Here is a 244,446-nt window from a genome sequence, read left to right on the forward strand (position 1 = left end):
CATTTTTCCTTTGAAACAAGATGTATTTGGCAAGATTTATTCACCAGTTGCTGAAGTCACACATGCAAGTATCTGTAGACCTCACATGACACCGACTGCACGGTGACATCTCAGAACCACACCGTGTGCAGCAGCCAGGCAGGGAGAGCTCAGGGCTGCCCCAGGACGGGCCCAAAACTCACAGTGGCATCGGGCAGAACCAAAAAAAAAAGGCAGGTGGATACATGCACTGACCCAGCCATTTTAATAGTTCCTCTCCTAAATGCCTGCACTATTTGTGGAAACATGTGAGAACAGAATTGCAAAATGAATAATGGATATTTGTCCTGGTTGTCAAGGGGGCCAAGCCACAAGACGTATGGGTTAGTGGCTATTCTGTCAAGCAGGGCAGGGAAAGAGGCTGAGTTTCTCCAGGACAGTGTGGTCCCTACATTGTAGGGAAGGAACAAGCACAGCAACATCACAACACCTTGTAAAATAATTTGCATTCATTTGCATGAACACGAAATCTCTGCAGATCCCTAGACCTTGCACACTGTATTAAGAAGTTACCACCAGCTGTAACCATCTCGCAGCAAGAGGGTATCATTTTGATGAAATACTAATTGCAGTGCACATCCTACTAGGGCTCCTCGGGGAGGAGTGAAAAGCTGTGGGGAGGACTGCACACGCAGTTCATTTGCATCGGTTGTCCTTATTATTCCTCCAGGTTCTCTTTTCTTTCTGCAATATCAATTATGGCTCATGCAGTGACAACCATGGGGTGTAAAGGGAGTGATAGGGAGGCATGTTGAGTGACTGGCAGACATTTCAGGAGGTTTAACTTACCCCACTGCATCTCATTTTTTCCCTAATTTCTTATTTTCCCCTAATTTCCTTTCCCCTCCCGCTAAAAATCTACGTGGGATATGCTCAGGAATATATTACATCTAGGAAAAAACCTGATGGAAACAAATTCCTGCATTCTTTGCATAAATAACCCTGTTGATCTCCTCCACAGACAATGCACAAATAGCTGCGGATATCCAGAGCTTTCGCCCATGTTTGGGAAGGTCCTGAACGGGAGGCGTACTCCTGACTGCTTACTGTGCGCAGGTTTTGTAGGGAAACAATGCTTCCAAATTGTTTGGGGCTTCAAACAGGTTAACACAGGTCTCATGTCAGCTGCTCTGGAGATCACCTAGAACTGACTTAACCCACCCACCTCCAAAAAAAAAAAAAAAAAAAAAAAGCCCAAACAAAAACAAAACAGAATTTAATTTAATGCACTCCTCTCTTGGAGAGTTAATTTTCACCTGAAAAGGTCACAAGGTAGCAGAGGTGTGAAATCTGATAGCACCACCAAAGCCTGGCAGGTTTCTACTCAAATTCCTACAGGAAAGGTCTTCCTCCCTGTTCTTGCTGCTGTAAACTTGGTTTCGAAGCAAGGTCTGCCCATAGTCCCCAATATTTCCTTATGCACATGCAGCCATTTGGACATACATCTGCAGAAAGAATTGCAAAGCCTTTACTCCAGAGCAAAGTCATTTCCCTCCCATGTTGCCTTGCAACAGACCGGCCAGCTGGGAACAAATGGATTTCAGAAGTGCAAATTGATTGAATCAGTTTCAGAAAAGCAATCACCGTAGATCTAAGGTTTACCTAGGTAGTTCCAATAGCAACTGAGTTAGCATCATGTTATGTCTACCGTGCATACGAAAACCACGCTCCTGGAAATACTGGCTCATGTTTCTTGATAAGAGAATAGGCTTGGTATTCAGTAGAGACTACAGAAAATGGAAACCTCTAAAGACCTTAATTTGAAAACGCCTTTTTGAAGGATGAAATTCTTGGAATTGCAAGTGGCAGCGTTTTAAACTGATTCTGTTTCCAGAAATTTGATGGTAATTTTTCAGCTGCCTTTGCTAACCAGCGTTTTCTGGTGTACAAACCCAGCCATGAGATCAGGGGCTTTGTCTCCTTATTTGTCAATCATCTGACTTAGCTTATAACATTAAAGTCTTTATTTGAACAGCATGGCAAAAACCAAAAGCTTTAGGAGAAAAGTTTCAACTTGTTCAAAATCTACATGCTTTTTGAATGAAAAATTATCACAATTGTTGCTGAAACTCCAAGTCTTGATAAAAAGAATGGCTTTTTATAAGCAGAATGCCAAAAGTTTCAGTGACTTCAAAAGTATTATGAAAGGTTGGTTGGGGTTTTCTTAGAAAGTAATTTTGAGATTAAAGAGTAACAAGTGTTATAAAAGGTTGGTTGAGGTTTTTTTAGAAAGTCATTTTGAGATTAAAGAGTAACAATTGTTACAAGCTTTACTTCAATTAGTATACAAGTTTTTTCTGTTTAGAAAGAAATATCCATCTCAGCTCACAAGGGACAGCTCATATAAAGCCCAAACGTGTAGTGCAGCAAGCACCTAGGCTGGAAAACCTGTTTACCAGCAGGCTTCGTCCCTTGGGCTTTACAGGTCCCTCTGGAAGCTTCCCTTGTGGGATCCCCGCTGTCTGACAGTGGTCCTCCTGACTCTTTCCCTGAGATCAGCTATCTTTGAAACCCCTTGCTTTCTGGTTGAAATTAGGCAACAGGCCAGAATCTGATGGAAGATGAGAGAGAGAGAGAGACACTTCTCACGGAGTTTGCATGTCCTTAGGGAAAAGGGACTAAAAGCATATACCAGAAGAAGGTTTTCAAAAGAGATGCTAGGCTACTGGTTGTTGTAAGGAGTGAGAGTCAGAGAGTTTTGCTGTATATTCCTGTGACTGTGTAATCCGTCTCACTTTACAGTACTTGGTTCCTACATAAGAAAAATAATCCCTAAAAATAGAAAGGTACTAGTCAGGAAGGATCAGAATCACTTTTATCACTTTATGTTCTTCATGATGAATGTGTCTTTCCCAATGCCTGTGTTGGGAAAACTAAAGCGGAGACTCAAATAGAGTACTGAACACATCATTGAAGGAAGGTGCTTTCCCTTCTATATTGCAGGATGAGTTTGTGCCCAGAGAGGCTCAGAGAGAGGCTAAGAGAGGCCAGGCACTGTGCTGCCAGAGATCCTGTGCTAAATCCTGCAGCAGCTGCCTGTGTTCAGGAAGCCAACTTGTGCTGAGGGCTACTTCAACTGCATTAATGGGTGGGATCTCACCATTAACAGTTCCGCTATTGTTAATTACAGCCTTTCATGCTGTATATATGTTATACATATGTATATATTTCTTCAGCAGCCAATAATAAGGGCTCCTCCTGTCCCATGCCAGCATTGCTTATGTCAGGGAAGGAGAGGATTGGGTGCATGGGTGTGCAGCTCTGCCTGCCCACACAGCAGCATCTTCTCACCTTTTACCTTTGCACATTCCCATCTTACTCTGCTGTGAGCTCTCCCAGCTAGGAATAGCCACTCTACCTTGCTTCTCATGGAATGTATTTACAAATCATCGCTGTTTATCTCAGAGGTGGCCAGGATGCTCTTTTGGGTACCAGCGGCTGCAAGCCCTGCTCGCCGACAGCCTATTCCTCCCCACAGAGGATGCCCCTCAGGAAGCAGCTGCGATGCTGGAACAGGCAGGGTTTTACAGCTGTGTGTGTGCTGTGCTACCTGTTCAGACTTTCTTTGAGCTGCTCCTTGTGAGCTGAGGTGGATGTTTCTTTCTAAAAACAAAAATCTTGCATAGGGATTATAATGAAGCACGTAGCAGTTGTTACTGTTCTGTATAAAAATGACATTCTTCTAAAAGAAAGCCAACCAGCTTTTCGTAATACTTTTAAAATTATTGGAACTTTCGGCATTCTACACACAAAAAAACCCCAAACAAAAAACCAACCAACCAAACAGCAAACCCCTCATTTTTTCCCCAACACTCAAGAGTTTTAACAATTGTGATGATTTTTCAAAGAGTGCGTACATTTTGAACAAGGTGAGAGTTTTCTCCTAAAACTTGGGTACTTTTCCATGCTATCCAAACCAAGACTTCAATGTTATGAGCTAAGCCAGATGAAGGAGGAGACTGAGCCCCGGAGCTCATGGCTGGGTTTGTGCATCTCAGCCCCGCAGCCCTGCCCGCCGCGGGGGCTCCGGCCCAGCACCGCTCCTTCCCCACTCCCGGCTGGATGGATGGATGGACGGATGGACGGAGCTCTCCTCTCGCTCTCCTCTCCTCGGCCCTGCCCCGCCGGGATCCCGCCTGGCGCCTTCCACCGGCGCTGCCCCCGCTCCGCGTCACGGCCCGCGCGGCGGCGGAAGCGGCGGGGAAGGCGGGACGGGAAGGCGGGGCGGGAGGGCGGTGTTAAAGCGGCGGCGGGGCCGTGTCGTGCCGTGCCGTGCCGTGCCGTGCCGAGCCGCGCCGAGCCGCGCCGATGGAGCCGGGCGGCGAGAGTGGCTGCTGGTTCCTGTACTTCGCGTACGGCAGCAACCTGCTGCGGGAGCGGCTGCTGCTGCGCAACCCCTCGGCCGCGCTCTGCGCCCTGGCGCGCCTGCAGGTGCGTGAGGGAGCGGCTGGCGGGGCCGCGGGGGGGGCTGAGGGGGCCCCACAATTCCTGCAGGGAGCTCCACAATTCCTGCAGGGAGCCTGGGATCCCCCGCGGAGCCGCGTGTCCCCGCGGCCGCCTGCGGTCCGGTGCTGCAGCCCGTCCGTCCCTCCCACGGTGGAGGCCCCAGCACGGATCAGGCGAGGCGTCCTGGTCAAGGCGATGGTGCCCGGTTCTGTACCCTGGTGCCCAGTGACAGGACAAGGAGTGATGGACGTAAACTAAAACAGAAGAAGTTTCACCTCAGCATGAGGAGTAATTTCTTTATGTTGAGGGAGGCAGAGCATTGAACAGGCTTCCCAGGGAGGTTGTGGAGTTTGTCTGGAGACATTCCAAATCCTCTCGGACGCGTTCCTGTGAAACCTGCTTGAGGTGACCATGCCTTGGCAGAAGGGGTTGGACAGATGATCTCGGGAGTTCCCTTCCAGCCCTGGCCATCCTGTGCTTCTTGACCCAGGCCCCGCTGCTGGGGCTGCCCACAGCAGAAGGAATGTTTGTGGTAGTCCCTGCTGCGGGGTTATCTGACAGGGCTTAACCTTCCCGGCTGCCAGCCATGAGCCATGGCCCGGTGTCTAAAGCACTACGGAGTTTGAAAATGTGAAGTAGCAGGGAGAAATTCTTTACAGCGAGGGTGGTGAGTCACTGGAGTAGATTGCCCAGAGAATTTGTGGATGCCCCATCCCTGGTAATGTTCAAGACCAGGTTGGATGTGGCTTTAAGCAAACCAGTCGAGTGGGAGGTGTCCCTGGTACAGGCAAGAGTTCTCCCTGTGCTGTGTGATGGGCAGATAGGAGCTTTCACCCAGCTCTGCACATCTGCAGCTGACACCTTCACAGACGCTACAGGGCAATTCTCTCCCTGCTAGGGTTATTAGATGCCGTTGTATCAGCTTGGCTTTAGTATAGGCGTGGAAACACGAGCTTGTAGTCATTAAAGCTGTTGATGTACAGATCTGTGCAACTGGAAGGATGCTTGGAGGAGCAGAGTATCAATCGATACCACTTAAAGATGACTTAAAGTTTCTCTTGGAGTAACTGGCAGGAAATTATCTATGTTAGAGTGTATGAAGAAGTTCCAAAAACTTGTCATTAATAAACTCCCCATAGTCAGATACTTGGTGTCTCTTGGGACTATCAACCTGGCAGCTGAGGCCTGCTCCTATAAAGCATGAGGAACTTGAAGCTACCCCTCCATTGAACGTGCTGAGAGCCCAGCACCTTGCAGAATCAGACTCTGAATGCAGGGAGAAAGGCACTAGTAGTGTGTGCTTATCTTTGAATAAAAGCAAGCTTTTTCAGTTCTCCTGGCTCTCAGGTTGATTTCCAGGTTAGCCAGTAAGCACTTCTGGCCCCACTGCAGGTTGGCTGCCTTCTCTAACTGGCCTTTGACCGGGTAGCTTCACTCCCTTGCTTCCAGTTGGAAAATCACTGATGCTAGGGAATGAGGGACTGCAGGAAGGTTGGAGCTGATTCCTATTTATTGCTCTGTGATAGTGCCACTTGGGCTTAAAAAAAGGAGAAACAGCCTGCAAACAGAGTGCTTTGGATCCTAAACTAAAGTAAAAACTTGAACTAAAGTTTAGCTAAGCTTCCCTCTAATTTTACTTTTGGAATCTTTGTTAATCTTCAGCCAAAAGCTGTTAAGAAATGGGATGTGTAACAAGCACAGGAAGGGTATTACACTGGTACTTAGAAGGACCAAAGGCCAATCTCTTGACCCAGGAAAGTATCTACTGTGTTTTTTCCCATCTTCCCAGCAGCACGTGATGCAGTTGCACGCGTGGTGAAATTTAGAGTTTCCTGCTTCCGGAACCAGAGTTAACTGTGCTGTTTCTGTGGGGTCTCTGTTGCTGTTTTTTTGGGTGGTGCCTGATGATTTTATACAGCTCCTTGTAGCTATTCAGTGCAGGTCAGGTCCAAGTAAGTTTAACTGGAGGAATAAAGTAAAAATTCATGGGGGTTCCCCCCCCCCCTTTTTTTTTTTTGCAACCTTTTTCCTATATCTATTAGGACATATTACAAGAGAGTGATGTGTTTCAGAGGGAATATTAATGTGCACATGTGTATGTTTCAAATCAAAATCAGAGCTTCAAGAGGGTGGTTGCAAGAAATACACAAAGCTGCGGGGCTGTGTAGGTTTGGGTGTAATAATATTGAGTGCATTGAGTCGAGTGAGAAATTACATTGATACCATTGAATAACCCATTATTCTTTTTTCATATATACCTGTATTTGATATTGCTTGTAAGAAAAAGTAATACTTGTTTTCTAAAAGAATGTTTCTACTTGCAAAAACCTGAATAAGACCACTGAAGGAGACATACACCTTGACTTAAAAATACCCAAAGATGTTCCAGATGAGTGATGACATGGCACAAAAAATTGTAGAATACAAGGGATGGTATTTTATAATTGCATAGTCTTATTAGTGCATGAGGATAGGATCCAGAGCTCATCATCTTGTAGACTTCTTTACTATTTTCCTGGATCCTGCATAGTAGCATTTAAGTCTTATCACAAAATCCTGCAAAGGATTTGGCACCAGGTGGCACCTATCTGTTCTTCCTTCTGTGTCTCCAACTGGCTACATTTACCATTGTCCTTTGGCTGCCCCTTTCATATGAAGAATAGCCAACAGCTCTTATTTTAAGTGGACATTGATTCTCTGTGTTGCTTTCATTTGCAGGATTTTAAGCTCGAGTTTGGCCACCATCAAGGCAGGACAAGTTCTGTCTGGCATGGAGGTACAGCTACCATTGCTCAGAGCCCCGGAGACGAAGTGTGGGGAATAGTGTGGAAAATGAACACTTGCAATTTAAGTTCACTGGATAAGTAGGTGACTTAAGTTTTGCTGCCTTCTACTACCTTAGAGAGTGATTGAAAATTAGTTAATTTTTGGTAAAGAGCTGTGTGGAAGCTATGGTGTTGAAATCGAGGAGATGCTTTTGATTTTAGTATGTTAATTCTATTTCACAGTATGTGTATTGACTTCGGACACATCTGTGATTAAAATAGTTTTGTTTTCAAGCTAAGGCTACTTTTAGGGGTATTTTAACAATCTGTAGACCTTGATTTGAAGTCAATAGGTCATGTTCTTTTTTTTTTTTTTTTAACCTGTCTTCCCAATTTCATGTCTCTTATAAGAGTCTAAAATCTGTATTTGTCCTATGGTGTTTTTCCCATTACTCTAGGGAGAATTTCCTTTGAGACTGACATTAATGTCTGTCTGTATACATCTGTAGATTCCCGTTGTAGCAGAAAAGGAAGGGATAAGGACAAGACTGCAGAAGAGAGATCTTTAATACAGGAAAAGGGACCTTTCGAGGAAGTTATTTAACGTGTCTTCTAAGGATGTAAGCTTTTATGAGCTTGAGGAATATCCAAGCAGAGAGTTGGGGTGTTAGTGTTTTCCCCTTTGAATGGGAGAGCCTGACTGTGCCTGGTAATTAAGAGATGTTCAAGGAGCCCTGAGCAAATTGCTCCCAGACTGAAGTCTAAAAGACCACCTGGTTAAACAAACCAAGGAATAGCATGATTTCTCGCAGGGTCTAAGACAGGGCTTAGAATGTAATCTCCAAAGCTTTGCCTGCTGCCATGTGCTTGTTGCACCTTTCGAGATGTGCCTGCACAGCATGCTGCTTCTGGTACAGAAGGACTGTTTGTTGAGAGCAGTTCATCACTGACAATTCCAGTAGAAAACAAGGGAGCAGGGCATAGTAAACCCAGTGAAAGCACCACCTCAATACTGTTCTCCTGTCTCTGGTGCTGTTGCAATTTCACTGGGTAAACATGTCCTTAAAACCCTGGCCCTGAAACTTGGTTCCAATGTGCTTTTTGTTGCATATGGTGAACCTGGAATACAACAGAAACTGTTGCCCAAGTTCTGTTAGCAGGTTATGGCAATGGCCACTCTGAGCACTCTTGTCCCGGCTGGGAGTGTTAGCCTCAAGCAAGAGGGCATCTAGTTGGCATGCCTGTGGATAGCTTCACATGTCCCTGCTTTATGATCTCCCAAGTGCCTCTGCTCTTGCTTACAGTAGCACTTTAATGTCCTGACCCCCTTCTGCTGACCTTTACTTAAAACTCCTGATTTACCATGCTTTCCTGAAACATAAACTTCCTAAGTATGATGATCCTGTCTGACAGCATATGCTTTTGTGTTTCCCCTCCATGGGGACAGTATTTTGTACTTTGACTTCCATAAGTGTTTACACTTTGTTTACTGTTGACACAGTGTAGGATTGCAGATCCCTGGTATTTGTTTGATGGGATAAATTTCAGTGCTTGCTAAGGTATTAGAGACTTGAGTGCTGTAACACCACCAAAATCTGCAGCATGGACAGTAGCACACAAATCACTCTTTCTGTTGCCTCATTGATGCCATGGAGGTGAACTGGAAATGGGATGTGTTCTTGGCTTTTACAATCATAGTCAACAGTGCTCTTCTGAGAATTGCTCCCAACCTACTCAAATGAGTTTGCAGGTGCTCCTGCTGAAGGTCTTGGGATCATTTGGCTGCCTGCAAGCTGATATATTTGTAGGTTCTCCACCAAGTTATTTCCTGAAATTAACATGTATCCAAAAAAAAAAAAAAAAAAAAAAAAGCACACTTCTTTTTTTTTTTTTTTTTTAATACCACTCCTGATCTGGGTAAAGTCTGTGCTTTTCTATCCAGAAGCAGAGGAAGGAATGTGTAATTGAGGCTGTATGTAACTAGTTGAAACACTAACAAGACAATGTAATATATAGAAAAAAAAAGAGAGGGGAACGTTTTGCTTAGATGGCAGAACTCTTTGGCTTCAAATTCTTTTTTTTTTTGCTGTCTCACAGTCACTTCTGTGGGGTTTTTTGTCTTCTGTACTTCACAAATCTGTAAGTTACAGACTAAATCATTACTTTCCCTCATAGAGTCTAGCAGTGGATGTTACTAAACAGTTTTCCTGCTCTCACACAACCATGTGACTTATTTTGTACTCAGTTGGCCATGAATCTGCAGTTAACTTCCAGTCTGTACTTGCACTTAAACTACTCACCTAACATGGCCTACATTATGTATGTTAAATAACTTGAAATGGTAGCAAGTCTTTGAAAAAAAGATGAGTTGTTAAATTTATACTGACAAGCAGGGTTAAAACCATGTTATGACTCATAGCTAAAATACATCTAAAGTTAATTGTGCTATAAAGTCTCTTGTATTGCTTAAGCTTCTCGTTTACTTCTTACTGTTTCCTCAGATTTTTATTGGTGGCTGAATGCCAGTGGTTGAGGACAATAGGTAGCCTTGGTTTTGAGTGTTTGTTTTCTGAAGCATGATTTTACTAATAAATAAAAAAGAAACCAAAATGTTTTTTTGCCCTGACCTAGCTCATTACTGTTGTGTATGTCTTGTGCAAGTTAAAAGGTATCTTGGATTATTCATTGGAAAGTGCATTGCACAAGTTGTGCAAGTTTCCCCTCATTAAAATGTAACATAATAGGCAAGATAAAACTTTGCAATTGTTTCTTTATCTGAGTGGCAGTTAAGGAACATGTGTTAATAATTCTGATAATCTTGCTCCTGTTTCTCTTTCAGACTACCTGTCTTTCACAGTAATTACTTTAGGAGCATTCTCTTTCTGACTTTGCAGGTTAATCACAAGTCATTATTTCTTACAGAGCCTAAATGATAAAAGTGAATGCTGCTGCTTCTCTAGAAACATTTTTTTTTAATATGAAACAAGTTTGCACAAAAAATTTGAATTATGTTTTGCTTTATTTGTTTTTCTTTAAGTATATTAAAGCACAGACCGGTGTCCTGCCTTGAATTCTGTTATAATAAATCCATATGTTTAATTGCATGGTTGGTTTCAAAGATGGATTGGTTAATTGACATGAAAGGAATGTATGTCTTTTACAGGCAAGAGGGAGTTGAGGATGGCATTTATGTCCCAATAGAAGTTAATGTCCACACTCAAGCAGGAAAGGTACTGACCTGTCGAAGCTACCAGATGAAGGACTATGTCTCTGGTCCCCCTTCTCCACAGTACAAAAAGGTAGATGTTGCATCACTTTAATTTTGGAAGAGCTTACAGCGGTTTATAATGTAGTATTTCTGTGCTATTTAAGAAGTACTTCAATTATGTGGATGGAAGGCATGACTACTGTAAAGGTATAACAGTCCTTGTGCAATGTACTGCTGTAATGATGCTCACAGGAGATTGCTAGCTCTTACAGGCCTATTAAATCAGTTTGGGGTTTTTGGTTTAGTTATACCTCACAGGAAGTCCCTATTTAACTTGTGAATTAGCTATGATTGGCACAAGGACTTCTGGAGGATATTGTTCACCTATATGTGGGAATTCTCTGTTTGAAAAATTAATGTACTCCAAAGAAAAGACAGAGGGAAGCTTCTGTGGGGAAAATACAGCACCTGGCTTGTAGTTTCCAGGACGTGGATTATCCTTTGTGTCTTGGGAAGTACTTGCTATGGCTTAATACAGGAGTGCACCTGTTGCCTTTTACCAGACATCACCAGTACATCTCAGGACTCCAGCAGCATTGCAGAGCACTGCAGGGTTCCCCCTTGATGGCTGGTGAGGCAGAAGTGTTTCAACACTGTTCTGCAACCCTGACTCTGTAGGGACACATGATCCAGTCATGCACCAGGCCTGACCTGCTTAGCCTGTGAGATCTGTGCAGGCCCACGCTGTGGCTGTCTGTCTGAGTGGTGCAGCTTTAGTGCTGCTACACAGACATCACTGCAGCTGGCTTTTCCTACCTGAAGTAAAGAGACTAGGAGTGAGCCTAATTTAATCCCAAGTGTACTGCCTTCTCCAAACTGAGGAACTCACTCCTATGAATTGACTTCCAGGAGCACAGCTAAGGCCTGCTGCTATGGGACTGCTGAAGACAGGGCTTGCTTAGAAAGCAGGCTCTGCTTTTCTACAAACCTCTTCCCTGCCAACCCACCTCGTAGCAAGGCAGATCTTTAGGGCTTTTCAGGGAGTTAATATATAGTCTGCTGCTGTGTGTCAGCTCTCATTGGTATTCTGTAAGTGCAGATTTCCCCTATTGGTAACATTCCCTCCTGGTCCTGTCAGGAGTAGTTGTTAGTCCTGTTCTTCTCCTCTGCCTCCAGATTTATTTTTTTTTTTAAGTTAACCAGGCAGGAGAGCTAAAAACTTAAAAGAAGACTATACCAGCACACAGTGATCAAACTACATTCATCTACTGTTATGTACTTTTTGTGGCAAAATTCTTTCTAGACACCTCATCCTTGAAATGCATGCTGTTAAATGCATGAAAGCATATTTAGAATGTTCATTTATATATGCAAGCTTGCTGGTATCTCCTTCAAGCTGTGTTCCTACACCTTCCTCTTTTCCTCTCACTGTTGCATCTTTTCTTCTGCACCAATACTTCAGTTTATTTTATGTATGGAAGGAAAGCTGCATTAACAAACTGTTTTTTCACTGAGTTAAATGTCTGTTTCTGTTACTCCTTTACCCTGTCTAGGTAATTGTTTTGTCCTTTGGGCAGGTTAGTTTTTAAAATAACTGCTTTTTAAATCTTTGGCAAACTTTAGTGTCACACCTGAGTGAGAAGCAGCATATATTATTGAAGTTATCATCCTGTCTGGAAGAAAGAATGGGATAACTGAATAACTGCTTAATTATAGAGTCTTGTGCACTTCAGTAACACATCAGATTCTCAGGGGGAGTTAAAAGCCATTTCAGAATAATTTTGTTCATGGTGTTCTGGTCTTCAGTGGTCTCCCAAAACCTTAGGTTCAAATAGTACTATTTAAGATAAATTCTCTGGGTGACTTAAATTGTTCTTCCTACTCAAGTGATTGTTTGGAGGAGTCTGTCCTTTCTATTACTGAAGGCTTTTTTTTTTTTTTCCCTTTTAATAATAGGTTATCTGCATGGGTGCAAAACAGAATGGCTTGCCAACTGATTATCAGGAGAAATTAGAAGCTATTGAAACTAATAACTATGCAGGACCGGTGCCAATCATGGAAGAGATTGAAGCTGCTATTAAAGCAGAGAAAATAAATTCTGCATAGAATACCTCTGCATTTGCTTGGCCATTCACCTTGATTTAGATACCTCTCCTCACTGTGCTGATCAGCAGTTTCTTTATTTATCAAGAAAATACGAGTTTGCTGTGCATCTACAGTAAACCATTAGACATAACTTGCAGTCTGAAGACACACTGACACTGGTAACTTCTTTTTGTATGTATAGCTTGAATACATGCTGAAAGTACATTGCAGATTTAGAAATTATCTTTCTGTAACTGTCATGCAGTGCTGCATGCAAATTTGTGCTTCATGTCCAATTTACTGACCTTTTTAAAAGAAAAAGGCCATCTTCATGAATTTTGGCACTTCTTGCCTTCTGAGGAATAAGGGCTCCAGGATAAGGTAATCTGTTTGTAAAAGTTATATTTATACAAGATTACTTTGCATCTAACAAATGTAAACTCAAAACTCTAAGGCTAAGTCTTTTTATCTGCTACTTCTCTTAATGGTTTAAAGCCCAACCTGTTCCTACTTTATAGTTAACAAAACAGAAAAGTAGCATTTTTTTAAACTTCTTGTATGTTTTAAAGCATAAGTCCAAAAGGCAGCCTAGCATGAAGATGACATTCAGCAAAGCATCTCATTCAAACCATCATAGCTTCCTCCTTTCAATGTCCAGTGATTGTGATAGGTGAACTGGTTAGCTGTAACCAAGAGATTTTTAAAGAATTCATTTTAGTTTGATATTTCCAAGGGTTTTTTTAAATTACCTTTTTGACTGGCTTGTTTGCCTATCTAGGCCTTGGTCCAATGAAATCAGAAAGTCTCCTTTGAGCCCTAGCTCATTTATTCTGTGGTTTTGTTTGTCTTTTAAACCCCAAGTGAACAGACTTGGCCTCTTGTATTTTTTTTTGTTGTTTTTTTTTTCTCCACACAGCTTTGACAATCCAACGCAAAACTGGAATCTTCTGTAATGTACAGAGTATTTATTTTCATGGTACTTTACAACCCCTGCAGTTAGTCTATGGGGGATGAGGAAAAATTGACAACCTGGAAGATGGCAAATCACAGAGATTTGGTTTATCTTCTCTACAGTGTATTTTTTTCTCTTGATGTACAGAGAGGTGTAAGATATAATTGAGGTCACTGTGTGACTGCTTAGATAATGAAATGATAAAATAACAGACTGACCATGTCTTCTCTGTATAAAATGTTTTCTATAAACTTCTGCCAGGTGTGTGTAGCTGCTGTCTTGATGTAATATGCCTGTTTCCAGAGTTGGGCACGGTGACTGCTGTAAAACGTGGTACTTTCTGTATTAGCACAGTCTAGTTTGAGTAAATAAAATCGTGATTACCAAACCTCTGCCATGCCTGTTCAGTGTGCACCCCTCAAGAATATCACTGAATCACAGACTCTTAAAGGTTGGAAGGGACCTCTGGAGGTCATTCAGTCCAACGTGCTCTCAAGGCAGGGTGACCTCGAGCAGGAGACATAGGAACACGTCCAGGTGGGTTTGGAATGTCTCCGGAGCGAGAGACTCCGAGACATCCTTGTGCAGACTGCGTTGCTTATGTAAATCAAAACTGGTGATGTGGGAATGCAGCTGAAGATTCCATTAGCTGTTTGTGTTTTTTATGGATGTAATGTCAGTAGGGACTGCAAAACTATGCGTGAAAAACTCTTCTGCAACAGCACCACTTCTTTTGCCTTACCCTTACCTTGCACCTTTGGACTTTTCAACCTCAAAATGGGTGAAGAAAACAGAAATAATACCCCGGCAGTAGCCTTGCGAGGGGGGAGCTTGACCGAGGGAAATAGTAGCTGCAGAGGAACCCCTGGCACCTCTCGGGGGAAGAGGGGTGGGTGCGGAGGGGAATGCGATGCTGATGAAGGGGAAGCCTTGGGCCATTCCTGCGCGGGGAGGAGCCGCTTCCCGCCGGGGAGGAGAGGCCGCGTGTGGGGCGGAGGGGTGAGGGAAGCGCCCGTGGGCTCCTCCCCTGGGCTCCGTCCCTTCGGCGCCGCGGTGAGTGCCGGGGAAGGGCCGGGGAGCGGGCTGGCCGCGGGGGGAGAGAGCTGGCGGGTGCGAGCTTGAGTGTCTGCTTTCTGTGAAGCAAAGTTTCCGTGGTACCGCCTGAGAGGCATGCAAGGTGGGAGGGGAAGGGCTGCGCCGCTCCTGAGCTGGAAACGTGGGAGCTCCTTCGTGTTTCCTCTGGAGGGTCCGTCCCCCCCAGGGGAGGCGGCGGCTGGCGCTGTGTGACAGGGAGCGGGGAGCGGGGACGGGCGGCAGCGCCCGCAGCGCCTCGGCGTGGGGACAGCGCCTTCCGAAACACGAAACACAGCAGCGCTGCCCGGCGAAAATGCTATTCCACATGCTGGCGAGGATGTGGTGTTCCCGTGGGCTGGTGGGGAAGGCTGGCAAGGTCTCGGGTACGGAGGAGGTGGGAGGAATGCATCGCTCCGCTCCTGCCCTGGCGCTCGCCTCGCTGCCCCGGTAGCGGGGCACAGTGAGCCATTCGCTTCCCCGAAAGCCGGAGCCGAGATCCCAATCCATGCGCGGACTCCCGCGGCGCTCGCCTAGGCCCCGGTGCTTTGCTGACATAACGCGAAAGGAGTTGGAACAGAAGGAGGCGGGAGCGGTTCGCAGGGAAGGATTGTGCTCCGTGGCCTGGCCACGATTCCATCAGTTCCGTGATTCCACCAGCTGCAACTTTCCCTGTAGGATTCATTGGTGGTTGAATGTGAAAATAGTAAATGACAGTAGAAAAGCAGTCCCATGTTTATAGACAGCAGTAAATTGCCCCCTCCTCCTCTGTCTCTTAACAAAAAAAACCAAAAAACCTCCCCAAGATTTCTCTGGTTGGAGAAAGTTTCTTTGCTTTCTAGTAGTGACTCATTATTTATTGATCTTTTCCCGCCGAGAAGGAGTTACAAGGAAGCTGCATAAAGTCTTCCTGACAGGCGCTTCTTAATGCATCCAAACACTGTGTATGAAGTTCTTTCTATACAAAGGAATCTGTTAAGATGTATAGGAACAAAACCTGTGAGGAATGTGAATATTTCTGTCAAAGCCTGTGTCTTTTAAAGAAAAGCTTGTCATTTTACCAGATGGAGGCAGAAATAATTTCTTCTGTGTTCTTTTATGTCTGTTGCTGTTCAGATAACTAGGGATGCTTACAAAAGCTTATGATACAATCAGAAGAGAGGGAGAGAGGCGAGGGAGGAAAATCCACTGAAAGATGCTGATCTCTGTCACCCCAGAGCGATGCAAGAGCACAGAAGTTGTAATGGATTTACAGGAACCTGATGTTAACATATGCCTCCCTGGGCATTTATTGACATATGGAGCATCAGTGATGATAGTTAGAGATTGTGGAGTGTGATGAGTATGCTTTAATTCACACAAACAGAATAATTGAAGACTCTGTACAAGCTCTACCAATGCACCATTTTTGCTATAATAATAAAAGGCTATTTTTTAGTGTTTTGGGAATTCATTGCATTGCTTCTCATCAAACATGCAGACTTTTTGTGTAGCATATGTGCCCATTGGCCTCTGATCTCCATGTGCTTTTTACTGTTCTTGTACTAAGTAAAATAGCTGAAGTTCTTTTAAATGTGAGAGCTGTTGTGTGGAAATAGGTGTTTTATTCACTTATTATAGTCAAAGACTGATTGCTGTTGCACACATGACATAAGATGTGGAAAATCTGTCCCTTTTCTGTCTCTCCCAATGATAACAAAAAGTTGAATTTATGCTGGCTTGACAGAGTCCAGATTACCAAGCATAGCAAAGTTTCCAGTTCTCCTCTTGCTATAATGACTCTGTAGTGAGTAACTGGCACTGTAAAATAGCTTTTCTCAGAAAACGAATCTGACTTGAAGACACAAAGGGCATAGGGCTCCATTTCGTGTGAAATGCAGCATTGTTTTCATGCAGCGATCTCTGGAAGAGTGATTGTATTTTGAATGCTATGGACAGAAGGCTGTGCTACTGGGAACTCCACTAGCCCTAGGCTGGCACTCAGGTTTGTGTGCTTCACTGTTGTCCTGACAGAGCTACTAGGTGCTGTGTAAATCCTGAAGATATTCCAGCTACTGGGTGCAGGTAACTAGGTAAGTAGCACAGGACTTTATTTCACAGGCAATTTAGAGGAACAGTTCTTGTCAGAACAGCAAAACTGCAGAAGAAGTAGTATTGACTGAGTTTTTAGCTCTTCAGAAATATTCTAGGTTGGTCTCAAATCAGTTGCTTTAAGGGATAGTTGTTAATTAAGTTGCTCCTTGTATTGCCTTTACTGCATCATCCTACACAGTTTCCTTGGGAGCAGCCAGCTCAATAAGGACTCAATTCCCTAGCTGACCCAAAAGTTGAAATTTTTTTTAGCTGTTCTGTAAGATCCTTCAGCCCCTTTATCTACAGCATTTACCTTTGACAAGACTTTGTTGCAATAAACCAGCACATTCTTTGCTGCCAGGAGTCTTGCAGCACTGGAAGTGGAACAGGCATCACAGTTTTGTTAGAAGAAAAAGCTAGGAGATCTTAGTAAAAAGAGGATGTGAGGAGGGCAGGGCCAGGAAAAAGTAGAAATGTATATATGCTTGCACAATGCTGAGAGTAGAGGGAACTCAGAGGAAGCACTAGATAGAAGTGCCAGTGCCTTCATGCAGAAGGCATTGGCACCAACTGCAGGTTATTGACATGGATTGTACAAAACCTACTGGAAGTACTGATGCTTTTACTGTACCTCTTACTATGACGAATTTCATTTCCCTTTTTCATTTCCCTCCTTATTCCTGGCCTGATCCCCATCTTGCTTCCTCTTTTTATTCTCAGTTGCACGGATTTATGATAGCTTTGATTGTGACACTTGCTGTTGCTTCTCATATCACTTCAATCCCCATCAACATTTCATGTTGCCTAGACCCTGTCTACCCTTTCTTCTTGGCTTTTACAGCTGATAGGTAAGTATTCTGCTCTTGGTTTCTTTTTCATTCCTTCTAGTCTATTTCCTGCCTTCTTCACCTCATGGACTTTGTTGTCCTCACAATGGCTAACTGCATTTCCTCTCCAACATCACAGCCTCTTCAGTAAGTAACTGGGTTTTTTTATTTTTCCTCTTAGGAACAAGAAATCTGTTCTGTTCCCAGATAGGAAACTTTTCCCCGTGAGTGTTTCTCCTGTTGTCTCCCCATACCAGACTCCTGCTTCACTCACGTATCATCTGTCTTGTCTATCTCCATTCCTCCTTAGGTGTTCTGGTGTTTCAGCTACTCTGTCAAGCTTGCAAATCTTTCCCTTTTTTTGCTCATTTCTCCAAACAGATGTGTTCACAAGTTGTTAGAACATGTGGTCTGTTTTGACCATAACTTGTAAGAGCCTTAAGGTGCCTTTCTGAGAAAAATTATTTTATTCATTTTAGCCCTTTCAGAAATAGAAGGCAGTACACTGAGGTGTCTCACATTAATGTGTGTCGCAGTCTTTTCTAACAGCATCCCCATGACTGATGCAACATCAGTCACACGAATTGCATTGGAATTGAATCCATTATCTGGAGGGCCCAAGATAAGGCAAAGAACACTGTATGCACTCTAGTAAAGAAGTGCTTTCAATGCCTGTTTATAAGCTGCATTAGCATTTACCTTTAAACATACCAGATGTGTAACCTAGCATTGTAAAACTGACAGATCCTTCCACAAGAGACTTAGGTTTCTTCATACAGCTGATGCACTTTGCTAAGAGTACATGTAGCAGGAAGTCTTTCTGTTCCAGCACCATTTAAAGTGTTCAACTCTTCATCTGGTATGGATTTTCTTAGTCTGTGAATGGTGGAAATTTCCTTTTTTTCTTACTAAAAAGGACTGATGAAAAGCACTAAGTACTCCAGTACTGGATGGTGTGGGGTTTTGCATTAAATTTAATATTTTCATTGAAAATATCACTGAGTATATCATCATACACAGAATTTATATTGCCAGTCCTGACTTTCCTGCTTGGCATTTTTGTTCTTTCTCTTTTTTACCCTGATGTTTAGATTTACTTTATATTCTTTATTCTTGGCTTCTTGTTTCTCCATTCTCTTGCAGATTACCCTGCGTGAAAGGGAACATGCTCTGTCCTGCAGCATTTGTATGCACACCCCTTCCAGTAGCAACCATGATTTGTACTGACTTGGACGTATTCAGATGCAGAGCAGACATCTTTGAGACCTTCTGGTCATTTGATATTTTTAATGTTCTGTCCTGCTGCTATATTTCTTCTTTCTTTTCTTATGTTCTTTGTAGGTGGAACTGAAATAGTGAAGAAAATACTTCTATTTGGTTTGTACACTTGACAGCATGTTGGTTCGTTCTTAGGGTTTTCTGAATATTTATCTCAGTTCTTCTTACAAAGTAGGAAGAAAGAAAAAGCATTAGAATAATGTGGTCCTAGAATAGCCAAAGCAAGCAGGGAATGTTGGGTGGATGCAGTATCTTGAAAGAATAGGGTTAATATTTTTATTGTATGTTTTAAGATGATGCTGTCTCTTTAACTAAAGCCTACAAAAGTTTAAGACTAAGTGATGTTTTCATCATGCTTGGTCTTCATTTATGGAATGAACTTTCTTGAACAAAGAGATGTGCCAGTGTGGCTTCTAGGAAGCTGAGTGACTCAGAAATCAGCCACTTCCTCGGGTGGGTCATCTGAATGGGGTAATGAAAGGTTGATTTGTCCAAGTAGATGCAGTCACTTACTGGTGTGGTAAGAAATTCAGATCACTTGGTTACATTCTGTTTGTTTGAAACAGTTTTGCCATTTTGGGAGTTGGCTGTGACCCAGAACAGTTATGCTGGGCATTTGCCAGGTCTCATCCCCTGGAGATCCCAACTCTTAATGCAGTTATCTGCATCCATGCAGGTCAGCCACCGTAAGTTGAGACCTACTGGGAAATCTGAGAAGCTAAGCTGTTTTGCCCCGCTGGTTTGAGTGTAGATAGTTAGTATCACTAAAATGCAGTAGCATTAACTGTGTCTTTCTCCAGCATCCAGCAGGAGAAGCTTCACTGATGCAGACAGCAGCTTCTGATATAGAAAACTCATAGAAGCGAGATTGTTCCAGTAGCAGGTCACTTAGAATAATCTGTGAGCTGGCAGGGCTCAGTTATAGCATGACAGGGGAGTGCTAGGGAGCATTTGAAAAAGTTTGCCATTACTCCAAATGTTTGGGGAAATTATGAGAATTTTGTAGTAGCAGAGTTGGCACATTTACAGAATTGTTGAAGGGTTTTGTCTTTTAGTTTTGCTAATATGACTGTAATCTAAGAATCTAAGGACATTGTTCCAGAGATCCCTTGACCTGCTGAAACAACAGTATGTTTTACCTGTTGCGGGGGGTTGTCAGTCATTTGTGTTGATCATGCAGATTCTCACTGTCTGCGTGGAGGTGATTCAGTTGTGATCTTGGCAAAAAATTAGCTTCCTGCATGGGAAATTGTATGTGCAAGTTTGTAACTAATTAGTACCTAAATGAACTTACTGTTGAATTGTAATTACAATATAACTTCATGCCTACTATGTGGTGGGCACATTAACGACAATTACACGAAGCCCCTCTTTAGTAATATAGTAGAGAGCAATTTGATCCTGATTCCTCTTGCTTTATGCCCTGCAGAGAAAAATAGGAATAAATGGACATCTAAAAAGAGCTCTCAAGATGTGGCCTAGATAACAAGGGCATACAATGTGTATGTATTTGCAGACAAGGAGAGAGCATTCATGCTAAAGAGTATGGTTTCAAAATAACATCCCTCCTGGTGTTGGGGAACCTTGTGTCCTGAAGCTAAACTCTTTTACCTAGTTTAGCTAAAACTGCCTCAGAGTTCACAAGGCCTTGCTTTCAGGAACAGGTATTATATTTGCAGCACACTTTATACAGTGTCTTCTTGTAACAATGAAAAAGTAGAGTGAATTGCTTCTATAAATTAATTCCTCCTACAAAATTAATTGTTATGAAGTTTAATTTTATTCCGTTTATTTCCTTGTCCAGATTATGTTTGGACAGATGCCCTGCTTTGTCTACTGAAACATGAAAAGCTAATAAAAAATATTAAATTATGCACTAGGAACAGGCAGTTAATAAAGCAGACGCCAGTGGTGGTGTTTGAGGCAAGCTAGAGTAAAATACTGGTACAGGAGGGAGACTGCTTGTTGTAGATATTTTATTTTTCGAAATCTGAACAAATAAGTGGAAGTACCTAAGGAAGAAACGTTATTAAAAAGTTGGCCAAGATACTACACAGAGTTTGGGAGTATTCTGTGATGTCTAATTGAAGGATGTATGTGCATAGAATAAGGTTTAAACTGCGGTTCTGTACAATTACTTCTTGCAGATTTGGTGATATGAAGAACAGTTTTCTTGTTTGCCTGAAGTAAAAGCCAAGCTGACCTGTCACTACAAATGGACGGTTTTTCAAAGATGAGGCTTGGTGGAGCAGCTTCTTGGTATCTCAACTATGGAAGGCCAACTTTGTGCTAATGTGGACATTTCTATGAAAAAGCCTCCAGGAGCAAGCCCTTGGTCCTTCATTGCTTTGCTGAAGGTACACCGAGAGCTTCTGGTCGGTAGGATCCGAAACACACAATGTTTGATTGATAACTTGATTAAGAATGACTACTTCTCCACTGAAGATGCAGAGATCGTTGTCCAGTTTCCTACTCAAGCAGATAAGGTATAACTTTCTTTTTTTTTCTCTAGCCAGTGAAGTTTTTGGTTACTTTCAGTTTATCACCAGATTTTAAGGGTTTATCTGACAATTTTACATCTAGTGTGTTGACTAATCTTTGTTATTTAGGAGTTTTCCCACCCTATTCTTCCTGAATGAGCGTCTCCAGCACATCCCTTTCCAGCAAGGCTGGCACTGCTGGTTATGCCCTTGGCAGCTATAAGAACTTAGGGTGATAATTGCTGTTCTATCCCTGCCAGCTGCAGCTTTGTCCTGTGATAGAGAGGTGGCCACATGGTTGTTAGAGTATAGCAAGGAAAATCTGCTTTAGGATGCTGTGGGACAGATCATCCTGCTTTAGGAGAGGCAGAAATGAAATGCTGTTTTAGAAGTTAATGATTGTCTGTTGTCTGTATGAACATGTTCCTTTCTCTTGAAAGACCTATGTATGTTGTGAATGTTTCTATGGAAGATTCATGTATCCTGGCATATTTGGAGTTTTAATTCATCTTTAGACATCAGTAGCAAAAATTATTTCCTTTTGTTAGGAGAAAATTACTGTGCCTACAGTTGGTCTTTGCATCATAACTTGAAACAGCTGAGGAGATTGTTTCCCACACCAACCAATCAGGCAGCTTCAGAACCCTGTCACAGTTAGGGGCAGGCAAACCATAAAAAATTCAAAGCCCTTGGACTTCACCAACAGTGCAGATTTTCATAAAATAATCATTCTTGCTAGCATGTTGAAATGGTAACACAGTGCTCACACTGTGTGTAGTGTCAAAGCTGAATAAATGCACTCTGTATGATTATCTCAATTTTTTATTGTTCAGCATAATATGCATGGTTGTTGACCAAAGCTGAGGGTGAGGCCATGCATCAGGAGTCTAAGCAGAGACAGAGAACAGGCCACAGTAGTGTAAGTGAAGTGGACTCTGTGGGAGCTTCTCTGGAAGGCATAAAATTGCTTTTTAGAGCATACAAATTGGCAGAAAAAGCTCCATGTGTTTGCTGTGCTGCATGTACATCACCCTGATTTAAGTTCACAAGAGACCACAGTCTCTGCAAACCCTTTGGTTTAGAACTGCATTCTTCATTCATTTCTAGCAAGGCGATCCTGATATTCAAAATGTGCCCCTGGATGACTGCTCTGTCTTGAAGAAGGTTTTGTACTAGGACTGCCTTGTACTGGTGCACAGAGATCACCCCCTGCCTTGCCTGTGGAGGTGACACTTTGTGCTGAACTGCTCCAGCCACTGCCTGGTAGCCATTAGTTTTGGTAATAACTGCAGGCAGTGGGGCCATTGTACAGAGAGAGCCTGGAGAATTGAGTTGCTGTGTTAGAAGGAGAAGTTGTAGGGTTTTGGCTCAGTGTTAAGATCCAGGGAGGGGTTCAGCCTACCCTGCTCTGGACCTGGCTGGAACCTGAGGTAAATCCAGATGTGACTGGAGTATTTACAGAACAGAGGATGAATTTAGGGCACTGAGAAACCCCCTATATTTTCGTTTTAAGCAGCACAGGATTTAAAATACACTATCTAGCCAAGCTGAGGAAATCCTTTGAGTTCCCTCTTGAGGAGTGGTATTCATCCATTTTGTTTCTGATTAGTGTGATTGAGCTACAAGTTCAGACCTTAACTTGCAGAACCAACTCTCTTGCAGTATTCAAACACAAACAGCAGTTGAGTTTTGTGATGGTTCCAATTCAGAGCTAGGTTTTGATTTCACCTTTTTGAAGCACCAGTTTTGATTTTGGCCACTTGCACCAGTCCAGAAAGGATCCTAAAGCAGTTGACAAGTATTACTGTGATAAAATGCTGTGTATCAATGACCTTTCCTGGGGTGTTTCTTCAGGTTCGCAAAATTCTAGACTTGGTTCAAAGCAAAGGAGAAGAAGTTTCAGAATATTTCGTCTATGTCCTGCAGAAAGTCACTGATGCTTACTATGAACTTCAGCCTTGGCTGGATGAAATAGGTTACGAGCCTTCAGAGAATATTTGTAGTAAACCTGTGGTAAATACAGATCCAGGTAAGGTCATCTTTCTCTGTCCCTTCCTACAGAACTGCCCTGCTATGTAGGAAGCTCCAACCAAGTGACAAGAAAGTAAGAGTTTAGGCAGGCACAGCCAGGAAAAATAAATGTATGCTTGCTAGCAGTGGTAGCCAAAATAAAAAGCACACTGTATAACACAAGGGTGATGTTGATAAATTACATCCTGTTTTGTTAGACTCAGGTGCTTTCTTTCATTTGTTTGTGGGTATGTAACACAATGGCAAAAACACCTTGTGCCAGCTGTAGTATTTTCTACAATTTCATAGCAACACTGTGATGTTTTGGCTATGGGCTGGCCGGTATTTCATGACGAGAATGGTCAAGCAATGAGATGGGTTGCCTAGGGAGGTTCTGTGCTTGAGGGTTTCCAAGATCCAACTAGGCAAAGCCCTGAGTAACCTCATCTGATGTCAGAAGTGATCCCATTCTCAGCAGGAGGTAGGACTAGACCTTCTGAAGTCCCTTCCAACCAGAATTATTCTGTCATCCTAAATGATGATTTTTAGCAACCCTAAGAATCAGAGTTTAAGTATCACAGAAATTATTTCCTCTGGAGAGGTTTTTCCATACTACAAAAATATAAGAATTACTTTGTCCCCATCTGAAGCAAAGTTTCTGTTGAAAACCACAAGCCAACATTGCACAATAACTGAGATTCTCTTTTTTTTTTGTCATCTTAAAAAATCTTTTGAGGTGCCTGGCATTTGATTTCTAAAATGCATGGCTTCTATTTGCAATAATATAAATGACTGAAGAAGTTAGGCAAGAATAACCACCTACCTGATAGAACTGCAGGTGGAATATAAGTACAGTGAAATAAGTGACCAACAACTCCCACAAGCCTTTGTGGAGAGTTAAGCAGCCTTTAACAAAGGGTCAGGGGCTTGGCTTTGAGTCTCAGCTGAAGGATAGCAGCCCCTTAAACCAATGCAGCATCAGTACTGACTTTCAGGAATTGGTGTCTCACATGTGACCTTTCTTTAGCACCTGAATTTCCCAAGTGAGTGATGATGGCAGCACAAATAGAATTAATCTGCCAAAGAACCCTTTTCACATTATTTTGTTTATTACCCTCTCTGAGTTCCCAAAGAGGTGGGTCATTGCATACATAAGTTTTTTAATAAAGTCTCTTTAATAATAGTCCACTTTTTAGTTAGCAGGTATTGCCAGAAACTCAGACATGAACTGGGACGAGACTCCAAGTTTGTTATGTTGTATGCTCAGAAGGAGGAGATGCTGCTTGAAGAAATCTACTCCAACAGTATTATGGAACTGGTCAGTTTTACCAATGAGAGTCTTGGCCATGTGGGTCAAATAGAAGCCCTTTTTGATGATTCAGTTGGGCTAATTAATGAAGATGGAGAGACTGTTTATGTCTACGGTGATGCAGGAATTGGAAAATCCATCTTGCTGCAAAAGATACAAAGCCTTTGGGCCAGAAAAGAATTGGACATAGGGGCCAAGTTTTTCTTCTGTTTTCGGTGTAGGATGTTTAGCTGCTTCAAGGAAGATGAAGCCATATGTTTGAAAGACCTGCTCTTCAAATATAATTGCTACCCAGACCAGGACCCTACAGAAGTGTTCCATCACATCTTGCAGTTCCCCCATACAGTTCTTTTCACTTTTGATGGCTTTGATGAGATCTATTCCAACTTTGATCTCAGCAGCGTACCTGAGATATGCTCACCCAATGAACGCATCCACCCCCTGGCACTGCTTGTAAGCCTTCTCAGAGGAAAGCTTCTTAAGGGATCCAAGAAAATTCTTACTGCCAGGACAGGAACTGAAATCCAAAAAAACATCATTAGGAAGAAAGTGTTGCTCCGCGGTTTCTCCAGGAATAACCTGAAGGAATACACAGCTGTGTTTTTCAAAGATGAGCGGCAACGAGCACTGGTATCAAACCAGTTGGAAGCTAACCCAAATCTCTGCAGTTTGTGTTCAGTGCCTTTATTTTGCTGGATTATTTTTAAATGCTTTGAGCACTTCCACTCCATGTTTGACAGCCATGAGCTTCCAGACAGTTCTGTTACATTAACAGATGTATTTTTGCTCATGATTGAAGTCCACTTGAATCGATCTACAAAAACAAGTTTGCTGAAGAGCAATATCAGGAGCCAAGCAGAGATGTTCAAATCAAGAAAGGAAAGTCTTTTAGCTTTGGGTAAAATGGCATACAAAGGGATGGAGAACTCTTCCTTTATCTTTGAGCAGGAGGAAATCTCATCGGCAAACATCTCTGAAGAAGATTTGCAATTGGGCTTTCTCAGGACAGTTAAAGGTTACAGTGGCTGTGACAGTCAGGCCACTTATGAGTTTTTGCACTTAACCCTCCAGTCTTTTTTCACAGCTTTGTTCTTGGTTATGGAGGAGAAGGTGGGTACCAAGGAGTTACTTGAGTTTTTCAATGAATGTTCTTCCATGGAGACTGCCCAGCCTACTTGCCTTCGTATCCCCTGGTTGAAGAAACAACTAGCAGGGGAGGATCCTTTCCAAAATAAAGAACACTTTAATTTTACCAACATGTTTCTTTGTGGCCTACTTTCTGGATCCAGGCAGAAGCTCTTCAGACATTTAGTTTCACCTGCGGTCATTAAGAGGAAGAGAAAAATTCTCATCACATATCTTGGGAAGAACATGAAATCCCACCTGAAAGGCTACACTCGGTCCAGGCTTAAAAGCTACAATCAGGTGCAGGTGCAGCCCAACTTTGTGTGGATGCTGAGGTGCCTGTATGAGACGCAGAGTGAGAAGGTGGGGAGGATGGCAGCCCGCCGCATGCACGCCAACTACATCAAGCTGGCCTACTGCAACGCCTACTCTGCCGACTGCAGCGCCATTTCCTTTGTGGTGCACCACTTCCAAAAGCGCCTGGCTCTGGATCTGGACAACAACAACATCAATGACTATGGAATAAAACAGCTGCAACCTTGTTTCAGCAAGCTTGCAGTGATCAGGTAGGAGTCTCTGTATGTAAGCAGGTCCTTGTGCATTCTTTGTTTATTCCACAAACTGATGGGCTGAAGGATTTGATCTCGCAAGTGGAGAAAGACAAGGATCAGTCTGCTGGAAATTAATGTTTCAGATCTTCTGAAATCTTTGTTCATTTAGCTACAGGAGCAGAGATAAGCTGTGAATTTGGAAACCAAAATGGAAAGGGTAGTAAGAAGTCCTTAGAAGCACAGACTGTTTAAACCTGTAGGTTTAGTTAGCTCCATCTCAAATTGTTTGGTCTCAGAAGAGGATTTTTATGAGAGAAGGTTCTTAAGGGAAAAAGGAAACATTAGGGCATCCTCCATTATCTGAAGATTGCCGAGACTATCTCTGTCCTTGGTCATAAGGGGTAAGGGAGGATCTCCCATTCACAATAACCCTTGATCAGAAGCTCTGAATTTCTTGTTTTTGCATCCTGTCAAAATGTCTGGCTTTCCTAAGACAGAAGCTAACATGTACATCCATGAAAGGATGTAGTTGGCACATTCAGATATGGTGTTTCCCTGAGGTGGTGTGAAGGGAGGACATGGCTTGGTGTGAACAGGGAGAACTAAATCCACCTCTAGCATCACAGGCCAGATTGTTTCGTCTCCAGCCCTTTGAGGTTGAACCATGTAGCTATATCTTATTTGTCCAAACATTCAGATGCAGAAAATCAGGAACTTCATAGGTATCTTTTTTTAATCTCCTTCAGCTGCATGAGAATTTTTTTTAACAACTGGATTTACTCCTCCTGTTTGGCTGTGCTTGCCTTGTTTTCCTCTAGGAATAAATCAAAGCCAGTGGCTCTTGTTTTTTTCCCAGTTGTTTGCAAATTGACTGACCTCCCAAGAGAAAGCAATAAGGAAACTCCTGGGGAAAATGTATAAGTACTTAAGACAAAACAGAGAAGGCCAGCCTTTCATTCTTTGTGCCTATGGTATGATCATGCCATACACGGTGTGATCCTAACACAATCCCCACCACCAAAACAGTCTTTTAGGTTGCCCTTCTGTCTTTATGGATCTTCAGATGTTGGAACTTTTATGTCTAATGAGCAATTTCTGCAGGTCAGGAAATGTTGTTTCCAACAGCTGAACTATCCCTTTCAAGGAAGCAGGCTGTTCTGATCTGTAGAAATTGACTGATCTCTCCTGTGTGCTGGTGCATTCCAAAGGGACCAGGTTAAGTAGGAAAGGCTAGGGAGGCTGTTGGCGATAAAGGACACTCAGCATCTTCAGCTACTGAGTTTGTGTGCAGACTAAATGTGGTCAAAATATTTTCATTACCCAGAAAATATGATTCATGGCAATTGGAAAGCTTCACTTGAACCTGTCCATTTAGTGAAGGAAAAGGCTTGAGAAGTTACAAAAAAAAAAAAACCAAACCAAAACAACAACAACAACAAAAAACCCATTCCAAAACAACTGTGAGAAGCATTTTTATTCTGTGATGACTGACATTGATTTGTTTCATGTCTGCCTGGGACAATAAAATTAGAAACATCTAGCACACCCATGGGAGCACAGTTCTCTTTTCTGGCCAGGGCTTTACATAACCTTTATTTGGTGAAGGCCAAATGTGCTGTGACTTTCAAGATGCCTGGCTTTCACTATGTACTCAGAAGATTGCAAGACTAGTAGTATGGACAATGTGCTTTTGCGGGGTGTTGAGCAGACTTTTTCCTGAAATCACAGTAAGCACAGGAGGAGGGTGAGATGTTTATCTGGAGTCTGACTTCCTACATTTTATTGTTCTCAGTTCCATGGACAGCTTCCAGAGCATTACCTAGGAGATCTGGGGCTTTCTGATTTTTATCGGTTTTGGAGTGAGCCACATGAAGCTGAGCTTACATTTCCCTTAACAGCTTTTACTATGTGGCATAAGGACCTGTTAAAATATCAGAGAAAAATGCATAGGCCTCCAGTCATTCGTTAACTCACGGGTTATGAGCATTTGTAAGATGTATTGATTCAGATATTTCATTCCCTTCTTTCCAGGCTCAGTGTAAATCAGGTCACAGATCATGGCGTAAGGATCTTGTATGAAGAACTCTCCAAGTACCAAATTGTGTCTTTCTTGGGGTATGTACCCAGCTGGGAGCTAAACACTCAGCAGTGATACTAGAAAATAAAACTCTAATGCTGTCAGTACTGACATAACAGAGGTGGGGTGGAAATTACAGTTACCTCCTCATTTAATCAAAGCAGCTTTTTGTGTCAGAAATGATTCTGTAACAGTTCACTGGGACAAGGACCACAGCTTCTTCTCCCACCACACTCCCTTACAGCCTTCTGTGACAGTGTGGACTACTGTCAGGTTACTGAACTGTGTGAGCATGCTAATTTTTATACCAAAAGCCTTCTGCTCTGGAAGGGATAGACTGCAAGCAAGAGAGCATGTGTAGTTACAGCCTTCTGTTTTCTCTAGTGTAAACTGATTTATTTCAACTATGCAAAGCAGATACAGCTTGGTAGAGAGTGGTGTCAGGAACACACAGTTTCAAGTATCATGTTCATGATACTAATTTCTTTCAAGAGCTTAATTAGTTCTTAATGAAGCTGAATCTGGAAGGCACATTAGCTCTGACTTCCTCTCTTGGTTAAGTAGCTACATAAAAATGACTTTTTGAAAGGTGAACATGAATACCAAGAATAGCTTTCTTCATCCAGTGCCCTAATGTAAGTACAACTTCTCAGGTATCTGCTCTTCAGTAATATTTGCAAGGGGATTTTATGACTTTTAAAAGAGCAAAAGTACATTATGGTGTTTTGTCTTTTGACTTCTGGCAATATTATTTCTGTACTAGCACAGGAATAAAGGGAAGCTTTATTTGCTTGTGGAGACCATTTATTTAAAATATATATATATAAATATTCATGATTTGCAGTCTGGTCTCCGTATATTTTATATCTAGCCCATCACAATATGAATTATATATCAAAACAAAAATACAAGCAACTATGAATATGTACAAAGCTGTACAGAAAAGACAGATGCTATGTGTGCATCATAAAGCATTCAGGTTGTAAATATTTAACAGCAGTAATAACCTATTTTTACCAATGTGATTTTTCTTTAAGCTTATACAACAACCAAATCACTGATGTTGGAGCCAAATATGTTGCAAAACTAATTGAAGAGTGTTCAAGCCTGGAATATGTTAAGTATGTTGGATTTTTTTTCCCTTCTGCAGTATCCTAATTAAGGTAAAGCGACTTGAAAAGGGAGGAAGAGTAGAAAAAAAAAGACAAAAATTGTATTTGAAATAAAATATAATTTAGGTTGCAGTTGTGTATTTGTTTTGCAGTAGTCTAGCAGTGGATGGCAGCAGGTGAAACTCTTGAATCCATAGTATTTTCTGGAATATAGTAGTGAGGTAAAAGAGTGCATGAGACCTGTTCTTTACCTAAATCCACTCTGACCACCTGAATGAGGCTTAAGTTGTGCATGGACTTTTCTACTGCTTCCAGCAGGCAAATTCTCTTGGATTTAGTACCAAGCTTTTTAGTGTCTGATTTTTTATGGGCCACAAGGGTCAGGCTGTGCTGGTGTCATACCTCAGCTCTGGAATTTCCCAAATTAATTTGGTGAGTTGTTCCCTTTAATTCCTGGAACTTCCCCAGATAAGAGTGTCTGGCCATGCACATTGGTTGGACATAAAGGTAGATCATTAACCAATGGTTTAATTGTGACCATAGCAGAAACCAGAGGTAACTGCAGCAATGTCAGGTTTTGGTGGGAACAGGCAGCCAGGGACTCTTCAGTTCTAGTCCCTGTTCTACCACTGACTTGGTCTGAGACACTATCCTTCCTACACACATCCTTCCTACTTGAAATTTTTGCAGAATTTTGAAACCCAGGACCACTTAGTTCTTTCACTGCTTTGACAGTGTTTTGCTTATTTAATGTAGCTTTCACCAAAAAAAAGCCTGTTGAAAGATGGTTGCTTTCAGGCTGCATAGTAACCCTAGAGATTATTTTGAGATAGAGTGCACATTCATGTGCTCAAAGTCAGCCGGTTTTATGTAGAAAGTTTTATGTAAATGCAGTGGCTTGGAGGGGCTTGGGAGGGAATTGGGGATTTCATCTGTTCTTTAAATCAATCTATAAGCAATTATCTCTCCCTTGAACTCCAGCCATTTGATACCCACATAGGCCAAAAATAGAAAAGGCCTTGTGTAAAATGCCAGCCAGAGACTGACTGCTGCATTGACCTATGCCACTGCCCAGAGCTTGTGCTTACAAGAGAAAGACTTGAAATTATTACAGTCTATGCTTATCAGCTGCAGTCTCTTCTGGAAACACACAGTCAATAAATATTCTGTTCCCTGTGGCATCATAACACATGCTGCATGTAATTCATGAGCTCTGTAGCAATTGCTGATACTATAAATTATATTAAAAAGAAGGCTGGGGTCCTTGCCCTGAGGATCAGTTCCTAAAGCTCATTTCTAACATACTGAGCACCAAAGCCAACACTCTACTGCAATACTTCTGATTTGGAGGGCTGACATGCAAAATATGCAAAAGACAACATAAAATTATGTCTTTTAGTCAAAGGTCAAGTGCCTGCAGTATTTTTTTCACTCTGGGTTAATCTTTGGTAACTGCAGGTAGCCTCCAGAGTTAATTAGCCTTAAATACTTGTGTGGCTTTCTGAACTGGTGTTCTGATAGCTGCACAGCTGTAAGTGATGCACCTCATCAATTTATGTATTTTGTGCAGAATAGGAGCAAACAAAATAACGAGTGAAGGAGGGAAGTGCCTTGCCCAGGCCATCCAGAAGAGCAAGACAATGTTTGAAATTGGGTAAGTTCGGTGCTAAGGAGCAGAACTTAGGGCTTGATCTTGGCCAGACACCTATAAATGCCTTAGGATTCCTTTTTTTCATGCTTACCTTCTCTCCTGCTATTCCTTCCCTCTTCAACAGCAGCATTCAAACAAATGAGTGTAGGGGATAGCCACATTTTCCATGGAAAAGGTGGGCTGCTTTGTTGTTCTTCAGTTCACACAGTGTTTGGGTTTTGGCATCTTGTTTTTTTGCTTTTTCACTGATCTTAAAGGAGAACCTTAAAGGAGAAACAAATAAACAAGAAGACAGTATGTAGTTAGCCATTTTCTTTATAGCAGCACACCCCTCTAGAGATACTTGGTTATTTTTGTGTGGTTTTATGACAACTGGCACTGCATCTAGCATTGAGTGTCATTGTTACAACTGTCAAACCTTCTGCATCACATCCTGATAAAGTTGTGAGCTGGGAGAATAAAAGGGAATTCACATCATCCTTTTCTCTTAGGCTGTCCCTAACTGCAAAGTGCTATTATTGGAGAGAGGTCTGAATGTACTCCAAACCTTTAGTTCCTGCCCTGTTTCTCAGGAAAGGGTTTGATTTATCAAACCTATATCTAGGTTTGATTTATTTTATTTATTTCCCCTCCTTCTGGAAAATCCCAGTTTCTCTTTGCAGTCTACAGGAGAACACATTTCTTAAAATTTAGTACTTGAGTACATGGAATTAAAACCTCTGCTTAGCCATTGTGAAAATCACAGTAGCCATGAAACATGAGAATCGGATTTGTACAATCAGATTTTTGGCCTTTACTTTTGTTCTACAACATTTCACAAATATAGTGAGCAACCTGCACACTTTCATATAGCTGGATCTGCCGTGCTTTACTTGCTGTAATTTCAGTGAAGGACTCGTGGGTTTTTTTGTATAAGAAATGATCACTCCAAATGGACTTAGGATAGCTTGGACAGGAATGTTTAAATAGCAAACTGCACTGGCTCTGAAGGACAAGGAAATTCTGGGGAGCTTACTGGAAGTCCATGTGTTTAGATACCACAGAGCTCAATTGATTTTAAAAGAGCTGCCAACTAATTACCCATAAGCTGAGCACGGCTCTGAGTCATCAAGCCAGGATCCCTGCAAAAAACCCAACATCTCAGACCTCAGCAGAGGTGTTTTCAAACCTCATAATATAGGGTGAATTTTTGAAGTGATTTGTCTGCATAGAAAGTATTTGACCAGATACTTCTAGTAAACATTGATCAAATCTCTCCAGCTTGCACCATGTTATCTTCTCTCACAAAATAACCCTTTGTGTAACCAAGGGTTGTTTTGCCACTGGAAATGCAATAGCACCTTACCAATGTGCAGCAAGGTGATCCCAAAAGCACTCCTGCTGCAGCAGGCTGTCTCCTAGAGCTGCCTCTGTGCTGTGGCCTGAGGGTGCTGGTGAGTCAGCTGAGGTTACTGGTGCGATGTGCAGGGAGTGGAACAAACCTGCCTCAGTGGAGAGGGTACCTGCCAGGTTTCTCACAAGCCTGAAAGACTGTGAAGTAATCAGGAAGGAGGGGAAAGAAACAGGGAGAATGCATTACCAAGAGTCAGTAGGGAGCACAAATGATATCTTCTGTTCTCTTTTCACTAGGATGTGGGGTAATCAAGTTGGAGACGAAGGAGCAAAGGCATTTGCAGAGGCCCTGAGGAACCACCCCAGGTTAACAAACGTGAGGTAAAACACCAGCTGTGCCAGGCAGCTCGGTATAGTGCTGGCTTTTCCATCCTGCTGTGAAGCAGTGACTCTTCCCACCAAGTGTTGTCCTGGAATGCCGTTTGGTATTGCAGTCTTTGCTGTGCAACCAAGAGGTCTCTGGTGCAAGCAAGAGGCCAGACTCTGTAAAAAAACTCTGTGCAGCCTTTAGGCCAGTTAAAAATACCACAGGACTGGCATCCTTTCCTCTATGTACACCTCCTCCCCTCATGCTGCATAGAGTTCTGGCACTTGTGAAGGCACATGGTCAGTGGGTGCCATTTTGATCTGGGAGCATTAGCAGAAGGAGGCACCAGCTGTCGCAGAATCAGGTTCCCAGTGAGCTCATTATTAACAGTTTCTATTGAGAACATGCAGCAGCTCTTACCAAAGTACTTTTTAGGCCATAATGTGTTTGGGTAGGGGCTGGGACATTCTTACAGTTGGGCTTCTCCTGTGCTCCAGTGGAGCTACACCACCACACATTCAGCGCTAGTGAGATGACCTCACTGCAGTTCTGGGATGGATCTCAGACCAGCCTTCTGGAATCCATAACACAGGTGAGGTTGGAAGACCAGCAGGGGCAGAAGTCAGCAGTGTTAAAACAGTCCATTCCCTGCTAGACTTTCAAATGCTGGCTGGGAATTTAAAGATGTTTTGGAGTCCCTCCACACAGCTGGAGCACTGGGTTAATGGGTTTCCATTTGTCTCCCAGTTCCACTGGCCTCCACAGGGAGGGAGCAGGCAAGGCTCCTTAGTTTCCCCACAAGGTGGCACATGGCACTAGTTTCTTCAGAAATACTCTGGGAGTTCGGGGATCTCTGGAGAGTTTATTGCTGCCACTTCAGATCCAGGGATTTCAGAGCTGGTGCCTTGTCCTCTTTTCTGCGAGCAAGTAGTCAAGCTTAAAAATTAAAAACTGAACAGGTGCAGTGACCTAGATATATTTAAACTTAAAAGCCATCTGAAATAGCCATCTTCCCATAATTGCTCAATCCATCCAGACACATCAGACTTGAAAGAAAACATTTTGAGGTTGAATCAGAGCTCAGGATTCTCAGACGAGAGCAAATATGCTGATGAATGTGTTTGCAGAAATAAAGAGGAGCCACTGTGCTGTCTCGAGCTCAGGTTTGCTGGCATTTGTGCAAGGTGAATCCTCTGCTCTGCAGTGTACTTGCTCTTAGGTTCATTTCTTATCTCCCGCTGGCTAATCTTGCTCCATGATTTGAATTCATAGTAAGCACCTGTGGTAGCTTTATGTGAAGACCAAGGGAAGATAATCCCTACCACACCAGTTTACTTTATCTGCCATTTTTAGGCCAGTCATGATGGACAGAGAATATCCAGTTTAAGCTGAAGCTAGGAGTGACTCATACATATTTGTACCATTGCTCTACATGGTTCCTCTTTCTGTCTTTTCTGAGGCCTTGCATTATTTTGAGGGGGGAGATGCTTTTTGAACTCCAAAAGCCCAGAGCTTAACTTTAACTGGATGATTTTGCCAATGTCTATTCAAAGAATGAAAGGCAGAATAAGAAATGTTTGTGGTTTGTAATGGAAAGCATTTACAAGCTCATCTCTCCATACACAACAGAAGGTGTTGTACTTGGAAGAAGAATGAAGTATTTGGATCCCTGAAGCACTTAAAGGACAAAGTGCCCAGTTTGTACAGGGATGACAAATGCATGTAAAAACCTGAGTACTGCTAAGCACAACTCTTTGTCCTTGTTAAAAGCCTTAACTCTTAAAAATACTGGGTGCAACTCTGCTGTCAGCCCCAAGAACACAACTCATTGACAGCAAACCTTGTGAACTCTGTGACAGACCTGCACTCAGGCTGCAGTCTGTGAACTGCTCCCAGTTGTAAAAGTTGTAAGGGCTCGGTGGTTTGTGAAGTATATGAGCCTTTGAAACACACAAATGCTGAGCTATCAACTAGGAGGCAGATAATCCAGGATATTCCCTTGTATTTGGCAGTGGGAGAGCCAAGTGGTGCTGCTTCTTAGACATTTGTATCTTTACTTCACAGTCTTGCATTCAATGGCATCACAACAGAGGGAGGCAAAAGTATTGCTGAAGCCATGCAACACAACAACTCCGTGAGGATATTCTGGTAATTGACAGTGTGGTCTCTTTTTCCTCTGCTTCCTTTCCCAGAGCAGAATACTGTCTTATGTCCTCCAGTCCCATCACCCTTCCTACTCTCCCCTCTTCCTTCTCTCCCTGCCCTCATCCCCTACGCTTTTGCTATCAGCAAGCTATAAGATATCCCTTTGGAAGAATGTGGACATGAGTAATGGATCAGCAGTACTGTCTTTTGGGATACATTCCAGTGACCCAGTGTCATGCTTCACTCTGCTCCCTCCATCTTGCTTTCCCCATCTTCTCTCCATCATCTGAAGTCAAGTTCTTTGTTCTCAGTTTTTGCACCTCTTCAATGTTCTCTGTACCTTTTCTCACTACACCCTTTTAGACACTAAAGCATCATGAGAAAGTATCACTAGAACATTGCTCAGAGAAGTAAAGATCTGATACTCTTGTCTCTTTTACCTCCAGGGCTTCTCTTCAGTATTTCTTTCAGTGTCCAGCTTTTGCAAATTGCTCAGGGCAGGAACAGCACATCCCCCTTTGGCTGTCTAAAGCTGTCACAGACAAGCTGCAAAAACAGGGGTCTGAAAAATAGTGTCAGCATCCTAAGTGAACATTTTCTCTCCCACTTAGGTTGACTAAAAACGAGCTGGATGATGAGGCAGCAGTGAGTTTTGCAGAGATGCTGAAGGTCAACAAGAAACTGGTGCATTTGTGGTGAGTTACATTCCACAGTGGCACAGGCTCTTTGGCAGTCACTACATTAAAGCTTCACCTTCCAAGTCTATGTAGGTCACAGTAACAGCTTCTGTGCATGGTCTGGATGCAGCTGACTGCTTGTAGACAGTTCTAACGGGAAGTTAATAAAGCTGCTGTCTAGCATTTGGAACCTGCTTTCATACAGGGAAAGTTCAAGCTGTTTCTGGTAACTTTCAAACTAATGATTGATTCCATCTCTTGTTAGGGGAACAGTACTGGCCTCAAAATCAAAAGTTTCAAAAAAGACCAAACAAAAATAACCCCAAGCAGATAGTTACAACAGAATAAGGTTATTACAATTCTTTCTGTGTATCATCATGCTATGAAAGCAACTCTTCAGCCAAGAACCTACATGGCAGACACTCAAATACATGTCGCATTTGCCCAATGCTTTCTTTTGGGGCTAGCAATACACTGATGCAAGACACTCATCTCGAAGGCATCAATCCCCAGGAAACCAGAGATTATTTCTAGCAATCGCAGTGAGACTTCTTACACTTCTAAGGACAAGCAGTATTGGCTTTTCTAATCCAGAGGTTGCCAGTGGATGGGGTTGGGCAGATGTGTGCTGTAAAAGGAATAGCCATTCATTCATTTCAAGTGATCAAGGGAACATCAGACATGGAGTCCCTTTACATGCTTTACAAAGACTTGGCTGACCACACTCTAGCACACTCCCTGTGTTAATCGTAGTTCCATCCCCTTAGGAAGCATGCTGGCTGTCATGGGTGCCAAGTACTCTTAGCATCTTTTGAAAGCAGCAGAAGCTGTGGTGCCCATCACCCTGAAAATGAAAAGGCGGTGGGGGAAGTGCTTGATTTCTTTGTGCACAGCTGCAGATACAATTCACTGAGCAGTTTGGGTTGAATTCATAATAAAACTTACCCCAGCCAAAGCAGGCATAGTAATGGAGATAAATGTCTTTGTCATGGCTCAGTATTGTCCAAGGGTGTCTGCCAGTGGACAAATTCATATCCTGCTTTGTTGATTACATCAGTGGATGCCTCCAAAAAGTAGTGACCTATATAAATAGTTAAACTTGAGGCCAAGTTAAAGCCTTTTTCCAGTAGCTGAAAGATTCTACTGGATCCCTTCGCATTTTGATTCATATACCAAGTGCAGAAACTCCTTTGATGGGAATGCCTCCTTCCCTCCCTCCCTCCCTAAGAGATTGTTCAATACAGTCCAGTTTACAGCCTCATCCTGAATCCTGAGGGATTCATGCAACCAGTCACATGGAATGTTACAGTTATGGGGCTCACCATGGTAGACTGAAAGGTGAGTATTGAATTAAGCTAGGCTCATGCAGATGAGTGGCCTTTGTTCATCTTTAGCTAGTGGGATGGTCTACAATGGTTAATAAGAGTTGCCTACTGCTTCATCAGTTTCACTGCTTAAGGATCTTATGTATGTTTTTTTTTTTCTTCCCTAAGCTCAGATGAGACATAATTTATAGCTGGTAAGTTGGCTTCAATGGGACTTGCATCTGCACGTACCAGAGTCAAAATCAGTGCTTTATTTTTCAAAGATCTTGTTGGTCTGATAAGCAAGACTGGAGGATTTGGCAGCTTCTAAATCATAATTGCTAAAACACTAGGTCTACACAGGGTCTGTACTCAGAATTTTCTGTACATCACTTCAAAATGTCTCACAGTCTTCTAAGTAAGAAAGCAGAGCTGAGAGGTTTGTCTGTCTCAGTCCAAATATCACAATCCCATAGCACTAGTGAAGAGTTCATGGCAGAAAAAATTTGTAGCTTTGTAATTAAAATTACTCAGTATCTCCAGAATGCAAGCACATGCAAGATTAAAAGGAAAAGATTAATACTCTGAGCTCTGTTTCTGAAAGTTCATGTGGGGCATTTGACCAATATTGTGTACCATTCTCGCAGATAAAATCACAGTAATTTTCTTGTGGCAGACAGCTTTGCTCCTTGATGTCAAGCTGAGCATAGGTTGTACATGTGCTGCAAATTAGTTTGCATGTTAGATTGACTTGAAATGCTTTTTTTTTAGGCTTATCCAGAATCAAATTACAGCCAAAGGAGTGAAGTGCCTCAGCGAAGCTCTCAAGGAGAACACGACTATTCAAGAAATCTGGTAAAGGTCCCTTTCTCAAAGGCTTGCTTTGTAAACTTTCTTTCCCTTTAAAACCCTACTGGCCTTGCTACTTCCCAGCCTAAAAAATTCAGAGCAAGTTTATGTGAGGTAGGGGTTGTAGTTCCAGCTGTGGATTTCTAACAGGTAAAAAGCCACTGCCATTGAAACATCTCTTTGTCTGTTATGAATGTCAGGCAGTTTTCGTGGTTCACTTTGTCTGTACCATTGATTTGCAGAACGTGTGTGTTTGCAGAATCAGCACCTGAATTTATAGACCAAGTTTTGCTTGTTATTTTTATTTTTAAACTTCTGAACATGTTCATGCTTTTCAGGACCTAAATGGCAAACAAGCAGGAGATGGTTACCTTTAATCAGCATTACTAGTCTGGTTTGCCGAATTTGTGCTTGGATTTTTTTGGGTGGTGCTCCAAACCTACTGAAAGTGCTAAGCTACAAGGAGTTTAACTTTTTATAGGATTTGTTTGTTTTAGATTAGGTGGGCATCACATAGTCACACCAGTATATTTAAGGCAGAAAACCAAATACCACATTCCTTCCCTCGCCTCAGGGAGCTCAGGGGTCAATAGAACTGGGCTGGTTTTAGCACTGCTGCTTTATTATTGAACATGAAATTTATTTTTAAATATATGTATTTGTTTTAGTGAAAGGACACTGAATTCTTGCTTAGAAAGACAATGACTCACTGTCTGACTAGTGTGTTCCCTGGAGATGTGGAAGAGGTACTTTTTTCAAAAGGCACTGTCAGCTTTTGTCTATAGAAGAGGCATCAATTCCCCCTCAGGTCATTCTGAATCTTCAGACTGAAATCTGTCTATTGATTCTGGACTGAATGTTCAGAGGCATTAATTAAACCCAAGTAATTTCATAAATCTGGATGGTTTAATGTATTTCAACATTTCTGAGAGCAGAACTTAACCAGGCTGCTCATTTTCAGGGGTGTAAGTATCAAGGTAGATTATATAGCCAGAATTGAAAATTTTGCTTTTGGTCATTTCATGTTAATAATGCCTGAGTATTCCACAGAATTTTCTTCCCATGTTGTCCTGGAAGATACAAAATGCTCTGGAGACTTTAAATGCCTTTAGCCCAGCCCACCACACAGCAAGAACCTTTGTCATCTATGTTTGCTGAAGTGCAAACAGCTGGGGTTCCAATGCCAAGTTTAGCTTAGGTGTATGTATTCACGTTTTATTTCTGAGGGAGAAGCCTTGTTCCTCGGATGTGCAGTGGAAACAGCAGTGCTGTATCCGGCCTAACACCCATTCCCAGTTGAGAAGCGTGCAGCCCACATGGCATTGCAAACCTCTGCACCAAAGCCTTGGAAAAATAGAAGATGGCCAACAGTCACTACCTTACTTTTACTCACATCCCTTTTGTTGTACTCCTCCAGCTTGAACGGGAACCTGATAAGCCAAGAAGAGGCCAAAGCTTTTGAAAATGAAGAGCGGATTATTTGTTTTTGAATGAGGACTTCCCCATTTTGCCAAGTTGGTGTTAACAAAGGTTACTCCTACACTTGGACTGCAGAGTTTATAAAGGTATAAATCTACAGTGCTTGTGGCAGGAGAGAGATACACAATAAGCTGCCTTTTTATGAACACACTGCACTCCCTTAGCTCCATCCTTTACCCTGCCTGTTATTCTTAATCCTTTTGGTGAGTGGGAAGTTGCCTGCGTAAATAATTAATGTTTGTTTGGTGCTTTGAAGATGAAATGCAAAGTGTTAACAGACTAAATCCACTGGCAGGTGTATGTATTTTGATAACTGAGTTTAGATCTATTCTGTACAGTGATGTAAATAATCTCTTAACTTATTTATATACGTAAATAAAGACACACAAATATATATATGCAAGAAAGAGTGCAAAATTCACAAACTCCACCAGTTCTGAGTATTACCCGCCTCAGAACTGAAAACGAATATATACATAGCTTTACCAGAAGTGGTATCTATAGTAGTTGCTTGGTGTCAGTATTTTGAACATTAATTCCTTCTGCCTGCCTAGAAATTAGGTCCCTATTTCTCCACTGACAACAGGCAGCATCCTAGACACTGCTTTTCTTTTTGTTGGGTTTTTTTTGGGTGGGTAGAAATGGATGCATCAGACTCAGATTACTTTCAGTAATCTTTTTTTCCCATATGGAAGTCAATCCATTTTCTTTCATGCTACAAGAAGTCCTTACTGCCATCACTGTAAAAACATAACATGGGCAGGAAACCACGTCTGCTTCAAATTTCCAGAGGGCTGCATAGAAACGGCTGCCTTCTGTTTCCACAGTGTTTGTTCTGGGGAGAGGGTCTGGAGACAAACTGAACAATTAATTAGCAGGCTGTTCATTGCCTTGGCTCCTGGCCTAGGCACCGTGCTGGTGGCACTACACCAATATCACGTTGCCCAGCATCAGTGGGGAGAAAGGACGATTGAAAATCAACTGCGTCGAGTAGAAATCCCTTCTCCCAGCAACAGGCAAGCACACAGGAGGATTGAGATTGGCTTGGAAAGCTTTTAGTCTATGCTTGAATCAGTGGACAGAGCAAGGCAAGCAGTAGTAGTAATAATAAGGACCAGCAAGAAAACACTATCCTCCCCCCAATGATTATTGTTTAGGGAGTGTAACTTGAGAGGCTTTAAAAGAAACCAGTTTGCAAAGGAGTGGACTATTTGATTATTTTTTGTGGGAGCTTTACAAACTCAAACTCTATCCCACAGCGTAGGGGGTAGATTTTGAGTTTATAAACCTAAAATAGAAGAGTGTGAGCCATTTTCATCCTTCTCCAATGTTACCATCCCCCCTCCAAACTTTGAGAAGCAATTCTTCGGTTGCTGACTAACCCACAAAACCTTGGTAGGTTGGAAGAAGAATCTCCAGCTAAAATGCCAAACCAGTGAACCCTCACCTCCCCATCTCCCAAATCTGCCCCATGAAGCAAAGTAAATGCTTGCTTTGCAGATCAGAGCTTCTCCATTTCCTATGTGGTAGCAAACCTTTCCCAGCCCTCAATTCTCTCTGCTCCCTTCAGCTCCCTAACACATTTTAAAATACTCATAGGGCTTCTCACAAAACCTGCAGTTATAAAGGAAAAAAAAGGAAGGAAACCAACTTAGTTATTTTTCAGTGTTTTTTCCTCCATGCCTATGGTATCAACACTGATTTTTCACAGGGAGACAAGATGAGGTTTTTCAACCATGCCAGAGGGAACTCAGCTAACTTGAATGATTTCTGCACCTGAGCCATTTGTTTACTGAAGCAAAAGGGCACACAGTTACAGATGAGCTGGATTTCAATTGCCAAAACATCTGCCAAAGCAAAGCCTTTAAAGACTTCTCAGTGACTTTAACAAATCAGAGACTCATGCACCTTGTCAAACTGTGTTTTGCCAGCCTACTCTGATGGAAGGAAGAAGATATTGGTGTAGGGAAGGGCCTTCACCAGAGGTGTAATTTTCCTGTGTTTGAGGAAGTATTCTTCTCCTTTGCTCTAATCACAGAATTATTTTCTCATTTTCCAGGTAGAAAATATGTTTAAAACTACAGTTCCTGTCCTCATTTCACTAATTGACTAAAATAGCTCCCCTCAAGCTTTCCAGTGCAGTCACATCTGCCCCTTTTTTGGGCTAGAGCAACCTTTGGCATTGTTTGTAGTGACAAGCTCGGCCCTGTTGCAAATCTTGTTCCATACTTGGCTGGAACATACAAGCTGGGCATCCTGGTTTTTTTTTTCAGGGACAGCAACATTTACAGGGCTGCAGGAGCTAAATGCATCCTCAGGGTGAGTGGTGGCAGGATCAACCCCAGCTCCATGCAGGACAGAGTTTGGCACTGAACAAGATTACAGTGGCAGAGACAGAGCCAGTCACAGCCACTCCTTTCAGAGGTGATCTTGGGCAGAAAACACTTGTTTGGACTGGGCTGAAGGTTTGAGCACAGCTCACTCTGGGTTTGATAGAACCAAGGGATTTCATAACATCCTGCTCCTAGTTCACCAGAGCAGGGGGTCTGCTTCACAGAGCACATCACAGCTCTGGGAGTCATGCTGGGCAAACTGGTCGCTGCTCTGGGAGTAGCCAGACATGCCTTGTTTATCTGCACAGCATTTCTGGCTGAAGCTCTTCCTGGTCTTACTGGCCTGTTTGTAAGGGCATTGGAGCAACACTTCTGCAGCTTGCAGAGAGAGACTTGTTTACTCAGAGACAACTGTAACTTTTTTAAGACTTGTTTGTAATTTGCTGAAGCCTTCTCTGTACACTGCGTCATGTTTTTCCACTCGTCCACTGTGATAATAAACAGCTTTTTAAAGAACAAGCTGCCTGCAAGTGCTTGGGCTTTGCTGAAGCCCTGTCAAGCAGACATTTGCTGGATCAAGATGGGACAGTGACACCCCAACTAATTCTGGCTACAGACAAGAGAGAGGAACTGGCACAGCTGGAGAAGGTCTTTCACAGCTGCCACTGCCCATAAGGGGCCTTTCCAGCAGCAGGTGCCAATCCAATTAGGGGCAATGAGGGAAAGCACAGTGGTGCTTCAGGGATTTGCTGCAGCCATGCTGTGCCCCTGTAGTCCTCCTGCCACACTGACTGCAGGAGCTCTTTGCATTTCTACCTGCTGCTGCTGGGGAAAGACTTGCTGGCTTGAGGTGTTACTACTTGTATTTGGCTGGTACAAGCTGTGTGTGTTTACTGGTGCCAGATGACACTGCAGCCCTCAGGGAAGCCCTGACGTGACACAGCGTAGTCCTGCTCCAGTCACACACTGCCAGGTCCTCAGGAAAGGGTGTTTGTCTGAGCCTGGTGTGGCTCACTTTGTGTCACACGTGTCTCCAGGCCCCAGACCGCAGTTTATGACTTGCAGGGTGGTGCAAGGTCATGCAGCCTTTGCTCTTCAACCAGAGCCAGCACAGGATCCCAATCCCACCATCCCATGCTAAAAGAGCAGTACTGATGCCGACATACAGCAAGACAACCACACCTGCTTTTCTGTAGCTTCATTCTGCTCCCTTACCTTGTTTCAGCAGACAAAAACAGGAGCCCACTGCAAAGCTGTACAAATGGCTGCAGTCAGGCTGCATCAGAGCCAGGTGAACAGCAGTGAGGAATGGGTTTGCCATGAGGAAGGAGAGGTCACTGCAGAAACCGCTCGGTTTTCAACTGATGGAATGAGTAATCTTGGCATGAAAAAGCTGCAGCTGTACACAAAGGCCTTAATTGCTGCTTTAGTAGGTAGAAACAACAAAACAGCAGGATTGTGCTAGATGAAAACGGAGGCCAGGCCGGGAGCTGCCAGCTGCACTCGGGGACTCCAAATTTACTCACAGGAGGAGGTTTCTCCCTGCTTGCTGGAGGCTCACAGTTGCTCTGTAGGACAGGTCAGCCTTCTGAAAACACAGTGGAGCAACTGGGGCAAGTCCTTCCTCACTTGCTGGAGTGGGAACAAAAGGTGAGAGGATGCAGGGAGTGCCAGAGGTGCTAGGGGAGCCCCTCTTTCATCCTGGGAAATTGCTGATCGAATCCCCTGTGAATCTCAACAGGGCTGAGGTCAGCCAGTATTCATTCTCCACTCCTAGAGGTAAATGAGAGCTGATGGCACAAGTTGCAGACGTTTGAAATAGCTGCCCTCAGGTACATAAGGGGATGTGAAAACAGGAATGATGTTTCAGAGAAAACAGCAGCTTCAGCTTCAGGAGCATCAAGGCATGAGAGGTCACAGCAGGTGGGTTAAGGAATAAAAACTGGTCTTAGTCAGCTGGGGCAAAAATGACAGTCATTACTTTATACTGGGAAAGCAGGAAATGTCCTGTGCCTTTTGCAGACAAGGAGTCTCTGGGTGATGCAGCGGAAAACAGCAGGTTTCGGGCAGTGCTGATGCCACCTCACCCACTCGAGATCAGCCCCTCCAGGGCTCAAGCAACCCTTAGGGTGGCAATACAGAAATTCCCACCACACACAGGGCCAGCAGCTGCTGCTGGCAGCAGGATTGCGGGCAGGGGGCTCCCAACAGCCCCAGGAGACTGCCCATTGTGCAGTGCTGAAAACAGTGCTGTGCTTGCCCATCCCAGCCCCAACACAGGCTCAGGAGGTGACACGGCTGAAGGGCACTTCTATCTCTGACTGCAGCGAGCGGCTGTGCCCCACAGCAAAGCAGCCCCGGTGCACAAGTGTGGCCCTTGCTCCCGTGGGGCAGGGAGCCAGAGCTCCAGCTCCAGCAAACCCCTTGCAAAAAACTAAATCATGCCCAGCCTCTGCCGTCTGGGGCTTCCCCTGATACACCAAAGGTGGCAACTTCATTAGCTGCTAAAGCCTTGCAAGCCGGGAGACTTGGCCCTCAGACTGGAGCAAATGAAGCTGTCAAGCTTTCATACTCCCATTACCTGCCAGACACTTTGATGCTGAGTTTAGCAGATGTTTATCCCGGCCAGGGTGACTTGTGAGGAGGAAAGCTGCTCCCTTGAGAAGTCACCCGGGTCCGCAGGGGGAGGGAGCGGGTGAGAAGAGCCCACTGCGGGGTCATTCCCTCGGTGACACAGCCCGATGGGGCTGGGGAGAGGCCCGGCAGCTTCCTCTTCCTTGTGTTTGAAGAAACAACTCAGAGGGAAGGGAGGGGGGAGGTTTTGTTAAAATGGAAACGCGTGTTCAAACAAAGCAATCTGTAAACAGGAAGAAAGGAAAGTAGGGCAGAAGCTCGACACAAAACATGACTGCAAAGATAACGGGCCGAGTGTGGAGAGGCACAGAGCACCTGCCATTTCCAGGGCTCCGCCAGGCCCTGGCCCTGCGCCTCAGACCTGCCTCCTCTGCGCTCTTGCCTTTACGAGCAGTGAGTCATCTTGCGTCAACTGAGGATGGGCTTTATGCAATTATTTATTTATGTCAAACCCTCCTCCCTGCCACCACGCATCCCTGATCTCATCCCCCTCAGAAAACAGATGCTTTATTACATGAGGGCTGGAATACTCCTTCTCATTTCGCTTTTGCTGAGGCTCCTTGTTTCCCAGTGGCTGGCTGGCAAGGAGACAGCAGGAATGAGCTGCACAGCACCTCTCAGACAGTGTGCTCTATGGCCTTATTTCGCCTTTTGGACACCAGCTCTCCTCTCCCTGCAAGGTGGGATGGAGCTGGGAGCCTCCTCTACTGAACAAACATTCCGGGGGAGGTTTGCAGACACCAGCAGGCTCCAGCCTGCACCCCTCCAGGCAGACATTGCTCAGGTGTCGTAGCCTCAGAAGGAGAATGAGACCTTACAGAACACGGTGCTCAAAAGCCAGGGGAGGAACTTCCGTCTTTGGCTGCTGCTGCAGGGGACTCTTCCCACCTTCCTGCTCTCTTTGCTGCATGCTGTGTGTTGTTTCCCTCTTTCTGCTAAAAACAATATAGCATCCAGAAGCAGACATGGACCACTGGCTGTACCAAACAACAGTGCATGGTAGCAGGGCCAGACACACACACACACACACGTGTATAACACATGTACAACATCACCATCTGTTGCTGACAGTTCCCAGGAACAGCCTGGGGCCAACACAACATCCCAGTTCACCCTACAGCACAAGAAACTTGGGCAGAGGTGGCATGTCCTACATCCCAGCCATAGGGAGGAAGGTAGGACGTAAAACCAACAGATGCTACTAATTTAAATTTCACACATGAAATCCTGTACCTACTGAACTGGAATGATTTCCAGCAGATTTTTCTGATGCAAAGCCAAACTCGGCTCTAACTAGTTATTGATTGCTTCCATAAGATAGCTCAAGACTGAGGAGGAAAACACAGAAATAACCAGCAGTTATGGAATTCAGGCCTTCCAAAGGCGACTGGGAAGAGCAGCTGGGGAAGTAGGGAGGGGTGGTGGAAAAAACGTTACTCTAACAAATGATAGGAACACGTTCCTCATTATTACATCCAACTGTTTCTGGGTGCAGACTTGAATAATTCATGTATTAGAACTATTCATCTCCCACAGAGAGAATTGTCCAATGGTCCAATTATCACTGTGCTTTAGCAACGGGCTCAGTTACCCCCAGCCACACCAAAAGGCTCATCTCAAAACTGGAGCAAGCAAGGACGGACACACAGCTGTAGGGAACCTGTGCCATAAATCCGTGCATCACATTCCATCCGCAGCTATTACCAGCCTGCACAAAGCCCCCTGGCTGGGAGCAGCACCCAAAAAGCATCTCCTGCTGGAGAGTGAACTCCTTTCATTTTCCCCCACATCCTCCAGATAACCTTGGTGAAATGCACTTGGTTTTACTCAGAGCACCCACAGCTCCACTCCCAGCTGGTGTAGGGGGAGAGGTGTAAAATCACACCTTCCCCGCAGCAGACTTACCCCGTACTCAATCCAAAACCACACGGCTCATCTGTGCTCCTGTCCTCATCTCACTTTACATTCAGCACAAGGGCTACAGCTCCCCAGTTGCTGCCAGGCCAGGCAGGAAGGTTTGGAGTGGTAACACAGCCAGCCAGGTCTCTCACACGCACAGTTACCTGCTGCAGGTGACCCGACTTGCAGAGCTGCAGCCACTGCCCCAGGAGAAAGTTTCCAGGCAGTCAGCATCACAGCGCTCTGCCCTTGCCAGGATGCTCCACTGGAGAGCAATTTAATGCCCTCAGTGGCTCTGGGCAGAAATTCCGTCCTCCAGCAACATGTCTTTGCAGGAGCCTGTTATAGTAGCGTTCTTCCAGCTGTTTAGGGACAGATGAGAGTGCTAGTAACCATCAGGGACGAAGAAATCCATGCACTGGCAAGCCACAGGTATGCCGTGAGGGAGAGTTTTAAAGAGGCAACCATGAAAGTTTTGGGAGGAAGCTAAAGTGGTATTTGGGTTTGAGGAAACGGAAGGAAAGAGCAGCTATTAAGCTATCTTGATCCTCTGATGGAGGTTCCCAAGCTCCAGGTGATGAGAAAGGACTGTTTGCTGCCATATTCTCATATTCCCTTTTTTTTTTCTCCTTTTGAAACCACTCATGAGTTTCCTTACCTCCTGACCTGGCAGCTCTAACTTAGGCTAACCTTGAAGGTCATCATGTCTGCTGAAGATCTACAGAGAATGCATTAACCAGACTTCTCACCTCCAGCCTCCAGCCACCCCCAGAAAACAGCAGCTGCATCAGCTCTCATCTGCTGAGACCTTCCCTGGCCAGACAGATACAAGCCTGTCACTTCACTGCTTGTGGGAGTAAGAGGGACTCCTGCAGGACTGCAGACAGGTGAGATGCCAAGCTGCTTTTCTGGCTGTGACTCTAAACCATGCACTGCTTTTCCCTCCTCTGCTCCAGCTCAGACTGCAGCACACACAGAAGCTCTGTCCCACAGGAATGTCTTTTTCACCCATACTTTAAAAAAAAAAAAAAAAAAATCACCCGGAAGTGTGAGGAAAACTGTGCTTCAAAAGATTTATTACATGTATTTGTACATATTTTACATGAATGGAATGTTAAACATACAACCTAAAAATCAATAAAAAAATATTTTCATTCGTGATTATGTACTGGCAAACCACTGAAAAGAGTACCTTAGAACAACTTAACTTGCAATCATACTGCTCAATTAAAAAAAAAAAAAAAAAAACAACAAACCAAACAAATATGTTTTACATTTACATTAGACATTGCAAATTACATTCCGATTTCTGCATCGGGTAACGAAGGAAGGTATCTTGTCCATTACAGGTGGCATTTCAGAGGCTAGCATGAGCTTCCCTCTAACTCACTGTGGGCAAGCTTAGCTCTGTAGGAAGAGGCATATAAAAAAAGGGAGTCCACACTCTCCCTACCAGCAGGTATCTGCCAAAGGGTAGGAAGAGCAAGAATGAGATTTGTAATCAAGGGATAAAGGTTAACGCTGGATCACCACTCACTCAGGGCCACACTGCAGCTCTTAAAATTTGTTACAAGTAGTTTTTAAGCAGTTCATTAAAGCATCCCCTCTACAGCTAAGTCACCTCCCTTCTTCCTTGAAAGTTACAGTACTTTGGCAATATCAGCTAGGGGGGAATTTTTCACTTGATGGTAACAAATATTCCAGCTTCATCTCAATATATACAAGAGCACAGAATCAAGCTTTGATTTCTCTTCCTGTTAGAATTTCACACCTTTAGAGCCTGTGACCAGTCATGTTGAGAAGTGTTTACTATGAAATATACCAGCATTAAAAGGGACAGATTTGAGGGAAAACAAGTGGAACAGGATTCAGTAACAGATTATGTTCTTGCAACGTCGGGTTACTTACACTTGAAACTCTGCCAAAATTCGAGCAAATCCTATTTATCATTCAAAATCTTTGCCAAAGCGCACCCAAGGGCAAAAGTCTCTCAAACAAACACACATAGATTAAAAGCTGCCAGAAAGATCATTGAGTGGGCTGGCTGCCTTCTACTTCTTGTACATTGGCAACTTATTAGATCAAAGACAGAACCAAGTGCAGCCTTTTTCAGGTGCAGGATATTCCTACAGTGGTTTACCTGACCAAGTTTTCAACAACTAATAATGCCCCACAGTGAGGTAATTTTACAGCTTACCCCATCATCAGCACTGATGTACTAATTGAGACATGACTTTACAGAACACAAGCAGCTTGGGAAGCCAGCCTACCATTGTGGAGTAAGATAACCAAACGTAACTTGAGAGTATGGACTGGGGTGGTTTTTTTAACCCCCAACAGGCTAAAACATCTCCAACTTGATTTTAGAAGCAGGTTAACTTATGTGGAAAAACAGAAACATCACAAATTTTCCATTCAGGAAACAAATCCTGGACATAGTTCTGTTGTGAATTTCTCACACAGTGTTTTGAATGACAAAAAGTGGTAGGAGTTGCATGAAAAAAAACCCATTTGGCTGGATTGTAAGAAACCTGTAACAAACCTTCTCTTACAGTTACAACCTCTTACATCACTTTTACTGATACCAATGGAAAGCCTATTCATATGGGAATATGGCCTAACATATATCTTATCTTCAGCTAGGCAGAGAAGAAATTGATACTAAAATGACTTTCAAGCTTGGAAGAGTAGAAAGTATATCATCAAATATAGCACTCATTAAAAAAAAAAAAAAAAAAGAAATATTCCTCTGCTGGCAAAGGTGAGCTGGAAGATCTCATAATAGCACTTCTGCACTCCCAGGCGTGTGACAGTCTCTCAGCAGGAAACTCCCAACTGCACAGCAGAATTAGTACCAAATTTGCACACAAATACTCTTTCAATACAGGAATGTGGCTAAAAGCCACAGAAACTCAGAGAGATCACTGTCTGTATCAAAACCGATATGTTTTGCCCCCATTTACAAAGAGAGAATAGTAATATTCAAGTGCCAAGTTCCTTGCTCTTGGTGGAACACTGAAGAAAATGGAGCAATTTTCTAAAGCCCTCACATAGAAAAGGCAGCGCACTCAAAGTGTTCTTAAGCACATCTCACGTATTAGACATATCCCTCCAATCAAACACCAAAACACCAAAGATCCACATTTCTGAATAAAAACTATCTTTCCCGTATTTGCTGAGATTTCAGTCTCCTGAGAGTCTGTTTTACCAGCTCTCCAGCCTTTCAGCAAGGCTTAATTAAAAACCCAGTGCTCCTAAAATTAAGAAGTAGGATAAATGTATAAATCTTGAGATTCAGTCATAAACTCCCTTTAGAAGATAAGGGGGGAAGCAGGGAAAAACCCAAGGTCACAAGTATCCACCCATATTTTTGTACCTCGCCTACATGTTTTCCATTCCAAAATACTCCAATACACTTACCCTTGATTACGACAGCTAACCTGACTACAGATAAGACCATCTGGTTTTGGCTTTATCCCTCCCAAAAATAAAATACTGATAAATTGTGATGTGCTTCATATTTTTGCTTTTACATCCCACTCAACTCATTGCTGAATGTATACACTGAAAGAAAATGAGCTACCTCCTTCCAAAGGAAAGCATTATTACAGATATACTGACTTTTTAAGAGCCAGGACATAGGGTGTCCTGTGCTGACAGCAGTCTTGACTCCCTTGTTATTGTACAGGGTATGCTTATATACAATCCAACTCACAGCCACCTCCACTATGAACTTCAAAACACGAGTTGCTACTGAAGAGACATGGGTATGTTACAAGTTCAGAAAAATCACACATTTCAAGACAGTGTCAAATCTACTCTTCCCCTGCTGGCAAGCAGCATGTTTATGGCAGACCTGAGTATGGGAATTATTTCACACCTTTACATACTTAGGGAAGATACAGGCCAGATGAGAGAAAATACTCTGAAACAGCACAGAATTGGCAATCTCAAGATATTTACAGGCAAAGAAGCATACAGATCGCACTGAAATTGAAGTTATTGCTTCTTGTGGACAAGTGTGGTGTTCCTTGTTTGAGACACAGGATTTGTTTGGTGTTTATTTTTCCCTTCTGAAGCACAATGAGTTGACACCCATGTGAGGACGTTTTCAAAATGAAGGTGTTGTCTGTGACTAGAGCTGTGCCTACAGCATGGTCATCAGCAGCTGATGGTGACAGAAAACTTACCTAGGTGAGTTTCCACAGGTGCTTTCAAACCCAAGCATCTCTCTCATGCTTCCAGGGTCATTCCAGGCTTGGTCTATGTTACAAGTTTTGATACAAGAAAACCTCCCATAGTCTTTCAGAAGAGATTTATGGATACCAAGAACATCAAACTAAGGCTGACCTTGTATCAGTTCCTCAAATAATCCAAGGAATTGCTGCTCTACTGTATTGATGGAAGCAGCAATGGACTCTTGCCTGCAAAAGCATCACCAGTGCAATGGCTAGTGATCTGCTTTTCCAACATGGGACAATAAACATGTTCCTAAACACGGGACAATAGTCCTAACTGCTGGGTCTTTAAATCAGCTACTTCCATCTGAATATGGAACATGAAGGTTTTTGAGGAAACAGTAAGTGAACTAGAAGTACGAACTACCAAAACTGAACTCAAGTTGTAAACAAATTTATGTTTGTTGTATTTACCTACTTAACCCTCAAGCCAAAGACTATATATGACCTCAGAGCACAGAACATCAAAATACTGACTTACTCCCTTTACATGACTACAGGTGAGTTTACGTAGGCATGAAGCCAACAGTAAACATTAAATCAATGCAAATGGAAAAGTTTCATTTTCAGAAGATATCAGGAGTTTAAAACATTGGGAAAATGGGCCTGCAGGCAACACCACTATTCGAGTATTACAGGTGCTGTAATTCCTCATCCCCTCCCTCCCTCCCCTAAGATAATACAAGGCAACACAAATATTCTCATTGAAAAAGGACTCTGTACAGGGGATGACTGTACATTTGATGTGACTACAGAATCAAACATGTGACAAAGTGATTCTGCTCCCACTGAAAAAGAGAACTCAACAGGGCCCCATAGCTTACAGGTTCAGCTGAAACCAGTGATGCAAGCTCAAAAGTGTAGAAACTGCACTGGCAATTACAACAATTATCTAGTCTGGACTCCTTTAGATTTGCAGCGTAACAAAGGCATTTGACAGAGCAACATTCAGGAGAAAATGTTATCCAGGGAAGAACTGCTCTTCAAGCCAGATGGGAAAGTTTAGGAACATACACTGCACTTGTTCTCCAAATAGCAGCAGTTGCTCCTGTTCTTTGCCCTTTTTGATATAAATCACAGCAGCAACAGAGATAAATGTGTACTTTAACAAAAACACCCCCCCCCCGAAAAAAAAACCCACCAAAAAATCCCCCAAAAAACCCACAAAAAAACACCAAGCAGAATTATTTATGTACAAGAAAAATGTCTGAAGTGTTGTGCAACTTAACTATTGAAACTCACTAAGAATACTGTAGCTAATAAATATTCATGAACTCTTCCCTGTGTTGTAAAATTCAGAAACTACTACGATTAATTCTTGATATAAAAAGTATGCTTCTAAACCCTGATATCAGTTCCAGTTTAATGTCTTTTTTAAAAAAATTATTTCTTTTAACTGCAATACTTTGAGGGAACTAATACAGATCCACAGTTTTACTCGGTGTACCCACCCAGAGACATCCTGTGTTCTGTGGAGCTCTGGTATACCAATATAATACAGTAAAATAATAATAAATTAATCAAATGCAGATGCATTAAAAAAAACCCCAAGAAATAATAATAAAAAAAAAAAACAAACCCCAACAAACTGAACAAAAACCTACACTATCAAATGCTGATCTCCACATGAAGACACCAAGGGTTTAGACACAAAGTACTACAGATCCTGCCACCAAAAAAACATTCAAACAAGGAAACATGAACTTGCGCATGTTTGAAAAATAAACACAAATCCCACCTCGATGTTATCTCGCCCATGCCTATAACAACCTCACTGTGCCCACATTTGCAGTTATTCATTTACACCTCAGGAGGCAGCCTGGAGATGAGAGAGTAGTAGAATAAAATAATTACCTGAAACATCTTTAAAAAAATACCCGTTAAACAAATTACTTTAACTGGCAGCACTTAAAATTGGTAATTCTTTTCTTTTTCCTGTTTTAAAAAAAGTTGCATAGCTGTAAGATTTTGCTTTGCTGCATTTCTTTCTGTTGTTTCGACTCATAAGCAGTAAAAGAGACATTTTAGTTACTTAAATAGCAATACAATGTGCAGATTTCAACAATCTCTATAGCTTGATCAATATAAATTAGTTACCTGTCTTGGTTTTACTCTTTGGACTGCATTGTGACAAAGGTTTAGTTACAAAACTTTGGAATATAGTATTCCTATGCAGAGCGGTTTATGTTTTCTGTTCTTGAAAAAAGTGAAGAACATAAAACAGGGTGTGAATTCAGTAAATTAAGGTCACACTGTTAGATTTTATTTATTTTGCCATTTACTGTTCTTCAGCCAAGGAGAAGGTAAAAATGTTCCCACTCGAATTTGGGGCCATCCCCCTGCAAGGGTCTCAGATAGCACGTATCGAACGTCTCCGCTTCCACTGGAGGCAGTAGGAAACATGTCCAATAACTCGCTTCTTCACAGAACCAGAAGTTAGGCTGAAATTAGGAACTTTGGCCTTCGATACAAAATAGTGTCAGCAATGTCTCTGGGGAGTAGATTGTTACAGGATGTGCAGCATTTTCAAAATCCCTGTGTGTCCTTTGCATGAGTGTTTGGTATACCGAGCACTACTGGCAAGTAACAGTGTCTGCAATGCTTTGTCCGTGTCACTGTCCATCTTTGCCTTTTTCAGCCACAAAGAACTAAGTCTCAAGCCAGGCACGCTGTGTTCAGCAAGGGAACCTCACATCTCCAATGTTTTCTGATCAGTGGAAGCAGCTGTTGGAAAAGCAGATCACAAAATACCATTATTTCAGTACAGAAACCACTCTAACAGCAGGAGCACAACCACTGAGTTTTCCTTTCCCTTTTTTCCTAAGTTATCACCATCCCTGCTGTGGAAAAAGCAAATAGAATTTAACATGAGACTGGACAGCCATGAGCATGTACAGAGACAGAGGTGTTCACAAACAGCATGCAGCCTTCTGTCACAACCAGAGATTGGGGGCAATATAGGAAATGTGTTTGTTTATTAATTTGGCTAACACTGCCCTGAGGTTAAAACAATTATCTCCGTAGCAGGATATCTTCCTTGAGGTTTTCTTTGCTACCCCTAAAACACAGACACATGAAGGAACATGAAACAAATGCACAAATAAATGCTAGTCATGAATACTTCAGATTTTTTTTTTTAATCTCCCTCAGAACAACAAAAGCAAACTCTCAGCTCCCAGACAGAGTATCAGATATCTCTATTTCTCTAAGAATTATGATGATTGTTGGTGTGCTTTGCAATGCTATGGGGCAATTGTTTAATGCAAGATAAAGTTTCTGAGTTAGTCAACTAAAGAAATAAAACTATCCTTTAAACTTTTTAACACAGACTGCAGACCTACAATCATTAACACAAAACATAAGCTGAAAAATGTGAACTTCTGTGAGATGGAATGGAAATAAACACGTCAACATTTTTTATTTATTTATATGCTTTAAACATTTTGGAAAGCATTAACATTAAAACACTTTTGAAAATACCTAGCTTCAACCTTTTCATACGATTCCAAAAGCCTTCTGTCAGAAATATATGCCAGTAGTAACGGAACAATCCAAAATTACACAATTGTATTATTTTAATTTTGTTTCATTTCTATGGAAAAATACTCTTAGAAAGTTAATGCTAAAGGTTTCTTGACACTGACTTGCCACTTTCCAGTACTAAAACTGGAAAGTCCATGTCATGTAAGGATGTAGAAACCTTTTGCCCATATTGCAATATACATCAATCCTTACTGAATAAAGTTCTGAGACACAGTAGTAAATTCACAATTTAAAAGTACAGTTCTTTCAGATAATCAAGCTATTTATTCTTGGAACATAAATAAACATTACCTAAAAATATGAATCTTGTCTTAATCTGATGGATGCTCAGGGCAAGATCTATTTACTTCAAACCATTCATCTATGCAGCTGTTGGAAACAAGACAAAAAATGAAAAAAATTGACATGAATACCAGTAACATTTAGCAGTAGAATATGAATATAAATTGGTTTCTCAATTTCAATGACAAGTAGAATTTTATATTATACAAAGAAGCATATGCATATACACACCTCACTGGAAAAATTAATAACCCCAAACCATAGTAATATTTGGGTATTAAACACTGTTGAAAACCAAAATTTCTTAAGTGTTAAAATTTTCTAAGGAAGCATTTTACAAATTAGAGATTTTATACACAGGTTAATTCACTACTAGCATGATCATCTTGCGCATATCATTCACTGACATTTTACTTTCTGTAAAGTACAGACACTAATGAAAAAAAAAATAAATAAACAGGTTAAAAAAAACATTCTCCCCTCTCCTTGCCCAACTCCATGGGCATTTGACAAAACCTAAGCCCACATGCCCTAAGCTCCTCAGCCATGATAAACATTCCTTCCCCATCCCGGTGATTTTCCAAGAATGAGAAGCTTGTAGCAGGGAAAATTAACTTCAAATACATTTGGTAGAGATGCAGAAATATGTCATTAAAAAAACATCTTTAAGGTTGCTACTGCTGTTTCTTTGTTCTTTTTAAGTGCAAAAACTAAGTTTAAGCACTTTAAGCACCCCTTAATGCAACTCCACAAATGCAACCTTATGAAATTTTATAAGCATCCTAAGGAATACTTGCCCTTTATGATATATGCAGAGGCAAGGCAGCCGTGCTATAGTATCTCCTTGCTGCAGCTCTTCCAGGCATATTGCACACTCCCCAGCATCTTTACTCAGCACATCCTCTGAGGAAAGAGCACAAAGCAAAACGGTTAAGAATCACACTGCTACAAGCAAAATTTTCTTTATTCAGAACATCAAGGACAGATACAGAAGAAGGTATTTTTTGTCCTGTAGAAAGGTAAGGATCAGTGACATACCAACTGACTGAAGAGTCATGATGAGAACCCATGTTCAGTCTTCAACATGGAGGTTAAGTTCAAGCCTGCACATAACATTTCTCTGACAAGGCACTGTAGGTAAGTAACTAGGTAAAGTTCTTCCTAGCTTCTAAACACTGAGCCTGTCCCTGTAATTTGATTTTTCTACTCTCCTACTCATCTCTCTTCTATACATATGGCTTTATTTGACCAGCCTTGCTGGTAACTCATACTTCACACCTTCAACCTCTTCTCACCACACTAGCATGTTCTATATCCCATTGACCTATTCCTCAGTGTAAAGTATGAAACTGTTAACTGTAGGAATGTGATATTTCCATGAAGGAAAGATCATTGCTGTATGGCTCCAATGACTCCTGGAGACACTGAATTTTTTACAGCATTACCAAGTCCCAGAACAAAGGAGGAAAAAGTAGATTACTAGGAATGCAAAAGAGTTGGCTTTCACTAAGAAGTTTCTGGGAAAGCATATTATTTTTAATAAAAACCTTCTCTCTTGGACATTTCTCTTAGCCAGAATGTGGGATGCAGAATTCAGTCTTAGCACGAAGCAAAACAGAAGATCACATAAGCCCCTGTGTGCCAGCTGCAGATTAGAAGTTTCTGTTAGACACAACCTCACACAGTCCACAGGGCACTCCCAACAAGAGACCATGTAGCAGCCAAACTGACAGATCAGAAAGGTGCACGCTTGGCAAAGTAAAGTCCATGGGTCCAAGTTTCCATGGTTTCATGGGAAAAGCTTCCCCTTCTTTGCCAAAAGGCACCTCAAGTGAGAGAACCTTTTGCAGCTATGACTGAGAAACCAGCAGCTCTATGCTGTTCTCTCCTGTGGCTCCATCACCACCGGCATTCCAAACACAGAGAATGACAGACAACTTAGAAAGGTATCCCGGCAGCAAGAAAGTAAAAGGAAATTAGGTCTACATTGTTTCCATTAAATGACAGCCAGCTGTCTTGCAGGTGATTGGGTTTCTAAAGTAGTGCTTATTTCAGCCTCCACTATATTAATTTGTTATGCTAAAAATACTGTATAATGCCATGTGTGCAGCACCTTCATGGAGATGTGGAAAATATCTAGTGTGAAGTGAACTATTATAAAGAAAAATATTCAAAACAAAATGATAGACAATATACATCCACCACGAGAAAGAAAATTCTAAAATGTATTTTATGCACAGTAAACTGCTATTCAATCAGAAGCTGTAAGCTTCTCAGAACATTAGAGATAGTGAGGAGACAAGGTAATTTAAAACAATACAAAAGATTTTAAAAACTCTTATCTGTCAACTTGCCCAGAAGAGGGTGCTAAGGATAAATACTTCCTTGAGGTTGGATTTTGGTATTTGGCTGTTTGGGTTTTTTTTTAATACAAAGGTATTCTAACATCTGACACCAGGAGGCAAATACTCTCCAGATATTGTCTGGCTACAGAGATATCAATATTTGTCTGACACTGTTAGACTCCATCCTCCTAGATCACCTCTTTGCACAGCTTCACAAGAATTCCTGTGAGCAGTTCTCTTCTCACAGTGAGGTTGTAGGAAGCAGAACCATTAATAATTCAAGCATGTATTATACATACAGAACATACTTAATAAAATAACTTTTTCCATGGAGTCCCTTTATCAGATCCCTTTAGCAGCTGCTACCCAAACCAAAATGGGACTAAGATATCTCTAGTGAATTAAATCCCAGTCTCACTCCCTCAAGCATTCTTGAGAGGGAAGCATTTAGTTAAGCTTTGAAAATAGAAATTAAAAAGATTTTCAATAAAAATACAGTTTATAAAAGAAAGCATTCCTGTGAACAGCTTTCCCATCGTTCTCTATTGTACATGTCTGGCTTATCCTGCACACCCCAGACTGCACAATGCTTGGGTCTCAACTCTCACTGAGCAATTTAACAAGGTTCTGCACCTTTTGGCTGACATTAGGGCATGATGCCAATTTAAACATATGTATCTCCCACCAGCCCTGGTCTAAGTGTCTGACACTCCTTTCATTTTCCCTCCAGTATTCCTGTCCTCTCCCTCCTGCCAGTACTGGCCCTACTGCACAAGTCCCTGGCAAACAGCTTGCTGCCTTCCTTGGCTTCACCCCAGGCTTTCCAGCTGGGATGAGCCACCAGGCACACACTGGGCTTTGCCCAGTCATGCCAGAGGGAGATGATGCAAATGACGGCTGGCACAGACTGGACCTCAGAAATACGGTGCAGTTTTGCCACTCCGGCAGGAGAGGTTATGTTAACAGGTCTCAATGCTCCTCTTCCCCTGGAATAATGAGGAATTAGCATTCCCTGCTTCTGTAAACCTCATGAATCCTGTCTAAGGCTCTTGTGCATAAATACTGGAGGTATGAGTACAAAAATAACCTGCTGTGAATGCCCGTGTGTAACTTGCACATTAACATACTCCAAAACCATATAATTAAGCTCATAATTAATTACACACGTAAAATGATGACAACAAAACCAATCCTTCATGGACTTATGACACCTTAGATCTGACTACCTTTTGACCATTTTATGTGATTTGGATCATCAATATGAGACAAAGAAAAATGATTGAATAATCCTGTTAGACCTGGATCTAGCCAGAATTTGTTCTCTACTTGCTTTATAAAGCACTCTCTTACAACAACACTGACTTGTATCAGATGGAAGTCAGTTTAAGGACCATTTAACAATGACATTTAAACATACCAGTTACAGAAAAATCTGTATATCATTTTGCACAGAACCACTGCAGTCTCAAAAGGTTTTTTGTTTACATCTTTTCCTGCAGCAGAGTGATTCAGCAGATACATTTTATTTTATAATTTTCCCTTAAAAAATCAAACAACAAAACACACAAACCAAAAGAAAGAGTAACGCAGCTTAAAACTTCATCAATGTTGTGACTAAAACATTTATATCAGTGTATTACCTAAATGGAACTGAGAAGAGGAAACAAGCCACATCTTTCCATTTCACCCACATGTGGGTACATACACAAAAACCACACCCCCACAATCCACATGCATTGCACCTAATAGGAGGTAAACACTCCTCCACCTTCCCAGCTACTTGAACAAGTATTCACTAGCCAAAGACTAGTGTCAAAGATGAAATCTTGCAAAAGAGCAAGGAGCTTGCAAGAGCTCCTGAGTCTGCTCAAGTACTTCTTCCTCTTCTCCTCTATCCCTGGTTACTACTGTTTTAACTTTGGGTTGTCAGTAATTTTTCTTCCTCAACTTCTGCTTTTGTCTTTACTGGAAAAGAAATTCTGCTCCATTTCTGCATTTATAGCAAAATAGGTAGTAGAGGATTAAAAAGCAGGCATTCCGGCAATTTTACACATACTTTACCAATCAAAACTTTTTCTAGAACTTTTGAAAATACTTCCAAAAATTATGAAAGCTACTAACTCAGCCAAGATGAGGATTATAGGCAATATCTGTGATTAAAATGTCTTTAAACTGAGGACTGCAAAAGCATAGGCACTGCATACCTTCTAGATAAGGTAATTAAAATCTGTGCTGGTGCTTTTTGTTTTTCCTTTTAAAACACAGGCAGATACAGCCCTAGGCTCATGAAACCTGAAGTCACAAATCATAGAAATGTCAATTTATTTTGGGAGCTATCACTTTATAACTGCAGTGTTTTACTTCTCTCTGGGCATTCACGGGAGACAGAACACCAGGTTAGAAACACCTTGACCCGATTCTGTATGACAGCTTTTCAAAATGTCTGTATTTTTTCTAAAATTTAAAACCTTAAATGTCCATGGAAGCTGCCATCACAACTAGCTTATTAGTGAAGGACACCACAAAGGTCAACCCTTTCAGGAATACAACTGAAACTTAATTGAAACAGCTTTTGAACAGTATTGGTACTAAAACTGATAAAATAACAGCCATTAAAAAAATATTGATGAAACTTCATAATAGTATGTATTATCTATATGTTACACATTCATTCAACTTTGACGCTGATGACAAAAAACTGTCTTAGTACTAGAGACTGTCTCCGCTTGTTTTTAAATGGAGTATGTAGAGCTCTAGACATCCAGAAACCAGTATATTTGTTTACATGTAGAACATGAATTCATCCATATGGCAGAATTTATTCTACATTTTTATTGCTATCACCTTTGCTGATATCACAGGGAGTCAAGGAGGTTTTCACAGGTACCTTACTATTCGGCAGCCAGGAAGCACGTGTGTATGTGATTACACACTTATTAAATGTTACTGATTTGATTTACTAAATCTTTTTTACTCCTGTCACATCTGTTTTTCTCCCTCTCCATTTTTTTCTGGCTGTTTCTTGCTACACTTTCCTCCTCTTCACATTCATTTTCCCTAAAATGTATTCTCTCTAGACCTGTATTTTCTACCACTCCTCCTGCCCTCCATCATCTCACTTAATTTTCTGCTGCAAAGCAGGCACTGGAGGAAGAGAAATATTTTTAAATATTTTTTAATTTAAAAAATATTTTTTAATTATATGGGGTTAATGTCTTTGGGAAAAGTAGACACTAGAATGGAAGGAAAACCATTAGGCACAGGATATGCTTCTCTCATATAGCTCATTGATTATCTTTGCAAACTGGCATTGAGCACAAGCAAAACTTGTCTTTCCCAGTCCATCCTAAGCACTAGGAGAGCCAGCAGTTTCTTCGACATTCCAGGTGTTTTTCAGTGTTCTGGCTGCCACAAGAGGAATACTCTTGATTCTCTAAGGATCATTCTTGGATGACCAGGTCAGAATTTGAGGCAGAAAGATGCTCTGAAGGAGAGATGATTTTTAAGTGCCCAGAACTCTCAACAGAAGGAGGAACATCATTCAGTTGTCATTGCAGATGCTAATTTTGCCACTCAGCTTTCACAGCTACAGGGTCAGTCAGCAGATTGAGCAAGGCAGAGCTGAAGCCATCAGCTTAGTTCACCTATGAAGATTGCTCCTTCACAGCCAGAAGTGGAATTTCATTACCCTCAGCAGAGAACACACCTGCTGAAGAAGCAGTAGGTTCCCAACTAGAAATATTTTTTGCTCTAATATAAGCCATCTCCTCCTCTGGATCAGATGTAAAAGGGAAGATACTTAACATCCAATGTTTTAACTTGTACCATAGCTAAGCAGTTTTCAGGATTTGCAACACCACAAAGTTGAGCGGGTGAATAATTTAAATCCAAATTCCCTTTTATGTTGCTGAAAAAACCCAGTACCCTTGTGCTAAGCAAACAAGCCTAAGTGGTATCTTTTTGTGCATACAGTAACTCCAAACACCACTGCATACATGACTCATGGTAATACCTAGAACTTAAGTGATCCACAAATACCTTCCCAGCCACAATATACAAAAACTAAACCTCTCCAAAGCAAGCTAACAAGCTACAACAAATGTATCACTTCATCAAATACTGACAAAGTGCTTGATGAATTGCTGGGCTGGGGTGTGTGGTGATGTTGTTCAGCATCTCACTCTTCACCCTTTGCAACACGGCAGCCCATTACGATTTCCTACTCAAAGTCCAAGCGTTATCTTTGGTTTCCCCACCCCTCTCACACTGGTCAGTGTTGGTCCAGGACTGAGACAGCTATGTACAAACAGATATCCATCATGAAAGACTTCCTGCACACACATTGTCTACAGTCTTTGGTGCTCCCTCTTCTTAAAACACAAAAGTAAAGGGGAGGGAGCACACAAAACAAAGGGGAAATCACACAAGAAAAATATTTGCAGAATTAGGCCTAGGTGGCAATACTTGTGCAGCAACATCAAGATGAGATGGAAGGAGATGGCTGCAGAAGTTTCATTGTTTCTCACCTAACCCACGTTTGAAGAACTGGATTTAAATTTTTGTGGGACATTCTGAGCTTAGTAAATTCTGAGAAATAGCTAGGTACTTCCTGTTCAGACAGATAACAATCAGGTCTGTAGTAGAGAATAAATACTTCTGGTTAGATAAAGATAAAAATTGAAATAGTAGTGATAGAAACACATTTTAGAGAGCAGGAATAAAAAAGGCCGTGCGGTGTAGTTGTAGTTTACCTAAATAGAATTGTATCCAGGTAGTTAATTAATATAGAAGGCAGAAGCATTTGCACACTGAAGAGCACTGAGTTCTTTTGTAGAGAGGTTTAGCTTCAGCGACCACAAGGGAAACCCAGCTGGAGCTATATGATACAGGGTGCCAATACAAGTTATGGTTCTGAAGAAAAAATTAAAATTAAATCCCAAGTATAAGTAACACTGGCTTAATACAATGTCCAATTAAGGTATCTTGCTCTCAGACAAAGTCAAGTTTGCACCTCAAGGCTCCCAGTGAAAAGCTAGGCTTTGCAAAAAAGGTCAAGTAGTCAGAAAAATAAAGCTCCTCACTTCCAGGCATCAACAGCCACAGTCCTTCCTGTGGTATTGTTATCAGTGTACCAGCTTTCTCAGTCCATATTTACACTTCCAGCAGAAAGCACTGGGGTGAAATAGGTATTCATACTAGATAAATTCTGTTAGCCCAACTGGCCATGAAATGTCTTGTCTTCCCATCTTGAGATTTATTGCCAGTGACTATGCCTTTCCACAGTAATTCAAGATTTGCTCTCAATACAATTATCTGATTGACTCTAAAACTACTGCTTAAGTCTTTCCATCGTCTGTTAAATCAGTCTGCTTGCAGTTTAAGATGCCTTTGGACATTAAATAATCTCAAGGCAGCTAAAGAATTTTCTCCTGTTGCACTGACTTCTAAAGATAAGTTCCATTTACCAAGTTTGTAAGTACCATGTATTCAAATTGTCAGATTTTAGTCTAGGTATGACTGGACTGCACCTGTTCATAAAAGAACCACAAATAAAGTCTTGTCCTCTAGAACATGATATAAAAAGACTTTTTACCAGCCTTATCCATCTTGTACCCATTCCAACCGAATTGACTTACATTTGTTTTTGAATGACCAATGGGGTACCTTGTTTTGGAAGAGTCTTCCTTGGCATGCTGTATTTTGTCCCAAGGCTTACCCCACTCCTGTCAGAAACATTGCTTCTGGGATACTTCTAAATATTTTCTTCTCAGGAGGTGACTGGGTGAAAACGTCTTGAATGCATCCATAATGAACTTGTGCCCCAAGTGAAACCCCACCATGAATGGTATACCCTAGGACATGCTGCCTGAAACAAAGCTGCTCATTGCAGCACACGGAATAAGGAAGCTGCCTTCAGGCTGGTTTCTTGGTTTTTCATCAGTATTACATGACCTCTCAGGTTATCGTGTGTTCATCTTAAACGTCAGGAGTTAAAAGCAGCATGTAAAGCGGCAAACCCACAAGAAACAAAACAGCAGCAAAACAAGATACCTTAGGAAATAGGGTAAATAAAGGATCACTTGGGGAATACATCTTCCTTGGCTCCATCAGTAAGAATGATTTACACTTCTCAGGGCTGAGTTTACCATCAAAAAGTATCTTACACCACAAGTATGCTACAAAAGGAGGAGCGGTTGATTAAATGGCCAGAGGCAACCAGCATGTACTGCTGACAAAGTCTGCTGCATTTAAAGAGGATCGTATCTTACAGGGACATGGAGACAGAGCTGGGATGAAGGAAAGTTACAGAAGCAGGCAAGAAAGAAGTGTGCCATACACACATGCCTACCTTTTATCATTTTTGTTTGTTCAGGAGTAAAACAAAGCAAAATATTTAAGCGCTGCTTATGTGTACCCAGCAATCCACACCAGTAATAAGAAACTGCTATGAGAGATTAAAAACTTAGGTCTATTGAAAACTTAGGATTGCAATCCAGAAATCCAGCTCATAGGCAAGTGAACCATACAGTTTCCACTTAAGCAATGGGCAAGGTTACCAAGCAGGGTAACAGGAAAAATGAGAAACCTGAATTCCAGCTTGTCTTGTATAGCAGATAACTTCTTTATAAAATGTTAAAAAAACAAACCCCAAAACCAAACAAACAAACTCAAACCCACCAGAAAAACAACCACTCAACCAACTAAACAAAACAACAAAAAACCCCCAACCCCACCAAAGCATATAACCCCAAGAATATTTATCTGTAACAGCTTCTTCTGGTAGTAAATCACTTGGGTATCTGAGTCAATGGTTTAATGAAGAAAAGCTACCACTGTGGTCAGGAGAAGGGTGAAGAACTCCTTCCAAATACAGTGCAGAGACAGGTCTCTTCCCGTGACTTCATAGTCAGAAGCAAGACTTTGCTCAGATGCTGTAAGTCTGTCAAAATGAGCAACTTTTCCAAATCAAGACTGGATGCTATCACCAACAATGTTCTTAAAAACTTGGCAGGTAAGGCAGAGCACGGATGTGGCAGAGGAAACAACAGAAGATGACTGTCTGATCAAGCTGAAGGAAAGATCTAAGTTCGATAAGACCTCACAAGTGCAGGATGTTGATGTGGCTGTTCAAAAAGATCCCCACTGAGTTTAGGAAATCCCTTTCGCTTTGTCAGCTTTTTTAAGTGACTAAATTTATTTTATCCCCAACACAAAAGAAGATACGAAAGATTGCAGAGAATAGTTTTCCAAATGGCAAGTCTTCAACCATTCACCGTCACTGCAGCTACAGCCAGAAGCCAGAGAATTTGCTTTGCAAAGATTTTCAAGTAAGCTGTTCCATTCTTCATGGTCTGTAATGAACTAGGAGTGTGATGGGGACACGCTGGCCTAGTGAAATGCGTGAGAAGTCTCACCTGACAGAAGGCAGATAAAACAAGCACATTAGAAAACTTCACAGAAGGAAAGGGTAGGACAGTAAGTGTTCCTGAACAACAGAGGCAGAGAGAGGGAATGAAGGGAAGCAGCTCAGATGAAGTTATCTATTATATTAGTCTGGGCAATATGGGTTACTTTAATGGTGACTTGTTTTGAAGTAGGATGAAGGATTTGATTTCATGTTTTGTTCACTTTGTCCTTTTCCAGGTTCCTATTCCAGGCTTCCTACAGGTGCCCTAAGCACAATGAGTTTTGCCAAATCTTTTCTCCAGTCTTTTAACACTGGCCAAGTAACTGACTCATTGCAAGCAGAGGAGTTTAGTTTGATCTGATGCAAAATGAGTGCACAGGAAGATGGCATGAAAGATGAAACTATGAGCCTAAGGTAAAACAGGAGTGGGGGGAGAAAAAGCAGGTGTGTGTGACTAAGACACTATTCTTAGGGAAGATACGATGCATTATCAAGCAACACACAATGAAAACACTGGTGCCAAAACTCAGTGTTCATGAAGTCTGGCTTATTAACCCCAGGGCCAGGTGCTAGGCCTAGAAGGTACTTTTCCCAGCAGGCTCCAGATCAGCCCTCTCCAGATTAACACAATGTCTAGTGTTAACATGCATACACGGGACAAGGATATAAATCACTGCATAATTTTTACTTGTCTGTCTTTTCTGTTTGCAGCAGACAGACTGCTTTTTACAAGCTATTCCTATTTTAAATGCAATTATCCTTGTGATATAGATGGAATGCAAAACATGTCTGAATGCAAAAGGTTCTGATAATATCAGATATTGAGTCAGAGTTCTCAAAGTTATCTCCATTTTTCTGCTCTACTCTAACCCATTATCCAGTATCATAATTTATTGCAGCAAGCATAGAGATAGCACCAGAAATAATATAACAGGTACCTACAGGTTATTACTATCCCAGTGAGATACTGAGTATGTAGGTATTGCATTGCAAGAGGATGAAAAAAAAAGCAAACAAAAAAAAAAGAAATCATCAATAAACCTTCCTATTAATTTTAAAGCAACTAAGTGGAATAAAAAACAAGTACAATTCCAACATGCAATCATAATAATTCGCAAACAATAACACAAAAAGATTAACGTGGAAGATGTGTTTAAAAAAACCAAAGTCCCCAAAGATACTTCTCCAGTACGTGTTCCAAGTTACATGCTCAAAATCTGACAGTATACTTCTAAAGCCATATTAAAGCTGTTTTTATCTCCTCTTTTTTCAATTTAGAGGCTACCAAAACTATTGAACACCATTATGACATCATTTCAGCTAATAAAGCCATAGATTAAAATAGATTTCCTTGGAATTGGGAGAATAAAACAGTTAAGTGTTAACCAAACTCTTCCTTCCTCCACCTCTTCATTCCAAATAAATAAACATTATTTATGGGCTAAAAATTAACAGTGAATACTACATTCTTACTTAGTTACACACAGGCTATCAAATACCTAACATTACACATGGAAAGTACCAAATGAAACTTCATACAAGGAAGGAGGGCATAAGGAACATGGTCAAAATTATGAAAATCTGATATGGCTTCAAATTACAGATAGCTGTTAGTGCAGGGTTAAAATGTAAGCTGGGGTTTTTATGAGGAAATTTTAACAAGGTTTCATTACTGTTAATATAATTCAGCACTAAACACCACTGAAGTTTCTCATGTTTCAGCTGTGTGTCAGAACTTGGGGTTATTTCTGAAGCTGAGCAAATCTATAGCCACGTGAGACAAAGTAATGCAAACTTTGGGGCCAAGGAGGTATCCCCAGGGAGGATAGAATAGGCAAGTTCTAGTATTTTTTACCTCTGTCAGCAGGTGTTTTACATCTTGTTCTAGAATCACTGGACTTTGTTAAAAATACTAGAAACTAGTCTTTTCCCCTGTGTAAGCAGTGATAATAATGCCCAGTTTTGAAGTGAGAGTTCTCTATCACACTAGCAGTGCTCTCACCCAGCTTGTTTCTGAAGAATTTGACTTGTTTTATCACTGAAATCCCCTACAAAAGCTGGACTGACTTCTTTTGTACATTGAAGGGCTGAGTCTGCAGCTTAGAAGCACAGGACTATTTAAGTAATCAAAGGATAGCAGGTTTTAAAGCAAGATTTTAATCTGAAGAAAAAAAATAAATTACAAATGACATTTCAAGCAGTACTTTCAAATTGATCTGCCCTTGGGGTGGTTTCTGAGACAGGAGTGCCTCTTATACTTTTATACTTCTTTAGGAAAAAAAAAAAAAAAAAAAAGGAGAAAGTCCTGATCTGCAAATAATCTGTATTAGTTCCTGCAAAACAGCAAGAAATGTAGGGAAAGAAATACCACAAAATTCCTACACAGATCACTCAATCTCAGTGAGATGTATTCTGGCATTTATTTTTTAAAACCTAATGATTTCAAGTAGTTTTATTTCAAAATCCAGATGAAACCCATTTTCTACAATTAGAAAAGGGATATTTTCAAGGTTTTGTCTCCATAGGGCAACTAAGAAAAACAAAAAACAGAAAGGGCAGACTGCTGCTAGCAAATGAAGAAAATCTTAAAGTTTTAGAGGAATCAGCTTTAAAGACTGCAGAATTACCATAGAAAACCAGCAAAACTAGGAACGTTATTTCCCCTGGAGCTAAGTTCCCAGCAGTCACAAGACTGCAGCAGTTGCAGACGCGATTTATGACATCCTCTGCATGACCTCTCCGAGCTAAAGACTGATTAAGCGCAAGGCATTGGAAGGTGGCTCCTGTGTGCCCGCATCACATGATGGCACTCAGCCACAGCACCGAGCTGTCCCTGGGCTCTCTGCTGCGGGCAGCGCTGCACTGCCCTTATGTAACACGGGCACGGCCACACACACAGCGCAGGTACCGGGTCCCCTCCCCGTGTCACCCGCAGGTGTTCCTTGCCGCACTGGTTCACAGGTGTATCCGTCATTTTCTAGGACAAGAATTGTCACTTGACTTCTGCATCACTGCCAGTGCAACAGCAAGACAACAGCAGTATCTGAGGTTAAGGAGTAGCATATAAGTGAAAGAAGTAACTTGGACTATTCAGCACATGAATGATCCCATTTTCTCTAGAACAAGCAGGCTTGTTCTATAGCTTTACTATGATATATATACTATACTGTATGATATACTATGATTACTAGTCAAAAGCTTTACTGTATTTATCCAGTGCTGCATATAAAATAGTCCCATGGCACAGGTATGCATTTTAAAAAAAGCAATTCCAGTGTACTGAGAAAAAAAAATGTTGTCCTGTTCTCAAGAACTGAATTAAGTATGAGGTGACATTGAAGCTATATTGCCCTGGCTTTGTCAAAGGAAGCTCAGTCTAGCAGATCTAGGCCTGGCTGAAGTGAAAGTATGTGGAAAATACTTCTCCCCAAAGGTTTGTTAAAAGAGAAAGTCACATGCACAACAAATCAGAGAAAAGTTTAAGATATTAATAGGTGTGATCTCTGCAGTGTGTCCTTCTCAGCAGGATCCAAGCATGTTGACTTTATTTCATTGCAGTAGCAAGAAAATCCAGCATCATCTATCGAGCATTTCCAACCTGAACCATGAAAGTGAGCTGTCACAGTTTCTTCACAAATCTATATCCCGCCTTTCTCTTGCATGAAAAGTAAAATAATAAGCAATATTGATACTTCAACCACCACCACTACATCTCCATGAGTATACATTGCAGAGATAAATGGGGCAGTCTGCAGTTCTGGGAATGACTGCTCCAGACATTCAAAGTACTTCCCTGTCAGTTACACTGTGTTCCCATTTGATGAGCTTTCTTTCTTCACAGCCACACCATTACAAACACACAGCTTACTTTTCTGGCTCCATAGCAAAGGGTTGACAGTTTGTGGGTGTGGAGAAAAGATAAGAGATTGCAGTTTCTAAAAGTGCTGCAACTCCACACTGTAAGAGACTGATCCAGTTCATCCAGTGACTGAGGCTGGAATGGGGTCACTGAAGCAGGTCCTACCTACTCCCTTTTGGAGGCAGGCACAGGTTACACAAGTTGAACTAGAGTGTGGTTTTATTTAGGGACATTTATCACCATTACTGCTCAAGATGAACAACCTCCCTTCCCAACAAACTTGAAATGTAACAGGCTGCTTTTGCAGTGATGCTCTTCTGTGAAGTACCAAAAACTACTGAAGGAGAGATTTGGGATGGCAGGAAGGAAATACAGCTTTACTGAACAAAAGGAGGAAGAAATTAAGTTTGTCACTGTTCCTCTTGGCAGTCTGGTTTGGACAAGTAGCTATCTTTGGCCTAGATTGATGAACATCAGTAGAAGTTTGCTCTTGTTCAAACATTATCTACAATCCTTAAAGGGAGAAAGTACAAACCAGTCAATATATTTTAATCAAACATTACTTCAAATACAATTTCTCTTCTTAAAAATGGCAATTCCGCCCTTAAATTTAACAATGATTTGCAAGACAAGTTATGGAAAGTCTGGGCCAATATTAATTCACAGAAGAACATTTGTGCAAATGTCTGAGATTAAATTTTTATTTACTATAATAAAGTTCTACTGTTACCACATTAAACAAAATCTCAAAGTCTAACAGTTCTTTATATTTTCAAGAACTACTGAAGAAAACAGTTTCAAAACATTAGGGAAATTGAATGGACCTCCTACATACTCACTAGGTACACAAGATTGAAAGAAAGAGTAAATGCCACTAGTTTAACTGCAAGCAGGGGATAAGTGTCTTTTTACTCGTTCTGTTAAACTACCTTTTAACGTATGCTCTTCTGCCTCCCCAGCATCCCTGAGGACAGAGCACAGAACCACCTAGGGCAGAATAAGAAGCTAGAAACTCCTAGCTTCTAACAAGAATCTTGTTCAACTTTTAAAATGAAAGAATCAAGAAATTCTATGGAGAATTTTACACCTTGGATAAAGTGGAATGAAATAACTGATCTGCCTTAGCATTATTTTGTACTGCTCTGCTAAAAGTCTAGTCCTATTAAAGGATGAGGACAAGGAGGAAGGCTTAAGCTTTTCCAGGCAGACTGGCAAGATGCCCTTTTGCAAGGTCTTTCAGGGTATGATCTCAGGAACTCTGGCAGAGAAATTATCTTGAAGTTAATAATTCTTTTCATTCCTGAAGTTTTGAGTGCATCAGTCAAAACAGTTGAGAGCATCAGCCCTGCTGAATAAAACACTCTGCCTTGGTGCACAGAAGTGACCAAGCAAATCAAGTCACTGCAGTGGGCAGGACTACCAGAATCATGCATTTTGCTGCTTCAAATATTAGGTTAAGGTGCATTGTTTTTTATTCCTTCTACTGAGCAATATGAACTCAACAAGTTCTGGCATAAGTATCTTGCCCCAAAGACGTTGAAACAGGCAACAATCAACAAAGGTTGTAACTTGCGTTATTAAAAATTAGGTCAGCCCCATTCACAAAGGATGTTTCCAAAATATTTTTATTTAGTCCTTTATGTGACTCATACCAGTATTTAAGTCTCTGCTCTTGATCAAAACGAGTATTATGGCCATCATTTCAATGCTGACAACTCCTCTAGAAGGATTACTGCTTACACAGATTCCAGCTCAAGATTCTGACACTTGCTCACACGCAGGCCTCAGCATACAGCAGTCCCAGCAAGAAATGCTGTCCTCACAAGACATAACCTGACACAATACCTCAAACTGGTTTAGAACAAAAATCAGTGTGTTTAAATCATGACAAAAACCTGCTTTGCATCCTTGCTCATCTGCATCAATTGCAGTGTTGTGGCCCAAGTCAGTTTGAGATTGGTTCAGTTGGTCAGAGTGTGGTGCTAATAACACTGAGCTTGTGGGTTCAATCCCTGTGTGGCTCATGCACTAAGGAGTTGGACTTAATGATCCTTGTGTGTCACTTCCAACTCAGAATATCCCGTGATTCTGTGAACTTGGTTAGATGGCATGGGAACATTCCACTATTTGTGCCTGATGACGGATCAAACACCCCTGAGAACAAACTACATTGCCAGACAGGAAGAGCACATTGAGTTCCACTCCTGTTTTTCCTTCTGGTACATATGCCTCAAATTTTAATATTCTGTCTATAACAGTTTTCCACATAGTAATTCTCCATTTCAAAGAAATTGGATAAACTCTTAATATAAAACCGTATCTGTAATCCCTGCTATTTGTGTCTGATGTCTGATCTCCTGCTGTTTTTTAATATTATAAGTCTAAAAAATTCACTTATTGTAATTTAAACAGAAAAATTACAGAGTCCTTACTTCAAGTAAGGAAAAAATCTTCAGCAGTCCATGCACTGGATATCTCAGCCTTCTTCATCTCTGAATTACACTAGTAAAAGCTCTTCCCCTTAAAATGAACCTGAGTAAATACGTTGGCCAACAGTCAGACCTACTGCCACATGTGAATTAAATGCAGAGCAGTCTGAGCAAGAGCAGCACTGATGTCAAAGCAGAACCACCCCTGAGAGAGAGGCTTTGAGGAGATCAGCTTAGAAAGTTTCCAGTAGAACACCATTCCAACAGAAAGTGCTGACTTGATGAAACCCAAAATATTCCACAGGAATGTGCTAATTCAATCAAAACTTTTGAAAGAGGACAGGCTGGCTCGCCAAGCCAGCCAACCAGTCTAGTGAGCTGACTGGCTCTCCCCAGCTCTCCAGGGTCACTGGCTTCCCCATCTGGCCAGGGGCCAGGATGCTCTCCCTGCCCTCTGAGGGGCCCTCTAATAATACTAAAAATAATGGAGTCTTATAAAGTGTGTGGAGAAACAAACAAAAGAATTTAAAAATGAAAACCAGAATTATTTCAGAACCAACTGCAGGGTTTCCTCAGAACGAACTGGGTACGTTTATTGCAAAGCACCTAAAGTCACAAGTCTCTCCTGTGACTCCTCAATTTTTCATTAAACATCTTCCAGTGAAAAAAGCTGTATCAATATTGCAACAACACAGAATAACCTATAATTATATCCAAAATCTAAACTTCACCAGGCACCTGTAATCATCAGCAAGGAGTTTAAGGTAAGTTGCTTCCAAAGCACTGAGAGCAAATTCACATAAATGCCCATACCTGACCAAAACACAGGGCTTGCAGTGTAAGCAACACCTTTCACAGAGCAATCCCTAAGTGGGCTCCCTGCTTGTCACCATGACAAATTTGAACAAGATGGTGCAAGGGGCCTCATTTTACACTCTGGAGTAGCTCAAAGGAATAGATATGGCTACACAATATTTTAGCAGTCTTTTTAAAAAAAAAAAAACCCTGTCAACTAGCAAGTAACCCACTTTCTTCAAAAACTGGCTTTTGGCAACCTACGGCTAACCAGTGCATGGGACCTACTTTGGCTCCTCAGCAAGTAACAGTATTTGCTAATTGCTAGGAAAGGTTTTCAAAGACAATGTCACCGAACACCATGATGCTTTTTACACAATACCGTTCATTTAACCAGCTTTTGTATAAAAATGCCTATATATTGGTTCATGTGTGAACACCACAAGTAGTTTAAGAAATGTGGAACAAAGTTCCACAGAAAAAAAGAAAGAGCTCTTTTTAAATGCCTAATTGAGTCAGCAATGAGATCTCTGTTGCAGGCAAGTCACATGATTTTAAAAGAATAAGGCTAATAAAGTGTACTGATATATTTAAATGAAAATCAGCACAACTTCGAGCATAGAACTGAGACAATTTTGCGACCACTCTTTCAGAAAACACATGTAAATCAGACATCTGCCCGAGTTTGCAGTTCACTGACCCTTTCAACTGCCAAATGCAATGCACAAAGGTAGTTCAGAAAGCAATTAGAGATTGGCTGGGAGAACTCATTAATTTATTTAAACTTCAAATCACAGCTAAGCAGTCTTGCAACATTTTTCTGGGGGAGACTGTATGCCTCAGACTCATATTTAAAAAGAAAGGTTTGTCTTCTCAGAATGACAAAATACATACAATTTTCTCCCTAGTGTTTCTTAAGAAAGAACAACTGATATGTTCACAGTACCATGAGGAAACATACCTAGAGCAGAACTAGACATAAGCATAGTTCAATCCAACTGCTCAATCTCTAAGTATTTCTGCACCTGCAAAGTCTAAGGCTCCCTTCAACTACTTGCAATACAAAACTCAGAGATAAAAAAAGGTGAGGAGAAAAAAAGGAAGAAAAGAAATTTTTCCTTCTATTGGTAATAGGGCTGAGAAGTATCAGTGATCAACAAAAGCAAATGATGCCTGGTTGGCTCTATTATAGCATATATGGCATAAGGCCAAGATAACAATGAGAAAGTAAAGCATAAAGAAGCGCCTTCCATTTTAGAAGCAGGTATCAAAAGTTGACAGCAGCATCTTCTCTCAAACAAAACTTGGGATGCCCTTGGCCTATGGCAAAAAGGCAGAGTCATCACTGATCTCCTGATGACAAACAGCAAAACAGGCAAAAAAAAATGTATGCATATTGACATTCGTATGCAAGTCTGGGCCTGAAATCATGGCAGCAGTAAGTTATCAATCTGCTAGTTAATTTTCTTTCATTAGCCTCATTAAAGGGACCACGACTGTAACACAAAGTAACAACTGAGCACTGCACAACTCAGAAGCCATATCCTCAATTTCTTCATGCTGCAGTGATTTAAATAGCCAACCACAGGCTATAATTTAAGATTTAGTCCGTCACTCCAGGAGCTAACCAACTGGAGCCACAAGGATCAATGCACACTTCTCTGAAGTGCTTATGAAAATAAGACCATACCTCTAAGTAACTCTCTCAAACCAGCCTACCTAATTTGATAATTTCCTTATTTCACACTTACATAAGCATTTCCTAGAATCAGTTTCTGAGGCTCACTGTGCAGCAGACAGACTCCCAAACCGAGAGAGGACATGCTGCTGCTAATTCATACTGCATTGCCCACAATCACTTCTGTCATGCTGCAGATTATCCAGAGTGGTTTCAGCTGCCACTCACAGGTTTTACTTCTGCTTGTTTGTTGAACTGTGCAAAGGTAACAAGATGGCCCAAAGCAGCTCCAGCCAGCAGTGTGTAAGCTGAAACAATGCAAGAAGGAAAAAGCAGTCTGAATATGGCACCACTGTGATTCAAATATCATAAATGATACTGAGAGGCTACATCATGTAATTGCCATATCTTCGAACAAAAGTTAGCCAGCTGAATGCACTCATATGTACATGTAGGAAGCAGCAGGGGAAAAGGATTTCAGTCAGTCAAATTTGTGCACAGCCCATCAGATGGATTAGTGCCAGAGCTTGTTCTCTGCCAGTCTGCCTCCTCCTGCTCCACCCTAACTGATTCCAAGTGCATTTTCCTGACTGGGGTGACTAGCTTGCTTCTCTCCAACGTCTAACATTCCTCGGTACACAGCATCTTGGAAAATGCTCAGACCTGAATTTAAAAAGGAAAAATAAAGAGAAAAAAAGCCCTCTCTGTTAGATGAAGTCAAACTTCTCAAACATATGTATGGTAACACCAGGAAGAAAAAAGAAATATTTACTTTTCCCAAGTACTGTGTTTTCAAATGGATTTCACAACTCTAAGCATATGATTTCAAGTTATTTTTGCAATGAAGGGCCAGTAGTATTGGATAGCATTATGCTATCCAAAGAATAAGATGGGCCAAACCATTCTTCAAGACTTTTAGTAAAATGTTTCAGTATAGAATACCCTAACAGCAAGGTGCCTGGAGGGTCAAAGAGCCCATGACACTGCAGGTTATTTATGCAGTAAGTAACTTACGTTGGAAGGGACCTGTGGTGGTCTTCTGGTCCAGCCCCTCACTCGAAACATGACGAAAACAGACTAAATTGCTCAAGGATGGAGCCCGCACAACCTCTTCAAGTGCCTTGACTGCCTCATTATGTGACATTTCTACTTAACAGTATCAGATTTTTCCCTGACATAACTTGTGAATACCAACTTTGAGCTTCTTGCTGTTCACCTCCAAAGAAAGTCCAGGCTCTCTCTTCTCTACAATTTCTAACTGCATTCTGTTCTGACATTTTATGACTGGTGGGCAATAATCTCATTAAAGATGCACTGTAAGATTTTTTTGCCAAACCAGGCACTAAAATTTCAGTAAGATTTTCTAATTCCTGTTTTCCTCAAGCCCTTTGGTGTGTTTGCCACAGAACTGAGTGTCAGCCTAAGCCACAGTGATGGAAAGGTTTGATGTCAGTGGCAAAAGTCCTGTTTACCTTGCATTAAAGCTTGCCTAGAAGGAGAACTTAGCAGTAGGGGAAAAAAACAACACTACTACAGGTGATTCATTTGATATTGGCCAGTTTGATTAAAATAGCAAAAACATAACCAATCTTTATCAAGTATCACATATGGAATCAACTAAAGAAGTAGTTCTTTAACTCCTACCTGAAAGTGTAATTTTCTTGAATAATGTTCAAATGTCCAGCATGTCATTAACAATAAAGTCCTCAGGAGACTCAACCGACCCACCTCACTACTTCATGTCATTAGATGAAAGGATGTGTAAGCTACACATAACTCAACTTGACAATAAACACACACTGACCAGTGGTCAAAAAATGGAATAAACACATTCAAATAAGACTAATTTTATATTTGCAGGACACAGGGCAAATTATAGTGGCATGCAGTATATAAAGACCAAGTTCTTAGGAATTAATTTGAAAAAATAAACTACAAGCAAAACTAATACATAATTTGAGTCTACCAAACTCGTTACCAGAATGTCTTAAGTAAAGCGTTATTATCACATTGATGTTTAAAATCAATAAATAATTACCAGCTTACTTATTTCTTACCATTGTAGGTTATCCTTGGTTTTGTCAAACACATTACAAGATGTAAATCCATTTCGTCAGAAGATACAAATTTTGAACATACAGGGCACTTGAATCCTATGGAAAATAAAAATATGTAAGTGTGAGCATAATCAACCATGTAGCAAATATATATATTCAAACCAAAAAGCTATTCTACACACACAAAAAGAAAGAAAAAAGAAATCCTGGAGGCTTTTCAGTTTTGACCTGACATTTCTTACATAAATAAGATTTCAAAAGATCCCAAAATGGACTACTGTTTCTGGAAATCATTCTGCTGACAATTGCAAACATTTTCAGCACCTCTGTAACACAAATTTTCTCAACAACTTAAGGACAGTTTAGGGCAGGAGCAAGAGGATCATATGACTACCAAAACAGAAATTACAAATGTATATAGGACATAGCCATTAAAATTTGAACTTGGGCAGGCATCCTGAATTAACATGTTCATTTTTACCAGGAGTTGCACTAAAACTTTAACCAAGGATCTTGGTTTCACATCTCATCATACAAGCTGCAGCATCCTTTATCAGTCTGGGGCACTGGAAAAATATTAACTCAGGGGTGTTGCCTCACCTACTGAATCACTAATACTTCCTGTAGCACTGAATTTGTTTGACTGCTCTCATCCTAGCCAAGCATGACCTTGTTTAGCTTTTGAGGTCACTGCTTCAGGCAACATGGGGTAAAGAATCATTAAGACAGTCTGGACTGTGATGCAACTGCATAACAGTCTATGACAAAAGTGCTTAATACCTTAATTTATGTCATTGCCAAAGACAGCAGTTTTCCAGTTAAAGGACAAGATCGGCTGGACAACTTTCATAGTCCACAGAAGAGCCTGACTGATTTTGATCTGCTGAATAATTAACATACAAGTGAAAGACAAAAAACCACCAAGAGGGATCTCAATGCATAGTAGTTGTTAAGGAGTACACCTACAGGCAGATTGTCCAATAGGACAACGTGTGGCAAAAATACCTAATCTACATCCACTCTCAGCACAAAGGCACAGCTTGGATGCTGTGAAGAATGATGATGCAGGCCTGTATAAAAGGTCACTGCACCTTCCACCAGCATGCCCATCTGGGCCTGTTGTGACATGTTTTAGTTTGTTGCCTCTTGCTTTTGTACTTCTAACCTTGGGAGTCCACAATAAACCGAGTCAGTCAAGGATGACAAGCAACTTGATGCTGCACTTTCAAATAACTGATGCCTGAGAATTTTCATCTTTACTGTTAATTATTACCCAGATGTAGATCAAGCAACTAACCTTAAGCATTAGCACTCGATACAGGTACTGCACTTCCTTTTATCAAGAAATTTATGTCTTATGAGTGGCTCATAGGAAGCAAGTGAAAGAGGACAGCTAGTAACAACCGTAAGGAACTCAGGGCTGCAGCTGAACATGTGCTGGAAACCACTTCCTGAGATAAAGTACAGTTCTGCTTCTTCCAATTTGAGTCATATCTATTTCTTCTTTGTGTCAATCTTACACTTCAGTTTAAATACTGCTCTTCTTGCCTTAATTTTATTCCTTCTCCCCCAACCCGTATTTTACAAACAACAGATCAATAAGCATAGAACAGCCAAACATGTCTTTTGGAAAAAACTAGTTGAAAACATTAATTTACTTGTTGAAAGCTTTATCAGTGATCTTTCACCCACTACGTAGCCTCCTTCACGCAGGCTACACCTCAACATGACTAAAATCGAAATTAGTATCTCAGTCCTCCAAACACCTAAACCCACCCATTAGTGTTCTGTTACCAGCTTCTTCAAAAACTGACCCAGGGTAAACTTTCTCTCAGTTTTTATCACCCTACTGCTGCTGATTACTAGATTTTGACTAGACTTAAGACCCATGCATTATATGCTTCTATAAGGCAAAATTGACAACATAGCTTGATGTGAAAAAGCCTCTAGCTTCCTTATGTGCTTCAGACCGAGTCCTGCTGTCACAGAAGGGAGTGTTTGCACTACAGCAAGTTAACTTTTATGTTCATGGTTAGTTAAGCATTGAGACAGTCATTAACAAGTTCCCTCTGCTTTCAGGACAGAATTCTTCTAGCTTATTTCCTAGAGTCATGAGCACATGTAATTGGGAGTGACAGAGGGCAGGGACAACCCTCAACGGGTCCTTAAAAACATTACTAAAGTTAACAGTGCTAAGAAAATACGTATCCCAGGAATTCTTGGACGAAATATTTTAATCCAAATTAAATACTGGGGAAGAGCTTGAGTGAATAATAATGATAACTTAATAATAATACTGCTTTTACTTAAAACCATGCTTGAAGATAGACACCTGTGAAAAATCTTTCAAGTTATCCACCTAGAGTACTCAGATGAATATGCTTTTACTAACATGCACTTGCCCTTAAACCTAGTAAATAATCTTTGTTCTAGCAATACAGTAAGTATTTTAACAGAACATTTTGTTGTGGCTTGTCCTGTGTCAGGGGATGTGCAGGTAATGGTTAAACAACTACAAACATCCTCCTGACACAGCAAGTCTAGAATACCTGACTGCTGTACCTGTACTCAGTGTGCAGAACTGAACAACCCAAAGAACAGAGGACATCACTTAACTAGGCTTTAAGGAGCAACTTAGTTGACAGAAGTAAAAGGTGTATTTGTGGAAAATACGTTTTTCCAGTAACCACAATCAGCTGTGGTTATGTCTCATGCCAGAGATCAGCATAATAGCAAAAAAGGTGCCTTGGGCTCACAACACTTGCTGAAACATTCTTTAAATACAAGTGAAATATGATTTCTCATTCCTTCACAATGTTCCACTGCAATCCAGATCCTGCATTTAGCCATCTTCCCCAAGAGATGCATAGTGTAAGTTGTGTGTGAAGGAAATTATCATTTCCAACTCCTTTTAGTAACCCCAAAGAACAATTATTTTGACTATAGACTGAATATTTGCTTTATTCAGACTGTATTTGAAAAATATAAATAAGCAAACAATCTACACTGTCCACAAGCCAGTTGAAGGTCCTTTAAAAAGCTCATCTTTTCCTACCTTTCCTCAAATCAGAAGGCAATAGTTTCATGACCCAGTTTACAATTAAGTACTGGGTAAGAACAAAGACTCTATTGTACCCCTGCCCAGCAGGCTAACAACATTTATAGCCTATGTTTGTTTTTACCATCTTCTCAAGGAACAATTCCAATAACTTCAGAAAGTTTCACATGACTTTAACAATCAGCAACGGGTCAGAAATAACTTGTTCTCTACATGACTTGTTTTACTGAGTTTTGTAGATAATTCACAGACATTTGGAAAAAAATGTGGAACGTTATCAGATGAGGTAGCATCACATGAATTGTGAGATCTATGAAACTCAATCAACTACTTTACAAGGAGAGCACAACAGATAATACACATTCTAGGTAAAAATCCAGGTCTTAGGAAGATGTTGATTTCACAGCATCCCTTATTTTTGTCCCAGATTGCAACTATCACTTTTGTATTAGTGTTGTCACATCACTGCAAAGTTGTCCTTCCTTCTCCCATAGCAGAGAACTCAGCCTGTGACACCCTTAAATCAGCTGAAGGACTACCTCTCACCCCATTCCCAACACACAGTAGTACAGCACTGAAGAACTGAGCACCAAAAACTCAGCAAGCACACACCTCTAGCTAACTTTTACAACTGCAACCTTAGGAGGGCAGGGAGACGAATTCTTACACACTCCCACCATCTAGTTTCACAAGCCTGACTACAATACTGAAAGTAACACATTGCTTAAAATAAAACCAAAATTCTGGGAAAAAAATTACAATTACAAGAAACGGAACAGAACAGAAAGTTGCAGTACAGCTACTAGAAAATGCCAAGGTGACACAGAAAATCTGAAATAACTAAATCTGATAAAGTATCAGGACTTATATCAGAGGTGAATTCTGTCTCTCATTCTCTCTTGAATGTATCACTTTCCTCAAGCTCTACCATCTTCGGCAAATGAACCTCCAGTTAGTCAAGAAATCCCATCTTCTCTCACATCCATCTACCAAACTCAATTTTCATCTCTGGCAGATTTGGGAACTACCCACAGAGACAAGGTTGATGGGTGGCCACTTATGCTACTGGCACCAATTTCAACCTCTTAGTGATACCTTACTGTGTTTGTCTTGCTTTGCAAACATCAGACTGCTCAACTTGCACTTCAGTGCACAGCAGAGCAAACATTAAGCATCCAATGAAAAACAAACTCCTGGATTGCTAAGATTTTTACAAAATCATTATTCTACAATATCTACTTTGTAGTGCACAAAAAAAAAAAAAGGAACACCTAAGAGCTTCCAAACAACACAGTGCATAGTGTCACAAAATTGCACATAAAAAAACCATGTTAGACTTGCACAGAAGAGTGGATGATCCTTTCTGTCAGTATTAAACAGTTGTAGCAAGAAGTAAGCACAAACAAAACCTGCACCAACACAAAAGATTGAATCAGCCTGATCAGAGTAACTTTTCAGCAGAAAAACATCAACTGGAACACTGCCAAAGCTAAACTAAAAGTAGAATGGGAACAGCTGCTCTGTTAAAGTATGCAGCAAATTACTATTTTAAGTCTGTGTCCTTGTGTTTTCAATTAAGATGGATAAATCCACCTTGTTCTGCATTTAAAGAAGTCGTAAGAGAAATCCTTGCATCCACACACTTTTTCTAAGGTGTATTTGAAAATAAGAAGCCTGACAAACGTTACTTTCACAAAGGTGCTGTGGTACTTAGAAAAAGAAGCACAGACAATCTGGAAACACAGCATCCAGTAAATTTGATTGTATGAGGGTGGTATGTAAAATGACTATCACACAAAAAACCCCTGCAAAATGATGCTAAAAAGGAAATAATACAACACAAAAAGAAGAGTTGGCTACTTCTCATGTGTTCGGTAGACATGGAAAACAGTAACTCTGCTTGGTACAAAACACACGTAGACACTGGGAAGCATGCACTCTTTATCTTTTTCCCCTAGTCTGAAAAAAAAAAAAAGCAACCCAGGTTACTCTAATCTTTCCTCACAGGCCCTGATGCCTAAACCTCTTACTGCTCTTGTTGTCCTCTGGCCTCTCTCCAACCTTACCATGGTGCATTGCCAACAACTGGGCAGAGCTTTCAGGCTAAGACTTCACAAGTCCTAAGCAGAAATTTATACTTACCTGTTACAGTGTTCCATTACACTAAGTGTTAGTATATACAGAACTATCTATACACAGCAATATCTCTTTTATGGGTATATATATAGGCAGGTACATTTTAAACAAACGACAGGTGATTGGCTCATTCCTCTCATGTCTCACAACAATCCCTAAAACTTCAGCTGAACTGTTGCTAGCCAAGTCCATTTTTAGTGTTATATTCTGCTCACATTCATTAACTCTTATCTGTCTTTTTATAATCCTTTAACCTGTTTACAAAATTGTGAATGCAAATTTTGCCCTCCATAGTGCTTATAAGTTTAACATTTTACTTAGTTTTTTCAAGTGCCTAGCCTTCAAAAAAGAAGTTGACTTTAAATTGACCCAAAGCAGACCACTGTGATATTTGATTTGAACTGCTTTCCTAAAGCAGCTGTAGGATTTTTTCCCCAACTACTTCAGCATCCATCTACTTTTTCACCTGGACCAAATTCTCCAAGTTGGCTTATAAGAATATACATCAAAACAGCATGAATATTTTAAAGTCAAAGCATAATGCCTCTGTTTCTTCCACCTCTTCCTTTTCTGTTCAACTGTATAGAAGACTATGAAATGAAATTTTAAGAAAGCAGAAAAATAAATGGAAATAATTTAGCTTCTCAGTGAAGTAACAGTTCTGGTCAAGATGAAATTCTATTTTTCCCTTCCTCTATAAACTAATTTGTAAAACTTGAAGAAATTGAAAAAAAAAAAAAAAAAAAAAAAAAGCTGTCCAGTAAAGACCACATGGTCTATCAGAATTATATGGTCACAGAATTCTCTCTTCTCGTCAGACAGCTGAAATGGAAGAAAGGAATGAGTAATTCTGTAAGCACAAACCCATGAAGCTTTGTACATGAAACATATTGCTTTAACACAGCTAACATCTTGCCAGGCAAGTTTACCCTAACCATCAAAGAGAATATGAAAATTATTTCACGCTAAATTCAAGAACAAAGAATATTTTTTAAAATCTTTAAGTTAGAAAGTAAAAGAAAAAAGAGCATTACCAATTCCCAGGGAACCGTCTAGAGGAAAATTTCTAGGAGCTGTAGCTGGCAATACAAATGGTTACTCAGAGGAAGTTTGCCATTTTATGGATATTAGTTTTTTGTTAAGGAAGAAAATGTCTCAGTGAAAAATCACATCTAGCTCTCTACCTTTCATCCTTCCCTATGTTGTCAATTGTCTATGCCAGGAGAACACAGCATCACCTGGAAAGACTTCTGGACATGAAAAGAAAGAAATACTCCCCTCACTTTGGGAGAGAATATGAAATCAAACAGAAATAAAGAACACAATACAAACATTCTAAGCTCTGTCCTTTCAAGAAAACTGAGACACAGTAAGAACAAATAAGCACTTACTGATTTCAGGTTCATAATCTAGTATGGTTTTCTTCCCCACTTTTGTGCCATAACAGTGAAGTAATCAAACCTGCAAATTCCTTGAGGGAAACAAGAGAGTTTCTCTTCTCTTTCCTGATTTAAATGTCCCACGGAACTCAGTGGGATATATAAAGCGGGAGATAAAAAAAACCCTGAACTATTTTAGTTAAGGAGTCCACAGAATAATTAGAAAATATATGTTTGGATAATACTTTATCTCCTAAGCAAAAAGCTATGAAATACAGAATCTTATTACATAACTTCTTCAGCTCCCTTCATCTTGGTAAGTGGGAAAGTTAGATCTTCTGTAGCAATCACTGAAAAATAACACAGTACAGAACAAAGACGAGAAATTGAACAAGACATTTTCTGACTCATAAACAAAGCCTTTATCAACTTCACAACTTCAGGTGTCTAATATCACTGTAAACGTATCATGTGATGATGATTGTAATTGACACAGCAATTGAACAGTTTTTAGAAACTGAATGAACACAACCACTAAGAGAAAGAAAAAAAGCCCAATTTTATATCTCTTGCAAACCAGAAGATGAAATTACAGGCAGGAAAGACCTGTGGAAAGATTGATATTAACTTAAATTGAAAAATGAGAACAGTTGTTATTAGAGGAACAGCCTTTTAAGAATGACATTTCAGATCAATGCAAGCACCCAACAAAGGGAGAAGGAAAGACCTTTTTAGCTCCGCCTTTTGCGAGTCAGTGTTACCCCCCCCCATCCATCCCGTCCACCATAGGGATCTGTAGTCAGATCTAAGGTAAATGCGAGATTGCTCAAGTCTCTGTCATACAAAGTCCTAGAGCACCTGCACTTTCAAACTGACAAGCACATAAACAAGAACAGTTTTTCAAGTGACTTGTAAGCCATTAATTCACTCTTTAACTTACTACCTCATTAGCTGCATTTCAGACACCATGCCCTTCCCATCACAGTTCCATACCACAAGTTTCTCAATGGATTTGAAGTACCTGAAGACTGACAAGCGTGAATATAAACTTTGGTTGGGAGCAAGTATCGGTTTTCATATAAAAAAGGCTCCACCCACACCCTAAACCCAGAAGATTTTAGCTTTTGGCTTATGATGCTTAAAAAGCACATTTTCAACTAGCAACCAAAAACTCCACTTAACAATAAGACCTTGCCCAGAAGACTATCTTTCACTTCTGTTGTATTTTCCCAAGGGAGGGGAACAGGAGAGAGAACCCAAGGAAACACATTTCTCTTGTTCATGCAGGTGTGATAACTCCCTTCCAAAATCTGACCCAAGGGCAAGAAAGGAAAGACCCTTTTCTTCTCTCTAATGTTTCTCCATCATCAGATCTTCAGCAAGCAGAGGCAAGTCCCCCTCTAGCCTCACCAGCAGGGCCACATAAGGAGTATAAGAAGAAACTAACCCGATCACCATTTCAGAGGCTTCTGTACACAAGTGGGGCCACTTGCCACTTGGGTGAAGCCTTGTGGAGCTGAGCTGTTGTCTGAATATGAAGTTCAGCCAGGGTGGACACATTCTTGAGCCCAACTGACTACCTTCTTCAGAAAGCAACTGGCCAGAATGCACAGTCAATGGTTCAGAGCACAACCGTATTTTATTTACACTCGGCAGGCAAGATCAACCTGTCTAACTAGCTCAGTTATGATGACAAATAACTCACTGCAGGCCAGCTTGGAAGTCTGAAAACTTTAAAGCAAATGAAATGCCTGAAAACTCTTACTTCAGAAATACCCCATATTCCCATTGCTTTTTTCTTCTTAACTTATCTACCACAGTTCAAAGAGGAAGAATTCTCTCCCGTTCCCAGTCTCTCCTGTACATATACATTCAGTTTTTTCTTTCTTCTGGAATTTTGCTACTCTCTCAATTTTCTCTTATTGCCTGGAGCAACATTTTTTTCAAACACCCAAAAAGGTCTTTCCACTCATCGTTTCACAATACAAGTGGAGGAAGACAGACAGGACAACTGTGTTCTGTTGTCAGAAGAAGGCACGTTTTGAGTGACTGAGTAATTTGGCAAGACAACTACAAATTTTTAAGTGCAGGGAACCAGTTTGTCTACACTCCCCTGCCCTACTTCACACTGTCAATAAAGTCACTACTTTCAAAAACATACCAGCGTTAAAGAAAATTTTCCATTAGAAATCATTGAAAAGAGAGTGTAGAAGAGCTGCTCCAAGATCAGAAGAATCAAATCCTACTTTTTCAAAATGCACAGGCTTAAATATCTTGAAAACTTGTACTGCATAGCACAACAAATCTGACCAAAATTACATGAAGCACGATAACAAGAGAGGAAAGGGTGACTATACCATGCTGAGAATATATTTAATGATAGCTAAAAGGGAAGAGGTATGATGTGAAAATGGCTAAATAATGATTGACAAGGATGACTAAACTGAACACGTGAAACAGAGTATCTTGTTGGATGCAGAGAAGTCTTCTGAGCAAACTGGCCAAAATGCATACGAGGTCTTACGAAAAAAAGAAATGGGGGAGACAAAGTAAACACTGCACTTGAAACGCAGCAGACAGGAACAAAGGAGCAAGCCCCAGGAGAAGGCAGCATCTTAGAAGACAGCACAGATAATGATGCTGCTTGAAAGCATGCAGAAGACAAAGTCTCTTGGAGAATCTGAGAACTATTACTCTACTACACAAACAAGGCAATAATGGAGACCTGAGAAAGCACAGCATTTACAGACAATTAGTCTGTTTTCTACAAAGTTTTTACCAAAGTAAGTGAGGGGAAGAAAAAAAAAAAAAAAAAAAAAGAGGTCCTCAGGAAGGCAAAACTTTGCAGTCTGATTTAGTAGAAATACTTACCAATAACCTACTTGTTCCTGCAGAAATAGAGGTAGCAGTGACAAAAAAAAAAAGGGGAAAACCAATCAATGACAAAAAATTGAGAGTACAAAATAAAAAGATTACATCTGGGAAGAATATATGTAAGTAAAATGTTAAATTATTATGTGGGATGTTCCCACGAGTTTATATATAAACTCTAAATAGAATAGTGATTCATTTTTTGACAGCAACATTAAATTATATACCAAAAGTACTTATTATTACATTTACTACTCAGTATAATAGGAAAATTTTACCTATTACAGTTCCAAGAAAGCCAAGAACAAAGGTCTCAAAGCATACTTGTTTTCTTGTAGTTTTCATCTATTTTTCAACACACATACAATAATTTTTATTACTTAAGCACAACAGCAGATTTTCCTGTATTATTATACTCCGTATTTTCCCCCTTTATCTCTCCAAAGGAGCAGTCCTCCATAGATTACATCATTCATCAATTCATCAGGGAAATATCTAACCAATGCACTCATTAACTTTCATTCACTTGAAACTGGTGAGACTTGACTAAATAGGGCTGGTTGGTTGGTTATTTGAATTTGTTGGGGGGAGGTTGTTTTGGGGGGTTTTGGGGATGGTTTTTTGTGGTGTTTGTTCATTTGGCTTGATTTTTTTTCCAAAGTAGGAGTATAGCCTATGAATAAGAGCAGAACTTATTAGAAAAGTCTGGCTTAAAAATACCATCAATTGTCAGAACAAAGGAATTTTCTTTAAGGATTAACTTTTTATTTAAAAGTACTGACATTCTCTGCTTATCAAAAAGCAGCCTTTTGTTATTAAATAGAAAATTCAGCTAAGAGCAGTTCACTCTACATTAACCCACATACTCTTCCAACTTGGGGGATATTTACCTTAACGTATAGGCTACTGGCCAAACTAGGGTGCTGGATCACAAGAAGCCAGTCATTTAAGATAATTAAAGAGAATATTACAAAATATAGACATCCAAGGGTTGGTTACAAAACACGTAAATTTCAAAAGTGTACACTGGAATGAGACTATTAAATTCCTCAGTATTAACGTAATTCAAGTGTTTAACATGAATAGCATACAAATTTTGGGAAAATGTGTTGCTGAAGTTTCAAAACCACACATCTATGTAATGCAACAACTACTTTTGCTAAAGTTCCTATGTCCAAGACAGAACCTCTTAAGAGTATTTGCATTGGGAATGTACCATTGTGAAGAAAGCATCCAAAATGCCTAATAAGAGGAACAGTAAAGAAGCTGCATAATTAGTTCAGAAAAAGACAGAACTGAAGCCAAAAATATATAACCCTCAACTATTTATTGTCAGTAAAAAGTGAAGAAAAGCTATTGAGTTATATACTTTAAACATATAAATAAGAGATTTGTCTATAGTATTTCGCCTCTATTAAGAGACTACACAGCACCCATAACATATTCTGCAAAATCTTTAAGAACATCCATAAATCCCAAACCAACCAGACTTTCAAACAATATGGACTTTCAAACAATATGTTACACCACTGCTACCACAGCAACTAAGGCAGAAATATAATTCTTGTTTTTTCATGGCTAAGACATGAAAACATTTGAACATCTGAATGTTGAACCATTTAAACAAACTGTTCTTATTTTCTATATCACTCATATTTTAAATATCCCTTGTAAAGAATGCTACTGAGCATTTCCTTTTTTTTTTTTTGCTGTTTACAACTGCTGCATTGGTCTATCAGTCAAACTGTTGAGAAATTTGATTAGTTACCCATTTTAAATATGTGTGTAGAAGAGAAATATCTTGTTTACATTAACCAGATCATACTAATAAGATGCACATATGCATGCATACACACAGAGCATAGGCTCTAAATAAGTGTTAACAGGGGTCTGCAGTTGGAAAAAATAGATTGAATGATAGTTTGACTTTTCATCAGTTTGAAAAAACGCCATGGTACCTCGAATATTTTACTTATCTAATTTCACCTTTCATGTAGGGTGCTACATGCTTTCATTGCTTTACTCATCCATAAGGCTACTGAAGGTAAGAGAACCTACACCTCCTTAAGAGGTATGGCTTTTTTCTTCACTGTTCAAAGAAAATCAGAGACCTGTCCTTTGATACATATAAGCAACACAAGTTAAAAAAAAAGAAAGGAGACACTGTCTTGAGTTTGAAAACTGAGATAGTGTGAAACTGCAACATGCTCATGAATTATACTTTAATACGAAAAGTTGTTGAGGTTTGTGTTTTTTGGTTTTTTGTTTTTTTCTTTTTTTCACAAGAGACTAAGGAGAAATCATACTTGGTATTCCTGTTTCGGGAGTGTCCTTTTTAGATCAGAATCACAGCATGCAAAGTGGTAAAAACATGCTTGTTCACAAATATGTATTAGTCCCTCCTCCAAAGAGCTTACACTCCAAAATAGACAAGAACAAGCAATGGTTACAATGGGAGCAATGTCTCCATTATAAACTTGAGAAAGGCAGTAAGAAACTCATCCTACCTTACACAGAAAGTGAAATAAGGCTCCTAAATCTCCAGCTTTTACCGTATACGAAAATGCCTATTTGCCCACAATGACACTGAGACAAGGATCATAGAAAAAGTAAATCAGTGACATAAATTTGCTCTGCCTTTCTATGTAGCACTGCCTTCTTAACCAGCACCTTACCTAATGAGTTAGCAAGGCTCTAACACAGGCCCCTAAATCAAATGACTGCGTAAACACAAATAATACAAATCTCATTGAAAAAAAATTATGTTTTGAAAGAATTAAAAAGCTCTTTAGAACAGTTCTTGATGGCAGCATAAAAAATGCCAGAGTTTGAGCCTGCACTCCTCCCAACTTAGTTACATGTCCATCCCTTCACCTTCCTTACCTGCTGTATTAGCCAGTTTGGAGACTGACAAGATACAAACAGGAGCTATAGGTCAAAGACCAATAAGGTGCATCCAAATAAACCATTCCATTACATAAAAAACTCCAAACAGCTAAAAAAAAACATGCTAAAAAACTGTGGACTTGCAGAACAAGAGACAAGCTTATGAAAATGTGCCCCAAATGTGTACTGTATACATACTTTACCAGCAAACAACTTATTTACAGAAAACAATCTTCCATAATACATTTTAAATAACCCAACACCTGGGATTTAATTCTCTTCAGAGAGGCACTCATAAATTATGTTTAATGTCTCTCATACATTAGACATCTAAAGCTCTAAGGTAGACTACTTAGGATAACTACTGTCACCCCAATATCAAAATAATTAGAGACACAGATTTGTATCTGTTTTCCCATAGTAGCCTTTCATTCTAGGTTGAAATTCATAACTTTTCAAAATAGTCTGTGAAGGAAACAATAGTTCTCAAAAGGCATTTTTACTTAAGCAAACCATTGCCCAAGCAATTAAGATATCACACTGCTAAGTGTTCAGGCACTGAATTGTCACATGGTTAATTCTAACAATGAACATAATTTATAGGCATTTTTCTTTTTCAAATTAAATCTTCTCCTTTTTCTAAGAGGAACATTAGTACCTCAAAAATACTTCTGTTTCAGTAGATAGGAGATGTACTTTCAATGTCTTAGGAAATAAAAATCCCCATGATGGTCTTGAAGAAAAAGTCTCTCACACTTCAACTGTTACCAGTTTTCTAGAAGGCTTTCTTATTCTGGAATTTAGGAGAGGTCAAAGGAACTGTTTTCCCACATGGACACAAGTTTAAATCCACTCCTTTCATTGTGGAAGAAGCCCTCAGAAGGCAAATAAGTCCAGTGCACAAAGGTGAGTGTATGAGCAACTGTGATAAATTTCACAGTACAGCCATACATACAATAGTGAGATTAAGCCAGGTGTAAGTCATGAGCTTTGGTGAAAAGACAGACTTGTTCCATTTCTTCCATAACAAATTCTATTTGTATTTAAGACTTGTGAGAAATAAGTCATAGAGACATAAAGGACAGCCTCTGCTTCCAGGTTTTGTGGGTTATCAAGTAACTATTTTTAAAACTTGCCTTTAACTACCATTTTTGGGAACACTTAATAAAAGCTCCTAAGGGAAGCCTGGCATTCCTGCCAGTCACCATTAAAGCATACTCTTCTCTCTAGAGGAGGCCTTGCCATACCTGTCCTTTACAAATCAAATCAAATCAGAGATCAGTAAACCAAGAGATGTGCCATTAAGAGAAACCTATTTTTACTGGGTTTTTCCCTTGAAATGAAGCAATACTCAGTACAATTCCTGGCTTTGAACAGTGGAAATGCCATTTAAACCACTTAAACTTAAGTCTCTTCTTTCCAGAATTGTGCAGACATTGTACCATTTGTTCTATTAATCCTGTAACCTACAACAGCAGTTTTTGGTCTGGAAGATATCTATGCAGGGCAGCAGACACGCTACAGAAAACTAACATCTCTCTAATTCTTCAGGGAGTTCCTCCAGCTCCAGGTTGCAATATGAACAAATAGTGAACTTCTTCTGTGAATACAAGACTTCAGCCTGGTACACTCTCTGTTAGTTACTTTGCCCAGAACATGGTAGCACGGACTGAAATTCTGCTCTTTGTTTAAAACTGGTGTTTAGCTAAAACTGCATCAGAATTGTCCAGAAGCTGGCCTAAGAGGAAAAAATAGATGCAGTTGGAAGGATTATGTCAAAAATATAGGAATAGAATTATTTTATACATAAGAATACATTTTTGGGTAGAAGTCAAAAACAAGAAAATTGCCCTTCTTCACTACTGCATAAATAAGACAATTTTTTTTTTACATCAGAGATATTCAAAACAACATTGCAAATTAAACTCTTAATTAAGGAAAGATGTTCATAGCACTTAACATCCATACAATAACTTCCAGAAGAAAAATAAAAACTCATTTACCAGGTCTCTACCTGCAATAAAATTCATATGGGGTTGCACTAAATCTCAATATGGACTGATCTTGTTACTCTGGAACCATACAGCCACAGCTGCAAGGGGTAACAGGTGATCTAGGCTCAGAAAAACAAAAACCAGTGCATGTCAATTCACCGTGTTACTAACCTACAACACCGGTGGGACTGTAATTCCTGCAGCACCTTATTGCTGTTCTTGGTCTGGCCTGGCCTGGTTTGTCACAAAGCTGAGGGCAGTGCTATCCACAAAATAAAACAGCAAGCCTACTGGAATCAGTTCCAAATACTGAAAGAATAATAGTATTCTAAGCCATTAGTATTCTGGCAAGACACGCATACACAAAACGGAGTCTTTAAAACCAATTTAGACAAAAATTCTGATTGCAAAAGTATTAATATGGACAGCTGCCTTATTTTTAATAGGCAAATGGCTTGTCCACAAGCAATTCACAAAAGATACAGGAACATCTAAAGTGCCAGTTATGACAACTCGTGTTATCAATTCCTATTCCCTCAGGGACAGTTTTACAGAAAGAAACAAAATTAATCAAGGAAAGAAAAACCCTTATAAAACTACTAACTTTTGTCTTGCACAGGCTAATCTCTTAAAGTAGGTTTTAAATTTATTTAATGTAAATGTACATGGTGGGTTCCATCCCCAACCAAGCAAATATAAATTGCATTTCATTTACTGTCCAATCACTGTATATTTCTGTTAACTATTCAGGGAAAGAACTGTTCTTATACCAAACCTAAGAAAGCGGAATAAAAGGGAAATAACTTCCAGAATGCGACTTCAATAAAAACCGAGGACTTACAAATAAAATCGTGTTCTATATCATCTCGAAAACGAAGCAGGATTAAGAGGAGGGGGAAAAAAAAGCAATAAATAATAACTGAAAAGTAGAACGCAGCCCTGGAAATCACCCAACAACTTGCCACAGTTCCCAGATATACGGCAAGGGTCCAATCTAAACAAAGGAAAGTTAGCCATAACTTAGGGACAAGTGATTTGGAAACACATATTTTCCAAGACACTAAGGAAACTCCAGCATTAAACAAAATTAATATTAGATTTCCATTTTTTATTTAGAACATACACTCCAACAACTGAAATAGCAAAGCCAGTTTATTTTCTTTTCTTCCTGAAATTCACCTTATCTCTTCCAGTAGGGAGTACAAGAAATGCGTGTGCATTCCTTTTTTATTTGTTTAGTAGCAAACTGAATAAAGCTGCCAATGTTCTTATAGAATCTGGTGTAATGATACAGTAGTATACCAAAAGGTCTTCAGGATAAAAAGTAATTCACATTTACTTAAGATTTCCACCCCTAAGTCAAATCCTGCAAGACATTGCTAAAAAGATGACAACAAGTAGGGAAAAAAGCACATACTGTCTTAAAAAAACTGCACTTAACTATATATAAAAAATATTCAAACCACATAGCTCTCTGCAGCAGGATCGTAAAAAAGAAAGAAAAAAGGTCACTAAAGTATTTACAAAACTTGTTTTCACACAGGAATCAAAGTATTACCATGTTTTCCATCTTGGCTTTGAAAGCCATTAAGTGAAATTAATTATTCACATTTTGTTCTTTTTCTTCCAAACACAAGACAGATGTTGTCTTGTTACCTCAGTATTACTGGATGCAAAACTATCCCTTTTCAAAAGTAAATATTTCAGAATACCACCGTAGATTTTATCCTCTTGACAAGAAAAACTATTATTTCTAAAGGTCAATCTTTTAGTGAACCTCCTACTGCTCAAGGCATCTAATACTAACTCAAAACATATCGGAGGTTTCTCCAGGCTTTTAAACATTTAAGGTCAAATACTTTAATTCTCTCTATTTAAAACACTGGTGTCACAGAGCACCAAACAGTTGAGAACAGCAAGGATCTGCATAATTTGCTTTTTCTTTTCTACTTCCACATACTGTGAGGAACCAAGCAGAGAAGTCCAGTTGAAACCACAAGCCTAACAAAACTTTCAGCAGAAAATGAGAACTAGCTCCAGAAAGTCCTTAAACCATGTGAAAAACAAACAACAGAGATGAAACTAAGAACAAGGAAGCTGATGGTTTAGCAATGTTTTGGAAAGCTGTGACATGATAAAAGATAAAAGCGAACAAGTCGATAAATTTCTGATTAAAAAAAAAAAAAAAAGAGAAAGTAACTGCAGGCCTGTGAGTCAAACTTGGAAAGAACAACAAAGAGCCTTCCAGGGAAGTGCACCTGGTCTACCCTCAAGGCTGCTAAAGCTGCTTTCCGCACCACAGGGCACTGGGGCAAACGAGAGTCTGTCACGAACTCTCGGTCCTTCCAGCAGGACAGAAGAGCCCACCGGGGCGCACGAACAGCTGCCGTGCCGTGCCTCCCGGGGGCTGCCGGAGCCCGCCCGGGGCACCTGGCGGGGAGCGGCCGCCGGACCCGGCTCCGCCTGAGCTGTCCAGGCGCGGGTGCTGAACAGGTTCTGCCGGGCACGGACCCGCCTGCGCCGCTGGCTCCTCCTCTCCTCGGCTTCCACAGAGCGGCTCTTTACAACACACAAGTCATCCTTCATTACCAGTCTTTTGTTAATCCTGTTATTAAGTGCAGTTAGCCAAATACCACAAGAATGACACCCACATATTAATACACGAGGTCTGTCTTCTACAGCCATGTCAGGATCAAGCCCTTTAAGGTTCTACTCTCGGCCTCAGGCTGAGATACATGGCTTAAAGACCCAAAGATAAAAAATTCAGTTTGTGTACCAGGATGATGAGGTATATGCAAGTGTAATAAAAATCCTGAAATTCTCCTCAATTTATGCAGCACAAGTGCCAATTTGTATAAACAGTCACAGTGGTACTTTCGTCTGTGTTATGGAAACGGTTTTTTTTTTTTACAGCCCAAACAGCTGCTTTTAGTTTTAAAGAATAATTGCTGTTGGCTTTCTTGTTTATACAAGAATCAGCAGCTTCAAGTTTACTAGCTAACATAAACAGTAACACTAGATAACTTTATACACAAGCCTTTTCAACGGATTCTCTTATCAATCTATCCTCCTGGATCTCACTAGGTAGACACAAACAACCAACCTACGTTTTTAAAGACAGCTACTTTATTGTTAAATGTTGTCTCCTTCATTACCACCCTGGTCCTTTTTTGTCAGACACTTCTAGCAAATTAAAGCTTTCTACAAGCCTAATTCAGAGTAAGAGGCTATAAAAATTGAGAGGTACTGAGTGCAAAAAAGTCCTTTCAGTTACATTTCAAGGCTATATATGCATCATTGAAATTGTAGCTAATAGCTAGCAAGACTCAAGTACAATTAGAAAAGAAAAAAGAGCCTTCATGATTAGAATAAGAACTAACTGTTAAAAAATGCATTAATTGCAAATTTCTTCATTCAAAATTGGAAAACAGTTGCAAAACAGTAAGAGTAATTTGCTCATTAGGAATTTTTCCAATGGTAAAATTAGTTGTCAAAATAAAATACCAGAGAAATTAGATGATTTTCCACTAAGAAATTAAGAAAGAATAAACATCATCTGCACAGAATGGGCTAAACCCAGCTGATTCCATATTCCAGTGCTGGTAGGAACCTCAAGGTCCCTTCACATGCTATGAACATCAGACAGACTTTTGCCCATACATCACTCACTAGAATTAAATCTGTCCTTACAAGCTCCTTTGCATAAAGTTCTTGGAGAAAAGTCATTGTATGCATAATAACCTAAATATGATCATGAATTTTTTTAATGATTAATTATTTTCCAAAACAGTCTGTGAGAAAGGAAAAAGCAATGTTTAAGTATTGCTTACAACAACAACTGACTGAAATAGCTAGCAAAGTGTCTTTCCCCTATATTTACCTCTCTGTGTACAAGTGCATGTGGTGATGATATTTGCAATCTTCAGTTGGAGAGGGTTCAATTGCCATAGTGTTCACTGACTTCCAGGGTTAGGAAAGCACCATTAAAATTTGCTTACAATTTATGAATTTCTGCAGAGGGCTACAAATCTAACAGTTTAAGAGCATGAATACTGACACTGCAGAAAGAGCTCCTTCCCCTTCTGCAGAGGAAGAAATCCTTGTCAGTTACAGATGACAATTCCTGACAAATGGGATTATGCCCTTCAAGGTAGATTTGTGAGCAAACAAAAAGTTCTACACGAGCAAGACTCACTTACTGGAGTAAAAATGTCCTCATAGTGTTTTAGCTGTACCAAGAGCTTAAAAACATTGTACCTAGTACATTTATCATCATTGCCTGAAGGAGCATAGAGCTTAGTATGTTAGACAGAAACTATAGGAGGGAAAATAAAAGAAAAATAAAGTCCTATCTTGAGGCTTTTCTTCCTTTCCTAGTTCTATCTGAAATTTCACATGTCTGAAATCAAATTACAAGTGTGCAATTTTGTAAATTTATAAATCCTTAAGGCATAAACAGAAAACCAATAGGATTAGAATTTAATATGTTGACATTTAAATTCCAGGCTATAGTGCCTTGTGCTAAAATGTACAGAAAATTTACACGGTTAGCTCTTTGAGGAGTAAGTTTAATCAGTTTTAACTCATGTGCTTCAAAACACTGCTAACAAAAAGCAAAATTTACATCACAATTTTCAAGCTTGGGGAAAAGCAAGTTAGAAAACTTCGAATTCAAGAAGTTTTCAAATACCTATGAATAGATACTCTAAAATAATGAATCAAAATGGCTTCTTCTCTTTGATACAGAACTAATTATCTATTTCAGTAGGTTTCTCTTCAGTGTTATTCCTCCACTAATACTACTGATACTAGATAATTGCTAGATAAAACTAGGATATTAAGGTAAAAATCCAAATTATATATAATACCCTAAATTATGTCTTTTAAGAAAAACAAAGAAACAAGTCCTAAACTCAAACACTGATCTTCTTTTTAAATGTGAGTATTTTTAAAATCCAGGTAAGTCAGTATTTCTGCCTATTTATTTTTTGTTTTCAATAGCACTACAGTTACTAACAAAGATATTGCAAGTAAGATGACTCATCCACACAGAAAACAGCAGAAGGGCAGGGAAAAGGAAGAAAAAACGAGAGGCTCCCAATAAGTGACACAGAGCTTTAGCGTCACAGGACCACAGCTTAAAAGATTAGAAAACAACTGTATCAGTATTCATATCTTTGCATCCCAATTCCCTCTAAGTAAGAATGGAACAAACACCAACATTCCATACAGATCTTTCCTTCTCTCTTGTTCACAAATTTGGCATCCTTGCCAGATGATTTCTTTTGAGGTTAACATTTCCTGAGGTGCCTACATTTTTCACTTCTTTTAATTCTGCATCTTTGTGAATAGTGCTGGGACAGAAACATGTTGAATACAAACATTTGGTTTTAAACATATTTCGAAGAATGCTTGCACACTACAGCTAACAAAGTTTCAGGCTGCTATGGGATATAGCTATTTAACAGCCCTGAGATGGTACAAATCCATGACAGAACAATGATAAGAAACAGGAGCCCCTAGAGGTGCATCTTATAACCAGTATTTTGCAGCACTTTGGAAAATACAGGGGTATTGGCAAGCTCTAGCTTTGACTACTGGCTAAATAATTCTTTTAAAAACTTGACAAATATTTGCCCTTTTAACTTGTTTGTTTAAGCATCAGAGCAAAAGAGTTCAAGGATCTTTGCTGTGGTTCTTGCTTTTAGAACAATAAACATTAATTTCTGCTATTTCTTTCAACTCCTGGCAAAAATTATAATCTGAATAGTTTTATCAATGCTAACTATGCCTTGCCTTATATTTGTTGTAACATGGCAGCCTTTCTCTGAAACTTGCTTACTGGCTAGTCAATCTCTAAAAGAGAATCTACAATGGCCAGAATTTAAAAATTAGAATGCTTTTGACAATCACTCCATAATGTCAGATGTCATGACGACATAAATCCGTGTGGATAGGAACAATCTCAACACTGCTGTCAGTCTAAGCTCGCTTCAGAGAGCTTAATTCCAGATCACTTTTCACAAATTAATGGATTTCCCCAACCTATTAAACAGTCACAATCATCCAAGCTTACGATGCTTTTAAACATCTCTTCTAAACAAAGCTTTAAAGCAATATGCACAATCATTAAATACATGTAAAAGGTTGGCTGCCTGCACACCTCTAGAGAAGTCACATATACCAGCCCAGCCCACTAGGAGGAACTTTTGCCCTCCAGCTCCAAATGTGTTCATCATTTCCTCTGACTTCATCAGCTGAACACAACTGTGTGCTTTACGACTGGAGAGGCCGAGCAGAGACACAAAGAGAACAACCTGGGCTGAACACGTCATCCATCCCCCCCCTTGCACAATGTAAAACTCATTATTTGAATTAGTTTCCTTATCCCTTTGTTTGCAGCAAAACTAGTCCCACATTTCCAAGGAACATTTCCTCCACTCCCTAGTTTTAAGCTGTCACTGGATCTCGATCTTATCAAGTGCATGAAAAAGAGTTTGTTTTGGTACATGGTTTATTATTCTAGAAATGGCATCTGTATTTCCTCCAAAGCAGAAGCTATTTCAGTACTTCATTTTTCCACATCCATGGTTATGAAGAAGTTCAGTATCATGTGTCTTTGAAAGTGTTATCACTTACAGCACACTGGGATATAAACTAACCCAACAGCCGAGCTGTAGCAAACATGCATTACTCTTCAATTAATTTTAATTGTATTTCTGTCCTTCAGAAGCTAGCCAGTGCCTGTACACTTGTCATCTGGTATCTTAATATTAGACATCTAGTATGCAAATGTTAGGACAGCTGAATCAGATATTCAAAGAGTGTTTCTTTGATAGCATGCAGCTCTTTTCCATATGGAATTTTATGCTGTTTTCATTCATATGCTGTTTTAGTAGATCATTTGACTTCAGCTAGCAACAGCTTTATGGCACTATTGCATGGGTGGACCAGGTATCTTATTTCTTTACACAGCACTTTAAAAACATAGAAATAGTTTTACAATAATGTTTCATTATTTTGGAATTCTAATTTGTTAATAGATTGCTAAAGCTTTAACAAAAAATCAAGTCATCTTTGCTCTGCTTTGTACTCAGGCAGCCAATCTACTTGTTATTCATTGAGCTCCCAACATAAAAATAAAACAAGTATCTATCCAAACTGATCTGACTGCCTCAAACAGCTATAACCCACATGGCTAAGAAAATGAAAAAATACCGTAAAAATTCAAACACTCAAACCAGCTATAATTTACAACCGAGTTTGAAAAAAGATCACAACACTGAAAAATCAGAAGGAAAGTTGCATAGCTAACCCTGTATTTGGCCGCTTCACACATGAACTCAACCATACCACCTTTTAGAAAACTTCATCACCATCAGCTGTGAAGATGAATCATGATTATCCAATATAAGACATTATAGGAGCCCTGAGCCACTCATACACATGCAAACTATGCCTTCCAAAACTCAGAACACAGGTGTGTGATTTTAAATTCATCCTTCCCAAAGGACAACACCACAGAGAAGAAAATGGACAGCAAATTCTCAAGTCCAGCATCTTAGGCTACTTCAGTCATCCTTGCTGATGCAGCAAAGACACTGAGAAGAAAGAGAACTGCCCATAATGAAAGCAAAGCAGTTAAATGACCACAGAAAACCACATTTTACTACTGTCACTGCTCTTTACGTTCTGGAGATTGTCCACCATTATCTGTCTGACATTTGCTTGGTAGGGCCATAGCATTTTCTTCAGAGAAGAAAGATTCTTTATTCCCAAACTGGAACTTTTATCCACACACTGAAGAATAAAGGAGTGATAATCTTCATTCTACAATAAGTAAAATTTCTGATAGCTGCAGGAAATCAGGATTCAAAGTAACATGATTTTCAGGGAACTATCAAAGATTCTTGACAGGATGACTATCTAGTTTCTAAGTTTTCTAAAAGACTATCACCAGATTGGTCCAGATTTTATTATTAAAAAAAAATAAGATTCTCAAAATACTGCTTATGTGTTCAGGCAATCTGCAGAAAGCACCTCTGAGCAGTTTTTCTTCTGCTGCACATGGAAAACTTCACGTCTGTTAGTGTATGCTATGACAGTTTTTATTTTAGCAGTACAGAACAACTGCATTTAGGTTACACTCAGTACAATTCAGCAAGAACACATCCTTCAATTTTCTGTCAAATTCAACACTCAAAGACAAATACATCTGTATTTTAATAAGACATGGGATCTTCCCCTTTCTCCACTGAGTCCTATAAATGCCTTAACTATATTTCAACTCAAGAAACTACACATACACCTACAGTTCAGGGAAAAAAATTCCAGGAAAGTCATAACTAAGCTTCATTTTTTACCAGAGAATAACCTTTATGAAATATGCTAGTGTTGGCATTAAAAATACTGTAATTTACTAGTATTGACAGTATTCCAGATGCTCAAGTAACCTCCCATATCTAAAAACTCCACCTTCAACTTTTAAAACCATAATGAAAATGGAGTATAAATCAATCTGACATAAGGACTAATTATGGGAGCCCAACTAGGAAGTGTTTTGGAATACCACTAGTTTTAAAAGCCATTTACAGTTAAAATGTTACTAAATAATTGCTTTGTATAAATTACACTTTGTATGGAAAGCCAAACAAATCAGCTTGCTTCTCCTCGTCATTACTCTTAGGTGAATTTATTATAAGTTACTAGAAGACACGCAAAGTGCATGCCAGATGAGAACTCTGTATTTATAGCACACTAAGTCAGTCAGCAAACAGAATCTACTAAAAATATCCCCAGTGGTATGCAGCACACCCACCCTTTGGGGACTGTGCACAGGCTGTGGTGGTCTGATTTTGAGACAGAGCAGACGAGCAAGAAAATACCCAGCTAGGTCAGCTCCTGAGGAAGACAACCAAGAGTGAGAGAGTCAAATCCCACACAACGCTTGTATTCTGCTTGGCAGGCAGTCAGACACCTCAGGCCCTATGAGATTTTCCTACATGCTTCCTGATCTCTCCAGGTCAATACTATTCAATTTCCATGCAGAAAATAGAAGCATGTTCTGAGTGAAAGGGAGAACCAGCCTCATTCGTTCTATGGCTTACCCCCCCATTTTTGTAAGCACAAGGAATTTGAAGCCTACCAAACAACAAAGGTCAAAGACCTCTGAATGCATACTGAGATATCCTCATGAAAGTGGCAACGATCATTGACAAAAGAAAGGTGGTCTTGGGAACACAGGCACTCGCCTAGGGAATAGCTACCCAGATAGTAGTAGACAAACACCATTCTCCTAGATGCTTAAGATATGCAGTTCTGGTTTTACTCAGGTAGTTGTGGTTTTATACGAACTGTTTTCTTTTGACTGGAAAGATGCATGCCTTTAAAAATGCTCCAAAATAGAAACCTGGAGCACTCAAGGATTTCTCACTTTCTCTTCACAGGTTAAACATCTGCAAGAACAACATGCTCCATTACCACAGTAAATTAATATGATCTGTCAAAATGACCATACACCTCTCCTGAAACTAATTAAGCCATTAACGGGCAGTAGACACACTCTAGAAAAATCTTGAAAATAACATAAAATTGCTTGCACGCAAATAGCAAGGAAAATCTACCCTAAAATTTTCACAACATTATTCAAAACTTAAAAGTTTCCTGCAAGGCTAAGAGAGCAATTCAAGAGCATTTGCATGATGAAGTTTTCCACGAGCAGCTGGCAAGAACAGGGGAGGAGAACTTACCCAAACAGATGAATAGGCAACGTGTTTTAAAAATAGTTTTGAGTTTCTAGCAGTGATAAAAGGTTTTCTTTATGAGACAAAGAAATTACTTGGGAGGCTGTTGGAGACTAGTCTGCAATTATATGACAGAACATGAGGAGAGACACTATCAGAATATCAGGGTAGCATAGTATTCAGAAGACATTAAATAAGAGAAAGGCCTTTGTTTGAACTGGCACTGCAAAGGTTCAGTCAGGTATTATCACCACCTTGATAGCCAAAAGAAATATTTATATATGCCATTACAATTAGGCTGTTTCCTTTTCTTCAGACGGTTACCTATTTACATTTCTGCCGCAAATGCAGCGCTGCCATTTTTTATTATCTGGCCTCTCCTAAACCCTTTCGTTTACCAAGCAGGAAGAAGACGGGAACAAAAAAAAAAAAAGCCTTTCAAAGATCCCCTATCACTCACCTCAGTCTTTACCTTCACTACCCCAAGCTACTCATCATGACAGACTGGTCTCAAACTGAAGGAAATGAAAGATGACTCCCAGGGACTTCATGAGCACCACCAGAAGACTCAAACAGTTCTTTTAGATCACTTTGTCCAAACACTTAATATTTGAGACTATAAGCACTCTCTTGACTGAGCTGGAGCAGATGGCTGGTGGTGTTGGACTTTTTGATACTTTTTCTTGTTCCCTCCTCAGGAGGTTTTACACCTTTGCTACCAAACCAGAAACTGTATATTGCCCACTGAATGTACGCAGGAACAGAGAAGCCCAACTTAACACTGAAACTGTGAGACTCCGCAAAGGAACTGGATTCCTGAAACTCATCAGTCAGAACAGACCTTCTAAAGCTCATTATCAATAGACTTATCCTTGGACACTGAGAAATCCATTGTGCTAGGAGAGCACAATCTGTGTTTTGGTGAAGAGGATGCTAATACCTAATATCTTCAGAGACTGCAAAAGTGACTTCTCTCTCACTTTGGAGTCAACTCATTGATACAAATGAACGGATCTATCCCTTGTCCTCACCAGCCTAACAGTCCCCTTGCAAGGCATGCTTCCTAACCTTTCTCCCAATTCAGGGGGCAAACACCTCAGAGTGCCCCTTTGGCAGGCAAAATGGGAGCAGCATTAAGTCTGAAGTGTTTCAGACTTTCATAATTTCTCAAAGCAATAGTACTTGTGTCATACTGGAAGAGAAGGGCAAGGAAGTGACCAAAAGACGTTTGAACTTCAAAAATACATCTAAATGTATCATATAACTAAATAGATCTGATGGGAAACAAAACAAGAAGTGGCCTTCTAGGCAGTGTGAGAGACATAAAAAACTCTTCTGAGAATTCACATCATTCTTCTATGGTTATCTGCTTCCCACAATCCAACTAGGAATTCAGGTTATAACCTGAGGCTTTCACAAACTTTCTTTTATAGAATGAAGAATCCATTCACTACTTCTACTATTATTACAAACAGATGCTACTATAATATACATACAAGGTTCTACCCATCCTGTGTTATGTACATTCAGTAGCGGGTGATAAATCCTGCACTGTTAAGTACTTCACGAAAGAAGCCTGATCATTATTTGGCTTAGGAAGAGCATAACAAACTTCCTTCTCCTAATAAAGTTGAACAGATGCAACTTAATCTCCAAATTATAACTCCCAATCTTGACATAAGCATGAAGGCTGTTAACAGCTGTATCTGACAACACTATATATTTAAAAATCTATCTGTAAAATCATAATATAAAATTGTGTATGACCATATACAACACAAACTGAGATTCTGTATACCCATAGTCTCTGCTCAATCATCTTGAAAGAAGAACTGATGTCAAAATTTTAAAAACTCAGTATGTTGAGTTTCTGCTATCTTCAGCTGAATTTTTATATATTACTCCCTAAGAGACTCTTAATTACAAAACAAAACAAAAAAGAGTTTAATGGTGTTACTGTCTTATAACAATATTCCCAAATTAGAACACAAGAAGGATACTTATACTAGGTATTTTTGCCAAGAATTCTCCCAGTTATGACCACCCAGAAACAGGAACATAAACACAAAGAGGGTTCTGAGGAGCTGTCAACACTTTAAGTGATGGAAGTAACACATCAGCAGTTACCCAAAGCAAAGACCATCCCAAAAGTCCATTTTTAGCTGAACCAATTGCACCACTGACAAAACCAAGCTTATTGTAACTACAGTGGTAGCTGTGCTGCAGTACTGATGAGCATGTAATCTCTAAAAACACAGTGGAAAAATTAATGTGAATCTGGCCCCATGGTCCTCAGGGCCAACTCTTCCACACAAAACAGAAGGTAAGAATATTTACTTTGGGGCTGGAGGAGAGGGGAAGTCCCATTCACTGAAGAACAGAGCAGGGAAACTACTGGTCAAAATTCCTGATAAGTGTTATCACCTTTAAGGAAGCTGGAACTTGGCACTGCGTTGCAAGAAAGCCCTTAAATGTCACGCACAGGTTTGGCCTCTCTGGGAGTGCCACAAATTCTTATAGAATTTGGGTCTCACTCTACTTATGGCCCTAAGCCTACTTCAGGCATGCTCACAGCACAAAGTTTAACACACACACATATATATATTTTTTTTTGTGAGACCAAGGACCTGATTTTGAGTGAAATGAACTCCCCCTGAGATGACACAAAGCTACACAGCAGTATTTACTCCATTGTATGTTGTTCATAAAAGTGCCTTAGCCTGAGGTCAGATGGGAACATGAGACATTCAAAGTCAGGAAAGGCTGTTAGTACTACAGTTCCTACCAATGGAACATAGGCAACAACCGAACATACTTGCCAATACATTAACATAATTTTTATATTCTCATTCAAATGGTGCACTAACAAGCTTAGTATAGATTTAAGCATGTTACATCAGAGGGTTAATATTTATACATTACTTCAGCATGCAAAACAGCTCAGTAAAAGTGACAATAGAGTGTAATTCACTAATGGCAAATTAATTACAGTAATTTAACAAATGCAACACCCACGTGTCACTGACTGACGAAGCCAAGCAGTATGCCTAAAAACATAAATAGCTGGAGATTTGATTCAACTTACAGAAGGTATTCTTGTTCTTCTTTTTATTTTAATTTTCACAGAATTGCTATGCTAATCCTCACAATTAATTTTGGCAGTTTTCAGGATAAAAAGAAATAATTCAGCTAATTTGCAAGTTACAAAACAAGGGAGGGGACTTCAGGCATGCTCAAGATATACAAGATAAATGCCAGATACCACACCTAGACAAGCTTGAGCTAGTTACCATCAGGACAAAAACAATGCTTCAAGTTATTTTTCAGAATACTGATGCTATTAATGTATGATCTCCAGTTGGGCTACTTTTTCCAAGCATGTAGTTATTATAAAGAATCAAGAAAACACAAAGCATGCAACCAGAAAAGGACGGCAACACTGAGTGGGATGTGGAGTAATGTATCATCAACATCACAAAATATTTAAATTGAAAGAAAGAATAATGCTTCAAGTGAGGCCTTCTTCACAGGTGTTGCAGTATTATGATGAAGCAGTTATTCATCCCACTAAGATACAATGCCTTTATGTGGTAACAAGATAGTCATTAATCTATTTGCTTCTTCACTAAAAATCTTACTACATCTTGAAACTTGCCAGTTATATTCCTAACACATGGCAGTCCTTTTTGATTAGAGAGTAGATGAAGACAGTGTACTTCTCCTGGCACTTCTGCACCGGCAAAAGCAACAAGCTTTGCATCACACCAAGAACAAAATACAGCGTAGTAGAGCAACTAGAAAATTATTACATGCCACAGAAAAGTAAGATCAAATTCAGAGTTATTCTGAAGAGACCTTCCTGCATCTGAATACAGCTTCCTAGGTTATTAATCCTCATCACTTGGTGCCACTCCCTCCTGGCACCAAGGCAAGTTACAGTATGGCGTTTAAGCAAAAAGGGGGGGAAAAAAGTTTCACCTCTCAGCAGCAATTGGCTACACATTCCAGTGATTCCCTTGTGCTTAGCCCGAGCTGCACAATACCCCATGAGAACCCATCCTCTCATCACTAGAAGAAACACATGCACCTTCTTCCCCCTCAAGGTACTTTGATGGTGTAACGAGCATCCTTGCAACAAAGCACTCCTGTCGAGCAGCTTGCTACTATGAGAATATTTATGTTTTCTTCCTTAGACGAAAATGTTATTTTATAATAATAGGGTTTGACAGCGTTCTGTTAATGTTCAGCCACTGGGACGAGGCAGTTTCAGATATAGGAAGTAACAGCTATGCTGTCCTGAGGTCACCATGCCAGAGGCGGCAGGCCATGTGACAGAAGCCTCGTGTACCCTGCGAGGGTCAGGGTGCACACAGCTCTGCTTTGGCTAAAAACTGGGTGAATTACAGAAAACGAGAAAGCCAACCTGCTACAAATAGTGTTCACAAATGGATTAATAAGAATACAGAAACGTAGGAATTTTACATTAGCCTCTTCTTTCCCCTCTCCCCAAAAAGAGCTTTTAGGTATTAAGTTTATATAGGTGTATATATATTTATCTTTCTTTATATAAATATGTATGTATTAAAATATCAGTTGAATACATCCATTAAAAATAAAACTTGCGCATTGTTTGACCTATATGAACAGCCTTTAGAAGGAGCAGTACTTAAAGGAGTCAGCAACTTTGAACCGCAGCTGCCAACACACAAGATGATTTTCAACTTCAAATTAAAAAACACAGGCAGTAAAAATGCTCATCCTATACAGCCCAATTAACTTCGGTAGCGCAAGACAGACAAAAAAAACTACAACGTGCTCCACGCTTAACGTGCTTCTCAAAGGGCCTCAGCTTCCTGGTTATTTTAGAGTTCAGCCGAGTGCTCCTCCTGCCTCAAGAGCACATGTGCCCATCCTCAAGGCTGCGGGGTACCGGAGCGGCAAGCCCGTGCTCCAGCGGCACAGACTGCTGTCCGGCTCTGCTCACCTCTTACAGGGTGCACGAACAAAGAAACTTACTTTAACTTCTGTTTTTCTCTACCGATTTTCTGAACAGAGAACCCGAGAACTTAGAAAGAGGAACAAGCATTAGCCACACATTAATCAGTGCCTAAAGAGGGGTTTGGTCCGATTTTAGAATAAACGGCGGAGACACATGATCCAATTAAATTCTAATTATGTAAGTAGTAGGCAAGAGTATTTACACAGGCACTGATTACAGCTATTAGAGTCTAAAGTCGCCGGCCGGAGAGGCTCCGCTTCCTCCCCGCCGCCGGGCTCGTTTCATTTCTAACCTCCCCTTGCACAGCTCTCCTTACAGACAATAGGAGACGTCGGCCCGAGAGCCCCGTCTCCGAACCCGGACGCCAGCCTGGAGGAGCCGCAGCTCTCCCCGGAGTGATGATTCACTACCCGTCCCACCTCGGAGCCGGGAAGACCCCCCCACACCCCATCCCACCGCCCGCAACCCCGGCCCCGCAGCGCCGGGAGAGGCAGCGAAACCCTCCCGCCCCGCCAGTAGCCCTTACCTCCGAACAGGTGCGGCGAGAGGTGCGCGGGCAGCGAGCCGATCACCAGCCGGGGCCCGCCGGAGGAGCCGGAGCCGCCGCCGCCCCCCGCGGGCCGCTCCCGGCCGCCCTCCTCCGGGGTGCTGCTGACCGAGTCCTGCGAGCCGTAGGGGCCGCTGCTGTGGGGGATGTTGAAGGCAGACTGCGCCGCCCGGGCCCCGGAGGCCGTGGCACCCCCTAGAGATCTGCTCCGGGGTGCCGACGCCGCGGCACTCCCCGCCGCCGCCGCCGCTCCTCCGGCCGCCGCGGCCGCCGCGCCGCCGGGAGCAGCGTGAGGCGCGGCCGCCAGGTGCGCGTAGCGCCCGCCGCCGCCGGCCGAGCGCCCGCCGGTCCCGTTAGCGCCGCCGCTGCTGCTGCTGCTCGAGGAAGGCAGGTCCCCGCCCGAGTACGCCCGGGTGCGGCCATTGGCGGCGGTGGGGCTGCTCTGCTTCGCGCCCATGGTCCCGCCGCCGCCAGGCGCTGCCCGGCGCCCTTCGCCGCCGCCTTCCCCGCGGCGCCCGAGGGTGGTGGCAGTCCGGCCCCGGCGGGGGCGATCCGAGGCGCGGGTCGCGCCGGCGAGAGGGGAGAGGGGGACGGGTCGCTCGGTGGGTCGGTGTGGAGAGGGGAGAGCCGCCCGCCGGGATCCGGCTCAGCTGGCGGCCCCGGCGCGGCCGCTGCTGGCGGGTCTGGGGCGCCACCATGAGCTGCTCGGGACGGTGCTGGCTCCCGCCGCGCGGCCGCTCGGCTCCGCCGCCGCTGCTGCTGTGCCCGCCGCCGCCGCGACCGCCACCGCCATCCTCCTCCTCGTCCTCCGCCGCTGAACCCTGTGCCGGGCACCGGCGGCAGCAGCGCCGCCGAGGCCGCTCGCTCGCCCGCGGCGCGCCGTGCCCGTGCCGAGGAGGCGGGAGGGGGCGGTCGCCCCGGCGCAGCCGCTCCTCTACCGTGTCGCCATGCTGGGGGCGGCACCAGCGGGCGGGATGGGGAGCGGTTACGGCGGGCGGGGGCCGCAGCCTCGCCTTCCCCCACGCGCCCAGCGGGAGACCGGCCCCCGGCGGCGGCAGCGCAACGGGCCGGGCCCGCCGGCTCGCCCCGCCTCCCGCGCCGCTCCTCCCGCAAGGTGCGGGACAGCGCCAGGTGAGGCCCGCGTGGGCTCCGGCCGTCCTCGCCTCGGCAGAAGGGAGAGTTCCCTCGGCGGGGCCGCCGCCAGGACACACACACGTACACGCCCACATACACACGGGGAGCTCACTGTCCCCTCGCCCGCAGGCGCGTCCCTCCGGGGCAGCAGCGAAGTGCCAGACCGCCGCTGGCAGAAGGCGAGCGGCCGTGCTTGGAGGCGGCCGGCGGCGGCCCCGTGTCCGCGCTCCCTTCGAGCCCGGCAGGTGAAGGAGAGGAGCGGCTGCGGCGGGCAGGGCCGCGGTGGCGGAGCGGCGTGCCCTCCTGTGCCCTCCTGCCGCGCCGCCGCTCGGTTCTCCGCCACTGCGGCTCCAGCAAGCGCCCGGATGCCCGACCTTGGCGGCCGGGGCGGCTCCCGGCTGCCCGCCCGGGCCGCGGCTTGGCGGGACAGTGGGGGTAAGGGCCGCTTGCCCGCCTCGGGAGCTCTCCCGGGTCGGCGACTTCCAACCCAGACTGTTTGCTTCGAGTCTCTGTTCTCCGGGTATGTGGACGTACCAGGAGACATGTGGACATATGGGGAAGTAGGACAAGAAGGATGAAAATCTCGTTGGTTCACAGGTGATACAGAAAGCCCTGCGTACCTCAGTCTGTCACTCGAAGTCGCGTTTTTTTACACGAGGATTAACTAAAAAATTTATCCCAGTGAATAATACCCATGTGGATATCAGACTCAGTTTGCTCATGACAAAACATTCAGAGACATAAAACTGTTTTGTGCCTTGTTTGATACTGTCACGTACATTGAATTTATATAAACATGATTCCTACAGTGGGTCATCTGAGGAAAATGTTTGTTTTTACGGATTATTGTCTGCTCTAAAATAGGCTATGTCACCATGAAGCAGTACTCTCTATCATACTGTCTCAGTAGGGATTCCAACTACATTCCTACCTATGTCACAATGGCACAGTATCCAGGCTATTTTATAATACGATCCAAACCTTAATTAAAATACAAAGTATTATGGAGCATTAAATTTACACTTGTGGCATCTTTGATGCTCCTTCTCAGATGTGAAAGGCCACCTGTTCACCCTCCGTTTGCTACGTCTCTTACAACTGCATGTGGCATCACGTTCTGGCATCATTGCAGCTCACAGCTGGGTCTGCAAGAAGAGGTGACATCGTTGGGGGTGGTACAGAAGGTTACTAGCCCTAGCTCTTCATTCCAACACCACTTTTCTGGATAGCTGAGACACTCTGTGAATACTCTGAACCCCATTCAGAGAATGCTGGTGTAAACTGTTTGCCCGTTTCAGCAAGAGGCAGTGATTCCACAGCTGTCTTATGAAGAGTCTTTTGTGTGCTGGGTGTTGGGCAGACAGCTGGGGTCGATAATCTGCCGTCCCAAGCTATGTCATCCCCACTTGTGAATTATAAGCTGCAGTCTCTGCTAGCAGTGGTAGATACTCCAAAGTAGATCAATCATGAGCACTTTCTAGTTCAATTCCCTGCAGAAAGAAAATCAGTGTGGATATGCTGTCTGCTCTGCCACTTTTAAATCCTGGTCCAGCTCCAGCCAAATCTCTCAGAGACATTAACAGTATAGAAAATAAGTGGTTATGCAGAAGATAAAGATTCTAATGTTCCCACAGAAAGGAAAGCTACCCTAGGAATTCCTATCCTGCTAGATTCCAGGAATCTGCTTGTGCAAAGGATGTTGCAAACATGACTCATAATTTCTGCTGCTCACAGAATGCCTGTGGCATGTTGAGCCCTATTGGAGCAGGGTTAGAGGGAACATGCTCAGAGTTTTATGGAGTTTTTAAAATTTCCACTACTGAGTGTTAGTAGAGCTGTTCAGCTGCTAGAATAAACAGCATTTTGAAAATGGTACATTGTTACACAGTATCACAGCAGTTCCTATATTTTTTTACAGTGGATTTTAGAATTGAGCAGGTATTAAATACAGATCATATTTGACTGTGAATAATATTTTATTCAATTTAGGATTAAATTATGAAGCCTATGGTGGAAAAAAAGCCGTAAAAAAATACATTCAGTTACTCTGTCTTGCAGTCAGAAAGTTACATTTAACAGCATAGGATATTTCACAGAAAGTAAATAACAACAACGGGACAGCCTGTGTTCCCTTCTCAGAGAGCATGACTGCTCCCAGTGCAATGTGATTTTTTTTTTTTTTTATAGGCTTCAGTTTTTGTTTTGCATCTAAGACATATTTGCACCTCTCTCACTATCAAGTGTGAGTCTAAACAAGACACATCTCTCAAATAACACCTATATCTTCAGAATAAAAAGTGCCATGCCTCTGAGACAGCTTTCTCCCCTCAATTCTTCCTGGTCTCTCTGAAAAATGAATAGAAATTTTTCTAGATATGAAAATTTGCTTTATATAAGCAACAATACAATTAGGTTTTCAAGTTAACATTTCTTCTAACAAATGTCTATTAGCTGCCTAGTCTTGTAGAGGCAAGTACCTGGCACTGTAACCTCCACCCATTTGTTCATTACTACACTCCAGAAGTAGTTTGCATAAAAACTTCGTAAGTTACAAAAGAAAGTCACTAGTGATGAGAGGAAGCATTGCAGAGGGAAAGTAGAATATCTTGCTGCTGACCATACTTCTACAGATTTCAAGAACTCAGTAGAAAAACAGATAGTTATATAAAAATTAACTTTAATGGGTCTATATGGGTGAATGCTGCTTTTTTTCCTGTAGAAACATATCTAGAGAATCGTAGTCATACTTAAATAAGCACTACTTGTTCCTTGTCCAGGATAGTGGGAAAAAACTGGTTTAGACAGGCAAATACACTTGCTGTTCTTATAACAAAGCTGCATACCTCCAGTTCTGGTTACACCACCTTGTCTATCAGCAAGTGAAAATAATGAACTTGATTATTGACCAGTTTCCTTGAACATACCAGATAACACATGTGTCCATAGCATACAAAATTAGGTGTAAATTCATAATATTGCACATTTTGGAAAATGCGTGCTGATAAATGGAACAGGGACCTGCATTTTGCTCGACAGTGAGCCATGCAGACAGATAATTTCCCCTCTCCCCCCCCCGCCCCCTTCTTTGATGGCTTTTAAAGAGACTCTGAAACAAGGATTTAAGCAAGGTTTCATTACTGACAGAAGCATCTGACCCTGAACTAATAAAGCCAGCCAGAGTTTCATTCTGTTCAGAACCAATCAGACACTTTTCTAAAGGAGAAAGATTTAAAAAGTAACAGCATACCTTCATAACATACAGCTTAATTTTATAATAGCTAGTATGGGCTTTTAAAAAGGTTTAGCTAGCTAGATTTTCTGAGCAGGTACCAGGCTAGAAGTGCACATTGCGATTGGAAGAGGTCAGTGCAGTTTTTAATTACTGTGTATTTTAACTGTTTGAAAGAAATAGCTCTGCACAACACTTCCACACAGATAACTGAAAATAGAGACTTCTGATGTGTTCAGTTGCTCATAGGGAAAGCAAAACAGAACTGTTTTAGCCCCTTGAAATCAGCCATGTAAAATGCACATGCCTTACATCTGTAGCTAGAGTAAGCCATGCAGCAGACGGGGCTGTTTTATGTTCACATCTGTACACTGAGGGAAATAGGTCCCATATAATCCCTCTCAGTGTGACTACAAACAGTACATAAACCTATTGTAGGAATCCCTTTAGATAGATTTTGGTGTCAGTGATGCTCCAGCTGGTGTCTGGTGTTTTTGTAGATGCAGACCCCATTATCCAGATTTAGATTTTTATTTGCATTGAATAACTCTTTACACTTATTGATGTTAATCATATGAAGATTTAGGCACATGCTTACACTGACATATGAAAAACAATTCTGTAAACTGTTGAGATCAATCCTCATGGAATAAAAAACCAATCTGATTGTCAAACTCAAGGTTTGGTTTCTAAAATTGTTTTGGAAATGTGTGGTGATGCTCCCAAGGGTAAGGAAGTTCACCATTGCTTTATAAATATTCTGTTTAAAGCCTTCTATCTTTTGTTTGAAGTTTATGCTTTTCCGAAGTTTCTATCACACTGCAAACAATATGCTGTCTTTTGTACTCTGGAGTTTCCTGTAGAGAAAACTGTTGTTCACAATGAAGATAACTTAATCTTGAAAATAAACTGACAGTTTGACTGGGCTTATTGATTGACCATTTTGTACAGGAAGAAATACTTGGAAATAACATACTTGACGAAATGGCAATTTGTGCTGCGCACTTCATTACCACATGCTGTAAAGTACTACTTTAAGAAATATACTTCAGTCCAAGATTTCTCATAGGAAAGGGTACTCACCCTAATAATTCTATGCTGTCCTACATTCACAGTTATATTATCATAGCCACTGAGTACCTGTGTAGGTAACCAGAGGCAATACCAAATGCTATTCATATGAATTTGCCTCTTTGGTACATGATCAGGTCAGCACTGTTACTGGTTCTCCCATAAACTCTATTAGTTTCATTTGTTGGTGGGTTTTTTTTTTTTGTTATTAGCTTTGCATTATCACCTCTCTGTGTAGTTTCCTGATCTTTCATGCAGTTATTGCCCCCCAACCCTCATTTTTATTACATGTCTAAAAAACAAGAGAAGACAAATAGCCTCTTAGGCTATGCCCATTTCTACACTGGAGGCATCTGCACCATTTCATTAATGAAGTGACATCAATGCATGTTTATCTGGGCAAGGCATGATGCACACATCTGCGGGTATGCAAGTCCGGGGCACACAAGCTGACATATAAAGGTGCCATCCAGCTAATTTTTCCGTTTCTGTGGCTTTCAAGAGGGGGTGGAGGACAAACTAACAGTGGAAAGCATGTTTACTCTCCTTTATTTTCAGACCTCATGTGTCAGTACCCAGAAATGCCAGTTGAGTGTGGATTTGGGAGTTGAGGGAGGACGATTGATCACATTAAGCTCCCTTTACTTGAGCAGGAGGAAATAATGGGTGCCTTTCGAGGTATATCCCTGAATTACACTAATTTGTTTTTCAATGCAGGGTGGGATCACAAAACCCTCCTGCATCTAAAGAGGCAGCTGGCTTAACAGAGATCTTTATCTAGAGCAGTTCATGATAGTTTATAACAAGGAAGACATTCAAATCGTGACACAGTGAGAATTGCACAGGTAAATCAGTCTTCAGAAGCTGATTGCGGGCAAAGCTCTTTTACAGGATACATCTTTCATTATTTATACTAATTCTTTGAATGCCAGACATCTGTAGAAAGAGGTAAGAAAATGGAAAACAGTATTACAGAAAAATAACAGTGAAAAATGTAGGAATGAGAGCAGGTGGTAGAGCCACGTGACGTTAGATTTGCCAAGTACAATCTGTATTCTCTTGGGTTCTCTATTATCTACCAAATATTACCTTAACTTCTCAGAGCCCAGAAGAAAAAATGCCTTTGTCCTTATTTTTGCACAGTATTTGCTAATATTTTATATGAATTATTAATTAGTATTCTACAGCTCCTACTTGCAGTCTGCTACTGATTAGCCTAATAATGAGAAACCAAAACACATAGGAATGTTAAGCACAGCTGCTTGGGCAATCACATGTGCCACAGTGACTTCGTGCAGCAGGAATCAAAGGGAAGAACAACCATAAAGTATAATAAAAGCAAGGCACACTAAAGTATGTATCAGGATAATACTGTATTAGCTAATGCATAGTGAAGAATACGAAAGCATGTAACTGGATTTTTCTGAAGGCCTAGATCACAGCTACAATGCTACTGAGTCGGGAGGATGTCAGAGAGCTCTGCACTCTCTGCCAGAAACGTTTTCTGCCTCAGCTTCTGTGCATCACGCCTGGTGTAAACCAAGCATGAGGGTGGTGTAAAAGGCTCCATCTGTCGTGTTGGCTCAGATCCACTCGACAGAAGCCAAAACCCATGAAAGTAAGACATGAGAAATCAGAATTGTGAACCCACTTCCTCCTTTCTCCACTTTGCCTTTCCCCCGCTTGTACTTCTCCAAGAGCAAGAGGAGCTGTGTCTTGTTCTAGATTGCTGCTTGCAAAGTGAGGAGAGTCAGGGTTCATCCATCTTCCTCAGCCTTCCCTAAACAAGATAGGGAATAAGGGACTTAAATTTCTTAAAGAAGAAAAATGTTTACCAAAGAGTGGTAGAAACCAGTCATTTCATCACTTCAGAAAGCCAACATACACTTCCTGGCCTCTTGCTCTGCCCCACACTGGTTTCAGTTCAATAATCAGAAAATGCTAGGAAAATATTAAATCAAGTGCAAGTTATAACAGTCCTTGTAACTGCCTGGTGTAGCAAAACACGTCAAGATGATGCAGGATTTTTCTAGACAGTAGGAATGCAAAGACTCAGTCTTGTTAGTAGGTTCTTGTTGAGATGAGTGCTTTTAGCTGCAGGATTAACCATCCCCATGGAGCACCTGTGCAAGGCTGTCTTAGCGGGGTCACAAATTATCAAGGTAATTTAGAACCTTTTTTTTCCTTATTATTTTCTAAACAAAGCTTTTTCTCTAGACTCATGGTAACTGCTCTTTAACTCAGTCATGATATGATCACAATTTAGATAGGGTCCTTTTGCAGCCATATTAATCCCAATCAAGGACAGAAAGCAGTTCTACACTTTCCACATGGAGTTTAAACAGTAAATAAAAGACCAGTGTTGTAGGAAGCATATCATGAGAGAGGCTTGGATTCTCTCTGGGTAGCAATTCTTCCTCTTTTGTTAATGAAAACTTACAGAGCAGTCTGGTATTGCAAGTCCACACTGACATCTAGTGCTGAAAAAATTGCACTAGCCAGTGAGGAAACAAAGAAGGAAAAAAGTGTTGGATTAGGAATGAAAAATCTAAAAATATAGCAAAGCATCCCTCCTGCTTTTTGAAAATGCCTGGCAGTTTGTGGGCTCTGTCGCCATGAACTTGGGTGCTGAGAGGGCATCTCTTGGAGAAATACAAGAGATACTGGGTCTGACAAACAACTGCTCTTGAGGTCATGAGGAATCTTGAGCTGTGACTTATTTTAAGTTTGTTTTGTAGCCACTGCTACTGTAGGACTTGGTCCAGATCAGCATAACTGATAGAGGACTGCTGCCAATGGCCCAGTAATCTTGATGTTATAAACAAAGACTTCACAGGATTGAAATGTTCTCACCTTCCAATCTGAGAAGAGAATTTCCTGGTACTTTGGAAAGATTTCCTCTCTGAGCTGTTTTCTAGGAAAGAGAGGCTTTTTTTTTTTCCAGTGGGTTTTGGTTCTTGATGTTCTCTTACCTCCCATTACAATACAAAACATTCTCATCATTTTTACACACGCACAAAAATTTGCACTTTTCAATATTTGACCGTGCCTTTAAGGGCAGGCAAAGATTGTAAAACAAAATATTTGTGATTTTTTAATTGTAATTTCTACCTTCCGTAGGGAAGTAAAAAGTAATGAGTATACAGAATAATTACTGTTTTCCAGTGTCTTAGCTGCCAGCACAGTTCCTTCCTTGTCACCAGGGAAATGGTGAGATTAAAACCATGTGCTCTGTGTGCTTCAGAAGTGAAATATGCATGTCGGTGTTTTATAAATCATCAAAGGAGATGAGCAAAAGGACAGATCCAAAGCCACCAAGATCAATGTACTTTTTTTTCCCCATTAAATCCCACGAGCTTTGGATCAGGTCCCGGTGGATGTCAGACCTCTGCCAACCCCACTGAGAAACTCTAGTCCAAATGCTGGTGTGCTGTTTGGCAAGCCACAGCTGTGAGGTTGGCAGATGTATCCCTCATGGAGAGAATCCTGGTGTTGATGAGCAGGATTTCACAGTGGGACCCAGCACAGGGGAATTCTTGTTTCTCTGCATGGAGGCAAAGCAGGGCCTACCCTTACCAGTGGTGGCTGTGTGTGAGGGCATACCTCTTCCTTCAGACACACACCGGGGCACACCAGCAGGCTGCATCTCCTGGTACTGCCTGGGGAGCAGCTCTTTCCTCCTCCTCCTCCTTCACAGCACAGCAGGATTTAGCCCTTACTGCCTTGCGAGTGTGAAAACCTCACAAGCAAACGTGGCTTTTGTCCTGTACATAGCACCCTTCTTCCCCTTATAATCAACATCAGCCCAGGTGCTCAGACATAATTTCTTCTGTCAGTTTTTGCAATTTTTTTTTCCTGAGAAATAATGATACAGAAGTAAGCATGTTGTCACATCCAGGCTGCATTTTTTTGCCCCCCATATCTTGTAATCAACAACAGTATGCAGATTTTAGAAATGTTTTCAGACTTTTGTGTCTGGGTTGGATAGATTGGAATGTGTGCAGAGAACTGGCAGACCCAATTAGACAATAAATAGTGTAAGTAGCTGTCAAAAAATAAGGCTAAAGCAGGAGAAAGCATGTGGCATCTCTCACTAGATAAGCTAGAATGATTGGCATATTCAGTCAGAAACAGTAGTTTTCCGATTTAATGGGGGCTTAAGACAAATTGTCTTGCAGCTGAGACCATGCAAATCAATCATTAAAATGTCAGGTTAGAGTCCGATGTCAGTTAAAATTCCATTAATATCAGTAGAATTGCACCAAATTTATCCATCCAAATTTATAGGGTGTGAAAATTGACCCATAATTATTATTAAGAGCAAAAGCATGCAAAACTGTATCACATGTCTAGAATTTTCTTGGAATAAAAAGTAATAGAATAGTAAAGCCAAGAATGTATAATAGACTAAACTAGAAAAGAAAAAGAAGGAAAAAGAACAGGAACAGGTAAAGGAAAAGGAGAGGAAGGGGATAATGGAAAAAGGAAAGAAAAAGGGAAAGAGAACAAAAGACTGAAAGAAATGCCAAGAAAATAATGCAACAAATTTTCCTGAGGAAATTTAAAAACATGGGAAAAAATTCCAAATGTATATTAATAAAATGGAATTAAATCACTTCGACATTACTGTCATCATATCACGTTCATATTCACCCTTTCCCTTTCTGCTCCTGAGAAAACCCGAAGGAAACCCATAAAATCTGGCAGCAGTGATTTATTCAAGAAGGTGCCACTATCATTTTGAAGGGGACTAGTTTGCAGAGCATATTTGGTGCAGTGATGGAGCATCCAATACAAACATATTTGGCTGACATTAGTTCCTAAGCCTTTAGGAGCATTCAGAGTGTGTGGAAATCAACATTTTTTCAGTGTACTACAAGGCAGTAACAGATACATTCCCAACTAAGAGCACTGGCTTGCTTCGTGCAAAGCACGATCTGTTTGAATTTCAAATATTTGATGGGAGGCAGCAAGTTAGGTTGAATGGTAATAATTTAGTATTCGGTGCTTAGCATTAAATCCCCTACTTGATCCTTTGCCTTCTGCTTCGGAGTGGGGTTCAGTGAAGGGAACACTCCTGTTCATAGACACAGGGTCAGTTGGGGTTACACCCACAACACAGGTCAGGGAGCCTCTGTGGGGCCTGCCAGTGACTCAGGACTTCAACAAACCCCCAATCTGGGGTGAAAGAATAACTTTTGTAAAGTATAGATTGGTTTTACAAACGTTAGCTATCCAGGAGACAGGAATGACAGAGTTTTGGCAATGTGCAGACCCATGCAGCAGCAGATCAAGCTGGGGTGGCTGACACAAGCACCAGCCATGCCTCATCATGCTGCCCTTATCTTAGAGGCTGGCATCCTTGCCTGGAGCTGACAGAAGGATACAGACAGCTTGACGTGTTAGAGTAAAGCAAAAAATATGTCAGTCAGGAACAGTGGCAGTTCAGGAGCAGTGTGTGACCCATCAACACCCTCCCCTGTGAGGCTGGGAAAAGGGATGGGACAGCCCTGTTTTAATCCATTGCCACATCCAAGTTAATATCCTGATACTTCAGAATTTGGCTATGAACAGCTTCTAATTCAAGCTGGCTGTCCTCAACAACAAAGAAAAACGTAAATGCACAATGACAGTTAGGCAGTGTGGCGTGTCAGACAGTGACAACGGAGGAAAAGAATGCTTTAGAAAATTCACAGATACATAGTAAAGGAAGCCGAGGAGCTTTTTTTCTTAGGTCCTTCATTATATTTGGAGTAATTCTCCTTTCTTTTATCTGAAAATGGTTCTTTCCAGAATCCTTTTAGACTTCAGATTTCATTTAAAATCATATTTGATGATCTGATAGTTTGCTCTGCCTGACAATATTACAGTGCAAGTTCAACAGCTGTAACCCACCTGCACTGATGTACCTCTACGAATAGTGTTCAAACCAGGGCTTCGATTCACGTCCCTATTTGCAGTGGAGGCTGAAGGAGAAATGTTAATACAATTCCATTATTATGAAGGGCGTTTTGAAAAGGGAAGAGAAAAAGTCCCATTGAATAAGGATGCTAAAAATTATTAAAAATATGTTTTTAAATCAAAATTTATTTATGTGAAGGACATCTTCCCAGTGGAAGAAAACTGGAAAGACAGCATATTTTCCCATAAGAAAAGGAGAAAAAGGAAAAAGGGCACAATGCTTGAAGAGCAGCAGCATAGGTCAGAAGAAAACTTGCCCTTGTTTTTAAGCTATCTGGCTTAATTATTTGGGCAACTTATAAGTCAGTCTAATCTCTAGCTGATTCCGCTCCTCCCTTTCTACTCTCTACCTCTCTATCATTTTGTCAGGATAAAACACATTACAAATTGCAAGAAGCACATTTTGTACTATATCCTTATGATAAGCAGGGTTTTGGAAACACAGAACTTTTAGGGAGCTCATGGTATCCAAGTTATGCAAATGCCAGTCACAAAAGATCCATGTCACTAATGCTCACCTGCTAAGCAGAGCCATGAAGCACAGAACTTGCAATTAATATTTCTGCAAAAATACCTTGTAAGTTCATATACAGCAGGATATCGCTGAAAACATTAGTCAGAGAAATACATTGTTATGCAGAGATTGTAGCAACCTGAGAAGCCACTTTTGAATTCACCTGGTGATTTATAGATATGACCTGTACAAGAGGAAAATAGATAAATATTTTTTCTGATCAACAGCTGACATAAACCAAATGTATTTGCTGTCAGTGCTGCACAATTAATCACAAAATCCCAGAAATAAGATGGTATGGAAGCTCCTAGTTTTCTCTAATATTGCTGTATGGTACATGTTAGGGCTTTCTCAGGTAAGAAAGTAATTCTTATTAAAAGGTCTTGTGGGCATCAAACAGAAGTAATGAGACAAGACTTAGCTGGGAGCCCAGAGGAAAATGGAGTGGGGAGGTCTATATAGAACAGCTCATTAATAAACAGAAGGTGAAAACTCACGAGAAACGAGGAGGATGCCAAATGGAAACAGCTTTGCCTCTTGCCTGAATATTCTTTCACCCCATTTTAGAGAGGTAGAGTAAAACGTGGTCAAGGCTAATCTGTCCCACAGACAGGCAGTAAAGAATTTGGTCAGCCTCTTTATTAGTTTGCTAACTGAGCTGACTGCCAATTCAGACCGGTGGTGGAAGTTTAATTATCATCCCCATTGTTTTCATTATAAACTACTGTTCCTTAGTGGTTTATCACGTCAGCTTTTAAAGCCCTTCTGTGTGTGGTTTGGTCACAGAGGTAGCAGAGCTAGATTGATTTAGAAACAGATTTAACCAGACTGGTGCTGAAATTGTGGTTAAACTAGCCTGACACACTTCTTCACCTCTTTCTGTAACACACATGCTGAAAAACCTGCCCTTATATCTACCAGAATTAAACATAACTGGAATTACGTTGATAGTCTTTGCAGAAAAATCTCACTAAGGCGCCTCTTTGAGAGGCATATGATTGATCTGGAATCTCTTTATGAGACTAAGCCTGGCTCACGTCCAAGGTGCAGGTCAATTGATCAACATTTGCAAGAAATCCTGAATAATATTTCAAATTTCGTTTTTCACAGAGCTCAGAAGATCTTTTCCCTATCCTCCTCTTCCAGATCGGAGATATGCCAGTCTTTCAGTTCTATTGGTTAATAAAGATCTGAAAGCATAGCTGTTACTGAGAGGCTTACATGTGTTTCACATACCAGCAAATATGCCTGAAAAGTGAGAACCTGAGAGGACATAAAGCAGATTTCTGTAGACAGTATTGCCTTATGCTGGTTTTCAAAGAAAAATGGAAGATATTAAGGGTTTTTTCCCCCCCTCCATAAATCAAAGAAGTTATAGAAAGGGTGACTTGTTCCCCTTCTCCACAGCAAACTGTGCTTTTGAAGGCCTTCTGGAGTACTTGCCAAAAAAAAAAAAAAAAGGGTTTATTACCTAATTGTTCAGGTCTTTAGAGTGGAAGACTATATTATTTTGGAAGGTGTAATTATATGGTTACAAATCCAGCATGCTGTGTGGCTATTGGTGTAGGTAGACATTATAAAATGCTTCCAGAAAATGCTTTAATAGTGGCAAGAAAAGAGTGGGAATTGATGAACCAGGTTTTCCCAGGCCAGATTGTTCAGCTCCAGCCCCTCAGGATCTCCACTTTAGGTCTAATTCAAGTGAGCAGCAGACCCAGCCAGAGCCTGTGCAGCCATGCTGCAGGGCTGCATTCAAGTGCCATCACCCATCTCCATCCTGTTCCTCTGAGAAGGGAAGGGCAGGAAAACAGAGGTGGAAGAACTTTGGTTATCATTTGTGTTTGGTGTCAGAGCTACTGTGGGTATATCCCACAGTTCTCAGCCTTGGGACAGTGACCCAAGCTGTTCTGTCATTTGCTTCCAATGAATCTCGGGCCATAATTGGAAAACCCTAATACTAAATGTTTTTCTTGCAAAATGGCCCTCCCCATGTTGCCACTGTGACTGTTGACAGCAGAGGGATTTAGGGTTATAACCCAGCCTAGTGCAGTGCAAAGGAAACACTTGGATGAACTGCCAATTTGGGCACAGCATCCAGCTAGGACCCTGAGTGAATCCTCAGGGACCACTGAGAATCACAGAATATGCTGAGTTGGAAGGGACCCACAAGGATGATCAAGTCCAACTCCTGTCCCTGCTGAGGACACCCTAACAATCCCACCATGTCCCTGAGAGCGTTGTCCAAACACTCCTTGATCTCTGGCAGGTTTGGGGACATGACCACTGCCCTGGGGAGTCTGCTCCAGTGTCCAACCACCCTCTGGAGAGGTTGGGCCCTCAGTACTGACAAAACGTCCACAGAGAGACTGACACCATTTCTCCTGGCAATACTAACTTACCAACATCTGGCTTCGATGGTCCTGTAGCTGTATGAGGGGTTTGACCCCAAAGGCACGTGTGGCTTTTCCCACTCTGATCTGTTTTCTGCAAACCTGTAAGGGCAGTTGGAGGGTCACAGGCTTTGCCTCAATAGCTTCTTCCTCCTGAAAGCCACTGTCCAGAAATGCTGGATTTAAACAGCCCAGGTGAGGAGCTCCACTGTTTCTGGACTATGGACAGTTCTTTAATTAACCCCATTTGTGGCCTGAGCTCTCTTTGCTGTCAGATCTTCTTTCACTTTTTATTTCCTCCTAAACATGACTCTGATATTTACAACTTCAGAAGTGTAAGTTTAAGTAACTTCAGGAAATTTAGAGATTAGCAGTCTTGATGGAGAAGTCTGTATATATGTTTCAGCAGAGAGGGAACATATCCCAAACGGCCTAAGGAAATCAATCTCTTTCTTCCTTACAATTCCTTGTCTTGCATGTGTTATATCTCATGTTCATCCAGGAGCATGTTCTCACCAGTCAATCCTTTTTTATATATGCTGTTACTATTCACATATCAATAAACTACAGAATCAAAATATTCATATAAAATGGACTTTTCACAGTTTTTTTAACATACTATTTTCACTAAGCATAAAGTCAGATTATATTTCACCAAAAGCACTTTAAAACCAGGTTTGGTTTTCAGTTCTTGAACACACGAGTTACCCAGCATTTTTCTCGAAGAAAATATTGGTAATTGAGAGTCTTCTTGCTTGACACGAGTCTCTAAACACCATTTATATTGGATGACTGGCCTTTGGGACACATGTATGCAGATGTCTCATGTTTCGACGTTCAGCCTGAACCAAGGCAGCAGACAAACGGGGATCATCTCCTCTCCTCATCTGTCTTCTTGTCACGTCTTGTTGCCCTGCTGATAGGTTACTGACCAGATAGGTCCACCATGCCCCAGGCAGTGCCCTTATCTCAAGAGACATCTATGAACCATTTGCAGATCCAAAGCAAATCCATTTTATCCAGCTTACCCAGGGTGAATTTTAACTGGTGCATAAGCGCTGTGTAATCATTGTTTTGTGTGCTATTTACACATGTTTTAGAGAGATACCGCCCTCTGCATAGCTGGGGTGTTCCTCCATTTGTATGGTAATGAATCAATATGAAGGGGGCCTTTTCTGCTCTGCTCCTTGTCCGACCCTGGTCCCTCCGATAGCTGAGCAAGGCCCCCAGCCGCAGAGCCGCTAAGGAAGGTAGGGGAGATGAAGACAAAGAGCCCCGCCGTACCTATTCAGGGAGAAATCTGCATCTGAAAGTGCCTGCTGGAAATGGGCGCAGTGCCAAACAGCAGGGAGAAGGCGGAAGCGCTGGAATATAAAGGAGGGTATACTATTATCTTTTTCTGTCTTTAAGTCACTGGCTATTTGTTTAAAAAAAAAAAAACAACAACAAAAAAAACCCCACAAAACCCAAGGAAAAACAACAACAACAACAAAAACAAAACCAAGAAAACCACATACACACAAAACCCCCCACACACACAAAAAAAACCACCCAAAAAACCCAAGGGGAACTGTTTGATTTGGCAGCTGTGGGTTTTATATCCATATACCAGCAAATGCAACACCTTTTCTCCCACCAACCTGCCTGCTGCTGCTACTCTTCTATTACTGCAAGCATTCTCCTCTTCCACAACTCTGTCCTATCTGTCCATAAGAGTCTCCAGCAACAGCTGATGAATGTGCTGGATCTACAGTTGCCCCAGGATGCAGCAGTCCAGGCTGTGCCTTCTGAGCACACAGGTGACTTAAGCACTCATTTTCAGGGATTGCTTTCTTCTGGGGAGTTTAGGTTATGCAGTTGATGCCCACAGCTCAGGTCACAGCAGCCACCATTGCTCAGCAGCCTTTGCTATTCCAGTTGAATGGGTTTTGTTTCGCAGTTCTGCCTCCACCCATTCCTACTCTTCTTCCATGGGGAAGGTGCCACGGTCTTCCCCACTATAGTCTCTCAGCATGCCCTGCTGCCTCCAAGAAAAGCTTCTTCCAGAAGACCGTGGCAGCCTTCTGGTCCTGATGTGTAATGGCATCCCCTGCTGAACACAGGTCAAAACACGCAGCGCACATCAGAAGAGAAAGAAGGAAGCAGATCAGCAGCAGCAGGTCCATCAGTACTCACATTCAGAGAGGACAAACTGCAGCAGGAGCCTGGATGACAGGTAGGAATAGCATACCTAGCCAGCACCAGTGGACAGCATCAAGCTGGAGCAAAAGCCTGTTGTCTCTCTCCCCTATTCCTCTTTTGGTATCTAGGCTGGTTAATAGGCAACAGCCCTCCCTGTGGAAAAAAAATAAAAGGATTATATGTAGGCCTAGAGTGAAAGAGTTCAACTGGGAAAGACCATCTTCCCCCAGCAACCCATAAATTACGCTGAGCTCTAAACCTGGTGTTCAGCATGGTGGGAGGAAACCTTCAGGCCCCTCCAGTGCAAATTTGATAGCAGTGTGTGAATCACATGCCAGGGGACCTGGGCTGAGAACCTGCTATCTAAATCTCAGCTTCCCCAGTGCCAGAAACACCCCAGCTGAGGCACATCCAGGATTCATCTGCAAAGACTAAGAAAGAGAAGGAGCAGTGATTGACATGGCAATACAGCATCTCCCATGCAAAACTGCCCTCAACCCCCTCTAGCATTTTCATAACCGAATACACACCTTGTTTTGCACTGTAAAGAGCATGGGAATGAAATGTGATAATGAGACATAACGAGATGCATGTGTGAGACAAGCTGTGGACAGGCAGTGAACATAAAAAGAGACATGTACTTGTGCACATACGGGAGAAGTGGCAGATAGGCACTTTCTTATAGTCTGGCAACAATAATCATGACAATAACTGAGTTCTGTTTTAATTTCCCATCCTCCATGTACTTTTGTGTCTCTCAAGAAAACAAGCAAACGGCCAAAATGCAAATGGTCATTTGCAATGAGCAAATGAGGCTTTCTATTCAGATTCTTACAACTAGAGTTCAGTGAGCCCTGTAAAAATGTCCACTAATATCCACTTATATGATCAGGCAAGTTTATTTCATCTGTCTTCCTGCCCTTTGTAGTCTGTATTTTTTTTTCTTTATTAAAAAGGAGAATGTTGGATGGAAAGCCTACAAGAATGCATTTTACAGAGAATATTGGAAAATATAAATTCAGAATTCCCTTTTCATAATCTATGGCATACCCAGCACTGAAATCTGCTTCCACTTTATCAGGAATCAGAGCCAATGCTAAATCTGCCTCTGTTTCTTACACTTGCAAAATTAATACCAGTAAGCTTCATCTCAGAATGGACTTTGAGAGATTGTCTGGCAGATATTTCAAATGATAAATACTAGGGGGGAAACAATACTGTCTGCACAGTGTACCATCTGAAAAAGACGCAATATTGGTTCACAAAACTCTTCTCTGAGTATTGACATACTACAACTACTCAGCATGAGAGGCAAAAAAAGTTATATTCTATCCATGTCCCCCTCTTTTTGGACTGTTCCCAGCAGAGGAGCATTCTGGACTGAAATCCTCTGGCTTTTCTACTTATATGAACTCAAAGACTGCACACAATGTTGCAGGTTTTCAGATTTTTTGCAGTAGTATTTTTGTCCTGCCTTTTTGTGAGGCCAGGGATCCACAGCAACAGCCCTTTAGCTGAAAGCCTGTTGTAAACTGAACCAACAGTAGCAGATGCAGAAACAGATTTCCCTCAGGAAATAATGTCAAGTCAGTCTGACAGCTGTAGTGGCAAGTACTAGCAATGTTCACTGCCCTTGTAAATCTTGAGGATAAACACCCCTAACACGTCAATGACTGATGGTGGAGATGGAGTGGAGTGTAGGTGTAGCAGTACACAGTGTACATTCCTGTGCTCTCATCGTGCAAAAATGGCAATGAATGATCATTTATATTGGGCAGGGTGTAATTGCCTGTGCTGTGTCACAGAGCCCATGGGCAGGCAGTGCTGGGGTGAGTGAACATGTCATGATGCTCAGCGTTCATGATTCTTTTACTCCCTTATATTTGTTGCTGTCCAGGTGAATGCTTCCTCTTATTGAAGCAGAAATTGTTTATGCATAGCACAGTGCCAAGAGCCGTGCAAACATTAGAATGTGGATATGATTCATTCCTGCTGATGGAAGCAAACCTGTGGCGTAAGAGAAGGAAATTATTCTGTTTCTTTCCACTATGGCATGGACGTCTCTATGACAGGCTTGAGAGATTTCTAGTCTGGCTTTGCTCCCTCTTGGAAAGAACATTCCCTTGCAGGAGAAGTTGGGCTGGCAACACACCCTCTTCTGGGCTGAGACACGTGCCTATCTCATAGCAATGAAGCCTCCCTCTAGGCAAATTTTTCCTCTCAGCCAGCCTTCTGGATACCATCTTTTTGCCCTTTTTGCATTAGAGGGAAAGGAAATTACTGATGGGATGTGAACAATGAAGGGAATTTCATTGGCAAAACTAGCAACTGCTTCTCATTGTTACTTTATATTCATGCCTGGATCATGTGCAGTGGTTTCTATGACAACAGAAAAATTATTTCTTAACATAAATCAAGTTTGTCAGACTTTTAGTTGTGCATTGCACTTCCTGAAGGCTAGAAAAGCAATTCTGAGACCAAAAGCAGACAAACTGATCAGCTCTAAGAAAATGGACCTACCAAAGATCTAAAATAGAAAAGATTCCTTGTTTTCCTAGGGAAATTTCCTCTTAGTATTGCATTGTTGTTGTTCTTTTATATTTTGAGAAATAAAAACATGGGAATAGTGAATATCAGAAATAATACACTTACATTTTATATGCAGACACTTTGGGACAAAACAGCTGTCTTTCTAAAAAAAGAAGTGTGAATATTCAGTACAGAAACAACATAGGAAAAAGAAGAAAAGAGAAAGTTCATAGGAGCTCCTTTTTAGAAAATGTAAAGGGGTTTCTGAAAATCACATTCTGTGCCTATTTGATGCACAGGTAGTGATAATAGTTCTCGGTAACCTGGTCCCCAGAATGCAAAATCATAAATTTACCTTTTACTTTCACCTTGTTTCTGATCTTGTCCTCTGGCATCTTTTTTGGTAGCCCCTAAAAGTATAGTTAGCATTGGCAGATTGCAACAACTGTTTTGCAGGCAGTTCATCCCTATGCCATGTGTTTCTGCTGCACAGCAATTAGCCTTTTAAAATAGTTTAAAGTTTTTAGAGACTGAATGATGAATGCTAGCACTCCGTATCTCTTTAATCGAGAATTATCATAATTTTTAGCTATGGCAAAACACTTCCAGAAGCTTAGTGCAATTTGTAGTATTAGTATAAGCTATTGGTTCTAGGCAGTGGGTTACTCTTGCTAATCTAAAATTGGTGGTTAACAGGCTGTTTCAGTTGAGCTGTCTCTGATCAATGGGGTATCCTGTTCATCCTATGGAAGAGAACAAACTCCACCCCTGGATATGAAGAATGGGCTACAGTGTGAGTATTCTGTCCATAGCACAGCTCCTGTTTGTCTCAAAGAGAGCTTCCCTGAATGAACAAAGGCAAAGCCTCACCTTCTGCTGCGGAAGATAATGGATTGTTTATTATCCCTTCACTCTGTTAGTATTTGATTCAGCGAAACTCAGTAGGAGTGATTTTTCTTCCCTTCCTTCCCTTCTTCCTTTCTCTCTTTCTGCTCTACTTCCTTCTTGGCATCTCTCCTTTCTTCATCCTTCTCCTTCTAACAATTCCAAGTCCAGCCTCAACTGCATCTTGGCTTCATTTCTATTCCTCTCCATCTGCTAAAATGTATTCATGTATTATGTATCAAATGTTGACATGTATAATGTTGTCAATAAGGTTTTGAGTCAAAGCTGGAATAGAAACAAGCAAATTGGGCAGCGTTATATCTCATCAGTATTTTATATTTCAGACTATTTTTGGACTGAAGAAAGGAAACACTGCACAATTTGGACCGACTAGGAAGATTTCCTGAACAACCATGATAGATAAGAGCAATTTTTTACTTTAATGGGAGTGTAAAAGCCAAAGAATATGATCGTTTCCTATGGTTAACTCATGAATCAAGGTGACCCAGCATTTCAAGAATCCTGTATCGAAATAAACATAAGCCAGTGTAGTGAAGTGAATGCACAATCCTTTTGGAACATCCACATACACATCCATATGCATGTCTGGGAGTGGGGTTGTGTTCTTAAAGCAGCAATTCCACAGCGGTTTAGTATATATTCTAAAGCGGGATTGCCCTCCGCCTTTCCTGACGTGCTCTCCCCATTCTTCTTTCTGTGATCATACAGAGAGCCAGTTAAGGGGGAGAAATGAGCAAATCATTTCATGGAGTGTGCAGAGGGGAAAAGAAGCAATTCCTTCCAGTTTAGCTCTCCAACTCACTGAAGGATTAGATATCTTTTTTGCCAGTGTGAGGGAGAGGTGAAAAATCCAGTCAGCAGCGTCGTGGGGCAGAGGGGCAGGTAAGGGGCAACAGCAACTTTGGTCAGCTCAGACTCTGACAGAACTGCAGATTCAAGTGGGGATTTTTAACATCTCAGGCATGACTTTGCTGTATCCATAAAAGCACGAGAGGTGTGTCAAACTTGCTTCTGAAGCCTTGTGGCATTAGGGATGCTTAAATTTACAGCCCTGTTTTTCATTACTTGTCTCTGATGTATTGATTGCTACTCTTCCTCCAAGCTGTTTGCTATGCATCACACTTTGATTTTAGGAGAGGTCTCAGACAGCTCTGGATATCTGGATAAGACAAATTTCTCCCGCTCTACAGATTTATTTGATTTATGTTTATGGGATGCCCATATCTGACTGTTTGGATATGAACTCTATATACAAAGAATAATTTGATTGCAAGTTCCATAGGTCTTCCAATTACAGGATGCTACAATCAGATGGAGGCAAAATATGAAATAGGATCAGGGACAGCACCAGTCAATGCTTATTTTTCCCAAAATGTGATTCGTTTTTTCTATTTTATCCAATAAAAGGTTCAGGACTTGGAAGAAATGGAACAAAATATGACAGAAATCCTTAGCTGTATTTCCTCTTGGTAAAAAAAAACCAACAAAAACTGAAATTAACTGAAATTCAGCTTCTTCATTAACATGATGAAACAAAGTAAGAACTAGGCAAGGTGGACTAGCAAGTACATGGCTGAATCTGGAAGGAACAAAAGTGAAAAGAGGTTATAAGTGAGAAAAGAAAAAAACAGTGGTTTTCTGAATGCCTCAGTTAGTCAAAGCCCTGCACAAAAACAGTTCACCAGCTAGGTGAACTGTGTGCTCTTTACCCTCTCATCTTGGTCTGCAAATGATTCATGGCATTCACTGATCACACCAGCTTGCCAGTCAGTTATTAGGGAATCACAGTTTCTCTTTTTTGCATTCCATCCTTGCTTTTAGTTCATTCAGTTAATCTCTCAGTGGTGCATTTGCAAGTGTGAAAGAAGGAACAGTGAAATGCAGAAGAGCTTTCTCTCTGTGTATGGCCCTTCTGCCACTCTGCCTTTGTGCTTAAATGTTTTCTCTTGTGTTTGGTTCTTGTTCCTCCTGGTCTTTTTAAATATATCTCATTTTCTCTAATCATTTTACAAACACAGATTCAACCAAAGGGCAGAAAAGTTCTGCTTTATTTGCTCTTGGAGGTCACCTACTCAGAATATTATAATCACAATTTATTTTAAAATTGCTGTTTATCCATTTTAAGTGGTTCAACTCATACATAATGTCCTAAAATATAAGACCTGGCCTTGAAACACTCTGAGGACCATCCAAGAATTGCTGATCACTTCCCACTTCTATGAGAACTGAAGGCTCAAAGTAACCCTCTGTGTTGTGCTTTAACTCTTCTGGCAGAACAGCACTGCGAGGCTTCACCCTGATGCTTCTGCTTCCCACCTTTCCTGTTTGCTAAGCATCAGCTGACAGGTACCAACCAGTACCTGTGGTTGCATTTCTTCGGGTGTATCTCAAACAGAGAAGAGCTCAGCAGCACTTTTTCTTACTTAGAATAAAGTCTTGTAGCTATCCAGTCAAAGGAAATTAAATGTGGGAATATTTGCAGGAAAACTCCAAATCCCACCCCTGAGTAGCTGAGCACAAGCCTTTTGGGGAGAAAACGTTTTGTATCAATCACAAAGAATTTGCAATTTAAATGTGTCATTCTGGTGTATGTGACATCCATGACCTTTCACCCACTACAGGATGATCCTGTGCCATCACAGGATGATACCTGTCTGGCCTAAAGTGTAGGCACACCTTCTCTCAGGAGGTGAATTCCAAAATGGAGCCAACCCACATGTGACTTACAGGAAGTAGTGTATTATTTAGTTTCCCTTTATTATTTATAGGCACCAGGACCCATTAAAGCTGTGAAGCTGCACAAATGTTTGTCAAACTGGAGCTGTATTCTTTTAACTCACAGTGTACCTGGCAACACAATCCACCATCTCATAGTAGACACCTGAGGGTATTTTCAGGGGGGAAAAAAGTGATGTTGTGAAGTGATTTCAAAAGGAACAAGAAGTGTTCAGTCATGAAGCTAATATTTGGCAAGGGAAAAGTGACAGTCTACAGAGAACACAAAATATATTTTCAGAGGATGGTGACTGGAATAGGATATAAGAAAGCTGTGCCAGATGGCAGAACCAACAAATGAGAAAATAAACTACCACTCACCGGAACTTTACATGGCAATACATCATCTAATGGGCTGTAATCTCAGCTAGGTAGGCTGGAATAACTCCATCAAAATCAATGAACTCAGCAAGTCCACCTGGGGACATGGAGAAAGACGTGTCTTTAGCAAGTCTTTTTGTTTAAGCCACACTTTGGTGCTTTCTATGCCGTTTGTTTTCCTCTTGTAACACACTAAGGGCCAAATTCATTTTCCAAGGGTGTCCAGCACCCAACCCTATCATCATCATTGCTGCTATCAGAATCAGCACATGGAGAAGTGCAGCAGATTGGAGCAAGATGCCCGTGCTGGGCAATGGTAACAAATGGTAGCCAGGCAGGAACAGACTAGAGCCTCAAAGCAGCCCTCTGAGCTGGCCTGCCCTGGCCAGGACTGGCAGGACAGCCCAGGACTGGCAGGGCCAGGGGTGCTTGCGCAGGTGGCGCTCCCAGGGAGATGTTACGCCTCATCTCCCCTGCAGACCAGCTGCTTCTGCTCCTCCATTGTTTCCAGAGGAGCCAGGAACAGAACAGGCAATTACAGACGTGCACACATGCTGGCAATCTGTTGCCCCATTATGTTCCTTGATCTGCCCTCTCTATGTCTAATGGAGTAGTGAAGTCAGACACAGGGCACTCTGCATTCAAAGCACAAGAGCAATTTTAAAGGAAAAGCAAAGCTTTTGACAAGAAAGAACTTTGAGGGATCTAAAAAATTTATTTTATGGCATGTAAAATACATGCTTGTGATGAAATGGCTTAGTCATATGCAACAGACAACTTGCAGAAAAACACCAGTGCTAAACACAGAGCAAATGGAAGGGAAACAGGTCTCCTGAGAGTTTTTGCAAGTTTTGTTTATATTTTCCTTTGGCAGCATGGATGCAAGAGAAGAAAACCACCTGATTTGTTTTTCCCTCCAACTTGTTTTCCCAGACCTCTGCAAGTCAGAACCCACCACAGACAAAATTCTGGAGCAAAGATCAGCTACATCAGACCTCCAGGTAAATGGATAGCTTGGCTCAGAAAGCTCACTGTTCTCAAAATGAGTCACTCTTGTTGTTCCCTTCCTCATATTGCAAATGACACTTATTGAGATTTTCTCTCTATTTTTTACCCATTATCAAATGACCTTTAGCTGTGTGGGCAACACCAAATAAATATGACCCTGTCATGTTATGGGTTAAGAGGAAAAGCCTAGAAGAAAAGCAAGGGTTGATGTAAGTGCACTGCCAAGCAGCCCATGTATTCATCAACTAATCTCAGGCAAGCCTCCTGAGATATTTATCAAGTTAAATGCTCAGTTCCTTTCCTTCTTTTCTCATTTTTCCTGCTGGCTTTCGATTTGCTACCTATTCAGAATAGTTGTCTTGGTAAATAGGAGTACTTTGGAACCAAGTGCTGGCTCTTCTGGCTGACTTTTCTAGAGCTGTTCCATTCCTGAGCACTGCAGTACAGGAGCAAAGCATTATGAATTGAAGCTTAATGAGTCCATTATTCAACTCCTCTCTGGATGCAAGATGTCCTAATTTATGAACAGTGTGGAACAGTTGCTGAGGTTTTTTGGCATAGTGAGAGCCTCTCATAGGCCCTCCTCGCTATGATTATAACCATAAGAACCCAAATATTCAGGACCTCTTAGTTTTCCAACATTTTTCTGCAACACCCTCAGAAGTCACCAGGAGCATCTATTTTCCAATGAAAAGTCACTTATTGCTGTCATTGGGGAACCAGTGAATTGTTTCTCTGACCTGGCAGTGAAAAGAGACACAGGAATAACTTCGAAAGGAATTTTAGGTATTTCTTCCATCCTTTTTAGGGCAGTATAGATGTATGTCCTGAATGTTTCTTCAGGTCAGCTGTGCCTGTTTGTGTTTGTGCTGGAATGGCTAAAGCAGTACAGTTTGTGGGCACAAGCAGTTATTAACCTCAGAGAGAATACAGAAGAGCCTCTGATGGCAAGTCGTAGTCTGAACCTCCTGCCACCTGCCTGTGCCTGCTGCACCAGAAGGAACCTCGAGAGAAGGACAGAAGGCATCTGGGTTTCAATAAATCACTTTTCTGTCACTGTGGAAGTCCTTTCTCAGACCCTGTAGAGAAGAATAGACTTGAGAAGGCTGCTCAGCTCTCCGTCCTCACTCCAGAGGTACCTGGGGACCTCATCAAAACTGGGGAGTTTGGGAAGAAACTTGTGGTTCAAGTGATTTTTGAAAAGCTCTGAGAAAGGAAGTCTCTTTTGCAATGTACTCTCTTTTCTCTGCATGTGCATTTATCTTGTGGTACAGGCTAGAATTATAAATCTTAGTCAGAAAGGTAGTCTTCTGAATGAAAATTAGTCCTGAGACTAAGCAGGAAAAGATTGGCATCCTGCACTTAGTCAACGGTCAATGATATGTATCTTCCAAAGCTTTTGGAAGCAAGCTTACACTCCTTTTTTAGGGTGTGATAAATGCCCCCAGTGGTGGACAGGCCTCCACAGGCTATAGAAATAAACTCTGTGTCAGGGTTTGTTTAGATGCTTGGTATCTAGAAGACTAAATTTGGGTAAAATGAATGTTCTCCTACTGATAAGATTTTGTTAGTACTTTGGGCTTGATCACCACAGATTGCACCCAGCTTGGTCACTGTAACCCCTCATTTGGTATTGCAGCCTCTGTTTCTTGGGCATTGCCTTTCCCCAGTGACTTTGTAAGAAGCCTAAGGTTGGCCATTTTGGATTACAGAAGTCAAAACCTGTCTTTCCTTTCACTCCTTTGAATGACCAGGGCTGTCAAACCTTCTGTTGGAGATAGCCTTTTAACCCCAAAATCGTTTTCATTTTTTATTTAAACATACATTTCTTTGTGTCTACTCAATCTGTATGTCAGATTTTGACAACCATGACATGAAAAGAACTGTGTGGGACTGGGACTAGAAGAGGTTGCTGTGCCACAAGAGAAGTCATGAGTGTCTCAGGGACAAGTCAAGCTCCTTGGAGGTAACTGGGTTCACCAATTCTGCTGGAACACAGTAAGACAGGGATGGGTGTTACCAGCACTTAGAGCCAGATTTGCAATATATATTTAGTTGCATGACACCCAGGCTTCATTTGCCACTGAGAGGTACTCTATCCATGCCTATATTATTTGTGAGTTTAATCTTTACAGCCTAATTTTCAAAGATAGCTGTGTCATCCAGCCCCAGTGACTAAAATTGTACTTTGGGGGATTTACTACCTGTGAATTCTTAAATAATTGCTCTATTGATTACACAAGGGGAAATATTGCTGCTGCATGTAAGAGCTGTGAGATTGGACTCTTAAGGGTTAATATTCTCCTGGCCATGATCATCTTCCCTGTTTGGTCAGCTCCAACAAATAGAAGACAAGCAGAACATCAGCAAGCAGTACACAATTACATTTCTGACACGTTGCATCTTGCTGTGCTATCTCTTCTTAAATCAGAACCTGTTTTCACTATTATAATTTAATAGAGCATGATATGAAGCCTTGAATAGAATGCATTTCTTTAAAATTTAACTAAAAATAGCCTTCCTTCCACAGTGAGCTCATGTCTTTTTGCTTTGTTTTATGGTCAGTTGACTTCCATTTCACATATACACATATTTTATGAAGTGGATTCATACAAATGAGATCTCTGAATTATTAATTTACTTTGTGATTTATTTTAATAGTTTCCTTATATGAGTTCTCAGAAAAAGAGTTGACTGTTATGTAAATGAACATTTTGCAGACATAGCCCCTCTTCTTGTACATAAACATAGTCAAGTATATACTTTTATGCTTTTCATTTAAAGAGCAGAAGAGTTAGTGGCTGTTGAGGAAGAGTTTAATTTACATACTTTTGTCACCTCTGGGCTTTGTTAATCTCTGTGACTGTAGGTTTGCAAAATAAGATGTATAAATTTGTTTGCCAGACATAACATAAGGCCCTGCACTAAGAAAAAACTGGGCTCTGTTCCTACTGAGTTGGATACTTGGAGTGAAGATGTGGGGAAAAAAAAGAAGTAATTTTTTCAGCCATCTAAGACTTCAAGGCCTACATTATCTTCTGCTTCCCAAGGTTTTCAGTTAACTCTGGGAAATGGACATCTGCTGGGAACTCTCTGTATAATTCCTGGTCAGATGGCTGGCCCCTTCATGTTCCACTTATGTCTTAAATCCCTTTTCTGCGTATAGAGTGTAATTGGGTTTCTTGTCCCAGCATGGATTGTCCATTTTTATGACTACGCTTTGCAGCACAAAACCTGGGCATTCTTGTAGGCAAATGCTCATGATAAAGTAAAAGTACTGTTTCAAAGAGAGCTGTATCTCTCCAGATTTTCTCTGCTGTATCTGTCAAAAACCAAATTGCTTAAGGAGGGTGAGAAGGGAATTTGGATTCCCAAAGTTCAGTCAAAGAAAAAAGCCCTGCTCATGCTGCCTCATTAGCCTGGCATTGGATTGTGGACCAAGTAGCAGCAGGGCCCATGTTTGTTCAGGGGAGATGTGACTGATTATCAACAATGATGGGCCTGAGTACTCCTAAGGCCTGAGGATACCTGCAAGGGGATTAACACTGGAGGACAGAAAATGCTCTTGGCACAGATGATCTCATTAGAATAATTTTTGGTGTAAAGAAGATAAATTTGAAGGCGTCAGTTATATTCCAAGGAAAACCCCTTTGTGACAGGATGCTTCAAAAGCACAAGACCCTTAACGTATTTACTCTGTTAAGGATATTCAGAACCAATGCATTAAATGGGGTGATGAAAACAAATAAGATTTGGACAAAAGAAAAGAAAAGGAGAAATAGGAGCCAAGCTGAAATTTCGTATATGTTACAAGCTGTGCCTATTGACTCAAAAAGCTGTAACATCAGTTAAAGGAATTCTGAGCTTGTTTGCAGAAGGATACACTTTCAACCGACTTGCAGAAATCTGAAATTTTAGAGTGACATTAAGACCACTTGATTACACATCACCATATCAATATGACTTTTCACAAAACATTTGATAGTATGTCCAGAAATCTGCTGAACAACAGGGTTCAAATATTTCCTCTCACTAGGCAGCTATGACTGAAAAAAAAACAAACCAGGAAGTAAATCAAATCACGGTGTTCTGTGTAGTTTAGCAGGGTAGCCAAAAGGACATCTGACAAGTGGCAGAAGTTCAGCCATGGATTCCTTTGTCTCTTATTCAAAGGGAAAACAAAGGGAAATGTCCTGTTACACTGCTGTATCTCCTTTTTTGTACTTTGCACTTGAAAAGAGATATGCTACTGATCTTCACAGTAAACCTGATCTCCAAAGAGACCTCCACAGAGGATATAAGCTCTGAGCACTTAAAAACTCTAAATCCTGCAAGACAGCTAAGATTCCTGATTTCATCACACCGTGATAGAGCCAGTCTGTCAGCACTACAATCAGCAGTATAAGTACCAAAAGAGACTCTGGGAAGCCATCCCTCATCATGGACATAGAGATACCTCAGGAGGTAGGAACATTCCAGTTAACTCAACAGCTTGAAGCTTCCTTCAAGTTCCAGCAGGGACTTCAGAAAGAAAAGTCCTGGATACGTTGAACTTCTGCTAAGTGCTTAGTTCTACTTTAAAGGAAAACCCTATGGAAACCTAACAGAAGAGCTGTGTTTCACAGAAACATCCCACCTAACATTGAGAAAACGGTATGGAGCACATGACTGAACACTAGAATTGTCAGTGTTACACCCTTAACTCTCTCTCTTGGTCCATCACAGTCCCAGTCTGGCAGGGCATACTTTAGGCAGGCTGAAAAGAAATTTCAAGCAGTCTGTAGCTTTCATTAATGTGTATCTTAACCTATTTCTCCCAGCATCTCTGAAGTCCCTCCCAAGCCAGTGGCCTTTTGTGTGTCCCATCCCACCATCGTTCCCCTCTCCCTCCCAACTGCCTAAAGCAACGCTCTTTCTTTCTGGATACCTCTTTCCTGTGGAGTCTGAAGGAGGGAAAATTCTGCTCCTTCTCTGTAAATCCCTCATTTACTCTGAGAAAGACATGATTAAATTTACTATTAGCTAGGCATTGCCTAGTTCAGGTGATTCCTGAAGACTATGGGAGGCGGCAGTTTAGAGAACAGCCATAGCTCTACTACCATACCTGGATTATATCTTTTCCTGCTCCAACAGGCAGCAGGAATGTGACATAAATGTTCTCCTTTCACTATTGTTAAATTGTGGCCAAGAATGCTACAACTGCAAGTTCATCAGCTTAATCAATATTAACAGTAATCATAAGAAAATTTCTTCAGGTTAAACGGGAAATGTTTTCATTTCAGATTAAGACCTTCAACCAGCACTTCAACCATGAAGTAGATGTCTGCTGGTTGCTCATCATTTTGTCATATTTTAATTCTTGTTAATAACTGGGTTGTATCTCTTTGGAAAAAAAACCAACAAACCCAGAATATAAAGTTCTTGGTGGTGAATATTTTGCTGTATGGTTCATGACATTGGAATGTACATATATTCTACCTGAACAGAAAAACTATTTCCAGTTCCTCATCAACCCTTAATAATGCTGTTGTTAACCAATATTAGAGTACTGTATCATAAACTGTGCTGATTTTTACTTCTTGCAGACTGCAGATTCTCATTACTTGGGGGAAAAAACGGGGTTATGTAGGTGACTGTCTCCATTAATTAAGCTATTCAAATCCAATTAGCTTTTTCTAGAGGGTACTTTATCTCATTACAGTTCTCTGAACTTGAACAATAAAACAAACAAGCAGAAACTACAAACCCAATCTCACTGTTCTCCATGTCACAATCAGTTAATGTCCTGCTCGTCAGAAAGTGAGCATTGATGTTAACACATCTAGTCAGGCCTGCTCCTGCCTTCATCCAGGTTGGGGAGCAACTCTGATGTTCATTAGAGACACTTACCACTGTCACAAGAGAATGTCACCACAGCAGCAGTGGCCCACCATGGTCCTCATATTCCAGCAGCAAGAAGGTTTTGGATGTAACTTGCCTTGTAGGCAATCACAAGCCTGGCTACTGCATTTGAAGGTGAAGCCAAAGTTCTGTTCTTGATTCAAAAGGCACTGCCTGTATGGTGAGAGTGTAGCATGTGTGAGGATTTCCAGGACTCAGGTTCAACATCGTTGTTTCCCACACAGGATTTCACCCAGTCATGTGGAAGTGAAATGCTACCACACACCAAGTTGTTTTGCCATCTGGACACTGCAGGAAGCATTTTGCTTCTCATAAACAGACTGAGATCATCTTTCCTCATTAGCTAGGTCATTGAATGGCTAGCTATCATGCCGTGTTATAACAGGCACTCTCCAATGCCTAGTCACTTCAGACCAATAGCCTCCAAAATACAGAAATAAGGACAGATCCATAATTTTACATTTCCTTGCTGAAACATGCCCCAAACTCATGTTCAGTGCTACTTGGCAGTGTGAATGAGCACCATTCAGGCAATTTACTCAGCAGTGACAGTGATTGGCAGCTCTAAGAGAAATTCCCAGATGTTCCTGTTCATTTCTTGCCACCTTGCAGGACTCTGGCAGCTGATTGTAATCCAAGAGAGGACTCGTAAAAGCAGAAAGAGGGGGTAATAAAGGCCAGATATGCTGGGAAGCCCATGAGAACAGGGAACAAGCTGCTCTGTCAGTGACTCAGAAACAACTTCCTCCCTTAGGAGTAATTTTATGGGTTTTGTGTTAGAGGGAAGAATTTGAATTAATGAGAGACTTGATGGATATAAGTAATAATATTTCTATTTGGGAACTTGCATAGTCTAGAAAAACAATCTAAACAATCTGTGAGTGCTCATAAAAATGGATAGCCCCTGAACTAGAACAATGTAGGACTTGGCAAGTTGGATCTCTAAACCCTTTTGCCCATAGTAGGTGCAATTGCTGGCATGCAGGTGGAACTGTAGTTGCCAGGGATGGAGCAAACTGAGAACTGGTTTCAAGACTGAACATCACCAACAAACCTGAGAGAGAGAAAACAAATATGCCAAAGTAGTTTTAAATTAGAGGATTTCAAAACACTTGTCATTGATATCAAAAAGGACAATTTGGCACACAATTCCTTTCCTCCTCTGGTCTCTGAGGCAAAGCCTTTGTGTCTGCAGTGCTGTTTTGTACCATATCAGATTCTGCATTAGTGCAAAATTGCATGTGTTGACTCTTCCTTTTGTCCTGCCCTTCTTCCACAAGTGGCGAAATTGCAAACTACGTGGATAAACAGCAATTTAGAGATCAGCTCTCTGTAATCCTAGTTTCCTTCAGAGCATGGAATCAGAAGGGACAGCATCATAGACCTCACTACTTTATCAGATGACCTGGGCAGAAGCTGAGAGTGCTGTGGAGGGCATAGCTGGAGGCAAATGAGGGGAAATAGGACAAAAATCTGTAGGAATTCAATATCTATTTGTTCTTCTTCTGAAGGAGCAACGTGTTTGTGCAAGACAACACTTGCAGCGAACTTCAGCACCACCGTCTGCTTTGTAATGCTGGTGAGCCCTAACAGCAGAATTTCCCTGTGACGTTTGAAAGGTTGAACAGGTTTTGTGTCAGAAACTAGAGGAAGTATTACAAGTATTATTATGATTAATGGATGTCGTTATACTGCCCATTTCCTCGATGTGTTGTAGCTAATTTTAAGCAATATGCATCAACCCTTTGTGCAGTCATAAAGTCATTAGTTGTGAAAACACACCAATCTCTAAGGTCTGTGCAGAGCTACAAGGTGGGCACATGAATTTCAGATGCCTGAGACAGAACCTCAGTGTCAATGACATGTCCACGCAACACATACCCAAAACTGAGTATGGGCAGCATTTGGGGGAGCTGAGTTGGGCAACTCAACAGAGCCCAAAATAACTATCTGGGGAGGTGAGCAGAAATAACATGCATCAGACATGCAGTCATTTTGGCTGAGCCCTGAATCCTTCCTCCATTCCAAAGACAACTTTGTAGATGACTAAATGACAGGTTTGCTTTTGGAATGCAGCATTTACTGCTGATTTGAAGGGATAGTGCCACAATTGATAAACTTGACAACCCCTATTTAGCTGGCCCCTGAGGGAGATTGTGACCCTGGGGGATGATGGTCTTTGTCGATACTTAAGATTAGGTTGAGCTCCTGATGATGCTACACAGGTTGCCTCCTAAGCGTGTGATGGTGTTACAGTCACCAACAAACAGGAGATTCTGGATGATCTCTTCAGCGACCCTTGCAGTTGGATTTCAGTTGCTGTGGATGAAGCAGTTACCACTGTCACCATTTGTCATAATCTGAGGAGGACAAGGCCTGATTGATGACAGGGGATTTGAAAAAGGGAGCAACTACTTGAGACTGCAAAGAGAGAGAAAAGACAGCAACACACACGGACCTCTTTTGGGGAAAAAAGGCCAACTTTATAGTACGGACATCCCGTATTTAAAGTGTGTTATGTGGAGCTAGGACAGGAGAGTAGTTCATTGGACAATTGGGAAAAACATCCTTGGGACAGTATCTCAGGATGTATCCCACGGGAAATACACCAGGTGTTAATCTTTATTATGAATTCCACTCTGTTTTTCACCATATTATCACCCTGGGAGATTTCCTCCCTAACTGAAGCTGTAGTCAGCTTGTCAGCCTGGGAATGGACCTGAGAGTCAGGAGAAATCCAGGCCTGAAAAGGATTTCCAAACTGTAATTGCCTAGCTCTCTAAATGTGTGTGTCCACACTTGGTCCTGTCTTAATTCTGAAAACCTGCTGCCTTGCTGACATTTGTATTCCTACGCCATGTACTCCATGTGTCTGCTGGCATGGTTCTCACAGATGCTCAGATTAAAATTAATCTCTAGAGCCACCAATTGTTATGTGTCTGAATGATTGCATAATCTGAGCCACAAGGTTTAACCCACAACCTTGCCTCTGCTAAACTGATCCAGGCAGTCAGTTCTGTAAGGTAGAAGAGAGATCTGAGTGAATGGTGACTTTCTTCTCTATCTGGTGTATACTGATGTGAGAAAGCAATCAGCCACAAGATTTCTCATCAAGTCCCCAGTTAGGGTAACATATCATACAGATGCTGAGCAGTCTGTGTCTCTTGTTCTTTGTCTAATTTCAGGCTTTACATCAGTAATGTCCCAAGTCAAGGTGGGAATTATCTCATCTGACATCAGATGTCTCCATCTGAGCTGGCCTTTATCATCAGTGAAGTAGGTACTTGGAGGCATGAGTCATCTGCGTTCTTTGAAATGTCTGCATCGGGGTGAGATGACTCATGTTCTTCCCATTTACTACAAAGGAAGCTCAAACCGAAAGCTCAGATAACACCTTAAGATACAAAGACTAGCTGAGCACCATTCTTAATATCTTGAGGTGTGTCATGGCCCAGTCGAACTCCTGGCCTGTCCTTTCTAAATAAAACAAGGCATTTGTCTTGAGAATGATGTGTCGAATTCACCCCTACTGAAGTGGGTGCTCTCAAACTGGAAATAGCCCAGTTTCAAGTAAAGTATATATACCATGGAAATACCTCCTGTCCCCGGCTTCTATATAGCCAGCTGATAGCCAGCTATATTTTGCTGATGTTTTATAGTCACATCTTCCTGTTACCTTTTAAATTATATTTCTCCAGCCACCTTCTACTCCCGACAAGCTACTACTGAGAGACCAAACAAAGCACACAAAGAGTGGACATAGCAAAGAGAGAAGCTAAGATATACAACTAATTCTGCCAGCTGTATGAAAAAAGTGATTGCCCAAAGGATTTTTCACGTCCGTCTCTTTTCTTTAAAAAAAAAATAAAAAATAGTAGTTACTTATGACAGCAATAAAGACTTCTCCAATAGAGTGATCTTAGTGGGCAGTGTCCATTTAAATTAAATTTTTCTAATCAAATAGCTAACTTCATCAAGCAGCCAAAATCAATGCTTTGTATTAGACACGGGCCCAAACTCATTAAGGCTTTATTATTCAAGCATGCACCTCCCTTCAGCTTTTATCTCCCCTCAAGGGTTTTCATGGTAAAGCAGGCTTTTTTTTTTTTTTTTTTTTTTTTTTTTTTTTTTTTTAATTAGCCCTTCTGCCCTGGAGTCTTCTATTTGATTTTCCAGTATCCAGGGAAGTATTGTTTTTTTTTAAACTACTCAATCCTTGAATAGAAAATTTTGCCTCTTATTTCTACGTTATCAGTGATAATAAAGCCTCGTGGAAGACATTTTGATAATGCAGAGACAGAAGCGTACAAAGGCAAAACGACACTTCAAAGGAGCATTAGCTCTGATACTGGAATCTCATTTATCTAACTCGCTCCTAAAGGACAGGTTAGCAATTCGCAAGGGTGCAGTTCACACACGCACATGAAGTGGCATGAAAGGCCTTTCGCTTCCCCAGAGCTGCCTGATCCCAGTGCCCTTGAGCTTGTGGAGCTTTATGAATGCTGTTGTTGTATTTTCATTTTTTCCTCTACTTTCTTTAGTTTCATATGGAGAAGCAACTGCTTGATTAGTTGTTTCTGTGTGTCTTGTGTGGGACCCAGAAATGGTTGTATAAGGATTATGGTTATTGTACAAGGTGTAATCTGCAGGTTTGCTGCTTTCCCAGTATGCTGAGCAGCCTGTGACTGTTCACCAGCCCATGACTATCCATGCAGGTACTTGTCTCAGTGTCAAGGATGCTGTGCCTTTGCTGCTTAACTGTGGTGTATCTCATCGACAGGATAACCAAGGTACACACAGCAGGGCATTATTAATCAATGTTCGTGTATTCAGTGGGGATGAGTGTATGTCTTACCCACTGGAAATACCACATGCACCTATTCAGGAGCTAGAATTTTATTAATAAGGGCATTAGAGCATGTTGTCCAAGGGACTCCTCAAAGCTCAATCCACATGCTGGACCAGATTGCTGTCAGTGACTGGTGAATCTGTAGGGTGGGTAGGACCACCAGGGAACCTGCAACTGCTCACAGGGCAGGAGGGCTCATCTGCTGTAGCAGCCAGGGCTCCCAGAAGACAAAGAGGTCTAAAACTGCTGTCACCTTTTCTATTATTTCCATCCTTTGCACAATAACTCACTGTGTGCCACCCTTGAATGCCAAGGCAGATGTTGCACGTCTGTGGTGAGAAACAACCTGGTGCTGAGCTGGGTCAGACAGACACACCCCCGGTAAATTTCCATTCTGGCAGGTAGCTAATGTGTCTGTCTCCTTCCCTTTATCAAAGACTTACCTCTGTACTTGACAACTGCCCAAGTCACCATACCTTGTTGAAAACCTGGGATGTCAAAACTGAGACCAAGAAGCAAAAGCTTTCAGCAAGAGACATGCTCGAGAGCTAGTGTGACTAGGATAAGGCATTTGGTGAAGTTTTGCCTCAGTTATTTTCAAACTAACCATCATCACATGAAGAAAACTCAATGTGAACTGTCGGCAAATTGATCTCCAAAGCACGAGACAGTTTCAGCAGTAACTTCAAAAGGAAACTGTTCTACTCCTTTTAGTGAAAGAAATATCTGCAAGCAGCCATTTAAATGTCTATACAAATTAATTCATTCAGTGATCATTTTGCTCCTGCTAATGAGTTTATCTATATTCTCCCAAAATCCCCAAGGCCTGGGGAATTTAAGGTTGTGCACTGTTTTGGGGAAAACCACAATAATAGCAGATGAAAAATGGAATTTGTTGAAATAGTGTCAAAGAACTGAAATTGGCCTGAAATGGCTGCCAGACTGAAAATTTTTGCTTTGCTTTCTTGGTCCAATCAGCTAATTTTCAAAGTTAATTGCTTCTTAGTGTAAGCTTGTCAGAAGCAATCCCCAGCCCAGCACAGAGGGCTCTGAATTGTGCATTAATTTTCATAAGTACTCTGTATGTTTTTATATTTAAATTGGGTTGCCACAGAATTCCTGATCCATCCTGCCAGGACTTTCCCAACAAAACAAGACTTAAGGCAGAGTTTAGCACCATCCTGCTCCCCACATGGGTTTGGAGACAGAGTTTTCTTCGTTCTGCATGGGAGATAATTTCCCCTATGGTTGTGCACGCTTCTCTGCCTTGCATTCCTGCAGGGTCCACACATGAAGGGAGAGGGGCTGGCAGTTGAAGCAGGTGCCTGGCTTTGCAGTCCCCCATGTCTACTTACTTCTCTTTGTTCTTCTATCTTTTTGTTTTCAATTTTTCCATGGGTGTCAGTTTAGCAGTGGAATTTGGTATGTTGCCTAATCTGAGCCTGTGTGATTTTGTTGAGCACAGTAAGCTAAGCCAGGGTAGCCCATGCTCTTTTGGAAAGCTCTGTACTGTACTGGACAGTAAGTGTGGAAGTCTCCAGCATAGAGTGTCCCTGGTGCTGGTTCCAGCCTGTGATGGGGATTCCCAGCCCCTCTGACTTGACAACTTATCTGCATGTGTAAGCACTTCTAACTCTGGTCAAAGCCAGTCAAGGCTGCTTCTTGTCATAAATCACGGATCCTTGGTAACTTAAGGAGCCCATGGGGACACAGGTTTCATAAATGTGTGACCCAAGGATTTCATGTGCTCCGTGTTCAGAAGGTGGCTGGCTGGCAAACTGAAGAATATGGTGCTTTTAAAATGCCATGAATAGCATTCTTAATACAGATAATTTGCTTGGAACATTGCTAGTTGACTGAAAGGGAAGCTTCTCTTTTTAGCCAGACCATGATTAAGACCATACCAAATATATCAGCTATGCTTGGTATTAAAAACAAATACTTAGCTCTCAGGAACTCTTTAGATCATTAATATATCTAAAAGTGCCTCAGGAAACAGGACTGCCTCAGGCCTTTAGTATCCATATAGTCTACAGTTCTCTTCTATGATAGAATCAATTAGATGCAAAAAGATTTTTCACAAGTGTTTTTCTAATCTGCTCTTAGAAACCTTTAGTGACAGAGACTCAATAAACACCCAGCAATCTCCCCTAGAGTCTCGTAATGCCTAGAGTTAGAAAACTTAATTTTCTGATCTAAGTGTCCCTTGCTGAAGATTAAGTTCACTTTTCCTTGTCCTGCCTGTGGTGGAGAGACTATTCCCTGCTTCATTAGCAACAGCCTATTTGAGGGCTGCAGTCCTCATTCTAAATCTTCTATTTTCCTTTCCGGTCTTACTGAGCACTACCCATTTGTACAGTCTTTTCTTATTGGTAGTGTTGTTTAGACACTCCTACTCCCCATGGTCATTGCTTTCATTTGAATACTGAAATATATCAAGTGTTTTTGTTTTGGTGTGCTGGTAGATGCCAAATACAGGTCTCCAGAAGAGCTGTGGTGCTCCCAGTGTCTTATGGATAACTTACCCGAGTGAATCGAGTGTCTCCCACACATTTTCACCACAACGTGTTATCATCTATGCATTTGAAATTGGAAACTGTCACCTTTAGATCTTTCTGCAAAGCTTCTGGTGGCTAGGAACACCAAGAGCTACAGAAGTAAAATGGCTTGAGCGGTCCCCTCTGGATCAGAGGGAAGCGTGGGAACAGGCAAGAGGAGGGTGGTTTTAGAGAACTGCCTGAAAAGCAGGGAAAGAACAGAATGTGGGAATGCAAGTGTCAAGGGTTCACAGGGAAGCCCTCATCAGAGTTGCAGCCAATTCCCAAACTACTCTCCTGCATTCCAGCCAATCCTGGAGTTTTCTTTGTTTGCTCCAGACACACCAAGGCAGTTAAGCGAGCACTCACCGCCTTAAAGAGGTACACGAGGTGGTGAAGGCATACAATATCAGATACACACCCAGAGTCCTCCATGAGTGTTATTCTGCCGTGCCAGAGCACGGCTCAGAAGAGAAACCAGCCAGCAAACGCTCGGTGCTGTAAGGGTGTGTCAGGCTCACTCGCAGTCTCCACAGCACTGTGGCATGTCTGGGCTGAGCACAGCCCCCTCCCTCTCTCACTGACACATGGGTCGGGGGGTACAGTGCTGCATTCAGAGGGGCCGCAGCACAGTGTGGTGACAGCATCAATGCAGGGTCAGAGCACAGGAAGGATGACTGATGCAAGCAAGGGCGGCAGGGTGGGGAATGAGAAAACAGAACCTGGAAAACTCTGATCATAATATGCTCTCTTGTTACCAATTTTCATTTGCATTGAGAAGGCAGCTTTTTTTCTAATCGTCGCCGGCACAGAGCATATTTCCTGGCTATTTGGAGTGGTCCAGTCAGGTAAGATGTTCTCACTGAAAGCTATATTGCTTAGAAATGAGAAAGTCTGTGTTTGAAGAAAGCCACCTTTTTGTTTTTCCTTGATGCCCTATTGTTTGTCAGGCAGTGATAATGCTCGATGCCATGTGCACAGCATCCATGCCTGGAAGGAAGGCGTGCTCTGGTGAAGAGTGGCACAAGGCTGACATCCTGGCTGCGGGGAAAAAAAAGCTCCAGGATGCACTGCTGTCAGGAGCAGAGGGGATATGGAGCCTCACAGCTGTCACCCTCCAAGTGAAGCTCCCTATTCACTCACCTCCTGCCATCCATGCTCATTGGGGCTCCAGATATTCCCCCCTCCCTCTGCTTGTCACTCATGAGCCCCCAGGGATACTAATGCTATACCCTTTCCCCTGCAGCACGAACAAGAAGCTCTGTTCTGAACTCGGTTTAGTAGGAAGCCTCACAGCAATAATTAGAAAATATTCAGAATTTGATTGGGGTTTTGTTGTTTGTCTTGTTGTGGGTCTGCTGCAATGAGCCAGCTCCCGTGCCCCTAACATAATTATTTATCAATGTTCCACAGAGACCAGGTCCTGTCAAGAAGTGATTGAGTCAAATGCTCGCTGGCTGCACCGCTTGGCTGTTGTGGCAGTCATCCTCACCAATAACTGGCAGAACAGGATACTGGCCTTATTAAAATAGACTACCTAATTGCCTCCTCTGGGAAGGAAACAGTTCCAAATCCTCATCTGCTAAGAAAGCAGCAGACCCAAAATCTCTATTTATATCTCTGTAAAAATCCATGCATAGGTGTTCATATGACTGTAGTTAATGCATACACACTGGCATGTGCACACAGGCATCAGAGAAAGGTGATAATGACATCTGGAGATCTCCTGCATTGTGTGAGGCAGTGGGCAGCTGATGTAGTGGTAGGTGGATCTCACCAGGCATCACAGAAATGACAGCTCAGTAGAGCTGTGTAAGAAGAGAGAGCCAAGTAGCTGGGTCCCTTCACACTGGCCCCTGATGGATAGTCCCTGCCTTGCTGCCCCCTTTGCTACACCACAGTGTTACAGACCTTCTCCCAGTTTGTGGTCCCACAGGCCAGCAGCAGGAAAGAGGCTTATCAATCTGTATCTACAATATTTTGTAGTATTTGCATTCTAAAAAAAGCAGAACAGCTTACTCCATGTCTTGGAGCACTGCTATCAGTACTTGTCCCACTGATCCGTGTTTCTGCAGAGTGCTGAGACTGGTGAGTGGTGTGGCCACCTCAACCTACATCTCCTACCCTAGACAGCTGATATGGTGTGATCAGTGCCCTCATAAGGATATGAGAGGATAAGGATGGATGAAGAGGAGACACTGATCCAGTGACTTGTCTTCTGTTGGGCATTAAGTGCTAACACCAGAAGTTTCAGTACGTGATGGAGATGTTTGTTTTCTCATATGAACCATGAATTTTGTTTCCCTGTCTGACAGGTCTCTCCTGTTCAGGACTCAATGCAGCTCCCATTCTGATGGCTACATTCCACTTCTCTGCTACTAAAAAGAAAGTAGGCTAAAAAGAGAAGAGGATTTCACTTCAGGCATTTCTGATTCCCCTCAGAGAGCTGTTCTTCCACAAATACTAGTTGAGTGAAATTTTGGGGATGCATATCCTGTGTTAAGTAATATATTCCAGCACTTGATTACATTTGGAACTTAAGAGTATATTAAGAACTTAATTGAACCCATCTTCTGCTAGTTTTATTTAGTGGCCCTCACTTCCCGTATTTGAGGCCAAAGTTAAAACCTTTTTCCTGTTCCCCATGGTCTTATCACTTATGACTTCACACACCTTTAGCATCTCCCCTCTGCATTTTCTCTTTTACAAGAAAAAGAGTCCCAGCAACATTTATCAATGTTAAGTTTTATCTGCCATTTATTGCCTGTTCCCTTTGCAATTCTGCATTTGGTTTTGATTTTATTACACCTATTAATTCATTTTCCTACAGCTATTAACTTGAACTTTCACAGATGAGGAATGGGTATAACCTGGAGCCATGGCTCATGTACATCACAAGTGAGAGTCCTTCTGCCGTGTTGGAAGGGCTTTTCAAAGCAGGCAGCCTTGCATCTGATTTATGATGTCTCCAAGGAGAGCTTAATTTGTAACTCCTGAACAGAAATTCCTAAAGATTTCAGAAGCAGTTAGCCCCACTCTGCTGGCAGAGCCTCATGCCTTGAAACAGAGAGGACCCACTCCTGGTAGCCAATGCCTTTGGGAGAGGTGCAGGGCATTGATTTATGTAATTGGATATATGTTCTACTCTTCTATAGTGCAAGGACGAGCTTGGTGAGACATGCAGGGTTTTGTTTTAACCCAGTTTTCAGAAGAAAGAGGCAGCTTGCTGCTCTGCCACCAGCCTGTGGTTTTAAAAAGCCTTAAAACACTGGTAGCAAAGAGAAGCTGTCTATGGGTTAGATACAAAAAGAACTTCTTTTGACCTAGAACAAAGTTCCTCTCTTCCTAGTTTCATAGTATCCTGTGCCATCAGAGCAAAAAAATTTGTAAAAGTCTATAAATAAAAAAATTGGGGCAGCTGTACTTCCACAAGCTTCTGCTTCTCTCTGCTATAGACACATCCCTTACGTACTCAAAAGATGGGTGAGGTAAACGCTGAGCTGTGAATTCCTGAGCTACCCAGCCTGTTACTAATTACCATGATTAAATATTGACACAGTGACTGCACACAGGGCTCCCAGGCAGAGATCAGTACCCCTCTGTGGCAGCAACAGAGAAACCCAGACAAAGAAATAGTTCCCCAAGCACTTATACTGCAAGACCCCATCCTACAATTATCATCTCCTGGGGACTGGCAGCATGTGAGAGAGCTTGCAGAGCTCTAGCAAGAGGCAGGTGGGAGTCAAGAGGCTTCTGACCCCAAATCATTGCCTTTGGGACTCACTTTGCAGCAGTCTCCAGCAGCTGGGTAGGGCAAACACGATGAGGCAGCACAGGGGGATCTGTTTCCCAGCAGCAAACACAGGCTGTTACTCAGAAGAATAACAGGGATCTGCTGCTCTGGCTGCCAACCCCAGGGCATTCTCAGGGAAGCTCCCATACTGACCTCCCAGTCCCACTTGGCTGCCTCTCTGTACGTCTGCCCAGGCTATGTAGGATAGGCTGGCACGCCTGGTGATTGCATGCCCCCACACGCTCCCTCAAGCATCTTACGCCCTGTCCTGTCATGGGTCCCAGTCAGAGATCAGGACAAAAGTTTGTGACTCGGCACTTGAGATTGCTCATATTCAGAAAAATGTCGAATCATATGTCTAACAGGTTCCTGCACAGGGATGCACAAACACACCTAAAACGGGAAGATTTTGCCCTAGAGATAATTGCTGCCAGAACACAGAAGCCTCTGGAGGCTGTAGCTCCTTCTCTCTCCTCCTTTTCCCCAGCGCTTCTGGTTAACGTGCTGGGCTGTGTGCCAGGGAAGCAGATGTACTACAGCATGGCTTTTACTCCCGTGTCATAGCCATGTCCAGTGCTGATTTTGACCATGGTCATTTTTTAATACAGCAGCTGACTTGGCCATAAGTGAAAAATAAAATATGATCCTTTGCAATTGCAAACTGCCCAAAGCCGTCTTGAGCTCCTTCTCCTCCGGGAACAAGAAGCAGTATCTGTGAAGCTCCTCTGTATCCAGTGCATCTACTAGCCCAGACTCCATTTCTTCTTCATTAGATTTTCCCTCTTCATCTCTTCAAATCATGTTGGGCAGCTGCAGAAGCCAGGATGAATTTGTTTCGGGTTAGTACTTGTAAAGCAGTAGAATATTAAGTTTCTCAGCTTGACCCTGCTCCAGTGTTAAGGTTTTTAATGAATGCTGCCTGTTGCTTTTGCTAAGAACAATCACTTCAAAGTCTGAAGCTCTAAGGAGCATTTGCTTTGTGGCTGAGCTTTCTCATCCTGATGCCAGACAGAAAAGTATTTGATTTCTAAAGTGATGATAGCAGAGGTAACTTCTGAGATTGTATTTGCAGGGAAAAAACTAAGACACAGCTTGTACATTGATACAAAATGTTGCAAGGCACCAATTTCTCCATTCTCCTGGTCTCACACTGCAGCATCCATCAGCTTTGCCCCTGTAGGGTAAAGGGCTGCAGCTGCTGCAGCTGCTGTGAGGCTGGATGGGACCACCCTGGCTCCAGCTTCCCTTCTTGCTCTCCCAAGAGCAGTGAGGATGGGGGAAGAGGGAGGAAGTTATGCTGCAGCTTCTTTCCCCATGGAGTGTCAGAGGCTGCAAAGACAGATGGAGGCAAGGGGCCAGGGAGGGGACTAAGGTACTCGCTTGTGGTGATTCCTTTCAGTGTACCATCTGCTGAGGATATCTCATGCTCAGAACCAATGGCAGCCCTGAAAAGCACTCACAGAACCTACTTATTTGGGATGGGGAGAGAAAGGAGAAGACAGGACACAATGTATTTATTATCCACCCCAGACATAAACAACAAGCTGTTAATTACCAGATTGTAGCACACTTTACAGCATACACGGTTTACACTGGAAATTGTTGTTTAAGGAAAATATCAAGGATGATTCCTTTGGCTTCTGGTTTGCCTGTACTGAGCATGTTGCTTGGTACTTTAGTACAAGCCTGGTATATTTCCAGTTAACCAGAACTTAGTTGGGAAGAAGCCTGAGCCATCCCCCAGGTTTGCAGATGAGCTGGGAGAGGGGTCAAGGAAGTTCGATTTTGTTCCACTCCACCTCAGACCTTTCCCCTGTCTTCAGGGAAGACGCTGGGGCTGAAGGGGTCATTCTAACCCAGGTGTAGGTTCCACACATCTGGCCTGATTGGTTTTAGCAGCTGAGAGTTGCTCAGTGTCCAGCAGTAGAAGTGCTTATCCAGTTGGAATGAAGGAGAGGGTGATGTGGGAATTTGTAGAGAAGGAAACACACTTTTATCCTGATTTCTCCAGGTACTTTTGTAACCTTGAGACAAAGGAAAGGAGCTTCAGTTCTGTTATTCCACTTTTGATGATATTTTAATAGTCGTTAATTAACACAATTGTGTATTCAAGTATTTGAACACTCGTGGTTTAGGTGTAATTTCAACCAGCACTTGAGGATTGGGATGAACATTGTGGTTCATAGCCAGACGCTGTGAAGCATGTACACAAGAAGTGACACACCACCATCTTAGGTAGTCATTTGATATTGCTTTCAGCTATAGCTTCTTTTCTTGCTATTCCTCACCCCTTAAGAATCCCTCCTTGTTATTCCATCATCTCCTGATATGGGGCCAAAAGGGGAACCAGCCTGGGTTAGAAATAACTTCATCTGTATGGAGGTTGTTTTCAACACAAATCAAGTCTTCAGTCTCTTCACTGTGTTTCCTGGCAAATAATCTTACTGACACAACCAAGAGAGCAGGGCTGGAGAGAAATGAGTGGTCAAATGCAGAATGAAATATCACTTGAGCTAGACCTCCTCCAGAAGTGTGCATGCCATGCAGGTGCTATCTCCTGCTCACACTGCTGCTGTGCACACACTCTTCAGAACCTGCGTGGGCAGCACAGTGGTAAATGTAAATGCCCTCTAAATATGAGTCTCAGCAACTGCTTTACATCTACTGAAGAGCTGAATGTGTAATAGAGAAAGCAGTAGTTCAAGTGGTAGACCCAAATCTTGCTGCTATTGTTTCCTCAGTGACTCTTCCCTAGTTCTCGATTTTTCTAGCTCTACTTCCATTTCATACATTAAAACACATACCATAGAATTTCTATCCTTATTTATGCAAATTAGTGGCCAGAACTTTAGTTACTAAAAAAATAGCATGGGCTTAAGTCCAATTGGTCTGAATTTTCTGATGAAATTAATCCAGATTTTACTCCCTTCTTGAGAACAACTAAATATGTGGTGGTAACTTATATTTCTACAAATAAAGTACTTATTGTCCACCTAAATTTTTTCAGCCTTCTTTCAAATCAATTTGTCTCCTGTTTTAAGAAGAAAAAAATTCAAATGCTTAAGTTTAGCCTGTAAAAGTTGTTCATGGGTTGGCACAGAGGGTAAGCTGAGACAAATGTTGTCCCAGGCTATCTGTCACTTCAAAAGCCATCAGTCCAAAAAAAACAGAAGTTGATTTTACATTAAGGCATCCGTGGGACATCTGGTCCTATAAATACATCATAGTGGAGACTTCTATAGGTTATCAATGGGCAGGTTTGTATTTATGGCACCCAATGAATAAAAAAGGGAAAATTAATTTCGTATTTTGAAACGAGTCTCAATTTTATCATAGGGAAAACTACATCATGAAGCTGACTGCAATTTAATGTACACAGCTTTCCTGTTTAGCCATTAAGCAGATTATTCTCTGCTGGATGGATGTGTCATTCCTTTTAATGTTAATGATAGTCTCACATATGCCATGACAGAATAAATGTCAAACTATGTGAACCATTTAATCCCTAAAGGAAAATGAAGTAAATCCTTCAAGCAATGTAGGATCTGCCAGCAAAGTGATAGCAGAGCTGAAATGTAGGGATGTTGCTTTGCCAGCTTTGGCAGCAAAGCCAACTGAAGAGGTTCCCATCCATCCTATCCTCATCCCTGTACCCTTGTACTGTCATCCTCTGCTCCCTGAATTGAAACAACTGTAAAAATGAGCTGCTAACAGGACTGAGGTTTAAATCACCCTTTCAGAAGAAACCAGAAACCCATTTACCCTTGTTGGTCTTTAACCCAGCTCATTTCACAGTTCTGCAGACAGTTGTACCAGAGGCACTGGGAGCAGCAGTGGCCAGAGTCCAGGAGCAAGCAATTAGGGAAGGGCTGGGGACAAAACTTCCTACGCTGGCGTAGGAGGGAGCAGGCGAGTCGAATGATGTGGAATTATGCCAGGCTGCTTGCCTTGGCACACAGAGCATGGCTGTGCCACCTCTGCACAGGAACACTGGCTCACGGAGCTGTGGCTCACCCGGCTGATGACTCCAGCAGGGTTTGGTCAGCACGCGGCTTTTCACCTGTGCTTTTGCTCAGGCTTTGAGGTGTCCAGTTCTCCCGGATCACTGCCAGGTTATTCAAGGTCCGTCCCTGTTGTCTGCCCTTTGAGGCACTTCTAGAATTCATGGGCACATGCCAGAGCAGCATGAGAGGGGACTCCACGACCCAGAAAATCCTGAAGATGAAAGGAAAAGGCAACACCAAAATATCCTTTGGAGTTCTTTATGCAGCCATAAAGGAATTGTTTAGAAGTACAAAAAGAGCAGGAGCTGGATGAAAACCACCTCTAAGAATCAGTGGAAGAGGAAACTGGGATTTTACTCTTTTAAGAGGCTCTTGTAACCATTGAGCTACGTCAGTAAAATCAGCTTTAACCGTGCATTTTCCCCCAGATTTCACAACTTAACAAGTTTATCAATAAACAAACCCAGTGACATTACTTAATATCTTGAGTGCTAACTTGCCAGGAGGTCAGAGCCACTGCACAGGAACTAAGCTGGTCCTGCCCCGTCTATTCCCATAGGATGAAACTCCAGTGGGTGTCCCCAGTAACAGGCTGTTACACTCCAGTTTTGAGATGTTATCTCCACCACTTTTTACATGTTTCTGAAGACTGTTTAGTGACAGATCTGGCAGTGTGAGGTAAAATGCTGGACTCAGTGATTAATTAGAGGCCTTTTTGAACCTTAATGATTCTAACCCAGAGATGGTAAGTCTATCCCCAGTTTTCCTCTTGAGCTCTTTTATGTGCTGATGGATGAAAGCATATTCCCGGGGCCTTTGCTGATCTGCTGTTGCAATCCAATCCATCTTTTAGCAGGGATGCTGCACAGGGCCAGCCTGATTGCCTACTTGATTGCTCATCTCTGCATGGGAGGGTTCAGGGAGTGCTGATGAACCCTGGTTAGTGATCATGTTACCGGTTCTGCAGGTAGTGCCCTCCCATTTTTTGGATGACAGAACAAAAAAACTGTACATTGACAAAACCTAAAGGAATTTAGTGAGAGCCTTGCTCTGGTGATTCCCAGAAAGGTGCTTCCTGCTATCCTGCAGAGCCAGAAAAACACACACTCATGCTCTGGTCTTGATGCACAGTTGGAGAGGTCTCAGAAAACATTTCATTATCCCACTGTATACTGCAATTCAAGGATTGCTGCATCTATAAAATTGTCATGCCCTCAGGCTCAGATATTTTGCCATGGCAAGAAAGGGTCTATGGCCTGTGCTTTGTAATTTAGGTTTTGCATAAATAATTTTATTGCAGCCTGGTACACTGACTTCAGAAGGCTCAAAAAACCAGAGCTGAATTCATCGAGGTTAAGGCATTCACTTTCCATAGCCAGAGGCACATGAATGATGAGGTAAGTGACCAGCACCTGGTTGACTACCCTAGGCATGGCAGCCAAAAGGGCCAGTTGACAGCTAGGTGACACATCAGCAGCCTTTGTCATAAGATGAATGTGAGCTGGGCACAAACTCACATGCTCAGCTCCCAGAGCTGCCACTCCCCATGACTCACACGCAGCTCAAAACCTTTCCTGATAAGGGGTTTGAAGAAACAAAAAGAAATACAGTAAACAAGGAGTAATAGGATAATAAAAAAGAAAACCTTCAAGAAGAGCCAAAATAAAAATTTCCAAACTTTTATTAACCAAACCAGACAGTGCGAAGGCATAAAAACTGGCACTGATTTTCTGTGTGAATCGCTGCGTTTCTAGCACTATATGTCCTCCTGGACCAAGACTGCAAGTCTCTGCTCTCTGCTAGAGCTGAGCATATGATCCTAAAGGATGCAGAGGAAAATGGAGAGCTGTGCTTGGAGGTTTCCAGCTAAACAGTAGAGAAAAGGGCAGCCATAGACCTGAGTATGCTGACCAGGAGAAAAGCTGGGGAAAAAGAGGCATATTTTGCCAACTGCACTCCCAGTGCATGTCCACTCAAGGTAACTCATTTTCTCATTACTGGGAAATGTGATGCACATGTTGGCAGTGTCCTGCAGGCACTGGTTTCAGGTCTCCCCCTGACAGGGCTGCTCGCTGCAAGGCAAAGACATAGAATGCATGGACAATGTCTGTGCTGACTGGACATGGAATGATTGTCTGTGACCTGCTTGTCAGCTTCAAGTCATTTCAATGTGGCAGAGATTGGCTCCCTTACACTGCAGTTCTAACCCCAGAAGCTGAAAAACTCTAGGGAAAAGTCAGCTCCACCTCCAGTCCTGGGCTGGGATTGCAAGGATCTGGGCAACAGAGGTAACATCTGATCAGCAGCTGCAGTGTGTCTGAGGCCAGCATAGCACGGTGCATACAGGTGAACACTGAGAGCAGAGCAGTGTGATCAGCAGCCAACCACTGCAGCACTGGAGTGCAGATGCACACAACACAAAGCATGGCTGGGGCAGAGCTTGCGTGCTGGGGCACTGCTTCTGAATGCTGTACAGTCCAGCTGTGATCCCAGAAGGATTGGGCACCATCGGAGCCAAGAGGTGTAGGCACCAGATGCCACTGCCCTGTGCAGCTTTGACAAGGCTGGCACCCATCTTCCAGCTGCTTCTCCCCTTTGCTTCAGGTTCTCAACCTGTCTATCTCTATGCAAAGGAAAAGCCTGTCTCCGAAGCAGAACTTCCTGCCCCATTAACTGATTATTTTCTTCCCCAGCCTGATCCCTTCTCCAGCAACAGCTGAAATTGACAGAGAGAAAAAGCAGGCTCTCACATGCCAGCAGCAAATTTGCTTTTATCATTCCTGCAAAGCTACCATCAGCTAGAGCTGTTTCAAAATGTAGGCTCTGCTGACCTCTAGGGGACTGCTACAAACCCAAAAACATAAAGACTTCAAAGCTCATGGCATGTTACAGCCCTTCTACACAGGCGCCTCAGGAGCTCTGTGGTAGGGATAACACAGCTGACACAACCCACTCCTCGCTTCTTTAGTATTACTAGGAGCTGTAAATAAAACCCTGGCTCCAACACTGCCTCTTCCATCTCACCTTTATGGCAGCAGTACTTCAAGAAATGTGTACAAGCAAGGTTAGGTTCTTGGGGAGATATTACCTGCTATCTGACTGCCTCATGTAATTGCTGCTTTTCAGCATGGAGAAGCACGCTGGGAGTTTGGGAGTTCGTGGCTTTTAGTATCAGTTTGTCTAATAAAAGCTATAAAAGCCCTGTCTTGGTGTCACAAGTACAGCACTACTCGGTGAAAAGTATGGGTGCATATACCTAGGCACTGGAAATTAAGTTAAATGTGCATTTTTATGGCATTTCATCACTCAGTAAACAAGTGGAAGAAGCAAGAATATTGTCATGGAGTAGAAGGAACATGAAGAAAACATGAAATCTGATGTGCTCCTTAAAACAGCACATGGTGCTGCCAAGGGCAGTAACAGCATTTCCCGGTGGCTGATTGAGGACAGCTGTGGTGAGGAACAGAGCATTAGGCAGGAGCCAACAGAGGCAGCACATACTGAGTACCTCTAATGAACCTGTTCTTGACACAAAGCCAAGGCCTATCATAGCCCTAGAGTATCCTAATTTCTTGATGTGGAGAAGATGTGACATAACTTTGGCGAGCTGGAGTGTGGACAGACTTGAGTTGGGAAAAAAACCTGTGCAAATGGCAGTGGCCCCAGCTGCAGCCACCACCTTGTAGGGCAGTTCCCCACCACAGCAGGGCAGATGGTTGTCCTGGGGCTGAGACAGCTGATGTCTAAACTGTTTAAATTCACTTGACCTTCTTATGCAGGAAGAAGCCCATCCAGCAGACCTGAGAGGGCAGCAGGCTCCAAGCAACTGAAGAGGTGCTTGGAAACAGCACTGCTTCTGCAAGGGCAACTGTATCTGTAGCCAGAGCCTAACTGTCCCAGTGGCTTCCACCATATGCAGAGGTCTCTCAAGAGGCTGCAGGGCCTGTGCTGTCAGGATCATGCTCCAACACGAGGGAGGCAGTCCTGGCAGGCACTCCACCAGCCACAGGAATGACTTTATAGGCAATGCTTAGGGCTCTGGGCACACCAGAGGGCATGCAACTGGCATGCTTCTACTCAGTGCTTATGCCCTGGGAAGTGCCAAAAATACAAGGCAAGTGCTAAGTTAAAGCACTTCCTCTTCCATGGGCTGGAAGATGTCAAGCCACAGAGACTCATGACAAAAGGTAATGACTGAATTGACTCTTTCAACTAAGTCAGGGTGAGAAGATGTCAAAGCAGCAATTAAGAGTGAAGTGTTTAAAGAAAAGAGACAAATTATTTGAACAGAATCACCATTTTCATTTCAGCATTGTTACATGTATCTTAATTAGAACAGATGTCTCCCTGTTCTGTGCAAAACAGAAAAGGACCTGCGAGGTCTGAAATACTGGCTCATATACAAACACTACTACTAATTCCCGGCTTCTGACAGCAAATCCACTGCCTCAGACTGTGCCAAACCAAACCACCTGATGATTCTGGGTCCATCAGGGCTGGCTTTGCAGTGCCCAAAGCTCAGAAAACATAATTTTCTCCTCCTTAGACCTGTAAACACTGTGTTATCCCACCATGTACTAGCAATGCCTATGAGTCAAGCCTGTGCCACATGCATGGTAGCTGTGTTTTAGCCCCTCAGATTCACAACTGAGTTGATTTTGCTCACAGAGAAAAGACACCATCAGTCATCAGAGTTTGGTAAGATCTTTAATGGGAAGCTCATGGTGTAATGACACTGCTGGATTTGACACCTTGGTGGTGGACGAGGAAGGAGGATGAGAAGGCAGCCAGTGCTCCACTGAAGGCTTACACCTTTGAAAGTGCTGAACAAAAGGGCAACTTATTTTGCTGACTCCTTTCACAGCTTTATAGTCCCAAAGACAGAGAGGTCTTCCAGCCAGAAAAGTGGTGGAAACCACACCAAAGACAGCCTTGGCACGGCGTGGTACAACATGAGTTCTGCTTGATGTGTTGAGGGCTGACTAGTCCCTGCATTAGTAAAGGAAAACTTGACAAAAGAATTGCATTGACTGAAATCCAGAGCTGACATTTCTACCACCACCCCTGAAGATGAAAGCTTCCTTTACATGCAGTAAAGGAAGATCTTTGCACAGATCTTTGCCTACATGAGCAATAGCATGTTGGTACAGAAAGGGAATTTCAAAGTTCAATGTATTTTACATGAAACCAGTAAGCTTCATTATAGTCAGCAATAACTAGTTCAAAGAAGTTTGGGTTTTTTTCTTGTGGACAGATGAAGGCCCTTTTTGTTAATCTGTATTTTTTTTTTTTACGTCCAAGCTCGTACTGACAGTGCAGTGCTACTCAGCTCTGTATAAACTGGGGTTTGCAATAATGCAGATGTGCCTTTAGGGACAGTCTTTCTTAAAAAAAAAAATCAGCAATGAGAAAAAAGTCAAACATAGATCACGTAAAAGACAATTTGGCTCACTGAACAAGTAAATGCGGTTAAGTGAAGAAGTGTCCTCTGCCCACCTGCCACAGACATCAGACACCAACAGTGCAACTAAGTCTCAGAAGACCAATAAAAACCCAAAGTGACAGGGTCTCCCCTCTAAGGACCAAACTGAAGGACTCTGTTTAAATATCTGCATTGGAAGTGATGTTCCCTGAGCCTTCAGATCCATGGCTACCCTGCAAGGATGACCTCAAATCTAGCCTGTTACTGGGTCTAGGAGCTGCTGCCCTGAGTCACTCCTGTCTGGCTCTCACACAAAACTTTCGCAGCTGTAGCTGTCTGCAGAGACAGGCTGCTGGGGAGGAGGGGAGGTCCTGCCAAAATTAAACACATAAAACAAAGCATTTGCCTCTGCTCAGCAATTTACAGAAAGGGGCATCCAGCTAATGCCCCTGAAGGGATCTTTCCCAATTTCCCATGTCCTCTGGCCAGACCTAAAACAGCCAGCATTGAGAAAGAGACTGCCCAGTGACCAAGGCAACCAGACAAGTCTCATATTCTGGATGCCCAACCTGGAGAGCCTCAATGGGTTATGATTTTCAGAGACTGGATTATCTGGCTAGACATAACTGCCTGTGAAAAGATACTGGGTTTGGCACCTAAATTGACTGCTGTCTTCTGTACAACCCCTTTCTGGCATGGACCACTCATGGTCCTCAAAGGATAACACATCTCCCACGCCACCTCATCCCCCTGTACAGAAAGGACAGTGTGACTCACACTGTGCTGAACTGCAGCTCCACTGATGCACCTGGCTGCAGGCTGTGGGAGGTAAGAGGTATTTCTCTCCTCCTTTCTATGCTTCCCTTATTCTAGGAGTGAGAACTTCAGAGAAGAACAGAATGGTAAGGACGGATAGGAGGGAAGTATGGACACAGGGTAAGGATGCAACCTCGCCTCCTGACACTGCTAAAGCTAACACTGAGTAAAACAGCCATAGACGTCAGCCCTGGATCCCAGATAAACATCAGGAAAGATGCTGAAAGAGGCTGGGAATGGCAGCTTTCCAAAACAATGCCCACAATATTATTGCAATCATTTTCACTGTCACAGTGTCATGTCCTACCTTGCAGAAGGGTAAAGGACAGGGACCTACTCAGCAATCTTGCAGCAGAAACTCCTCCCCGCAGCCCCCAGCCACCATCTCACACAGCACACCTTCGTGGGACACAGTCAGCTGACACGCATGTCACTGATGCAGGAAAACTAACTATGGCTATTCCCAGAAAATGTGGCATTCTTACAAGCTTGAGGCTTTCAAAGGCTCAGTACCATGCATGAAGGGAAACTGCCTGGAAAAGAGCTGGGAGCAGGGCAGGAGGTGGAGCTGAAGTCTGGTAAGGGTTCAGGTCATCATGCTCAGGGGTGAGCTATCCCCCCCGTTTCTGCAAGATAACAGTTGGACAATTTTTTCTCTCATGAGCAAGTCCTTTTAAGAGATGTTACTATGCACTTAAAACAGGAGCTTCCTGCACCCTGACTGCTTCTCCTACCAACTCACACAATATCATAATGCTGGAGAAGAGGAATAGGCTTTTCAGTTCACCTTCTCTATCCACTCCTCCCTCAACCATCTCAATGCATTAATCAGGCAGGACACTAACAGGAAAACACAACTGAGCTCAAGGCCTCAGTAGTGTCCAGAAGAGCTTTTTTACAAACTGCATGGGTTCAATATGCAGATACTTGGCAGGATGGCTTTGGCTGTCTCAGAAATCTCAGCATCTCTCTCTGAAGGGGCTTCGCTCACTCTTGCCCCTGCACTCGTCACAGTTCTGAAATCTGCCTTTCCATCTGGCATCCCATGTATTTCTCATCGCCCAAGCAGCACTCTGCTGACTGCATTCGTGCAACTCATATTCAGTAGCACCAGTTCTGCAAGAGGCTCTGCTCTGCTGTATTTATATCTAGTTAGAGCATGAAATGCCTATAAGAAAGGCCGAGGGAGAAGGGAGAGCCTTCTGTGTCCTTTCATTTCTGGTTTGCTCTGAGGATAGGCAATTACAATGCATATCTCTGTTCACCCACAGACCTAAAGCACTATATACACTGCTGGACAAATAATACCAACAGTCCCTTTTACAAAAGGCTTAAGGTGGGACTTTCAAAGGCGTTATCCTGCTACTGCTAAATTTTCCAGAGACCTGCACACATAATTGGAGGCCTGCCCTGAATTCTCAGAGACTGAGACCCAGCTAAAGCTCAGGGCAAGGCAATGGCAGAGCTACAAACCCACATCTCACGAAGTACCCAGGCTTGCAAGCATTTATGCATGTGTTGGCAAATCTTGTGTCTCAGTCTGGCAGCCTAGTCACTGGGTCTTGCTACCCCTGACTAATTATTGAATGGCTACTAACTGCAATATGTGGTAGGTGGGAGGGAAAAATAAAATACAAATGAAATACAAAAACACTTCATCATACAACCAAACCAGTTCCACACCTCTTGCATCATTTGGCCAGTATGGAAAAGTAACACAGTAATACAGAAATGTATTTGGTCAAAGTAAGGAATCAATATTTTTTGATAAAATACATTCTATATTAATGCTCATTCACATTTATTACATGTAAATTAAATTTTCTATGTATAAAATTCCAGTTTATTCTCAGTGCTGCCTGGTCATGCTTCAGTTCAGCAGCAGGGCTCAACACATTCGGCTCCTAGCAAAGTGGGAGGAAATGAGAGCGCTCAGCTTTCTGCAGGACCAAGCCTTACACATGCCCTGGTCCTGCAGGTCCTGTCTGAACAAAATCTCGCTGGCTTCAGTGGGAGTTTTGCAGGGAAGAGCACTGCAGGGAAGAGCACTGCAGAAGGGCTGGATGTCCAGCATTTGCAGTCTGTGTGCAAGTCACTCAAATGGTATATAACATTCCAAAGAAAAAGTGAGTTAGTGAATACAGAAAATAATAATATATCTACATAATTTACAGCGTTGTTTGCCTGCAACTGTATTAATGCTCAACCGCTGATTAACAATTCAATCAATACGCAGGGAAAGGTAGCAGAGTGCAATACACATTACAACCTCCTCCATGCAATTACAAGCACTGGATCTTAAGTCTTTTCTCATTTCATTAATTCCTGCCTATCCCACTGCCACCAGCGCCCAGTTCCCACTGAGACTTGCGGAATTAATCCCTCATAGCATTTAGGCCAGTCCACACCTCTGCCACAGATCCCTGACACCATGCAAGGTGCTTTTAGCAGCAGGTCCTCAGCTACTACCAATGTCCACCCTGCACCCTCCCCTCTGCTGTGCCAGCACTCGTGTGTGCACCCACATGCTGAGCCAGATGGTGGGACTGATCCAGCTGGAAGCCTGCCTGTCTGTAAAAGGCAGAGGGTTGTGTCCCAGTCAGGCTGAGCTCACAGCCCAGCTCACCGGGCAGGTGTGCTTGGGGTGCCTGCACCTGCACACTGGCTCCAGCCACCTGCCCCTCAAATAAATGGGTGCAAGTGCCCAGCAAAACCTGAACAGCAGGACTTTGCCTGCAGCTTGCACTACATTGTTTGCTTGCATTACACTAGAGCAGAGGAAAGTCAGCCCCATAAGATCTACTTCTGGGAGCCACAACCCAAGCGTTGGATGTTTTCAAGAGAGGTTCTTCCAAAGGAAGGCTCTATTTAAGGTCCTAGCTGGAGAGGAAAGAAAAATTTAGGGGCTTAAAGCAGGGATGGAAACCACTGGTCTTACACTTTATTTCAGTAAGCAAAAAGCCTATTGCTGCTGTACAGTGTTATACAGTGAACTGCCACAGTTCTCACGTCACTAGTCCATAGAAAAGGTGCTGCTACTACCATGTCTATGCCTGCATGCTGAAAGAATGTACAAAGTTGCATTAAGCTCTGGTTTTTTTCCACCTTTTTTTTTTTTTTTTTTTTTTTTTTTTTTTTTTTTTTTTTTTTTTTTACATTCTTAAACTCTGACTTTTACAGTGTTGCAAATACTTCTGTGCACTCAGGTAACACGCATTGTCCCAGTTATGGAAGATCTTTGCCTCCAACGGAAAAAATCATGTGCTATGCATCTCTCAAACCACCATCATAAATGTAAACCATCAAGAGAATTTGCTCTCTTCAGTAACCCTGGAAAAAGTCTTTAAAAAATCTATTGAAGACATCATTAACAATAGGGTTTTCCAAATTATACAGCGAGTTGTTTATAGGAATTGTCCAAGCATTTTCTTTGCTCACTCTTTGTTTTTATAAAGCTAATTCTGTATAAAAGGGCTTTTGAGGCATGTGACCTTCGTTTTACAATTTTTTAAAAATTGGAAAAAAATGAGTGAATTTAGAAACATCTTCATTGATTGTGGAAAACAGCTGTATTACAATAGAATTACCTTTACTTCTTATATTTTCAGTACAAAAGACAAGTAAATAAAGAGACCCTGCATCTTCACAGTCTGGCACTCATCCAGTTTACTCAGAACTACATAAACCAGGTAATAAATATGAGGAGTCATCTTCTCCTTCATACTAAAATCCTCACCAAACCGCTTGGGGAGCAAGTCCTCTGATAAGTAAAACCCCAATAGATTTCACATCAGCTGAAGCACTATTTCAGCTCCCCTCCAATAAGGTGTAAATGCCCAGACTAGCTCAAAGGCCCAGGAAGAGGTCCAGCATAATTTTAAGAGCCAGGTGCTGGTTGATACCCTTATGGCTTCAGTGTTAGTTGCATTCAAGTTGCACTCAAGGAAGATCCCAGGAACTACATGTCTGTCAGTCTCATTTCAGTGCCCAGTAAAAACTGGAAATATTGAAAAATATTATTCCGGAAGGTATATAAAAACATCTGGAGTACAATGCAGTCACTGGTCACAGCCAGCATGGCTTCATGAAGGGAACGTCCTACTTGTTGAACCTGATTTCCTTTTATGACAAGGTAATCCACCTAGCTGATCAAGGGAAGCAAGTTGATATAAAATATTTGGAGCTCAGTAAAGTTTTTGATACGGTATCAAAAGCATCCTTCTGACCAAAATGTCCAGGACACAGCTGGATAAACATGTCATGGGATGGGTGAGGAACTGGTTCACAGACTGGGCACAAAGGGTTACGGTGAATGGGGTGACATCAGACTGGCGATCTGTCACCAGTGGGGTTTCACAGGGCTCCATCCTTGGCTCTATGCTCTTCAGCATCTCATTAACAACCAAGACACAGGACTTGAAGAAATACTAAGTAAGTTTGCTGACTACACTAAATCGGGAGGAGCTGTCAAGTCTCTCGAGGGCAGAGAGGCCATGCAGGGAGACCTCAACAAATTAGAGATGGGCAATCACCAACTGTATGAAGTTTAACAGGGGCAAGTGCTGGATTCTGCACCTGGTACAGGGCAATCCTGATTGTGTGTAAAGACCAGGGAATGAGAGGCTGGAGAGCAGTGCTGTGGAAAGGGACCTGGGAGTTCTGGTCGATGTCAAGTTGAATGTAAGTCAGCAGTGCCCTGGCAGCCAGGAGGGCCATCCGGGGCCCTGTGTCCTGGGGGGCATCAGGGACAGCATCACCCACTGGCTAAGGAGGGGATTGTCCCACTCTGCTCTGCACTGGAGCAGCCTCACCTCAACTCCTGGGGGCAGCTTTGGAAACCACAATGTAAAGAAGACATTAAACTATTAGAGAGTGTCCAGAGGAGGGCAACGAGGATGGTGAAGGGTCTGGAAGGGAAGCCTGGTGAGGGGTGGCTGAGGTCACTTGGTTTGTTCAGCCTGGAGGAGACTGAGGGGAGACCTCATTGTGGTCTTCGACATCTTCAGGAGGGGAAAAGAAGGGGGAGGTACAGATCTCTTCACTCTCATGACCAATGACAGGACCCGAAGAAATGGCCTGAAACTGAGTCAGGGGAGGTTTAAGCTGGATATCAGGAAAAGGTTCCTGAGTGGTTGGGCACTGGAACAGGCTCCCCAGGGAACTGGTCACAGCTAAAACCCGACAGAATTCAAGAAGCATTTGGACTCAATGCTCTCAGGCACGTGGTGTGACTCTTAGGGTGCCTGTGCAGGGCCAAGAGTTGGACTCAAGGATCCTGATGGGTCTCTTCCAACTCAGCATATTCTATGATTCCAATGCACAATGCCACGAGGTTTGAGCAATAATTTGGCAGTGTACCAAAACCAGCAAAGCTTAAAGTTAGTTGTCATGCAGAAGTGGGATAGGCAACGGCTATTTTTTACTTTATTTGTAAGAAAGCAGCACTTGCCTTTGGATCACATGGTGTCAGAGTACCAGGGCTGGTTATAATGCGTGCTCCTGGTGGCTGTTACTCCCAGTTATTCATTCAGCACTTGGAAACTCAGGTGTCAGTGAAATTACATCAATATGTCTGATGCTCCCCCGATTTCCTACTCCCCATTATTTTTGTTAAGCCTTCATATGCACTCCTGCAGCACCAATCACTACTAAACTACTGTTTTTCAGAAGTTTGCCCACATTTGGTACTTTGTCAAAAACCTATAGCTGTTGAACTAAAAAGAAAAGCGCAGGTGGTGTTTGCTCTCTGCGCAGATTTCCTTGGAAAGGTCACGAGTGAGGACTCAGCACTCTCCCCACATGCCTCCTACATTCTCAGTACTCTACATTCATGTCAGCAAACACTACTCTTGAACACAAATCAAAGAGACAAGTCAGCAACAAAACTACTTCTAGACTGATAACGGCAGAATGCTACCAAGACAACTCCATAGAAAACCCACTGAAGCAGGAGCAAAATTCAGGTCACTTCTTAGCAAAGCTCATCACGGATTATTATTATTTTGTTTTTTTAAAACCATTTTTTTGTAAAACTTTTATCTTGGCAGCCAGACATCCCCCTGTGATGTGCTAATTCAAACAGGCTAATGTGGGACCACCTGACCCCACCTGGTACCAAAGGCTTCCGAATTTTTTTATAGCTTCTCAGAAAATCACTGCTGACTGACACCCATCTGTTGGTGATCGGCTTCTGGTTCCTCTTCTTCCACATCTGCGTTATATTCTTCAAATGCATCATCATCAACATCTGGAAGCCCAAGTAACTACAAAGAAGAGAAAATACTGTGTAACAGTGAATTACCCACTAGTACAGCTTTGCTGCAAATCTTCACACAAATCCTACGTGCATTTCTTAAAAACCTCAAACCCTGGAATAACTGCATAATGATCTTGGCTCTCTTTCTCTCCCTTCTGGGATAAAGAAAGATTTGAAAATGCATCCTCACACCAAATTAAGCGCTCAGAGACCGGAAGATAAATAAAACCAAAACAAAGCACTTGCAAAAAGCTTCACATTCTTCCCTGAGGTCACATTATGAATTGTTGAGTGTTTAGACTTGGCAGTGGTTTAACTTCTGAAAGAACCATGATAATACTGTAGCAGTAGCTGTCTTGGTTTAAGTTTGTTTTGTATCAGCCCTATAAAAGAAAAAGAAGAAAACATCCTCATGAAGGACTGGCTAGTGTGGAGTAGGCAAGGAGTCCCTAAAAACCCAAAGAACCTGTCATGTCAAATGCTTCTCTTGAACCCTTTAGTCCATATCAGCAGGCAAAGTCTTGCATACTGTGTGCAGTCCTTGCAGTAAGAATTACTGTGTATTTCACTAAAATATTCTCCCTTTAAACATTAGATTTGGGCTTGCAAGGAACTGCCAGCCCATCTTCCTTGGACAATATTTGGATGCCTTCACCTGATGGCTCTGACCACTCAATGTCACATCCTCACTACAGAAAAGGAGCAAACAGCCATGTTTAAACTTCTCCCCTCTCCCCCAAAAAGGTTGCCAAGCCAACAGTAGTCAGGAAGACAGAAACACCAAATAACAGTCAAAATAATGCATCTGTTGTGGAAATCTTGTATTAGAATCCTACACTAACAGCTATTAATAGCCACAAAGCAAAATCACAGGCCGAGCATTACTGAGAATACCACGTATTTAGCTTGCCAGAGCTGGAAGAGCAGCACAGATGCATGTAACACCCTCTTTGGAGAGTGATGCAGCTGTTAGCTCTTGAAAGAGGCAGAGCCCAGAAAATTCGTAAGGAGGGTGACACTCTTTACGTGAAAGCATGGAAATGAGAAGGCTGCAACAAGGCAGATTTACAGGGACCTAAACTAAATCAGTCAGTGATCGACATTCAAAATTATTTCAGTGGGCATAAATACAAGGCATAGAATCAGTTCCTGGGTGCAATGAAGCTTGTATTCCTCACTGTCATGATAAGAAAATCAGATTTTTACTTACAAGGGTTTCTTCAGCAGGGAAATGGAAGAAGAATTTGCTGATTAAACCCCCTCCTTCACATTTTAAAAATACTTAATTATGGAGAGATCCCAAATGGAAAACGTTTTCCGAGCAGAACAAAGTAATTGTCCCTATGCATATATATTTTTCACATCAAATGCTTAACTGAACATGAACTGCTCAGTTCTTTTTCAGAATGCAGAGGTTTTATTTCGTGGTGAAGCTAAAATTAAAAATACTCAGTCTTCAAAAGGTAAATTCAAGGACTCTTTCTAGACTTTCTTATACACCAGTATTATTTTTTCTAAACTAATCTGGTATATTCAAATTAAATGTGAGTGTTGTACTCCTGTTTGTATCACTTGACAGAAAGAGTTTTGACTGTATTTTTTTTTCCCACCTCTGGTCATAATTCTTTGATTTGCAAGGAAATGAGTCACATGAATCTTCATTTTATGGGATACTGTACTGCAAAATTAGCATGGAAAACATAACATACACCACAAGAACTCCAAAGACATACACAATCCCAAAGGATGGGGAGCACATCCTGCTTTTCACATATTCCCTCTCTCTTTGCCAGCAGGAAATCCAGCTCCTCTTTCCCTGCAGCAGCATAAATCAGAGGCAGCAGTGTAAATCAGAGTGATGCTGTAGACTTTAGTGGTTTTACAGAGGAAGAATGGGGGTGGGATGGGATGGGATGGGATGGGATGGGATGGGATGGGATGGGATGGGATGGGATGGGATGGGATGGGATGGGATGGGAGGCTCCTCCAAGGGAGATGCAGTTTTATTCTCTTGCAGACACTTTAGACCCCAAGGCACCAAGGAACTTGACCATGCAGGTCTTGCTTTTAGGCGTCATATCCTGTGGCTTTTCATAGGATTATGGTGGCTCTCTGGACTGCAGTGACAAATCAGTCCACACCTTCAACACAAGGAGGAAGGATCAGGGTCCAAAGCACAGGGAGCTTTACAAACATTGGGACAAAACAGAAGGAGTGTACAAAAGGTAAGGAAGACAGCCTGGGATGATCCTAGATTGACTCCAACCTTGTCTTCTTTCCCACACACTAGTTTCTGCTCCTAGTCCATAGCTGCTTCATATATTAAAGTATCAGCTATGCAGCAGACTTGAAAGGATCTAACTGGAGAGGAAAACAAGGAGAAAAGACATAAACCAGAAAACTGTTGTAGAAAGAGAAAGCTGATCCAACAGCAGAGAAGCCAAGGGGAACAAAACTGCCAGGTAGGGATGCATGGCTGGGAGGAGGTCAGGGGCATGGTGAGAAGGGAAGGACGGAGGGATAACAACCAGCAGCGTTGCCTGAACTATAGCTATTTATTTCTGCTGGTCAAACTACTCATCTGGAGGTAAAGGAGAGGTCACTAGGACATGCATAAATACAGTGCAAAAGGAATAAATGGCTTTTACACTGCAGACTCCCCACTTCAGATGCAGGCTTTCCAGGCCGAAGATGAGCTCAGTGTAAGACCCTGGAATTTGCTGATGAAATTGTATGACTCATGCCTTGGTTTCCTGCAAACTTTGCCAGTTGGTGTGATGTCCCTCAGGCATTTATTTTATTTGTCTTTCTTGACCCTTTCAAAGTGCCCTGATATTACAAATAACCTCGCAGTTACCAACTCATGGAAGCAGAGTGACACCATCTCCTAAAAGCTGGCACACAAGCACACTGAAAAATAAAGCAAGTACAAGACTGAGCTTTAGCAGTCCATGTGCTGCTACACTATAGATAACACAGTTCTGTTGAATCCCTGTGGAGAGGACTATGACTCCAGGCAGATGTGCTTAAAAGCACCAGCATGGGCACCTCCTAGCACCAGAGCATGGCACCTCTGACACCAGAGAGACCAAGGCACAGGAGGAGATGGGATGCTCTGAGGTAAATAACAGTACTTGTTCTCAGTGCCATTGGTTGATATCATGTACCTTCGTGGTGTCTGGCACTTCTGGATGCTCCCTGAAGAAGTGGATAACAAGGGAAATTACAAAGTTTTGTGGAAACCAACTCAGGAAGGCAGTAATGGGTAGAGACAACATGCCTCTCACCACCTTCAGTAAAGACACACCTTGATCTTGTCTATAGCAGAACTTAGAGCTGTGGTTTAGCTGTTGCAGGCAAACCAGCACTTTTTAAAAGCCCCATTTAATTAAATATCCTGCTTGGCACTGTGTTTAGGCCCATAAAACATTAGAGAGAGAGATGCCTGAGAGCAGTGAGGGACAGTGAGCAGACCTAGCTCACCCTCATGGCCTTCTGTGCCCAGGGAAGACTGGTGAGCAGAGGGAATTCTCTGTCTCTCCCTGAGAGGGATACCAACTGCTGGGCATTCATGTTCTCATTGTCTCCAAAACACAGGGCCCAGCAGCATGAGAAGCCAGTCCCTTCCCACTCCACAGGCCCAGGGCAAGCTCGTGGAGACATGACTGGGCTGTTATCATGAACGTGCAGAGCAGGGCTGAGCTGAGTTACTGGAAAAAGTTGTTTTTGGAGCCCTCAGTTATGGGAAGGCAGATGCTCATGCTGTGCACAAGGGCATGGAAAGCTGCAGATGCACTGCCACTGTTTTCTTTTAAGTATTTCCCTTCAAAGGATCCCAATAAGGAATTTCACAACTATCTAATAATCATGGATGTCTACCAGGAATACCAAAATGGAGAAGACTTTCAGAAGGTGCTTAGCAAGTACCTGCTAAAAACCTGGTCCCCAGTGTCCTAGACTGAGAGTTGGGGCTACCAAATGCTTCAGAAAAGCCCAGTCTGACCTTCAGTTGCAGTTTTTCCTCAACTGCCATTTTTCAAACTGGAGTTTGCCAGACTGGTCTCTGTCAGCTGATTTGCTGGGATAGAGAAGAAATGCCCGGCAAATGCACTGTTGCCTTGAAGCTGACAGCAAAGTGGTCTCATTAGTAAAAACGGGTCCAGCAGAGAAAGGACAGGACACAGTATGAAGTGATGCCAAAGAAATAATTTCCCAATACTGAAGAAAAGTGGTTATGTTCCGGCAAAGGCCTGAGGATGCAAAAGAACTGTTACCGTACATCTATTGCAACACCATTCAATTTTTAAAATCTTTTCTCCCATGTATGTACTATTTTTAATAGTTACCATGAGGGAAAAATGTTAATACATTCCTTAATTCAACCTGTCTACACACAGCCATACCTCATATGATAGGCTGATGTAGATTGCTTAATAGTAGCTCAAAGGAGAATCTGAGAAACTTAGTACCTGTGCTACAACCACAAGAAAATGAAGAGGTACTCAATTACAGTCTGCAAGAGGTCTCTGGCAATTGAGGACACCATTTTTGAGCAAACAAAAGCAAAATGAAATTCAACATCTAGGAAACAAAACTAGAAAAATGCAGATTGTAAACAATGAGTTTTTCACAGCACTGTAACTAGCCATGAGAAGAAAAAGCGCCCAGCAGTGTTGTATCCTTTAAGTCACCTGAAGACTACATCAAGAGTGGGTGTCTTTGGAAAAGGCACATTCTACTTCAACCTCAATTTATATGGTCAGCTGTGGGAATCATGAGGTGAAATGTGATGTATTAATGAAGGGCTCAGGCTACATGAACATAATGGTTCCCCTTGCTTTGAACCTTTTTATTCTGAAGAGTAGCTCAACTTGGTTTGACTGAAGTCAACTTCTCAGTAATTTAAGTTATGCTGGAATAAATGTGGTTTAAATGAAATAAGTAATCTGTACCAATTTAATTAAGTCTTTTTGAAGTCCTCCTTAGTCAAACCAATGGAAGTTTCTCATCAAAGGCATAGCTTCCCTGAGCAGAAGACAGCTATGAAGATCCTAGAGCCCAATATTGTTCCAGGAAACATACTTCTATTTTTTGCATGTTTTCACAATTACAAACAGCTGTAGTGACAGATCAGATTTCCAGTCCTTTCTAAGAAAAGTGTGCATCTGTTCTATTTATTTCTAGCCTCTCAAAGGATTCTTTAAAACGATGCTCTTTTATGTTGACCAGCTGTGGTGATCTGTGCAAGAGTGTAACACAGGGAGGACCAGTGTTTTCATATCGGTGCTCCAGGCCCTCCCTTTCACACTAAATACTTGGGATACATTTCCAGTCTTCTCAATTAGTCAGCCAGAAAAAGACAGGAGGGAAAAAGTCTCCATTTTCAGTTGAGTATAAAAATGTCCATGGGTGAACTTTCTCATGGACATCACGGGAGGATGGCTCTGGCTACAAACCTTCACCCTGCTTTGCACTAAGCCCTTAGCCAGCCCCAAGCATTCAAAGGAGAGGCTATATAAAGGGAGCATTTGGCAAAAATTAAGGGCAATGGCCAGTTTAAAACACCTCACCCTGATGAAATCCTGGCTTTGCCACAAATCTTACTATTAAACAAGGACAGAGAAAGCTGAGTAGTAGCAAAACAGAAAAATACAGCCCCCCTCCCCACAAAATCCAGCTTCTCTTTCAGCTTCTTCTCAAGCAGTGACCAAACCAGCATTTGGAAATGCCAAGTGGCAACCATCCTAAGAGGAAAATCTGCATCACTTGGGGGGGGTTTGAAACCTCAACCATAAAATAAACCACCCTGAGGAGAGACCATACATCCAGTTTCCCATAGGTTTACTCTTGCTGTTCATATCCCTGTAAAACCCTACAATTCCAGAGTCAGGAAACAACTCTGCCACAAAGTCCCACAGCGCTGACTCGTATCCCGTTCCTCGGAGTCAGCGCTGCATCAGCAGGATGGAGTCCCTGCCCTCTGCCACTGGCTGACACACCAGTTGGCCTCCCACCCCATACGGGAATCTCATAGTCTCAAACACAGAGATGGAAATAAAAAGGCAGCTGACTTCCAGGAAACAATTTCCAACTGCCCGATGGCAGCTTATGTGCTAATGTTCCTGTACTCAGGCAGCTAACTGGAGACGTAAATCTCTGGAGAAGAAAAAAACACCTTATTCTATCCAGTGCTGTCCTAGTAAAAGTGACTGTCAATGTTTAGAAGGAAAAGAAAACCACTTACGGGTCTGAAGGATTTGAAGACTTTTTCCAGTATTTCATGGAGTGTCTTTTTCCCACAGGAGGAGATGTAGTCCTGTGCGAGCTGCAGAAAAGGTAAGCAGTCCTCACTTTCGCTCCACACATGCTGAAAGCCAACAGCAACACAAGAAAGGAAAGGCATTAACAGGAATTCACGCCAACCTTTCCATGTGATTTTATAAGGTGACATGTTGTAAACATCTGCCAAAGTACACCGAGCCTCCTGCAGTTCAGTTCCTCAGTTCCCGCCCTGGGGACAGGCATTGCAGGCGCTTTCACAAGCCATGTTTCCGAGGAGGAACCTGGATTTTATTAACGTGATGCATCAGAAAACAGGGAAATCAACCCAGAAGCGGAAATGCTTCATGGTTGCACCAGCCATGAAGTGTACAGGCATTTGGCGCACGTACATTTTACCTATAAAGGTGCTTTTGTTTGACATCAGCCCTGCTCAGACCTGGAAGTCATGCTGGGTTTTCTCTTTTTCTGCATCTGCTGCAGTGAAGCCGTCAGGAAGAGCTAAAGCATTTCCTTGTCTTCCTGGCGTTAGTGCAAATATGATGCGACCCTGGAGGTGGAACTTGATATGTAATTCTCTCGACAATGCAGAAGAAAAGATGCAAAATCTGCCTGCAGACTAGACACAGAGCCAAGGAGAGACATTTGGGCACTCACAACATCCTGACACTTTGAGCCTTCCACCCTCTTTTGAGATTTACTCCTGGAACCCAATCTTCTCTTCCCAGGCAGGCACATTTAAACCCATTTGAGATCCTCCTGTCTCACTCCTGCTCTGGAGATGCTGGTTCCCCAGCCTTACGCTGCGAAGCATCTCTCAAAACTGATGTTTATTCTGATGCTAGGAGGCTGTCTGAAACAGAGCTGGCAAGTGATGGAGGGAGCACCCAGGCAACAATGCTTCCTGTGCCCAAGGGCACAAGCTAATGCATAATCTTAAACACCTTCTGTTTGGAGACTTGGTGCATGAGACTCTTGGGCAGCCTGCCACACAGAGAAGTGCAATACTGCCAAATTGGTATGACACTCTTGTACTTCTCTTTTTGCGCAGTAGCTCTTTTCCCCAAAGTGCCTTTTCACTTGCTATAAACAGCAGGTTATGCTTAAACAAGAAAAGAAGAGGATCTCTCCAAAGCTTAACTAACATTCAGGGAAAGACTCAAAACGACAGATGTTTCAATTCCTAGCATAAGGCTTGCATGTTGCCTTCCTCTTCAGTGGTGAGAACCTCCTAGGTATGCAGTTTTGCACTTAACGAAAGAAAACAGTACTTAACATCACCTAAACTGCACCTTTAAGATAAAACCTGTAACTGTTTTGCTATGAATCGCACTTGACCTACATTTTCTTTGCTGCTTGTTTCACTTTACAAGCATAAACATAATGAAATGTTCTGTTATGAAAAGAGCCTTACATTACTGAGTACGTTCTGCACTTTCCATATAACCAGAGTCATGTCTTAACCATTCTGGCAATAAAAATAATTCTTTACAGTCTTGCCAACTCTCAAACACACATACCACAAGTCTCATGATACTTCATGCCATCTTAAGAGTCATGGGCCTTGTAATCCTATAAATATACAACTACATCTCAGCTTCTGTTTACAACAAAAAAAGCAGAAAAAAAAATCTGCACTTTGTGATTTCTGTGGCCTAAAAAGGCAGAACGTACATGAAGTGAACTCAAATGAGTCCTCTTCAAAATAACAAATGAACACTTCCAAATCACATTTTAAAAACAGCCTTTGGAGAAGGTTTTGGAGGTCTGGTCTTCATACTTTAGGTTAGCAATAACTGTTTAGTTATTCCTAAACTTCAGAGCTGAATGTTGCAGCTGGGCAATTCCTGGCTAGTGATAAACTTGTTGCAATTGTTTATATATATAAAACAATTATGACTGCTGAGATGGTCATTCTTGTTTAAATTGTGGCTTCTTCTGACTACCAGAGCTATACACAGGAGCTTCCACATACATGAAAATCAGGCCCTGCCCTTTAATAAATCATAGCTGGTTCATTCCCCAGGGAAAGTTAACCCCATGTTATCTTATTGCATTTTACTATCTCTTTTCAAGCTGGACCACATTTTAGACACCAGAATGAATTCACATTCATCAGCAGTAGGCAGAATAAGATGTTCTAGCACAAGGGAAAAAAACTAAGAGAATTATCTGATCACTGAGTTTTTGAATTTTTTTTTTGCATAGCATAATAGGACAATTAGCAAGCAACATTTCCAAAAATCTCTCCATCTGCAGAGGATTTAAAATGTTGACTGTAGCAACAGACACACGACTAAGTTTCATGTGCCATTAGTGCACACATCTCATTCGGAAATGAGCTGATTTAATCTTTTCCCTCAAAAACCTCAACCATAATAAAGACCAGGGTTGTAATGCTTGAAGGTTCAGCTGCATCTACAGCTCTCTTTGGTGGTTCAGTGCTGCACCCAGGCAGTACAGGAACTGTCTCAGCACTGACTCACCCATCTCCAGAGGAACCTGCAATAGGAATTTTGGCCTTGCAAAATAAAAACAAACGTAATTTCAGGATTCTCCTGCTTAGAAAGTTCAGTAAGGCTGCATATACAGAGATGCTTTTCCTGGAAAACATGATGCCTGAGAATCTCTCTGCAGTGGGAGAAGGTGGCTGCTGGCAAACTGGTGGATCACAGTGTTTGGCTGTGGCTGTGCAATAAAAAAATAATATTAACCTCGTCATCAGAGTGTGCGTTTTCCAAGCTTGCCCAGTTTTGCTCACAGTTACTTTGTGTCACTACAAAGGCATACAGCCACTAACTTCCACCTCAGTTGACCTAAGACCATTGTTAAATTATTTAGTTCAGCATCTACACACAGCACATAGCTGAGGAAATCAATAGGGCTGCATCTGGAGGGGTTTGCTTTCCCTCACACCTTTAGATGACTCAGTGTAGCTGGATGACAGAATCACTTGCTGGCCCACCTTTTTCTATGCAGCCCACTTGTTGTGCATGACAGTAAAACTTTTTATGTATGAGGTTAATTTGACTTGCATAAAATATTCAGACCCACTGACTCTGTTCTGAAATATTTTCAGAAAATCTTGCAGCAAGATGGTATCATATTTTTATTTATCTTATCAGTTACTTTGAATAGCAGTAATAACATGGTGACAAAACAAATGACAGACTGTAAGGACTAGCATAACAACCCTCACTCTCCTTGATTATGGCAACGCACATCCAATTAATTTCTTGAGAACCTCAGGAGCATCGGGGGCTGAATTATACATTGTTCAGCTATCTAAAATGCTGATTCAGAGTTTCAGTGTCCAGGTGGTTCTGAAAATGCCAATAAGTATCTACTTGGGTGTCCTGCATCCCTAGCATGTTAAAAGCCTAGCCTAAAGATATCTTTTCAGGAAACGAAAATTATCAGATGTTGTAATCTGGGATCTCTGATGTTAGACAAAATTCAGTGTTTTTCTCCCCCAGATTGAATCTTAGCAACCTTTCCACGTTTTTCTCTTCCCCTCTTTCCTTTTAAGTTCATCATGTTCATCATTTCCTCCTTACAAGTGGAATCATGGAGTTCTCTGGCACCTCCTACATAGCTTTTTAAGTCGCATCATTATGAAATGACGACATAAAGAAAGAACAAGAATACCAGGCATCAGATGCTTATTAAATGTGAGGCTCTTTTATAAGAGGCACAGGGTGCAAGAAGGCTGTGAAGTGTGTCACTGTGAATTCTGTTTATATTTACTCACTTTCAAACTCCACACTGTGTTAAAGGAGCCATGCAACAAAGCTTAAAGTGCAAATGATAATCAGTCCCTTGGTTTGTATTAAGTCTCCTTAAAATAAACTTTAGCCTGTAATTGCACATAGAAAGCAAAGTTATAATATGGAACATTAAAAAAAAAAACAGTGACTGCAAAAAAACAAGATAATCTAGCTGGGAGCAGAAATTAAGTCCGACAGTGCACTAGGAGAAGGAAACAGGATGTTGGAGATCTAATCATTAGTGGGTCTTAATCACATTAAAGAAACACCATCTCTTTAAAGAAAAAGAATTAAGAATGACACCTATCTGCCTGTCTTAAAAGTATTATCATTACAAAAAGTGCCTCAGCTAATAAGACTAGAAAAGATAGAAGGAAACACCACTTCTAGTTTTCCACTGCTTATGTTCCAGATTTGACAGGAGTTGGCCCTTTGCTCCATTTTACTAGTGGTAACTCTGGGCAGGGAGTTCTTCCCACACCAACCCTGGAATGAAAATATTTTCAAAATAAAATGAGAAAAAAAGGCCAGCATAGGAATAGAGTCTGAAGCTGCTTAATATATTTTTTGAAGTTGACTAGACTTTGTATGAAAGAGTTCACTCAATTATTGAGCAATGTATAAAGAAACAATAAATGTCTAAGAAAAATAAATGGACTTTCTTCGCAATTTCCAGTATTCTTAGTATCCAACCACAGTTTCAGCCTAGTGCTGCACTAGATTTATACATATTCCTGTTTAGGAGCTCAAGCAGGCACGGCCCTTTCTGGGCACAGGCATACACAGGAGAGGAATGAGCACTGGGGTCTGGCAGGCTCAGAGGTGCTGGGAAGAAAGATGTGCAGTTATACCCACAGAGGACTGAGAGAATCCACACCCTGAAATACCCCACTGCTAATTCTGAAGGTCTCAGGAATCCCTGGACAGATGCATAAATAAACTCCAGATAACTTCTTTCATATACTCGACAAAATAAATAAATAAATGTCCTGCTCGCTGGGATGTGTGGTCCTGGAGAAGTCATTCCACTTCTCTTTGTTTCCATGGACCCATCTGTCAAATGGGCTCATTCTGCACTTACCTGTTGGAAAGGAAATTAGTGAACATTTGTCAAGCAAGTAGAGGGATGAAACTTGCTCCGTGAAAGGAAGAACCTACAACGTTCCTACAATGACAGTGCTAGGAGCTGTTTTGTTAAAATAAGCAAACGAAAATCCTTTCACTTAAGTTAACTGGCACTTGGCAGCTTACAAACCCCGTGGCGAGGTGCCGCTTTCCCGTGACTCTTCCTGCACTTCTGCCCACCACCGGGAGGGTTTGGCCGAGGGGAAAAGCACCTCCCGACCCTTCCCAAAGGCAGGGGTTGTGGTGCTGGAGCCTTTTCCGCACAAACTCGGCGCTAGACTCCGCGAGGGGCGGCGGGGCGGCGGTGCCCGGCCGGCACCTGCACGGATCCCGCGGCGGGCCCGGGGGAACGGCGGGGGTGGCGCGGCCCTCCTGTCATCCTGACTCCATTTTATTCCTGCCCATTCTCCATTTACCGTGACAGCCCTGCCAGTCCGCCCGTCCCCGCGCCGTGCCCCAGCCCCGGCACTCCGGGAGGATGGAGGGGCCGCGGGGCGAGCGGCAGCTGCAGCCCCCGCGGGGCGCGGGGCAGGCGGGGGGGCCCGCACCGCTCCTCCCCGCCCGCCCGGAGCCCGCAGCCGCCCCGGGCCGGCTGATGGGGAAAGGGGGGGGTGGGGTGTCCCTGCCCGCGGGGCCGCCCCCCACAGGCAGCGGACTCCATTTTGCAGATTGTGGGAGGATCCCCCCGGCCCCCGGCCCCGCCGCCCTCCATCACCGCATCCCTCCCTCCCCGGGCACGGCGCCGTCCTCCGCCCCCCCGGCGCTCCCCCTCGGGTGCTCTCCGCGGACTCCGGGGATCCGCACGGACGGAGCGTCCCGGAGCGGCGCGAGGGCTCCCCGCGCACCCACGCACACGCTCGGGGGGTGCCCCGCACGCCCGTGACCCCCGATCCCCTCACGGGGCACTCACGAAATTGTCGCCGCAGGCGGCCTCCGGGCACAGCACGTAGAAGGAGACGCCGGGCTCGGCGTAGAAGTCCATGCGCCGCTCCGTCTCCTCGGCGGCGATGAGCTGGAAGGGCGTGCGGGCGCACCACCGCTCCGCCGCCTCCGCCAGCGCCTCGAAAGCCATCGCCGACCCCGCCGCCGCCGCCGCCGCCGCCGCCTCCCGCCCGCGTCCCCCGCGCCTCGCGCCGCCCCGCGCCCGCCCCGCGCACCGCCCCTCCCGCCCCCCGCGCCGCGCCTCGCGACCCGCGCGCGGCTCCCGGCACCGGCCCCGCTGGAATTCGCCGCAGACAATTGACTCGACGCCTCCTGGCAACTTGGGGGAGAGGGAGGGAAGGGAAAAAAAATAAAAAAAGGAAAGTCCCACGCATGAAGGCGCTGTCGGCGAGACCGTGCCTCGCCTCTCCGCTTCCCATCACTCTTGCCAGAACTGGGCCGGAATCTCGGCAGCATCCCCTGCGCTGAGCACATGGGTACTCCCTGCACTGGGTTCCGTGGGAGCCACCCACGGGTGGGCTGTTGGGCTGTCCAAATGCGGACAGAATCCCCCCGTGGAAACGGAAAGCTTTACGGAGGTTCTTCCTCGCCCCCTGTCCTGTTACCGTGGATCTGTGGGTTTGCAATGAGGTAGGTCCACGTTACCCTTCCAAGCTTATCGCAAGGAATTGCCTATCTGTATGTCCAACCAAGGCGTAGGAGATACGTGAGCTGATCTGCGTTAATAAAGGGCCTTAGATTTGCATTGGCGTGCACTCTACTGCAAAGGAAAGAAATCCTCAAAGGCCTGCGTGGGTTTTCAGCAGGAAGCCCAGGAATTCATAGAGGTGAACAGGAAGCACAGAGGCCATACGTGGCAGTGGGCAGAAAAGTTTACAAGGACAAAGAGAACACTGGCCCTGAAACAGGCCAGTGGCTGTTCCTGGTCTCCTGAGTGGTGTTCAACTGCATTCCCACGGCAGGTACCACAGCCCTGCTGGCGGGGTCAGTGTCACACACCGAACACTCCCATTGTACCTATCAGTCCGTGCATAAATCATTCGGGCACTCCAAAGTCATGGTGAGGTCACCAGAGGTCTTTTCCAACCTGAATGACCCTGAAGCTGGCTCGGTTACAGCGTGGTGGCGATAACGATTTTGTGATTCCAAGCTGCAGAGAGGATGTGCCTGAGTATGGCAGCGCCAGCACAGCTGCGGCAGGGACACGTTCCCTCTGCCTCCGGCTGACCTGGGGCACACTGCGAGCACCCACGCTGCTGAGCTCAGCCCCACGGACCCTGTCTCCTGCCGAGCGCTGAGGTATCAGGAAACGCAACAACATGAGTGCTTGTGCAACTGTAACTCAGCTCCTTTACGCATGGTGGGATGAGAGTGCTTGCTGTTTTTTCCACCGAAGGATTTTTCATTTATTCTGCACAGGTATTTTGGATAAAGCCCTCATTCCTGGGGTGCTCTTAGAGTGGCAAGTGCTGAACACTCCTCGTTACACTTACCATGTTTTTTACCAAAACATGGTAAAAATTACCAATGTTCCAAAACTCCTGGTCTAGGCACCTCAAATCTCAGAATACGGGTGTGCTCTTGTAGGTACTTATCCTGGTCCCGGCACATGTCTCTTCACCAGGGCAAAATGAGGCAACATCAGTCTGGGGAGGTGAGTGCACATAAATACCTGCAAAACACTCACTGTGTGGGGTACCTGTGGAAGACCTGCAGATCTGCTCTGCCGGCAGCCTGGGGCTGGAGCAGTGAGTCCTGAATAGCTGGAAAGGAAGTCCTAAACCTCTTGTCACTTCCTGAAGGAGCCAGGGGTCCTGCAGAAGACCAATGTTACCGCAGGGTTCCAGGTGTTGGCAGAGCTGTGAGTCCCGTGCAGGACTTCTCAACTTTGATATTCTCTCATCGTTGGTATTTGGGGTTTTCCTTTCCAAATACATTTAAGTAATTAGCATTAAAATAGGACATGGAAAAATCTTTTCTCCTAATATGTGACATTCACAGCTTGCCTGCAACCATTGGGCAAGGATCCACCACTTGGGCAGATACCTCCCCTGCCACAGGGCTCAGCCACCAAGGTCAATCCCAATCCCACTGTCTCTTTGTGCTTCCCAGAGATCTGGCTTTGTGTTCTATTCTCCCCAAAGACCATGCTGGCATTGGGTAAGGATGTGGTGGTGGGAGTGAAACCTTGGCCTTTCCTGTCGCTGCTGGGGCCGTTGGGTTTGGGGCCTCCAGCCGTGTCCTCCTGCCTAGCAGCGCCCTGGCCCACAGCAGCAAGGGGAGGTCAAGGCTGTGTTGCAAACAGGCACAATTTCCAATAAATGGGGTCTCAGTGTTAACACCTATGATTTATGTGCATTTTCAAAGCCCCACATGAACATCTTTTTAGTCCCTAAAACATCACTTTGAAGTATGTGGTATTCATTATCTCCCTTCTGTGGAGTAGGGAAGCTGACAGGTTTCAAATGAGATTTTAAATATCTTATTGCAGCATGCACTGCAAAATCCTTTGTCACGTTTGAGGGTGCAGCCATTCAAATCAGACAGATGTGATTATTTGTTTATTTACATGTGATGACTCTCTTTGCTCTAACACCTGTACCCCAAAAGCAAATTATTAAAACAGTCTGGTAAAGGGTAGTGATTTTGACAATGCAGAAATGCTGCTTGCAGAGCAAGCTAGACTCAGTGGCACTGACTATTGTGCTGATGCCAGGGGCTGAGGGATGGACATGTGGATGTGAGGCAGGTGCAATGCTCATGACACCGTTATGCCTGTCTGCAAGTCAAAATCAGAAGCACCTGCTGCTTCTTTGACAAGACGAGGAGATGGCCAACAGTGCTGTACAATGCCTGAGCTTTTCTTGAAATAGTGTATACTGAAATCACACACGTGGTTTTTCTTCCTACTTGCTGCAAATACCCACGAGCATCCATGCCCCAAAGCATGGCCACATAAGAGGAGCAAGTACCTTCTTGGGAGAGAAGAAGGGGGTCAAGGAGCTGTCTGCTGTGGCAAAAATGGTTTACAAAAGAGAAACCAGAGGGAAAGTAGTTTCCCCTGTTCTAAGGGAAAACATTTCCATCTCCTTCTGGAACATAGCAGCTCTGATGCTTTCTTGATCTAGTTGCCCTGATCCAGGCTATAGAGAAGGCAGGGAAATGTTGCTAGATCGTTTCAGAGGGATGCCTCTGAATTCAGTAACTATGACCAGCTGGAAAAGGCATTTCACTTTGAAGAGCATGTGGAGAGCATTAGGGAGGGAAAGCACGTGCACTGCCAGAGCCATGCTAGTTGGAACAAAAACATAAATATCAGCATTTTACAGATGTCTTCTGTTTTTTGCAGGTTCTACACCTCCACAGAAATTAAAGAGTCAGGTGAGAGGGGAGTGTCAACATGAGGGCTGAGTGGATAAACCAATTTTCTGCCATTTGCATGGATTGGAGGAGGTGTGGAGGGGAAGGTTTTCAAAGTACCTGGCTCCCAGGAGTTATCTTTACAAAAGCCCTTGCCTCTGCTATGCCACGTGATGAGTGTGGTCTAGAAGGCTATGGAAGGGCAGAGTACCTTGCTAGGTGTTTACTATTTCTGTGTTCCCCCTGGACGCAATTCCACTGGGAAAAGACATGTAGGGAAGGTGAAGTGAGAAGCTGTGGAAGGTGGAGGAGCAGAAGGGTTTCTGAAATGTGTCAGACAAACGCGACTTTCTGGCAGCTGTAGTGTCTCTCTGAAACACTGAGCCAGTGTTCTCCTCTACAGCGGGTTAGAAATCTGACAAATTCCACTCATGGACTGGCCACCTTCAAGATTTTTTTTTTTCTGGTGAAGTGCTCTCATTGGTCTGCTTTTGGTGAACTGCCAAGCAATTCACATTAATTCTCCTGACCAGCTGTAAGAACCCGACTGCCCTCCTACAACCCTCATTACGCACCCTCCCTGCTGATCCAAATACAGAAAGGTCAGGAGGGTGAGCTCCAGTAAATTATAAGAGATACACCCCTAGCTGCTGTGCTGTATCAGCTTGTTCCCTTCCCTCTCTACACTGTATATGCAGTTTGGTCTCCTGAGGAAAGACTGGTTCCCTTCTTCCAGAAAACAAAAGCATCAAGAAATCCTGGGGGAAATAAAATAGGTGAGGGAGGTTGATCCCTTCATGGACAACCGCTCAAAAACCTTTACACCACGGACCTTTAAAAAGAAAGTATTTCTTACTGTTATCAGTACTGGTTCATTCACAACATGCTTTTCACACACCCAGAGTGTCCTTGACACTTGCATTTGCTTGAGCGAGGTGCTGAAAGAGCTGTCCCTGCAAAAGCCTGGTCTATGCAGGGCTTCCAGTGGTGTTTGCACCCTCACAGCATTTCCACTGAGCCTTTAGCACCATTACCTGTCCTGCTGCAGCAGAGCAGCAGGGTATTGTTCCAGGGCCTCAAGCTGAGTGACTGTTGGTCAACAGATCAGTTCTAGGCTGGAGTCCAGGAGCCAACATGTTGGTATCTTGCAAATTGTTCCCCCACCTTACTTCACTGCTCCTGAAGATACTCAGCTTTCCAGACAGCAGTCTGTGTTTATCTTGTCTATAATGAGGAGCACAGCTGTGGCTGTCCTCTTTGCTTTGGGTTCCCTTTTTTTTTTTTTTTTTTATTTTTGACCCAATGGTAAATGGAGTTAAGGAAAGAGCAAGAAAACTTTGAGGAATAATACAAACCAAGAACATGTTGGAAAAGGAAAATGAGTTAGGAATGCACAGTTTCTCAATGTTTCTCAATTAAAATGTTACTTAAAAATCTATATACGATAAAGATCCTGCTGCTCCCACAAATCCTCCTTTTGAAGTCAGTGGTTGAGCATCCTTTTGCTTTGGCAGTAAGAAATTAAACACATAAATAGTGATGAAGATCTGGGCTATGAAAAATCCACTTACTTAATTAGCAGCTTTCCCTGGTGGCATTGTCAGCTCCAAAATATGAACTTAAATTTTAAAAAGGCATTCAACACCCCCTGCATCAGTCCTCCTCCTAGTCCCTGCATTTTAGGAATAGGAAGACAATGTGTTAAATGTGAGGGAGAATGTACTGATGCACATCTTCCTGGCCTTTAGGCAGGCACTTTGGAAGTCGGTATTGCTGTTGACATCCAGGCCAGCAGTATCACACTGCATTTCTGGGTGCTGTGCAGCAACAGCACAGTGTCCATCCACTGGTTTGACAGTGCCATGCACTTACTAGCAATGGCACATTATATTTGTGAACAGTGCACTGAAATATGATGGAAATATTTGATTACTCAGCAAGCTGAGGGTGATATGAGGATGGATTAACTGTGGATCCCTTCACCTGAAATTTTTCATCTACCTTCCCTTTATTCTGACCCTCAAAGCCTGGTACAAAGCCCTCATCCTGCCACATGCTGGTAAACCAATGCCAGCTGTGTTGAAAGAAGTTGATTTTCCTTTAAGCTCTCTGAAGCTTGGGCTGCATACACATTTAACATCCTATGTCCTTTTGGAAATGGTATGTTTCAGACACAGACACAGTGGTAGGAATGAAGGGTTGTGAACTTTGTTTAGGGCTTGTCTGAGGCTCAGCAAGCAGCCAGCCAATATGGCCAGACATGAGGCTTAGTGAGCCCAGACTGGATACAGGGGTGGGAAAAATTGGGAGCATAGCACTGGATAGCTTCTGCCTTTGCATCTTTTTTGGACACAGAAGCTGCTACATCACAGTTCTTTCCTTTTTCACCAGGAAGTATCTGTCAACACTCTTGTTTATTGCTGGATCTGTGTATCTATGAGCAGACCGTGTAGCCAGGAAAGCCAGGTGGGGGAAACATTATGAAATGGCTTATTAAGAGCTGAAAGGTGACTTTGCAAAGATCTGAATGTCATAAGGCAACATAATCTCTTCAAGCAAACAAACAGGATTTTTTTTGTCAATTTGTGATCCTTTATGATATTGAGAGGGCACAGAGCTGCAGACTGTCCCTGATTTTCAGATGAATTGCTCCACTAATATAAAAGATATTCTCATAATAGTCGCAAATTAGTTGATTGCTTGAAGTGCCAGAATCCTTAATGCTCTGCTATTTTAACGTATGGAAATTGATTCAACACTTATCATCTATTTAGAGATGTAAATTTATTGAAAAAGATGCCACTTCTTCTTAAGCTTTAGGCAAGCTCTGATACTTAGCTTTCTGGGCACAAGCAGGTTTTTAAGAGAACTTATGATTTTAACTGCAGCAATTTACTTCCCTTCTAAAGGAGGGGAGGAACAGAGGAAAATCGACTGTATTGTCTACGAGGGGAAAAAAAATACTGGTACAAACACTGGTGTGAACTGACACAGATAGGGCAGTATCTGGCACATTATACCCTGAGGGTCTTTTCCCAAGCACAGCACTGGCCCAGACCTTGCCCTAACTTCTGCTGCAATTGCTCTGTAAGTCCTCACTGGTATTGGAATCATCCCGTATTTCTGACACAGTCACTTGCTTTAGGGGAAGAGTAGTGAAAAACGGAGCACAGGCAGTGACAGCAATGACATTGGCCAGGTCAACACCCCATGGAAAAGAAAGCTGCCCTCCTTTCCAAAGGTTAGCCTAAGCTTCTAAAAGCAAACAGCCTCAGCCTCTTGGGATGCCTTCCTGCACAGGCAAGCCCTGTGCTGATGTCGTGGGCATGAGGCTGTTGATAGGATTAGATGGGAAAGTCTGGAGCCTGGTCCTAGCTGTGCTGCTGACAGCCCTCCCTTTGATTTGGCATAGTCACTTAGCATTTTATAAGATGGAGATTTGTGTGTATTAATTAGGAATACTGTTCATGCCTTAGAGCTTGTGAAAATATGAGTTTCTCATGTGGGAAAATATTTTTTTTTAAAAAATGGTTATCTTAGGTATTTGATCCTTTATTATTATTATTCAGTATGATTCATATATTAATGCAATACCAAGAATGTCTCCATAAGGCCTAATATTATGCTTCTGGGATTAAGCAGTATTTCTTAATGTGTATCTTATCCCAGTATTTTTGCAGAGAAGCTGGAATGGGGCCAGTTCACGCAATGTGCCTACACATTAGTAGTTAGCTCAGGTCAGGAGAGCACTTAGAAAGTGAATGCCCCAATCATCCCTACTTACCCTGCTGTGGTTTGCATCATGAAGAGGGCACAAGGGGTGGCTTCCTCTCAGATGAAAGGCGGACAGTGTGCACATTGCAGTCTCAGCACTCTCCTGCATTATGGATCTGCTCCCGGGCTGTAGTACTTGCTAGCACAGCCACAGCTGCAGTATATTTATTGCACCTTTAAATCTCCTGGCGGCATTTGGGAAGTGAGTTCACTGGCTGGATTAATTAACCACCAAGCCTGGTATTTTGACTGGCTAATGGTTAATCAGGGGCTTTATTTTCTAGTTTACACCATCTTGTTTATGATGTTGAGTCCAGCCTCAGTAGTATGGAAGAAAAATCTGGCTCTGTTTCCGAGGTAAAGCATCTTAGTATCTTGAATAAACTTGAAAAATTGATTTGGAGTAAGACAGGGTTATAACAGAGCTGTCTTTGAAAGTCACTTCCTGAGGTCTGTCTTGATCAGAATCTTTACTCCCAGTGGGAACTTGTGATGTCCCTTGTCTTAAGACTCACTAGCTCCACTTTGAAAAGAGCAGGAAACCACCACAGCCTGCAGCTGCTGAGTGATCCCCATCCCTACACTTCCCTTCTGCCATCACTCTCCAGCACCCAGACCCAAATAACTCTCTCTCTTCCCTAATTACAATGACTGCATACCTAAATATAACACTTCTTACATCATGAAGGACAGAGTGACAGCTACCAGTAACTCTCATGGCATTCAAAGCTTTTCCACCACATAGGTGACCTCTCAGCTTGATTGTGCTGGGCTGCTGTGGGGCTCCGGTGTGACTGAGCAGACAGAACACTGGCTGCCGTCACTGCATGGTCTCTCACCTTTGTGTCCTCTCCACCTCAGTCCCATCAATGGCCCTGCTGTCATCTCCTCTGTGCAAACCACTCCCACACATCTCCTCTCATTCAGCTTCCCAGTGCACACGCTGCACAGCCTGTGGCTCCGGTGTAATTGACCATTTTGGTACATGTCCCCTACACTTACACAATTTTTTGGCATCTTTGTTTTATGTGATGAGCATTTACGGCTCATATCACAGGCTCTGTGTTCCTCGCAGACTATCACAATCTTGGTAATTATTTGAAGAACTGGAGTAAAATGATGCTCACTGAAGTATTTGGTAGGTGTTTTCCTGAGCAGGTGCTTGTTCAGTTTTGTTAGTGTTGTTAATGTCTGGCAGGAGGAAAATGTTCAGGAGGTGTCAGAACTATGGAGGAAAAAGACAATTCCAAGTTACAGAGGGGCGATGGCAGAATTTATGGGCTGACTGGAGTGGCAAAGGAGCAGACAATTATATCTTATTGGCAGCACACAAGGCATGTTTTCCTTCAGAACAGACCCTGTACAAATGTTTTCATGCTTCATCATGTTTTCTCAAAGATTTTCATGCAACATCCTACAACAAAGCTAGCTGGTCTGGGAAGAAACACAGGTCAAAATTTTCATGTAAAACCTTCAACATGATATTTAGTGCATTTTTGCACTCTGCCCTTCACAAAACCCTATTTTTACAAAAGTTTATGTGAATTAAAATTGCAGTCAGAGGTAACAGAACCTACAGGTTCTGTGGGATTTCAAGTCAGATGCATGTAATTCCTTCCGAGATATCCCATCAGTTGTCTCATTTAGTTGTCAGTGCCATTTAAAAAGCATGCATTTGAACTCAATCCAGCAGCACACAGAGGAACAGAATAAGTCATCCTCACTACAGTCCGTGTTTCTACCAGCATCTGCCTAAAAAGTTAAGGAAGTGTGGGTACCCCCACTACACAGGGCACACAAAAGCTCACTGACAAAGCTAAACAAAACATAGCAAGGCAAATCATCCCTTCAAAACTCTTGTACAAATCCCTTTAGCAAAGTGTTCTCAACCTAATTTTTCTCCAACCCCCACTCCTTCCAGCCACAGGGCAACGGTAGCAATGAATTTTGTGTTCAATTTACAGCAATGCTGTGAGATCAAGTCAGGCTACCTCAGGCCATGGCTCCATGAGGGCATCCTCAGCATATGCAGCACCAGCTTGAGATCTTTCACCCTCTCTCATCTTGCCCTTTGTTTCTCCAGTCCAAAGAAATACTGTTTAGTCCCAATAAAGGCAAAGACAAGGAGGGAGGAAGATGGGTCCATTCACAAAGTCTTTGTCATTTACAGTAAGTTTACAGCAAGCTTGAATACAGCCAGTGCATTTGTAACATTTCAACACCTACCCCCTTTCCTGTAAATTCGTGCAGGACTTTTTGGCAGCAGAAAGCACAACTATGCTAAAAGTAATGGAATTACAAAAGAAAGAAAGGAAGGGAGTGTAAGCAGTGGGAATAGGAAGCAATAGCTAAACAGAGACTTTTCGATTTATATACACACTCCTCTCACATAAACCAGAGGCAGCTATTGCCTAACTATTAGTTTTGTTAATCATCTTATCTTCTGAGAACAGGGTTTGGGTGTAGGATCAACAACTTCTGGTTCACGTCTGTCCCAAACGTGGCAGCTTTTGTTTGTGAGGCAAGCATCAGCAATACTCTTTTCCTATTGATAGCAGACGTATTTATGTGGGTATAACGAACTGTGAATAACCAGACAGACCCAAGATGTCGTCATTCATCGTCAGCAGCTGAATCCACAGTTATCATCAGAAGCCTTCATCCCATCAAGATGCCCATTCCTGGGCAGCTGTGTTTTCCACAGGATCTCTCTGACTCAGCAGCCAGCACACTGAATAATGAAGCATAGGCAATTACTGAAAATAACCAACACATGCATTTCCAGGCTATGTTTCTCTAAGTTTTCAAATTAGGAAAAAAAAAAAAAAAAAAGAAAAGGTAGACATGTACAGATTGTTGGGCTTTTGGGGTTTTTTTTTGACAACTCAAGTAAATGGACTTTGAAGGAGAAAGAAGTACTGTAAAGCTTGGCACATCAAACTCTTTCATACATGTCTATAAACAGGCCTATATCTCGTCTATAATACAGGAAACTGTGCAAATCAACTAAGGCAAAGCATCTTCAAAATAGATATACTACCCACAGTCAAATGCAGAGCTATTCCGAGACATGCTGAAGAAAACCTTTTTCCATCAGTCTGCCTTCTCCACAAAATCAGTTCAGCCAAGACTTGTGAGAGGAGGGGGATGCTTTGGTGGAACAAGGACGGACAGTGCCACCCACTCTCACACATGTGACTGTCATCGGGGGACTGGGACACCTTTTACCCGGAGGTGGCTGTTCCTGTGGTTCAGCTGGAGTGACTCAAGCCGTGCCTGCTGGCAGGCTGGTCAGCCCTTGGGGCTGGAACAAGGGCAGAGATGGGTGGAAGTTTTTCTGCACATGACTAAAATCTGAAACATGAGCTTAGGCATTGCTGCAATTGTATTTTAAGACGTGCCACCTGGACAAGCAGATTACTGAATTTGTCCCTTTGGAAACCAAGTGTTTTTATGAAAAAAAAAATTAAATTGTAACAATATTTGAAATATTTGAAGTCATAAGCAGGCCATGTTTGCTGGTGATGTTTAAGGAAAGCCAAACCACTGATATGGATGAACTCAATGAAAAGAAGAAACCATCAGGAACTACAGCTGCCTTGAACTGCTCACCCTGCCATGGCCAGCAGGCAGCTCTCCATGAATGCAAAGAAATCCTTAGTTTCAGTTCATTCTCATAAATACTCCACATACACTGTTAATCCACATTTTAACTAACTGGCATATAAAAGACATTTCTGGTTTATGTAGAAAAATTACTGTGTGATGGTAAGATGTGCTAGTGCTAAAATTCTGCAAGATTAGAACCTTCCATGAACAATCAGGAATACTTTATTTCATTAACAGGATTAATCAAAACATTTTAGTCAACTTATTTCTCCAGCATGTTAAATATATTGCTAACTAATTAAGAAAATTCGAAATAATTGCTTGGATTCCATTTTCCATCCAAATGAAACTTCCTGCAAATTATGAACCAATGAACAGGCATCTAATAGGAACAGATAGACGATGTTTAGTGTCTCTAAATACACAAAACATAAAATTTCAAGGGCCTCAATTAAAATGTCAGGTTGGCAATGGCTTTAAAACATATATGTGTGTTTAGAAAAAAATCAACATATTGCTGCTGGTGGTGGCAGCCACCTCTTCTGATCTTGGAAATTGCCTACTGCACCTTCACAAAATACATTCCTGGTACCTGAGAACTGTGGGAAGGGTGGAGATGCCAGAGAGCTCCTCAGGCAGGAGACGCCAGGAGCTGCTTGGGACAATGGCAGGGAGGTCACACACACTCATAGGGACTGGCTGGCTCACACCCTCGAACAGGCTGTGGTTACTTACCTGGGTGTGGAAAAGGGCACATAAACAGCTCATGAACAACAGGCCACCTTTGATATGATGCATCTGAGGGGGATGCAAAGTAGGGCCAAACGGAGTTTAAAAGTAGTGCAGTTGTGTGAAAGTATGTTAATTTGGTTACCAACAAACAAAGATGGGGAAAAAAAATCAGTCAGGGAGGGATGAGCAGGAGAACATGGCCTAGAGTACAAAAGCAAGGCAGAAATCGATTATCAATGTAGCCTGGTGCTATCTTACCCTCTCAAGTTTCATATCTTTTATTTACACATAATTAATAAACTTCCTATGACGTCCTGGATTTTAGAGTACATGAGAAGACAGTGGATGGTAAGCAATGAAAATGCTGCACTCTGCTGCTTTTCCTTTTGGGTGCAAATACTATCAACAGAACTCAGGCATTTGCTCCAGTAATGGGGAAATGGCATCAGAAAAAATGTTTCCCTGCTTATTCAGATCTTTAGCTGGGGGAGATTCAGGAGCAGCATTAACATTTATTAGACTGCAAACCATACCATGCAGATCTCTTGCACCAAAGTGTGAAATCCCAAATCGGTACCAGCTTGTTAAAACAGACCATTTTTACTGTTAGAGAATGAACAGGGAAAAAAAAAAAGGAGAGCAATTGTGGCTATTCATCAAGTATATTTCATAATTGTCCATTAAAATACATACCTACATCACAAAACACTTTAAAAAACCAAGTATATCTGAATGTATGTACAATAATGCAAAAATATGCCTAAATATGTATCTAATGCAAAAAAATAAACCATTTAATAAAATCTCCCTTCAAATGTCCCCTTGATCTTCAACATATTAAAAAAAAGGACAGAGCTCAGTAAACAAACAGGAGTTAAAATACAAACTAACAGATGAGGGCAGTGCAAAGCAGACACCTGAGAATAGAGAGGCATCTGATTCAGCTTCCCATTCCCCAGGATTACACCACAACTACGGTGCAACTTGTCCTGTGTCAGCAAAATTTCGATTTTAAAAAGTCACCCTGGTGTTCAAGCTCTAAGAGGCTGCCTATGGCACTCATTTTCCATGTAAGCAAAAAAAGTTAATGATAATCCAACTAAGCACCCTTTAAACCCCCTTTAAACAGGGGTGAGTTTCATGCTAGGCAAATATTTCATGTTCTGTGTATCCTGCCAAGCACAAAGAGGTCTCATCCAATGAACAATATGGACTAAAGTCTACCTTGACAACTGTGGTGGGAGAGAGACTTCTGCTGTTTCATGGCTACTTGTTTAGTCACCTCTTCTCTTTGCATTCTCTAGGAAACTGCAAAGAGGGCTCTAGTCTTAGAATTTCACTAAGTCAAATATTTTGCATTTGTGGCATTGCAATGTCACTAGTAGTTGGGCTTGTAAGCATTTCTGAAGACTAAGTCTGAATGTCTGAGTTAAAGAGACCCTTTAGTTTCTAAAGAGAATGCTGATCTGATTCTTACTTGGATGAGTTTAGGTGATTGATGTGTATCCTTTGTCTTGCTAGAGTCACTGCCCTCAGAGCACAGCAGGCTGTATGTGACACACACCTCTTGTTTGCAGAAGCAATCTGAGGAGGTTTCAGTATTGCTCCCTATAGGGAAGGTGGCAGGAACTGAAGCTATTTAAAAAACCTGCTTATAAGGCACTGATGCAGCAAGGTTTGAGATGAACATGGTTTAATCATTCCTATTTTCCAACTGTTTAAAAGTCAGTCTATTAAATCAACAATAATTAGCAATAAAAAGGCATTAGAAAAGTCCCAACGCAAAGAAATCAATTTAGTATTTAAACTTAATTTATGGCAGTCCCACTTCAGTGCACACACTAGCTCCTGCATGTTTTTTTAAACTCATGGCAGGCACATGCTCACCCTATATACAAAAGTCCCCTGACAAAGTCATGATGCACAGAACATCTCCTACAAACAAGGAATTTTTAGATGACCTCATATAGTTACATGTTAAACTTACAGATGGTGGACAGGAACATACACTGGCTCACCCACTGTACATATCCATTCAAAGCTTTAACATAATAAGAATATACACAATATATACATGTAATTCACACAGTAAAACAGTCCTCAACTTCTGCTATTTTGTAGGGCTATGCATTTCTTCTATTAAAATTCCACACATGGAACCATCTCTGTGCCAGCTCCTCTTCATAAGCAATAGGATCACTTCAAGGTAAATTAGTTCTTCATGTATATGTAACAGAAACAGCAAAAGCTCAGCCTCTAGTCATCACTGTCACTCCCAGACTCACTCAACTGCAAGTCATTTCCTATAGAAAACAAAAACCAACAAAACACAACAAGTGAGTAGGTGTTAATTCACATTTCATGGCAATCAAACCAAAGAACATTTACATTGGAAGATTTAAATAAGAATAACACATGAAATGAACGCAAACATTATCTGTGATTTAATGAAATTGCTCAAGAACATCAAGAGCTGCATGGGGTTAATACACAGCTGGATCCAGGCCAAACCAAGCATCCTTGTCTCCAGAGCCACCAAAGGTGCTCCCTGGTGGGACAATAGCCCTCTCCATGCTAGCAGCTGCAGAAAGCATTCCACAGTCTCCACCCACCCAAGCTCCCATATACAGCTTTGGGACAAGGCATTGGGGAATTCCTTGGCTTTCTTTACAGATTTTTTTGTTTGTTTGTTTAAGGCCATTTGGTTAGCCAAGGCAAAGCGTCCCCATGTCAATAAACCAAAAGGACTGTTAAAGCTATCAGAACTCAAGGCTGAACTAAGCTGACACATGCTGTGATGGTGAAGGCTCCCCTCCAGAGTGCAGAGACAGGGTGAAAGGCCAGGATATGGATCAAACCTACTGACTCTGATCCTGTTTTACAGAGCACTTGTGATTTGGTGAGGTGGAAGGGATAAAAAAGGGCAAGAATCATGCTTGTGTTCTGATAATTGAACCTAACTCTTCCAGCATTCTCCCATGGCCCTCCCCTCAAAACAGCTGCAGAGCATCTATGCAACAGCTATGCCCTGGATTTCTTCATCTCCTCTTCCCTTTTACGAAGAACTTGGATTAGAAGTGATTCTCCCCATAGCATTTTGCTATTTTAAACCCAAAGGCAAAAAGCATTGCATGAAGAAATGAGCTACCCTTGTTCCCAGATTCTCCTGCAGTCAGAGGCTTCAGATTCTTAAACCCATGCAGTATTGTTGTGGAGAAGCAGGGAGAAGGTTGCTCACAACCAGGAACAGAGAAATGGACAGAGTCCTAACGACTTTTTGAACTTTGGATTTCACTTATTCCTTCATTATTGGCAGAAAGACTGACAGGCCTCTAAGTTCTCCAGCAGGGCTTTTCGGTGTGATCTGTACAATATACTTATCTTCTCAAAGCAGGACACCCTACACATATCTGTATGCAGACTCCACCAGTTCCTATGAATGGGTGCCAAGAGATGCATGCAAACAGTTTATGGTTTATAACAATTTATGGTTTATAACAATTTATGGTTAATTGCAAGGTAGAATATACTTAATGTAGTGTAAGGAAAAGCACACAGATACACACCATGTCCGCAGAGAGAGTCTCATGGGACAGAACTATGCTTTAAAAATGTTTCTGACACTTTTTAAAGGGTGAAGTGAGCTTCTACTGATTCAATGCTTGCAACACCATAGCTGTAATATTTTAACATAATTTTAATTTAAATTTCCCTTCAAAATGTGGTATTTGTGAAAATACAGCTGAGACCAACACAATAAATACGCTGACAACGCAATACTGAAGACCACAGAGACTGCACTTAGGAACCCAGGACAGCCTTCTGCTGTTCACAGTTCTCTACAGACCTTTAACTGACACGTGTCAACCTCACTATTTCCATTTAATCTGTGTATTCACATGAAAATAATTCCCATCCACCAGTGCCCAAGATCCTCTCACACCAGTGGCAACTTGGAGGCCTGAATCAAGACCCAACAGGGCCAATGGGGGCCACTGCACTGATGCCCACGGCTCTCCACACCTTCAGCCCCCTGTTCATAAAATCTGCCCATGTAATTCAGCCAGTGCAACTCCTAGGACTACTATTTGGCAAAAAGCATTCCATGAAGTTAGTCTAACATGCTAAGTAAATGAGTGGTCATAATCAGCTTTCACCAGTGGTAAGACACAAGCATTTACTTACGGAGCGTGTTCATGAGCTGATTGCTTCCTTGTGGCCTGCTGGTGCCATTAGCAACAGCATTCCTGTTGTTATACTGCTGGTGTGGTGGCTGGGAAGGGGAAACATGTGCTGGTTCTTCCCCCTCACTGCTGGAGCTTTCATCCTCACTCCCAGATGAGCTTTCTGAATCGGATGAGCTACTTCCACTGCTGCTGCTCATCTGCTCAATAATTTCAACCTCTGCTCTCAGCTCTGAAATAAAGAGGAATTCATCTGGTTGATACCATAAACAGGGCCCCATGGAATTTTGGAAAAGAATGTGCAAATGCAATAGTTTTGTCAAGTATAGTTTATCACACCAAAATATCTCACATGAAAGAGCAAGGCAGGAAGGGAAACCAAAATATTCTGAAAACTTTTTTACTTATTGGTTTAGCTAAATTTAAAGAAACAACAGCACAGCTTAGTATCATAAAATCTTCACTTCCACAATTATTCTTCATATACTTCACACTCCTGAAAGCACTTTCAGATTCATTATTTTTGACAGGCTATATGGTCTGCATACAAAGTAAGCACATTAGGTAATTGAAGAAATCTAAATCTGAATTTTTAGATGCTGGTGACATTTAGGCTTTTGGAAAACACGGTGCCAGGGGGATGAGTAGTGGACATGGGCAAATGATCACAACAGAAACTGCCTTGACTTCAGGAAATGTGTGAAACTGCTTCAGCACAGTCACACAGCCCATTATAAACAAACTTCAGAAGCAGATGGATGACATCAAATAACTTTGCAGTAGGACAGATGAGAATAGCTGAGAATTTTCACATACTGGGGAGTGGCAAAAATACTATAACCTGCTATAGAGCTTACAAGTAGACAGGAAATAACGAAACTACTCTGAAACTAGGAAGTTACACAACTCAAGACACTGCCCACTTAGGGTTTCCAGTACAAAGAAACACTGGAACACCATGACAGCATCACAACAGACTCATCAGCAACAGCTAGTGTTGGCTGAATGACTGGTTACGAAAGAGCTATTAAAAGTATGTCACCCCAAATTATACAATATTGTTAATTTTGTCATAATTATAAGTGGCCTAAACACTAGTAGAGGACAACTCTTTTGTATCCACCCACAAGGCTGAGTATCTAATGACTTAGTTCATCTTGGCAGGTTTTCATGACAGAACAACATCCACACATATTAAGAATGGGATGTGAATCCCTCAAAATTTAGACTTTTGTTGTGCTAGCAGTTCTATATCCACACAGTTAGAATTCACTGATTGCCCTGGAAATTCACAGACTAAAGGGACAAGAATGAAAGAAGGGAGAGATGAGGTATTGTCACCCCTACCTAACAAATGGAGAACTAATGCCAGGAGTAACTCATGTTAGGCCAGACGTGTGTCAAGAGTCCCTTTTGTAATAAGACTCATTTTCCTTGAGCTGCCTAAAATCAAGAGTAACAGCTAAGTTTTCAACCTCCACAATATTTGCTGAGAGAATTCCACTAGCTCAGCATGTATTAGTTTGAGAAACTGTGTTTTCTTTTGCCAGATATAAAATCACTAATTTTCACTTTCAGGGTTTAGAGCTCAATTTCAAGTGCTATAGTTATACTCCAGCTGGGTATTTAAGGATAGTGGTGTTGTTTCTCCAATTTATTTCCTAAATCTAAAATCCCTGCCTATACCCTGTGCTCTCTGTAGCTTACCAGTATGCCAGTTAAAACCTACTCTTTCAGCTTGAAGACTTAGCATAAGAGATCATCGGAAGAAAAAGAAAATATGATTCATATATTGATTCAACAAGCCAACGGAAGATACTATTTCGTACTGCAATATCTTTCTCCTTATTGCCTCTCAACACAGTCTTGCAGACTTTAAAAATACATTTCAGGCCTGGAGTCTGATACACAAACAAATGAGCACCAGTGAGTCACTGTTCTCAGTCTACCCATATTGAGGCTTTCAAATTATAAATATTCCTTGTGTTTAAGGCTAAGAAATTAATAGGGGAAAGCTAAAGGAAAGGCAACCAGGAATAAGGGTCCTTTCTCTTTAAAATGCTCAGGTTTAAACATTTTTTCACCCAGCTTGATATAAAATTTCTACATTCTTCTAGTGATGGAGTTGTTAGTTGCAAATTATAGTGATAATACATTGCTAGAATATCCTGGATTGCAGCAAGCACAATCACCTATCAGTCTATACTGCAACAAGATACAACAGACAAGTCTAATACAGGACAAGTGCCTGAGAGAAACACATGTATTCCTACAGAGCTGGAGTCTGTGCCTGAAATGGAGGAATGTTGGCACAGGACTGAGAACACAGAGCACACGTGTAAAATAGAGTGAAGAAGGTGACATGATCTTAGGCATTGGTGGTGAGAGGGAAAAGTTAAAACAAAAACACATTGCAGAGAACTAGGAAAAAAAAACAAAGCTAAGCAAGAAGTGTGGACTCGATATAGTAGGCGAGGAGATAACTGAAGGAAGTGATGCTGTCTGACCAACGGGAAAGGAAGATTAGCCTGGTCAATTTTAAACAGAATTGGAGATTAGTGTGAGAATGAAGAATGGGAGGTTTCTGCTGGAGAAACAGAAAACTAAGAGCCTATAGAAGAGGTTTGGTTATGAGAGAGGAACAAGAAAATGCCTTGGAAATAGTGCTAAAGCTCACTGTGCTGAACAGAGGCAAGAAAAAGCAAAACAGAACCAGTATCACAAGCTTCAAGGACTGTGAAGTTAAGGCTGTTATCAGTGACAGTGGTCACACGTAGAAACTTGGTCAGAGCCCATCTTCTAATCAACTTTGCCTCACAAGCTGACAGCTTCCCCTCACATCTCTGTTGTCTCTTGTTCCTTGAGCCCAAAATTCTAAACATCTTATCTGAGCAGATGAGAGAAAAGCAATTCTTTTCACTAATGTTCTAGTGGCTGGTGCACCAGAAAAGCAATTGTTTTCACTAGTGTTCTGGTGCACCACTAGAAGTCTGTTAAGAGAAATTCAGCAGGACCACTAAGGAATTCTGTTCAAAACACTCTTGTCTCTTAGTGACTGTCAGTGACTAAGCCAATGAGGACATCAAAGCCTTATGGCTTTGTGGAAAAAACATGGCTGCTTTACGATGGTTCGATTTTGCACTTTCCCATTGGACTGCTATGCTTAGTACAGTTATAGGTACTGAAGACATGGGTTAAACATTTCCTTATGGTGCTTCCAATTGAAACAGTTGTGTGTGCATGTGTACATATATTCTAAGTTGAACAACAAAAGAATTTGACCTTTCCTAGATCTTTCTGCACTGTAAGATCAAACACCTCATGTCGACATGCCTTTGCAGTTTAAAAGATGACAAGAGGCAGGATGTACAGCAGTTACTTTTTAAAAAGCTTTCCATACAGTACAGTTTCGAACGCTTGCCTTAATTGAGTCTATATCATCTGAAAAGGCTGACACTGCTTTGGGAACCTTAACTTCTCTACATTTCATTTTACAGCTGTAAAATTTCTTTCAAGAAGACAAAATTACTGTTTTACACAGGCAAGCAATGCAGGTTTTAGAGTAAAAAAAAATAAAATTCAAGGTCAGAAATCATTATCCAAACAGAACAGCCTTTCTCAACAGGGCTGTCTTCTGTATATATTCAGTATCAAGTACCATGGCACTGTTTCACTGTTCCTACTTCTTCTCTCAATTCCAATAGGTTATGCAGATTTTTTAACTAAAGCCTTAACCTTACACTGCAAGAATACCAAAGACTTCCAGAAAAAAAGTCATTCAGCTTTAGGGAGGGTTAAGTTTGAATGCCGATAGCAGAACACTTAATAACAGAACACAAGGTGGAGAAATCAACTTGATACTGGCACCCTGAGCATGTGGGGAGGGCAGCTAGAAGAGACAGTATTTTATACTGATGTGCAAAAAAATGTGATTGAGGTGTTCCTGGAAGACAAACACAGTGCTATGGCATAATCCTCACACACCACAGCAATATTCCAGGTAAATAAAACCTGCTCAGATTTTTAAGCACTGAGTCTTCAAACGTGAAATATGTTTCTGTGGGTTTTTTTCTCAAATGTTGTAATTATGCCAATATTATTGGCATATACCAATATGTTGCATGCTGTAAGTATGTCAATTCTGTTGAAAACATTTTTGCTATGGTCAAATATGTCTGATAAATGTCAATTATTTTGTGCAAATAAATGGCTGTATTGTGGTATATGTGTGCAAATGTCCACAGCTTAATGAGACATTATCAGATGTAGCTGAGTGTTCAAAAGAACAAGCTCATACCCTCTCCTTTGCTCCCTTCAGACACGAGGACAATACAGAAGCTTGAAGAGGAAAGGACTGTGCAAAACCCTCGACACAAGCTCCCAAAAGCCTCTGCTCATGAAGGAAGGGATTAGTTCAATTCCCAGATGCTCTGACCCTGTCCTCAGACACTGTTGTTTGGACAGCTGTAATGGGACAGAACTGACCTACCTGAAAGTTCATTTCCAGCTCATCTGTAAGGGAGCAGCAGAAATGCACAGCTGAGGGTACCAGGAAAAGCAGAAACCTGCTCTGAGGTTACCTCAAAGCTACGTGTGAAACATTAAGTAGGGCATATTGGAAGCAACAGAGTGTCAAAGTGCCAGAGATCCTTTCAAGCACCTCCGCTGGGAATTTTAAGTTCTGTGCTGTGTTCATGAAACAAAACCCACAGAATTTCAGCTTTCTGTTTATCTTTCTTTCGTACAGAGGAAGTACTTCAACAAAAATGAAAGCTGCTACTTGAATGGAAGGAACACAGGCTCTTCAGATCTTAAAAGTCTGTGATCATAAAAACACACATTAAGGGAAGATAACAGAATTGCAGACTACCTTACAGCTTTTACAGGTCATTGTCTACATTTCATTGTGGAATAGTGCCATTTTAATTCTACCTTTTTAAAGTAGGTTCTTATGATATAAATGGTTTAGCAATGCTGACACTCTAGATCATCAATGCTGGAAGAATTTACAGACTGTAAGCAAAAAGCACCCCTGCCCAGGCTTTTGGCTCTTCTGGGGTCTTGTACAACTTTCCCTATAAAGCATCAAATTAAAGTCCTATTTTTAGTACAAGTCAGGTGCTCTAATCCTTGATTTTGGAAACAAAACCCCACAGGTTATTTATTTGGACGTACTTCCATATAAAAGATTATCAGGTGGCAAAAAAAAATTAGGACAGCTCTGAACAATGTGACATACTTTAGACCACTAGAAAATTATCTTTTAGAATAGGTGTCACTCCAGACAAATGTAATTATTTTACTGTAATATAACCTTTACAAATTGCTGTACATATACAAAGGAGTGCTCCAACTGTTAAGTAACTTATTACACCCTACAGAAAAAGACATTTAAAATCCACAACTGATTCAATTAAAAATTGATATATCACTTATTATCTTTTTCCTTACCTATTACAGAAAATAAAAATAGCAATGCAGCTAAGGGAACTGTAGCTAACAGAATCTCTCAGACATGGATTCTAGCTGCTGACCAGCATCCAAATATTGAAAACACTACTGCTGCAGAAAAGTGAGACCAGTCAGCACCTATGCAAACACACAGCTTAGCAGCAAAAATGTCACCTAGTGATTACTATGAACTGAAAAAATACCCTGCTGAGTAATTAACTTCATCTGGGCAATTAACATGGGCTAAGTCTACAGACAAAAATAGCTATATGGGACAGAGAAAAAAGAGAAAGAAACCCAGAAAAAAAAAAGAGAGAAAGAACAAGCTTAAAATAAAATAATTGTGCCTGGTGCTGGTGTCAGAGAAGAACCAAAGAAAAATTTACAGTCTTCCTTATCCTCACTGCATTATCCACAGCAAAAACAGGTATCACACCAGTAGGAAAAGAAGGGCATGGCCATAGAAAGTGCAGTCTACCCACACCAGAACACTGTGACAAAGCACTGGTTGAGCAGAAGAGTGATTGAGCCAATCATTCCTTTAAAGTACTTTTTAAATAGAAGTTTAGCAGCCATATGGCAGGTGTGTCAAAGCTGCAAAGGAGTGGTTGTGGAAGAAGGTAAGCTGCAGGTTTGTCCACTCTCTCATTCCTCCTCTACTAGCATTGCTTGGCATGGTGCAAGCTTGTCTTGTGCCCTTCCATCTCACCAACCTTACTCAGTGCAGGGTAACTTTCTCCAAGTAACTTGACTGCATAATGAGACCTTGGACCATTAGGCTTTGTTACTGCTCTTGTAGTGGACTAAGACACCCATGCAATTGGTCCAGCACTGAGCTAAAGGTTTCTGAATTCACATTATTTTTTTTTTCTTCTTTTCACAACAGAGAAATAGTTTGGAAGAGAGAAAATTATCCAGAAAGTGGAAGTTTCCTCATGCCAGAGAAGATGACAGTATAAATATCTATTCTAGTAGAAGAGAATAAATAATCACTTCACTAAGACGAATAAAGAAACAAGATATAAAGAAGACAACACAGCTGCCAAGTACCATCTTTTAATCCCTGAATGTTTTTAGAAATTGCACACCCATAGTTTCCATTATAAAGAAGAAAGACAAAATTAACCAAAACTTAAGAAACTACAAACCCTTCTTTACCTCTCTTAATATCATCCAGCTGAGGCTCTGGTGAAGGATTATCCTTCAAAGGAGAAGTTTTAGGTCCAACTGCTGGCTTGGTTGGGGCTCTGAACTGTGAAGGAGGCTGAGATGCTCGGGCAGACTGTTGCTCTATCCGGGCTTGGATCTTACTGCTGCCCTCTGCTCTGAAGAAACAAGCAGACACATTCAGCAATACTGTGCAACTATGTCCAGCTTTTTCAATATCCTTGTGCTAATGCATCACCTGTGACTTCCTTTTGTACAGATTTCTGCTTTGTTTTACAAAGATGAAGAGTGAATTACGGCTTTCTGTATGCAACGCTTTCAGTAACAAAGACACATACAACTATACTGCAACACCCTTACAAAATGCATTTTCAAATCCAGATGTAGTTCAGTGATGCCAAATTCTCTATTGAACAACGATGAAGGCTTTAATTTAGCAATTAGTATTTGTATTTTTAAAAAAACAATAATCAATCATAGTAATTTAAAGTAACTACCAACCCATTCGTAACAAAATCCTGCTTAAAACAATCACAGAAAAACAAACCATTTTCTCACTTGCAATTAAATCATCTCAAACTGAACTCTCTTAGAGGGTCAACTTGACTAATCATTCTGACTGCTAAATACAGCATACAAGCATTTAATTCCAGGTTTCTATCCATTTGCTATTAGCCCTTCATAGCAGTTTAAGCTGTTTCCTTAGTGGAAAATAGTTTCCAGAATAACACTATGCCAACATGTTAAATTCAAACCAGATATTTCTGCCTTTTACTGAATTTCTGATGTGACTGAGATTACAGAACAGTCAATACCCTTGGCAGTGAAAAAAAAACAAAAAACCAAGCACAAACCCAAAATAGGTTCCTTTACGGTACACCATAGTAAGATTAAAGGGTGTGGTGTATTTATTGCATAACACCAATGCCTTTGGGGTTATGGCTTTATGCAGTGCACCACAGAAGCAGCTTGTGGATATCAGAGCTCAGTTTCTGTTCTAGCAGGGTCCCAGCTCCCAGCAGTGTTACACTTTGTGTCTGGACTAATGCCACTGCGAGATACATTAAACTAGCCCATGTCGAACTTCCTGGGAATTCACCTAAACCACCTGTGGTAGCAGAGCTGGTGCATGGAGCATTTACTGGGCTATCTCTGTGCCTCGGTGAACTCTAGATTCAGCCTCAAGCAGAACTCCCGCTTCATTCATCAGTGACATGGAGCTGTTGGATACCACATTAATGCAGCTTACAGTCTATCTACAGCAGAAGTGAGGAGTTGGGAAGATACTTGCTGTACCAAGTGGATGGTAAAAGCCAAAGATTTCCAGTATTAATTATGCTCTTGGAACTACAGATGGTTTTATGTGGAGTAAGTTCACTCACTCCCCTGTGAATGTCATCAAGGTGTTAACACTAAAAGCCCTGTTCCCACAGAGTGTCAACAAGTCGTTAAAGATCAGAGTAGCCACGGAAAATAAAAGGCACTTCTGATCCAGAAAATCAATTACTTTGCAAAGCACTATACATCAAAACACGGATTCCCCAAATTTTTTACTACTTTCCCTCTGCCTGAGAAAAATGGAAGTGTTTTTCCCACACCAGACTCAGAACTCTGTGTAACCAAAGATCTCACTGAACTCAGGCCCTCCTGCACTTACTTGCTCCCTTCTGACTTAAGCTTCACCTGGACAAAGTCCAGCAGAACTGAAATTGGGAATTCAAATCTCATCTCTGATGTGCTCATATCTACTGGACAAGATGAATGCTACATGGATGAGTTTTCACATCACTGACTCAGAGGAGTGTACCAGTCCATTTACCTTGAACTCAAGGTGTTCTTGGCCAACCAGCCAACTACTGATGAGCTGCAACCCACATTTCTAGTAGTTTTAGCAGCTAAGGGTTCTATACTGCAATAAAGTGTTTTTTAATGTAAAACGTCTAAACTTATTTAAGAGTTTCTTCTTCACAAGACATTTGAATGACTGCTTTCTCTTTAGATCTCAACCTGTAGTTCAGTGATGGTGAAAGATCCAGACACTTCAGGTACTTTCAGAGTAGCAGGACTGCTAAAAAACATTCCAGCTGCATACTTTGTAGCATTTGTGCAGCAAAGTAAGAGTATTGGGTCAGAAAGGATTTCTGGCTTCATCAATTCTTCGAGGTAAAACACCATAACCATTATTTCAACAGCTCTGCCCACCTTCACCAGCTGGAGGCTTTGTACTTGTGTTCCACTTAATATATTGCTTATCCAATATGGGAATGAGTGTTTCTTGTTCCCTAGGATTATGTTATTGAAACATCATGACTCTCACAGGAAGCTGTAGGGAACAAACCTTTTGGCAGTCAAATATCTTCATGGGTTTTTCTGGCTAACTAGAGATTCCTGAAACACATCCCATCCTTCAGCCAGCTTCTAAAGCCTCAAATCATCACAGGTGTTTCACTGCAAACTATAATTATGTTATTTCAGCAGTGGAGAATTTACAAATTCATTACTCTTGGATTCACACTCCTATTTGCATTTTTAGGCATGATAACTGGCCATGTAAAGCTAAGGCTTAGTAATTAAATATCACTACAAAATAAGAGTTCTGTTTCAAAACCCAGTCCCTAATAATAAACTTCAGCGATAATTGATCCTATCAAGAACCCTGTCCCCAGCTTTACCTTGTTTTCTTGACTTGAATGCTGCTACTAAGTTTTTCCAGCACATATTCCCCAGTGTCATGATTGATAATAAGCACACAGTCCTTCTGATACGGCCTTTTATTTCCTTTAAAGACAGTCATTGGTGGAGTTGAACCCTAGTACAAAGAGAGAGCACATATTTATTTGGTTATATTACCCTGTCCAAAAATTTATGAATACTAAGAGAAAAGAATATATGTATTGCTCTGAAAAAGAGGCTAAACAATGTTTAGTTCCTACAGAAAATACTCATTCATGAAGAGAAAAATACAGAGAAAATGTGCAGTAGATCAGACATTTCCTCATAGCAATATTATGCCTTTCATCATTTTAAGTGTCTCTGCAGTGACATAACATCTTCTCCATGGCTGCCTTTATTTACAGTTCTCATTCCCAAAATGGCAGCGTAACTAAATTTGCATAGCTGTCCCTGACAAGTATCAGAAATCTTCTTGATGTTTCTGCCCTGGAAATCATGGGTTTGGATAAGAAATAAAGTTATAATTATTTGTATAGCAGAACTGTTGCCCAAGGAAATATGCGGTCAATTGAAAAATAACTTAAACTGCATCATATATTTTACATAAATATATATGGCAGTATTTTCACAGTGGATTACAAGCAACTGTCACTTATAAACTATGTAAGAACAGCTGCCTTCTTCCAAGTCAGATTAGCATGCATATCCCCATGCAATTATACTGAAATGTCTTCTCAAAGGCAAATGGGGTATTTTGATGCCATCCAGAAAATCCCTAAGTCCACACAATGCTGCATAGAGCCTTAAAAGTCTAAAGGCTTAAAAGACTAAGAAGCAATAAAAGCAAGAAACTCATGTGGTAGTACACACTGGCTAACTGATAATGCTGAGATTATGCTCAGCTGTACTGCATCCATGCACAGACTGGTTCATACACCTGGTTTTGAGGTTACAGCCAGCTAAACCCATGGTCTATCAGCATGTAACAGCATGGATACACACCTTGTTACTCAAGGGGTTATGGTCTCAGCTATGAAACATTCTCAGGCTTCTCTGTAATGTATAGATACTGTATAAAAGAATTTGTTTTTAAAAATAAATGTTTATTCATATGCACCTTTGCACATACTGTAGGAAAGCAACCAAAATCAGGGAGCAACTGAAAAAACCCTGCACTCTCCTATATTTTATTCTGAGTAGCAAAAATGAACACTCACATTTTAACTACTCTGAAAGCAATTCCTATTCTCTATGTTGCTAATAGATAGAATATATTTGAATTTAAAATGGGTTCTGAACAGCAAGTGTGAAAAATCTGAGTTCCCAACAAAGACACAGTAAGAGAGATTCAGAAATACGACTCAAGAAAGTCTAGTCTTCAAAGGCATGTTACATTTTTATCATTCCTACATTTAAGAGAGGAAAGTAAGATTTAAGAGATTAAAAAGAAAGTTGAAAGTCAAATCCTGCTTGCTGTTGACAACTAAGCCAGGAAACGTATAATGCACAAATGCATTGAAAATTGATCAAAGTTTGTTGCTACCCAGAAGCCTCCTAACACAGCAAAGACTGTGATTTTGGCTAAACCATAAATAGAAACATAACTGCTTAAGCAAATTAAGTCGCACCCTTCTACTTAAAACTAAATATTTAAGGTTTATGTTAGTGCCTAAATAACAGTGGCTTACAGATTTTACTGATTACAGGACAAAATTGTTTTCACCTGTGGGGGTTTTTTCCCTGACAATAGTTCGAGAGCTTGGACAATGCTCTCAGACACATGGTGTAATTCTTGAGGTTGTTCTCTGCAGGGTTAGGAGCTGGACTTGGATGATCTTTGTGGGCACTCTTCCAAATCATGATATTCTATGATCTTCTGTAGTACTCTAAAAACCAGAAACGTTCCCTTCCCCAATCCAGAGTGTTTTTCGAGTATTAAAGTCACTAAATCCACATGTAGAAATAGTACTTCAATTTATCCAAGCTGCAAGAGACACCAAAATATTTCCACCAAACAAATCATCAGAGATATTCTCAGGGATTAGGCAATTTCAAAAAGAAAACCTCAACTCAGAATTTGAATTCTATCCAATTGTTGGACAACTGGGAAGCAAAGCAGCATCCCGTAAATTCAGTGAAACTTGTCAGGATGGAATGATCTCAAAACCTCTAATTCTTTTCCAGTATGCCAAGTGTTTTCCAGCTTTCTGTCCAGAACACAGGCAGCGCTGCTTTGGAACAACATACACAGAGTGGCTTGGCTGCCTCAGCCTTTGGAGCATACCATAAACTCAAGATTGTTCATGCTGAGGGGAAGAGAATCAAATTAAGCTCCTCAGTACAGAGATTTGGAAAGGAACATTACAAGTGTTGCTTGTTACATTTTGTGCTGCTCAACACAAAAAATGAATGAGCAACACTGTTTCCAACTAATCCAAGATGAATGCTGCTGTCAGTTGTGTTGCTGCCTGCTCTCCAATAGCACTACCATGCTCATCATTTCTATAGACAAAAAACACTATGTGACCTCCTGCACTACTGAAGGTGACTAAAGCCATATAAAGAACAGGAGCAGGGTGAAGCAGGCTACAGCTTCATTCAGTGAGAATTCTCACAGTACCATCACCTACCGATTAAAACCACGGGCGTGCTGGGATGAACAATACCAAAAGGATCTGACACACGGCTTCCAAACTGACTGCAGGGTGCCCCCCTGCAGCTACCAGACCCATTGATGTCTGTGAATTCTAGTTTATTGGCTTGACACATAGCATTAACTTCAGCTAATAAACAAATCCAGCTTCAGCACACGAGCACTTTCTTTTGTTTTGGTAAGGGAACCACTGACTCTTCAATTACAAACCAGCTGCACCTATAAACAGATTGATCACTTGTTTTATTGCTGTTCGACCATCATCCTCACACAGTAGATCTTTATGGCATCATTAGGGAAGGAAGTGGATAGGAAAATACTTCATGGCCACTCACTAGGATTGCCCCCTTGCTTCCACTGATAAAGCTAAAGGCAGGAAACCCTATATGCCCTATCTGTACATGTTTGAGTAAGGGCAGGAACTGCTTACAGGTCTGCCTATGCGTTCTGAACATCCAACCTTGACTGAAGACTGAGTTACACTGCCTTTCTTCAGCAAGCCATAGCACTGAAAATGGATGGGAACCAGGTGTACAGCTTCAGCTAATAGCAAAAGTCTTACTGTCTTTCAAGGAAGAATAGCAAGGAAGGAATCAAAAGTAAATAACAATTTGGCAACCTTACAAATACAGCCCTTGACAAAGATCCAACTGTACAGTCCTTTCCTAAGGTAACAAACTACAAGTCTGGCTGCTTAAATATTGAACCCACAGTGTTAATAAAGAAAGTGAAAATAGCATTTCTGTTAGACTGTAACAACACTGGAAATCTGTTGGAGAGTAAACAGGGGCACATATATAACAGACTTACTGGAATATGTGGCAAAGTGATGGTCACATCATCTCCTTTACCCACTTGGAGGTCTCCCTCACAAGACGTATCAATTGATGCTGGCTTAAAATCATCTAAAGAGGAAAACAATTGTGATTACATTTGTTAGAGTCTACAAAAGCAGCAACGTGCCCTGCAGAGCCACCATACATCTACTGTGATTAAAGGGAATGGTAAAATACACACTAGAGTGCACAGCAGGGGTGGAATAACACACCAGTACATTGTGTCTATATGTAGCAACCCAGTCATGTGGTGGTACCACATTCTGAACTTCCTTTCAAAAATGAAAATGAGGTTCTAGATCTTGTGTTTGAACACCAAAAGCGCACTTCTCCAAACCCCAGGCTTTGAGTGGCACTTGGTTTTACAGGCAAGTGCAAAACTGTACCAATCAAACTCAAGAGCGTAACAACTTCCAAAACCCTGGGCTCTGCTTAGCTCTTGCCAATTCTAAACCTGAGGACTCTCTCTGTGACAAACGCTAATTAAATTACACCCACTCATTTAGTCTTACTGATATTTCAGGCTCTTTAACAGCCATCTCACCTCTACAATAGTGCTAAAAGCTCCACATGGGTGGAGGAGATCTCAGCTCTCACTCACGAGGAAAGAAAGAGGTGCTGATCTTACTTCAGCAGTCTCCATGCTGGTGCAAAGCCACTGTGGACTGAAAGCATCGGTAAGGAGAGGCACTGTACTGGCTTTAAACTAACACTTCTTTTAGGTATTTTTGTTCTGTTGTATAGAATGCTGTCTCTCCCAACCAAGGCACTTCTGTTTAATGTATTCATTTGAGAATATTTTAAGTTAAAAGTACTTTCCCCTCATTATTCTGTTGGGCTGGTGAGCCATAAAAACCCAGGAAAAAAAACCATCAGAACCTCTAATATCTTGAGAAAGGATTTAGACAAAAGTGAAATAAAACCACACAGACATAGGCTAGTTTGCTTCGTGTTTGTTTTTAAAAGAAGCCTGCATTCAATTCTAGCATCCTTGCATTTAAAGAGGTGAAATTATATTCACAATCAAGGCTTTTAATCACTGCATTAGTTATGAAACTATTACCTCAGAACAAATTTAAAATACAATTCCACTATGAAAAATACATTTGCAGGAAAAAAACCCCAAACCCTGGCTTGTAATAAATTCTCATTAAGAAGATGTTATTGTTTTATTGAGTTTTACTTTGACAGCACAACAAGCAGAATCAGACACACTTGACTTAATCCTCATGCCTTAACTGCCAGATCAAATCACAGCCCTCAATTTCATCTGAGCAATCTGTTTCCAGCTATTGTTTCCCACCTACTTTATGTGAAAGCTTGCTAAATAAAACAAACCAGCTGTACAAGAGCTAGTGTCTTTGCCAAAACGGGATCAAGAGTTTCAACAGCATAGCCACTAACTTAAAAGCAATACCACTATCAGACTTCTTTCTCAAGTATAGCAATATAGAGCTACTCAAGACACTCAAATAATTGTTTTCATTTTGTTAGCACGTGCTTGGCTAATCCTCATGTAGATTGAGAGTACATACTTCCCTCCAAATAGACCCACAGCTCTTTTCCCAAAAATCAAATTTTTTAAGATGTGTTTTCCAAGGATAATCCAGTTTCTTAGTATTTCAAAAATATTACGTAAAGGAATGAAGAATTTTAAGAGGGTCTAAACAAATGTAGCCTACAAAATCCTCTCATTGTAGTTTGTGTGAAGAGGATTATGGAAATAATATAATGTTTCGAGCCCAGATAAATCATTCCAGAACAATAGATAGGGAGAAAAAAAACCAACAAGGCAATGAAGAAATCTCATTTGAAAGTCACAGACGGAAAAGAGAGTATTCAGAAAGATCTTCTGAAATAAAACTGCATTCTTCCAGTTGTAGTCTGAAGAGCTTTGGCTTTGCAATCCCTCAGGAAATTGGTTATTGAAGCACTTTCCATTCTAGAAATCCAGTATATTTCCACCTGGATACGGCTTAGGTTTAACTCACACAGGATCAGGCATTTGGGTGACCAGTACCACTAAACCACTATTTGTGGTGTATGAATATGGGCAATGAGGCCAGGCCTATATTTCTGCATCATAAACCAAAATATCCTCCTGCTGTCTGTATAAATTCCCCACTTTCATAGAAAACGACTGAATTATAAGTTTAGTATTCTTTACATTTATTCTTGATGGTTTACCAGTCATTTTAGTAAAAATACCTGGATTCATTTTGCTCCTATTTCTTTCCCACAGAATTCAAGTACGGGAATTTAGTGAGTTCCTCTTCAAAACAATCTACCTCAGGATTTATCTTGCATTTATTAGGCAATACTGTACATGTCTGAGTGCCTTCATCTTGCTTTCCTGGGATAGAGATTTATTGCAGCTGGCTGGAGTCGGGACAGGGTCTGGGGGGCTCACATGGCTTCATGAGGAAAGCACCCAGTTAAAAACCAAACTCCGGGCGCTCCCGCTGCCGCTCCAGACCGGGACCTGTCATGCTGCCACAGAGGGAACAAAACAAAATGGCAAAGCCACCCCTTCTTTACGGGGGGAACTCTTTATACTTCCAAGCGATTAGCGACAAACTTTCTAAAGCTGTTCCTTCGCCTTGGCCTGCCTCGCTCAAACCTCCTCCCTGCCAGCATCCACCTTCCCTTTCTTCCCGAGCTGGACCCCTCTGTGAGGAAAACACTCGTGGAAAGATGGGCACCGAGGGAGCGGAAAGGGGGGAAACGGTGCTGGAGGGGCAGCAGGGAAAGGGGGGGAGCAGGGCGCTGAAGGGGATAGGAGGGAAGGAGGGAGACGGGCGGTGAGGGGGCAGGAGGGAAGCGGGTAAGAAAGGCGCTGAGCGGGGACGAAGCCCCCCGAGCGACGGCGGAGCGCAGGAGGCGAGGAGAGCAGCAGGGTGGGCGCGGCAGAAGGAGCAGCGCAGCCGGGGACGGGGCGCGAGCGGGGAGGAAGGGGCGGCCGCGGGGGAGGCGCTCACAGCGGATGGTGTGGAAGGAGGCTTTGGGCCGCCGCTCGAAGCTCTCGCCCAGCTGCAGCGGGTGCTCCTCCTTGTCCAGCAACGAGTTCGCCGAGCCGTTCATGGCCCCGCTCCTGGCCCGGCCGGTCCCTTCCCTCTCCTCCGTGCGCTGCCGCTCGGCGTCCTCCCGGAAATTCTTGACTTTCCCTTCCGGGAACCCTCTCCGGGGCTGGCGGCGGGTACGGCGGGGCGAGGCGGGGGCCCGGGGCCGGGCTGGGGCTGCTTCCCCGGGGAGGGTCCCCGGGGAGGTGGGAGTCCGGCGCTCCCCGCCCTCGGCAGGGCAGAGCAGGAGGGGCTTTGCTTTCCTTTGCTTTTCTTTCCTTCCCTGCCGGCGTGTCCGAGTACCGGCCACGCTGGAGCAGGAGCTGCTGGAGGGAAGCCGGTTCCGAGTGAGGGGACCGGGGGATCACACAGGAGTGTTACATGTTTGTGCTCTTAGCTCTGGATTAAACACCTTTAAAAGGCTCTTTAGCCTAAGCATGGGTTGAGTTTATCATCGCGCTGCCTTCCCAGCACGGCAGATGCGTCACTGAGAGGACTGGCCTGCGTTTGTTTGTTTCCCTCGCTCGTTCTGTGATGAAATAATGTAGCGTGCCTACAATAGAGGCGTGTGTAGAAATACGGCAGAAATTTTGCTGATTAAGTTTTTGTTTGTTGTTTTGAGCATATGCTCTTCTTTAGGAGACATCCTTTCAAAGGAGCCTCCTCTTCTGTTTTTGGAGGAAAAGGGGGTGTGTCTGTGACACTGGACGAAATTCTGGCAGTTCTTTTTTTTCATTTGCACGCCTCTAGTTGTGTTTGCATCACGACATGTATATATCATATGTAGCATATATAACATTTACGTAACATAGAATGTATTTTATCATAAGATAAAATACACAAGTGAAGTACTACTCATTTTTGTGTTTGTTTGTTTGTTTGTTTTAGGGTATGTATTGTGTTTTTCTCATTTCCTTTTTGGTAAATTGACACCAGTGCCTGGCTCTGGGCACTGATGTACACAAGCAGTGGGTGTTCGCTCCCTGGGCTTTCCTGGGAGTTACTGGGCCATGCAGGATTTAGTTCGCGTGTTCCATCATCCAGGATCTGCATGTTTATGACAAGCCAAGTGTCAGGACCAGTTTAACAACAGAGAAAATATTTGAGTCCCTTCGCAGCCTATGCGAAGCTCTTTCTGTTAACTTCTGAAAATAAAACCACCTGTGATTGTTAAAACCTGTGTGAATCTTCGGGAGGAGGCAGTGGGAGGAAGGCTGGCACAGGCCAGCTCTGGGCGTTTTGGACACATGACTGCTTTTGTTCTCTTCTTTAGGTGACGTGGTGTTATAAATGCTGTTGTTTTCAGCAGTATTTTCTCACAGAGCTGAGAGCAGGAAGGAGAAATGCTAACAGGAATACACTTTGTTTCATTAATTTTAATGTGACTTTTAAATGTCATCTGTTCTTCAGTTACCTTTTTTTCTGAAGTGTTCTAAGTGAGGTTAATGAGAAACAAAGCCCTTGCTTTCCCTCTCAAGTCCCTTTTAGTGAAAAGCTAGAGCTGCCATCTTTTTCTTTTTGGGTAGCTTTCTAGGATGCAGAGGAAAGACCAGGAGACTCTGAAGTATCTTCTTTAACTTTGACATCAGTGTGATGTAGTTTACAGTTCTTAGTTTAGATGAAGGTTTTCTGAAATTAAGAGAAATCTGGTGACATGTAGGTCCATCAGGTAGGACAGATCACTAAAATTGTAGTAAGTGAATACTGTAATTATTTCTCATTTTTAATTCTGCTTCTAGATCCTTACTTATTCTACCTAATTAAGTGATGGAACCACACATTAAAGAAAAAAAAATCATTCTTGGGTCTTTGGTGTTCATGTTTGTGTGAAAGAATCTAGGATGTTCCAAGAAAATGCATCAGCCAGTTGCTTAAATATAGTAACAACACCTACTGAAGATGGTGCTTTCCAAAAAAAAGGTCATTGTGCTCGAGTCCTTAGCCCAGAAGAAGCAGAAAAACTGGCAAAAGATCAGGTTTTGGTGTCTGAGTTCAAACAATTAAAATTGGAGAAAGAGGCACAGAAGAACTGGGATCTATTTTACAAAAGAAACAGCACCAACTTCTTCAAAGACAGACATTGGACAACCAGAGAGTTTCAAGAGTTAAAGGCATGTCGTGAGGTGAGAGCTATACAATTCTCCTGTAAAAGATGAGATTGATTGTTTCCAGGGGAGTTAATAATGCTTAGAATAAAGCCATTTGATTAAGAGCTGACATATGTAAAGTTTGCAGTGCCTTGTGTATTTTCTTTTAATATCAAATATAGCTTCTCAGATGATAGAATCAGATGCATCAGTTCAGTTTCAGTTTATAATTGGCCCTTAGTGGATGGGAATGCTGTTCATAGCATCCTGGATGCTGAGAATGAAGTCTGGAATATTTGATTTTGGAGCCCTAAAGTAGACAGCTTGTCTCTCTGTGTGCAGGATGGTGCGCTTCAGTACACTGCTTTAAAGAAAAGCATCCAGAATTGCAGGCTAATTGCTGAACACAGTTAAGGGAATAACCAGATGCATCTGTTGTTCCTTATAGCTGAATGAAAAGACAGAAATGGTACAAGTCTGTTGATTACTTAAGGGGTAGATGACTGAAGAAATATTAATATGTTCTAAAATTATTTCTAATTTTGCAGAAATCAGGATGTCTGGGTTTTAGTGTCAGATTATGCAGTGGCTGCCTACTTTGTTTTTTTGAAGAACAGTAATTAAAATTGATTATAGCTTCTAAGATACTGGTTGAACAGTGCCTCTGCTCATATTATGAGAAAATAAAAATTATATGTTTTGTCTTGTATTGCTTCCTCCCCAGTTTGCAGATCAAAAACTGACCATTCTGGAAGCAGGCTGCGGGGTTGGGAACTGCTTGTTTCCACTCTTAGAAGAAGATCTGAATATTTTTGCATATGCCTGTGATTTCTCTCCTAGAGCTGTGGAGTATGTGAAGGTTGGTGTGATATTTGGAACTTCTTTTAGAGTGTTTTAGAGTGTTTTTTAGAAGCTTCTAAAATTACAAATGACTGTAACAACAGACTTCTCTGGCTTCCTTTTTGTAAGAAGGGTAGAATACGCTTTGCCAAAAAATTGAGGCTGATGCATTTCGTTGGAGATCCCATGCAAGAAGCCGAATCATTGCTCAAGACTTGGCTTTTCAGTGTCAAATTACAGCATTATGGTATATTACTTGAATGATTTATGAAGATAGTGTTTTTTAGGGGCACTACTATGTCTCTGCTGACTGTGCAGTACAAGCAAAATTTGTTTGTCATGGAAGCTTGCCCTTAATAGAGGGAGTCTCAAGGAGAGCCTTGAAAACAAGGCTGGGAAAATTATTGTTAAGGAAATTTGTAACCTGATTAGGAGTAGGTATGTTTACACTTAGTCGTGGGTACTGCAGTCCGAAGTCGAGCCTTGCAGCAGGGCTGGTGGGGGCTTTGAAAGTCTTTATTAAGATTGTAACCACAGGTAAATTTCTATGTATCTGTTAATTGAAAGCCTTGTGACCAAGAACCACAGACGCAGACAGCATTTGTCTTGTGAAAGATGGGAAGAAATACCCGTGGCAAGCAGAGCAGGACAGCAGCTCCCTGGGATGCTGTGGCTGCACCTCAGGATGAGGCTGGGCTGAGTGTGTGTACCTTGAGTTGAGATGACTTAACAGCATCTGCCTCCACAGCTCTTGCTGAATTTATTTTTTGCCAAACCAGGTTTCTTTGTCCACAGCAAAACTGCAGGTTATGTGACAGGAACCCCAACTGTTTTCAGTCTACCTGTAGCTCAGGAGCTTTACTTTCATCACCCTGTAATACGTAATTTCTTTCAATAGTATTTACGTATTCTTCAATAAGTAGAAGCAGGGGTAAAACAGAAATAGTATGTTTTATGAATTGTCTCAATACACACTCCTCAAATTCATGGGAACAGACTATTCTACAAGTTGTAGTTTCACTATTGTAGTTAGGAGCAAAGAATTTCTGATTGCAGTAGCTGCCTGTTGGAAGTTAATATTCTCTTGCGACTGCATTTTGTGTCTCTCTACTGATTAATTTCATAAGATTTTTACTTTACTGTAGCAACAAATGCTGCTAATTTTCAGTGAAAGCTTGCTCTTTTAATTTCCCTAGAAAAATGCCTTATATAGTACTGAAAGATGTAAAGTGTTCCAGTGTGATCTTACCAAAGATGATCTTCTAGACAATATACCAGCAGATTCCGTGGATGTTGTCACACTTATATTTGTGCTTTCTGCCATTCATCCTGACAAAATGCATCTTGTCCTGAGGAACATTTACAAGGTAAAACCAGCTGATTTTACAGCCTTTAAAGCACTTTCCTTCTTTTTAGCTTGAAAATACTTTTTTTTTTCTGACAAAATGACTCTCTTGCAATGGTGATTTTTCATATTTTATTCCATGGATGTATTTTGTTAGTTCACTGAGTATGCAGGACTAAAATATATTTTACAATATCCTTTTTTTTTCTCCTTGTATTGTGAGATTCTTTGGTTTGAGGCCTAATTGATGCCATCATTGTAAGAAAAAGATATAAATTATGGCTTTCATGTACCTGAAAGGGGCATACAGGCAATATGAGAGAGATTTTTACAAGAAAGAGCATGTAGTGACAAGGAAAGGGGGAATGGATTCAAACTGAGAGTGGGTTTAGATTAGATAGGAGGAAGAAATTCTTTAGGGAGGTGCTGGCATAGGTTGTACAAAGAAGTTGTGGATGCCCTACTCCTGGAAGTGTTGAAGGCCAGGATGGATGGGGCTTTGGGCAGCCTGATCTGGTGGAACTTGTCCCTGCCCATGGCAGAGAGGTTGGAACCAGGTGGTCTTTCTATCCCAAGCCACTCTGTGATTTTAAAGCTGTGACTTAGGTTGTATGCTATGAATAATGTTTATATGTTGCAGAGATGTCTGTGTTGATAAGGTGTGAATGGTAGTGAGCCAAAATTAACTTCCAGAGATCCAGTGACCTGCAGTTAGGATGTTGCTATTATTATTATTAAATGTATTTCACCTATGGTGATTTAAAAGTGGAATGTTCAGAAGTCAACATTAATCTAGAGACACTAGCCCCCCTAAGCTGTCTTTGTTAGTTGATAGACTAGGATAAGCCCATCCAAAGGGTGGTTTAAACAGCCTGAATTGTGACTTGGTCTGAATTTTCCTGAGATGTCATATATTGATTGCAGAGGAAAATAGTCAACCTATTTTTTTATTTTTGCATATGTGTGTATTAAGGGTCTTGTATTTCCTGATATTATTTCGCTTATTATCAGTAGTTTGGAAAAGGAATATTAGAGTTTTTTTGGTATATCTCCAGCTGTTTTCCAAAGTCAGGATTTGTTCTTAGCTCATATAAATATTTAGATATTTAGATAGCTAAAATCAACATGGGCAGTGACCATGTACTTACAAACTTTAAACTCTTTATAGCTTGATTTCTTTACCAAAAAGCAATTCTTAAAAATCCATTATGCATTTTCTTAAAATGGGTTGTTATTTATTTCTCAACACATTGCAACATTTTTCCTTTCCCTGTAAAAAAAGAATTGTCACAATATTCTAAATGTTGTTGTTAACCATTAAAAAAATCAGGTGCTAAACAGGATACTAGCCAACAGAAGAAATGCCCTGATGGGGATTTTTGTTAAACTGTATGTTTTCTTCTTTCCTCTGTGTTTGAAGAATGTTGCTAATTTAGCTGATCAGCACCCAAAGATGTATTCTAAAACTAGTTGTAGTCTTTTGTTCATGGGGAAACTTCTTTAAGACTCAATCCAGTTTTTGCACAAGCTTTTTGTTGCACAGGGAATTAATTGTATCTATGTCTATCTACATCTATATATAGATGTAGATATAGATATCTCACTGTTGTATTGACTATATTAGTCTACCTTGTCTTAGTTACCAATGTCTGTATGTGTACACAAATAAATATCCCTATATATGACTAAATCTGTTTAGCTTATTAAAGCATGTGTGTATTATGTGACAGGTATTAAAACCAGGCAAGTGTGTCCTGTTCCGAGACTATGGCCTGTATGATCATGCAATGCTCAGGTTTAAGTCTGGCAGCAAACTTGGGGAAAACTTTTATGTCAGACAAGATGGGACAAGATCGTATTTTTTTACTGAAGGTAAGACATACTGTAGAGTGCTTTCTTTTCTGTGAATCTTCTGTTTAAATTTTCTCCAGGGAACTTCCAACATTCCCATGGAAGTTTTATTTTGTGTGGATGAACTGTTAAATTGTGATTTGTTTAATTTACCATCCTTTTTTGCAAGAAACAGTTATTTAGACTAGCAGAACTTCGTGGAGCATTTTCTTGTTTATAAGCTTGTTGTATGTGCTATAATTCTCCAAAAGCAACAGTTTCTGAATTTGCTGAATTTCATTCACATTTGTTACCTAAGGGGAAAAGACCTATGTATGTTCAGTAAGAGAACTGATCATCTTCATGAAGCAAGTAAGCAGTTCTTTTGGCATCATTATTTGATGCAGGGCTATTTCTGGTGAGCAGGATGAGGTCTATTGACTTCTAAAAGCAGAACCACGACTGCAGCACTGAGAAGCTCATGCACAAATCCTGCTGGGATAGCACTGACTAGCTGTGGTCACTCTGTCTTCTAGGGTTTGTTTTTTAGTGAAGACACTGCAAAAAACCATTTCCATGTGATACAGTATTTAGTTTTTTTCAGTGATCATAATGGTTTAGGAGGAAGGGTAGTTATTGCAGTTTACTGGTGGAGAATTTGAAGTACAGAGATGTGAAGGAATTTTCTTAGACTTCCACAATGAATTGGGATTATAGCTTGTCTGTAGCTTCTAACTCCCAATTCCTCATGCTAAAGTCATTGCTCCCTCCTATCATTGTAGAGCATTGTGTAATAAGAGCTCTGAATTTATTTCTGTGGGGCTCTTTGTTCTTAGTCTAAAGCAAAATACAGCCACTGAAGAGACTGATTTGGAGCCAAGTAAATGTTATTCATATTTTATGCCATAACATATTACCTGATTGCTTCTGATATATAAAACCCATTAATCTTGTCTGAGTTCCCCCTATTCTTCATAGGATAACGATGAAATCTAAGATAATGCAAGTTGTGCTACAGCTTCATTGAAGCATTTCTAAAACTGTTATTTACTGAGTGATCTTTTAGTTCTGTTTAAACAATTAGCTCTTACAAAGAGAATGGATGTTAAAGGGAACAAATAAGAGACTGACCTAGCTGTGGAATTTTAAATCTCGTTTTTATTGTGTTTTCAAATAGTTTCTGAATGAGAGGTTCCTTGCTAGTATGCGTGTTTCCCTTGGGAGAAGATTTGAGGTAGGGACGAGGAAGAGGAAGGAAGGAGAAAAGAGAGAATTTATTTTATATCACTCATGCCAGCAATTGTTTTTCCTTGGGCTGGTCTGTGACTGTCTCACAGATCACCTCTACTTCCGTTTTTAATCATTATGATCTCATTAATTTCACAGATTTTCATATAAACATTGCTTAATGCTTGAGAATTCTTTTGTTACTGGAGACGTGATTCCCATCATTTCCACAGAGGTTGCAACCCTTGCTATTTTTCATCTTTTTAGCACTACATTGGTACACCAAGTAATTGCTGCATGGGGTGATTTGAATGAAACTTATTTATAATATGTCTGGCCTCAGATAACAACACAGAACTTCTTCCATGGAAAAAAATCCATTCTTCTACTGTTTGAAATAATACTAAATTTGTGGAGGAATGTGTGATTGTAGTTTTGTATTATGAAATATGTGAAACTTCCTCACAATGAGATTTCAATAGGCTCAAAATTAAGTGCTGTTTATTTATATTTCATTGGTGTGGGTCCTCTATTTTACATGAACACACAATATTTACAGCCATGGTGGGCTTGGGTTGATATAAGCCTGCAGTGCCCACCGAAGTGGGTGGTCTCATCTTCCTCAACACACCATCTCTTGTGGTGTTTCCTGTGCCCACATGATCACTGTTTCATTGAGCTAATCCCCCTGAGCAGTGAAAAATGGAATGTCTTTGTTTTCTATCAAGTAACACAAGTTTAGAACAGCTTAAATTTACTGTGAAATTGCTGCCTGAGTAAGTGAATTGAGGTGCAGGAAAGGAAAAATGATGATTTTTAATTAACATGACAAGTCAATAGCATGAGCAGACTTTACTGCTGCACAGGTCACCCTGTTTGGAGGTGCTTCTACCTTCCTTAAGGGAGCTATGCCTTGAGTAAATTTTTTTTGTTTATAGAAAATACTTTCAGTTCAACTTAGTGGAGTCTTGGTACCACCATGTCCTCTTTCCCATTTTGTGAGTTTTTCTGTTGAGCAATTGCATGTAACATAGGGTGTTATTCTTCCCTGAGCAGAGGTACATCTGCACAGCTGGATTACCTTTGAAATATTTATGTTAACTGATGTATTCAGCTAGTGAAGGTCAGCTGCACAAAGGGAAAATTCACTGATGTCAGTCACAATGAGAATGACAAGGCTTAATAAAAATAAGAGATGTGGTAGTTTTTGGAAATTCAACTGAGTATCTAGCTTAAGCCCCAGTTTTACAAGCTATTTTGCTTAGGTTGATGTTTCTAAAGGAGATCTTTATTGGTTTTTATTCAGCATTCTGCCCACACAGAACAGCTTGAAATCTGAAGGCCTGTATGATTTTCATGCTGTAACACATAAGAAAGTATGCTTATATAAACGTTGTCTGGTGTTCTAAAAATAGCTTAAACATAATATTACTTTTTTTTTTTTTAATTCTCTTCCAGAGTTCTTATCTCAGCTTTTCAAGGCTGAGGGATATGAGCAAGTGGCCAGTGAATATGTGCAGCGAGAAACTGTGAATAGGAAAGAAGATTTGCGTGTTCCAAGAGTTTTTCTTCAAAGCAAATTTCAAAAGCCTTTCAGTGAGACAAATTCTAGCTGATTAGCAACAGCATTGCTTGTTTGAAATGGAAGCTAGCACATGTGTGCTTCTCTTTCTGGTGAGCCAAAAATGATGGCATCCAACACCCCTTGTTGGTTTCCATCCTAGGATGCAAAATATGAATGCTATTTCTAATTGAATTTTAAGACGGTTTAGTGATGCAGGCAACCTGTTGAGCATCTGTGTTCCTGCTTCTAAAATAAAACCTGTGCAACATTGTTGGAGGATCAGGTAAAGCATATAAATAAACTTCCATTTTTATTAAAAACTGTTTTTAAATAAGTATCCTGTGTTTCCTGTCACTTGTGATTTTTTGAGGCTTGTTAAAGTTAGAATAGTTCATTTACTTTCAGTACTTGTAGGACTTCTGAGTGTGCTTTCTCAGATACAGGAATGAAACAGACTCAATGAGCAGTATAGTGTAAGCTGCCATAATATTTTGATAATGGTATCTTTTTAATATGCTCAGCATTTAGATTTGTAAACAAATGTTTATATTCTAAATAAGATCCTAATTTATCTGATTACATGCTTGAAGAAGCATGTTAGTGGATCAGGTTGTATTTATCCCTAATTAATTAGAGATGTTCTTCATTTAATGTACAGAAATATTTGAAGTTTTGCCGGTCAGTTTTGTGTTTGAAACTGAAATCAGCAAGTCAGGAGTACTTTCTTTGATATGAAGTGTAGTCAGATGCTTCTTTCCTGAGCAGAGGTCTTAATTCTTTTCCATCACTCTCAGGAAAGCTGTGTTGGTCTTTGCTCTTCCTGCCACTAAAAGCCACTGTACTGTTGCTGCTGTGGATGTAACTTCTTGAAGGAACTTCATCCTTTCCTTAAAGCTCTTTGCACTGTGGCACTTTACACTGAAGGACCTTTTCTGTGTTCTTGGGTGATGTAGTTTCAAAATCATGCCTGGGTCTTTAACCTGTGTTTTGAACAGCTGCACTGAAGCAGAGGAAGCCCAGAAGTATCCAGTGACTTATGCAATGGCTGGAGCTGATCCTGTGTAATGTACACAATTCGCAACACGGGAAATTCCAGTGAAATACTAAGGGGACATCAAATATGGGGACAGGGCCCAGAGAAGTTGTGGAGCCTTCATTATTGGAAATACTCAGAATAAGACCAGCCAAGGGCCTGGAGCATCCTGTGACTTTGAGGGTGGCCCTGTTCTGAGTAGAGATTTCATCTCTGGCTATGTCTATGAGTATATGATTGCTTGATTCAAGCTGTCATTCCATTAGACTTGTGTGTTGTTAGATAACCCAGTTGTACACATCTGATGTGGACCAGAGGTGACTTTTCCCCTCTGTTTATGACATAAGATATAATAATGATTTTTTTTTCCAGGCTCTTAACACTGGGTGTATGTGCATGAAACGGAAGAAGTAATAATTTTGCAACCTGAAGCTTAATGTTACAAAGTTAACCAGTCATTTTTTTTAACAAATTGGAGTTGCCAAAGGTATTATTCAGTTGATATGGTTAGAAATAAATTTGCAGCAGATCACAAATCTTTGGCCTCAGAGGAGAAAATGCTTAAATCACTCTCAATTCTCCTAATGACTCTTTGAGGAGGGTTATTACGTGTCATCTCCTTTTTTTTTTATGGAGAGTATTATCCCAGAGATTTATGCATTGCTGACCCCTGCTATGCAACCCATTAGCTCTTTCTGCCATGCTAGTAATAAATATCTAGTAACATTTACAGTAAATGAAAAGCTATGCTAAAAAGTGATAGAACAATGACAGTACTATTCTAATCTGAGCTATCATTATTTGGTGGCTTTCATCAACACATGTTCATCTTTTGCACAGCAGTTTTGCAATGACTACATATAGTCTGAGCTCTGCTGATATTTAGTGGTGGTTGCAGCTTGTAATTCCAAGTGCCTTTCAGGACTGGAGGCTCGGTCCTTTTGGAGTGTACAGCACATAAATGAAACTGAAGGAATGCCTTGTGTTGTGCTTTATCATAGTGCTGTGTGCTTGTCAGCATATGCAAAGGCAAGTGCAATGAACTGTTCATCTCCAAAAGAAACGAGATGTAGGCAAGAATCAAAAATGTTAATCAGAATACCTGAGTCAGCCCAATAGCCTTAGCTGCAGACAACCACTGAGTTCCTTTTTACACTGAACTAACAATTGCTAGAACAACAATACATGTTTTTGTGTGTGGCTGTAGCTTCAGTATTTCTGTGTACACTTTTTTGTGTAGGAGTGTGTTAAATGGAGGGCAATATTTCTAACTTTTTTGCTGTATCTCATTCAGTCTCATTTCCAGTCAGACCTGCAAAATAAAGTAGCATGCATTAATGCCCCTGCCAGAAAGATCTTCTGCTATAGTTCTCCTAAAGCAGATGTTATTTTGAGACGAATGGTCAGAAAGGTTAATTTGGTTTCTATGACTCTGCTTCTGTGGACTTTAAATCATAGCAATTTTTTTGTAACTGTGGCAAAGTTTGAGGAAGTTGAGTCAGCTTTAAGAAATCCTTGCCCCATCACGTGAGACACAGTAACTCATAGGGTGCATGAGGTTGCTGCAGTGCTAAGTGGATCTACTCTCCCCAGCTCTTCAGCCTTCCCAAGCTCAAGTAAGCTCACCAGCAGCACAATGCCAATGATACCAGTACCTTGTGTTCTTACTTGAACAGTAATGGGACAATAAGTTACTGGTTCAGACTGAAAGAGGGGTAATTTAAGTTAGGTATATGGAAGAAATTCTTTACTGTGAGAGTGATGAAGCACCAGAACAGGTTTCCCAGAGAAGCTGGAGAAGCTCCATCCCTGGCAGTGTTCGAGGCCAGGCTGGATGGGACTCTGAGCAACAGTGGCAGGGGGATTGGAATTAGATGATCTTTAAGGTCTTTTTCAACCCAAACCATTCTGTGTAGAACTGTCCTCAGAGAGATGTAGTAATCAGGGATAATGGTGTTAAAATTACTTGAAAAAAGAATATATGCACGGAATCATGCTCACTTTGCACAAGCAAGCTACTATGCCATGATTATAATAAATGTCCTGATTGTTCTTTGATTTAAGTTGTCTGCAATCAATGGAGGCTGCTGAGATTACTCAGTTGTCTGTAGAAGACCTGCTTTTTGTTCCCCTTAAGATGAACTAGCTGCTCTATTTGGCAAGCATAAGTAGTAAGTTCCTTTATGCCAACACCCTGTTCTGAGCAATATTTAGGATAGAAGCAAATAATTGTTGAAGTAATAGGACTGAGAAAATATATGTATTTTTTTTAATGATGTGGTGCCCTGTGCTTACATTCTCTGATGTTTAAAAAAGTATGAACTTGGATTAAGGCTTTTCCTGAAGTCGGGGAATCTGAAGTGCCACTTTTCAGTGTGGGCTTCTCTGATGTCTCCTCCTGGAACTGGACTGCATGTATTAAGGAAGGATGTTAATGAGCAGTGCTTCAATGATGATATGAGTAAGGTCTGACTGTCATCTATTTTATCAAATTTACAGAAGTATGAAGTCTTTGAGTTATCTGACATTGTGTGTCCTCTCTGTCCAAAGATAGCTTCTCTCAAATTTGGTTGATGTTGTCTGATGTCTGACAACAAGTTATGACTAGACAGAAATCCACACAGGTATTGAGTCTATATTACATGGATGGGTGAGCTTTCTTTCCTTAGAAATATGCACTACTGAGAAAAAACCCCAAACATTTGAACTTTAAGGTGATAGTATCACAGCAGGTTTTATGTGGTTCATTTGGTAGCTAAAAAGCTATTTCAGGTGCATCTTTCAGGTAGCTGAAAGCTCCTTGGGTTCCAAAGGCAGAATATTTAAGTAATTAATATAATACCAGGGCCATGGTTGATTGTGCATCACTTCTATTAAACCAAATTCTATAAAAGAGGGACCTGAAACTCCAGGAGCTGTAAGCGTCAGCAGTCAACTGTAAAACATACAGCCATGGTCTCCTAGGAGAAAACTGGTATATGAAATTGAAAAGGGTAATTTATATGCTCACCTGTTATAATTTTTTTTGCTTGATCTGTTGAACAGTTCGTACATCTGAATATAGTGAGAGATACAAATTACAAATTAGGAATGCTTTGTGGAAGAGTTAGTTGAAAGATATGCATATATATATATTTGGAGAGGATATCAGCATCGAACATCAATGTGTGAAGGAAAAACGGTAAGATTATGTTTAAGTTTCTGGGGAAAAAAAAAATCCTGAGTTTCACAGACCAGGATTGACATATAATTAAATAAGCTGTTCATCTAAAAAGTGAAATTTTGGAAATGGAAGCCTGCAGGTTCCAAAATTAGACTGATGTTCCAGGGAGACAGGAAGGTGGCATCTGATTCTGTGTGATATTAGTAATATATGCAAGACTCTGTGGGAAGCAGAATTTTATATTGGAAAGATATTGCTGAGATACAATTAGTGAAAATAGAGAAGTATTTTTTAAGGAGTTTTACCTTACCATAATATAGCTGTGATGAATTTTTCACTGGTTATGATTGTTATCAGGAAAGATTGGGAGCCATTTCAAACATTTGGGAGCGAACATTTGCTAGTTATACATACTGCAAAAGCATCTGACCCTTGGGTGCAGTAGGCTCAGGATATGAGTATGTTTGTGCTCTGTGTTTGTAATGCGAGTTCATTTATTAGAGCAAAGGCAGATGGTGAGCCTGCACTGTGGGGAGGCACACAGAGGCATTGCTTGCAAAGATAGAAGCTATTAGCCAGGTAAGATGTTCCATTAGAGAATCTTTTTCATTCCCACTTCCTAGTCTGATGTGCACCATTCATTGTGTTTGCAGCAGGGTGCTGTGAAATCAGGGAAGACAAGGGCACAAGAAAAAGACTACATGATTCTTCCAAATGAATGGTGATTTTGTGTATTTCTACTTAAATGATTCTCTTTGTGACGATTTTGCCCTCTTTCCCAGTAAATTTTAGGTCTCATCCTTGGAAAATTTGCTTGCTCTTGAAGGTCTTCACAAAAGACTTAGGCTTAATTTGCATGCTTGAAAAATATATGATGTGAAATATTTAGAAAGGCAGCTATGTGACTGAAAACACAAATCCAGCTCTGTTTTCCTTCACTGACTTTTAAGAAGCATTATACTTCACTGTCACTTCAGTGGTTTTTCACAGTTCCCACTTTGAGGTGCTGTGCTGTCTTAGGTTAGATGGCACCAATTGACTGCAGCTGTGGTTTCTGATGCCTGTAGCATCCAAAGAACTTAGGATGGAAATAAATGAGGATAGTTACAGGGAAAAGTCAGAAAGGAGGCAAATTGCAAGTAGACAAGCCTGCCTACTGTCTAGGTCCCACTCAGTATTTTTCCACAGCCCATTTCTCTGGACCCTTGGATTGCTGTTGTAAACTTGGTACAGCAGAGAAGCTGTTGTTCAATGGGATGATGATAGCTTCATATATGTGGGATTGTTGTGCATCTGAAATTTAAGGATATTCACGTGCTTTTTTTGGAGGGGGGGTCCCAAACTTTGGCTTCAAACTTTTGTGTGAAATAGGACACATAACTGGAATTTTTATCATCTAATAAAAACCTTTTTCATTAAAATATAACAGACCTGTTGCTATTTTGCTAAGACCTGAGTGTTCAAAAGTAGGATCGAAGAAGAGAAGGAGAGAGAAAAGGAGACTTGTATTCATTACTAAGAAATGTTCTGTTCTATTTGTTTTATTTGCAAACTAAATTTCATAGGAACATGAAAATAGTTTGAAGGAGCCTCAAAACCACTGCCACCATCTTTTCATAACTACCTTCAGAGATAGTTTTGAAATCCTGTACAACTTCATAAACTTGGCTATAACCATCTGAGTCAAATCTCTCATCACAGATCTCACATTCAGAATTCGAGGGTGCTTGGTTGTGGCCTTTAGGACCTGGCCTCAGGGGATATCACGTCTTTGACCTCTTGACCAGATGAATGTGAGTCACTTACTGAAAGTTGAATATGCAGATGTTTGGACTTGCCACCTGATACAGTAGCATGCACTCCTTGCTTCATACCCACTAAAAATCTTTGCTGGCTTTGGATCAGCTCCCAGTAACAGTTTCAGGGTTTGGTTTTGTTTTTGAAAGCAGTTAATAAGTAAAGGATCAGCAATTATCTGTGTATTCTTGACCTGTACTTCACTGGGAAACAATGGCCAAGAAAAAGCCTGTTAGAAATAAAACTCAAAAGAGACAAGAACCCACCTCAAAGGGAACTGAAACAATTGTATTGTATTGTATAGAATGTATTTTAGAAATAGTGAAAAATCTTCCTCTTACAGATTTTCCTCTATACAAAACACTAACCTGCCCATAGGCCTAAAGGTTCCTTTCCAAGCTACTTTCCAAGTTCCAGAACCCATAAACTTAAAGGAAAAGAAAATACCACAAACAGACCCTACAGCATTAACCACATCCATCTCCCAAAGTAGGGCAGTGGTGTTCTCAAAAGCCCACTGAAGAGATGGTAAGCTTAACAAATGAGAGCTTTAACCTCAATTCCATTATGCACAGTTTGCACTTAATTTTCACAGACTTCTTTATGGGAGATCTTTGCCATATTCAATCACCAATAGCAGATCAGTGAGATAAAATGATTTTGAAGTTAGAACAGCTTTTAAGACATATTAGTACTTCTGTAAAAAAAGTTACCTGTGAATGACTGATGAAGGAGCAAGACTGTTTTGTTAATGCTAGGGGCAACATAGTTTGTTCATGTGCCAGGCCAGCTTATTGTTTGGCAGGAAATTCAGTGTCAGGTAGCATTTTGTAGTACTGTTAAAAAAAAAAAAAAAAAAAAAAAAAAACACACAAAAAAAAAACAAACTAAAAATTAATATCCTTGTCTTAAAAAAAAAAAAAAAGAAAGAAAAAAACATCCTTCAGAAATTTCAAGAGAGGAGCTTGAAAGTGCCTGACATGTTTAAATGGCATGCAATTAAAACTGTAGCTGCAACAGTGGCATTATTAATATTTAAATACCAAAGGAAGCTGAAGATGCCAAACTGCTCCAGTGACACTCAAATGGTTTTCCAGCATAGGTAGCAGTAGTGTAACTTTCTGTTACTGTCATGATAGGGTTTTTGTTTTATATAGCCATGGAGAGAGTTGTGAATATGTTACTGCTGATTACATTCATAAATATGAGTAAAGTATGAGGCGTAAATATAAGCAAAGTATAAGAAATTTTCTTTTGTGGCTTGATTTGATAATTCATGGAACCTTTCCTAATATAGATCCTTACTTTAGCTAATTTTATATTGCTATTGATTTTTATGGTGCATGTCTTAAATATTACAAAAGAAATATAAAGTGGTAGAATTTAAAGTGGAATTGTAGATTGTACAGTATGACAGGAGAGTCTCAGAAACCAGTGTGAATGGAGCCCAAATGCCAAGTTTAACACATGTCAACTTCCAACAAGGATTCTATTGAATAAACCCCTTTAAAAATGTTAACTACATGTTTGTTGTGGTGGGAGCCTTTGAATGGGACAGCATTTTTCTAGGTGCTGTGGACTCAGAGTGCAAAAGACAATCTCTGTCCTAAAAATTGTAACCATTCAGTTTTGCAAGATGGGTAAGAAGAGGAAGAAAGGACATCCCCCTTGTGGTAAGACATGGAGATTGATATTTTCCCTACTTCAACTTTAAGTTAGTGTGAAAATGGGACTGAAGAAATTATCTCCTATATCTTGCTTTAGTATCTGACCAGCAAGCCGTCTCGATGCAGAGCAGATCCTTATGAATGAGAGGTACTGGCTCTGATGATGGAAAACCTGGTTCCTGAATGACTTGTCACTGCAATTTGAAAGACAAGTACTGTTCCCAGCCCTGCTGTTGGTTTTCTGGGTGACTTCAAGCCTTTACTCTCACTTTCTGCCTTGTAGGGAAAAGGGAAGGATCTTGGAGTGAAAAACTGAAGAATCATAAAATTGTTTAGGTTGTAAAAAACTCTTAAGATCATTCAGTCCAAATATTAACTCAGCACTGTCAAGTCCACCACTGCCTTAACTGCCATATCTACAAGTCTCCAAAATACTTCTAGGCATGGTGAATCCACTACTTTCCTGAGCAGCCTGCTCTAGTTCTTGACAGCCCTTTTGGTGAAGATATTTTTTCCTCATATCCAAACGTCCCCTGGTGCAACTTGAGGCCAATTCCCCTTGTACTATCACATTTTACTTGGAAGAAGGGACTGATCCCCACCTGGCTGCAACCTCCTTTCAGGCAGTGGTAGAGATTGATAAGGTGTTCCCTGAACTTCCTTTTCTCCAGGCTGAACACTTCCAGCCCCCTCAGCTGCTCCTCACACAACTCGTGCTCCAGATCCTTCACCAGATTTGCTGCCTTTCTCTGGACATGCTCCAGCACCTCAGTGTCTTTCTTGCACTTCCAAAACTGAGCACAGATTTTAAGATGTGGCCTCTCTGGTGCTGAGGACAGGGGGATGATCACTTGCCTAGTCCTGCTGGCTCCACATGTGTAGTGGGTCACTGACAACTTGCCCATGGATTATGGGATCTTCATTCTGATCCCTGTCCCTGTCTTCCACTTCAGTGGGTGCCTGGAGACCAACTTAATGTTAGTCTTAAAGACTCAAGCAAAGGCAGCATTAAGTGTGTCAGGCCTTTTCTTATCCTTTGTCACTATGTTTCTTCCTGCATCCAGTAAAGAATGGAGATTCTCTTTAGCTCTCTTTTTGTTGCTAATGTATTTATTAGAACATTTTGCTTGTCTTTTACAGTAGTGTCCAGAATAAGTTCTCCTTGGGCTTTGACCCTTCTGATTTTCTCCCTGTATAACTGCAAGATAGCCTCGTAGTCTGCCTGAGAGGCTTGTCCCTTCTTCCAAAGCTTATAAACCCTCCTTTTTTTCCCCCTGAAATCCAGCCAAAGCTCTCTGTTCAGCCAGGCTTCTCTTCTTCCACTCCAGCTTTTCTTTAGGCATATGGGGACAGCCTGCACCTGCAACTTTACAATTTCGTTCTTGAAGCATGACCAACCTTCCTGGACTCCTCTGCCCTTCAGGACTGCTTCCCAAGGGACTCTTATCAACAGTCTCCTAAACAGGCCAAAGTCTGCCCATCTGGAAATCCGAGTTAGTCATTCTGCTTATTCCCATCTTTCTCTGAGAATAGAAAACGCTATCATGTTTTGTGATCACTGTACTTAAGATGGACTCCAAAAATCATGTCACCCATCTCTCCCTCTCTGTTCATAAACAAGTCCAGTGCCTTCCCTAGTTGGCTCCCTCACCAGCTGTGCTGGGAAGTTACATTCCACACACTCCATGAACCTCCTGCACTGCTTCCTATCCACTGTGTTCTCTTTCCAGCAGACACCTGGTAAGTTGAAGTAACTCTCAAGAAATCATTCATAAGAAACCAGGAGCTACATTTGGTGTAAGTTCTAAATTTTATTTTCCTATTATTTATTTTCCTATTGCTATAAACATCAAGTCTTTAAAGTGTAGGAGATAAAAAGTTAACAACAATGCAGCCTTGAAAAGGAAAGGATTGGGTAAAAGGACAAAACTGGAAGTACTTTCCCAAAATAGAAATGGGCACAGTAAAATGCTCCTTCTCTCAAAGATGAGGGGAAAATTCATCTGGCTTCCTTGAGAGCTGCTTGTGCCTCTAGGCTGGCAAAGGGGCTTGAAGTTTAGGATGGGAGATCTAATGCATCCCCCTTCTTGCTGAACCTTGATGTTAGGAAAAGACGAACCACTGATATAGACTGTACTGTAAAATATTTATCTTCTTTCTAGACTATTTTGTCAAGCTCTTGTCTGGCATGGTTGGAGGCTTAATCTCATGTTTTATCCCTAAATATGGAGACCTTATCATGAAATTACTTACTTGTGCAAAAGTTGGATTTTATTTTTTTACTCTACTTTGCTACATAAGTAGTTTGGTAAAAAGGGTGAAGGAAGGGTGTTTGGGATTTTGTTCACAAGGTGGCACTAGCCACCAACCATTGCTACCTTCCTTTTAGTCCCAGCACTGAATTGTCTAAATCTTAACAAGGTGGTAGGAAGAGCTGGTAATGATTAACTACAGACCAGACAATTAAGAGTGTTTTCTTACATGCAGTCAAGTCCTCTTTTTATCTACTTAAATAGCACTTAGATAGCAAAGAAAGAAACAATTTTTTTAAAAAGAAAATATAGTTGCATCTCAGAAATACTTGTTTTTTAAAGGGAATATTTTTAGCACAATGTGAGGGAGAGTAAGGTGAAATACTATTACTGTTAATGGCAGCTGGGATTGTAATTGTCTCTACCCACCAGGCAATAATTTGTTGCATTGACAACTTGCTGATTATTTCTGTTTAATTCGTGTCCCACTATATTGATACCTAAGAAACTGCAGTGTTTTATACAAAATTGCAAATTGTTTTATACAAATTGCAAAATGCAGTGCTGTAATACAATATTTCTTTAATTCCACAAAAAATATTAGACAAATCTCTGTTTATATTAACTGCTCTCATTTTTCCCCCACTTCTTTTGTTTTATAGATGAGCTGCTCTCCAGTTGAGCAGCCATTCAAGCAGAGATGCATAGGATGCACATGACTGGAGAGGCAGTATCTCCCTCATTAATTACTACGTGAAATCAGCTGCAGTTTAGTTTGCCATTTTACAGTTTCTCCTACTTTAGTAATCCCCATTTTGTCTCTGGCAAGCCATTCTCATTTCAAGGGAAAGAGGAAGAATAGAATAAAATTACATTTACATATTGCTGGCTTTATATCTCACTTTAAGCACGGCATGTTCAGTATAATCCATCACTGCTAATAAGCTAGATGTAAAATGCCTCAACTGCATTTTATGCAACAGTAATTCTTTTGGATATTAAATATTTGAATTAGTGTAAATGGTAATTAGCTGCCACTGCAGAAACTGATTTGTAAGAACATAGCTCCTCTCCTTGCCTTTCTTACACCTTCCCTTCTCTTTATTTAGAGCTGGCTTCTCCTGCCTTTTGCACAAGTGAGTGGACTCTGCCAACCCCAGAATAAGTGCCTTAATGGAAAGGCTTCTATGAATGAAACCTACCACCAAGTGAAGTGCAGAGGCTGTATCCAAATGGCTCCTTCCCAGCAACTGGATGATAGGCAGAAAGGGAACACACTGAGAGTTGCTTTTTCCTATTTCCCAAGACAGTGGTGAGTGCCACTAGCATGTATATTCAGCCCAGGAGAAGTGTCACAAAGGACCTGCTTCCCACAGGCAGCCTCTTCAGGCATTGTCCTTTCCTGGCCCCTCTCCAAGCACTTGCCTATCTACTAGTGCATCTGGTGGGCTTTCTTGCTCAGCGCCATCCTACTTGTTATCAAGGGCCTGATTCTACAAAATGCTGAGTTGTACCATCAGTTTCTACTGACTTTCATGGAGGGACCACACCATACCACAGATATGGGCCTTGAGACATTTCAAGGAAAGGTTACTTTGATTGGGAACTACAGTAGGGGTTAACAAGTGAGTATTAATATTGTAGTACTGGATTCCTGGTACATGATGTTATTCTTCCTTCCCTTTCCACCAAACTTGTCCTGTTTTCCACCATGTAGAAATAGGATCTGGCCTACCACTTCCTCTCTAAATACCCAGTGATCAGAAAGAAAATGTGTCATTGTCATATCAAACATTCATTTGTCTGTACAGGCTGAGAGAGCAGGTGACCCAGAGAGAGCAGCAGCTCAAAGTGTACTCGTGTATTTGGGCAGGACAAGAAGTCTTCCCTCCTTGGTTAACACAGATATTGGGGTGTCACAGCTGTGGGACTGTGAGGTTTCCCTAGTTATGTCAGGATTGTGTTCAGCCTTGGCATCTTTTTTCACTAGACACTGAAACAGAAGTGGAGCAGGGGTGTTGAGTGTTGTTACCCTGTGGTGTTTCTCTTGCCAGGCTGGTCTGAGTCACTGCCTGTGGATTCGAGGGGCCATGGCCAGCTCACAGGGGACAAGGATGAGACTGGATGTTTGCATTCTACAGTGCTGGCACCAAAGTGTTCAGAGCCAACAACTGTACAGCCTGCAAGAGAGATACAAAACTGGCATCTGCCTTTTGTTCAACACGTTAGATGATCCTGGCTCACATTACTGAGGCTTCATCCAATACAAAGCTAGGGATAACACTATAATCCCAGCCTTCCTGCTCTTCCCCACCCCTCCAGCACTCATTAGCACCAGGCAGGACAGTAGAATCACTCGGACAATTTGCATCCAGGATGTGCAGGATTCCTTGGCTCCCGGTTTCCCAGCCTCCTCCTTTCTGCCATGTTCTCAGCGTGAAGCTGGGAACAAAGGGCATCTGGAGGCCTGCAGCGTGGCTGCTCCCTCCTGTCTTCACAGCAGGTGAATGGCAGCACAACCCTTCTGTGTCAGAACTAATCGGTGGTCACAGCTGTCTCCAAGGCTGTGCTGGATTGTTGTACCCCGGAGAAACCGTGGCACGAGCAGTTGGAGTGGGATGCTGTGCTATGTGGAGGCTCATATTGTGCCAGGCTAAGCGATTAGGGCTCGTCCACTGAATAAAGCAGACTGTGACCAGGCTTCTTGGCACTGTGTGACTACTGTATGGCAGATGGTACGCGGGGTATAATGGACTAAGAAAATATTCTGAGTGGGGAAAATGTCACAGCTAAAAATGGCACCACAGCTGACGTTGCTCTGGAAAAGCAGAGGCCAACTGAAAAAGCCTTTTATGCAGACAGTGGGCACCAACAAAAGATGAAGACAGTCATAAGACTTTTTCTTTCCTCTCATTCTGAATCAGTTGATATGTCTCAGACTTTTGAATTGTGACCAAGTAAAGGTAAGAGGTCAAGAATGCATTTTCTTGTTCTGTTTTTAGTATGTGAATACAAATTGAAAATGCAAATGGAGACACCAGCTTTTTCCATCGAGGGAGTAAACATGGTCCCTGATGAATTGCCATGCACTGAGTGGGGTCTGAGACAAGGCCATCAGAGAACATTATTACTAGACAATGCAAAACTGACCAGTTATATTGCTCAATTATAATTTGCAAGGTAGATGGAAGGCCCCAGGCTGGTTTAGGAAATTTAAGAAGGTTGAACAACTGTCCAGTACTGTGGAGGTACTAGAAGATTAAATCTAAAAACTACAAGAAATGCAAAAAGGCATGCCAGAACTCAAAATGTGCTGATGTAGAGACTTTGGCAAACATTGTTAGCCAAGACAATGCAGCGTTTGAAAGAAGGATGCAAAAACACCCATGGATTGTATTATTTGCTAGTGGAATGCAGAGAGTATATGTTGGACTGGAGGATAGTGAGCTTCAGGAAGAAAGAAAAAGCGGATACTGCTTCAGCTGAAGCAAATCCCTCCTAAACCACATAGTTATGTTAGCAAAGAGTTAGCCAACAGAAACACAGTGCTGATATGACTGGAGAGAAACAGATAAAGCCTCGGTGATGGTGGTAAGGGATGCAAATTGGCAATCTTGGTAAGTTGTGAGTGGGCTCCATTAGCTTGCTGAGTGCAGATGTGGGGAAGGTATTAATTGTTATGGGAATCTGAGACTTACCTACTTGCTGACCTCCTCAGGTGAATGTGCTGTTAGAGAGGAAGGAGGCAAAAAAAATTAAAAATTGAGAGTGTGTGTTCACAGATCAGCAGTATTTGTAACAGCAGCAGAGACAGCCCCACCATTAGTATAACTCTCCTTGCCCTGAGGCAGAAGTCTGAGGAGAGACAGGCAAATTGATTACACTGTGAATCACAAAATCAATAGGGGAGTTAACATCATAGATACCCATTTGCTCATTGTTCTGAGAGAAGGCAGAAATCCATAATTATCCACTTCATATATGAACCCAAAGAAATTTAATAAGCATTTAGTAAGAGAGAATTTTTCCATGACCTGGAAGGAAAACACTTGAAGAATATTTTTTTTTTTTACGCTTGGTGCACCAGCAAAGTTCTGAAAGCCTAAAGAGTGCACACATGCATTTAAACCTTCTGCATTGCTGGGACACTGCTTTCTCAGATAAACTGTGGGACTTGGACCTGCAGCATGGCCCCCAAATGGCTGAATGTTGGGATAGGCTTGTTTATGCACCATTTCCCCTTCTCTCTCTTGAAGTCCTTGTTTTCATTAAAAAAGAGAATAGCTGTGCAGGCAGGGAGAAAGCCAGAAGGATCTTCATGGGTACTCCCTTGTATTATGGACTATACTCATCCTGATGGGCTTAAGATGCTACTTGGGATTCTTGAGAAATTTCACCAGAAAATGCAAAGAACAGTAAATGGTAAGGGGAGCAAATGTTTCTACAGAGCAGTGCTTTGGCAGCCTGGCTCACTGCCTGGGTCTCCTCCTCTCAGAGACAGTGGTGAGATAGGTATTCTAGTAAGTGATGCAAGCTCTGGGTGATCAGGCGTGTGCAGTCGGTGGATGCTGAGGAGCACTGGCTGTGCATGGCTGGGAAGGGAGCAGTGCTGCACTTTTTGAGAGATTCCTCTGTAGAGTCCCACATTGCACAGGGGTACATGGTTGCAGCTAGCAGACTGCACAGGGCAGACCTTTGTGCCTGCTTGGCTCAGGGTGATTTCTTAGCCAGCAAATCAAGCCCATCAACAAGTCATCTCCTATCCAGCCCTTTTCCCCATTTTCTATAATGTCCTTATTTATTACCCTGCTACCCTTAAGTAAATTGACTTGCCTGGCTTTCTCCCTGCAGTGATGCAAGCTACCATGTAACTAACACTTGCTATCTGTGTGTGATAAACATTTTCCTTCCTTCTCTAACTTATTGTCTTTAGACTGCAAATATTTGAGGGCATGTTTTATAGAACAGCAGATTCCAAATTTGGGCTGAAACTACCAGGATTTAGTCACCCTTATTTTTATTTATAATTTATAAAAGGTAAGTTCTACTGGTAAATGCTCTGTAAAAAGCACTGCTTCCTCCATTGGCCTTGGTTCCTGCTGTGCCTCATTTGCGTTGAGGATGTGTTGGAGGAAATTGCTCTACACACAACGTGGAGTTAATTGCACTTTATTATACCCTTATTCAACATCTCTCTTTTATTTTTTGCTTTTAATTTCTCCTTTTTCTGTTAAGCTCTCACAAAAATGTAGACAATTTGCATTATTTTTCTTATATGAGCAGTAAGAGCCTTCTCTGTTATCTTGTTCTGCTGACTAGTGAGTTCAAACAGTTTCACATCACTCTTCACATACAGCTCAGCAGAGTATGTCATCCACCCTCTTCCCTTCAGCCATTTGCCCCCATGTCAGCAAGTTCTTAATCTAAAAATGATCCTAAATTGCATTAATTGGTCTGTGAGCTGGCATATAATACTGCCTGGGTTTGTTTGGTTGCACAGAAAGAGGGGAAACCTCTTCACTGTAAACTAATGTTCTAATTTCTTTTAGCCAAGTGGTGCTTACAGATATTTGTGCAAAAAAGCACCTGTGCTCTGTAGATCCAGTCCCAGTAGTTATTTCCCAATTTTGGGTCACATTCCCTTCAGAAAGTAGGCATGAGAGGAAGAGCAGCCCAGCTGAAGAGAAGAAGTGAGAGATTTGAAGAGAGGAAAATTATGTTTGAATTAGTCTGTGATATGTATGAGAAAAAACGCAGAGTAGCTTCTGTGGGCTTCTGCTTTGGTTCCAAAAAACCAAAAAACCATGGAACCAGCAGAGAAGCACAGGTAGAACAAATCATTGCCTAGAGAGTTGATTTGGTTGAGGATCCTTGCTATGACATGGACATAAAGGTCAACAGTGGTGCAAGAAAACATAAGTGCTTCTGCAATCTGTTCTCCAAAGAGTTTGCTTTGTTCCTTAGAGTTACCTGGACAGTACAGGATTTTCATAAAGCTGGCTAGGAAATGCATGGTAGTGTCTTACACACCGAAAATCTGTTTGGAGAAACTTAAACTGCAGGTCCCACCCTGATGATGTGGAGGAGGATTAAGCAGCAGGGAGTCATGGACAGGCTAACCAGTGGATTTGTTTCACTGAGCTTAGATACTGAGACCAGCTAGGGCTGAATGGCTGCAAGGGCATAGACAAAGAAGAAAATGCTGAGTTAAGCAGCTCTGGATGTATCTTGGCCACTCTTGCAGTCTTTTTAGGATATGAAAAGAGGACCAGAGGGAGGTAGGCTCTGGTTTTCCTTGACGCTGGAGTTTCTTGGCTGTGTTTGCTTGCTTTCAGCTATGTTCTCTGTGCTCTCAGGCAGAGCCTGCGTGTGAGACTCGGATGAGAGCTTCAGGCAGTCAGACGTGACTTCCTTCTTCTTCTTGGTTTTCCCAAGCATCTCTATCTGACTCAAGGCTCTTGATATAACATACCATACCATTTGGGTGTGAGGCCCAAATTCCTAATCAGTATGAACACTAAGGATTGCTCTCCTGGCATGACTTAGCTTTAGATCTCAAGAAAGCTTTCATTGTCTTGCTTCAAGTTCCTCAAGTCCCTACAAAGAAAAGTTGCCCAGTTGGCCTTAAATATAGAACACATGCAGTAGAAGAAGGACAAAAACTCAATTTGGACACCAGTAGAAGAGAAAGTAAGCAAGTGGAAGTAAGGCTTTGTGTGCAATGTCAACTCTATGCTGTCTTCCCAATATGCAGCCCACTTTCATTGTTTTGTTTTTCTTCTTGGAGTCTTGGTTCAGGCTGTTGTATTATGGATTCAGTTCTCATTACCAGAAATTCAACCTCAGTTCCCAATCTTCTGAATTGCAGAGCTTGAAACAATGGCATGATAGTAAGACCCCCATATGGAGAGTCTACTGTGAACCTATTTTAAGCCATTTTGGGAGGAGGAGGAGGGTTTGACACAAGAAGGGTATTTGGTTATATTATGCAGAAGCTGCAGAATTCTCTTCCTTTTCTTCCTCCACTTACAGTTTTTGTAGATGAAGAGGTGGGAAATGTACCAGATTACCTGGAGTTAATGGGGGAAACCTGTCTGGGATGTCTTGATTTAAAAGCTGTTGGACTTTTTGTATTGTGACAGAAATATTTAATAAAACTCTGTTGTGTTTCATATGCTTGTAATTTTTAAAGATCTCCTAGATATAATACACAGTAGATAGATAATATAGATATAAAATACATTTTGGATACTGCAGACAAGAATGCATGCATGTAATGACTGTTAGGATTTGCAGCATAGGAATCTAAGTCAATAGGTGTGTTGGAAATAGTTAGAAGAGAGGTCTGCTCATCTGAGAAACCCCACAGAACTGGATTCTCAAAAGCAAAATGTGTGGCAGATAAAAGCAACCGGCATCTTTTGAACTTCTCAATGATTTTTTTATTGCTTGTACATCTGTGTGTAAGATAGCTGTGAAACCATTTTCATGCATCTTTTGGAAGGAAGGTCAGTCTTTAAACTGAAGTTTTATTTCTTGCTTGCATTTATTTTTCTTCTTTGGGGCGTACAGGTGTTCCTTTGCTGTTTCTGTACCTGCTGATATTGCAATCTTCCCTGGCAGTGCTTGGGGCAGGGGTGGTAGCAGCAGCCTGGCTGTGGGTCAGGCTGTGGCAAGCACACAAGGAGGCACCTGGCAGATCCTACACTTGTTCATCACCTCTGCTTTGAAACAGGCAGTGGCATGGCCCTAGCCAGCATCTCTTCAGTTAGACCATGTTAATTTGTGAAAATAGCAATTTAAAGTGCCTGGCTGAAAAACCATAATTTAGTAGAGAAGTATTTCAGTGTTCTTACTGCATTATGCCAATGTAAAGAATTCTGGCAGTTCTTCCTTTACATAGCTTTAAAAAACTCCTCTAGTCTTTATTTTCTACCTTTTTTTTCTTTTTTTTTCCCCCAGGCAGTACCTAATTGTAAACTATGGAATGCAGCTTTCAAGAGAAACTGTTTATATTTTTCTAATGCCTAGAAGAATCAATGTTCTTTGTTGGGAGACAAGACTCTAAATATATAGCTCCTGAAAGCTTAAAGTTTATTTCCTTCATAAAAAAGTGAATTCAGATCAAGAGCTCAAATTTCAAAGTTTTCTTTATCCTAAGTTTTAAAGATCAGGATTGTGGAGAAGTAGGAAGTTATGAACTAACAATGTTTCAGAGGAGACTTCTGAACTCTGAATTTGACATTCATTGCCACTGTCCAAATTCCTAATTTGTTTAAAATTTTAAACTGTTTATTTATTTATTTAGTGGTTGAATTATCATAACATTAGGAAGCACACTAGTCACACATCTGTTATCAGAGTGGTACTATCAAAGTCTGATTACAGTAATTTTTAAAATCAGAGCTTGTAAGTGAAGTCTGTAGTATCTGTTTTCATCTGGATAAAAAGCAGAACTCTTTTTTGAAGAGAAATTGATCTGACTGCACACTTGGATACCAATTAGGAAGAAATTCTCACTGCAAAAGCACAAGAAAGAGTGGGCGGAAGGTTGTACATCTCTTTAAAAAGAAACTGTAATGATACCCTTTTTACAGTCATGATAATCTTGCCATTTGGATAAGAGAATACCTGAAGAGAGATGTCTGAACACAGGCTTTTGGGTGTGGGGAAGGAGCACCATAATTGATGAAAGGGTCCTCTGCTCTGCTCTAGCAGTGAGATACTGTTGAATGTTAATGTAGAGCATTTGTTAGGTGAAGGTGTGATATGCAGAGGTTTTGTACCCATTTATGTATTTTTGGTAGCCTGTTTCCTTCTAAAACAGCTGCATCTACTGTAATCCTGTGTAAAAAGTATCATTAGCTTAAAAGGAGCTTAAAATGATGCTGCTGTTTCCTCTATGGGTGTAAAATCAGATCCATCTTGCACATCCTGCATGAGACTTAGGTGTTTAAGTCAGGTGTGCTCTGCTGTGCTGCCTTCGTCTCCAGACCTGTGTGTGACTGCAGTGGAGGAGGAGCCACAGTGTTATGGTGCAGCTGTGTTAGGCTTTGGAGCCAAGAAATCTCTTGCTAGAAGGTGATTTTCTCTCAGTAACTTCATATCATGGCCCTCCCTCCGTCCTGCACTTGGGAGTCAACTTTGTTGACTCACCATTGCCATGTGATGCAGCTGCTGAAGCCTTGCAGACTGAAAGAAGAAGGGAAAGGTGCCCACGGGCTCAGACGGACCAGCTATAATGTGCAGGTGGCTTGTAAGCAGCTGTCTATGAGCATACTCCTGTCCCTGGGGACATACAGGGGTATTCAAGCTAATTTTGTCCTTTTTCTAGGTTTTGTTGGTTTTGGGTTTTTTTGTCTGTACAAAGAGAGTTGTACTACATTACATTATGATTTTTGCATGTATGCAAGTCATGACTTAACCCCTTGTGTCTGTATCATAAAATTGTCCCTTGCTGCTGACAAGGCAATGGGCAAATCTTTGCCATAGGTGGCCTGAAGGAGGTTGCTCTGCACCTTCACTCTTTGGGGCTCTTCCAGCTTCTGTTTCCCCAGCTCTGGCATGTTGGACTGGCCCTTAAGCTAGGAAGGGAGGCACAGCTCCCTTGGACTCAGGGGAATTCTACTAACCTGTGCAAATGGCAGATATGATCCATTATTGTTAGCGCTCCCAGATGGTGAAATGTGCCCAGATGCTCTTACTGTAGGCAGGGAAGCAGAAGCTGCAGTTTTGTCCTTCATCTGTATCTTTGTAATGCTATGGAGGGGGGAATAGGTGAAGAAGCATCTTGCCTCCTCTCACTTCTGCTAGTATTTACTCATGGACGTGACAAGCTGTCATTTTCTAGTTTGTGTGAAAAGTGGCACTTATTTCCCTTTCCCCCTTTGCAATCTTGCCAGTGTATTTGCTACATGCAGATATAGATTTGTGCTCATTTCCCTAGCAGATGTCACAGTGATTCAGTGCAAAATCTGCTTGGGGACATGATGATAATTGAACTGTCCTCCAGGAAGGGGAGATAAATGCGTGGGTATTTTCTGCTTCCATTACAATAGTGGAGCTTTATATTTAAAATCTTCAATTCAGAGCTTTAATTTCCCATTTTTCTCAAGCAGGCTGGGTGAGATGTACTGACATCCAAGATGATGTTTGAACTGTGCACTACCTAAACTGTTTAAGAACTGACTTTATATGCAATGCCATTGTGAAGTGACAGTTGTTTGATATTTAGATGCAAGAAAGCATCTATTAGTGGAATGAAAATAGTACTGTTCTTTAAAGTAAAGTTTAATTAAGTGCTGGCTCCTGATACTCAAGATTTGCTGAGAATGCTTATCCTTTCTTTCACTTCTGCATCCAATTTACATGTAAAAATCATTCACTGCCAAGGAAGTGGCTCAAGAAGGTTTGGTGTTCTTGTTATGACAACCCAAGGGCTCCACTTCCCTCTTCAGAGTACAAGTTGATTATATAGCTGCAGCAAAATAATACAGGAGCCAAATTAAAAAGGAGTGAAAAGCAGTAACTACCTGCTCACATTGCTGCTGCTATGCAATTGTTTGATAGCTGTATAATTGATGTGTGTGGCTGTGATATGCAATCTGCAGTTTGTGTGCATGCTTGGTGCCTGTATATTCTTCCAGGAGTTCCCGACTGCCTGCTATTTTCTGTTGTTATGAGTAGATGTTTACATGCAGTGCATCTCCAGCTGGCTCTTGACCAAGCCTTCTCAGAGCTCATGGAAATACCCCTCCTTTATTAAAGTTAATGTCAGTGGAGATTGCCATCTTCAACCATTTTGATATCCTTGGCACAAAGGAAATGCTGTTTCCTCCCTCTGGAGGATTAGACAGCATTAAGGCCATCTGTGAAGATTAGCACACTGCTGGGTGGCTGTTTTTTCTCCCCTTCCCGCCCTGAAAGAGTTACTGCTCCAAAGGGGTGCCTGCAAGAGGAGAGCTGTACTGCAGACAGCCTGATATCTGCTTTGTTCCTTTTGCTCTATCTGCAGAATGCCTGCATCTGAAAATCAGTTTCATCTCCTGCTGTTTGGAGAGGGTGCTCCTGTGCTGGTATCCCACTGCTCATCCCAGCACTGTGCAATGGCAGTGGGAATACTGAGTCTGCCCCTGCTGTTATACTGGAATGCCTTCCCATGCCTGTTTGCTGGGATTGGGGAGCAGTGTGGATGCCAGACTGTATTCAAACAGATTTTGTCCCTGTGCATCAGCATTTCGTTTGCATTATTGACAGTTTTCCCAATTTATCTGAGAAATCTGACAAACACCTTCTGGGTCTCCAGGGTGTTGAGCACACCAAACCTTCTAGTGACCAAGGAGGCAGATCCCTCTCCTTTCTGGTAGGTTGGCTGTTGAGAGATTGATATGCCAAACATCTCCTCAGCTTATTTTGCAATGTGTGTATCCTTCTCCAAACAAGGGTTGGATGATCCTCACGCACCTATCAAATGCAAATCCCTTCAACGACTTTCCTAAATCCATTTGCTGAAACGGTCCTGACAGCAAATCACCTAGGCAGCTTTTCCTTTTGAAGACCTGAACACCTTTTTCACAAAAAGTAATGTGAGAAACTTTGAGAAATTAAGGTACCCTTTTTTTGACATATTAAATCATATTTTGGACATATAAAATCCCACTGTCCTACCCAGAATCTCCCCCAGGTATTCAGCACACCTACCACTTTCAGGGGATTCAGATGCTTTGCATCACAGGAGATTTGTTTGTGTCTTGGTGGCTCGACAGAAGTGTAGGTGCAGGGTTGTACATGTGGCTTCTGGTGTGAACAGCTCACATGAAAGGAGTTACCCTGTGGGAGGGTAGGAAATAAAAGGGTGGGAGGAAATTGGAGGAAAGGCCAAGGAGCTGAAAAGGAGGCTCAGGGGTCACATTTTAGATCAGAGGAACACAGTCCCCAGTGTGGAGTGATTTGTGTTCATCTGCATCTTAATAAAGGACAATCTGTCAGGCTCGACATGATCCTTTTGGGCAGGATTTTCCAAAGGGCTGAAGTGTGTTCCCTTATCTCTTCCTGCTGTTGTGGAACTCATTCCTGAGAGATGTAGTGGCTGTTACATTTAGGAAATATACCTGCAATTTGAGCTGGAAAAGTGCTGTTCTGATACAGTCACCGGAAGACCATAAAGGAATTGCCATCTTACCTTCTTGTGTCAACAGAACAAGGAAAACAAAAGAATGAATGCCCTTTTAGACAAAAGGGAGTAGTTTTTTAATCCAGTCACCCGCACAAAGTGAATCCCACTCTCGAGGTATAAAGGGCATCTAAAAAACCAAAATTCTGACCCCTGGGGGTGTTTCAGGGACTTTCAAAGTAAAATGTTTAATTTCTATCCCTATGACCTCTTATTCACTGGGATTGCAAAACTGCCCTCACATTGGAGGGACTTCAGTGGAGAGGAATTTGCAGCTAGGCTTGAATATGCTTCCTGCGGCAAAAGAGACTGCTCTGCTCTGGGGAAGATCAACGTATTCCAAATGGTACTGCAAAAGTTTTTCAGTCTGAGCAACAGATGAGCAAACCCAACCCCAAAGTGGGGTGAGGGAGAAGTAGAGAAGACAGACTTGAGGAGTAGAGGTGAGATCTGCAATCCAAAGTGTTTCTTAAGCTCTAGGAGATGAGAGGCATTTGGTCGGGTACTGCTGCATCATGGTTGTACCAGGGAGGCTTCAAAACCTGTTCTGTGTGACTGACTTTGGTTTCACAGCCTTGATGCTGCTGCTGCAGGCTGCTCTTGGGCACCAAGATGGAAATGCAGGGATGTGGCTCTGCAGCAGTGTGCTCCTGTAGGTTATGGCATGGGAGAAGGCAGAAGAGGGATCACAGTTAATCACTACTTCTCCTGACATATAAAGTTGGGTGCTAAAACAGACTCTGCTTCACTCCTACACACAATGTGCTCAATCATTCCATATTTAATGTAACAGGAACTGAAAAGTATGATTCTGCCAGGGCAGAAAATCTAGCTATTAAAGCTGGGAGAGGGAAAAAAGGGGCTTTGTACACAGGAAACATTTCACTTGTACAGATCTCAGACAAATAGTTTTAATTCAAGTATTTTAAAGGTTTGAATTTCCAATATATATGGAAGGGCACACTTGAAGTGTAGACAATTAGGATCTTGCAGAGATCAAATTCAGATTTGTTAAACTGACAATTTTTTTCTGTATCTAGATACTTTATAAGCTCATATTTTCTGGCACGAGGTTAAATAGGCTATAACCACCCTGTAAAGGAAACTAAAGAGGAGGGTATAAAAAACATTTCCTATTTTTCCTGTCACTGCTTATAGGCAGTCAAATGTGGTTAGGAAGCAAATAGACAGTGCAAAGACCTTTCTTAATATCTTGCTAATAAGACTTGGCTGTGGAAGGGCCTGTCCCCATCTCTGGGCTTCCCAGCTGTCTCCCTCTTGGCTGCCAGTCTGCCTTCACAACTCAGAGGCTGGAGCTCCCCTTTGGTTGCCCATTCCCCCCCTCCTTTTTTTTCCCTCTAGATATAGACCATGATTCTGCCTTTTCTCTTTGCACTTGAGCTGTTCATGATGATAACGGCATCCCAAGTCTTCCTGTAGCTACCTGGTCTACTCAGCTCTGTTTGGAAGCTCATTTTGAATAGGTATTTGTTTACCTCATCCTCTGGGCCATGCTTTTATTTGAAATGTCTATGCTGTTTCCCTCTATTAATCAATTGGCACTTAAAAGAAACGAGATTTGTGCTTGCAACCAAAGGGAAAGGTTCTCCAGATAGCTGATGCGTGAAGGAATGCTCTGAGATCTCTGACAGAAGCTCAAGATTTTAATGTTGTGTGCTCAGCAGCTTAAAACAGGGTATGTGTGAATTTCCTGCCTGATAACAAGATTAGTAAGAAGCAAAGTCTGTGGTCAGAGAGCCTTCAGCAGTCACCTGGTTGCCTTTGCACAGAGCTGTGCTCCAGCCTGCACACACCAGGTACCTTTGCTGCGTAGGAGATGGCTCACTGCAGGGAGTGGGTGTCACAAAGCATCTGTCAGAAGCATTGCCTAGGACCAGGAGGCACGTGGATACCCTCTCCTGGTGAGCTGGAATGTGCCAAGTTCGCAGAGTAGCCATGCTGCTTGAGGGAAGGGTTGTGGAAATTGCCAGCTTTAAACAGCCCCTCATGGCTCTGTCACAGAAAGTGCACCAGACACATGAATACCCTCAACCAGACCCACAGGAACTTCACTACCTGGAGTTTCTTGTTCTTACATTTTCACAGGGACTCCTGCCTTCATCTGCCAGTGTTGCATTTGGTATCAGGAGCAGCATGGGCTGATGGCAAGAAACCTGTGAATGGATTTTATCCCTTAATTTACCAGTGAGAAATCTATTGATACAGCTTAGCCACAAATATGGAACCGGTCTGAACATTAAGCGCACTACTGAAAAAAATGAGATGTATTCTTGCACGTGACTGACGTTATTTGAGAGTCAGAGGTGGTTCTTTAAATAAATGCTTTAAATGTGGTTTGCATAGATGTCTAAGTATAGAGAATAAAAGATGAGGGTGGGTGTTTTTGTACTGAATAGCAATGATGTATCTACACCGTTGCAAAGCATTAGTGAATTGTCAGGCTGGGTAGAGGAGAGTGGCACCTACATCTCATTTTGGCTCTCATGAGCCAATACCTCTTGTCTAAGGCCCCATTTTGAGTACAGACTAACACCTTTGCATTTGATCCTGCTGCCATTGAAACTGATGTCAGGCTGCTTATCAAGGAAAGCAGATAGCAGGACCAGGAACCTAGGTGGATATATTCAACTTTAAAGGGTGCAGTACAGGGCTTTTTCCCTGTTCAAGTATGAAGCACTGTAAAAGGCATCTTCCTTATCATTCAGCAGCAGATCTGAGGAAGAGGCTCATGTTACTCTGTTATTTTCTAAATCTGCAAAAGCAGCACACCCTGCATTTTGGTCAGAGGAGCAGCAGGACTGCTGCAAGTGTAGTGTCATTGCATGGATGTTTTTTTTTTTTTCAGTGGGAAATTCCACCACCACCAGCCTTGCCAAAATACAGCTTGGAGGAGGAGAAAATTTCCAGTGATGATGGTGGTTCTTTCCCAATGAAATAAGAACAAGTAGGGAAATCCATCAAGCTGTTAGTCATGCATTTTTTACACATATATATAGCATAGTGCATGTGAGTGTGTCTATGTGTGTATACAAAAAACTATATTGCACTCACACTCTCTGTATAAAGCATCATCATTTTCAGGCTTCAAAATAATAGGAAAAGTAGCTCGTGACATGATGAGAAATAAATATATATGCAATAGGAAATGGCCCAGCAGATAGTTTTGCTAATAATCTTTGTATTTAACTTTTATGGAAGATACTAAAATTAGTGTGGCTTGAAAATAGATTGTACCTCTTTTAAATGATCCTCCATTCTTTGTAGTCCTGTGAAGCCTGGAGGTTATTTTTAATTTTAAATAGTGCTTGTTAAAGAGAAGTGAAATCAAAGGCTGTTTTGGAATGTAGCCTTTTCTTTAAATACATTCCTTGTAGGTGGGAAACTTACAAGATTTTTGTACCACAGATGCTCAAGCTCCATTAGTATGTCTTTGTGTGCAAGTTCATACGGCGATACCATCTTACAAACTGGTGTAGGGGAGATAATTGATTTTTAGCGCTTTCTAAAATGCAGAGCACAAACATGCCACAACCATTGTGAGTATGGAAGCGTGAAAATTTGCTTGAGAAATAAGCCAGGGGAAGTTTTGATTCTGACCACTTCATATTTAATACCCTGCATATGCATCCAAGAAATTTAAAATCTTCAATAAATTCAGTGCATATCTTCCATAAAAATTTTGCGCTTAGATTCAAATAAAACATTAAGCAATAGAGGCCCAGATCTTCAAATATATTGACTGTCAGTGAGATCCCACTTAAGGTTTAAAAATGTTTCCAACACGTGCAGTAGACTTCTGAAAACCAGGAAAGTAATACAGGATTTGAACACTGACAGAGCAATGTCTTTGCTGCAGCTTAGAAGATAGAGATTATGGTTCTGTGTTTAAATGAGACATTCCCTGAATTAAACTAATTTCTGATGTAACATTGCAAAAGTCAATGTAGTAAACTGGTCTTCAGGGTTAATTCAGCTAAGAAGCTACATGGTAGATTTTATGCTCATAAATGTATTCTGGAGACCGTGTTTGTTACTCCTTAGAATTGGACTGTTTATACTTCTGCGTTTGTTTGTTGGTAAATTATTTAAAACCAAATTGAAACTGCACTTCAACATTTGAAGCCAATTGGAAGTTAGCCTCTAGCACCATCATCAACAGAAGCAGAATAATTTTTCCGAGCAGAACTGTTTCTCCAGTCCCCTTGAGGAGAGGGGCAGTATTCTGTAAGCAAGGCTCTGTCTCTTAGGCTGTTTTCTCCTTGAACATTTCCATGAGCTGAAATGTGTCTTCGGTAATCAAATGTGCATTAATTAATCCTGAACTCTGCTTAGTTTGCTATCAATGTTCAAAAAGAGAAGCTACATGTTTTGAGGAAGGAAATGTGACTTTTGATTTGTGTTTTAGGCTCTTGCCTCTAGTGCTGGGGCAGAAGAAAAGCTTTGAGGGCAAGTACGAGCAGAAATTTGAATGTAAGATGCGATTTGGAAAAAAACCATTTCTTCCTTAAAATCCTTTCAGAATCTACCATTATCAAATATATATAAAATTACACTATTCATTCCCTTTGAATTTTATCCCCAAATTAACTACAGTCATTAGGATGTTTCCTCAGGCAGTTTTTCACTGATGCATACTTCTTCCCAGTTGATTTTATTTAAAATGCAACTTCTAGTTCCCCAATGGCTATTCAGCAATATAATACCAAATCTACAAGCCATCTTCCAGAATGAGGAAGAGAATTCTTCTCTGTATTCCTTCCTCAAAGTACAGACATTTCAATCTTCCCCTTGCCAAATCTTTCCCTTGCCTGTACACTGAGGATTTCTGTGGGACCAGATAATGCAATTATATAAGTAGCAACTTCCCCCTAGAAGTAGAGCTGTAGAAGTTCTCTCAGCCAGAACATCATCCTTGCCTAGGGATTTCTGTGCTCCAGGGCATGATGTTAATGATAGGGCTTGTACCCTAAATGCCACATGATGGAGGTGTTGCCTGGTACACATAAATTGGTTGCTGAAGCAACTTGGATCGTGGCTTTTCCTGCACCAGAACCTCTCCTTGTGCTTTTTAGTTGAGCTGTACCCTCTTCAGCATAGCTCATGTTAAGTTGCAGCCCAGCCTGACAGGTCTGGACTAATTCTCTGCTGTGGCCACTCTGGAATCCCATTAGTGAAAGAGCAAGCAGTTTCTTCCTGCCTTGACTTCAGAGTGCTTTGTTCAAATATTGAATACTTGGGACTAGGGTTTTGAAATATTGATACAGGAGAAAGTACAGACTGTCTGAGTCAGGCCTCGTGCAAGCTTAGCTCAGACGTCTTGTTGTGTGTGGGGCCTGTGGGGGAAGTGAAAAGGTCAGCAGGACTGGCTTTCTGGGCTGGGGTGGGATGGGGACCAGCCTGGCTTTAACATACTGTGTTTGCAGCAGGGATTTGCTGGGATGAGATCATTCATGACTTGGCAAAAGTAGAACTCAAATGCCACCTACCACAGTTCACTCCTTGCACAGTATTGACCTAAGCAGAGCATAGACTCATAGAATGGTTTGGGCTGGAAGGGACCTGAAAGATCATCCAGCTCCATCCCCCTGCCATGGGCAGGAATGTCTTCCATTGGACCAGGGTGCACAAAGCCCCATAGAACTTGGCCTTGAACACTGCCAGGGATGGCGCATCCATAACTTCTCTGGGCAACCTGTGCCAGTGCCTCACTAGCCCCACAGTAAAGAACTTTATCTGATACAGCATTCCAGGTGGGCTCTCACCAGAGTGGATCAGAGTGGGAGAATCGCTTCCCTTGCCTTGGTGCTCGTGCTTCTCCTGATGCAGCCCAGGATGTGGTTGGCTTTCTAGGCTGCAAGCACACATTCCTGAGTCATGTTGAGCTTCTTGTCAACCAACACTTTCAAGTCCTTGTCTTCAGGGCTGCTCTCAGTACATTCTTCACCCAACCTGTATTTGTGCTTGGGATGCCCCAACCCAGGTGCAGCAGCATGCACTTGGCCTTGATGATCTTCAAGAGGCTGGTCAAGGCCCACCTCTCACACCTGCCAAGGTCCCTCTAGGTGACACCCCTTCCCTCCAACCTGTCAATCACACCACACAGCTTGAGGTCACCAAGGAGCCTGTGGAGAGTGTGCTCATGTGAGACCTGCCTATGTGACACGCAGGTTTGTTCATCGGGTATTTCTCAGCCTTTGCATGGGGAAGCAGTTTCAGCAAAAAACATTCCATGGTGAGGAGAAGAAAATGAACATGTAAATAATAGCCTTGAGTCTTTTATCGATCTTTATGTGTACTGAATAGCCTCCCCTTCCCTGCTCTGTCAAATCTTTTCCTTCAGGCCACTTTTCTGTTAATGCTTTAGTGATGTCTGCAGTAATAACAGATGTGCATTCCTCACTGATTTTATTATATGTAGATCTTCCCAATGTATCGGTTTGATATAAAATGATCTCAGTGGCCTCAGGGCTCTATAAGAGATTTCAAATTTGTGAGAAAAGGGGCTTGTATATCCACATCCCCTCTTGCACAGTGCTAAGCTCTGCAGGCAGCTCTCCCAACTTTCTAAATCCACTGTGAAGCTGAGGAGAGAGACAGCTTGCTCTGCCTTGATGGCAGCAGATTGATGAGCTTGGCTGGAGGTTTTTGAGCTGCATCACAGGGATTGTCACAGTAGTAATGGAAGAACAGGGTCCTTTGTGCAAACATACCAAATCCCTTTGGGAGAGCATGTGTGTGCAGGAGCACTTCTGTACCCCAAGCAGTGGGCAGTGCTTTTTGTGACATCGCCATGGGTCAGCCTGTGTAGGTTTTGGAGGAACATGGCATAGCTGCAGTAAATCTTTTATATAGTCTTGTTTTTCGGAAATCAAAGTGATAACAGCAGGACTGTCCACATTAAGTCTTCCATGTGCAGCTTTGTGTTTTCTGTGCTGTTTTAGGATGATGGGAATGTTGGATATTTTACCACTACAGTCTTGGCATGAGCCACAGCACACCACAGAAGAGAAACACCAAGGTCCTGGGAACATCTGGCTGTGTGCTGTGTGCACACATTGGATTTCCTTAATGGACAGCAGTAAAAGTAAACACTTGGCTTTGGCTGATTTGGTTTTTGGTTTGTTTTTATTCCCCCCCCCCCCCCCCCTTACCTGATTTCTTCTGCTGTGAGCAGTGAAGATGTTGCAAACAACCCATCTGCGTTTTTGCAACACCTCCTCTGTTCCTTGATTATTTTAGTTTGTTGGTGTCACTTAGCATGTTCATACTATTTTCAAATGTTTATGTCACTCTCTTCCTATAATTTGGTTTTTTACCAGGTTGCTTTATAGCATTTGGAAGAGCTTGACTGCTTTTCTTTTGCCTCCTTTTTTTAACCTTAGTTACCTTAGCAATGTTAATTTTTATCTTCTTATTTTCTCTCCGTCTCTTATTTTTATCTTATAAAGAGATATGAGATTTTTTTCACCTGGAGTCTCACAAAGGAAACTTCTTTCTTCACCACATCTACACTTTCCGTTTTTATTATTTTTTGAGGAATTTTTTAACAAAACATGGGATTAAATTAACAGTAATACTTTAAAGGTGGAAATATATTCCTCATCCGTTCAAAATTGCTTGTTATCCACCCCCATGATTAGGTAGACACTAATCTGAAGTGCTCTGTTAGACATGGGCCATGCTTGTGCATACTTCTTGTAAGAAATTCTACTTCACGGACAACAAAAGGATGTGTCTTCACATCATATGTCTTTTTCTGCAGTAGGTACAATAGTTGCCCGCTTAGCTGCCACACAATAGAAATCTGGGTTTCATTTGAATTTTCAAGGTTGTTGAAAGTGCCTTTAGTATTTTTCTCTTCTCCCTTTCAATTTTTTTCTCTCCATACGCATGCCAGCCTCCAGCAGAGCCTAAA

At 41.7% G+C, this 244,446-nt stretch overlaps 6 protein-coding genes across 35 annotated transcripts; 3 read left to right on the top strand and 3 right to left on the bottom strand.

Moving 5' to 3' along the window:
* The first annotated feature begins 4,253 nt into the window (after positions 1 to 4,253).
* Positions 4,254 to 13,887, top strand: GGCT (gamma-glutamylcyclotransferase). 2 transcript variants are annotated; one of them, XM_014878455.2, is made up of 4 exons: positions 4,254 to 4,470; positions 7,204 to 7,349; positions 10,414 to 10,549; positions 12,415 to 13,887. In XM_014878455.2, the coding sequence occupies exons 1-4, from the start codon at positions 4,348 to 4,350 to the stop codon at positions 12,562 to 12,564; spliced, it is 555 nt and encodes a 184-aa protein (XP_014733941.1). In that variant the 5' UTR covers positions 4,254 to 4,347; the 3' UTR covers positions 12,565 to 13,887. The 2 variants fall into 2 exon arrangements, with proteins under 2 accessions (XP_014733941.1, XP_088020948.1); XM_088164822.1 differs by lacking the exon at positions 10,414 to 10,549 and having other exon boundaries at positions 4,274 to 4,470; positions 12,415 to 13,881.
* A 593-nt stretch (positions 13,888 to 14,480) lies between these two features.
* On the top strand, positions 14,481 to 42,065 carry NOD1 (nucleotide binding oligomerization domain containing 1). 13 transcript variants are annotated; one of them, XM_088164769.1, is made up of 13 exons: positions 14,907 to 16,638; positions 17,648 to 17,690; positions 20,892 to 21,230; positions 23,079 to 23,253; positions 24,431 to 26,234; positions 28,251 to 28,334; positions 29,334 to 29,417; positions 30,979 to 31,062; positions 32,689 to 32,772; positions 34,823 to 34,906; positions 35,515 to 35,598; positions 37,656 to 37,739; positions 39,151 to 39,606. In XM_088164769.1, exons 3-13 carry the CDS (start codon positions 21,015 to 21,017, stop codon positions 39,221 to 39,223), a joined length of 2,856 nt encoding a protein of 951 aa, XP_088020895.1. In that variant the 5' UTR covers positions 14,907 to 16,638; positions 17,648 to 17,690; positions 20,892 to 21,014; the 3' UTR covers positions 39,224 to 39,606. The 13 variants fall into 13 exon arrangements, 7 of the variants coding, with proteins under 7 accessions (XP_088020879.1, XP_088020895.1, XP_088020911.1 ...); XR_015803679.1 differs by lacking the exon at positions 14,907 to 16,638 and adding an exon at positions 40,924 to 42,065 and having other exon boundaries at positions 16,666 to 18,738; positions 30,984 to 31,062; positions 39,151 to 39,298; XR_015803669.1 differs by lacking the exon at positions 14,907 to 16,638 and adding an exon at positions 37,074 to 37,099 and having other exon boundaries at positions 16,668 to 18,738; positions 39,151 to 39,206.
* A 5,072-nt stretch (positions 42,066 to 47,137) lies between these two features.
* ZNRF2 (zinc and ring finger 2) lies at positions 47,138 to 104,911 on the bottom strand. Its single transcript, XM_014878400.2, has 5 exons — positions 104,305 to 104,911; positions 74,713 to 74,808; positions 54,939 to 55,044; positions 54,151 to 54,228; positions 47,138 to 53,040 (listed from the first exon to the last, which is right to left on the bottom strand). The coding sequence occupies exons 1-4, from the start codon at positions 104,780 to 104,782 to the stop codon at positions 54,171 to 54,173; spliced, it is 738 nt and encodes a 245-aa protein (XP_014733886.1). The 5' UTR covers positions 104,783 to 104,911; the 3' UTR covers positions 47,138 to 53,040; positions 54,151 to 54,170.
* Positions 104,912 to 106,086: 1,175 nt separating this feature from the next.
* MTURN (maturin, neural progenitor differentiation regulator homolog) lies at positions 106,087 to 174,227 on the bottom strand. 16 transcript variants are annotated; one of them, XR_015803727.1, is made up of 10 exons: positions 174,004 to 174,218; positions 168,167 to 168,289; positions 161,775 to 161,929; positions 120,855 to 120,958; positions 120,265 to 120,713; positions 118,634 to 119,988; positions 116,239 to 116,418; positions 115,655 to 115,725; positions 113,363 to 113,614; positions 109,201 to 111,539 (listed from the first exon to the last, which is right to left on the bottom strand). XR_015803727.1 is itself a non-coding variant. In XM_088164853.1 (4 exons), exons 1-3 carry the CDS (start codon positions 174,163 to 174,165, stop codon positions 161,819 to 161,821), a joined length of 396 nt encoding a protein of 131 aa, XP_088020979.1. In that variant the 5' UTR covers positions 174,166 to 174,218; the 3' UTR covers positions 154,117 to 154,417; positions 161,775 to 161,818. The 16 variants fall into 16 exon arrangements, 3 of the variants coding, with proteins under 3 accessions (XP_088020979.1, XP_088020954.1, XP_014733925.1); XR_015803724.1 differs by having other exon boundaries at positions 120,265 to 120,716; XR_015803728.1 differs by having other exon boundaries at positions 109,201 to 110,695; positions 111,411 to 111,539; positions 120,265 to 120,958.
* An 11,926-nt stretch (positions 174,228 to 186,153) lies between these two features.
* EAF1 (ELL associated factor 1) lies at positions 186,154 to 205,624 on the bottom strand. The gene is made up of 6 exons (XM_014878426.2): positions 205,453 to 205,624; positions 202,449 to 202,543; positions 198,985 to 199,121; positions 196,304 to 196,470; positions 189,696 to 189,926; positions 186,154 to 187,813 (listed from the first exon to the last, which is right to left on the bottom strand). Exons 1-6 carry the CDS (start codon positions 205,553 to 205,555, stop codon positions 187,767 to 187,769), a joined length of 780 nt encoding a protein of 259 aa, XP_014733912.1. The 5' UTR covers positions 205,556 to 205,624; the 3' UTR covers positions 186,154 to 187,766.
* On the top strand, positions 205,460 to 214,763 carry METTL6 (methyltransferase 6, tRNA N3-cytidine). Of its 2 annotated transcripts, XM_088164899.1 has the most exons (6): positions 205,460 to 205,670; positions 207,273 to 207,656; positions 208,345 to 208,479; positions 209,657 to 209,827; positions 211,536 to 211,677; positions 214,321 to 214,763. In XM_088164899.1, the coding sequence occupies exons 2-6, from the start codon at positions 207,375 to 207,377 to the stop codon at positions 214,476 to 214,478; spliced, it is 888 nt and encodes a 295-aa protein (XP_088021025.1). In that variant the 5' UTR covers positions 205,460 to 205,670; positions 207,273 to 207,374; the 3' UTR covers positions 214,479 to 214,763. The 2 variants fall into 2 exon arrangements, with proteins under 2 accessions (XP_088021025.1, XP_014733911.2); XM_014878425.2 differs by lacking the exon at positions 205,460 to 205,670 and having other exon boundaries at positions 207,230 to 207,656.
* Positions 214,764 to 244,446: the final 29,683 nt, after the last annotated feature.

The sequence above is a fragment of the Sturnus vulgaris genome, chromosome 1, assembly GCF_052056855.1.
Source record: "Sturnus vulgaris isolate bStuVul1 chromosome 1, bStuVul1.hap1, whole genome shotgun sequence".
NCBI classification, from domain to species: domain Eukaryota; kingdom Metazoa; phylum Chordata; class Aves; order Passeriformes; family Sturnidae; genus Sturnus; species Sturnus vulgaris.

Coding starts and splice junctions, on each gene's coding strand:
- GGCT (XM_014878455.2), top strand. CDS start 4,348: ATGGAGCCGGGCGGCGAGAGTGGCTGCTGGTTCCTGTACTTCGCGTAC. Junction 7,350..10,413: donor AATTTAAGTTCACTGGATAA/GTAGGTGACTTA, acceptor TGTCTTTTACAG/GCAAGAGGGAGTTGAGGATG. Junction 10,550..12,414: donor CTTCTCCACAGTACAAAAAG/GTAGATGTTGCA, acceptor TTTTAATAATAG/GTTATCTGCATGGGTGCAAA.
- NOD1 (XM_088164753.1), top strand. CDS start 21,015: ATGGAAGGCCAACTTTGTGCTAATGTGGACATTTCTATGAAAAAGCCT. Junction 29,418..30,978: donor TCAAGCCTGGAATATGTTAA/GTATGTTGGATT, acceptor TATTTTGTGCAG/AATAGGAGCAAACAAAATAA. Junction 31,063..32,688: donor AAGACAATGTTTGAAATTGG/GTAAGTTCGGTG, acceptor TCTTTTCACTAG/GATGTGGGGTAATCAAGTTG.
- ZNRF2 (XM_014878400.2), bottom strand. CDS start 104,782: ATGGGCGCGAAGCAGAGCAGCCCCACCGCCGCCAATGGCCGCACCCGG. Junction 74,809..104,304: donor CTCGCCGCACCTGTTCGGAG/GTAAGGGCTACT, acceptor TATTTTCCATAG/GATTCAAGTGCCCTGTATGT. Junction 55,045..74,712: donor ACCAAGGATAACCTACAATG/GTAAGAAATAAG, acceptor CTCTTTCCTCAG/AGGATGTGCTGAGTAAAGAT.
- MTURN (XM_014878439.2), bottom strand. CDS start 174,165: ATGGCTTTCGAGGCGCTGGCGGAGGCGGCGGAGCGGTGGTGCGCCCGC. Junction 168,290..174,003: donor CCGCCTGCGGCGACAATTTC/GTGAGTGCCCCG, acceptor GTTGGCTTTCAG/CATGTGTGGAGCGAAAGTGA. Junction 161,930..168,166: donor TCTTCAAATCCTTCAGACCC/GTAAGTGGTTTT, acceptor TCTTCTTTGTAG/TTACTTGGGCTTCCAGATGT.
- EAF1 (XM_014878426.2), bottom strand. CDS start 205,555: ATGAACGGCTCGGCGAACTCGTTGCTGGACAAGGAGGAGCACCCGCTG. Junction 196,471..198,984: donor ATTCAAGTCAAGAAAACAAG/GTAAAGCTGGGG, acceptor TTGTTTCTTCAG/AGCAGAGGGCAGCAGTAAGA. Junction 187,814..189,695: donor TCAGCTCATGAACACGCTCC/GTAAGTAAATGC, acceptor TGTTTTCTATAG/GAAATGACTTGCAGTTGAGT.
- METTL6 (XM_088164899.1), top strand. CDS start 207,375: ATGTTCCAAGAAAATGCATCAGCCAGTTGCTTAAATATAGTAACAACA. Junction 207,657..208,344: donor AGTTAAAGGCATGTCGTGAG/GTGAGAGCTATA, acceptor CTTCCTCCCCAG/TTTGCAGATCAAAAACTGAC. Junction 208,480..209,656: donor GAGCTGTGGAGTATGTGAAG/GTTGGTGTGATA, acceptor TAATTTCCCTAG/AAAAATGCCTTATATAGTAC.